The 288358-nt window shown below is 36.3% G+C and overlaps 3 long non-coding RNA genes across 6 annotated transcripts; all 3 read left to right on the forward strand.

Moving 5' to 3' along the window:
- Window positions 1–2526: 2526 nt before the first annotated feature.
- LOC134730978 (uncharacterized) lies at window positions 2527–17660 on the forward strand. Its single transcript, XR_010112941.1, has 3 exons — window positions 2527–2570; window positions 7248–7343; window positions 17205–17660. It is a non-coding gene; the product is annotated as an uncharacterized LOC134730978 (long non-coding RNA).
- A 5335-nt stretch (window positions 17661–22995) lies between these two features.
- On the forward strand, window positions 22996–75158 carry LOC117981411 (uncharacterized). 2 transcript variants are annotated; one of them, XR_004672922.3, is made up of 5 exons: window positions 22996–23287; window positions 25298–25390; window positions 52029–52093; window positions 53836–53871; window positions 65201–75158. It is a non-coding gene; the product is annotated as an uncharacterized LOC117981411 (long non-coding RNA). The 2 variants fall into 2 exon arrangements; XR_008626405.2 differs by lacking the exons at window positions 22996–23287; window positions 53836–53871 and having other exon boundaries at window positions 24489–25390.
- A 1460-nt stretch (window positions 75159–76618) lies between these two features.
- Window positions 76619–209792, forward strand: LOC100968459 (uncharacterized). 3 transcript variants are annotated; one of them, XR_010112944.1, is made up of 10 exons: window positions 76619–76759; window positions 80815–80961; window positions 121361–121545; window positions 125325–125427; window positions 158282–158466; window positions 171247–171345; window positions 173127–173359; window positions 198131–198379; window positions 208725–208809; window positions 209612–209792. It is a non-coding gene; the product is annotated as an uncharacterized LOC100968459 (long non-coding RNA). The 3 variants fall into 3 exon arrangements; XR_010112942.1 differs by lacking the exons at window positions 171247–171345; window positions 173127–173359; window positions 198131–198379; window positions 208725–208809; window positions 209612–209792 and having other exon boundaries at window positions 158282–168840; XR_010112943.1 differs by lacking the exons at window positions 121361–121545; window positions 171247–171345; window positions 173127–173359; ... (1 more) ...; window positions 208725–208809; window positions 209612–209792 and having other exon boundaries at window positions 158282–168840.
- The last annotated feature ends 78566 nt before the right edge of the window (window positions 209793–288358 follow it).

Raw genomic sequence — 288358 nt, forward strand, 5'->3', positions numbered from 1 at the left:
TTGTTGTTGTTTTGTTGTTGCTGTTGTTTTTCCCTGTATTTTTCAAGTGAGTCAGTATGAAGGATCTACTAAATAGAAACATTCTGAACACATCTGAATGTTACTAATAAGCACTTTTTTCAAGTTAACTAAGCAAGTTCACACAGCTTTTATCTCTATCCTAGGTTGCATTTTGGATATATTCATAAATGGTGGTTTCCCTATAGGTTGGTTTTCGCTACATTAGTGTATAAAGAAGCTGAACATTTTAACTTTTCCATAGTGACAGGTGATGCTTGCTTGCTGATGGTGATTTGGAATATTGATGTTTTAGAAAAATAGCTACATCAAACAGGCAATCTGCACAGCTCAAAAACTACACAAAGAGCATTGATATAAATAAAGTGTCGACTGGGTGCTGCAGATTTGTGCAGAATCATTTTCAAATTTTCCTTTTTGAATTATTAAATAGACCATGTCAGAACAACTCTGATTATTATCCAATCCATATGCTTCAACACCAGCCTTTTATGTAATATCAAGCAATGGCAGTGTTCAACTGGACCAATCATGAATGCTCCCTCGTTCTGGAAATGATTCAAGCACTTCACCACACTGCAGCATCTTATGCAGATATGCAGACACCTGCTGCATTGCTTATGGGGGAGGCCACAGCACTATCTGCCTTTAGAAATGTATGCAGGGTGTGAAAATATATCTAATTCCTTATCATGAAATTTAAGCATAAGCCCTCTTTTTGCAATGGTAAACCTATTTAGGTATGTTAGATATAGCATCATTATCCAGCTATACCTCTACACAGCAGAATTATGTACCTGACCTGTATTGTAAATAAAGTGTGGCACTGCATATTTCTAAAAACAGTTTTATAAAAAATAAAGTGCTGTCCTTTGTTCTTTAACAACTACCATGTCTGCTGGTAATGGAGATCCTGATATGCAGGGATGTAGCCACATATAATTTATAAAATGTGATAAAATGATAATCTCTCACCTACACTAATACACAGTTTATCTAGATAAATAACTCTTGGAATGAATACTGTGGATGCCTTTAGGGTTTCAGGCATTTAATTAAAATGGAACAGAAATATTAGCTGTCAGCTTTGGGATTTTTGCATCCTTTCTTGAAAAGAATATTTTTTAGTCTGAGAACACATTTGTGACATTCACTAGAAATAAATATGAGATGGTATTTTTCTAGTCCTCATGAAAAGAAGGCTAAAAATGCATAGTATAGAAATCTCAAGATGAAATTGTTCCCTGTTCTCCAGAGCAGCTCCCTCCAAGAGCCTGGGATTGAGCACAGAATTCAGGGTGCCTCTCTGATAACTGCCAGTGATGGGAGGTAGTACCCTTTCCCCGGCACTTTTGCCATTGTCCTGGTGTGTTACCATCACTCACAAAGATTGCTGAAGCAGAGGGCTTTCTTCTTGCTGCCTGCATGTGATTTTGACATTGGACACAGGGAGGCAGGGCAAAGCAATGGCAGAGACCAAGCGTGGGGAGAAGCACCCAAGGCCTGGAGTACACTGCCTTCCAGATTGCTGAGATTGCAGGAGGCTCACTAGCTGCCCACTTAACCCTAAAAATACATCTGCAGTGTGAGAGATATAGTCAGCCATGATGCCTTTTAATTTTTCCATTGTCTACTTAAAACTGACTTGGGTTTTCTTTGAGTTAATATTTCTAGAAAACACTTGTTATGTTTATGTGATAAACTGCCTCTTTAAAAACACAGATTACACACTATGTGTATATATCTCATGTATTTCTTTTGTTTATTTTTGCTCTATTTTATAGGATTTGGAATAAAAAAAGGAAAAAAAAACCCTCCATAACCTTATATTGTAAGCAGTGATACCCTACTGTTGAACAAATTAATCTGGGTATTTGTCCATAATTTTGATAGTACATGACATGCTGACAAAGCATGAAATTATTACTTTAAATAATTTTGTTTATTTAAAGTAATAATTTAAAAGTGGTGTGTTTCTTTCTTCTTACGTAGCAAACTCAATGGTCATATAACATGATTTAAAGGCTCAATTGCATGTGTGTAGATTTTTGAGAGCGATAAGAAATGATGTAAAAACTTGAGAAAAAATGAGTAAGGAGTTATATTTTAAAAATCACTTTTAGTTCTTGTTTGGAAAATAATCTTTCCCTGTGATTTCACTTTTGTATCTGGAAAATGGGATATTTCCTAGTAGGAGAATGATTGTGATGGGAACTAATTGGTATTGTTTGTGAAATAATTTCCTAGGTTTGGAGCAAAGATACTATTCAAATGGGGAAACATGAAATTATGTGTTGATAGATAACAAATAAAGGCAGTAGGTCAGAAGTGTGTGTGTGTGTGTGTGTGTGTGTGTGTGTGTTCCTTTTCTCATCATACCTGGAGACTCATACACCAGTTATAATCAAAATAAAAATAACCATTATAATTTCAAGTGGAAAAGAATTAGGTGGTCTATTGTTAATAATCCAAGTTAATAAGCATATTGTTTGTTTGCTTTTTCCTCCAGGTACATTTTAGCCATCGATATTGACAAACACTAGCCTGGAAAGGTATATTTCAACATTTCAAAATCATTGTCATGGAGAACAGAAAGCGGGGGGCGGGGGGAATCTATTCTATATATTTTCCTCTTGGGCAATGGAAATAAGCTCTCATGATTCCATAGTCTTTCAGCCTTCCTCCCCTCCCCCTTTCATTTGATCACATTATTCACACAAAGAACCAATGAGCCGTTGTGCCATTACCTTAAAATCCTATATTAATGAGACAGCTACAGTTTTTAATCATTTGAGTTAAGCCTTGAATGTTCTGTTTGCTAATATCATGCATCCATTTAAAATGAGAACAAGTATTTTTTGGTTTTGGCAAATAGTGAATAAAATAGGGATTTTTCTCTGTAAATCTGTCAAACATTCTGAAGAAAGCATCTTACTCTTAAGGAGTTGATCTTATCTGTAAAAACATGAGCTAAAAAACGTGTCCCACAGAGGCACCTAGGGGGATAAGGACTCTGGCACTTTGTTTTTCTTGCAAAATTTTGGGGTAGAAATAAAGTCATGTACAAATACTGTGGTAAGCTCATCCCGATCATTTAACAAAAATTAAAAGCATTTGAGATGGCACTTAAGTAGTACCTAAACGATGTATACTCAGTGTCTTCTGGAGATATAATTATGTAAATAAAAGAAAGGATTTTTTTTGTTTGTGCTTAATCTTTCATTATGGTAAATTTGCTTTCGTTTATTAAAATGGCTTAAAAAGCACTTTAAATGAAGTTTACATAGCACCATAATTTAACTTTTTTTTCTTTTTAGCTAATAACTATTTTCTAACTTAAAGCATGACATCCAGGCCACCTGGATTCCACAGATATCAATATCACATGAATTAGAAAAATATCTCACCTTTTAGAATTCCTATGTAAAAGGGCAGTAGCGCATTCAACCTTTAGAAAACTGCCATGCAAATTATCTGTGAACTGTCATTTTTTTCTTTTATTGTTTCTTCTTGTTTCATGAAAAATCTAATATTTGTTGGGATGCCATTCAAGAAAGTTGAAATTATTGAATGCTGAATGCTTCATACTTAATCTCATAGCATAAATAAGCTGTAAAATATTAATATTAGAGCAGGCGGGAAGTTGTTTTAAAATGCAGTTTGGTCCTGTTTCCTCAATACTAAAGTATACTCACAAGTGAAATTCATGAACAAACTTTAGTAAAATTAGTAAAATTAGAAGGCATTTACATAAAGGGAGATTTATTGTATTGATATCACTGAACCAATACAATGAACTTAAAGACACAGGGAATTTCCCTTGACTTGTGTTTCTCACATCTCAGGAGCTATTCCATCTTTCATCTAAGATTGTTTTCACTATTCATGGAGGAGCCACTACACTGGCATTGTTAAGAATTTTGGGTCCATCTAAAGCTAAATCTCCATATCTGGGTGAAATGGCAAGGCAATTTTATTTTGCAGATAAAGAAAGTAAAGTTTTAATCCACCCTAGATTACAGAGAACATAGAACCAATAGGCTATTTGGGAACATTAGGCTCTCAATCCAGCTCTTCACTTTAAATATTTGGCTAATCTCCCCAGTTTATTCTAAGCTGGAACATACATGACTCCCCACTCTCCCCACTCTTGTCTCAACTTGCCATTTTGTTCACATACAAATGCCCTCTTACTTGAAACCCTTCAACTGACTTTTTTATCTTATCATAATGATGATTTCTCCATAACCAGTCAACCAAGCATTTGCTCCTCTTAACTAGCCAGGGCTGCCCAAACCACAAAACTTTGCCAAATCCGTCTGATGTATTCTTCTACAGAAGCAATGGAAGCAAATGTATCTTTCCCAAAGTAGTTATTAGACACCTTATTTTAGTTACTGATTTTTTTTTTTTTTTTTTTTTTTTTTTTTTTAGCAACAGAATCTAAGCAGCCTGATTGGAATTTCAAATGATCGTCACACTGAATTTGAAAGTCTGTTTTACACAGAATGTAACATTTTTCTTATATTTTAACCAAGGAGAAGCAAGGAGAAGGTCCTTTTTATCTTTTTTCTAGCCAAATGCATGTTCAATATTATTAATTCAAACAGAAAGAAGAACATCCAAAAATTTTGACTATTTAATCAGATTTTTTAGGCTTTTGTTAGGTTATCAAATGCTTTCTGTTTCAATATTAAAGACACAAAAATTCCTCACTTTCTGATTTATTTTTTTCTTAAACAATGTGACATCTATGTTAGCATTGGCCAAAGCACATAAAAGTCAGTTTGTTTAAAAAAATAAGGTATTGCACCAATTTCATTCACTTACCTAGGTCTCTATTTATTTATTTTTAAGAAGGAAAATGAGTTTGAGTTATTGCTTGATTCCTGTTGCCTGTTTGCTCTCCCTAAATTTTCCTTTCTTCACACACGAAGAAGCAAACACTGTCCCTGTCAAATGATAAATGAGGCAGAATTCGTGACGTGCATGTTTGTCAACATAAGAAAGATCAAATGATTGCTCAGCAGGAAGAAGCCACGGGAAATCCAATGATTTTTTACTAATTAGCAAAATAATAATAATGTCTCCCTAATGATTACCTAGTACTGGGTTGTGTCCTTTTATCAGGCAGATATTCTGCTAGTGCAAACTTGTGTTCTGAAGATAGGCTAGCAATTTCACTTGAAATTATGAAGGTGGACCATTTCTGAGAAATCTTTTGAAGAATCCTGTTCTGTCACTTGAGTAATTGAGAAAGAGAACTCAGCCATATTTTTTGCTTTCCATTTTAACACAGCCAATGTGTGTGTTTAAGCCAAACTTTATAAGAAAAAGCAATGCATTATTCTCAAGATCATTTAAAGTTCAAGTTCATCCTGTCCTTTCAGGGAATTTTACAAGAGGTATTCATGAGGGGTAACTTGACTGAAAATAAGAATGGAAACCAGATTTTTTTTTCCACCTGCTACCCAAGTTACATTGTCAATTACCATACGTTGCCAGATTTTTATTAATCTTTTATAAGACTTTAAGAGGTAGGCCTAAATTCTTAGTCCTGGAAAATGTTGCTGTTGCTAGCATTTTCTGTGAAGTTCAGTAGTCAACAAGTATTTATAGGAAACACAGTGAAGACAGGAGCATCTCTCAGGTCACAGGGTCTGTGCTGAGCTCTGTGGATTCTCTGGCCTGGGATATATTCACAGGATTCCTGGCTCAGGACAAAGCTACATATTTCTCACTTTTCTGTGTGCCAGATTTACACCTTAAAAATAGAGATCAAGGACGAGCGAGCTTGGAACCAAGGGAACACTATATGGGGAACTTAGCTTGTCATGTGGCATCTGGCTTGGGCATTGTTGATTTGGGCATTAAAACTGCTTGAATTGTCTTAAATCTCACCAAGAGAGCTGGTAAAACTTGCAAATGATTGGAGGCAAAAACGTATCACATTAAAACAAAGAGCAGACATGATCCCATTATTTGAAGTTATTATTTCTTCAGACTAGCGAGCTACTTATTTTTTTTTGTTTTTCCCTTTAATATAATATAAATTGACATTGTGAGCCTTTATTTATCTGATGTATATATTGCAATACCAACAACAAAAACAAATCTGTTTTCCTTCTTTATATCCACATCACCAAGAAGCTCTATTGTTGGGTGGGTATTGCCTGTGCTTACATCACTAGATACAAGGACTCATGATTACATATTTTTACTTTTGTTTTTTGGCACCTTAAGCCAGTCCAGGAATTTCCTGCAGCACCCCTCTCTCAACCAAGGTCAGTCTGCAGCCCCTTCCCAAGCAATAGTGATTTCTATGATAGCAACTGGAGAAAAGCCATAGTAACATCTTTCCTTTGTCTAACCCAGGAAAGACGACAACAGGGAGACACAGGGACTGAGGAGATGACAGGGAAATGGGGACATGGTAATGAGGGGAGGGGAAGGGGGAGGGGCCTAGGAAAAGACAAGAGCAGTGCTGATGATATGCTGGGGAGAGGTCAGAAGGTGAGAGGACAGAGATTACTTTAATGAGGCACATGGCTGCCACCACCAAACAGATGCTCAGATTTCTCTTAAGTCTCCGTCAACCCCAATGAATTTTTCCATGGCTCTCTAGTTCTACACTGTCCCAAAACAGTAGCACTAGCCACACACATCTAGTCCAAATTGACATGTGCTTTAAGGGTAAAATACACACTGGATTTCAAAGGTGTAGTGTTAAAAAGTATTTTTTAAACAGAAAATATCTCAATAATTTTAATATCAATTACATGTTAAAAGGATAATATCTTGCATATATGGTCTTAAAACAGTTCGTTAAAATTATTTTTCACTTTAATACAATGGCTCCTAGGAAATTAAAAATTACATCAATGACTGGCTTTAATAACCATATTTTCTAGTTTCTGTGTTTGATGCTTTTTCATCCTGGGGCCACACTGACCTTGAGGGGCCTGCCCCTCCTGGGACTAGCAAATTCCTAGAGATAGTAAAGGACTCACTTCCAAGACACCTTTCATGTGCATAGCAATCAATCTACTATAGCCACAGCCATCTCTTTATTGGGCTCTTACACTCTGGGCCTCTATCCTTCTGTCCTAATCATCCCAGGGGCAGGTACTAGGAAGCTGGTGACAGTCCCTGTGCCCCAGAACCTGCTATAATTATTCAGAGTAGCCAGTCCAAAGCCTCTTACTCTGCCTCACTGTTCCTTCCTGCAGAAACCACAGTAAAGGTTCTTGCTCACACTTTCCCGTCGCTCCCTCTGCCTCCTGAGTGCCTCACTCTTCCCTGTGTGGCCTCTCCTCGTGGGATCTGTGAGTATAACAAGTTGTCTTTTCAATGGCAGTTGTCTTCTGATCTGTTGGCTTTACCATACTTGAATAATAAAAAACCCTACATTTAAAAACATTTGTATCCTGTATCTGGGGAACAATGCTGTTTTAGAGACCTGTTTCTCTAAATGTGATCCACTGACCACCTGTAGTGGAATCACCTAAATAATTAAATATCCAAATTCCTGGGCCCCTTTAGAATTAGCACAGCTGCTGAAACATAGTGTTGGCTCAATAAATGTTAGCCATTATTACTTCAACACCATAATAACAATAATAGTAAGAATAATTTTTAAAAAATGGTTTACTATGGCTTGAGAAGACCCTTTCTTATTTCTTTATTATTATTATTATTATCAAAAGAAAAAAAATTTAACACTAGCATTTATTGAGTGTTCACTATGGACCAAGCATTACTAAGTGTTTTTACACATTATTTTATTTAATCTTCATGACAATCAGTGAGAAATAAGCAAGAAAAGTAACTTGCTCAGAGTCACACAGCTTGCTAGTATTGGAGCATGCATTTATATTTGAATGATACATGATTTATGTATTTACTTTATACCATTAGGCACAATACGAATTCAGGATAATAAAAAATATATATACAAGGAAGAATGATAATGAACAGATACACATATGTGCAGCACCAGGTCAAGAGGATGGCCTGAATCTTAGAGCTCCTTCTGTTTTGTGTGTCCACTTTTCTTCACCAGAGGTAGCCCAGCCTGACTTCTGTGGTCATTACCCTGGGCTTTTCCTCATATTTCTACCACTCATGGACATGTCTGTACATGGTATTTTATGTAGTTTTGCCTGGTCTTGGACTTAAGATAAAGGAGCTCACACCATATGCATTTCCCTGGTTTGCTTCTTTGGCTCTAAGCTCATCGATGAGATCCATCTGCGTTGATGGGTGAAGGTGCAGGCCACTCATTTTTTCACTGCTGCACTGAATTCTATTGTATGAATACTTTTTGGTTGACATTTTTCTGTTTGACCTTTGGGTTCTTTTAGGTTTTCTGCTATAAGAATAATGCCCCTAGAAACAATATGTTTTCTTCTGTCCCTGAACATTTTAAAATGATAGGTGTTCTTTCTTATTTTAAAATCCAATGTTAACTAATATTTAATATTTTCAATAAATATTAGATATATGGAAAAGTTGCAAAAATTATGCAGACTGTTCTTGCATACTTCTGACCTTGCTTCTCCTTATGTTAACATGTTATGAAATCATAGGACAATCAGTGAAGGCTAGGAAGTGAGCATTGGTTCAATATCATTCACTAATCTTCAGACCACTTTGATTTTCACATTTTCTTTCTCTCTTTCTTTTCTTTCTTTCTTTCCTTCTTTCTTTCTTTCTTCTTTCTTTCTTTCTCTTTCTTTCTTTCTTTTTTCTTTCTTTTCTTTCCTTTCTCTCTCTCTTTCCTTTCTTTCTTTCTTCCTTTCTTTTCTTTTCTTTCCCTTTCTTTTTACTGATATACTCTTTTTCTGTTCCAGGATCTTATCCAGGGTCCCACATTGCCTTTACTTTTTATTTTTGGAGGCATACTTTGACTTAGAAAATTACAACAGCAGTGTTTCAGGGAGATTGATTTTAAGACAGAATGTAAAATAGATTTCAGGGCAGAGAGCTAAAAGCAGGACTATCAAGTGACTCTTGCTATATTACGATTGCTTAAGGCAAAGAGAGAAAGAGCTATGGTGGTAAGAAGCCAACAGTGAATATATGCCTCTATATAGCACAGACTGCATTGCAATCGTGCTAATCTGTCTCTCATAGAAACCAACAAGTTCCTTGAAGGCAGGGCCCACTAAAGCTAATTCATCTTAGCATCTTCTTCAGGTACTCAGAAGAGTGACTGTCTATAGAAGTGATTTAGTGAAGATTTGTCAAATAAATTAACATGAGTGAAAAAGCCAAGTTATCAGGGAAGCTGAGACCCACAGAAAAAATAAGCAAAGGCAAAGAGAGAAGAGAGAACAAAAATAGAAAAGAGAGACCCGGCCAGCTGGTGGGTTGGAGGAGGCAAACCCAGAAGGAAGGGCATTCATAGGAGACACAGACAGAAAGAGAAAAGTGAAAGGAGAGGCACAAGGAGATTTAGAGCCTCGAGCAGCTGAGGCAGTGGCAGTTTTCCCACTGCATCGCTCGCTTAGGTCCTGTACATTATCACCCATCACGTGCCTTTAAAACCTTGCCGAATTTATTTACGGCTGTTCATAGCTCTTAGATCTTTCTTTATCATTTACTCTCTCATCTCATGCCTCTCTCACAGGTTGCTGCTAAGAATAGCCTCTCCCCGCAGCACAGTGATGGAATATCATATGATGCCTGTGATTCATTGGCCACTTATGGCGCTCTTCTCTCCACTCACTTCCTGCCTCAGGGCCTTTGCACTTACCGGCCTCTTTTCTTGAGATTTTCAGCTCCCAGATTTTCAAAGTGTTGGCTTCTTCTCATCCTCAAAGCTTTAGCCCCACTTACTCTACTCATTAGCTTATTAGGTTGTTTTATTGTCTTCAAAGTGCTTAGGGCTCTGTAGGTTTTTCTGATTTGTTTCTTTACTCATTTCCTTTTTGTTTTCACCCATTAGAATGTTAGCTCCATGAGAGAAGGAATCCTGTCTGTCTTATTTACCACTGAAACTGCAGCATCTAGAAGGGCATGGAAGGACACAGGGAGTGATGAACAAATTGCTCTGTACATTGGGTTCGATGTAGTCATGGGCCACATGGAGGTGGAGGCCATGCCTATCACTTAAAATGTCATTGTTCCAAGTGGCCAGATCAACTCTCAATACTAAATTTTTTATTTTGCTTTGCTTTCCAAAATGGGAATCTATTCTTTAAGGATGAAGGAGAGTAACTGTGGTTGTTCCAGGAGGATAGAGGTAGGGGAAGAGCAACCCCTGAACTAGGGTAAAATTTCAAAAGAATTTGTTATCTTTTAGGACATGTAATATTTTAATTTAACCACATTTTTTGAATGCCTGCTAAATACCAAATACTGTAGGAGAAATGGCAAATAAGGCTGGGCGTGGTGGCTCACTCCTGTAATCCCAGCACTTTGGGAGGCCAAGGAGGATGGATTGTTTGAGCTCAGGGTTTGAGACAAGCCTGGGAAAGATGGCAAAACCCTGCCTCAACAAAAAAATACAAAAAATGTAGCCAGGCATAGTGGTGCACACCTGTAGTTCCAGCTACTTAGAGGCTGAGGAGGGAGGATCACCTGAGCCTGGGAGGTTGAGGCTGCGGTGAGCCAAGATTGCAGCACTGCACTCCTGCCTGGGTGATGGAGTGAGACTCTTCTTAAAAAAAAAAAAAAAAAGGCAAATAACAAATTTCTGTTTTTTAGGATGTTTCTGCCAAATACAACTATTTAATAAGCAAATAACTGGTTACAAAACAATTTACTAAAAGCTATAATAGAGAGATGCTCTGAGGGTTGTGTAAGATTAAATGATGGAAAAGAATTACCTTAAAGGCAACTTACTACTACCTTCAAATATCCAAATTAGCATTTCCAAATAATGCTCTGAAGGATGATGACAGATGTTATTAGGGAGATTCAAGTAAGAGTGGAAATTTTGGATTAAAGTTAACCACTTGTGTCTCTAATGCAGGATTTATCAGTGCCTTTAAAACTCGCTAATGTGTACTGTGAATTTATGTAGGGGATTTTGGTAAGCATCATTGCCAAAACTTATTTGGCCATAATGCTTTTTTTTATTTTTATAAAGTGGATCTTATAGAACTAGTTTTCACTGAGTAAACATTAAGAAATGATAATAAAAATTATAGAATGAAAGCAAACTGGGATGAAATTTCTTCATAAAACATTTAGCTTAGGACTTATAAAGTGACTTCTTGATGTTTAGAGGTGAGATTTTTCCTGAAAAAGTCAGGAATGGGATTCAGAGAGCTCTTTATTATTTTCTCATCTCCATTACTTCCTCTTCCTTTACCCTCCTATAGCTTCTTCAAGGTCTCACTAAAATCCCACACACATGGGAAAGAGTTCATGGTCTAATTGGTGGAAGACTCCTGACAGCTCTATTTTTTTTTTTAATTCTACCTTAAGGAATGATAAACGACTGAAAATAAAGTTTATCATACTCGCAACTAGGTCCTGTTCTCTAATACTATTCCCTACAGAAAGGAATTAGGACTCCTCAACAAAATGCTGATTCCGTGGCTGAAGCAGTGTAGACACAAGGTGAGCTGGGAATGCCTTGTTGTTCCAGAAAGTGAGAAAATGCTAAAAAAAAAAAAAAAAAAAAAAAAGAATGAGACATGAGACATATTACACAGACACAGACACAGAAACAGCTTGAAGGGGTTCCCACTGGCCACATCTAAGACAATCTGAGCACCAAGACAATTAGATAGAGTAATAAATTATTGAAAAAAATAAAAATTTGTGAATCCTTGCCAAAAATAGAGATAAATAAATAAGTGGGAAAAAAGGGAGATCTCTTGCCTACAGTAGGATCCCAAGTGCCTGCTGGTAAATATGGAGAAAGTACTGCAATTAGAAAATCAACATTTTGCAACCTCATACTAAGGATTAGATTCAAAAAGAAACATCAATCCAGAGAGAAATTTTGATTAAGAGCAAGATATTTGCATGGCATTAAAGTGTGTCTCCACAGATTTCTTATAGTTGTAAGATAAAAAGTAGTACTGATATAATAGTAACTATGTGGTTGGTATATATAGAATATGATAGTTATATATAATTATAGACTTTGCACATAGTTTTTATAATATAGCCATATAAATTACATAGTTCTTTGTAATTCTATTCAACATAGTTTTTACCTAATAGTAATTATATAGTGGTGAAATCGTACAAATCTTGACTGTGTGATACAAACTTATATCACCAATGAAGGGAATGTGACTTCATGGGCCTCCAGGTATGAACACTTGAGAAGGACACAACATCAATTATGTATCATTCCAGCCTGGAATGTGTAAACTGAAGTTATTCGTGAGGAAACATCAGGCAAACCCAAAATGAAGACTGTCTCAATGGGGAAAAAAAGAGATGATTTTCTTCAAGTTTGTCAATGTCATAACAGACAAAGAAAGGTGGTGGAAATCCAGCTACCTACCTACCTACCTACCTACCTACCTATCTACCTACTTACCTACTGTCATCTATCTATCTATATCATCTATCTATCTATCTATCTATCTATCTATCTATCTATCTATCTATATCTATCTATCTATCTGTCACACAGAAAATGAAGCATTTGGGTAAAATTTTAAGGATATGTGAATCATGTAAAAAGTATACATGTGGTTTTGTACTCCTCTTATTTTCATTTCAAGTAATGCTGTACCTGGCACATAGTATTATTCACAAATATTATTGTTACAATGAATACGCAATGGACTAGTTGACCGAAGGAGTTTTCAGTGGAACTAGTTCAAAGAAGTTTAGAGGAAATAGGGTTTAAAGACACTGGGTTGAGTTAATTGTATCTCTGAAGTCCCTTTCATTGTTATGATTTTTTGATTCTTTAAAGAAGAACTTTATGTCTAATTTGAAAACAAAATGATTGAATTTTTAATGACCTTTGCTCTAGTGCAAGCTGTATTTATTTAATTTTTTAACAGAAGGCAACACTATGGCCCAACTGAAGATTATAGTTGATTTCCAGAAGGGCCTTTAAATTAAACAAAACTGAACATCACCTGCTCTTTCCTGCCAAACAAGACATGCTATATATGATTTTCAAATATAGCTAATAGTTCCTATACCAGAATTAAACCACACTGCCTTCTCTAACAGTGACATCTTTCTAGCTTCATATATCTAGCTTACATTGGTATAGAAATTGAGTTGTAAAACATTTGTTTTGCCCTTATACTTGATTTTCTCTTAAGGACCAATTGCATTAATGAGTTCAATGTCATCTGCTCCTAAATAATGGAATGAAGACCCTCTTCTGGGCCTGGTAAACTTCCTTCATGTCAACCCTGTTTGCCTGTTTGGCTCCCTGGCACCTTTAATAAAACTGACCCCTGAGCTTATGGACTTCAGTTTTTTTTCTACAGAGATTTCCCAATCCTGCAACTTTCTTTTGCTCCAACATTCTTTTTGAGGAATTTTTTGAAGTGCTCTTCTGGAGATGGGATGGAAAGAAATCATGCTTTGGAGTCAAGCAAGTTTGTATATAACACAGCATCCTGTTTCTACCACATTCTTGCTGTGTGTGCAACAGGGCAAGCAGCATAGTATTAATGTTAGGGGTAAGGTCTCTAAGGGCAGACAGCTGGGAATAAATCTTGTTTAGTGAGCCTCTTTGTTGGGCAAGTAGTTTTACTTCTTTCTGTGTCAGTTTTCTTGTCATTTAATGAGAATATTAGAGTTTACCCCATGGAATTGCAGTGAAAGTTAAATGATACAATTATGTGAAATAATTAGAACAGTGCCTGGCACATTATCCAGCACCTTTTCAAGTTTCAGGTTTTTTTAAATAAAAAATTGAGCATCAAGCTTATTTTATATTTTAAAGTAAGGATTAAATAAGATACTGCAAGTAAAGAATCCAGTCTTATGCCTGTTTCGTTAGTAGAAAATCATTCATTTATTGAAAATGTATTTATAGACTTCCTATGCTAGATTTTCTACATTTTAAGGGCTGGGCATTTAGAGAAGTTTCAGGCATACTACAGTCTATGGTCTTTTGATTTATTAAAAAAATAGTTAGTTACTGTTGTTATAACAGATAAGGACTGAGTATAGACCTAATCTACAAATCTTAGTCAAATCATGTTTGTTTTTCTTATCTTTCATCCTCACTTCTGAGGATATCTAATTTCCCTTTGATTCAGAGTTTAGAATCCAATTTTCCATCCCACAAACAGTATTTGAATGTATCTAACTCAACGCTGAGCTAATAAGGATAATGAACTTTCTGGGGCCATTTTGAAGTTTGCAAAGGGCTTTCATGTGCAGTTTTTCCCTTGGTGCACCCCTGATGCGGTGAGGGACAGCTGCAGGCCCATTATCTTCATGAAAGCTCCCACAGAAACATATCTGCTACATGTTCTTAGTGATTAGTAAAATAAAAGATTTGAAAGTAAAAATATTCCTGTCTCTTTTCTTCAAAAAGCAAACAGATTCTAGAATAGGCAAGGACTAGAGCTGGAGGAGGAAAATTGGCAATTTTTTTTCTTTGCATAATTTTTCTGACAAAACAAAAAGATTTTGACATCATTTTTATGACAAACTGTACCCATATCTTTGGAATTTTTGCAAATTTAGCATCAATCATGCATTTTTCCAGTCATTTTCATTGAAATTTCATTCTATTTATCTTGTTGGCAAAGTGAAAAGCAATTTTTGTTTGCTAACGCTGCCTTTTCCCTCGCTGCATTAAAAAGTGATGATGGTAAAAAAAGGGGGGTTTTTCTTTTCTTCTTCAGGGAAGCCCCCAGTGTGCTCATTTGTATGTACAGTCTATCATTGCTATTTTAGCCTATTTTCATTTTATTTATAGCTTTGAATCATTTATTATTTGCTTGGAAAGATTTTGCCTAGAACTCTTAATTGGTACACATAGCAATTAAAACTTTATTACTTAAATATTTTTCAGAACAGGAAAGAAAAGGTACCCAAATCAGCATAATCAATTTAGCCATAAAACCCTAAGTCTGACTTTTTATTTTATTTATGATACGCATTTTGTTCTAATGCTTTGTAAGCAGCATAGCTCTTCTTTCTAGTTCTACATAAATGAGATTCATGCCTAATGTGCCTCCAATTTTCAAAAACAATCCCTCAAATACAGTTTTAACTTGCCATTAAGACTGTGTCTACCCATCATAAAATGAATGTTTGGGAAGGAATTACTGGTGCATGCAGGGTGTTAGTTTTTTAATATGAGAATCAGTTCTGCCCTGCAAGTCTTTTCATCACAACTTTCCTGTAGAGAAGTGGATTTTGCTGTTTTTAGGAGATATTTCCAGACAAAAGTCACATCAAGTCTATTCCCCATTGATTTAACTTTAGCAGTCTTTGTTGTAGACAAAATTTTACAGATAGATAAAAAAAGATTTTAAAAATAAATGTAATGGTTTAGAAATGTTTATTCAGTGTAGGCAGAGCATCTGTTGGTACCTTATATCCCTCGGGAAGATTTCTGAAAGACTATAATGAATAAAATGGAAAAAGTTGGAAATTTATAGCAACCCAAAAACTATTCAAAGAATGATGAAAATTACTCTGAAAAGTTCTGATGAGTAAGTAGTCAGCAAACACACACACACACACACACATGCACACACACGTACTTATGAAGGACTGAAAATGAGTCCAGCACTGTGCTAGGCACTTTTACCAGCATTATCTCATTTATTCCCCTCTCTGCTCCACAGAATTCCACTGAAAAAGTGTTATTAGTACCCATTTTTGAAGCGGAGAAAGCAAATAACATATATAAAAGCATTTAAAAACTGATAAGTTAGATTGGATATAAAATAAGCTCAGAGAAAGAAAGAGATGAGAGAAGGGAGAGATTGGCGGCTTTAATGAGGGCTGAAAATGTCAGAACAGAAGGATCTTACACAGCCTGGAAAGATGACTGCAATTTAAGAACCTGCTTACCTTCTCCTTTACAGTAACTCACTTCACCTCCTTCATCTCTGGTGACTGAGATATATGTTTTTATAAACTTCCAAACTCTAAATTATAAGAATTGTCAAGGCTGTTTTCTACTTTCGAGGACTATGGATTTAAACTTGGAAGGGTCTCAATCAATTCTTTATCTCAGTAAAAGAAAAGTGTTTTTGTAACATTGGAAATGAAGGGATTTATCCGTATGCTTACAGAAAAGATTGAAAACCAGCACTGAAATCCCATGAGAGACAGGAGTTCTCCTTAGTTCTTGGTTGGCTCACATGGTAAGTTCCATTTTGAGGGAGAGAAACAGAAGGGTACACCAGGATGCATCCTGAATGCTCATCTACCTTATCCATTCCATCCTCAAGGCTTTGGTACAAGTTAGGGATGATTATGCTCATGCACAGGCAAGAAAAATGAGGAAGAAAGAGGATGAGTAACCTACCAACAATCAGGTAGAAAGGAAGAGAAGAAATTAGATGCAAGCCCAGATTTGTCTTATGCAGTGTCTATGAATTTCCCATTAAGTACTGTCAACTCGATTAACAGCCATTGACAATGACCTGGGCACTGTACGGCAAAGCAAATAATCTGCACTTTGTTGTTTTACACCTTATTGCTCTTTACAAATGATGGCAGAACAATAAGAAAACTTTACATCAGTTAAGTTTTGCTGTCATGTAGTCTCAGTTCTTATGATAAATATTAAGGACCCCATGGAAATCGGTAGGAAGCACTCTTCTTTCTATGCCAAGATGATGTGCTTGACTTGTCAGTGTGATAAGTACTTTGAATTTGAAGATTGGAGCCTGCATGCCAGGTTGCAGATTTTGGCAATGAGTGAGTGAATCATTGATTTCTATTTATGAATGTAGGACAGGCAATTTTATTGCTTGCTCAACATCCTTTCTCCCTTCTTCTTTTCTAACAGAGCCTCACATTTGTTCAAAACGATAATGTACTTTGCCACCCTGGATCTGATTTGGATCACAATTGTCAAAGCCAGTGGTGATAATTGTTTTCTTTGCCTTCTCAGTCTTTATGGCATAAGGGGTGGCTGCACATCTCAGTCCTGCCAATGGAATTTAAGGAGTCTACTAACATTGTTTCCAGAAAAGCTTTTCTCTTTCTGATTAAAACACCCAGGTATGTCTGGCTATCACTTTCCACCTCTTTTCCTGTTTTAAATGCAGATGTAGTACCTGGAGCTGTGCAGCTGTTTTGTGACTGTAAGTTGATGAACAGAGATGTTGGGCCTGGCACCACGGAGCTGCTGAAGACACACACAAAAAAGGCCTATCTTTTGACTTCTATATTTTTGTGTGGAACAAAACTATTTCATTAAAATATTATAGTTGAATGTAGTTGAATGCTTTGTTACTTGCAGCTAAATACATTCCTAATAAGTAGAGATTATAACTATAATCTTACTATAACTGTCTATATTAGCTACTAATTGAATATATTATATTTGGGAAATAATAATTGTGGTAATCTAAATTATTAACCCAGTTTTCTCCAACAATAATCTAAATTGGTTTAATATGGGTAACTGAAAACATACAATATGGTAAATAATGAAATAAATAAATGTCAAATAGGTGAGTATGACAGAGAAATATTGAAAATGTACTTTATTTTATTTTAGAAATAAAATCTGCTCTGTGTAGTCACTTCTGTGGTTCTTTCTCCCCTTCTTATCATGGCATCCCATACCTATAAAAAAATTAGTTCACACTAATTATCTGCAAATGGGACTCATCGTCACAGTGAAATCGAGTCTCTCCTTGATCCTAATCCAAATTTAACTGTAACCTAAATGATACCTGACAGAAATATGCAGAGGTCACAGAGTCCCTGCCTGTGAGAGACATTAATCAAACAAATGTCATTTTTACAGTTCAGTAGCTTTATATAAGAAAATTTAACTTAAACCTTACGAAAAAGGAAGATTCAATGAAAATACATACAATGCATTTAGAATAAGAAGGCAAAACTCTAGAGATCAAGGTTGCTAAATTATTATTTAAAAAATCTGGCTGTAAGACATACAGGCCATTTTGGTCTCCTGGTTCTTTGACGCTGACATTTTTAATCAGAACAGTTTTCTCCTCAGTTGTCTCTTTCACTCTTTAAGATAATCATTACCAGCAGGTTAGTAGTTCTAATTTTTCTATGAATTGGTTGATACTTCTGAGAACACAAAATCATTTTGAGAATTTTGAGAATACAAGTCATTTTGTAGCATTCAAGTGAAAATATCTTCAACTTGTTTTTGTTTTTCACACAAGAAAAGAAAGTAAGTAACTGTGAAAGGTTGCTTTCCATAGTCATTCCTGTTCAGGGACTCATTTGTTACATTCTTCCTTTAGTAATTTTTATTTTTGTTTATTTGTTTCCTTTTCTCTTTAAAGGTATAGATGAGAAAAATAAATGATGTTTAGAAGTGAAGGAAAATAAATTTTATGGACTCCAAAAGCCTTTCCAGGTGTCTAGATAAAGTGCCTGGAAATGCTTATGTAATTGGAGTTCAAAGCATCAATTAAAATATCCACTTTTCTAAACAATAAATTTCATCTGGGGTGCATTTTGTTACCCAGATTGTGAATAACTTATTATAAAGCCACATTTTCATTTGCAAGTCCCTTGTTCATGCCAAGTCTTTTGTTGTTCTCTATTCAATAAAAGAGAGGTAAGCAGACATTTTCCAAATTTTTTCTTAGAATATTTATTTTTTCAGGAATCATGATGGGATTTGATGAATTAAGGAACAGAATAAAAAATCCCATGTTACTAATTTGTATATGACAGCAGGTGGTTGGGTTCAAGTGAACAACAAGCACACACAGAAGTCAAATCAGAAAAGCTTCCTTATTTGGCTAAGTGAATTATCTCCAGGATCATACATTAAAACACAGGAAAGCACTCCTTTTCTATCTTTGATAGCCTCAAAGGAGTGAAAAATAATTTTCCTTTTTAAACACGCTTGACACTTCCCACAAAGTCTTAGCGTCCCCATGGTGAGGTCCTCACAGGTGGTTCACAGAGAATGAGATTACATAATTAAGACTTTGGGAAGCAGGGGTCACTGCAAACCCACACTGGATGAACAAACAGAGGCTGGAGTTTGGGCAAAAAGAAAACTGATTCTTTTCATTTAATTCATTATTAAACCACAAAGAATGTTATTCTCAGTTTACATACACTGTAGCCTGTGACATAAAATAACAGTTTGCAGCAATTTTCAGAAAGTTAGAAGTATTTTTGTGTGCATGCACATGTGTGCACATCAGTGTATATGCATACATGTTCACATGTTTGTTCACGTAGGGAGAACTGTCATCATTGTTCACCTGCCCCACACAAAAACGTTTATCTAAAATGCTCTGGGGATTAAATGCATAGTTTAATGATTGAAGGCATTTCTATATTAGATATCTTCCTTGATTGGCTCTGACAGTTAAATTTGAAAATTATTCAATAGATAAGTAGATTAAAGATACTTAAGAATGTCCTAATTACCCAAACAGCATTTGAAAAAAAGAAAAGGAGTCTTGACTACGATACTGAACCAAAAGTGTTTGACAACTCATTTTAACTATCTTTCAGATAAAGAATAAATTCAAGGATTCAGTCGCTTGTGCTTACAGAGGAGCATATGGCATGTTCTGTTGGAGGACGGAGTAACCCTCAATGTACCAGCCAGATTTTTAGTTAGTTATTACAGCCTCTTCATCTAAGGCTCCCTGTGGTCTTCACTTCCCAAGTGACAGGGCTGAATGAAGAGATGATTGTGCATAAAGTGGTTTGTGATCTTCCTAAGGGAAAGACTTGATAAAACATGGGCTCTTCTTAGGATACAGCAGATGTGCAGACCACAGCAAAAGCCCTATTCGTTAGAACGACTCAGCCATGAATCAAGCATTGTCACATTTTCAGCTGGGCAGGCGGTCACTGGGGAAGCAGGAGGAAGGGAATAGTAGGAGGGGCACACAGTCTCCCCAAGCCATTTATATCAGGCCTGGAGTGAGGGGAGCTGTAATAATCCAGGTATCGTCTGTACTTTTGATTACACACCAAATATTAAAATAACAGGGTCAAGAGGAAAAAGCTCAACTGTGATTTCAGCTTGGTAAGCAGCATTGCACTCACTGGTTAGGATGAGAGATGTACAAGCTGCTCACACGACTGCTAAGATTTATCCTTAGCAGCAAAGGAATTCTGGTCAGGAAACAAAGACCAGCACAGGGCAGCATGCAACTGAGATCTGTGTTGAGAAACACAGGCTGAGTGCTCCACATGGTTCGCAGGAAGCCATGACGGAGCCCGGCATCAGGGGAACATGAGCACACTGACTTTTCTTCCATTCTAGGCAGATGGGAAAGTGGCTGTTCTCAATTTTATGTCCTCCTTTAGGGACACAGGGCTACCTGGCACATTCAGGAAGTGATTTTCCTTTAAGAGGCTTCTTCAAGGTTATTTATTCCATTTATTCACCCAGCAAATAGTTGTAGAGTTCCGTCTTTGTGCCCAGCTCTGTGATCACTGTGAGAGGCACACACAGACCTGCCCTCATGGAGTTCATAATCAAGGCAGAGAAAGCAAGATCAGGAAAGCGAGAGCATGTAAGCAACGTGGAGGTGCAGGGAGGAAGATATACGCTGGAAGGGCGCTCCAAGGAGAACATCTGATCGACCCTGAGGGCTCTGTGTAAACATTCCTTCGTTCCTTGCAGAGTTGCAGCCCTCATGTCAGCATTTTCCAGAGTGAGCTGGAGCTTGGCAGCAGCCCACACATTTGCTGCATTGCAGGAATAGCTAGAGGTTTATAAAGCTGTTTCTTTAGGAAGATCACAGCCCTTGACTTCTAATATCCACCTAGGCTTTCAGGGGTTGGGAGAAAAATCCTCCCCCTGTGTTTTCACAAGCCATTGGAAAATGAAATGCTCCACTACTCCCCTGGCATAGGAACAACAAAGCATTGAGACGTTCACTTATAAAGAATAAAAGGACAGAGTCAAGATGATGCTGTAGATAACACAGTGTTTCATCATTTGCATGAGGTCTGAAATATCCCCAGGCCTGACTACGGAATAGTGTGACACCTTGAAAACACAGATTCACGCAACCCACAATAGAAACAGAGAATAAGGAAATTCCAATGTTTTCTCTTTTTTTAATGGAATGAAATTTTATTTAACATTTGCCTGTGTAGTTTTATTTATGTGTAGCATTGAATTTTTGGAGGAAGTTCTCATATTGAAGGTTGCTGTTATGGCTTTATCAGATAATCCTGTGTGTGTGTGTGTGTGTGTGTGTGTGTGTGTGTGTGTTTTAATTTATGTGATAGCAATAATGAAAAAGAGGAATGGAATGTTAATACACACCAGCTCCCAAGGGAGAAAGGAAGCGCTGCAAATATACACAGTGGCATCAAAGCAACATTTCTTTTGAACTAAATAATGCAAATTAGGTTTACCTCTATCCATCTCCCTTTTCATTGAAATATATTTTCAAAAGAAATGAAATATGGGTTGTCCTTGTTTTCTTACTAAAAACTAGGCCTTGCTAAACAAAATCAAGTTTTTGAGGCTGTCAACACATGTTACAAATGATGAAATTTTTCTGCAAGCCTGTTAAATTAGAATGTAGAAGATCCTAGCTAATTTGTATAGCTCAAGCTTCTAAATGTGCGCATTGTCCCCTTTCCTTGTCACGGAAGCAAATTCGTATTGACTGTCCTATCCCACACTCTCATGCAGTCAGTTTTCATCAGCCAGTCAGCTGTGGGCCTTGCACACTCCCCCACACTCCCTTTGTTGTGTTGTTTCCTGCAGGCTTGTCTCACTTTCCCTCCCCTTCTCTTGTCTTCCTGTTCGTATTCTCCATGAGTTTATTTTCCATTTGGAATCTATCTTATCTCCTCAACAGGAGTATTGATCCTCTGTCATATAGAACACCTGCTTCCTGGTGTCCCCTCTTCACTGTCACACAGACTATTATTGCATGTGGTCACTTTTGATTATTCCAGTGTTGACTGCAGTTTTCCCAGCTGATGCCATGTAGGCTTCTCATATATCAAGAACATCCAGAAGGCTCCCTGGTCTTTTGCTTTGGCCAGATGATTGACTCGGAGGCTTGGACTGAAAGATAAAAAGCAGTGAAATTGGTGTACTAATAGAAACATCACTTTTAGGGTGGGGACAAGGGCGGGGAACAGATAAACAAATAATGAAACAGGACTTTTGCATATTGCCAAAAAGAGAACGGGGAGACATAGTTTCAGGTTTGGGTATACAGCAAGTCTTGAAGGCATGCCCATAGTGAGGACTTTGATGAATGGCTCACCACTTCTCCCACGACCCATCCAAACCTGTAGTAACACTACAGGTGCTATTGCTCTCTTAGTAGGCTGGGACACCAGGCCACCACAATTATTAAAAATGTAGGGTTATTTCAGGAAGGTAGAACATATGCTGACCATATGAAATATATTTTTAGGCAGATCTTATCTGGAGAATGTCGCTTTTGATGAAGGAAACTAGGTAAAAATTATCTTGCTACTCAGAAGAATTGTTTTAGGTAAGGTAGATCAATGGCAAAGACACTTATTTGGTTTAATCACTTTGAAGTCTTGAGGATGGCCACACAAATCTGTCTTTCTGAGTATGGAGAGGGAAAGACCTTGTCTCCTTCATGTCCATGTTCTTTTCTCAGTGCTGTTGTCAGGAGCTAGTTGCCACACTTCAATACCCCCAGGCTCCAAACAGCATAGGCGAGGGTGGGCTTAGGATGTGGCTTGTTGCATACGTACTTGGTGATTCCTCCTTGGGCTCCTTGGGCTGGTTTCCTCTTCTACTGATGGCAAAGTGAATGTATCTGTGCATTGCCAAGTGGCCCTCCCACCCCTGCTCAACGTCTCGTCATACATTATAATGAGCAGCAACCTCAGCTCTATGGGGGTAGCCTCAGAATCTTCCTCCAAGCTATGACTTTGCGATGCAGGCAGAAGGACAGGGAATTGTGTGTGCTTCCTTTTTACCTCTCTCTTTTACTCTCAGCAGACCACTCAAATGATGATGAGCTGCCAAGCTATAAATCCTTGAAGATTCTCTGGCCAGGGAAGCTATGAAAAAGGAGAGAACTGGTAGGGAGAAAAGATAGGAGAGCAACACACATCTTTGCTTCAGGGATCCAAGGAGGACCACCACATGATGATTTGAAGCTGAACACACCTATGTCTTGGCTTATGTCTACACATCAAGGAATCAGCTGAGGTAGCTGTAGCATGACTATCATCATTTCAGCCTTTCCAGAAGTGGGAATGTAATAATTATATATTTTAATTCTTGTTTTTATGGCCCTGATGTTCATTTTGGGAACAATGAAAATATAATAAAATATTTCTAAAAAATTAATGGTAGCAACAAAATGTGAGAATAGGAATAGATCAGACAATGTGCCTTTAAGAGTCTCCCAGATTGCTTGCATTTAAGATAAGAGCCTTTAAAACCACAGGTTTTGTTCCAGTTTATGGAAAGTGTTGATCCAAACTGGTATCTTCTTGATAATTCTCAGACATGAAAAATCGTTTTAAAGCTCAAGTTAAATGGTTTGTATATAATACACTGTCCCTTGAATAACTCTGCTTGAATTAATTTCAACGAAGAACATTGCTTGTTATAAACAGAACTGATGTTTTCAATACCAAAATTCTCTCAGAAATATAGGTCTTTTGATAAAGAAAGAAATGACATGTCATTTCCCCTTTTAAAGGCTTACATAAATCCCACTTTGTTATTCTGTGGATTTTTCTTTTGTCTAACATACTTGTGGAAGCTTAGGCGGTAGCTGCACCTCACAGAGCATCATGATTGCAGTCAAGTGTCTGATAGGTGCTTTCCTTTGTTCCAGTTACAAACTAAGTCTCTGCTGTGGTCCATGTCCTTGTATTAAAATCATTCAGTTAGTGGCAGCAGAACAAATATGTATGTCATCGGGAAGGAGGAAAAGAGAAAACACTGTAAAATGTAAAGCTGAAGAGGTAAAGTCATAGTGTGAAGTAGTTGAAATGTTGTAAGCAGAAAAGGAAAGTGAATAGATTTTATTTTTAGAAAGACAAGGTTAGTTTCAGGGTGGAGATTTCAGTGGTGGAGGCAGGGCCAAGGCTGGGATCTGGTTATGAAGGCCTTGAAGGCAAGAAGACATGGAGTTCCTGACTAGTGTTAGGGCAGGAGAAATGATGGAGATTAGTGGATGGATAAACGGAGAGACTAAGGAGTAGATTAACAAGACTTGATAAGTGATGGGTATGGAGAGTAAAGAAAAGAGATGATTCAAAGGTAAGGTCCATGTTCCTGCATATGTAACAGATGGCAATTTACTGAAGTGGAAAACACAACAGGAGATGATGCATTCAGTTTGAGGTATGTGGAGCTCAAAACACTGATGGGACAGCCAAACTTATTAGTGGATCTGAGCTGGAGATAAAGATTTGGGAGTCAATATATGGCAATTAAAAATAATTGCAGGTATGGGCCGGGCGCGGTGGCTCACACCTGTAATCCCAGCACTTTGGGAGGCCGAGGTGGGCGGATCACGAGGTCAGGAGATCGAGACCATCCTGGCTAACACGGTGAAACCCCATCTCTACTAAAAATACACAAAAAAATTAGCCAGGCGTGGTAGCGGGCTCCTGTAATCCCAGCTACCAGGGAGGCTGAGGCAGGAGAATGGCGTGAACCCAGGAGGCAGAGTTTGCAGTGAGCCGAGATCATGCCACTGCACTCCAGCCTGGGTAACAGAGCGAGACTCCATCTCAAAAAAAAAATAATAATAATAATAATAATTGCAGGTAAGAAAAAGAATGAGGTTTTACATGGAGGAGGGCAAATTAAAGTGAGACAAAAAGAAGGCCTAGGATAAAATGCAAGGAACACCAACACTGAGGAGACAGGATCACAGGAACCAGAACCCAAGAAATGTGAATGTTTTGTGAAGAAGAAAGTGTTCAGTATCAAATGCTATTGAGAAGATAAAGACTGAATAGAATCAATTGGATTTTGTTTCAGGGGAAAATATGTTCCGTGGAGTAGAGGGGGTGGAAATCATCTTGCAAAGTGTGGGAGATAAGGAAGTGTAAATGCATTTTTCCATAATTTTGACAGTCTAATCAAAGGCAATGAGTTCTTTGTGCAGATTTTTCAACTCTGCCACATAGAAAGCTTCAGTTATGTATAGGTCATAGCACATTTAATTTTTAACATTGGTATGACTTATTCCTATAGCAGGAAGACTGCCTTGAAGAAACAGAATCTGCTATAAGAATACTATCAGGAAAGAATGGTCAAGTCAGGTGAAACCGCTGCTGTTGTATGACTGTGAGTATTTGCCTTTGTCTCCATATGTGTTTTGGTTTGCAGCCATTAATAGCTTGGATACCATGAAGCAGTGGCAAAGGGGAGTGTGTCAGAGCAGCAGGCCAAAATTAAATTACAGCAACCTCGCACTTTGCATTAAAACCTTCACTCAGAGATGGAGGCTGGTAATCACGTCCAGATTTTCCTTAAAGACAATGGCCCTCCATGCAACTGGCCACACTCAGTTAATTCATGCTGTCAGCTGCCTTTATTGGCTGTGGGGAATCCAGTATTGATTCTTGAACTCAGCAGCAGCACAAAGAGCCACTAGTGCATGGTCAAAATGCTGCAATAAAGGGCTGGCAGCTTGAGAAAAGCAGCCATTCCATTGCACAAACAAGGTCAATTAGAGGACAGTGCAGTGTAATATAAATAGCATTAGCATCCCTCTTCAACTCCGATGATATCACGCTGGCAGAATGACAGTAAGGAAAATAAGGTTTAATGCCGAATAAATATAAAGGCATTTAGTGTAATTTAATTTCAAGCTCTCTATCATTTTAAAGTGCTACGAGTAGCAAAATATTTGGTTTCATCATGGGTAGGAATTTATGTCTACAAAAATGATTTTCTGATAAAACTTTGTGCAAACTAGCCAATTAGTCATGTATAGTTAAACTGGTATTATTAATTTTATTGAGAAGTAAACAGTTTCTTATTCACAGATTCAATGTAGTATGCCTACCTGTCATTTATTATCCTTTTTAGTATTAGAATTTCAAAATCTCCAATGTGTCATGAAGAAGGAACAAAAGATATCTTGGTATTTTTAGTTTAAAAGATAGAGCAGATTGAGTTTTTTTCTTTCTTTTTAAGTCGCTGGAAATTACTAGGACCTTTTGTTTAAATACTTGCATTCATTACTTTTATTTATGGGAGAATTTTTCCTACCTTCTTTGTCAGTTCAAAATTAATTACAAATGTAAAACGCATCATGCTGCTAACACATACTCTATGCGGGAAACAAATTATACTCTCAAAATAGATAATGGACAGCTTGGAGAGGTAATTGATAAACCTACACTGCCTACAATAACTGAATAGATTTTAGAAAAATATATAATTGTTAGGAATGGAAAGAATGTGTTTGAATTCTCCTTGGTAATGAGTGTGCTCAATGTTGACTAGGAACAACTCATTAAAGTGCATAAAAGAGTTTAAAGAAAGTTTGAATCATGATGCCTTGGAAATGTCCATTAACCACTGAGAGTATATGGAGTCTCTCAGGCTGATGTTGTCCAGTCATTTGGTTAAATTATTTTTTAAAAGATAAATGTTTCAAGTAACCTAAGGTGTTTCCAGCAAACCTGCTATGTACATTATGAATTGAATATAAGAGCCTCAAGTTGCTTTCATGAACTTCCTTGAGTAGATGAGTTAATAGATCCTGTTTATATTCCATACCTCCTGCTCTGTCTGCTAAAAGATAACATTTATAACCCCCTCACAAAGATACTGTGAGAGCAAATACATAAATTTCTGCAGTTAGAGTGGAAGAATCACCTAATCTTCAAAACCATAGACTAATAGAATTTTACATATGGGAAACATCTTAAGAAGTAATCAAATCCCACTTCCTCCTGTTATTGGGGCCAGAAAAATTAAGCCACATGCACAAACATATATAGCTAGCCAATGCCCAAACTGGGATTCTCAAACATGCTTCAATTTTTAATTGTTCATTATTTTTTTCATTACAAAACCAATTTTAAAAAGAAACATGTACGGTTGTACAATCTGATAACTAAAGGATACTGTTCAATGGAAAAAATTCAAATAATAGATACTGAAAACCTTGGAAAATGAAAGTCATCCATTTTCCTACCTCTTAAAAATACAATTTTATGTATGTTTCCAGATTTTTCATATAATACATATATGTAATACATATATGCACATATGTTTTAGTGATAAATAAGTTTCTATCTATCTATCTATCTATCTATCTATCTATCTATCTATCTATCTATCTATCTGTATTAGTCAGCTCTTGCACTGTTATAAAGAAATACCTGAGACAAGTAATTTATTTAAAAAAAAGGTTTAATTTGCCCACAGTTCCACAGGCTGTACAGGAAGCATAGCAGCATCTGCTTCTGGGGAGGCCTCAGGGAGCTTTTGCTCATGGCAGAAGGCAGAGCGGGAGCAGGCATCTTACATGACAGGAGCAGGAGCAAGAGCAAGAGCAAGAGACAGAGCGAGGAGGGGCTACAGACATTTAAATGACCAGATCTCATGATAACTCACTCACTATTAGCACACAGGGGATGGAGCCAACCCATTCGCGAGAACTCCACTCCCATGATCCAGTCACCTCCTACTAGGCCCCACCTTCAACACTGGGGATTGCAATTCCACTACAGAATTGGGCGGGACACAGACCCAAACTATGTCATTATCTAATCTATTAATAAGTATCTATCTATCTATCAATCTTCCAATCTCTCTGTATACTAACTTGCTTTTTTCTTTTAACAAAACACCATAGATAACTTTCTTGCTAGTATTTATAATTCTAGTATACATCTTTTCTAGTGGATGCATAATGTTCCATTTTATAGCTGCAGCCTCACTTAATTATTTAATACCCTTTTCTACAACATTTGGATTTCTTCAAATTACAATTACTGTATAGTATGTATTTTTGTATATATATTTTCATACTTGTTAAAATATTTCTATTGGATACATTTTTCAGAAAGGGAATTAGTGGTTAATTTATTTTTTAAACAAAGGTTTAATTTGGAGACTATTTTAGACATACAGAAAAGTTGCAAAGATAATACACCCTTCACCCAGTTTCTTCTAATATTAACATCTTATATTCGCAAGATAATATAATAAACTATGCATAGTTGCCAAACTAAGAAACCAGTATTGGTACATTACTATTAATGAAGCTCTGGATTTCAGTAGAATGTTTCTTCTATTAATGCATTTTGTTGCTGTTGTTCCAGAATCCAATCCAGGTTACTAAATTGTATTTAGTTGTCACAATTCCTTTGATTTTCTGGTCTGCAGCTAGTTTTCACTCCTTACTAATTTCCCATTACCTTGGCATTTCTAAAGCATAGTGGTCAGGTATTTTGTGAGATGGGTTAACTGATATTTGCAATTAAATTTAATTGTCATTGATAAATGATCCCTAAAATGTTTAAATAATATATACGTCTAATACTAGTGAATGTTAGTGACTATTTTTTCTAATAGCCTTGACTTTAGAAGATAGTTTTCTCTTGCTAACCTTTGCCTATCTAGATGGTAATGGATAGAATTGCTTTATTAATTCAATTTACATTGGAAATATTTTCAGATTTATTATTTATTTGTCTTTCATTTTTGTGAATTGCTCACTCATGTTCTTTGTCCATTTTTTCTACTGACATTTGGATTTTTCTTATGAATTTGTTAATTTTTTCCCATATTAGAGATCTTAGGCATATGATCGCAAGTCTTAGCACGAATTTATTTCCAGTTCTAGCGTATTTTTTAAGTTTCTTTATGAAGATTTTTTGTATAGAGAAGTTGAAATCATTGTCTTTACAGTCTCTGAACATTTTGTCATGTTTAGAGAAAGTGCCTTTTTACTCCTAGATTGCAAAAATGTTCCTGCACTTATTGTTATATATTTTTGCCTCATATTTATATATCAATCTTTTATACATCTGAGATTTAATTTGATATGAAGAGTGATTAGGATTCAGTTTAGTTGTTTTATTTTCCATAAAGAGTTAGCCAATTGTCCCAACTCACATTTGCTCTCTTGCCTTTTACTGGTTTGGAGAAATGGAACTGATAATAATTTAGAGAGTAGTAGTCATAATTTTTAATTTTAAAATACAACAGTGCCTCATCTGAAAAAAGAGTGTGAGAAGTTATATTTTACTGTATACCTACCTGCTACCTTTAAAATCCTTTACTATTTGTATTTTGCTTAATCTTGCAACTGCACGTGACACTTGCTCACTCCTCCTCCCTGGAACGCTCTCCTCCTTTCTCCTTTGGACTTTCTGATACCTCTCAGCTTGTCTTCCTTCTCTCCTTGATCTGCCTCGTGCCCCACTTCCTCTCTGTGTCCTTGAATGTCGGTGTTTCCTGGGGATTGGGTTTTGTACCACTTATATCTTCTCACTTTGAGTGCTTCTCATTTACATTGTTGAAAATATGTATGTTGTTATTTATTGCTTGCTGTTTCCCAGAAACTATTCTAAGTATATCAAACATATTTACTTACTTAATCATCATAGCAAATACACGAAATGGGCACTACCATTATCGCCTCCTTTTTATAGATGAGCAAATTGGCATACAAGGATTGAGGAACATGCCCAAGTTAACTTATGTTCTAAATAGGCTATGGAGGTGGAACTTGAGCTCAGCCAGTTTGACTCAAAATCTCATGCTTTTCATCAATATTCTGTAATTTCCCTGATGTTCTGTGGCAGCAAATCAGTTAAGACAATGACTCTGTATTCTTGTCATGTTTGTTGGCATTGCTCTTCACTCCAGCAGAGCACCCTGGATTCATTCTCTCCCTTACCTTCTATATACAATGAATAGCCCAGTACCGTGTTTTCTACTTCCTATATATTTTCAGCATAGCTTCTCACCTCCAAACCTACAGCTTCTATCCTAAATTGGGCCTTTATTACCCTCATTTGGTGCTGCTCTAATGACTTCCTAACTATAGGAGCACACCTGTTTAAATGGATTACTAGAATCATCTACCCAGGTGACAACTTTAACTGTGATTCCTTTGCTTAAGCTTCCCAGCAGGTCTCTACCCACCATAGCATGCACTCTAAGCTCTTTCATAGGATATAGAAAGCAAGGTTCTCCATGCCCTGGGACCAGCTCTTTCTGCCTCCTGCTGATTGCTCCTCTCTTCCTCCCATCCCACCTCAGGCACTTGACTCTGCTCCACATTCTTGCTTGGTTAGTGTCACTCACTGTCTAGGACCCTTCTCATACACTGCTTCTTACAAGCAGTCACATCTCCAGATCCTCACTCCAGTGACGGCTGGATCTAGTGTTCCGTCTCTGTCCTAACACTCGATTTAACATTGTATTGAAGTTATTGGCTTGTTTGTCTTTCACAGCTCCTTGGATGCAAGCTCTGTCCTGTCTTATTGGTCTTTATTGTCCTAGCACAGGGTGCTAGGAAATTTGTTAAATAAAAGAAATTTGTTAAATGTTGCTAACTTGAATTCTAGAGGCAATTTTACAATATTCTAACTGCAATCTCTGCCTTATGGTCACTTCAGTGGGACATTTCTGAGCTCTTAAATGACTTTAAGCAGACCTGCAGTCACTGAAGAAGTAATTGTACACAAGTCAACTATAGAAATCATTACTTTCAAACAGCAAGTAAAGGAATGTTTCCTAGATGGATAGATGCTATACTATTATAGTTTTTGGTATATGTAATTTAATGGCTGCTGAGGTAGACATTCCTTGACTTGCTATTACATCTGTTACATCTGTGTTTTGCATCTCCATTTCTATTAAAATATAACTGTAGCTGATTCATATCTCCCATATCCACAGTGTTAAGGGTGGTATAGAAGTCATTATCTTTAATAAACCAGTGATGGGTCTTTCTGACATGGTATGTGATGGAATCAGGAATTTGGGGGATTGAGGTCATGTAAATTTGAGTTTGGGGACCTTTACGGAAGCATGTGTGAAAAGAAAATGTCAGGATGATGGGAAATAGGTATTAACAGAAAAAAACAATTTATTTAGCATTTCGTATGTGCCAGGCACTGTATTATCTCATCTAAATTTTAGAAGAAGTTTTTGGGTCACTCTCATGCTCGTTTATGAGGATTCTAACTCTTAAGTGCTGTATTTTGCAGAGAGAGCTGTACATTTGGGAGGCTGGTTGTCCAAGAGCTCAAAGAGGTACCAGATTAATGGCCACTAATTAATATTCTGTATTGTATTGAGGTGACTTTGTTTGTACTATAAACTTATTTATTCCCACACTTTATGACATTTTGGGGGGACTTGATGAATTGTAAGTTTGTCACTCTATCTCTCCCCTGGGCCATAGAAGGACTCAGGTTATGCATTTTCATAATTTGTGGTGGAGATAATTTCCTCCTGCAAACGTTTTGCATGGAGACTATTAAAGGGCCTCACTGCTCTGAGCACTGTCCATGTCACAAGGTGAGGCCCCAAGAGATGAAGCACAGTAAATGTTCCTGAAAAATTCATCTTCTTAATTTATAGATACGACTTTTGCCTTGAAATCCTGCCTCCTGATAAGCAGGGGCAGCACAAAAAGGAATTCAAACATTAACTATACTTTTACTGGAGTCAATTCTAACCATTTGTCCCAGCTGCTGCTTTTCTGGGATGTAGTATATTTCTTGAGCTCAGTGCCATAGAAAAGCCTCCCCCTCCCTTTAACCCAATGGTCTCAGGAAATGCAGAATCATCAGGAATTGAAGCTTCTTCAAACTTTTGGAGTTAACACCTCTTAAAAACCAAAACATCTCAAGGGCCCTTCTGGCTACCTTGACATTTTTTCACACCTAGGAATATTTTATTTTGCAGAAAGTTCAGGCGGAGAAAGAGAATGTTCTAGGAGTTACATGGATACTCTGCCAGTATTTATTCCTCTTTTGGATCTTTTCCTTGCAGTTATGTTTGACATTTGTTTTACCTTCCTCAGCCTACATCTAGAACTCCAATGTGCTGATTCTTAGTACCTTTGCGTTCTTTCCTGAGGAAGCTGAGGCAAATCAGGTAGGTGAAGGGCCCTTCCTACTTGCTAGAGAAATGCAAAGACTTGCTCTTGTAACATGAAACAGGCTGCAGATAGGGTCTTCCTGCCCTTCAAGACTTTCCCACACTGGGTTCCAGGAATTTGAACTGAGTTGTGTAGAATGGGTAAAGCTGGCCCATTATGGAGCACAGAGAGAAAATTCAGTGGTATTCTAGATGTGAGTGGGGACAGGGGTAGAAGAACGATGTGAAGCTGTGGGTCCTTGAGAGCAAGGAGAAGCCAGGCAAAAGGATAGCGATGCTGAACTGACAAGCTGGAGCTGGGGGCTTCTGGAGCACTCCCTGGAGAGGTTCCTGAGGTCATGGGAGGCAAGAGGAGGCATCCCATGAGAGGAATTGGGGCAGGTAGGAGCAGTGAAAGGAATTGTTGATTGCTTTGGACCGTGAGTATTGGGGTGTGTTACTCTCTTTTTCCTTTCAAAATGGTCTCACCACTCTCCCCATGAGACTGGTCCAAGACAATACTACACAGGGGTTGTGTGAAGAGTAGTTTTAGCAAAGTAAAGTTTGTGGAGAGCCCATATTTTGAAATTTTCTTGCTTATTCTTATCCTGAAAACTTAATTTCGTTAAATGTGCACAATATTAAAAAGTTTTCCTTTAAAATAAATTTCTTCTGAAAGGATGATGATGATGATTGTGTGTGTGTGTGTGTAAAATATTTCTATGATTTCTTTTTGTTTTCTTTTTCTTGGTCTTGGTCATTTCAAAAGTTGTCATTAGCTTTATATTCTATCGTACTTCTATCTTAAGGCACTTAAATAAAAGTATCTTTTATTAAGCTATAAAAGTCATTTTAATTATGCATACTTCTCTTAATTATACCTGTATAAGTAGACACATGTTTACATCTTAACAAACTAAAACAAAACAAAAACCTTTAGCCATTTTCTCAAAAGCAATCAAATCTAACAAATGAATGGGAATTCATGTTGGTTTTTTCTGAAGAAGTGTTTGGAATTTGGAAGTTGCTTGAAAATGGAAATGAAATACCATGTTTCTATAAGCATTTCCTTTCAGTGTATTTTGCTTAAATATCAATGGTAAACGTGTTTGTGTAAATATAACTATCACAAACCTCATCACATAGTAACTCTCAGAATCTTGGTGTTCATTAAAGAGATTCCTGTATCTTTCCTTTACCTATTTAAATATGATCTCATTTCTCCTTCAGCTGCAGATACTGGCAAGGAAGGAAGGAAGGAAAGAAGGAAGGAAGGAAGGAAGGGAAATAAGAAAAGGCTGTTGATTTTTTCTATCGAATGACCAAGAGGAAAATTTACTAAAAACTATATTATTTGACAAAGCCAAATAAAATATGTAGACAAATCTCTAAATTTAATGTCTTATTTAGGATACAATAATTGTAATTTGGGGCATACATGCAGACTGATTGGTACATCCAAAGAACAAAGAGAAGGTTGGGGGTTTTATAAAAAGGAGAAATGTTACGTACTGTTTTTCAAGAAAGTTCATTGTCACTAGCAAAGTTTTGGGGAGCTAGAAAGCTCTGATTGGTAAATGAGAATGGTAGGTAAAACTAGTCTTAGAATTGTAGCACGTTGTTTCAGAAGCCATGAAATAAAACTAGTTTCAAGTTATAGCAGGCAGTTTCAGCAGCCAGGCTGGCAGAGAATTACATTCTTGGAGCAATGTTATTTGCCTGACTGCTTTCAATCCCTGGCTTTTCCACTCTGTTTTACTTGGGTATGATTAGAATGACCCAATTTGTATGATCAATTTTCACATCCTGTATAGGAAAAATAAAATTTGTTTATATCAAAACTCTAGTAAGCATCCTTAAGATAAGACATTCTCTGGTTCTCTGTAATATTCTATTTACTTAGACAATACTAATAAATTAAAATAGAAACGCCTTAATTGTAGTTCAATTGTTTTTCATTGTAGAAATGCTGGCCAGAGGGGATCTCAAACACAGAAAACTAAACACATTCAGTTCAACATGTATTGAGGTTTTACCATCATGTATCAGTCACTGTCAAACACGAGAGATACAAAGAAGACAGGGTCCCTGTCCTTGAAAAACTCATATTAACTAGGGAATGCAGAGGGGAAAAAAAACCCTCAAAAACAATGTAATTTCTATAACTGAAGCTTCCAACAAGTTTCATGAGAAACAAATGATTGATATATTTTGGAGGAGGGATGTACTTTGAATAATAAGTTGAATTTTCCAGGTAAAGAGGAAAAGTGCATTTCATCTCAAGACAGGAAAATGTGCTTGAGGAGCAAGTGTAACTGTCATAGAATGTCATATAAATGATAGTGTAATATATGTAGTCTTTTTTATCTGTTTTTTTCACTTAGAATAATGCTTTTGATGTTCATTCATATAATTGCATGTATCCATAATTCATTTTGTTATAGCTAGAGAGTATTCCCTTGTATGGATATACAGTACGACAATTATATATTCCTTCATTAGTTGATGGACATTTGGCAAGTGTTTGTGGACATATGTTTTTATTTTTATTCTTTAAATGCTTAGCAGTGGAATTTCTAGATTGAATGATAAGTGTAGGTTTAATTTTATAATAATTACCAAATAGGTTTCTAAAATGGCTGCAGCATTTCTCATTCCTACTGGCAATGTATGAGAGTTCCCGTTGTTCTGCATCCCTTCCAACACTTGATATCATCAGTATATTAAATTTTTAGCTATTGCAGTAGGAATGCAGTGGTATCTCATTGTGGTATTAACTTACAATTCTCTAATTCATAAGGTTCAACATTTTTGACATGTGCCTATTTGTTATTCATATATCTTCTTTGTTGAAATATTTGTTAACTATTAAGCCCATTTTAAACAATTGGTTATTTGTCTTCATAAATATTCACTATATATTTTCAAATATTTTATATGTTCTGGTTATAAGTTCTTCGTGAGATATATGGTTTTCAAACATTTTCTCCCATTCTGTGGCTGCCTTTTAATTTATTTTACATTTATTTTGAGGAACATTTTTAATTTTGATAAAATTTAATTCATCAGTATTTAATAGCATTTTGATTTTTTACAGTTTGTGTCGCAAAGTCACAAAGAGTGCCTCTATGTTTGCTTTCAGACATTTTACAGTTTGCCTCTTATAATTTGTTTTATAATCTATTTTGAGGAAATTTATGGATTTGATGTTGAGTAAGAGTTGAGGTTTTTTTCCACATGTATAATCTAACTGCTCTAGCACAATTTATGTAGATGATTATTTTATACCCATTGGATTACCTGAATTATCTTGGCACACTGTAGAAAATCGATTGATTTTGTGCGTGTCTAATTCTGGTTTCTATTTCATTGATTCAATGTTTATTCTTTTGCCAACTCCACACTGCTTTAATACAGTAGCTTTATTCTAAATCCTGAAATCAGGTAGTATAAATCATCCAACTTTGTTTTGCTTTAGAATCCTTCTTGATATTCTACTTCTCTTGCAATTCTATAAATTTTAAAATTAATTTATAAATTTTATTCCAAACGTCTGCTGGGATTTTGGTTAAGGTTTTGTTGTATCTCAATATGAATTTGGGGGTTTTGACAATATTGAGTCTTCTAATCTATGCATATACCATTTCTCCCCATTGAGCTAGCTCTTTAATTTTTTGAAGCAATAATATGTAGTTTTCAGTACAACTCTTGAGTATCTGTTGTTAAATTTGCCCCAAGTATTTCATGTCTTTAAATGCTGTTTTGAATGGTATTTTAATTTTGATTTCCAGTTGTCTGATACCAGCCCATACAAATAGAAATGATTTTTGTAATAGTGATCCTTTATCCATCCGCCTTTTCAATTAATTCATGCTACTAGCTTTTTCGAGGGTTACTTAGGATTTTTCTAGATAGAGGACTATGTCATATGAAAATAAAAACAGTCCAATCTCTATGTCTTTTATTTATTTTATTTATTTATCTTGCCTTGTCATACTTTTTAGGGCCTCCAGTATAATGGTTAAGGAAGAAACCACAAGACCGGGCACGGTGGCTCATGCCTGTAATCCCAGAACTTTGGGAGGCCAAGACAGGTGGATCACCTGAGGTCAGGAGTTCAAGAGCAGCCTGACCAACATGGTGATACCCCGTCTCTACTAAAAATACAAAAATTAGCTGGGTGTGGTGGCAGAAGCCTGTAATCTCAGCTAATTGGGAGGCTGAGGCACAAGTATCGTTTGAACCCAGGAGGCGGAGGATGCAGTGAGCCAAGATTATGCCATTGTGCTCCAGCCTGGGTGACAGAGAGAGACTCTGTCTCAAAAAAAAAAAAAAGAAAAAAAAAAAAGAAGAAACCGCAAGAGAAATTAGAAAATATTTTCACCTGGTTTAAAATCAGTGGTGGTGAGAGATATTCTTGCCTTGATCTTAGTCTTAGTGGGAAAGCCTTAAATTTTTCACCATTAAATTTGTTGTTGGCAGTAGGATTTTTGTAAATATTCTTTGTCAGCTTGAGGAAATTCCTTTCTATTCCTGGTTTGCTGAGAATTTCTACCATGAACGGGTATCAAATTTTGTCAAATGCTTTTTATGCACTAATTGAGAGGATTGTATGATTTGTTTTGTTTTAATATATTCATATAGTGAATTACATTAATTTTTAGATGTGAAACCAACTTTGCATTAATTGGATAAACCAAAAAATATCATGATATTTTATACTTTATATATTTATTTAACTAGGTGGAATTTTTAAATTTTTTGTTGACAATATTTGCATATATGTTATGAGTACAGGAGCCTATAGTTGTTTCTTATTTAAAAGTCTTTTGTCTGGTTTTGCCCTCAGTAAAATCAGCATAGAAGGGACTTACCTTAATGTAGTAAAAGCCACCTATGACAAACCCAACATAATACTGAATGGGGAAAAATTGAAAGCACTCCCCCTGAGAACTAGAACAAGACAAGGATGTCCACTTTCACCAGTTCTATTCAACATAGTACTGGAAGTTCTAGCCAGAGCAATCAGACAAGATAAAGAAATAAAGGACATCCAAACCAGTAAAGAGAAGTCTAACTGTAGCTGTTTGCTGATATGATTGTATACCTAGAAACCCTAAAGACTCCTCCAAAAAGTTCCTAGAACTGATAAATGCAGCAAAGTTTCAAGATAGAAAATCAATGTGCATAAATTAGCAGCTCTGCTATACATCAACAGCAACCAAGCTGATAATCAAATAAAGAACTCAAACTCTTTTATAATAGGTGAAAAAAATAAAATATTTAGGAATATACCTAACCAAGGAGGTGGAAGACCTCTACAAGGAAAACTGCAATCTATTACTGCTGAATGAAATCATAGATGACACAAACAAACTGAAACACATCCTATGCTCATTGATGGGTAGAATAAATATTGTGAAAATGACCATACTGCCAAAAGCAATCTACAAATTTAATGCAATTCCCATCAAAATACCACCACCATTCATCACAGAACTAAAAAAAAAAAATCCTAAGATTCATATGGAACCAAAAAGGAGCCCACATAGTGAAAGCAAGACCATGCAAAAAGAAAAAATCTGGAGGCATCACATTACCTGATTTCAAACTATACTATAAGACCATAATCACCAAGACAGCATGGTACTGGTATAAATATAGGCACATAGACCAATGGAACAGAATAGAGAACCCACAAATAAAGGCAAATACTTACAGCCAACTAATCTTCCACAAAGCAAACAAAAACATAAAGTAGGAAAATTACACTCTATTCAACAAATGGTGCTGGGATAATTGGCAAGTCACATGTAGAGGAAGGAAACTGGATACTCATCTCTCACGTTATACAAAAATCAACTCAAGATGAATCCAGGACTTAAATCTGAGACCTGAACCATAAACATACTAGAAGATAACATCAGAAAAACACTTCTAGACACTGACTTACGCAAAGACTTCATGACCAATAACCCAAAAGCAAATGCAACAAAGACAAATATAAAAATAAATGAGACTTAGTTAAACTAAAAAGCTTCTGCACAACAAAAGAAACAATCAGCAGAGAAAACAGATAACCCACAGAGTGGGAGAAAATCTTCACATTTTATACATCTGACAAAGGACTAACATCCGGAATCTACAAGGAACTCAAACAAATTAGCAAGAAGAAAAGATACAGTTCCATCAAAAAGTGGGCTAAGGACATGAATACACAATTCTCAAAAGAAGATATACAAATGGCCAACAAACATATGAAAAAATGCTCAACATTACTAATCATCAGGGAAATGCAAATCAAAACCACAGTATGATACAACCTTGCTCTTGCAAGAATGGCCATAATCAAAAAATTAAAAAAAAAATAGATGTTGGTGGGGATGTGGTGAAAAAGGAAAACTTTTACACTGCTGGTGGGAATGTAAACTAGTAAAACTGCCATGAAAAACAGTATGGAGATTCCTTAAGGAAATAAAAATAGAACTACCATTTGATCCAGGAATCCTACTACTGGGTATATACCCAGAAGAAAAGAGTTGTTATACGAAAAAGATACTTGCACATGCATGTTTATAGCAGCAATTGCAAAAATATGGAACCAGCCGAAATGCCCTTCAATCAATGAGTGGATAATGAAATTGTGAGATATATATATATATATCTTGTATGTATATATATATATATATATATATATACACACCATGGAATACTACTTAGCCATAAAAAGGATCAAAATAATGGCATTAGCAGTGACATGGATGGAATTGGAGACCCTTATTCTAAGTGAAGTAACTCAGGAATGGAAAACCAAACATTGTATGTTCTCACTCATAAGTGGGATCTAATATATGAGGATGCAAAGGCATAGGAATGATACAATGGACTTTGAGGACTCGGGGGGAAAGGGTGGGAGGGGATGAAGGATAAAAGATTACAAATTAGGTACAGTGTATACTGCTAGGGTGATGGGTGCACCAAAATCTCAGAAATCACCTCTAAAGAACTTATGTATGCAAATATCACCTGTTCCCCCAAAATGTATAGAAATAAAAAAAAATTAAATCACCACTAGACTAATTGTTGCCTACAAAAAAATATTTTGTCTGGTTTTGTATCATTTTATAATATGTCTCCTTTATATATTTATTTAGCTGAATGGAAGTTTAAAAATTTTTGTTAAAGGTATTTGCATATATGTTATGAATGTAAGAATCTATAGTTGTTTCTTTTTTAAAAGTCTTTTGTCTGGTTTTGTATCATGTTAGAATATGGCTCCTTTTCTATTTTTTAGAGGTATTGGTTTAGAATTGATATTATTCCATCCCTGAATATTTAGTAGACTTCAGTACTGAAGTCTTCTGAGTGTGACATTTTCACTGTAGAAAAGGATTTTAGCTGCAAATTCGATGTCTTTAAAAGATAGACGGCTATACTAATTATGTATTACTGCTCAAGTCAGCTTCTTTAACTTATTTCTGTAAAAAATTGTCCACTTCATTCAAGTGGCCAAATTTATTGCTATATAGTTATTTTTAATATTTCCTTATTATCTGTTTAATATATGATTAATCTGTGATATTATTGCCTCCTTCATATGGTTTGGCTCTGTGTCCCCACCCAAATCTCATCTTGAATTGTACTCCTATAAATCCCATGTGTTGTGGGAGGGACCTGGTGGGAGATAATTTGAATCATGGGGTGGTTTCCTACACACTATTCTCGTGGTAGTGAACAAGTCTCACGAGATTTGATTATTTTATCAGGGGTTTCCACTTTTGCATCTCCCTCATTTCTCTTGCCACTGCCATGTAAATAGTGCCTTTCACATCCCGTCATGATTTTAAGGCCTCCCCAGCCAGGTAGAACTGTAAGTCCAATTAAACCTCTTTTTCTTCCCAGTCTTAGGATGTCTTTATCAGCGTGTGAAAATGAACTAATACAGTAAATTGATACCAGAAGTGGGGTACTGCTGAACAGATACCCGAAAATGTGGAAGCAACTCTGGAACTGGGTAACAAGCAGGTGTTGGAACAGTTTGGAGGGCTCAGAAGAAGACAGGAAAATGTGGGAAGGTTGGAACTTCCCAGAGAGATTTGTTGAATAGCTTTGCCCAAAATTCTGCTAGTAATATGGACAATAAAGTACAGGCCTGGGTGGTTTCAGATGTAAATGAAAAACTTGCTGTGTACTGGAATAAAGGTGGCTCTTGTTATGTTTTAGCAAAGAGACAGGTGGCATTTTGCCCCTGCCCTAGAGATTTGTGGAATTTTGAACTTGAGAGAGATGATTTAGGGTAACTGGCAGAAGAAATAAGCAGCAAAGCATTCAAGAGATGATTTGGGTGCTATTAAAGGCATTCAGTTTTATAAGGATAGCAGAGCATAAAAGTTTGGAAAATTTGCAACCAGACAATGCAATAGAAAAGAAAATCACATTTACTGAAGAGAAATTCAAGCTGGCTGTAGAAATTTGCATAAGTAATGAGGAGCCGAATGTTAATCCTCACAACACTGGCAAAAATGTCTCCAGAGCATGACAGAGACCTTTACAGCAGCTCCTCCCACCACAGGCCCAGAGGCCTAGGAGAATAAAGTGGTTTTGTGAGCTGGGCCCAGAGTCCCTTGCTGCATGCAGCCTAGGGACTTGGTGCCCTGTGTCGCAGCCACTCCAGCTGTGTTTGAAAAGGGGCAATGTAGAGCTTGGACCATGGCTTCAGAGGGTGCAAGTCTCAAGCCTTGGCAGCTTCCATGTGGTGTTGCACCTGCCAATTCACAGAAGTCAGGAATTGGGGTTTGGGAACCTCCACCTAGATTTTAGAAGATGTATGGAAATGCCCGGATGCCCAGGCAGAAGTTTTCTGCAGCGGCAGGGCTCTCATGGAGAACCTCTGCTAGGGCAGTGCAGAAGGGAAATGTGAGGTTGGAGTCCCCACACAGAGTCCCAAATGGGGCACTGCCTAGTGGAGCTGTGAGAAGAGGGCCACTGTCCTCCAACATTCAGAATGAAAGATCCACCTGCAGCTTGCACTGTGTGCCTGGAAAAGCCTCTGACGCTCAACGCCAGGCCATGAAAGCAACCAGGAGGGGGGCTGTGCCCTGAAAAGCCATAGGGACAGAGCTGCCCAAGACCACAGGAACCCACCTCTTGCATTGGTGTGACCTGGATGTGAGATCTGGAGTCAAAGGAGATCATTTTGGAGCTTTAAAATTTGACTACATCACTGGATTTTGGACTTGCATGGGGCCTGTAACCCCTTTGTTTTGGCCCATTTCTCCCATTTGGAATGGCTTTATTTACTCAATACCTGTACCCCCACCGTATCTAGCAAGTAACTAGGTTTCTTTTGATTTTACGGGCTCATAGGCAAAAGGGACTTGCCTTGTCTCAGATGAGACTTTGGACTATGGACTTTTGGGTTAATGCTGAAAGGAGTTAAAACTTTGGGGGACTGTTGGGAAGGCATGATTGGTTTTGAAATATGAGTACATGAGATTTGGAGGGGCCAGTGGTGGAATGATATGGTTTGGCTCTGTGTCCCCACCCAAATCTCAACTTGAATTGTACTCCCATAATTCCCACATGCTGTGGGAGGGAACTAGTAGGAGACAATTTGAATCATGGGGGGGTTCCCCCCTCCTATTCTCATAGTGGTGAATAAGTCTCACGAGATCTGATGGTTTTATCAGGGGTTTCCACTTTTGTATCTCCCTTATTTTCTCTTGCCACCATGTAAGAAGTGTCTTTCACCTCCTGCCATGATTCTGAGGCCTCCCCGGACATGTGGAACTGTAAGTCCAATTAAACCTTTTTCTTCCCTATCTTCAGTATGTCTTTATCAGCAGTGTGAAAAAGAACTTATGCACTCCTTAATTCCTGAAATTGCCAATTTTTTTCTTGATCAGTTTCACTAGAGTTGTATCAATGTTGTTCATCTTTTCAATAAGCCATCTTCTGATTTTTCTCTTTTTCTTTGTTGCATTTATTCTATTGCATGGATTTATGCTCTTGTCTTTATTATTTCACTCCCTCTGCTTACTTAGGGTTTAATTTATTCTTGTTTCACTAGCTCTTTTAAGGTACAACCTCAAATCATTAATACAAAGCCTTTTTTTCTTTTCTAATACAACTATTCAGTTACATCTACCAGGTTTTGATATGTGATATTATGATTTTAACCTAGTTCAATTTTTTTTATTTCTCTTGTGATTTCTTCTGTAATGCATAGGTTATTTGGAGCCTGTTGTATAATTTCAAATATTTAAGAAATTTTCATATATTTTGCTGTTACTCATTTCTAGGTTAATTCTGTTACATTTAGACAACATCCTTTGTATGAGTGTAACCCCCTTACATTTATTGAATCTCGTTTTATGGCCCAGAATATTTTGGTGTTTTATGTGCATTTGAAAGGTGTGGGTTTTCTATTGTTGGGTAGAGTGCTCTATAAATATCATTAGACAATATTGGTTGATGAGGTTTTCAAGTGTCTAGATTTTTTTCTGATCTTCACAATTCTAGCAATTGCTGGGCATTTTCTGTGGAAATCTCCAAGGATAGTTTGGATTTGTCTATTTTATTTTTCAATTCTACCAGTTTTTGCTTCTTACATTTTGATGCTTTATTATTAGATACAAATGTCACAGGATCCTTAGGGTGTCATTTTTCCAACTGGAAACCTCTGTGGCCGGTGGCACCTTTGCCCAAGTTTTGCTTGGGCACACTGGGCTTGTTCTGCCCACTCAGCCTGGCAGACTGCGCTTGGCTCATGCTACCGGTCTGTATCCCACAACTGCCAAGGGCAAGTCAGGTGTGGAGTGGTGAGGGGTGTATGAGTGAGTGAGCACGAGCTCTGACCACTGAGAAACCCAGTCATGCCAGCTGTGGAGAAGGCAGCTCCAGGTGCTAGCACAGGCACCGGCTCCCTGCGAGGCTGTGGCTGGACAAGGCATACTGCAAGCAGCTTCCAGGATTGGCACTGGGAATGCAGTGGCACCCAGAAACCTGGAGAAGCCAGAAACCACAGAGCCTCAAAGAGGGTGTCACAGCTCTGGCTCAGTGAGCTCCTAAATCTGTGCTCCCTGAAGGGCTACAGCTCTTCTGTCCTTCTTGTCACCTGCAACATGGCAAGCAAGAGGCATGTTTCAGACCTGTTTGTGTTACAGCTCTTTCAGCCCCACCATTAGGTGGGTTCTTGTGTTCTTGTCTCATGTCCAGGAAGAATGAGGTACACAGACAAGTGAAGGGTGAGCAAGGTGAAGAGGTGATTTATTGAGCAACAGAACAGCTCAGAGGAGACCCACAGTGGGAAGCTCCTCTCTGCAGGAAGGTTATCCCATTGTCTGCCTGAGTCTGGCTGAGTTGGGGGGTGTTACTGGTTTCAGAGGGGAGGAAGTGCATGCTGATTGTTCCATGGACAGCCATGGACGGGCTGGAAAAAGCACCATAAGTTCTCACTCTGGTCTGGGCAACTGGCAGCCCATCCCACTGGCCTCAGGCTGTTCCTGGCCTGAAGGTGGGGTTTCACTGGGGATCTGCCCCTTTCCACCCAGAGCGTATTTGCCTCCTGCTGCCATTAAGCTGCTATCCGTGGTGCCCATGGCACCCAGGCTGCTGATGCCGAAGGGTGTCTGCAGGTCCGTGGTGAGCCACCCTTAGACCCCCTTCAGCCTCTGTCTCATGCTTGTGGGTATGCAGGGGACTAAGACAGCAGGGAGCTGGCATGTCAGCACTGCCCCAATCACTCACACAGCAGGCCAGGTAGTGACAGTGCCCAGGCTCAGCCACAGCTTCGCTCTGAAATTGGAGCAGGTGCCAGGAGTGGGAGAGGCCAGGCAGTGGGAGCATGCATTTCCAAGCCTGTGGGGGAAGAGGGACTTCCCAGGCCTGGGAGAGTGCAGAGATTCCAGGTCCGGAGCTGTGGGTGGGCATGTGCAGCTGTGCCCAGAACAGTGGGGCTCCCGCCCCTCCAACTTGGAAGTGGGTGGGACTTCTGCCTGTTCCCAGCTCCCACCGTCTCCCTGGAGCACACAGCCCCAACAGCTCCTCCCCCACTACAGCCAGCATCATGCAAACGGCCACTCCAGATGGACTGCTGCTGCCATCATGAACACATTTAGTATTATTGTAAATGTCTTCTTGATGAAACAACTCTTTTATCATTATAAAATGTCCTCTTTAAATGTGATACTAATCCTTGTTCTAAAATCTATTTTTTTCTGATACAGACATAGCTATTCTAGCTTTTTTAAAATTTATGCTTAACGTATAGCTTTTAAAAATAGTTTTATTATTAACTTATTTAGGTCATTGTATTTAAAAGTATCTCATATAGGCAGGGTAGAGTTGAGTTTTGCTTTTTTATCCAGTCTGACAATCTCTTCCTTTTAATTTGAGTGTTTAGACCAGTGGTTCTCAAACTTTCTGGTCATACGATCCCTTTACACTCAACATGATTTTATTTATGTGAGTTAGATATTTATTGATAGATATTTATTTGTTGATACTCTATTAGAAATTTAAAAAACATGAAAAAGTTTATTGTTACATTTAAAAATAAGAAAAACAGCATTATATTTTAACACATATACATTTATGAAAAATAATAACTTATTTTTGAAAAGACTGAAAAAAATGTAGCTTTTTTTTTACATTTTTGCAAATCTAGCTTTCTATTTCTTCTAATGGCAATTTTGTAATATTTAATTGCTGACTTTTTTTAACCTTTCAAATTTTCTACATATTTATAGTATTTCTTATAATTGAACATTTCTTTTGTGTCCTCTAGGTCCCATTTTTTTTAATGCTGCCTGTTATATTCTCTCTTCATTTATTTTTGGATCAAGCCAGCAAAAATTTATATTTTCTTTTCTGAGTTAATTTATTGATTAAAAAGTAGATTATTGAGTTTCATAGTTGGGTACTTTATTTTTTCTCTTTCTTGATGTCAAGAATCTAAAACCTTAATTTCATACAGATTTAATCAGTTATGGCAGGTAGAATGCTTTTGTTACTCTTATGCAGTACTTTAGATGAACTATAAATTGTATTAAAGACATGATCCCTTCCCCACATATATTGTATTACATTTCCAAAATATTTAGCCAATCATGAATTAACTAATTAGAAGGAAAGTGGCTACATAGAGAAAAAGCAGATACATCAAGTCCCAACCAATTTTCTTGGACACTAGACTTCCTAATACAGCCATATGACTATTACTGCCACCTTTCACAAGATGATTGCTAGATCTGAGAAGCTTCACTCTTTTCAATATGTTATTATGAACATGTTCAGTCATACACAAAAAAGATTAGTAAAATGAACTATGTATACTCATCACCTAGAGTCAAGAGTCTGGATAAAGATTTTAACAAGCTTGTTTTGTTTCTTTCTTTTTAATTTCCTTAATTCTTTCTATTTTATTTTATTTTATTTTTGCTGAATTTTTAAAAGCAAATAATATATATCATTTCATTTAACTCCCACATACTTCAGGGATATCTCTAAAGATTTTTTTTATACAACCACAATGACATGATCTCACTTAACAAAATCGACAATAATCTTTTGTTTTACCCAATACCTGGTACAAGTCAAATTCTTCAATTGTCTCAAGAAATTCCTTTTTATAATTAACATATTTTAATTAGGATCTCCAAGTCCACATATTGCATTGAGTTGTTGTATATTCTAAGTTTATTTACTCTTACCTAGTCTATCTTCTCCTACCCCCTCCTTTAATATGCCATTGAACTTGTTCAAGAAACAAGTTCAGCTGTTATATAAAATGTCCAATATTCTGGATTTGCTTATTTCTTCCACATAATGCCATATAACATCTTCTTTTATATTCTATATTTTCTATAAATTGGAAATTCGCTCTTAAAAGCTTGATTTGATTCATGTTTAACTTTTTTGGGGCAAGAATATTTCATAGTTAGATCCATATATTTTATACTGGATAACTTCAGAAGGTATGTAATGTGTGGTTGTTCCACTTTATAGATGTTAAAATTGATCAATGGTTTTAGGTGGTGAAAGACTGATCCTTCCATTGCCAAGTTTGCCATCAAGTTTTATTTCATGTTTTATCTATTGAGGACCACTATCTAAGTCAATTATGTGTTTAGGGGTTGAAATATGATAGTTTTAAAATTTTTATCTTTTCTTCCACATTTATTTGCTAGATTTCTTCTGTTGTGATAGTTATTTCCAATGATGTTCGATATTTGTGTTTGTATGATTTTAACTTTATCTTATTAAGTATAATTATAAATTAGTGCTTTCTTTCAAATGCATGAGTTTTCCAGTCAATAGATTTCAGTAATTAGACTCATCTTCTTTGGTAATATGTATCCTATCTTCCTCCATGTTGGTTCTTGTGTCATTTGGACACAACTCCATTAGTGTGGGATAGTGTTCTTGTTTTCTGGAACAAGATGTCTCAGGAAAATCTAGATTTTATGCTTCACGCATGTATCCAGCTACTTCTCTAAAGAACTTTGGTATTTATGGAGTACCGTCTTCATATAGGAGCTGTCATTGCTACTGAGTTACTGTTGCTTTTAGACCTCATCAGCAGACAGTACTAGAAAATGCATATGTTTAAAGAAAATAGTCACAATTTCATACTATTTTCAATTCAAAGTTACCATTATAGTTTTTTACTATTTTCTATGAGTTTATCTTTATACCTTGTTTTCATACACTAAAATTTTTAACTTAGAATATCAACATAATTGCATACTTGTTGTATTCTCCTATATCAAAATGGATAACATTATTAATTATATAATTCAAGTTATTGACATCCTTATTTGATTTGTTGAGTTTTGGAAGAGGTGTAATAAAATATTTAACTATTATTGTATGTTTTTCTATTACTCTTTTACGTGATTTTGCTTTACTTTTATGTATTTCTAAGCTCTGCTGTAAGGTACATAAAGGTTTACAACTGTTATGTCTTTATAATCAGTGATACAATTTGGCGATATGAAATATTCATCTTAATCCTGTTTGATGCTTGTCGCTTCAAATTTTATCTGTCAGAAAATACTGTGTTAGACTTGCCTTCCTTATTTAATACATCTTTATTTTCCAATTTTTGGTGTTATGTTCTTGGTGTGCCTTTTGCAAATAGCTTATAATTAAAATTTGTGTGTGTCTTTGTATGTGCATGTGCACATGTGTTTGTATTTATATAGCATCATTGCATTTTCCCCTTATTCTAACATTCTCAGCCTTTTAAATAGAGACCCAGCTCTGCTGTAAATTTATACTTACAAATATATAATTTTGGTTATACAATATTTGGGATGAAGTTGAGGTGTACAAGTGTTTTTAGAATGCCTCATGATCTAAAGCATTATGGACTTTTTCTTCACAAGCTAAAGCTAAAGTGGTTTAAATAAGAAAATTAAACTACAAGAAAAAATAACATTTAAGAGTTCAGCTAACCTTTAAAATTGATGCTCACACCAATAATTAGATACATGGCAAGTCATATACATAGAAAAAAATATGTTTGTCATAAAATGAATATATTGCTGGAAATACCACTCAGCCTACAGAAGATGGAAAGAAACAAAAGTGCTACTCAATGTCTCTTCAATGAATTATCAAGTGAAAAAATTTCCTTTAATTGTGCAGGGCAAAGAAAGTGGCAGGAAAATGGCAAAGATTTTTAGTGGCCAGAATTTTTCAGGGGCTCCTTTCCCTTTCCAGGAACCGCAGCAGTTAGCCTTTTCTCTAACATCTATTGTGCTCAATTAGCTGCTAACCAAATGATGCCAATAGCCTAGAGTATTTCTTAATCAATTTTAGCAAGTACAAATTAGCAAATGAATTGCAAAAAATATATTCTCAATATAATCCCTTGAGGCCAAGCGGGATTTCTGCTCTTTGGGAAAAACAAACTCGGGAATATACAGTGCAGCGCTATAGCATGTGGAACAGCATTTAATGCTTTTGAAGTTTTAAGAGACACAAAGTTCATCCCATTGTCAAGGAATTTCCCAGTTGTGTGGTTTACCCAGAGGATCAGATGCTTTCTGAGCTCAGCATTGATCATCTTGCATTTTATTGGTCTCTGCAGTGTCATTACTATGGTTCATTATACTGTTTGCAACTGTCTTGGCCAACCTTGAAGATGGGTTCGAAAAGCCTCTTGTCCTGTGAACATTTCTCCAGCTTTGCCTATTCTGACTAAGTCAGCTAGGTTTCCTCCAATCAGGAACTCATTAGGTGGGAAAGGCATGAAACAAAATCAAGAATTGGGAGGGAATATAGATCAACATCTCTTCTATGCTTGTTATCAGTGCCCATTCCTGAAGCCTCTCATGTAGCTACTTCAATCCTATTGCCAGGGAGCCTGGCTAGGTTCTACCAGCTTTTAAGTTTTAGTGGAAAAGTTAAAAACGTGCTTCTTAGATTTTTCCATCTATGTACCGCTGATAAACAGAACTCAATCTGGGAAGGGCTGGGTGTTTATGGGATGCAGTAAGTGGTCTCAGGTGGACAGCTCTGTGTGTGCATGTGTGTGCATGTATGAGTGTTCGTGTGTGTGTACATGTGTGCACATGCATGTGTGAAGCATGCCACCTGGCACTGTTCACCTTTATTCTGGAAAATACGCAATAATTTATCTGTAGGTCGAGGAATATTCTTCCACTCTCAATTTATAAACTTTTGTTGAAGTTCTACTGTGGGCATGAGGTTGGCCAATCAGAATATTATTTGGCTAGCCACAGTGACTAATTCAGTGACACAACTGGATCCAGTGAGACTTAAAGCATTTTTTTTTACCCCGGGACTTGTAGGAAAAATGATTCTTGCTTTTTTCTCTGAATTTTGAAGCAGAGCTCTCTGGCGCCTATCTTTTGTTTATAATAATGAAGTCAATATGGAGGAGAGAAGATTGTAAAATGAGATTAAGAAAAACGTCCAGACAAGCTATACCCTAAAGCCAGTCCCGCCCACGGGCTTTTCATTTATATAAGCAAATTTGTTCCTTTTGTGTTTAAACCACGTTGGACACACATTGCCATTTGTAATGAACATACACAAAATCCTTATTGATTCACTAATGCAAAACCTGTGTCCTTGAAATTCTTTGAAGTTTTTGGTTTTAGTCTAACAATTCATACACATTTAGCATTCAATTCCACAACATAACCATATATTTTAAAATATAAAACATGTTTAAATTATCATTCAAATTACTTAACTGTCTGCCTCAAAATTTTCAAGTAAAATTTATTTTCCAGGAGGAGATGTCATATTTACTATATAGTTTCTCATTCCCTTGACATAATTCTGCATGTGCCAGGTGGTACATCTACTGCAATTTTAGAAACACAGACTTGAGGAGTTGTGGGTGCAAATATAATAGGGAACTTCTGAATACAGAAAGTTTTCAGGACTCAAAGACATGGAAATGTAGTGATAGCATAATAGGCTTTGTCACAAGAAGACCCATTTGGGACTTTGCAAATGGGCAGCATTCATCCCATCCACAGAGAAAGCTCCTGTGTGGAGGAATGCATAAATATAAAAATTCCATAAGGTAGTGTAGTGAGGTTCACAATCTGAATTTCAACATCTTTATTGAAATAGCTCTGTGTAAGCAGAGATATCCCATGTTATAAATTATGACATATGACACATAAGGAAACCAAGAATAGAGCTAATGCCTCTGGGGAGTATGTTTCCTTTTCTTTTTTATTTCTCAGAGTTATTATTTCCCTACCCCACAATAACTTATAGGTTATGGACTACTGAGTTCACTTTTTTCTCACAAGTTTAGTATAAATATCTATTGTTCAATAGGCTCAGACTTTAGATGGTGATGAAAAAATGGTGTAGATGCTTGACTTGTGCTCTGTGAAGACCCTACTTTACTGCGCATTGCCAAATGTCCACAGGCTGGAGGAAATATGATATGATCAAACCATCAAATCTTTCATCAAATTTCTTTTAAGTGAACTTTTTAAGCAGGTGCACACACTTATCGTTTTTGGAAAGTGGAATAAAATTTCAACATCTGAATGATTTCGGAAACCCTGATAAAATGAGAAATATTCAGCCAAGTGTCTGGATTTCTTGTTCGCATATTAGCTACCACCTCAGTAATTGAAGGCATATGAATTTTATCCTTACATCTTGATCCTTTGACTCATAAACCTGTAATGAACTGTAGACATTGTATAGCCTCTTCTCTGGCTGCCGGTCCAAATAATCTTAGATGGGGCGGTTCAATGTCTCCACTTCTTACTCCATATTTTATTTTCATGAATTTTCTTTACATAAGAGGCTCTAGAATGCTATACAGCAGTCACAACATACAGAAAATAATTTAAGATCCCACCTCAACATTCTGCAATAACAAAAGTTTAGCAAAAAAGGAGAGTATCACTTGATCTTCAGTTCTCATTCATCTGACCCAAAGGATATTGACTCCAAAATTCACTGCTTCATTTTGAACTGCAGTATTATACTTGAATATATGATGCTTTTTTTCTTCATTGGCTGAGCCTACTTGGGTGCATTTATTTTTAATTTGTTTCAAGCAACTAAAGGAAATTAACATGACTTTGCACCTTAAAGATTAATGGGCAAGGAAGTTACCTTTCTGATGTTACAAAATATTTTTGGGGATCATTTCTTCCCCAGAACTCATCTGAACTTACCTCATTCCCTGCAAAATAGAAACTGTGTTAGCTGTAAGAGCTGGGAAAAAGCTGTCTATAGCTAGGAAAATAGCAATAATAACAATATTTTCAGAAATAGACATAATTAAAGACATTGAGCGCTGTCTGTAATGTTTTATTAATGTGAGAATCACAAGAGGGATTTCTTTTTGTCATTGCATACAATAATAGCAACAGAGCAAAGGTATTCAATAACTCAGAGCTCCTATATGTTGTTTTCTCTAATTGTACTAATTTGAGTAATTTTGATCCTTGGTAGGTTATAACTATTTGTGTGCTCCTTAACCCTGGCATCCACAAAATGATTTAATATGCTTTATTGTATCTTATACAATGAAATAATTCCAACCTACTAGTTCATTAAGAATATATAAACAGAATGGAGTATTTATTATATATTAAGGAAAACTCTGGAATGCAAATACCAGTCATGGGCTGTAGTAATAAAAAAATATGCATTTTAAGGAAATGACAGTGCTCAATTATAGTCTACAAAATTCAGTTTGATCCTATCTACCTACTCATTTCTTCCACTGAAAAGCAACAAGTGGGTTAGAGAGCACAAACAGAGAGACAAAAAGTTATATTTACTGGGTGTCTACCATGTTGTTAGGCTATTTATAATAGCGAATGAAAGAAAAGTGTACATTTATCCAAATAATTGGAGTGATTCAAGAAACGCAAAACAAAGTGGAGAGACAATTTATTTTATGGCAATGCCTTGGATCTCTATTTTCAAAAATGGATGAAAGATCTAAAAATCTGAACCCTGACTGACGTAATGCTTGTATACGAGTTCTAGCTCCATGTTCAGGCCTGTCCCAGACAACTATGAAACAGGAAGCTTCATAATGGAGGAAGAACACAAGATCTAAACTTTCAGACACTCCTTGACTTGTTTCTCTTCTTGAAAATATGATATTCCCATTGCAATCTTTATTTCTTAACCACACACTCTCTTTTGTTTTTGATAAAATACGCATTTTAGCATTCGGTTGTAGGTCAAACAGTTCAAATGTGCTCAGGAAGTTCTCCCGCGCACCAACTCTCTTCTTACTCACCAGAGGGTACATTTTTGTGTCTGTTGTTAGTTTTATTGGTTATATCCATAATTTTAAATAACATGGTTATTCTTCTCTTTCTTGATTTTAAAGTACTACAGTGTCCAGTGATGACCCACTATGAGATTAAGATTTCACTCATATAAACTATCTACATGGTAAGTAGGGTTGGGGGTAAATTGCATTTCTCATACAGTGTACTTGATAGTTAGGTTACACGAATATCATTTATGGATTGGGAAGCATTCCCCCTTTTTCTATTTTCTGAAAGAGCAACATAACATTATGAAAGACAGTATCTACCTTAAAATGTGGTAGAATTAATTTATACAACTGTCTGTATTTTTATTCTGTGAGGCTTTTAAACATCTATTTCAACTTCTTTAATAGTTACAGGACTTTTGAGGCTTTCTCATTCTTTCTAAGTCTCTTTTACATTATATACGTTTAAGTCTTTGTCCATTTCATCAAAGGTTCAAATTTGCTGGCAAAAGCATATCACAATTTTTTCTTATGGATTATTATCTTTGTAATTCCTGTCTTATTGGCACCAATTCAATTCTAATATAGTTTATTCTTTTTTTTTTTTTTTTTTTTTTGAGATGGAGTCTCACTCTGTCGCCCAGGCTGGAGTGCACTGGTGCAATCTTGGCTCACTGCAACCTCCACCTCCCGAGTTCAAGTGATTCTTCTGCCTCAGCCTCCCAAGTAGCTGGGACTACTGGCACACACCACCACACCCGGCTAATTTTTGTATTTTTAATAGAGACAGGGTTTCACCATATTGAACAGGCTGGTCTCAAACTCCTGACCTCGTGATCTTCCCTCCTTGACCTCCCAAAGTGCTGGGATTACAAGCATGAGCCACCGTGCCCGGCCTAGTTTATTCATTTATAAAAATCTTTTCTCCCCTTGAACAATCTAGCTAACATTTTTTTCTACTTTATTAGCATTTAAAATTTTTGTTTTGATTGATTTTTTTCTAGGATTTTTAAAATATTCATAGATTAGTACCCTTAATTTTATTTGTACCTCTTTTTAATTTGTCTGAATTTTTGTTGTTATAACTTATAACTTTTAAAATTGGATACCTAGCAAGTTTTAGTTTTTCCTCTTTTCCAAAGTAAGAATTTTAAAACTCTAAATTTTCCTGTAAATACTGTTTTTACTATCTGGCACAACTTTTCATATTCTTATTATTACCTTTTAGTAATAAAATTTAATTATAATTTATTATAATTTATGTTTCCACCATTATTTCTTCTTTGACTCCTGAGTTATTTAATGAAGTGCCTGTTTGTCTTTTAATTTCCAAATATATAGTGTTTTAAAATTTATTGACTTAATAAAATTGTGGTCAGAATATTGATTAGTCTGATAATAATTCTGCGAATTTTTTGAGTGTTGCTTTATAATCTTATTAATAATCAAGTATTGTAAATGCTTCAGATTTTCTTGAGAAAATATGTATGTATTCTCTAGTTGTTATATACAGTTATATCAAACTTGTTTATTATGTTGACATCTCCCACTACTCTAGACAAACCAGGGTGATTAGACCCCTTAGATAAAAGGAAAAACAGCAGTTACATGAAGAAATGAGGTGGCTTATAGGCAATAACCACTCAAGTGGTATTTTTTTAAAAACATGGAATAAAAGGGCTTATAGTATTTTATTTAAAAAATAAAATAGCCTTCAGGTTGAGTCCTCGGTTTTCAAATTAGAATACAAATATTTATAATATAAATGTAAGTTATAATGTAAGACAGGCTATGACAAAATAATAATAGCTTTCTACTATTTACCATACTATGTTAAACTTAGAAATTTCCAGGAATTATTTTATTCAATTCCCTCAACAAATAAATGACGTTAGAAAGTACTCTGTCTCTTTTACAGATGAGATTTAACAACTTATACCACGTAAACTATCTGGTAAGTGATAAATGATTAGAATAGTATCTAATCAAATCTCTGTGCTTTACTCTAAATCATTACACTCTTCTGCCAAGTACTTACTGGGGTTTTTGCATGACACAAAGGAAAAGTGTGATTTGTTCTTGCCCTCGATGACACTGTACTCCTATTAGGGTGACAAGTCTCATGTACTCAAAATAACTAGAAGATGGTACTAGTTAGTGAAATAATAAAATTCTAACATGAAATTTGTATGTCAAGTATATGCTACAATATGCATGGTATTATGAGACTATCAGGGAGGAGAGGTCATTGTTGCTTAAGTTTTTAGAAAAAGTTTCAAGAAAGAGGTGGGATTTTAAATGGAAATATAAATACTGATAGGATTCAGATAGAGGAAATATGTTCAACTGCACTGTCTAACTGGAGGAAGAAGCATTGGTTTATATGATATATTCTATATAATGTTAGTAGGTAGAGTTACTAAAACATGATGAGATTTGCATAAATAGAGAAAAGAAGAAAGGGCCATCTAAGCTAAAGCTGCAGTGGATAGGAATAGATGCAGTGTCTGTGGCAGAGAAAGAGTGGAGGGGGTATAGGGAGGGACGTACGAATGGGTTAGGTGGCATCAATGCTATAGGATTGGACTTGTTTCAGAGGAAAATTTAGAACCATTATAATGTTTCTTTTTTCGTAGGGGAATGATACAAAAACTAATCCCCCTCATTTCTAAATTCTGATGGATAGGAAATAATATCAGGAGAAAAAAAAACATTTTCTACTATCTCACTCTGTCTAATGCATTTCATTATTACCTAACTCTCAAGGATTGGAAGATTTGGTTTTGGTGTGATTTAAATTTATTTTATTAGAATGTAAGTCCATTTCTTCTCTTGTCTTTTCTCCATGAAAATAGGCAATAAATTGTGATATTTTTCAATGTAGTCATAGTTTGACTTTTAATCTGTTCTTAGTTTCTGAATGGTCTTATTGGAAACTAGTTTTATTTATCATTTCAATAGAAATTTTAGCTCCCTTGTCACCTGAACTCATCTTTCCTTTTGGGATGAGGGGTGACACACATACTACCTGTCAATTTAATTAAGAAATCTGTCAAATTGATCCAACTTCTGGTAAATTGATTTATTGTACTGAATTGTATACATTTTTAAAAGCCAGTTACTCTGGTGGCATGCAAAATCAGTCCAAATTTTGGTCTCAGAACTGTTGAGTTCAGCAAAGCCTTCTGAAAGCTGAGAGGCCTAATCATGAATTTGCCTTCAACTGTTGAACTTGTGAAGATTCATTCCAAATAAAACTATGTGACATTGTGCTGAGAGTTACATGACAATTAAAATGAAAAAATAATATTGATCTTAAGATTCCTAGTGTTGTCCAGAGTTAATTATAGGCTTCTGATTGGTCAGCATTAAACTACTCCAAAATTAACAAAGAAATAGTGCATTTCTCCACCTCCTGACTTCTTAACATCGAGCTGCACCTCAAGAACACGGAGTTTATATATAGATGGGTTTACATTCAGCAAAAATGCTTGCATGTCAGGAATTGATAAGTACATGAAGTGTTCATTATTTCTCAACTGACAAAGATACTGAAGGATTTTTGTCTTCCTAAATTTTGTTGGATTTAGAAGAAAATTAAATCAATGTACACTTAAGATATCATATAGCACTTTTATATATGCTGCTTTCGAATTTGAGAAATTTTATAAACTTTTTTATTGTTTTCTTCAAATTGACAATGAGACAAACTATCCAGGTTTTGCACCTGATGTCATCTGCAGGGGCTAGGCTGAAATAAACTTGGAAAGCTTTCCCACAGTGCTTCAATAGCAAGGGTTGGTCACTAATATATTTTTTTCTTCAAATGTCAATATTGAAATTTACCTGACATCAAAACTCATATGGCTGGGTATTTTAGGTTGTTTATCCAGAATCTGACATACTTTAACCTACATGGTTCTGGTGATAATTGCTGAATTTCTGAATTAATAGGAAAACTGGCACAATACTAGATAATATCAGAGTTTGTTATTTGTGAAGTGCCAATTTTCTGTAATTAGGGAAAATTGCTAATTATCACTGGAACTATTCATTAATATTTGGAGGAAGATAAAAATTAATAGAAATGCATTTTTTAGTGGTTAAAATTTTGAAAGACCACCTGCTATCATCACTTTGATGAATCCAGCTCTTTGTATCTTATCAAACAGTTGGGCAGTTGTGAGTAAAATGAAACTACGATTATTTTCCCAAATGTTGTGATGGAATGTTTAAAGTGAAAGACTTACATGTCACCTTACTAGTACTTCCAGTCTTCAAATGAAGTTGGGAAAGCCCCATATTTGATCATTTAATATCAATACCTTTTTAAGAGGTCAAAGTGGCCTTGGTTTGATTAAATGAAGGGGGCAGAGCGCTACATTTATTTTATATTATAAAAAGAAGCTTTGTCTGCAGCAATACTAATTATCACCATTATATCATATAATTTTAGGAATATGATAAATTTATAGGCAATGGCATTGAAAAATGAGCTATCATTTTGAAAGTTTATAGAATGTTTACCCCAGACAGCCTTTTAAGCCTGACTTCTAAGCACATTCTTTGACTCAGAATTAAACAGTACAAATGTAATGTTTGAAAGCTCTTAAACTAATAAATTTTCCCTTATCAAGAAGAGTTTAAAATTACATTCATTAAAATATAGAAAATATCCAAAAGATGATAATTGCTTTAAGCTAATGGGTGTTAAAATCATTATAAGATAGTAAATTATTAATTTATTCAACAAGTAGTCCCTAAGCCTTTACCCTAAGAAAGGTACTTGGGCAGCTGTAGGAGACTGCTGGGTCACTGGACTAGATGAATTGAAAGGGAAGAAAACAAAGTTGGCAAAGAAAGCTGGTGATCCAGGGTCAGGAGGAAGCTGAAACGAGCTTGTCTGCAGGGGATAGACCAAGAAGACTGAGTGATTAAAGCGGTGCCAGTGAACTTAGGGTCAGGAAGAGAGTGAACAGAGAGTCAGGGAACCAGTGAGGGTGATAAACTGAGAAATTGGAAAAGATGGCCTTGCCTGAATGGAGCTGTGGACACGATTCAGTTCAATTCAGCACAGTATTGATTGAGTTCCTACTGGATGTTCAATGTATTATAGTCCACCCATAACTTTGAAAAACTAAGAAAAATAGGTAAATGGACATGAAAATTTACCTGTATTGTCAAATATTCTTCCTTCTTTATAGCAGATAGTAATACTGATGATTAAATGTAATTTCTACTGGGGAGTAGATGGTGTTTTGCAACTTAGGTCTTCCAAAGCACACATAGCCTTTCAGAATGAGAAGGGTTCTTAGATGTGATCTAACTTAACTTGCTACTCCATGCTGAAATCCCTGAGGACATTTACTCCAGGGAGATGATCTTTTGAAGATTATGTTGTATGATCAGAAGAAAGTGAGGTTTGCAGTTACTCTTTTATTTCAGCCTGGAAACAATGCTCTAGAGAAATATTCTCAGTACCTCCCTTATCAGTACTGTTTCCAGTACTGTTATTCTAGCTTTGCCCCATTGGAATCAAGTTCTAGCTTGACAATATTTTGTCCAAAACCTGGCACTCAGAGATTAATGCAATTTCCAGATGTGCCCTGATCAGGAAATGACCAGGGAATGTTGCCGAGGCTTTGAGAATGAATGTCTGGCTTGAAATAGATCCCATTTGGCCACTGTATCAATCAGAGTCCTTAGCTGTAAGTAGCAGAAACTCACTGGGACTGATACATGGAGAAAGAAAAGTTGTTAAAAAGATACTGGGTAGGTTACAGCCTCTCCTCCAGGGCCAGAGAACTAGGCTCAGAGCTTACTTGATCAGGAAAGGAGCCTCAAATGGAGTTTCAAGAGGGATTCTGGTGGAGCGACCACCGCCACTGGACACTGGGTTCCATAGCTTTACTTCCTACACCACAGAACTTGGAACTTGGAACTTGTAGCTTTGCCTAGAGTCATAGCTGCTGCTGCCTGGACGCTGCAGAGCAGCTATCCAATTTTTCCTATTCAAGATCTGGGTATGGCTAGGACTCATGCCAATGCTGTGACTGCAAGAATGGCACACTGTGCCAAATAAGGGGAGGATTCTCCAAACACAGGCAGGGATTTCAGAACCTGGGAAGCCGACAAGATTAGCAAAATGACCCTCAGCATGTCTTGACCACCTTAATTCATACTTTCTTACTCTTAGACTCATGCAAAGACCAAAAACTCTCAATAAATGTGTTGCTTTTCTAAGAGGTCCTGGGATAGGTAGGGAAATAAATGTTTAAGTTTCTTAATAATATTTTTATTGCAAGTTTATAGAAAGACTGCACGTAGGAGTAAGACTATCAAGGATGTTATTTTTTAAAGTTATACAAGATGAATAAGTCCTGGAGATCTACAGCATAGTGCCTGTACTTAACAATACTGGATAGTATACTGAAAAATTTGCTAAGAGGGTAGATCTTATGTTAAGTACTGTTATCATAAAAATAATTATAATAAAGGAAGTTTTGGAGATGATAGGTTTATGGCATAGATAGTAGTGATAGTTTCACGGGTATATACTCACCTCCAAAATCCCAGAGTTGTATAGGTTAAATATGAACAGCTTTTTGTATGTCAATCATACCTCAATAAAATGGTTTTCAAGAAGTACATAAGTGATAATACAATACAATGTGAAAGATTTACACCTTTTAGCCTATGTGGATAACCAACGATCCTCTTTTGTTCAAGTGCTTGGAAATCATTGGTATTAATAGAAGAGTACTTGGAATTGTCATGGTTTGTACAGCGTTTCATGGCAGAACTTCATTTATTTGAAAGTTCAGAGTTCAGAACCTCTTCCTCTCCACCCCCGACTGTGCATTATTGGATTGGATCATGATATGAAGTATGGAATGTGCTTAATCATACAGTTTCTTTACACCCCATCACAGTGTCTAATGATGGACCTGGATAATAATCGTAGCACAAAATTCATCGAGTGCTGTCTGTGCTGCTAAACAGCATTCTGAATGCATTATGTGAGTTATTCATGCAATCTTTACCACAGTCCTAGGAGGAAGGCACTGTTATTATCCCATTTTGCAGATGAGGACATGAAAGCAGAGAGATTCAGTTTATCTGTCCAGGATTCTACTTATTCTTCATGGCCAGAGGCAGGGTGGGAACCCAGGCAGTCTGACCCCAAATCCTACAGTCAGACCCAGTTAGTCTGGCTGCTGGCTGGAAAATTAGAGACAGTGATTATATCGTGTTTTTCCTTGGTGGGTCAGAAGTAGAATTCCTGCTGTAAAGGTGCTTTTGCTCTGGTGGTTGGTACTTCTCAGTTGAAATGAGAAGCCATTTTACTGCCACCGGTACAGAAAAATATGTCGACCTTTTTTTCTTTCAGTCCAATCTCAACTGCAGGGAGTGATGTGACTACCCAGTGTGAAAAATATTCCAAGCATCTCAGCTGATAAATTCTAATGGAGCTCTGATGCCTTTTGTGACTTTGTTCAGATTTGTTTAGTGCACCAAGCATAAACTGCTGAAATCTTTTACATACAACCATTCTATTGCCTATTAATTAGAACTGTCTTTTAATTGCACTGGTGCTCCAGAATTAAGTCAATATAGTTACAGGGATAGAATCCCCTGGGGGGGAAAAATTCTTTATAGGAAGCTAGCGATGTTAAAAACAACAGAAGTAGCAAACAATAAAACTCCCAATAACATCTACAAAACACCCCCACAGAATCTTCATAAATCATTTAAGGGTAAAACTCCCTTTCCTGGCTGCAGAGTATGATACACTTGGTGCTTAGCTCCTTCCGCGGCCCCACTGTGAGTGGTGATGCTATTGAAGGTTTCATTCTGTGTCTTCATGTCCCTCTTTTTAAAACCTTATTCCTTCTTCTCCCCTAGATGAGGTAGCTGGTATCCTGTTTTCAGATTCTCTCCTTAGTCAAAACAGGAAATGATCACACCTCAGTCTTTTCCATTTGATGGATTTGTTCTATTTTTTATTTCCACTAAGGGACCATTGTCTTTTCCAAGCTTTTGCGTTTTAGGTCATCTTAATTCTCAGTATCTGACGGAACGTCAGCTATTGATAAATGTTGGGGAAATTTGGAGTAAGGGAGGAAGAACTAAAATCATTCAAATGCAGGACCTGAAGGGAAACTTAACATTTTTGGGTGACATTGAAGTTGAGCTGGGGCAGAAGAAAGCTTCATGGTCCTTCTCCCAGATCCTCCAGTCCTCTCCCCACGACTCAGACCTGGGCTGCTGGGGGATCCTGGCCTCAGCTCCCCTCCCTCACTGGCCCTCCACAGCGCCCACCCTTCTTTCTTTGCTAGAGTCCCTCCCCCTTCCCACACCTCCAACCTCAGTCCTACCTCTATTTCCTTCTCTCTCACCAAATATGCCCAGAAGTACGTATGCTAATTGTTATCTGAAGCTATTTTGGTTAATGTCATGACACATATTCATTAATGGATGTATGACTATGTCGAATGCTGCTTTGAATAATGCTGCCTTGAGAAGTAACTCTACGAACATCGTTATATCACAGTCTATGGCCTATATTTCAAAAAGTATTAGCTCCTTACTCTCTGGAGTTCTGAGTCATGCTTTTTATAGTTCACATAACCTAGATTTGTGAGTCACTATGTGCAATAAATAGCATTCCCACAGCGACCACAAGTCTTGGTATCAGTTCCAGGTGTCGTTGTGGCCGTTGACACCGCTGCCTTCTGACAGTAAATGTATTGTAGAATTCATGTTGTCTCAGGCTTCAGTTTCCTCATCTCTAAAATGAGAGGGTTGGATAAGTTAGTAGTTTCTAATGTTTACTTTTAATCAGTGGCATCTCCCATTTATTTTTTCATTTGAAATAAAACTTTTGAATTTTGTCTTCTACCTAAATAACATATTTTGTTTTATGTTTCAAGATGAAGCTCACACTGAGTTGGAAAAAAGGAAAAAGCAAAGGATCAAATCTGGGGGAAAATACTGGACAATGTGCTTCACCTCATGGTGCCAAATAAAGAGAAAATGGGGAGAAGATAGGGACAGATAAAGATCTATTTGCTCGGATTGTGCTCTCATCCTTGGCAACATGTTGACAATGCCCTGGAAATAACTTGTTTTTCTTGCAACATTTCTCCAGCCTGATTGGTCAGCCTCCGGAAGATGTGGCATTTTGTAACTACTAGTTTTCTCATATGGGTTTAGAAGAAATTAAAAATGAAGCCAATACCCAAGGAACAAATGAAAGCTGGCCATTGGAGGCAGATCATTCCAGCAGAGTGAGGGCAGCCACTGGGATAATGCGTGGTCCAGGATTACACAGGCTGACTTTGCCAGGCCCTTGTTTCTCTGACTCTATGTTAGTCAGCAAAACACAATCCATATTCATTGGCTGCATTTTCTTGGTTCTGTTTTGCTTAGTCTGGCCTCCTGGCCTGTTCTTTACCCATGTCGTAGCTCCAAGGTTTTGAGGATTACTTTGCTGTGCATGCCTTCTTTCCTATCACCTCCACTCCCATTCAGTCTCATTTGTTTACCTGTTTCTTTCTTTCTTCTTCTAGCTCTTAAGAAACCTGTCAAATGTCAACCCCTGGAGTCCCAAGTGGCAGCTTCCTCAATTCATTGACTGACTAATTTTACTCATTACTTTGGAGATAGGGCTAAGATTTCTTTAAAAAAAAAACAAAACAAAAAAAAACCAAACATCAAACTGCCTGTTTATGTCCCTAAGCCTCAAATAATTAAAAAGCATATTGTTTGAGAAAAGATCGCTTCTATCGAGCAATACACAAGCAAGAAAATCTGATTTTCCCAAGTGAAATTTCTGACAAACCACGGATTCTTTCTAAAGAAGCAGAACACCCCTCTCTGGTGACCAGGCTACCAAGTTCCTACATTGACATCAAAGAAGAGCCTTTCTGCATAAATAGACTGTGTGTTAATAAAATAATATTTATGATTCAGTTTTTTTTTTCTTTTCAATATCAAGCTGTATCCTGCAGGAATGAAAATAAAAGAAGTTGATGTCTACGATATAACTATTAAGGGGAAATTTGCTCCACTGTTATTTGGATGTAATTGGTACTGAGCACCACAATGCACTTGTAATTGGGTCTGTACTTGTTCACTTCAAGGGTTCCAAGCTCTTTCTACTTGAACCCATTTTTTTGATACCGTTCAGCTCAGCAGTGCCAGCTAACTCTTGTTATGCAGTTGAAAAACTGTGGCCATTAAAAATAGGATACGGTGTGATTTTGTTTTGCAGCACTGCATGGAAAATCAGTTGCTGTTCATAACAGCTCTGTGGTTGGTTGATTTAAAGCAGGGGGGTGACTTGGAATTGACAAGCAGACAGTTTGTGAAAAGGGATATTGTATCTTTAAGGCTTTCTGACTGATTGTGTTTAACTGCGCCACACAGCAGGCAGTAATTAGGCTGTAGCTTCACCAAGAGACTTAAAGCACTGGCTCTGGTTCTCAGTTCTCCAGATTTTTTTTTGAGCACAAACATTTTTTTTATTTGGATTTGAATACATGATAATTTTTTAAAATTGTGAGTGAGTGAGTGTGTGAGTGAGCACATTAAAACCCAACCCAGGGGCTTCCTGTGCAGGCCACCTCGGGGACCACCCTGTGCTGATGGCTCTTGGGCTCTAGGGAGACCAGGCAGCCGCATTGGGAAGTAGTAAGAACGCTGATAGGAGAACATGATGCCACTGCTGGAGAAGGTCAAGGTGCTCTTGAAATGAAAGGACATCAGCTCTCATAACGTGACACAGTGTCTTCTGGCCCAGTTCACAATGTTAATGAGACTCTGGTTGAAGCATGCTACTAAGATTAATAGACAAAATGCCTAATAATTTTTATTTAGGAGAAAGAGGAACTTTCTTTACCTAAGGCTATTAAGTAGAAAAGGGTGCATTTTAGAAGTAAATTGAACAAACCATTAGCTTAAGGAGTATTTTCCATCTACCACCCTGCCTTCCTTGCTCCATACCCCCTCCCATTAAAATACCTCATTGCTGTTTTGGAAATTGGTGAACATCATCAATTTGTTATTATTTGTTAAAGATGGAGCTTTAAACTTTCTATGCATTTGTTATCACAGGGGTGCAGTAGACAGATTTTACACTGACCTTATTAAAAATGAACGTTCAATTACTGTTGGGTTGACCACAGTGACTGTCTTCATTATCAATCAGGCAACAGTGGCTGAGTCCCAACTGTGTGCATGACACTAGGTTGGATGCTGTGGAGATAAACATTGTTCTGGGGACATAGTTGTGATATTTTCCAGACCTGTGTATAAAGTTTTCTTCCTCTTGTTTTTTATATAGGTGAGTTATTCCAATTAGATTTGACTACTACTTAATTCTTAAATTTCTGGGTTGTTATTTTTTCTTATTACATGAATTTTTTTACCTTTCCTACTTTATTATTGATGTACATAAGTATCTTTGCTTATTCATTCTCATACTTCTGTCCATTATAGATATGTATGGACTATAGATGATTGTGGTTTTAAATGATAATTCCCCATATTTGGGGATCACATCAGAGTTTTTGAAGTTTTACCTCCCAGTATGTCATCTACGTCTTCCTACAACATCCTAAGGGTGACTGGGGAGGTGATATCATTATCTTTTTAAAGGCTCAAAACAGTGAAAGGGACTTGGCTTAGGAATCAAGTTCGCTGACTCTTTGTTCTTGTCATAGTAATAAGATCGTATATTCAGCCCCCAAATGAACAATTTTCTAATTTAAGAGTAATGAAAACATTTTAGTATAGCTTCTAATTTAAGAGTAATGAAAACATTTTAGTATAGCTTCATCATTTTAAAACAGATTAAAAATCAAGCATAGGCTATCATAAGGAGATTCTGATTTTTAAAAGTTGCTGCTACTAATTTGGAACTGATGTTTGTCCTTTCTCTGTAGAGTTAAAAACTTTTGGAAGCTCTCTATTCTCTTGGTTTTGATATTTTGGGGCTGCCTTGAAGATAAATTACTTTAATCTGTAGGCTAAGATGCATTGATATATTTATCTTTCTCAACATGCTTTGTCCTAAGGTCAGTACTTTGAAAGATTTGATCTAAATAAATTATAAATGTGTATCAAAATCTATTTGCTATTAGAGTAAACACATTAGAAATATGTCCCACTATTGCTTTGAATGTAACAAAGATGAATTCCATTCTATAGTTCAAATTTCAAATGTAAGTGTGTACTTTTATATATGTCTATGTCTAAATGTCGAGGTCAATAATTCTATAAATTCCTAAGGTTGGTTTATTCTGTAGTGCTGATAAATGTATCTTGGAATTAAGATGTACAGAAGATCAAAGATGAAATTGCAATTTTTTTCAAAGTGACAATGAGCCTAATTCACTGTCAGTTAAAGCCAGGTATTTCTCCCCCTAGTATTAAGTTCTTCAAAACAGTGGCTGCATAGGACACCATTCACAGAGGCTTAGCACTGGGGAGAAAATGATTACATTAAATCGAATGATATGAATAATTCATGACATCACATTTTGTAATCCTGGTGCTAAGCATAAAACCAGTGGTTTATTTTTTAGCAAAATGTTTTTGTATCATTCTAGATAGTGCATAATGCAAAACAATAACTGCATACATAATGCAAGAAGGATGGTGGTGAATAGGGTCCTTAATAGTGCTTGCAGCATCATCTGGGGTGTGATCACAATAAACATGTTTGGAGCCAATGCCCATGGGTGCCCAACGTTTGCTGGAATCTTCTGAGTCCAATAGAATGGCTGCCTTTTAATTTGTTTTTGAATATTACACCTGACCTTTAGCATGGATCTGAAAGTCAGTCCTTGTATATTGCTAATACTACAAATCCTTTTGTCCCCTCTTCTTTCAGTTTACTTGGAGGGCAATTCTATTGGGGGTAAACTGCTGATTTTTTAAATGGCATTTGATTTTCCAATACAGAGTTGGAAACACTAGAAAAATCCATAGAATTTGAACTTTTATTTTTCTATAAAGAACTTAAATGTTCTGGGGTAAAATGTCAGTTACTTAACAATTCATCCAAGTACTTATTAGGAATGTCATTTATATCTCTAAGACTAAATAAATTATGCCTTGTATTTGAATCTTCTCCTTATTTTCTAGAGAAAGCATCTTTTCTTTATAATTATCAAAGGAGGTCTAGGATGTCTCTGCAACCTTCATAAAACAGTTTCCAGGTCATGTACACTGTAGCAATATTTTAACACTAGTCTGATTATTCTGCTGCATTTCAGGCTGATATAATCGTGTACCTGGACTATCTGCGGCTGCCTTTTCCAGCACCTTCCTGTGGACCGCTCCAGGGCACTCTCTAGAAGCCAGAATGGACTCCTGCTGATTCTCTAGCATATTTGTCTTGAATGAAAGAATGGCGTATGCCAGTGGATTTCAAAGCTTCTCACAAAGCATCTTCATATCTGAAGTCTCAAGAGTTTATGTCAAGCATTTGTATTACTTACAACTAATTAAATATACCATTCCTGTTTTACAACATGAACACATCTGCTGATAATGTTGTAACTTGTATTATTATTATTTGTTTGAAACAATACATTAATAAATGACTGGTCAGTAATATAATACTAATATCTTGACCTATTTAGAATAGACATTAATTATCACATGTATAGAAAATAGTGTGATTTTAAATATTTTTTTCACAAAAAATAATTTGGAAGCATGTTAAAGTGCCTTATTTCCATATTATTTATTTACGTGATTTGGAGAATATTGTTTAAAGTTTTATTTTACAAGACTAAGCAGACTGTCAAAAAAGGTAGATTATGAATATTAAAGAAAAGGCAAGAGAGTTGGCATTTAGAAGTTAATTGTAGTGATTTGTTGAGGTTATCTAAGGGAAAATACCTGATGACCCCATTATTGGATTTGAATATAAAAATGCTGGATGCATGATATGTGGCAGCCTGAGATCTATTCTTCTTATCAGAGAGATATAAAATTACCTAGATTTAACTGAAGGCAGCTGTCAAACTCTGTAAAAGAACTGATATTCTTCAGAGGAGTGCAAATTCTATGTCAAAGACACAAAACAGATTCTTATTGCTTAATAATCTCCCACAGTTCAATAGTGACAGAAATTGGTTTCCTTTTTGCCCCCTACCCCTACTGTCTTATTTCTACAATTTTCTCTACAGTTACCAGTTTTGGGATGACTGATTCTGGTGTTTACTATATGATCACTTGATCAATGGAGACCTGCCCATCCTGCTTCTGACTATCGTGATGTCATAGTAGAGCTGCTTTAGATGAATCCGAAGTACTCACTCCTTCCTCCAATTTCTTCTTATCTGGTTTAAGAAAACAGTAACTTATTTTTGGCAGAGTCTATCAAAAATGAGAGGAATTGTCTATAGTATAATTTTAGTTTGAGTACAGAGAATAATAAAAAATATTGCTAAAATAAAATCTGATTTATCTAAGTATCAACTCTATTTAACTTTTTCTTTAATAACGTAGCTATTTTATGCTGCATAAAGCAGAATACAGGTTCCAGTGCTCGTTTGGCCACTTAGAACCTCATCTTCTTTATCTATAAAATGGAAATACAAAAACTGTGTTGGGTTTAATAGGGAAAATAAAATAATGTACAGGAGAATATCATATAATGTTTTATAGAAAAAATAATTATTTTATCTGTTAGAAGATTTTTTTCTTGTCAGTTAATGCATTACTAATGATTTACTTTTAAAAAATTAAATATGCTAAACAAGTAAATAAGTCAAAGCCATGATGAGGTTCACCTATATTTTGAAACACTCTTTTAAGCTTGCCAAATTAGTGACATGGGCTTTCATGTGTATCTTGCCTTCACACACTTAAATGCATAACCTTGAAAGTAATAAAATTTGCTGAGTTGGCTATTTCCCTGCTTCCTCAGAACATATGTCAACTGAGCAACAGAGAATTCACTGTAGCAAAAAGAAAGATAGTTCAGTGAAAGCTTGTTTAATAATTAATCCGCTGAGTAAGTGTCTGAATGTTTGATAAATATTTAGTCACCATGTGTATCAGGCAGCATTGGTTGCATACCAAAGAATTTGCAAAGGTAAAAACTGCCAGTCATAGGCATCAAAGATTAGGAGGTTTCTTGATCACAAGCCAGAGATGTGCAAATTATTCCATATAACATAAATCCAGAACTATAAATCCATGACTAGCCACCCAATGTTATTCTAGGAGAGTGACAGGAGGCCACTACCTTGTCCTCCAAAGTTCTTCTATAGTGTATTTGGTATCACATTTTAATTAATAGCTGCTTGTCTGCCCATGTGTATAAAGAAAAATATTCTGGTGCATGCATGAAATAGAATGGTGAAATATGCACCTCATGTCCTCTTGAAATTCGTACTATTGTACTAGGAAAGGAATGGGGGGGCAGTGATCCACTGATGTACCCTGAATGGAAACAGAACTTGCTTCAGCATCTAGAGACAAGGCATTAAAACTCATCTTTATAAACATTTATTACATCCCTAGGATGTTCAATGCACTGTGCAGCAGGAGAGGAGAAGCTAACGTGTGGATCTTTTTAGTGCAGAAAATGTAAAAATTAATTATTGTATGGTGAAAATAAGAAGTTTTGCTATCTACAAGGTAATCACTTATAAATCGTGTTCTGACATGAATTCCTAGCAAAATCCTCACAAATTCCTACAAACCTCTCCAGAGAGCTCATGGTCTCCTTCTTGCAACAGCACACATGCCACCTCTCAGTCAGTTTCAGGTCCTGGGCTTTCACCTGGAAATGGGGGGTGTGGTTGTGTGTGTGTGGGGTGAATAGTTACAAATAGAAGGTGGGAGTGACTGCCCTTCTTGGCACCCCCTGCTGGCCAGAGTACCACTAATGATGGCTCCAGAGAGGCCTCATCTTCTCTCTTCCAGCCTATGTGAACCGTTGCCATGGCAGCCACAGCAGTAAAAAGGAATGGAGCCCAGGGGCTGCAGCATGTGGAAAAAAGAGATGACCCCAAATGAGACACTGGAATGGGGCCTTAAGGATTTCCCCCAAAACAAAAAAGATTGATCTTACAGGGAACTGCTCTACTTGAATTTACTTACAGGTACCATGTTCTGTTTTTTTAACTAGGGTTCTGTTCTCCATACCACTATACTTAAATTCTCTATTTCCCTATTATACTCCTCTTTCACACGACTGATAAAGTGAAAATAGATTAAATAAAGCAAAGTAAAAGTGTATTTTACAATATTAGAAGCAGTTTATGGATCAGAAGACTTAATATTTTTAAGATAGCAATGCTCTCCAAATTGACCTACAGATACAAGACAATGGTTATCAGAATCCCAGCTGTCTTCCTCATAGAAATTGTCAGACCAATTCTAAAACTCATATGGAATTGCAAGGAACTCAAAATGGTGACACAATCTTGAAAAAAAATTGTCTGAAAAAGTTGGAGAACTCATACTTTCTGATTTCAAGACTTAATTACAAAGCAATAGTAATCAAGACAACGTGGAACTGGCACAATGATAGACATATAGAGTGATGAAATAGAATTGTGAGTTCAGAAATAAACTGACAAATTTGTACTCAACTGATTTTCAAGAAGGGTAGCAAGGCCATTCAATGGGCAAAAAACAGTGTTGTCAACAAATGGATAGACACATGAAAATAAAAGACCCTTACCTCACACCATATACAAAAGTTAATTCAAAATAAATATAAAACCTAAATGTAAGAGCTAAATCATAAAACTCTCGCAGAATAAAATATAATGGTTTATTTATAGTGGTTTATTTAGATTTGGCAATGCTTTTTTTGGATATGACACCAAAAGTGTGAACAAAATAAAAACAATAGATAAAGTGGACATCAATAAAATTGAAAAATGTTTGTACTTCAAAGGAAGCTAGAAATAAAGTGAAAAGAGAACCCACAGAATGGGTAAAATATTTTAAAATCATATATCTAATAAGAGACTTGTAATTATAATACACAAAGAAAATTTACAACTTACTAATAAAAAGACAAATAACCCAAATAATAACAAAGGATCTGAATAGACATTTATTCAAAGAATATGTAAAAATGACCAATAACCACATGAAAAGACCCTTGACAGCATTAGTAAACAGAGAAATGCAAATGAAAGCCACAATGAGATATCATTTTACACCCAGTAGGTTGGGTAGAATAAAAAAGTCAGATAACAAGTGTTGTCAAGAATGCAGAGAAATCAGAACTCTTATATATGGCTATGAAAGTGTAAAATGGTACAGCCACTATAGAAAACACTCTGACAATTTTTTAAATGGTTAACATAAGATTACCATATGACTTATAAATTCCATTCCTAGATATATTCTCAAGAGAAATAAAAGCATATGTCCACACAGAAACTTGTATGCAAATGTTTATGACAGCATTATTCACAATAGCCAAAAGACAGAAACAACCCAAATGTCCATCAACTAATGAACAGATAAACAAAGTGTAGGGTATTCATATAATGGAATATTATTCAACCGTATAAAGAAATGAAGTAATGATGTGTGTTACCACATGGATGAACCTTGAAAACATTGTACCAAATGAAAGAAGTTAGACCCAAAAGGCCACATATTGTATGACTTCATTTACATGAAATATCCAGAATAGGCAAATTTATAGAGATAGAAAGTAGATTTGTGGTTACTTAGGACTTTATATCCCCCCACCTTAGGAGGGGTTGGTGGGGATATAAAGGTGATATCTCAAGGGTACAGGGTTCCCTTTTGAGATGATGACAATGTTCCTAAATTGGCTGTGGAAATGTTTGCATATGTCCATGAATATGCTAAAAAATCATTGAAATGTACACTTTAAATATGTGAATTGTATGGTATTTAAATTATATCTCAATAAAACCATTACAAGATAAAGTGATTTTTACCATATTAGAAGTGGTTTTCCATGGAGAGAGGGAAAACTTCCATCCAAACTGTGTCTTCATGTTTCCACAATCTAGTGGCAGCCCTTTTCTTTGGAGCTCCTTTATTTTTGAGCAGCTACCTCCCTTACTCCCCATCATAAGAACTGAAATCCTCATACTTTTTTGGTGCTTCCAGTACATAGAGCTACAATTGACCTTTGACATTTTGTCTAAAAACTCCTGGTTTCCTTCATTGGGAAGCTCTGTGCTTTCCAAAAAAACATTCAGCTTGTTTAATAAACTAATCCAAACAGACAGGGTAAGGCTATAAACCCTTAGGATTCACCTCACAAGTACAGTACATTTTGAACATGGGTTCTAAAGATGGTGTGACTTAGAGCCTATAAGTTGTCTAACCAAATAACCATTATGAACTTATTCTCCTATGCCTAATTCTAAAGATGGAACAAAAGCTAAAAACACCATTTCTAAGTCTCTCTTGCAGCTAGGAATGACCATGTAGCACAGTTTACATTGATACAAGCAGAAATAAACTGGAGTTTCAGGGCAGGTTTTTCTTTCTTAACATAGCTGGACACTCATTTTTCTTTTATCTTGCCTTGGATGCAGATGTAAGGGATGATGCTGCAGCAGCCATCTTGTCACTGCTCATGAGAATTACAGAGATACTGGCTCTGACATCTGTGAGCCTCTGAACCAATGTCAATGGCCACCTGTCTTTAGACTTCTTGGTAGGAAAAAGCTAATTTACTTAAGCTCCTCTTAATAGGTATTCTGTAACTGGCGATAGTAATTTCTGCCGAAGCATCATCATTTTATGTTTGATGTCTATTTTAAAACAGCAGTGGGAATTTCAGGCTTTATATTGGAAGAAAATTAGAATAGACAGATAAGTAGGAAAATGTTTTGGATTAAATGGTGTCTTATTGTGCCCTTGAAATCACAGAATACTTACTGTATGTACTTCATGTTTGCCTAGGCCACCCTAGGATGATAGAAACCTTCTTGTAGTAATTTTTTATTTACTACAGGTTTATAAATATACTTTGTATCAGTGTAGGGGAGTAGAAAGAGGACTGAATCTAGGCTTAAAAGGGTGAATTGAAATCCTGACTTTTTAATAGCCTGTGTTACCTTTCCCCCACCATGTCTTTAGCTCCTAGAACAGTGCTTAAAAAATAGTAGGTATATTATCAGTGTTTTCTAAGAATAATGAATATTATGTTTATAATAAACATATATATAACTCAACTTAGATTTAAAATAAAAGACATTTTATAAATACCAATCACAGAATCATAAACTCTCAGCTAAAATGGATAATTATGGATGAGAAATCAGGAATTTAAAAATGTAAGATCCCTAAGATATAGTTTTTGCTCTTCTTGTCCAGAGAAAACATTGGTTAAAAAAAAAAAAAGAAACAGACTGACTTTGAGGAAGTCAGATGAAAACAGAGGGAAGAAAAGAGGACTGAAATATAGGAGCTTGGTGTAAAAAAAGTGAAACTCAGTCATAACTACATATCAGGATCACTTAGGAAGATTATTAAACATGCAGATGCCAGCTCCACATGTACACACATTCTGGCTTAATTGGTCTGTGATGAGACCCAGGCATTGATACGTTTTGAAACTTCTCTACATTATTCTAATATGCAACCAAGATTGGGTGTCACTAGTTTAGGGAGAAAAATTCCAGGCTTTGGAAAAAGATGAAGCTATGTTTGAATCTGTGCTTGAGCACTTACTGGTTTAGTCATCTTAGTCAGTTATACAGCCTTTCTTACATCAGTTTTTCACCTGTAAAATGGAGATGAGGCTGGGCATGGTGGCTCATGACTGTAATCCCAGCACTTTGGGAGGCTGAGGCAGGTGGATCACTTGATGCCAGGAGTTCAAGACCAGCATGGACAACATGGAGAAACCCCATCTCTACTAAAAATACAAAAATAAAAATAAAAATAAAAATAGCCAAGCACAGTGGCACACATCTGTAATCCCAGCTATTTGGGAAGCTGAGGCATGAGAATCTCTTGAACTTGGGAGGTGGAGGTTGCAGTGAGCAAAGATCATGCCACCGTACTCCAGCCTGGGCAACAGAGCCAGACTCTATCAAAAAATGATAAAATAAAATAAATGTAAAAAATGGAGATGATAGTAATATCTGTCTTGAGTATTACTGATATAATAGATTAAATGAGATGATGTGGAACTGTTCATAATGCAGTGGGCATTTTTATATGTTAACTATTGTAGAATAGCATTTCAGTGTGTTCCCTGTCGAAGCTTTGTTGCAGGTCATAAGAAAACCTACAGTCACTGGGGTTAGTGAAAGAGGGAAATAAGCCAGTAATAGGCCTACACAATATCTCTCTGGCTTTTGGTGACACAATAGCATTATTAGTAGTAGAATCTTAATTTATCTGATCCTGCACTTTCAAATTTTCTTTTTCTCCTTTTTTCTTTGCTGGAAATGTAGAATTCTTTCAAAAAGCTATTAAAGAAAAAATAGAGGGATCATCTGAGGTCAGGTGCATGCCACCTTGAGTCATCCTTTTTAGAGGGTGTTCATTTTTATAGTTTTAAAAAATTAGCACAAATGTTTTAAAATTGTATTTTTTGCATGCTTCCAGGTTCTAGAAGTCCATTAAAATTTCCTTGCTAATAGCTCATATAGTGCCTGGCATGCAATCAACACTGAAGAAATATATTTTTAATTGAATTGAGTTTTAAGATGTTCCTTTTTTTTTTTTGGCTGACAGTTCTGTTTGCTTCACTATTCCTGTTTGACAGTCTTCTATGGCTTGTAGATGAAAGCTTTACTAAGGAGCAAAAATTCTGGCGATTATGGTTCACATGAGCAATATTAGGTCCCTGCCACTTCACTTTTCAATCCTAATTTCCCCTTTTGGCCTCATTTAGTTAGTTCTTTAAAGTCTGCTTCATCCACCCATTTTTTCCCCTAGTTTGAAACCATCTGGCATGCATTTCTTCTTCCCTACTTATATATTTGGGTATATACCCTCTTCAAACCTCAAAATATATCTGGATCATCATCTATTTTCTCTTCTTTCCTTTTCAGAAGTAGAGGTTCCCCATTTCCAGGTCTAAAGTCCTTCTGGGACACTCCCGATTTCCTCTCCTTATCCCTCTCTTCTGGGGTTTGCTGCATCAGCTAATGCTTCTCACAGCAGAACATTTAATCTGTCTTTTGACAGCGTTGTCCCTTATTTTTTTAAACTTGCATCATTTTTCTTTTATTTTACACACACACACACACACACACACACACACACACACACACACACACACTCTCTCTCTCTCTCTCTCTCTCAATGCCACCAGAACTTCTTTCAGCTTTAATACCCATCTTAGGCTGTATTCAATTTTTATCTTTCTTTGACATCCTATTGTCTTTGTTCTCCTTTCATCTTTGTGACTCCTCCCATTTCCTTTTTTCCCTTATTTTACTCCTTCCCTTGCCCATAGATGGACAAAAATCGTAAGATTCAATTCTTATTTATACATTTTTCTCTTTTCACATTTTCTTGCAGCATTTATTCATTCTCGTGGTGTCAAATACCTTAGCACATCTACAGTTCAGTTCTTTTCATTCATTCATATCCATTCACCTATTTGCTCACTGAAAAACAGAACAATAACTACATGCATGACCATGAAAATAAAAATTAATGACTTCTCTCAAGATAATTTTTGGATCTTCAGTCTTACTACCTACTGGATTTTACTATCATCTCAAACAACGTGTTGAAAGTCAAGCTAGTTCTCTTACCCCCAAAACACATTTCCACAATGCCTCATTATTCCATTTATGACTTTTCCTTGTTTATTTAGACTCTTCATTTCTCCTCACAAACTGTGTTCAATTTATTTCTTTTTCATTATGCTCATTTCTTTTTTCCTGTCACTGTGAACAATGTGGTATAAACCTCTTGCCTGTAGTAGTGTAATAGTCTCTAAGTAGTTTTTTAGCCAAAGGCTTTCCTCATTTTAGGCTCTGGCACATGACTTCCAAGTTGTTTTTCCTCAAAGTGTAATCTACATCTCCCAATAAAAATAATGTTAATGACTTTCTATTAACAATGGAATAATGGAATAATATTCAAACTCCTTAATCTATTGATCAATACACCTTGTCTATTTAACGGTTGGGTACCCATGCACTGTCCTTGGAAGAGAAGATAAGCCCCTTACCAGCAGGGAACACGTGTGTGCCATATATGCTGTAGGTGGACTATCCAAGGAATTCTTCCTATCAGCAAGATGTAAACAAACATTTGTGGATACTGGCTATTTCTTGTTTTTAAAATCCAAGTAGCATAAAAACTAATATAAATTATAAGTATTGCCAAATAGCTTCTTTAAATGACTATTTTTCAGAGTGAGTAATAATGAGTGTTTTGCTGATACACTGATACGGTAAGAGAGACAGACAGAGAGAGAGAGAGACAACTATATTCTTTCTTTATATGTGTAAATAGGAAAAACTAAGGTGCCTGAATTTTTGTGTTACTCAAGCATAAGCATTACAGTGTTTTAATGAAATGACACATAGGGCCTGTGAAAAATAAACACATTAAAATGCTTTGATCTCTTCTTGTATGGTAATCATATTTTATCTACTATGGGAGAAGCTCTTTCATTGTCTTAATTTTTGCAGCCCAGTTCTGCCCCGAATCATAGTGCTTATATAGACATGGGAATTGACAGTTAAAAGGCACACATTTGCCTATGTTAAATGTACAAGGAAGAAAATCAGCAAAGAAGGGGATTAGAAGGAATCAAGTAGGTTGAGATTTGTTGTTGTTGTTGTTTGTGGCTGCTGCTAAGCTGAGTCTTCTCTTCTTTCTCTTCTTGTACTTTTCTCCTCAGAACGCCCTCCTTCAGTTGGTGCAGAATCCATTTTCTTTTATCTGACTCTACTCTGTAACCATTAGGCTATTTCCTAACAGGGGAGAAAGCCATCTATATCCTTTCCCGATTTCCAGTAATTAAACTGGAAAAAGACCCATTGCCCAAGGGTCCCTGAATAACAAACCTCAGAGACAACGTTATCTTCTCACTTCATCCTTGACACTCAAGGAGGGGAAGCCAGGCCTGGCCCCTGTGTCCAGGGCCTGGCCAGCACTGGTCTGCAGAAATGACCCATGGGGTTAGTACAATGCCCAAGGCCTGCCGTGTGGGTCTGTGAGCCACCTGTGCCACTGACCAGCCTTCTCAAAGGAATCCGTTCGCTGCTGAAGGAAATCACAACTCACTGATGTCTTTTCACCTTTCCTATAAGAATCAAAAAGCAAGAATTTAGACGTTCTCTAGTTGACTAGACATTTTCCTCAGTGGCAAAGTGGTGCAAATAAATATGAATCCTAAAACATTTCAGTTTGATGGATAGTCATGGTACAGCTACTGGATTTTTGTCACTAGGAGCTGCTTTTACTGGTTCTCTCCTCTGGGATTTTAACATCCAACCGTGAATGATAAGTCATCTTTCCCCCACCACCCAAAAAGAAAATCTGAGCACTTAATGCTCACTGGGTGGGGGCAGAATATAATTAATTCATAGTTTTGCCATGCAGGGACCTACCTTGACTCTATCTCTAGGAAATAAATGAAATCCCAGGTGGTAATATGCCTGCTGCTTGAATGCTTTACTTTCTCTGCTTTCTTTGCCTAATCACCCTTGTGACCCTAACATATGACCCCCATATAAGCCCCTGAGGATTCACTAACCTAACAGTGATCTTTAGGTATTCTCTAAAAGCACACGCCAGGTTCCACTTGCTTTCAGAATCTTTTATTGTCACTTTTAAGGCTTATTTATCAAGTGTATGAAATTTTGGCCCTAGTAGCATTATTCTCCTCATACAGTTCTTTTACTCGTCTAGAAATGTTAGTGTATTTTCTGCTTACTTATATATTTTGTTAGAGTTTATCAACCTATGTATATATCTGCCTAGTTGTAAAAGTAGGAATAGGCTCTAGAGATTTTTAAAAAAGGTTGGTGAATTGGGTTGAAAAACTAATTGATAATTATGGGAGTGAAAGCATAAACAAGGTGAAAAATACAATGTTTATTGTTGAAGTTTAGTTTAATTTTTATGGTTAAGTAAAAAAATGTAGATGTAGTTGAATTATTTTGAATAACCAATGTCTGAATATGGGGAGGAGACTAATTTTAATGTGAAATAAATATAATTAATTTCCAGGCTGTACACATATATGCAATAATACATGCAGGTACTGATGAATGGGTTTTTAAAAGTATCTAACTCAATTTACTCTTAATCTACTTTAAATTTCCTATTTAGTAGTAAATCTACTTTTCTCTAATGCTAACAGCTACATAAGAGCTGTGAACAAAAGGCTTTGATCCGTTCTCTGTTTTTTTTTTTTAAAGAGTTTGAACTTAAACATGCAAATGTCTGTATCTTTTGTTGCTTATACAATTTGATTTATTCCTAATTGGTGGGGAGTTGCTATGGATGTTGGTGGTTTGGGCTGTAATATGAAAAAAATGGTTACCTAACATGTGCTGTTGTTTTTTAATGTGGGCATACATTTAAAATTCTGTGGCTTTCCCTCTCCTCCCCCAACCTCAAAAAGCAAAATGCATTTAGCTTTGAGCTAAAGAAAGCTGCGGCTGGAGCAAGCATCTCCCAGCTCACACAGGCATTAACATATACGGTCATTGTCTCTGCTGCTTCCCACTGCAGCTTTATATAATAAAACAAGCCGCGTCAAATAGGCTAGGCTGTAATATTAGGTAAAATCTAATTTCAGTTTGGTTATCACATAGCGTTCATTTCCCTAAGGGAGGAGAAAAAATTAAATTTGTAAGCTTAAGATTCCAGCTGAAGTAGTAAGTATGAAAGGCTTTCCTCTGCCTTTTATTATTCACTTTATGAATTAGCCTTAGTTTACTTGTTTCGATCGGTGTCGACATATTTCTGAATACTATTAGCATAGCAATCAGGGCTGTTCTCAGGTTATTGAATAGTGTGTTGACTTCCGAAATAAATAGATATGCAGTGTGAAGGGCGAGCTGTCACTTTAGGAGAGCTTTCCTGATCTAAATTAAAAGGCACTTCTAATTGAAAACTATAATAGCAGGAGGGTTAGAGAGACAATGAAACTGCTTGGTCCCTTTCAAATTTCACGGGATTCTGTTAGTGAATGTAGAAGAAAAAGTAAAATGAAAATATTAAATTACAAATTGCAATTTAAGCAGCAATATTAAATTATACTTAAATAGCCATATTGCTCTGAAGCAATTTTAGATGCTTGATTTAAAGACTCTCAGTGCATTTGAGTTCTCACTATTATATTCTGATTTATCTGTTTTATCAGTTAACATATAATTCTATGTTTACACCAGCAAATGTGTCTTTATCTATGAAATAAGGAATCGGTCCTGAAAGACTTTTCATTTTGCACTTTGTGCTCACTAATTCAGTGTTGCATTAGTTTTTGTGTATCTTTTATCATACCTGAGGGTATATATCAGGGATAGGGAACCTCAAAGTCAGGGCAATTTTATAAAATCTGAGGCAATCATTCATGAGTTGTCTAAGTGAAAGAGTTTCAGAAATTAATAACAGCAAATCAATTATAAATTTAAGTAATCGGTAAAATTATTAGCTATTTCAGTTTCATGACTAGCTTACCAACTGTCTGAGTCTATATATTTTGGTTCTTTAAGGGTTAACAATTGAGGCCTGTCTATAGCTCATTTCTATAGTAACAGCAAGACTGAGACTTTTTATGGGCACCTAATAATTAGAAAGTGCTAGAAGGTATAACAATATAATGAATCAAAACTGATAGACTTGTGGGTTTCCATAGAAACATGTATAATTATGATAATCGGTCCCTGGCGTACCCTCAGAATCGTATACATTCAGTTAAATGCAATAAACATTAGGCACTATTTAGTGAGCTGTGATGCAGATTAACAGTGTGAGATACAGGGAAGCTATGAATAAAATTGCTGTACAGTTTATCTCAAACTAATTTCCCAGATTGCTTTAATAGATGTAGTGTGTGGATGTGAGAAATTGGAAGTGTATTTTTGTTAGTGGTAAAGCTAACAAAGATAATATTTCATAAAGTGGAGGACTGATTGTTAATTTCACTACAGATCAAAATGGGCCATGGCACATTATTCAGTGTGGAATCCCAGAGCCCTGGGAGTAAATGGCAGATTGGGCCTCCCTTTGCTGATTTATTTTAAAAGTAAATTATAAATCTTTTTATGGTTGTCCATTTTTCTTTAACCTTTTCTTGCCCCTCTTCTACCTCCCCATTTTAGGCATAATTTTCACGGACTTGTTATGGGGAAGGAATCACGTGCTTGTTCTCCCTGACTCTGGTCTGGGAAAAGGCAATGGTTCCTTCTGGCTCCTTTGCACATCTAGTATTTATTTTACCCTCAGCTCGTAGATTTCAGATGTACTGGGCTTGAGCATCTGCAAAGGCCTAGGAAACAGCCAGAATTTCATTGTAAGGTGGGGCAAAAAATTGGGTGTCTGCATGTATATGTGTGTATGGGGGGAAGGAGATATTGTCGGGGAGGCAGTGTCAGTGTTACAGGATGTTAGATATTATTTTATTGGATTTTTCCTGTTTCCTTACTGAGGAGGTAACATATCAAGTTGGAAGATGTCAGTCTGTTCTCCGGGGCGCGGGTGGGGGCGGGAGGAAGATTAGGGGGCCAGGATAAGGTGATGTGGGGTTGGAGTTACATGAGATAAGAGATAGAGCAAGGGGAGGAGAAGCTTCTAAGCTTGTGTATGGAGTGTGTGTGTGTGTGTTTGTGTATGTGTGCGCGCACACGCACACTTATAGGTCTGAATTATCTATCAATACTACCCTCCTCTGCCAATGCCCATGATAACCTCTCAAGCACATTTCACAAGAGAAGCGTGAGTCTCCCCTGAAGCGGGTGGGATGAGAACTGAGACATGCACGTGTGAGATCTGAGAGCCCTTAGCGATCGAGAATGTCAAGCTTCAGGATGAAATTACACAAATGTGCTGCATTATCTCTTGTACTATCTTTAAAAAGTAAAATAAATAAAAGCTTTTGGGGGAGGAATGTTTTTCCTCACCAGCTTCAGAGCTGCTCTTAGGCCTGACAGTTGAGCTGGGCAGGCCTTTCCTTCGACTCCGCGCTGCCTCGATATTCGGATATTCGGCACAGGGGGCCTTTTAGAGTCACAAGGCGATGTACATCAAGCCTTTCTTCTCTCCTTCATGATTGTGTTACTTTCTAATACTATAATGGTGTTCTACAAAAGATTCTAGTTCCTGCCTGGCAGGAGTTGAAGTGCTGGGGGTGTGGGGGAGGGAGGTTGGCCATGTTCTCTCTACAAGCAGAACTTCTCACTCCCTGTTTCTAGTCTCCCGTTTTCCAAAGACCCATAGCTAAGGGGAGCACGCTCATAGGTTTTCATTTTGAATGACAACACAAATCTATTAAGAATTTTTTTCAGGAAATGTTTTTCATTCCTCCCTGTTTCTCTGCCTCTGTCTCTCTTTCTCTTACCTATGGCAAAAAATTACATTAATAGGATGGTAAATAAAAACATGATAGACAGCATTTCTTCTTTTAAGCTTATTTCACATGGTTTATCTAATATTTTGATCAAACTTCAGCGTTCTTTTTCCCTCATAATTCATTCCAGTGACATTTGGCATATAGCATTTACCCTAGCATTTATGATATTATTCCACAATGTCTAAACATTTTTATAGCTTGTTTTATATACACATATGTGACTATGTTAATGAATTATTCAACAAATAGACGGCAAGGATCCACTTAACAAGCACATACACATATTTGCACATAACACACCTATACATTTATAACATTATATTTGCAGGTATGTACATGCATGCATGACAACTCAATTTCAGGTTATTGTATTTCACAAGACTCCTGCAGTACTTGTTATGGTAAATTATGAATATATGTAATTAGGCAATATATGGTTGTAGTATTTTATCTCCACAAAGAGCACTAATTTCTCTGGACAAAAATGAGGAATGATGCTTTTCTGCCATCTCAAGACATGCTCATGCATATATATTGGTTGAATAAGAAGCTTATTACTAAATGTTTCACAAATATTGATTAAATGTTGATTATGTTCAAGGCACTATTAATTTTGTATGGAGCTGTAAACGCATATATCAGGATAACTATTCATGTACATATTATTTACAAATAGTTGGGTGTGTTGTTGTCGACTATTTTAGTAAGAAATGCTTGAAACAGCTTTAAATGAAACAAATTTATAAGCCATTTATTCTTTATTTCAACAAATATCTCTTGAGCGCTCACAACGTGATAGGCATATTTTTCAGTGGTGAAGATTCAGCATTGAACAAAGTTCCTGACCTCTTGTAGCTAGTGTTCTAATGGCAGAAAGTAGAGAACAAACAAGTAAATATGTATCAAGTGATGATTAACAGGGTGAAGTACGGGAAAAACATGGATAAACAAAGGGAATGCTTTGAACTTGATAATGCAGAAAATTAAGAAATGCCCAAGTCTTAAAGTGTGTTTTAAAAAAGGAAAGAAAAAAGCTAACATGTGTTGAATATCTAGCAGATACCTGGTGTTGTGCTATGCTTTTCCCCACGCTTAGTGTATCATTTACTACTTATATCTGCCCTGAAAGGTGGACAGGCATTACCATTTTTATTTCACAAGGAAAGAAGCTGAAATTCAGAGCTGTAAGCCCCAGCAAGACCACACAGTTGCTATGCTTGGATTTAAACCCAGCTCTCCTAGTTCTAAAGCCCATGGCTCTTAGCAGCATTGCGCCTCTATATATTAGGAACAAAGAATAATAAGCATCGTCAGTACTGCACAGAAATATAACCAGCTTTTTTTTTTTTCCTTCTACAGCTCAAGAATCCTGTTTCTCTGACAGAGGAAAGGAACAACTTGACTGGACACATCCTAACCCAACCATACGCTGTGTTACTTCCTCCACTGTGCCACACACAGCTATTATTCTAAGCTTTCTTATTCAAACCCTTAAGGATTTGTAAGGTAGAAACTCTTCCACATGGCTGAATCTCTGCTGCTTATTTTTAGTTGAGTACTGTTGCTGTGAGGATTCTTCTATACTTTCTCTTTCACTGAATCTTTTGCCTTTAAAATGAAATTGTTTCTGTTCTATAAAACCTACAAAGACTTTAGAATGTTGTCCTTTGAAGATTCTAGTTTAATTATTTTGACTGAATTTTTAAATGATTCTGATGGAAGAAAAGGAGTTTGATTTGGTTGAATGGTCGGTATTAGAAATATTGTCCAGTAGGATTTCTACAGGGAAGACCCCAGACTTTGTCTGTTCTTCAGGTATTTGGAAAGAAGAGGCGATAGTCTTATGCAGCATTATAGATAGAGCAGCATTTTTCTTTCAAATGGGAAGATATATGTGAATTTAAAATGGAAAAAGCAATTATACTATATACATTCTGCACATACCTATATTTGCACACAGTAATCCTCATCACTGGGGCTTAAATCAATACTGAAGACCATTTGATCATATTGTTCAATTTAACTAGTATTTTTTTGTTTACTTGATTAAAAATTATTCATTGGCTTAATCACAAAGTGCAATAAAAGGTAGAAATTGTATACTACACATTTACAGGAACACAAGCACATTCCCTTCCTTGGGGTTTTTATCTAATGAACACTAATGACCAGTTTGATGATACAGTTAAAATTAACTAATATTTTGATAGATTTGATTAAATAAATTGTTTAGCTTTGTGTCCTGATCTCCCAGATGCTTTTGAAAAGAGTAAACCTCTCTGTAAGAGTAAGCCTCTCTCTCTGTTTTCCTCTCAGAAAAACATTCTTAACATGCTTTCTCATTTAAGTTTCTCATTTTAGTTTTAATTCCTTTCTAAATGAGGAAGCAAAAGAAATAGTAAGGGCATTTTGCTTTTGATTTCCTCTATTGTTTTATGAAAGCCCACTTGTCTTGTGTCTATTTATTTTTTCCATTTACAGAACTTGGAAAGAGAAAGTGACTTCAGACAGTTGCTGTGAGTAGTAATTAATTCCAGTGATCAGTGTGAGCTTGCGTATGGGCATTTATGAAATGATGTTAGATTATGAAATGCCAAGTGCCCCTCCTATTCTCGATGTGAACTTAGTGAGTGCTGTTGTACAGGAGAAAGGGGCTAATACAGACCTTTCTTTTTGGGCCAAGGGTGGCTGCTCTGCACCAAAGTTGCTATTTTTTTAGTTGTTGTTTAGCAAGTCCTACTGTTAAAAACTCAGTCAATGGCAGCCAGGCAGGTGTAGCATTGTTGGCATTGAGTTAGATCCAAGCACCAATTGAATCTCTTGGTTCTCTGATTGAAGACTAGATACGCCTATCACATACTGCTCCCAATCACATACACACAACCCTCAATGTACAACAACCTATTATTAAAAAAGTGTTAGAAAATGATCATTTACATAACTCAAATATCCTATAGTATATTGGCTAAATGATTGTATAGCTATTCAGTAGAATGTTATTTAGCCATTAACAGACATGTTATAGGAACATAATTGATGACTTGGTCAAATATACATTACGTATTGTTAAATTAAGAGTAGGTTAAGGCTGGGTACAGTGGCTCACGCCTGTAATCCCAGCACTTTGGGAGACTGAGGCAGGTGGATCACGAGGTCAGGAAATTGAGGCCATCCTGGCCAACATGGTGAAATCCCGTCTCTACTAAAAATACAAAAATTAGCCAGGCATGGTGGCACATGCCTGTAATCCCAGCTACTCGGGAGGCTGAGGCAGGAGATTCGCTTGAACCAGGGAGTCAGAGGTTGCAGTGAGCTGAGATTGCACCACTGCACTCCAGCCTGGTGACAGAGCGAGACTCCATCTCAAAAAAAAAAAAAAAAAAGTCTGGACCAAAATACCCAAATATATGGATAGTAGAATTATTAGTAATTTTTCTTTTTAAAAGCTTTTCTCACATTTTCTAGTTTTCCTACAATAACTACCTACCCATTCTGTGATAAAATTGAGTTTTAAAAACAATCAAAATGTTTTCTAAGTTTTTATATTAAGTTTGCACGTACATATACATACATGTGTAAGAAAAAAAGGTGAAATGCCAACAAAGTCATCTCTGGACTGTGAGATTATTATTGATTTCTTTTTGCTTCATCCTTTTCTGTAAGGTCTTAATTTTCTCCAATGTGAAAATATGACTTTTGTAATTAAAAAAAAACAATGCTTACAAAAGTAGAAAGAAAATACTATATATTCTAATAGTCAGTGTAAACAGTTTGTTCCAATAAGATCAGGATATGATGACTGGCCTAAAATATCCTAATAGAAGAGCCTATGATACTCATGCATTAAAACATGCATTACAATAAGACAACTCTGTACAGTGTCCTCATCCTTTTAGCAGTTGTGTTTGTATGAATACATATTATTCCTCATTAAAAAAACAGTGGCATAGTAACTTCATTTTCTTTAACACTGTCAGTACTCTCTTTTTCCCTTCTGTGGGAGGCTCTGGCTCTTTTTTTTTTTTTTTGCATGTGCCTTTATTTCTCTTTCCCCTTTGTTATTACCATTGGTCACTTGGACTTGGCAGGAGTTTGTTTCTAAGCATAGCTGCTGATATGAGATACGGTTACTAATTTGAAGCACTACCTTATCCAAACTGAAAACTCTAGTTTCTCTTTTGTGTTATGGAAAGGTTATATGAAAATCACTCCCCTTCAACACAAAAAAAGTGAAAATTTAAAATTAGCAGACAGTGCCAATGGAAAAATGGAGAAAGAAAAATGGGCCCAATTTTAAAGAGTTTGAGCAAGCCAAAGAATAATGATTCATTGACAAATCCTTGTATTCTGAATGCGGTAAGATCATTAGTCATTTTTTGCTTTCTTCTGAGTTGGGACATACTCTTTGTGTAATTTTTTTAATGTGGTCTCAAAATAATTGTTTTTTTAAAAAATCAGGTAATTAATTAGTTTTTGAACCAGCAATTGTTTTGGTATTTGGACCCCTTTCCTCAATCACTGAAAAAAACAAACAAACAACAACAACAACAAAAAGAAGAATAGAGCACTTGAGAGAAAAGAACTGCCAAATTTGATAGTAGTTACAGAAAACAACTAAATGAGCACCCTTGTAGACTATTAGTGTAAACACACACAAAAAAATTTCTTCTAAAATCTATGTGCATGTCTATCTTTCTAAAAAAAACTTCATTTTTTCCCTGTTTACACCTTGCAAAAAAACTAGTATTTTTGCATTTCCCTTTTTTCACTGTAACTTCTGACTAAAGTCATTATATAGAAGAAAATGAGTCCAAAGAGGAAGTTAATGCCAAAAGCCATAGAAAAACCATCACTTCTCTCAGCTTTTCAACTTATTTTTGTGACTATAGTTCTTACAGTCAGACCAGAGCCCATGCTCACTTAACAGAATCAAGATAGCAAACTATACTATATTTACTTTCCTTGAAGTATGGTAATTATTACTATTGTCTTGTTCAATAATTAACAATTGGTGGCTATAAGCTAACTTTCTGTATCCTCCTACTCTGTGACTGCAGAGGTGTGGAGAGTATGTTATTTGGTGGACAGCTCTTATTTTAACCCAAAGGCATTATTACCCTGAGGAGGGGTATCCAATAGAGACATAATGAAACATAGACTTCTGTTTTACAAAGTTCTTTATGTATTTATTTAAAAATTTGTTTTGCATATTGACTAAATGTATAAACTGCTTGAAAAAATTTATTTCTCTAAATTAGTTGTCCCAAATTAACATATTTGTACTTTCAATTACTTGTCCCAATTTGAACAATTGTTTTCTCCTTTCCATTCTTCAGATTTCTCTCAGTCTATAATCCCTTTTATCTGGGAAGTAAGGTCTAGTGTCACTTCTTTAATAAAGACAAGTAACACAAAGCTACTGCCACTACCGCTGCTACTGTTAATAACCATGACAATAATAATAATAATAATAATAATGATTATAATGTGCCAGGCATCAATCTAAGAGCTTAAACAAATACAGTTAGTGGCCAGGCATGGTTACTCACATCTGTAATCCTAGCACTTTGGTAGGCTGAGGTGGGAGGATTATGAGCCCAGGAGTTTAAGGCTGCAGTGAGCTATGATACAGCCACTGCAACTCAGCTTGGGAGACAGAGTGAGACCCTGTCTCCAAAAATAAATAGATAGATAGATAGATAGATAGATAGATAGATACAGTCATTCAGTCCTCACATCAAGCCTATAATATAGGTCCTATTATTATTTCTCTCATGGATAACCTCTGCTAGGGCAGTATGAAAGGGACATGTGGGGTCAGAACCCTTTTACAGAGTCCCTACTGGGGCACTGCCTCGTGGAGTTGTGAGAAGAGGGCCACCGTCCTCTAGACCCCAGAATTGTAGATCCACAGACAGCTTGCACTATGTACCTAGAAAAGCCGCAGACACTCAAGCCAGCCCATGAAAACAGTAAGAGTGGTGCTGTACCTGCAAAGCCACGGGGGCAGAGCTGCATGGGAGCCCACCTTTTGCAGCATGACCTGGATGTGAGACATGGAGTCAAAGGAGGTCATTTTAGAGCTTTAAGATTTAATGACTGCCCTACTGTGTTTTGGATTTGCACGAGGCCTGTAGACTCTTTGCGTTGGCCGATTTCTCCCATCTAGAACAGAAACATTTACCCAATGCTTGTACCCCCATTGTATACAGGAAGTAACGAACTTGCTTTTGATTTTACAGGCTTATAGGCGGAAGGGACTTGCCTTGTCTCAGATGAGACTTTGGACCGTGAACTTTTGAGTTAATGCTGAAATGAGTTAAAACTTTGGGGGACTGTTGAGAAGGCATGATAGGTTTTGTAATGTGAGGACATGGGATTTGGGAGGGGCCAAGGGCAGAATGATATGGTTTGGCTGTGTCTCCCCCCAGATCTCATCTTGAATTCCCAAGTGTTGTGGGAGAGACCGGCAAGAGGTAATTGAATCCTGCAGATGGGTCCCTCCCATGCTGTTCTTGTGATAGTGAATAAGTCTCAAGAGATCTGATTGTTTTATAAATGAGAGTTCCCATGCACATGCTCTCTTACCTGCTGCCATGTAAGAAGTCCCTTTGCTCTTCCTTCATCTTCCACCATGATTGCGAGGCCTCCCCCACCATGTGGAATTGTGAGTCCATTAAACCTCTTTCCTTTATAAATTACCCAGTCTCAAGTATGTCTTTATTAGAAGCATGAGACCAGACTAATACACACTCCCAAGCTTGGCCATCGTTTTCTAAGCTCCCACAATTGTACAGAGTGGCTGGGTGAGTAGAAGCTTCCAGAACCTGGCATTTACGGTAACAAAAAACATACAAAAACTCTCTTCAAAAAACACTTAATTTAGACTTGTAGAGAAAGCAGGACGTTAATCTAAATTATTTTGCTTCTAAGGTAGTTTTTATTTTAGGAGCATTATTGCTCTTCCTTGACATTGGGCCTTCAGTGGAACATCTATATCCTCCTTAATGGATTTCCTTATGTCTGAAAGCTCCTGAGTATCTTATGTAAATTGTTCATGGCATTCTAAAAAACCAAATTTATGAACCTTCTTATTCCATTGTTCTCTTAATACTAGAGGTAGTTATTTGTCCCTTGCATTTACATAATTAAGAAAAAAATCATTTAAAGGAAACTCCGTCATAAGCCTATTCCTAGTGATCAGAGATCTCCATTTCTAAATCCAATTACCTAGAATCTCAACTATCTATCTTAAGTGGAGTAGAATTGTTTGGTTGAGACATCGTGCCACAAGCCCCTGTGATAAAGTATGCAGTAGTTTGAAGAGCAGTAAACAATAGATACCCTCATAAAGACAAGTGAAGTAACATGTATGTTACACTTGATCATTTGCAGGACTTTGCTTTAGGTAATTGATATAGGTAGCAGGAGCTGAAGTTTCATGTGTGCATGCACATTTGCACATGTATGAGTATTTTGCTATAGCAAAAGAAGTCCCCCAAGTAGGTCACATTTTGATTGATATCATAAGAAGGACAGATATAAATTCCCTGGACATAAGTATAGCCACTCTTCAGTAGATGTGCTGGCAGTTCCTCCATCTAAGGGTGGATGAAAATAAGACTTTTTGCATTAGGGGTTTTAAAAAATGCCAGCAAATCTGAAATGTGTTTGATAAAGGAAAATAGTCAGGGCTCTGGATCCACGAGATGGCATGTGCCTGAGCTAGACTTGACTTTACCTTCTGAGGCTACCTTCTTGCCCCAAAGGGGGCTGAGCAAAACAAAGAGAAAGATGGGTGTCAGCCTCACACCATGTTCTAGGCTCACTTCTAGAGGCCAGTTGTCAAGCTGCCACCAGTTAGTAGTAATGCCCCAAATGTCCTCTTGTTTAGCAACAAGTTAGTGGCAGAGATTTGAACATAGGCCTTTCTGATCTTAAAGCTCATATTCAGTAATTCTGTAATAAAGATATAGCAAGTAGGTTTTAATTTGAGGCTTAATTCTGATCAGTTGATCACAACTGCATTTAATACTGTGGTAAGGATTATAAAGCGTCGCTCTCAGGGACAACCTACAGGATAACCTACAGTGTTTGCTTCAGGTTGGGGAGGAGAGACATGAAGCAGTGGGCTGGGCTTCCCATGCTTCTGACTTACAAACCAATTAACCAGATGTTAATTGTTATATTTTATGTTAGCTATGTATAAAAAAAATTTAAACTTCATTTAGAGCAAAGCTGGCTTTTAACAGTTTCTGTAGAAAATGTACTTCTTCTAGATAATTTTGAAAAATAATAACCTAGCTTGATACATATACCTATATTGCACCTGAGGCTTTACTGCTTTTTCTTCTATCAAGGTTTTTCTTCAGAGGAAATTTACTAAAGAAAGAATGTCCCTGATAGATATTTGTATGTTCTGGATAATACTTAGTAATAGGCTGTAAGAGGTATGGTAAGATGAATTCTGTTTAAGAAAACAAAAGCAATGGGAAGACAGTGAGATAACCCATTTCAATTGTGGGAATATTCTGAAACAACTCATATAAAATACAGCAGCTATATGGGGATGGGCAGCTGGATATGTGAATTCTCTTGCAAAAAGAAAAGAGATCATCTTCAACTGCAGAGCTGGGGGTGTGCACATGAAGCTGAATTGAAGAAGACAATGCAATGCAAGTTCTGAAAACAAGCAGTAGGCAGGAAATCACAGGGAAAAAAGACCCTGTAAACAGAATGAAACATAATTCTTTTTTTCTGCCTTAGGAATTATAGATCTCGAAATTAAAATCACTGGTGTTTTTCTCCCTTACTTTAAGTAGTGTTAAATAATGAGAAATTCTCAGTTGTAATACATCCTTAAGCTATTTAGACAGTTTATACGTAAACCGTTTATTGCTTAAATCTCTGTGCTAGATTTGTATAGATATTTGACAGAGGTTCTTTGTAGGTTACAATCAAAACATTATATGTTTGAGTTTACAGTATTATTCTAAATATAATTCAAAACACAAGTAATGAGATAGTACTGAGAAGTGAAAGAAAGGAAAAACATGGAGATAAGGGATGAGGGAGAATTGCAGCCCTCTACCTACCCAACTCCATTCACAAGGAAGAAAAGAAATGGGAAGAAGCAAGAAAGAAAGGAAAGGGGAAAAGATGGAGGGAGAGAGAGAGATTAAAAAAGGAAGGGAGGAAAGAAAGATAGAAAAAATAATATAATAAATTGTTTTCTGTGACTGCTTCTACCAATAGTGTTAAAGCAGAATGTAGAGAGGTCACTGGCATTTGGCTTCTTATGTCAAAAAAGGTTAAGTGCTGTAACAAACATCCCCAGATTCTCAGTGGCATAATGCAGTAAGGATTAATTGCATGCTCAAGTAACAGCCCATGTGGGTTGGGAAGCACTCTTGTGAGCAGGAGACTTAGAGACTTGGGCACTTTTCATCTCTTAGAGCTACATGTTTACTTACTATAAAAAGGAAGCAGCACAGTGAGGATCACAAGCACATCATCCTGGAAGTGGCAAAATCCAGCTCCACCCATGTTCTTTTGGCCCAGTCCTGTGAACCCCTCCTAATCATCAACAGGCTGGACAGTAGAGTTTATGTTCAGGAAATGGAAACAGATTTGATGAGCATCAGGCTAGTCTGTGGCACAGTATGAACACTCTAGTTGAAGGACAGAGGAAGAGGAACTTTGCTTTCTGTAGAAGCTGAAGTTTCTTTAATTAAAACTTTGCAGAACTGAATTCTCATAATAGATGTCTATACTTAATGAGCTAAGATTAGCCACGGCCAAGAAGCTGTTTGGGTTTCTTCCTAGGCTCATTGCTGTTCAGCAGTGTATGACATTCCCCAGAGCATGTTGATGAGCTCCTTTAGGTCAACTTTTTTTCTTACAAATTCCTGGGAAGCCCTCATTGTTCTCTGAGGGCTGGAGAAGCAGGCAGAGTCCAGGTTCATGGGTCCATGTTAACACTTGGGGAAAAGCTGGTCTTCTTGTGGAGATGATATAAAATAGATTAAATAACTTATTTTCTGTTAAGTGCAGTTATTTCAGGTTATTCTGTATTCTATATATAACTGACTTTTTTTTAACTTTTATTTTAAGTTCAGGAGTACCTGTGTATTTTAAGTTACACAGGTAGACGTGTGTCAAGGGGGCATGTTATGCAGATTATTTAATCACCCAGGAATTAAGCTTAGTACCCCTTAGTGATTTTTCCTGATTCTCTTCCTCCTCCCACCCTCCACCCTCTCATAGGCCCCTGTGTGTGTTGTTCCCCTTTATATGAAACTATTTTTTATGCTTAAATTTCATCATTAATTTTTTTTTTTTTGACATCCTACAAAAAAATTTCTATTCTTACACAGGTAGATATATTTGTTCTGGGAAAAATTTTGTTTTTTTTTTTCAAATAATGATACTTAATTCTAAATATTTTAATAATGGTAAAAAAATAAATGTGAACCTTTCATACATCACATCAAAAGTTACACTTTTATATTTATAATTATGCAGAAGAAAAAGAAAATGCAATTACTGGAGTAAATTTAGCTTTTGTATGAAAGAAATCTATGGTAGAACTACAATTATTATAATAGTGTAGTAAATATATGTATTGTAACATGTAGCTGTTTTTCAGTATGATTATTATGGTGTTGTTATTACTAGAACCAATTTGCTATAGTTTAACTAGGCAAAATATTAGTTACTTTATTTTTCATGTAAGTATGGTTTGTTATGGTTTTATGGCAAAACTAGAATGCTATTATAATGAATTTTATTAAGTTGTACTTATAAGGGATAGACAGGGACTTTTAGCTTATTTCCTAGCTCAGCTTTGCACTTATAATATGGCCTAGAGAGTGTTACTTAAATTTGTTTTCCACTGTAAAAAACAGAGATATTCATTTAAAAAATAATAATCTCATTAAAAATATAATCTGAAGTCCAGTCCTAATTAATTGCATTTAGATTCACTTCATGGGTTTACTAAAGTGAAATATTAACCCTCTGCCATTGAGCATATGTTGGATATGTTCTTTCGGTACAAGTGATTTAAGTACTACTAACGAATAGGTTTGCTTTCAACAATTAAATAATGAAAACTGGACCAAGTCTCAGAGGGTTCTTGTCCTCATTCCTCTTTTGCCACAAACTTTTTGCCTAGTCTGGTCTCTCCAAGCTTCAGTTTCTTCCCCTCTCATGTCAGGGATCTGAATTAATCACCTGTTCATGCTGAGTTCATGCTTGTATGCATTCCAAACTAAGACAAAGCTCTTCTTGGTTTTATTTCTGTTACCTGCCACCCATTTCAAGGTACTGCTTTATTACTGGCTATATTCAAGGTCAAATAGCACAACTAAAAATAAAACCATTAAGTATGGTGTAATATATAAAAATCCTCTATTGTTTTAGTTATCCTGGACTTACCAATAACTACATTTCCTTCTGGGAAAGAGTTAGTCACCTTAGACATACATTCACTTTCATTTTGCACTTTAATAAATTGTTACTCTAGAGAAAAATAAATACAAGAGTAGATGACTATAAGGCTAAAAATACCCTATTCTGTCCCCTCAGGAGTTTGGAATCATTAGGGAGATAAAATCAAGATGAAAAGATTAAGATATAAATTATATTACTGAAAATTTTTATTGGGGGAAGTGGTTTGGATTCATGACCTAAAACTTCCTCTTCATTCCCAACCCTAATCTCAGGCAGAGCTGTGAGGTGTCCCTGACTAGGCAGGCACTTCTCATATAGCAGGGAGACGAACAAGAATATTCTGAAGCCTGGCTGCTCTAAACGGGTTAGAAGGACTGTGTCAAGCATGCTTGAGTGCTTGTTTCAAAGACATCAATCAAATAAGTTACTAAAAAGAGTAATGGAGTGAGAATAGAGCAGCCACTGTCTCCCCATTATTTTGGAAGGTCTAAGAAAGGAATAATCAGCCTGAAACAAACTGTAGAAAGAGAAATGGCTTTAAGGTCAGACAACTGAGGTTTGAATTCTATCGTTGTCTCTATTAGCTGTGTGATTTTGGACATGGTACTTAATATCTCTTATTCTCTTTTACAAAATGAAAATAAAAATATTGACTTCCTCACATGTGATAAATACAGCTTTGTATGCAAAAACCTTTTCTTTTTCCTCCTTGGCATCCAAGAATGCTATACTTCCAAGATCCTGTAATTGCATTCTGGCCAATGAAGTATCAGAAGTGAAGTTCACCATTTCCAAGCCTGGCTCATAAAACTTCCTCCACTTTGCTCCCCACTCTTAATTATTTCTTTGTGCTCCAGCAACATCCAAAAGATCTACTGAAGAAAAAAGAAGCCCCAAGGGATGGCAGAACTATTAGGTAGAAAGAACATGGGTTCCTGAATGCTTCAATGGAATTTTAGTTCTTTTATTCTCACTTTTTTGATATATGTTAAATAACAACGTGAGTGAGAAATAATTACTTATTACATTAAAGCCAGTGAGATTTTGGGATTGCTTCTTACAGATATTAATGTATCCTGACTAGTACACCAGGAGTATTCATGGAGATAAATTGGAAAAAAAATTCAGAAAATACTGGGCAGAGTGATACTTGGCCCTCAGAAGGGCTCTATGAGAGTTTCATCTCTTCTTTCTAACTTTCTGCTATCAGCTACTTTTTCAGATTAGCATCAATCATAATAAAAGGCCGAACATAACATAAATAGGGTCAGAAAAAGAAAGAGATTTTATCATAATATTTTGGTTGTTTGCTTGATTAAATAATGATTATGTAGGCAATGACAAAAAAAGAAAAAGAAATAACAGTAACAGCAAGAACAAAGCATCTCAGTATTGTTTCAACCAGGATTCTGTTAAGCAAAACGAATTGTTAGCTATAACTAGTTTTAATATAAAACTAGACAATCCTTTTTTTTTTCTTTTTTTCTTTTTGAGACAGAGTCTCTCTCTGCTGCCAGGATGGAGTGCAGTGGCGTAATCTTGGCTCACTGCAATCTCTGCCTCCTGGGTTCAAGCGATTCTCCTGCCTCAGCCTCCCGAGTAGCTGGGATTACAGGCACGTGCCACCACATCCAGCTACTTCCTTTTTTTTTTTTTTTTTTTTTGTATTTTTAGTAGAGATGGGGTTTCATCAAGTTGGCCAGGATGGTCTCGATCTCTTGACCTCATGATCCGCCCTCCTCGGCTTCCCAAAGTGTTGGGTTTACAGGCATGAGCCACTGCGCCTGGCCAGCAATCATGTTTTTTGAGGTAAAGATAAATTTAAATGCCATTATATGCAATTTATTCATCTTATTCCAATATATTCAGATTTTCTGAAATGCTTCTCATTTATGTTCTTTGAATAAGCCCATACATAAGGTAATAGTACATTTTACTCTGTAACAAAGTGCCTTAAGAGTTATCCAACTTTGTAGTGTGATTCTCATGGATTTTATTGAGTGGAATATGTACCCCCAAAAAAATATTTTTTCTCATAACCCAAAGGTTATTATTTTGTAGAATTTCTATAGGAGTAAAAACAAGCGAGAAAACAATACAATAAAGGTGGATTAGAACTGGGCAGAAATGAGGAAATTGAAACAAATAAATAAGGTAAAAGATAAATTTAAGAGTATAATAAGTATAAGAGACCACAGTCCAATATTATTGTGGTTGATACATAAAACGTAATCAGAAAATAGTATTTAACACTCTTGTTTAAAATTAGAACCATTTCTTTTCCTTTAATGATTTATGTACAAAATCTTAGCTTCGTACAGTAATAAACTAGAATATTCATTACCTACCTAAGAAAAAAGCTTGATGTGCCTTGAAATCAGTGACTTCGTGTCTAGTGATTTTGATGAAAATATGTGTTGAAAGTCTTAGATCACTAAAGATGATGATTTGGGGCTTGGTTGCTCAACCTAGTAAAAGTGTCTACTTGAACAGGGCAACTGGAAATATAGTCTGGGTGCATATTTAAAAAAATTTTTTTGAGTGGGCATGCCATAGACACTATACTTTGAGCTCCTTGAAAACAGGAAGAAAATTGTACTGTTTGCTGCTGTATCTCTAACAATTAATACATAGAGAAAATGCAACTTTTTAAAATAAAATATATAGCTAAAAGAATCTGTAGGACATATTTAAGAGAGTAGTATAATTCAATTTTAATTTTTTTTTTTTTTTTTTGAGACGGTGTCTTGCTGTCGCCCAGGCTGGAGTATAATGGTGCAAGGCTCACTGCAACCTCCGCCTCCCAGGTTCAAGCAATTCTCCTGCCTCAGCCCCCTGAGTAGCTGAGTTTACACAGGCATGCGCAACCACACCCGGCTAATTTTTGTATTTTTAGTAGAGACGGGGTTTCACCATGTTGGCCAGGGTGGTCTTGAACTCCTGACCTCAGGTGATCTGCCTGCCTTGGCCTCCCGAAGTGCTGGGATTACAAGTGTGAGCCAGTGCACCCGGCCTCAATTTTAATTTTTTAAAGTTAATAGCACATTTGTTCAAGGGACCAGTTTCCCTTCAGTGTAGATCGTGATCTGAAGAATTTGGGATGGATGAATGATAGCGAGAAGAATTGGGAAGTCTTCAAGAATTTAGATATCTATATTTAAGGTTTTAGCAAGGTAAAGACAGTGGGAAAACACAAGAGGGTGCAAATTCAGTATGTCTTTGACCTACATTAAATTGAAGATGCATGAGGGAGAAGGAAAAGTGGAGAACATCCTTCATATTTTTAATTTGTACAACTATGTGAGTGTGGTTAGTAATGCCAGAATGGTTAGTAACCAAAATCAGGGAATCTAAGAGGTGAAGCAATTAATTTGGAGAAGGAGGACAAAAATATTACTATCAGCCATGGTATATTCTGTGTAGTTGGAGATGAATGGTAGCAGTTGGGAATATGAGTGAGGAAATTAGGAGAGAGATTAAGAAAAGGTGTTGATTTGGGAATCAACACTAGTCTTCATAGGACTACACCTCATGTGGCTCCTGAGCACTTGAAATAAAGCTAGTTCAAAGTAAGATGTGCTGTAAGGGTAATTTACACTCTGGATTTTGAAGGCTAATCTGAAAGAACACACAAGATGGCTCAATAATTTTTATATTGACTATACATTGAAATGAATATATTTTGTCTATCTTGAGCTAAATAAAATGTATTATTAAGTTTCACTTTTTTCTTTTTCATATTTGTTTTTTAATGTGGTTACTAGAAAATTTTAAATTACATACGTGGTTCACATTACATTTTTATTGAAAAGTGCTGGGCTAATACATTGGCAGAAACAATAATGTATCCTTTTTCAATTCTATTGGATTTTTCCTTTTTTAGTTATTTCAAATATTCTAGATATTATGTTTAAAAACCTGAAAGTACATTTTAGTTAACTGAATAACCACAAAAACACGATACACAATTCACTTTATAGAGTAACAATTGTGTGTTTTGTAACTTTGTAAGGGAGATATAAGTTCTGTGCTGCCCCGGATGTTCCAACAGTGAAAAGATAAGGCTCCATGCTGTAAATACAGCAAATGGAGGATGTGTGAGTGTGTGTGCATGTATACATGTGCTTGCATGTATGTGTTTGTGTGCACATAGACATGAAATCTGCTACCCTCTTCTCATACTTTCTATGTAAAATATTGATTTTGATACCCCAAGTTTGCATGTATTCTTTTTAAGAAAAATGAACCCAAGTTACTAGAGCAAATTTTTCTTCTAGCTTTTAACCAATAGAATGAGGAAGTGATTGTTCAAAGTATATTACAGGGGAAAATTGATCATTTAAAAATGTAAGAGTTAAATTATATAGCATCTATAGCAAATGACAGAAGTGTAATTATTACTTAGTCTATTGGTTTAACTATCTCCTTTAATGTTAAATACATGATAAAGTATTCCAATATTTTTTCTCTTTCTTATCAGAAAAGATGTAGATTGAATGTTACAGCATGGATAAAATTCATTTCATCTCATATAACTTCTTTACAATTTCACTCCAGGTGTCCTTGGCAAAAGCCATTGTTTCACTCTATTGCCAAAACTGCCTTATGTCAAATTATTTCTTGTTCTAATATGTTCTCACTAGCATATAGAATCTCATGGAAGAAAGATTGGAAAGCTACGTATAAGCTTCCTATAATATGATCTTTGGGACAGGAATCATTCTGATCTAATTTCTTTGTTTAAAAAGAAAAATAATTGTTCTTTTTATTCAACATGTAGATTTTCTGTATTGTTGACAAAATGAAGGGACAATTGTAAAATATACAACTAGCAAGAGATATCAAATGGTGACCCAACATTTTCAATAATAGGTTTGATTGTGATAGATTTAAACAAAACCCAACGCAAACCAAATTCATTAAAATTTTTGCCCTTTAGGATTTTAGTATTGAGCTGGTCATGTTAGCAAAGAATTCCCAAACCCGATCGCTGATGTGGTTATCCCTTTAAATATTAGTTATGCATCTAAAACTAACATTATAGATTGTTGTAAAAAGAACAAATACTTGTTCATTTACTTTCAGTTTCAGTGAATTTGTTTTCCAGGGAGATATCATCTATTGATTTTTGTTTATTTTTTAAATTTAAATGAGAGAAATTGGCTATGAACAGATTTGTCATCGCATATCACCCTTTTTTGGCCTGTTTCCTAAATTACAGAAGTTGGAAAAGTGGAAGGAAAATACAGTGTTTATTTTTTGGGAAAATAAGAAATAGTTATGGTTGTTCTATGACACAGACAAGTACCTACGGAATCCCATATTAAAAATACTAACAAGCAATAATTATAGATACATAATATTTAAATATTTATAGGGTATAAGTCATATTTTGTTATATGCATAGAATGCGTAATGATCAAGTCAGAATATCTGGAATATCCATCACCTTGAGTATTTATCATTTCTATGTGTCAGGAACATTTCAATTTCTCTCTTCTAACTACTTTCTAAGTCTTTTGTTTTACCATATTCTCCTCTAGGTTTCAGTTACCCTCTTATCTATTCTGCACTTTTGAAACAGGGAGCATAATAGTAATGAAGAGATAGAGTATTATTTTTCTGGAGTCTTTTATATCCTTTAGTTTCTTAAATTTGTGTATATAAACTAAAGTGATAAGAGGTACTTCTACTCTCAGATGTTGAATCAGTGGAAGGATCAGCAGTATAGTTTCATGGCAATGCTGGAAACAGCTTTGGAAAATTAAACAAACCTTCAGTCTTTTGATGCCTATGCCATCTGAGCTAATTGTGGGTAAGAAATACATTTCAAGATGTAATACACTTGTACTACTGATGTAACTTAGACAAAATATTCCTCTTGATTCCTAAAGAGAGGGAAAATTCCATTCAGATGACCCTCCACAATAGGATAATATAATCTTTTAGAAGGTTACTGTTAGAGAAAATGTTATACAAGATCCTGTGGATTTGTGTTTGCAAAAATAAAAACAAACAACTTCACAGTGTTGTCAACTCAAATTTGCAGCCATTCATTATCCTTTGATGCTTCTTGAGATGGTACCTATAGGTCAGATACATTTCCAGGGCTTAAGGAGTCCATGGTAGATGCTGCTTAGGATCTTCAGCTTGGCACTTCCTCACTCTCTATTGCATGTTTTGAGTACCTGTCAGCTAAAGTCTGACTCACAATTCTTCTCCTCTTTATTCCCAGTCTTAGAGTGTATTTCTCTCCCTTCTATATCATACATGGAGTAGCAACTAATACAGCAGAAGTTACTTTGAGAAGACATGAGAGATGTCCTCTCAGGCAGGAATATATTTATTAGATAGATCATGTCAATGGTGCCATAATCTCAGTTGTGGTAATTGGTAGAATAAGAACTCTTACAAGTTTCAGATAAAGATGGTTTACCCATGATTGCACTGTAAGTAGATATATTTTCTAGTAGATAGGATGGTAAAGTCATGTTATTGCTACTGTGTATTTGTATGGTAAATAACAGATGTATCATAAACCTCTCAACACTTAACACGTTTACAATAACATTCTTGATACTCATTCACCAAGTGCATTCTTCCGTTATTCCTATTTATCTGAGTACATGGTATTCAATTACTCATGTGAGAAACTTAGGAAAAATTGTTTTTACTTCTTTCAAGATCGAATTCGCCAGCAAATCTTCTTGTTTCAATCTGTGAAATATATTTTCAACATAACCACTACCTACTAGTTCTACTGCTACCAACATCCTTGTCCAAGATCTTTTTTTTTTAACTTGATCTCTTGATATACTGTTCAGCCTTTACATTGAAAACCAAAGGTCAGTATTCAAGAGTAAGGTTAAGGCAGAAATAAACCTTCCTTTACAGGGACCTAAAGTCAGCTTTAAGTTATCTCAGACTCGGTTTATATTAAGATGACCTAAGATTGCGAAGGTCCTTAGCCACCTGCTAGAAATAAAGATAAATCTGCTCTGGTGCATAGGAAAATAATTTCAGGTTTTAAATTGTTTCTACTGTTTTTCATAGATGATGATCAGCACCTAATCAAAAATGTTCAGGCAAATGAAGAAACAAAACAACTTGATAAAAATTATAAGAAAAAGGAACATAATAGAAAATGATTCACAGGAGATCCTGATAATGAGATTATCTGACAAAGATTTTAAACTAATTATGCCTAGTATGATCATGGAAATGAAAAAAGTTTGAGAATTTTACATAGAACTGAAAATGATAAGTAAGAAACAAATTAAAACTCTCAAACTGAAAATTTCCTTAATCAAAATTAATTCAGTAGTTGGGAATAAGAGCAGAAGAGATAGTTGAAAAGGGGACTGGAGAACTAGAAGACAGAGCAGAAGAAAACAGTCACAAGGAAACAGAGACGTACAAAAGGATGGAAAGATAAGAAAAAGACAAGAAAGCATAAAAGACAGGATATACAGTAAAAATACATGCAATTGAAGTCTAAAAATAGAGGAAATGTTTTTGAAATAATAACTGGGGATTTTCTAAAGCTGAGGAAAGAAATAAAACACAAATTCAAGAAGCACTGTGAATCCTACTGATCTAAGCTGGATCAACGCAAGGAAAATCACAAGTAGGCACACATAGAAAAACCATTGAAAAAAATGTGAAGACAAATGTGATAAAAACATGCAGAGATGAAAAGACACATTAGTTTGAAAGGAGCCACAATCAGGAAACAGTCCATTTGCCAACATATAAAAAGGAAACTAAAATACAAAGAAATGCTGTCTTTAATGTGCTAGAAGATAATAATTGCCAGCATTAACTTCTATATGCAATGCATATGTCCTTAAAAAATAAAGGTGATATTAAAACCTTTTCAGATGAAGAAAACCTGGGCAAAATTGCCACAAAGATGCAATCAAAAGAGAACTCTTCAGGCACAAGGCAAATAATCTAAGATACAGGAAGAAATAAAAGCCAAAAATAAGAAGTATTTGAGCAATAAAAATAAATATAATGGCATAAAATAATCATAATGTCAACTTTTCTAATAACAAAAAATTTGATTCACTGGAAATATACAATAATATTAAAATAGCATTCAACTAATAATGTGGACTCATATGTACAAAAAATGAACAGAACTACAGATGAAATAGGCATATTGGCAATTATAGAAAGATGTTTTAATACCTTTCTCTCTCGAATAGATAGAATAATCTGAAAAATGTTAATATGACTATAGATTTAAATAACATAATTAACAAAGTTGACCTAAATGACATAGATAGAATATTGCATTAAAAAACTGAAGAACCCATATTTTTTCCAAATGTACATAAAGCTTTTACAAATATTAACCATATCCTGCACTAAACAGTAAATCTTTACATATATCTAACAGTTTAAATTATACTTAATATGATCTCTGATCATGGTGAAATTTAAAAATAAATAATAAGATAACTAGAAAATCCCTACGTTTTGAAAATTTAAACACTTCTATATTGATAATTGGTTAAAAGAGAAAATAGAATGAAAATTTTAAACAGATTTTGAATTATTTCATATAAAAACCAATGAGAAGTAGCTAAAACCTTAAATTTATTAATTAGAAAGAGGAAAGGTTAAAAATCCATAATCTAAGCAGAACTAATGGGGAAACATTTAAGGTTTTTCCACCCGAGGTCAGGACCAAGGGAAGTATGACAGTTACCATCCATCTTTTCAACATTGTAGGGAAGTTTCAGAGAGTTTGAAAAGCGAGGAACGACACTATAGGGTAAAGATTAGAAGCAAAGAAAGAAAACTCTCATCATTTTTAAATGACCTGAATGTTTATGCAAAAAATATTAAAATTTACAAATAGATTATTAAGATTAATAGGTGACTTTACCAAGGTTTCAATTAACAACTAGAAAGTAACATTTAAAAACTTATACAATTTACAGGAGCATCAAAGTACACCAAAAATTTTTAGAATAAATTTAACAAAAATTTTGAAAGAGCTCTGCATAGATAGCTATAAAATATATTCGGAGAAAGTAAAAGAGACCTAAATAGATGAAGGTGTACGTTTATAGACTAGAAGACTTAATGTTAAAAATAGGTAAATTCTCAAATAGGTCCGTAAATTCTATAAAATTCTGATAAAAATGGTAGCTGGTTTTATTTGTGTGTGTGTGTGTGTGTGCGCTCACGCATGCTCATGTATGTCAGTGTCTAAGTTGATAATTTAGTTCTAAAGTTTATATTGGAATGCAATGGCCAAGAATAGTAAAGACACATTTAGAAAAGAAAAGCAGGGTAAAAAAATGATACTCTACTAGACATCAAGACTTACTATAAGAGCTACAGGATTTATGGCACTAAACGTAAAGAAAAGATTGACAAATTTGACTGTGTTAAATTAAGATCTTTTGTTCATCACAAGGCACCAATAAGAGTGAAAATACATGTTCAGAGTGGGAGAAAATATTTGTAGTATATGTAACAAAAAAGGGAAACTTGTACCTTTTAATACATTTGAAGAATATATAAAGAAATCCTCTTTAATTCAATAATAAACAATTCAAATCACTCAATAGAAAAAAAATGGGCAAAGACTTGAGATGAGTAGGCACTTTAATGAAGAGAAGATAACCAAATGGCCAGCAAACATATGCAAAGTGGCCTGACCTGACAGATCATCAAGAAAATGTGAAAATTCACAATGAAACAACATTATAAAACACCACGTAACTAATATTAAGAAAGATAATACTAAATACTACAAAGTAAGGAGCAATAGGATCTCCTATATGCTGATGATGAGAATGCAGATATAAATATAAATTGTATAATTACTTGAAAAATGGAAAATTATTTATGCATTTGAACATATGCTTAACTTATGACCCAGCAATTCGACTTGTAGGCATATAATCAGGAGAAGGGCATGCATATGTGCATAAAGCCATACTAAGTATATATAGCAGCACTATTCACAATTGGGAAAAGGAGAAATCAATCCCAAATGCCACATTGTAATTTATCCATATTATATAGCAATGGAAATAAATGAACACTAGATATATGCAATAATGTGGATGAATCTTAAGAACATTATTGTGAGTTACATAAACGGACACAAAAGATTACATACTCTATGATTTCATTTGCACAAAGTTTACAAAAGGCAATATTATCTGTGACATTAAAGATCAGGAGAGCAATTTCTGATGGTGATGAAGAACAGAATCATGACAGAGATGTGTGAGGAGGGATTCTGTGATGCTGGTGACATTCTAATGTTCTGTGTCTTAACCTTTGTTAAAGAGTTGTCTGCTTTGGGAGAATTCACTGAGGTATACACTGGGGATTTGCTCAGATTTCTATGTTATATTTCAATAGTTACAAAAGCAGCTTTGTTTGTACTGCTCCACTCTCCCAATGCACTACATTATCTCCCTCCTTAATGTCACTGCAATATGTTTGGAAAGAATAATCTAGACTTGATGTTTCTCTCTCTATTTTAATCCCACTCATCGTCAGCCCATTACACTCTGGCTTCTGCCCTATAACTCTGAAAGTGCTGTCCCCAAAGTCACCAATGACCTCCTAATTGCCAATTGTCTATTTTCAGTCTTCATCCTACTTGACCTCTTCCTGCCACCTGCCACTGCTGACCATCCCTCATTTGTAATCTTCTCTTCTCTTGACCTCTTCCTCATAGTTCTCCTTCCTTTTGGACTCTTTCAATTAAGTGTCCCTCCTTCCTTGCTTGGTCCTCAAATACTTTTGTTTTCTGGTTACACTCGATTATACTGCTCTAAAATCAGAATTACAATCTGGCTGGAGACATGTTTACTTCAAAGAGTTTTTAAAGCAAATTGTGAATAATATGCCATTGAATGGAAATAATCAGATTTCACACAGAAATTCAGGTTTCTGGCATCAGGAAATTAAAAGGTTTAGCAATTCTGAATCCATCTTATTGAGGACCCAACAATCTTCCAGACCCAAATACTAGGAGCTTTTTCATCAACCCAGAAGCCACCCTTACTTCTACATTTTTATAGCCTGCTTGGATCTCCTAAAGCACTTACTTTCTCACCACTGTTATACATGTGTCTTGAGAGCAGAGCTTCCCAAACAGTGCATAAGAACCACCTAGGGAACTTGTCCACATGTTTCCGTCTCAGCCCCATGACAGCAATATGATGGAAATTGGGTAGGGTCCAGGAAAGGGCATTTAAAAAAATCCAAGGTGAATTTGAAGCAGGTTGTCCACAGAAGACATTTGTGATAGTTAATACTGAGTGTCAACTTGATTGGATTGAAGGATGCAAAGCATTGATTCTGGGTGTGTCTTCGAGGGTGTTGCCAAAGGAGATTAACATTTAAGTCAGTGGGCTGGGGACGGCCAACTCACCCTTAATCTGGTGGACACAATGTAATCAGCTGTAAGTGAATATAAAACCGGCAGAAAAACTTGAAAAGGCAAGATTGGCCTAGCCTCCCAGTCTACATCTTTCTCCTGTGCTGGATACTTCTGGCCCTCCAACATCGGACTCCAGGTTCTTCAGTTTTGAGACTAGGGATGGCTCTCCTTGCTCCTCAAACTTGCAGACAGCCTATTGTGGGACCCTGTGATCATGTAAATTAATACTTATTAAACTCCTATATATATATATATCTCCTATTAGATATATATATATCTCTCCTATTAGATATATATATCTCTCTCCTATTAGATATATATACATCTCTCCTATTAGATATATATATATCTCCTATTAGATATATATATATCTCCTATTAGATATATATATATCTCCTATTAGATATATATATATATCTCCTATTAGATATATATATATCTCCTATTAGATATATATATAGGAGTTTAATAAGTATATATATATATATACTTATATATATAGGAGTTTAATAAGTGTATATATATATAAACTCCTATTTTATATATATAATAGGAGTTTAATAAGTATATATATATCTCCTATTAGATATATATAGGAGTTTAATAAGTATATATATATATGTCTCCTATTAGATATATATATATCTCCTATTAGATAGATATATATATGTGTATATATGTGTATATATATATGTGTATATATATATGTGTGTATATATATATGTGTGTATATATATGTGTATATATATATATATCTCCTATTAGTTCTGTTCTTCTAGGGAACCCTGAATAATACAACCTTATTTTATGGAGTTTAACGCCTATGTTTTAAACTTCTACTGCAGTTGTTGATCTCAAGTGTCTCAATGTCTTGTAGGAGATACAGATACATAAACAGGTAATTGTAATAAATATGTCCAATCACCACTCCCAAGCAGGCTGAGGCCTGGTGTTCTGATCTCTGTGAAAGTCTCAACTGGGGAGGGATATCAGTCTTTTGGATGTAGGGTCAAGGAACTGTCTTGTTGACAGAAAAAGATGTTCAATAGACAGAGAGAGTGGTACCAAGCCAAAGGGACAGAGACTGAAGAAACCAAGGACAGTGGGAAGTTTTGGGAGAGAAGTATGAGGACAGGGATGTGTGGTAGCTCTTTGAGGTACACGGAGGTAGCTGCCTTTGAAATGAAGCTTTTGGCATTAGCAAAGAGGGAGTAAGTAAAAGTGCTATCTCTGTGTGGATCATAATATGACACATGTTATAATAGAGTGATACATGATGAACATAAAATGAGGTTCAATTAGCTTCAGAGTCCGAAAACAGTCTTACTTAATTCAGTGTACCACTTAGGTTGAAAACTGTAATTTGTTTGTGTCATCAATCTGTGTGACAATGTTGTCCAGCAGCTGTATGGGTATAGTGATGTATGGGTATAGTGATGTTTGCCTGAGGCCTAGCCCTGCATACCTATTGGGATTCAACTCTAGGAATGGTCTGGATCAGTAGAGTAAAAAGAAAAGGGAGTAAGAAAAGTAAGAGTTAATGATGAGTGATTCTAAAGATAGACCATGGTTTAATTGCTCAATAGTGGAGCAAGAAGACTCTGATCAAGTAGCAACGAAAAAGTCAAGGAACTGCTGGCCTTGAAGAATAGGTTGGTAGAGATGAGAGAAACTGAGGACTAGAAGAAGGGAGTTTATGGTAAAACAGGCAGCTTTGGAAGATTGAGACCTCAAAGACCAGTCCAAAAGTATTTCAAATCTGTCCATGAGCGTATGTTGTTGAACTTGTGTAGAGTTGAAAGTAGATAGAATTAAGACGACTAAGAAACTATAAAAGCAAAGAACATGGCTGGGCGCAGTGGCTCATGCCTGTAATCCCAGCACTTTGGGAGGTCGAGGCGTGCGGATCATGAGCTCAGGAGATCGAGACCTTCCTGGGTAACACGGTGAAAACCCGTCTCTACTAAAAATACAAAATAATTATCCGGGCGTGGTGGTGGGCACCTGTAGTCCCAGCTACTCGGGAGGCTGAGGCAGGAGAATGGCGTGAACCCGGGAGGCGGAGCTTGCAGTGAGCCAAGATCGCGCCACTGCACCACAGCCTGGGTGACAGAGTGATACTCTCTCACACAAAAAAAAAAAAAAGTATGGGAAATGAACATATTTTCATATATAATTGTCAGAAACAAGAAGTTTTTGGTCCTAATTTTTTTAATTGCTTATCTCTGCTTTTGAATTAATGCATTTATACCCATGAGGTCTTTATCAATGTAATGAAAATACTCTGCATTGTCAAATGTTTAACCTTTGAGAAGACCATATTGAGCAAAAAATAGTTCAATCTAAATAAGTAAACAACAGCAATAATAACAACATATTATATGGTGGCATTTCATAGATTGCAAGGCTTTTTTAGATACATCATATTGTTTGTTAAAAAAAAACTCACGGGATACACTTGGAAGAAATTATCATTTCTTTTTAATAGACAAGTAATATCGAGAAGACTAGCCTAAGGTAACAAATTAAGAAGTGACAGAAACAGAACTAGAACTCATGCATGTCCATTTTATTTTAATATTGTAGATATCTTATAAACTGATGAAGTTATTGTGGAAGCACTAGTTGATACCTTTAATATTGTTACAGGGATTTTTGTTGTTGTTGTTTTCCAATTGTTATTTCAACTTAAAATCCATTTTTCTGTTAATGCTTGCTAGAAAATAAAGTCATTCAAAGTCATCAAATAATTGACTAAATTTGTTTAGTCATCAGAGGAAAAAAACCCAGAAAACCTAAGACTTTTATTTCTTAGTATTGCATAGCTTATGTTTACGGGGTATGATTATTTAACAAAATTTATAGAAATCTTCATTCTTCACATCTTTTTGGATTTTTAGAAGAAATAACAAGGTACACATGGGGTGTGTGTATGTGTGTGTGAATTCACATAGGTGTATGGAGCTCTAATTTTTATATAAAATGCAAATACTGAGAGCCACTTTTAAAATCATTTGCCTGTATTCAATGGTTCTACCTTTGTTTTTCTGTAGTTTAATACAAGAGGGCTCTTCATTGACTGTTCGTAGAAGGAAGCTTTTATGTAGGGTTGCACATCTCAAGAATAAATCACAATGGCAGAAAAGTCACAATACCTGAGACCACTGTCTTTCCCTTTCTCTCAGTATACTTTCATGTAATTTCTTATCTTTATTTTCTATAAATATATTCCAGAGGAATAGAATATAGGGGGAAGGAGGCAAAATCTCTATTCTGAAAATGAGATTTCACTGCTTTGCTCAGTTCTTCTTGCCCTTATACCTGTAGTTATATCCAAGTGATGTAATATTTTTATAGCTACTGTATTCAACTTTCTCACCTACAGAATGGACCAAATAAGAAAATGTATATGGAAGCATTTTGTAGAACACAAAGCACTTTACAAATAATATGTTTGATGTGGAAGCAAGTATATGGACTTAGAGTCAGTTTTATCATTTCCTTGCTGTGTCACCCTTGGAAAATTACTCTCTCTGAATCTTAATTGCTCTTCTTCTGCAAAATGTAGATAACATATTATGTCAGACATTGCCCTAATTAACTTGAGTTCAAAAATCAGGCCGTGTATAGAATCTATATTTCCATTTATAAATGACAAATTTTAACCTAGAGAACAAAATACTTTACACAGTGTCTGGACTTCATTACAGTCTGGAACACATTTTCCTTCATATAAAATTTTGCCCGAATTCTATGACCACTAGATTTTCTTTTTTGAGAGAAGGAGTCTCACTTTGTCACTCAGGCTGGAGTGCAGTGGCAGGATCATAGCTCACTTCAGCCTTGAACTACTGGGCTCAAGTGTTCCTTCTGCTTCCGTCTCCTACGTAGCTGGGACTGCAGATGTGAGCCATCATGCTTGGCTTAGATTTTTTAAAAATATGTACAACAATATGCAAATAATGTCCAATGTCTGGCTGAATATATACAAGGTATATAATGACATTCCTATCAGATTTCCCCCTTTATATGAGTTGCTGGGTTTTGCCTCTACTTACAAGTCAGGTGTTTTTTCAAAGGCAACATATACTTCTTGGTAAACATATAAATACCATTAAGAGTTAGATACAAGGAGGTTGAGAAGCCAGAGTGTATTCAAACTTTGAAGCAACATTTGACCTGTAGAAAACATATGACATTAAGTATGATCAGTTATGACTGAAATAGATAACTCATTTATCAACACTGGTTTGCATAGTTATTGAAAGGGCAGAAGAATCACTTTTTCTAGCTTACAAATAATTTTCATGTTCAATGGTAGTGACTTTACGTTTCTAAGTCTATCATAGTTGTGTCAGTTACTCCTTAATATATGAGGTCTCCTTCTTCAAACCCATTCTTCACATTGCTGTCAAAATGATCTGTATCAAATGTATCTCCCTTTTTAAATCCTTCAATGGCTCTCCACTGCCCTCAGGATAAAATTCATATTTCATATCAGGGTTTCTGTCTTCCTCTCTACTTTCATCTTCTCTCGGGATTCTATAAATGTTCACTAGTCATAATAACATCCCAGGAACTTACCCACAGCTTTGTTCTTTTACCAATTCTCCTTCTCACCCTTCAAAATTCCTGAAAGTATTTCTCTGATCTTTTTCTGTTTTAGTTTCATTTCTTCACATTCTCATGATATCTTGTACTTATCTTGATCATGTAGTTTACCTTATTGCACCATATTTATTAGTTATTTCATTTCATAGAAAATCAATGTCATAACTGCAGGAAGCTTTTCTTTTTTTAGATCCTTGATGTGAGAAACAATATAGGAAGCACAGTAGGTGCTGGGTAAACATTTGCCAAATGAATGGAAAAACAAAAGCAAAAACAAAAACAAAAACAAAAAAAAACAGGCAGCACCAAACACAGAAATTGGGATAATTTCTTAGAAAAGAAAAATACTTGACCAGATTAAATTTACCAACTCCTAGCTAGTTGTTTGGAGATTTAGATAGTGAACACCATATTCCCTTTGTAGAGAGGACATGGAAAAATATCAGGAGAAAAATCAGCGAGAGTTCTCACACTGCCTCTATGTCCAAGGTTAGAGAGGGGCTATGTGTTAGTCAAGGTTACATTTTTGTAGGAGAAAAAGATAACTGTAGTGAAGTTGTCTGCCAGTATTTCCTTTCAGCAAAAGACATAGATCAAGTTTTCCTATTTCTTCTTCTTCCCCAGGGCGCTGGCTGGCCCACCCCTGAGACTGAACCACATACCAGGTGGCCCTGATGAAACCCATGAGGAGATAAGCACAGCTTTGCAGGGACAGATGATTCATTTTCTCAAACTTCACCCATTTGTACGTTGAGGATAATAGTACAGCCTGCCTCATAGAGATGTTGGGAGGATTAAGGAGCTCAGAGAGATAATAAACATAAAAGAGCATTGAGCAGCTGTTTCAGGATTCAGTCTGAAAAGCAGAGGGAGATGCTCTGTAAATGCTCCTCTCATTCGCCCAGCCTTCATCTCCAGCCCATACTCTGGACACGCAGATTCTAAAAGGCAAATGGAAAAAGTGGGATGCAAGTACTGGGAGCTTTTTTCAGGCCTATACTATGATATCAAGATCAATTTTTGTAGGTTACCCATGTCGCTGGCCTTTTCTCAGCACCAACAGCACTAACCCCACAGACACGTGAGTCAGATAAAAAGCTCCCGATGCACCTCTGAAGAAATGTTGATTAGACTGGGGAAGCCATGATAACCCCCATAGCAAAGGACGTGAAAGCTGCCCCACATTTGATGATCTGAGTTGGGATTATCCATTTTGTGGACTTTTAGGGGCATGTTTTAGAAATCAAACTGCCTTGTACAAAATAGACACTGGAAAAATAACCACTAAATCAATTTAAATAAAATTGAATAGAAGTCCTGTCTTTTCCTTCAAATATCCAGACTTTGTGGCTTTTTTTTTTTTTTCAAATAATGTGGGTAGGTATATGTTTGGGGGCTGCTTGTTAATGTCCATACTATTGTATTGTGGTAATCAATGACAGCAAACAGAATGGACATTTATCTAAAAATCAGCAATGATGGCATAGAAAATATGTATTGAAATTGTAAAAAGTGTTTTGAGAAAGCTGAAGTTTAACCATCTGCTAAGTAGTTAGAAATGTTCTGTAGCTATGATAAATATGAAATACTTTTATCTGTATGTGAAAACTAATGGATAGAACAAGAATTCAGATGAGATCTCAGGAAATTATAAACATAATTCATGAAATAAGAAAGTTTAATTTTTTGATGAAGATTTGTGTTTTTTCCTTTAAATAAATTTGTTAATTTACTCATACATTTTCTGAAAATAGAAAAGATAGGCCTGACACAACAACGGGACTCTTATGACCTACATTTTAGCTAGGGAAGTTTTCACTTTTTTGTGAACAAAAAAACCATTTTGTTCAATATTTCTGATCATATATTAGGATGTCTAACATTTTCCCTTTGAGACACAAGTCTTACAAAACTCATATTTTAATTATTTAGATGCAAATTAAGTAAATTTTGCAATATTTCAGTCCTATACTTGGGGTAGTACATTTGTACTATGGCTAAGGATTTTCTCAATAAATCCTTATTCATACAACTGGTAGTCTTGGGGTTAGCAAAGCAGCTCACCTTATCTATGGATTAACTGAAAATATATCAGTGTCATTTCAAAAGCTGAAAAACTAATAGTTAATTTGGATCCATTGAATTTCCTACTACAGTCTGATTTGTTCCATTCAGGATTCTGTAATCCTGGCTTGGAAAGTATTTAACCGTATTCTTATTTTACTGATTATCTTGCTTCAAGGGATTTTTAAAACACATTTAAATTTATGTAACTTTGTGAAGTTTTACACTTTTTTCCCCTTTTTCCAATACTGTAACATCGAGTCTCTTTACTTTTCATTTATATCCAATGGAATTACTTTACTATTTCTATAAATTAGTGTATCTTCCAATTTCATATAACTTGTTTTGAAATTTCTAGTCATTTTGGACCCAGCAGGTGGCCCATTTCGAATAATTTTGATATCTTGATTTAAAAACAAAGTGACCCACACTCTGTATTTTCTAAGAACAAATGCATACTTTGTTTGCATAATTCTACCTTTGATTTACAATACTTTGTTTTAGTAATTTAACTCCCCCTTTCTCTGCAATTCTGCATCGTCTAAAGGCTAAATGGATACAATTTTGTAGCAACTTCTCAAATGTGTTTCTAATCAGAATGCTGCAGCACCTTTCCATTAGGCAGATGTTTCCAATGTTATATTCTTTACTGGAAAGCTCATTATTTTGCATTTACCTATAATGAACTATATTTGCCACGTATTAGCACAGACACTTAAATGTTCTCAATCTTGATATTTTGCTTATAATATTTTTCTTTGCTTTTGTAGTCATTTAAAAATTATCTACAAACAAGCAGGGTAAAGGTGAGGTGAATCCTATCTGGTCTAGTTTATATGTTTTGCAAAGAAAGATGAATTCTGAAGAAATGTAATAGAAGGAAAAGAAATAATGATGGGGCTGAATCGATATCTTAGCTCTTTGGCTTTTCCACAGCACCACTGTTTTACTACACATCAGGATAATAACAGCAGTGAAACAGAACGTATGAGAGGAACTAACAGTTGTGTATAGTGACCTTCCCACTAAACATGTGACGATCCCCTCATTGTCTCAAAACTACAGGGGAAATATATTTATACATTTTGGTGAATTGGCTCATAAACTTCGATACGACTTTAAATAGTGTTAATAGGGTATCATGAAGGAGATTACTACATCAAATAACCAAATGAATCAAATTGAATAACATCTTGAAAAGTTAAGAAAAATTGAAGAAAAAGGTTATGGTAAGTTAGTGAGTTTTTAGTTGCAAGTTTTACTTTATTCTGATTAATTGGTAAATACATTTATAGAAATCTATCTAAGGAGTATTACGATCTTGGGGATTTGTAGTTATTGGATGCTATTATAGCCAGGGAATCCAGAATGACCACCGCCTTCCATGTCAATAATCTTTCCTAGATGAATTACTACCACAAGCCACACTAGTGGAATAAGTGTCATGGTGACTTTTTCAGCTCTCTAATATTTTAATACAGAGTTTCCATTGAACTTGGATTAGAGAGTGTTTCTTGTGCCTAAAGATTTAAGTGGGGACTCCAGGTAAAGACATTCTCTTGACTCCATATTCTGAATTTTATAGCCAATCTCTGGAAGCAGAGAAAGAGTGAGGGGAAAAAAAAGAAAGAGAAAAGCAAAATCTTTGTAACTAATAACCCATCCACCTCCATGGAGTAGATGAGAAAGCTTCCCTGGTTGGCCCCCAGCAGCTAGGTCCTTCTAAGTACCACTTACCACATGGAGATAAGAAAATGGGAATTTTCAAGAGAGATAAAGAAAAATGCATCAAGCATATCTTTGGGTATTTTAAAGCCTGGTGATTCCATATGGCCCATTGATGTTCTGGTAATCTAATAAAATATAAAACTCCATATTTTCCTCCCAGGAGAACACTAAGAAGATGGGCAGAAATCAAAGCTTCCTGGTGTGAGGTTGTGGTAGAAGATTCCTGGTTGATCAATGTATAGAAGATGGAAATGGATTCCAGTTGTGGGAAGGAAGAAGTAAGGCTGTCAAAAATCCTGAATTGTCTTGAATGACATGTAGCAGCTAGCCAGATAGTAAAAGTGGGGAGGGGACATTTCAGAGCAAAGGGACAGATTGTCAAAAATTATAGTTTTGTGTTGTTTTATTTTACTGTGGAACCATAAGCTGTTTGATTTGGTTTTGGATCATATAGTAGAACAATTATGTATCAACTGTTCACTGGGTTGTCCAAAACGCATCCTCTCGGACTTGTTTTAGAGCCTTTATGATTAGAGAATATACCTCTCTTAAGATCCTTGAGTTTTCAACAACCTTACTCTGCCACTTTCGTGAAGCATGCATTTTCATCCTTGGTGTAATTTTGGATAAAATATTGCTTTTTTTTCTGTCTTAGACCAAATATATATAAATAGGGAAAATACGATACTTTATTCATAGGCTTGTTGGTGCACATATGAGATTACGTCTGTAAAGTGTGCTCTGTAACCTGGAAAAGGCAATACAAAAGTTACTTATTAAACTGATGAAATTTCTGCCATTTCTTATATTTTGTGCCATATAAAAATTTAAATCTTTAAAACATGATATTCAATAAATGTAAACCATTTATATCACTCACTATATACAACTGTTTTTCATACGATTCAACTCAATAGAAGTGATTATCTTTAAGAAAAGCCTTAAAGCAAATATGCCAACTATATGGCATATGTGACTTAATTCCCCACTTGTGCTCTCAAAGACAACATCACTAATTGATAACAACACTTTTCCTCCTTGTCTGGACGGAGCCTCAAAATTCTTCTCAAAATCCTAAGCAGCCAAAACCAATAGGGAAGAGTTGGCTCTTGAAATCTATTATTATTTCCCTTAGCCAAATGAAATTTTGATGGGATTATAGCCAGAAGAGGGAAGAGGGTATTTGTCTTCCCTGCAAGCCATCATTGTAAACAACTCTTTTGTTCAGTAAAGGAAAAAAAGTATTGTGAGGTGTTTTCTTAGCAATGCAACAAGATATACACTTTTTCAAAAATGGGTTTTTAAAAATCTGATTATTGATTGGTTAATTTCCTTCAAAATCCAACATGGTTTCATAACAATTGTGTTAGTTTTAAAGTGATGACTATGAAATGAATAGGTTTGTGTCAAATAATAAATATAAATTCTAGTAAAAATATCCCTAAGCAGATCAGAACAATTTTGTGAATGAAGTCTAAACTATAGGCAGATACATTAACATGCTATAACCATGTACACACACACACACAAACACACATACACACACACACACACACACTTACCGAGTCATTGTCAGATACTATTTTCATGCATCATTTTGATGCTGCTTAATGCAGGATATATTGAAAAGCTATTATTTGGTCTTTTCAAAAGTACCCAGTAAATAACATTGTGCCCAATTTCACTTTTTTAAGATAAAAAACTGAGGCCTTTAAGACATATAGTGGTTGTGTTTTGAGTGTGTAGCTATATAAACAAAAATCCTTCTTTAAACTGGTAAGTACTTGTTAACTGATATACTCAGAAGGATGAGCGGTGCCAGGGAAATAAGACACAGCACAAGGAAGAAAGGTCTTTGCTTCCTGCAAAAGTTTTGCTATGGAGGAACTAACAATAAGGATAAGACTTAAATGGATATTTTTACTCGTTCTAACTTGGGGCTTACCGTCCAGTGGACCAGCACAAATGTGCCAGCGAGCCACAAGATACTCCATCAGTCCCTCTGTCCACTGAGACCTGGGACTGTGGGATTTTTTTTCTCTCTTTATCAGGAAGGTTCATCTCATTTTGCTCTGCCTCCTGAAGAATCGTTACTTTTGCTGATCCAGGTGACAGAATTATGGCACTAAGGTGTAAGGAAGTGGATTGTTTTAAGATCAACATAAAAAAATTCTACTTACTGCCACCTTGTGTGTGAATGTAAGTTTGCCAAGAAGCTATATTTGTGTGACTGTGTGGGTGAAAAGGGCTGTTCTGTCTGCAATTTCAACCAATATATGATATAACACTGGATTCAGATACATTCTATAATGAAGGGCACATTTGAGATTTCTCTTCATCTGTGGCCCAATAAGTGGATACACTTGCTCCAGTGACCTAATTCTTTCAGTTTTATTCATTTAATATATGCAGTCCAGAGAGCTATAGACCCAGCCCAGCAAGATGCCAGTTTTTCTTGGACTAGATGATAGGAGCAAGACAGAGGACTGATAACCCTGCACACTCAGACGTCCTGGGGGGAGATGTCAGATCAGATCAGATCGAAAAGGCAACCTGATAGAAATAGAAGAGAAAAATATTCTTATTCCAATCTCTGTCAAGCATTCATCAGCTCTTTCAATTCTTTGTAGCCAGTACACTGATAAAAGTCACATGTAGCCATTTATTTCTTTAAAGTATATAAATAAAGAAAGAATGAGTAGGGTTGGGCTTTTGACAAAATTTTACAGAGACATTATTCCACGATTTGGGGATGTAAATTTAATCCTAGTTAGTCATTTCCCCATGGTAACAAAAAAGGAAGTAGTAGGAACATTGTAAGTTAAACGTCTGAGCATCAGAATTGGACAGAGAGACTTAATCAAGTCCTATCTCCTCTACTCACTAGTTACGTAGTTCTAAATTCTTGGTCTAGCAAAAGTCACTAGCACTATTGGAAAAGAAAGTGAGACAATACTTGCAATGTGTTATGTTTCTGTATGAATACATTTTCTGCAACTATCTTACAAATAATACAGTTAGAACATTTATCTTTTAAGCATTCAATCAACCAATCACAGCCTCAACACCCTTCCCTGCCCCCCCACACACATATTGAGTGTCTGCTATGACCCATGCACAGGAAAATAAAAATTGGAAAAAAAATTCTCACATTCTCAGACATCTAAACTTAAATGTCTTCACTTACTTATCAAGACTTTTATAATGCCAGCAGCTTGCCTTCAATGGATAAAGGGTAATGCATATAACAATGGCACAAGGCATTGACACTAGGACAATTAGGCAACCTAGAGCTTCTCAACAAACAACTAGCAGAGAGTCTAGTGTTCAAGGAGAAAGTTTTCTAGGTGTCGGCTTCTTGAAGCTGTTGCTCCAAAGGAGGTCATTGCCCAGAGTAATGAGAACAGTTGGGAACCTCTCCCATTCTCTATTGCCTGAAGGTCAACAGCCATCTGGTCTAACCCATGCTGGCTTTCCAATTGAGAGTGAAAACAGATTTTCTATCATGTCCAAGAACAAAGGGCACTGATGAATCGTGGAAAATGTAGATGACACAGTTGCCTTCACCCATACAGAACGTGTATCTCAATTTTCTGAAAATGCATTCTTGGGCAAAGTGTCCTATGATTAAAAGGCACAAGTATAAGGGACATCAGAAAGAAGGGAAAAATGAGCTATGCACTGGAATCCTCTTGGAATGATAAGGTGATTACAAAAATGAGAAGATCTTCATTGGGTAATAAATCAAAGTGCTATCTTTCAAACATAGAGAATAAATTCACCAGTCAACGAGTGTCCTACTCTTTGCAAATCATAAAACAGAAGTTATACACTTTAGTACTGTGTACTCTGAACCTTTTCTCTGCATTTTCCTAAAAGAAAGCTGACATCCTGATCAGGGCACTGACCAACAGATTAAAATCACTGACTATGAGTGTCCTTTTATTTTCTTGGCAGGCCACATGCTGATCCAGCAGTAAACTGTCTTTTCCCCTTTCCCAGACACTGGTTAATAAATATCACCTAGTGATAAAACTGTCCAATTTTCTTATAACAAAAACTACAAACATGAGAAGAAAATGCTGAGCTTGGGTAGGATATCTTATCTCTGTTAAATATTACAGACACATTACAAGGTCCTGTGCACTTGGTAAAATGTTTAAAATAAATATCCAAGTGCCAAATATCTTGTTCTTTCCAATTTATTTGAGGGATATTAAATATGTTACAATTAATTTCATATTCTGTATTAAGACATTTCATTTATATGCTCAAAACTACAGGGGTCTCTGTAACAGCCCTAAGTAATTCCATTTTGCAGTACAAGGGACATTGTTAATATTCAAAGATTAGAAAATACATCCTCTTTGATCTTTGCTACTTATTGAAAGACAGCATTCAGATACCAGGAATGTATTTTTCTTCAAATAGTTGCTTTCTCCTAGAGGAAGATGTGATTAAATAGAATGCCCCAGACTTAATAAGGCAACAAGAGAACTGGCAATTTCTTTTCAGCTTTCTTCATTCTAGCATCTCAAAGCTGTTTGCCTTGGGATTTAGAAATTGAGAGAACAAGTTGCTGACCCTAGAACTGAACAGCCACATTAGTTATTTTGGTGATGCCAGTGTTGAAATGGAACATGTGCCAGAGGCAGGCACACTTTGCAGAGTGGGCATTTTGTACAGTTTATTTTAATTGATGGTTCAGCATATTGGTTGGGCATCTGTACGGGTGCTTTAAAAATGAAAGAAATTATTGGTTGCTTTCAAGTAATGAGACTGGAGATTTAGAAAGGAATCTGCCTTTCTCTGATATTTCCAGCATATTTTTGAGAGTCTCTCAGTGTTTGTAACCTTTCTTTGTAACCCTTGATTCATTTAATCATTCATTCTGCAAATATTTATTAATAGTCTGCTTTTGCCAGATGTCATGGTAGGCAGTAGAGTTTTGCTTATATCCATGACCTCTTTTAATGGAGATTATAGTTCATTGGTAAGGATTTATTGCTAGGGATTTGGAGCCTTAAGCAAAAGTCTTCACCAGTCTAATCTATTATTCCCTTTAAAATAAGCTTTTGCAAATTTCAAAACACCTTCCTATGTGTGCCTGTGAAAAAAGGAATAGCAGATAGCTGAGGCCAGGCTCTCTCTCACGAGCTCTGTCATGTTTTGCTAGATCATTGCTGCAGTCTCAGTCTACTCTGCAGGAATAGACCATCTGAGGACACAGCAGGAAGGTGGCCATCTGCAATTCAAGGAGAGAAGCCTCGGGAGAAAATAAACCTGCCGGCACCTTGATCTTGGACTTTTAGCCTCCAGAGCTGTGAGAAAATAAATGTTTGTTGTTTAAGCCACCCAGTCCGTGGTATTTTGTTATGGCAAACCTAGCAGACTAATACAGAGAAGGATGAAAAATGAAGAACATTTTTTTTTGGAGCCTATTACAACAGATGAAAATTCATGCCCTCTTACACCCTAAGTTTCAGAGTAGGGAAATAAATACTACATGTAATGAAGACAGCAAATTATACAATATATGAGAAGGTAATAAATGCTGTGGAAGAAACTCGAAGGTTATATTGAACTAGGAGATCAGCAGTGCTGGGGACAGAGGGTTACAGGTTTTGGTACCAGACAGGAAGAGCAGGGAGGCATCATTGAGAAGGTACCAACTGTGTACTCAGAAGAGAGGAGGCAGCTGGTTATGAGGTCATCTGGGGGACAGCACGACAGGTAGAGACAGGAAAAGTATAAAGGCTCTGAGGTGGAACCTGAGGGTTGGAGGCACAGCAGGAAGCCAAGATAGCTGGCATTCACCATAAGAATGGTAGAAAGGAGTCTGAGGCAAGATACAGGCCAGCCTGCATGGGGCCTTGTAGACCGAGTAAATACCTCGGATGTTGCAAGGACTTTTCTGCCTTGCACGTTCTCCTTTCTCAAAATCCGTTCCTTCTGTTTGTTCTACAAATTCCTAGTTTCTGAAAACCAGCTACTGATCTGGTCTAATTGTCTCTTTTTATCATAGGGTAAAAGATACTTGAATAATATTCCACTTATCACTACACTCAGATTCTACTCTTGATTCTGAAGTTTTTGTTTGTTTGCTTTTTACTAACATCATCTTCTCCCTCAACTACCTAATCTTTGGCTTTCCTAAATTGGGAAAATTAATATGACATAAGTTTCTTCATCAGATATATCCTCAAAATGATGGTTAACTGAGCCAAGGTCATATTGGAAAAGGGTTTGAAATGAGAACATATGGACACAGCGAGGGGAACAACACACACTGGGACCTGTTGCAGGATGTGGGGGCGAGGGGAGGGAACTTAGAGGACGGGTCAATAGGTGCAGCAAACCACCATCCACACATATATCTAGGTAACAAACGTGCACATTCTGTATGTAAAGTAAAATAGAAAAAACTTCCATATATTACTTTAAAAATGTTTTTTAAAAAAAGAAAGAAAGAGTTCGAGACACGGGACCATTGCTTAAGGAAGGATGCACAATGGGGTTATAAATCAACACTCTTAGGCTGATGTGTTCTGTGGGAGAGGGGCTCTGCAGAGGGATCTGGCAGGCTGAAGGAGATCCATGGTATTGTTCAGGAGATAAATGAGGGATAGGGTGACCTGAAGGAGAGAAAGAGAAGCCACTGAGGGAACACATGTAAAGACAACAACGTTTAAGTTTAGTGTTTGTTCTATGAACAACAGACACACCCAAAAATGTTATCTCAGCATATACATTGTGGTAGTATCTTACTGTTTATTTGTATAATACCAAAAATCTATGCGGATTATAATTCTTAATAATGAATTTCACCATTGTGGGAAACGAGAAATAAATATAAAAAGTAAAAATGCCTTAAATCAAGTGATTACTTTCATTTCCAATTATGTATCCTCACACTGAAACTCTGGGTTAGGTGTCACGGACCTCGTTCTGCAGAAGCAAGCGTATATGAACAAGGTTATTGATTTAAACTTGCATAGACACAGGAATTGATTCAATCTGAAAACATGTGTGTGTGTGTGTGTAAAATTTCTTCATGAAAATGAAAGACTATGCCATCTTCAAGTTGGACAATACCTAAGGGTCTTCAACTCTAACCTCTTTATTGTGTTAATATGAAACACAGAGGTAGGGTAGGAGAGTGGCTTATCCTTGGGAGTCCCAGGAGTCAGGTCTCATGACCTCATCCAATGCTGTTTTGAAGGTATCTCTAGCTGGTTTTACAGCTAGAGAGCCTGGGTTCAAATATCAGCACCACTACTTACTTGCTGTGACCTTGGGCAAGCTACCATATCTCTCTATGTGTTAGGTTTCTCATCTGTAAAATACAAATAACAATAATATTTATTTGTGGTTGATTGTCTAATGAGCACAAAGTCTGCCATGCCACTATATACTCATCTGTGTAATGTGACTTTGCTAATCCTCTTGACCAAGGGGGTAATCTCTTTGAATCTGGGTTAACCCTGTGACTTGTTTTGACAAATAAAATGCACAGTAAATGATGTTATGTGAATGACCTGGCAGATTCTGCTTTTGCTTTAAAAGCACCATATTGTGAAGAAGCCCAAGATTATTGAAAGAGAAGCCAGATATCAGATATATGAGTTAAGCATCTTAGACCTCCCAGCTCAGTGAATCCTCCAGAGGAATGCAATTACACTAGTGATCCTAGGAGAAACCAGAGAGAAACTACCAAGCAAGCCCCAAATCGCAATTAATAATAAATAATTGTTGCTTTAAGTCTTTTGGTTTGAGGTTTTAGTTAAAGGGATTTTTATTACAGCACTCTTATAAGATTGTTTCGATAATTAAGTGAACTAATACTTTGTAAAGTGCTTTGAATGGAGTGCCTGATGTGTAGTAATTGTTCAGTAAACTCTAGTGATTATATCTTTAATTATACTGGTTTTTATAGGCCTGGCAAGTTAATTAATGGTTGATGAGCAACTGGCTAGCTACCAGGCCTTTTGGCTTTTTACCTACTGCTTATTCTACCTGAATGAGCTTTTGTTGACTGATATTTATATGTACAAATTTGGTATACATTCAAACTGAGTGTTTTTCATCTACATGCTTATAGATTTATGCATAGATTTTTATTTGAACTGTGCACACAACTGTTCAAATATGGATTTTGAGATCATCCCGTTAAATCATGTCTTCCAGATTATAAATCATACTTTATTAATGTTTCCTATTGATTTTTCATATAACTTTTTATATCCCTTCAAGGGACATCTATAACTAAGTACTGAGGTAAGACTATCAAGGGAGAAGTCGATTTCTCTTGCCACTCACTTTACTTTGCATCAAGTTGAACTCTCATATAATGTCTTACAGAAGATTAAAAATTAACGGTTTCTCATGAAAATATTGACTAGAAACATTTTCCTATTATAAATCAATGATTCTCAGCGCACAAATTTCAGTAACTAAATAATTTTTATTTGAATCACTAATTCTCTTTACTGTTATTGTGAGCTAAGATTGCATGTATTTTGTTAATATTCAGAAACTGTATTTTGTTGATATTCAGAAAGCACTGTTAAACTTGTTTAAATAAGGAGAATTTAGAAATTAAAGAAGAGGTGATTTTCACAGTGTTACACGCATTCATCAGGTATTTACTGAGCACCCTGTTTCAAACAAAAGAGACATGGTGGTGAAATAGACATACAAGCTTCTGTTCTCATAGAACTTACATGTGGAAGAGATAGATAATAACTGAGTAAAGAAGCGAGCAGATTAATAAGTAGGACAACTTCAGGCGGCATGTGTGTTGAAATCCTACAGAGCAATAGGAAATATTTATGAGGAAGTGCTAATAACTTGCTGCTGAATTGGGTGTGGGTGTGGCAGGAATGAAGAACTACTGTTTTTGACTTTGCTTGTAGATGGATGGTGATGCTATTCACTCATATAGGGAATCCCTATTTACTGACTTAGGGAGCAGGCTCAGAAAAGAAGGTAAATCAAGTATCCTAGTCTGGGCCCGTTGAATTTTAGACACCTTTGAGGTTATCCATGGGAGTTAGATTGATCACCTTGTCACTCAGGGGAGGGTCTTGGCTGGACATCCACATTTGTGAGTCAAGGGGCAGTAGATGAAAGCGCAGAAATATCTGCCTGGGAGGTATAGTCACCTTACTGTCTTGAGCAGTTTGAGGGAATCCCAACATTAAGACTTTAAGACCAGCCTGACCAACATGGTGAAACCCCGTCTCTACTAAAAATACAAAAATTAGCGGGATGTGGTGGTGCACGCCTGTAATCCTAGCTACTCAGGTGGCTGAGGCAGGAGAATTGCTTGAATCCGGGAGGTGGAGGTTGCAGTGAGTCAAGATTGAGCCACGACATTCCAGCCTGGGTGACAGAGTGAGACTCTATCTAAAACAAACAAACAAACAAACAAACAAAAACCCAAACCAAAAAAAAAACTTTAAAAGATTGGGGCATGAGAAAATTCTAACCTCCCTCAGGAACAGAATCAAATATCCTCCTACTGCCCCATTTCCTATTGCTTAGTCTCACTGTAATCCTCAACAGAAACAGCCTCTTCCCTTGCAGTGGCCCACCCTTGATGCCCGGCAGTGTCCCACACCTTTCCTAGCCACCTGAATGCTACTGCACTCTTATACAAAAATAACCATATAAATCTATGGAATATTGTGATGCCCCAAACTCAAGCCACTGTTACATTTGTATCATCAGTCTCCATTTTTGAGCTCTTATGCTCCCTCAAATCTTTCCAACATGCGTTGGTTGTCCCAGATTCTGTCCTTATGTGGGCTGGCAAAGGAATAGTGAGCAGCATAAAAAAGAGTTTGGTTTTCTTCCCTCTATAATAAGAACAAAGAAACTGGGAGTGGTCAGATAGTGTAAAACTAGCTCAATGGCTTCATGTAATTATTGAATGTCCTGTCCTCAGCAAGCAGGAGTCAGGACTCAGAGCTGGGTTCCTGGGGCTAGGCCTGGGAGCAAGGTGTGTCAAGTGATATAGGGTAGTCCCACTTCAGTGGAGTTGAGGTCAGAAGCTGAACAGAGAGCCAGGAGAAAGGTTTTGAAATAACCATTTTGATATAGCCTCTTTGGTACTGTTGGTATATTGTGGTCCTGAAAAAAAAGGTCATCTAAACAAATATTTACCTAGCAATAATTACTCCATCCCCTAATTCTCACTTCATTCCTCACATGCAGAGCCACAAAATGTCCATAGCATCAAAAGATCCCCTGAAAATATTACATAACAGATCTAAGAGATAACTTCAAGAGTGGAATTAGCATTAAACCTGATAGCACAGGGAAAGCCCCAATGTGAGAGAGTGAATTAGACGGTCCAAGACAAGGCACATGGAATCAGGTGGGAAACTGGAGCACCAGAGCAGAGACAAGTGTTCTGAATTAGGAGGTGCTGGGTGTGATATGGAGTTGGAGGGATTATCTGAGCCTCAGGGAAGAGTCATGCTATCTTTTGCCTAGCACCCATGGCCTTGCATGGCTGTGGAGTAACTGGTAAGCCCTCAGCTCAGTCAGGACCCAGAATCACTCTGGTTTTCTTACCTCATGCTGCTTTATCCCTTCTCTTGTCTTTTCATCCCATTTGAGCTCCTGACCAACTGGAAGAGAGTTCCTACCACAGAAAGAAAGGCAGCCAAGAACACAATGTCCTGACCTAGCTCTTGGAAGTACTAAATTTCATCACAGAAACCACAGCCTCAAGGACAGAGGACTTATCCAGAGTCATCAAATCTATCGGTCTTTTTCCAAATTCTGTAGATTTACACGAAGAGGTAATATAGTTATTTAAAAGTAAAGTATTTTAAAGGACTTGAAGTTATGGGTAATATCAGTTCATTCCTATGAATGTAGTGACTTCCAAGCAGGCCAAAGAGATGGTATTAAAAAATAGAATTTAGCTTTTTGGACTATAGGTGGTGAGCCTGAAACCTGGGTTCTCAGTAAGGAACTGGCAGTGTTTAATGATGATCAGGAAGAATGCATTTGGCAGGAGATTTTCTTACATTAGCAGAAGTCTCAAACGAGGGAGAAAAAAGCCCAGATAAGATTCTTACAATAATTTCTATGGAGGGAGATAATTGTAACATAGAAAAATACTAGTAAGAAGAAATGCCCATTAAATCTAAGGAGTAAACAGAAAGAATATTGGAAACAGCACAAGCTATATCAGTCACACCAAACTAATCACATTTTCTTTCCTTGTACATACACATCAAACAGTAAATGAGAATCAGAGTATTCCTTAGTTGCAAGAAGAATTTGTACAACTCTTTCATAGTTTCCCTTTATGGGTGAAGTGTACAAATAAGATCTGATAGCGTAGCTAGGTGGATTCACACCAGAGAGTGTATATTTCTGTTCCTCCAAAAGAAGTCTCTGGAAGCAGCCCAGAGATCATTTCTTCATCAGGGCCTCCGTAAAATTTTACTGAGGAGTTATATTGAGTCATAAATCATATCCCATCCAACTCTGTGACTGACTCAAAATCCAAAATTAACTGCAAATACTAAAATAATAGAACTAAGATTGAAAATGATATGAACAGGCTAAAAGAAAGGCTTAAAACCTCTGAGATAAATTGTAGCAATGATAAACATAATGGTCTGCAGTTAGCTGCAGAAAGTCAGCTGGCTTAGTGCAGAATGGGAAGGCCAGAAGTCAAGCAGTAAAAAGATCTAGGAGGGTTAGGGTAACTACAAGTTCAATGTGAGCTGACAGCATGACCTGGTTGTGAAAATAAGAACACCTGATCTTAGATTGCACCAATAAAAGCATCATGTGGTAAGAAATGAAAACAGAGTCCAGTGTACTCTCGTCCGTGTAAATTATAACCGTATCTGGAGTACAGTATTGAGTTTGGGTGCCAAATAGGTTTAACTATGTCAACCAAGATAATAAGGTTCTAGAAGTCTTATCATGAGAGGAACAAATGAGGCAAAGGAGAATGTTTTGCTCAAAAGTAAGAGAACAATTGTGTTCAAACATATTTGAGGACTTTCAGGCTTCATGGAAAAGAAAATCAATCTATTCTCTTTGGCTTCAGAGCATAATACAGTAGAATTTTTTTAAAGGCAAATGTAACGTTGGTTAAAAGGAGAGCTTTCTAATAATTTCAGCTGTCCCATGATGCTCTAGGCTGGCTCATATGCTAGTGAGATTCCCATGCCCGGAGTTCTAAGTTAGGTTGAATTACCCCCATCCAGTGCTGCTATAGGAAATTCCATCTTGTGAAAGATTAGACTGGAAATTCTCAAATCTTCCCTCCATCTCTGAGAGTCCATAATTCTATTTCTTATCCCCATTGTAGAGCTGCCATTTTAGTTAAAATGTAGCTGTGTTCCTATTTTAAAAAGTGTGTGTATATGTATGTATGTATGTATGCAAGTATGTGTCCAAGTGTGAATGTGCTTGTATGTGTGCAAATACCCACACAGCCATGCACATACCTGCTGGAGCCAGTGCCACACCATGGAGATGGAACACAGATGGAGAGAACATGGCATTCCATCCCCTTTACTTCTGTGATGCACAGCACCTCCTCTCTATAGTTTTGTGTCTAAAGTCACTCCCTTGGGTGCAGTGGGATCCATTCTTATCACCTGGTCTGACTATGTTCGGCTGAAACTGAGCTTAATGAACAGGGGACACATAAACACAACAGGAGAGCTTTAGAGCTGGCAAAAATGAACTAAAACCTAAGCTAAACCCTCGCATCTAAATTTCTTCTATGAAATTTTTTGGTCAATAACATTTTTATAAGAACCAAAAAAGGCATTTTTTCAAAATACAAAACTGCTGGAAATAGGCATGTTCTGAGATGGGGAATCCTGGACGTTGCTGCATTTTAAGCCAAGCAATTTCACTGTGTCTTCTGGAAAAACAAATACTTTTTATTTTCTTAATAAAGCTGTAAAATATTTTCACAGAATGCAGCTCAGAAAGAAAGAATATTTCTAACATTTCTCATTTCTATAGAATGTCCATGAGGTTTTTATCTTTTCTGATTTTGTCAGAGGTAAGGATTTTTTTTTCATATTGCTGCAATTTCAACCTTTTGAACATTAAGCAGATATAAATTATCTACAAGGCTAAAAAGTCTTTGATTAACAAGCCAGGGAATTGCAGGTATTAAAATTGCCCCCCAGAGGGAGCCCATATCGTTCCATGAATGCATTAGACATCTACTTCGAATTACAAAGAAAAATTAATTAAAAAGTATATGTTTATAAGTAATGTGCATTCCCCTGAGTTCATTCTAAAAGCCACATATATGCGGAATCTAATAAAAATTAAATTATGCTAGCTGCATATTTTACTTCAGCAACATGAGGAAAAAGATACAAGCAGGTGCAACCTAATGTTTCGTTCAAGAGAGCTTCCTCAGTGCCCCAACAGATCTGAATGGATTTTAATACTTGACACCCACCAGAGAATTCTGTGTGAGGTGGAAACAAGGACTGCAGCTACCTTACGAAGGGTGATTCGTTGTCCCTGTGAACAGCTCTGCTTCCAACCCAACTATCTGCCATACACTGAATTATTATGACCATGTCCACACTGGTTCTGCAGAGTTGGTGGATAGAAAGATTTAGCAGGCTTGATTTATAAAGCGTCCTCTACGATGGGAAATAGCAGGCAGCCCTGCTGATTGTTGGCCATTTTAACAAGTCCAACCTCAGGCAAAGAATTTCCTTTACAACTCGTCTGTCAGACAGTGTGGCCTTAGCATCTTTAGGTGTATATGGGTCTAGAAGCAATAAAAGTGTTGTGACATCCAACACTTTCCCATATTTTGTTTATTCCATAGATATCTCATTTCGTTAGCTTTTTGTGTCTTTTTTCCCTCCCTGTGCTTTTTCTCTTTCAGTTACCATGGAAACAATTTCCCTGGTAGGGGAGGAGCCTAATGGCATCCAGGAGTGTGAAGTAAAGTCAATTTATATCGTGGTTTGTGAAATATTGGGAGTTTGTAATGGTTGTTATCACCACATATGGTAAATCAATCTCTCCCTAGAGCAAATTTCTAAATATTGATATAAGTATGGGAGTGATGGAATTATATACAATCATGCATCTCAGCAACTTGCATGGCAACCTTGAAGATGTACATGTCTATTTTGTCTTGCTTATATAAACAAAAAATAGAAAATAGATAAATTGTATTATTTATATTTTTAATATATTTTAAATTCTCCAAAGGCATCCATTGGCCCCTAACAAAATGTATATGGTTGTTTTAATTATACGAATTAAAGAAGTCCTGTCTAATCACTTAAAAAGTTTGTATGTGTGTGTAAATGTGTAATTTTTTACATATAGCTTATATATAGCATAGTAGCTATGCCATCTTCACTCTCACCACTATCATTCTCACTTTAAATCAACTGGTATTTGGATAACCATGTTAATTCAGAAAATGCAGGCTTTAGAACTTTGTCAAAACATGAGCATTTCACATAAGCAAGTAAGGTGATTACATTTTCAGGTTTTAAAATAGCCTGGTTTGTCCCCCTTGTCTAACCAAAATTTGTTTATTTGGTTTCGCTTGTAGCTTTTTCTGCTTTCTATTTTCTCTGAAAGAGCCGTGAATGATGAGACGACAAAATATTGGATTATTTGTGCTCTTGAAACAGATGCCACCTGAGTTGTGACAGGTATTTTAAGTATAATCTTCTGCATTCACTTAACACTCTCATTTGAAAATTTTCAAACCTTGGGCATATTCTTGTTCATTTACCACTGAAATGAGTCACCTCTTGGGTGTGAAGAGAAAGCTAGGAATAAAATGGGAACAAGGAATGCAGGTGTAAGGGAACAGTAACAGAGAAATCGGAAGTATCTTGCAAAGTTTAACTGGCTCCAAATGCAGATGTAGAACAACCAGGGAGAGTGGGATAGTTTGATTTTTTTTTTCCTGAAAGAGCACCCTACATTAACATCAATAAACATAGAAATTATGGCTTTAGCTGACATTTTAGCAGCAAGCATTCTTCTTAAAATATTTCTGTTTGGTACTGTACTCACATGTTTCCCTGCTGTGGAACATGGTCAGAGGCTGGCTGCATCTTTGAAATGTTGTGTAACCTCATTCTCTTTTTGGATTTGGGAAAGTACTTAATATTTTAGTATCTTTTAAGATAAAGATTCTTTAGTTTGAAAAGGGTAGCTGGGGAAAAAAATTTAAAGTAAACCTTCTCAAATATGGTTTGAAATTTTTACAAATATAATTTTAAAAACTAGAAAATGGAATTCTATGCATTTAAAGACAAGAAGGGGAAGACTGGAGGGAGGGGATGGAAGAAAGTCCAGGGTGATTGTTTGACTTATTTTAAAAAGTGCCTCTGATTTCAGGAGAAATTAGGAGTCACAACTCTCAATATCATGGTATTTCTTCTTTCTCCTGCCCCAAGAAATGCTGTTTAAAGAGGAACCACCATTTCTTCCTTGCTTTGTTTATATCATAAAAGTTGGTTTTCCAATTGCCTCTAAAGAGTAAATTCAGTGATATGTTTGTTGCAATGTTATGGAATCTGACACACCCAAAGAGCAGGTTCAGAGCAGTGCCTGCATCCTGTACAGGTTGGAGAAGTGAGCCCCCACCCAGAGAAGGCCTGAGGCTGGTGCACAGAGCATGAGGCACACTAGTCAGGCTGAGTTGGGAGAATAGTCTTTGCTTCTGAGATCAGTTATTATGCAAGAAGGGCTTGATAATCCAATTCTCCTTCCAGAGAAACATGTTTCGGCACAGCCGAGATGTTCAGAGTGATCATTTTCCCAGAGCAGACAGATGATGTCCAGCCTTGTCTTTGATAGATTTTACAACACATAGTATAAAAATAAAGAACTTATTTGCTACATCTGCCAGCTTCACTGTCTGCCCATCTTCACTATTGGATAAATCCAGTGGGTTTTTTTTTCACACACATGCTTTTTATTCTCATTTTTAATTATCTATAAGCCTGGAACTGTGCCTGAAATGAGGCAAAGCTGTGGCTGGGCCATTCATCTACTCTGGAGGTAAATCATGGCAGGAAGAGGTGTGTCTTCCTTGGCTCTTTTCTCTGATAGAACATAGGCCAGCAATGATATTCATTTGGATCTCTCCAGTGAGAGCCAATTTTGGTATCGGCATATATCAGAGAACAGATGCTATTGCTCAGTGTATTTTTACTGTTTTAAACAAGGCCAACGAAATCAGGATATTTACCATTGTCTCAGCACCCTAGCGTAGGCGATACCCATCAGGCAGGAGATAAGGATGTTAATTTAGGGAATATCTGAATTCATGACTCAAGGTTAATGAAAGAGAGAATATTGGTTTTGCTTTTTTCCCCCCTTTTTAAAATGAGAAACTTGCACTTTTTAACAATACAGCATTTAATAAGTAAAATTAGAAAGAGTCCAAAATTCTCTCTCTGTGTTTGTCAATTGTTTGTTTGGCTTTGGTTTTAAATAGATATGGATCATGAATGATTTGAGAAAAAGGAAATATTCAGGAGCTTGAATATGGTGCAGAGCAGAGTTCATTGTCTTCTTCAAAAATGCTTCTGACCACAAACATGGGTAGATTCATGCACAGCAAGCCAGAAGGAGATACCTCACTTTCTAATTTTTGGTTACTGTGCCTTGGTGATCTGCACCTAATTCATGTTAGCTTCATTTCTATGCCTCCTATTTAAAAGATTTGCAATTTCTTCTGAACCTATGGATTATATTGAAGGAAATTTAAAAAAATAAAGATCTGCAATTTCCCTCAGAACATCCAGCTCCACTTATGAGTTGGAGCAATGGAGACCCTTTCTTCTCCTCGTGGCAAGAGAGACATAGTGGACAGATTTAGGTAGTAAGACAAAGGGCATTCTGATGCCCAGGAAATCAGTGAAAGGATGAAGACAGAGAAGGGATTAAAGTGGTAGGTATAAATAAATGAGTTGGAATTACAAAAAGGAAGACATCATAAAGACAGAAACAGGCAAGTCTGGGATGCACAGGATGAGAGGCCTTATGGGTAGATGTGTGAGCGTCATGCCATGAACACTGCCAGGGTGTCCAGAGATGCTCCAGATGGGTGTTTGCTGCATGATGCAGGGGCAAGCCCAGGATGGAAATGGCAAGCTAAGAAGACCAAGCAGCATCTGAGTTCTTATAATTCGGTTAGGTCTGATTTTCTTTCTAATTAAACTCTTTTATATTAAGGTAATTTTAAATTCACATACACTTATATGAAAGAATACAGAGAGTTCATATATTCTTTATCCAGGTTCTCCTAGTGATAACATCACACAGAACTGTAGTACAGTATCCCAATCAAGACATCATTATTGAAATAGTTAATATGCAGAATATTTTCATCACCATCAGATCCTTCAGGTGGCCATTGTCTACTCACATCTGTTTTCATTCCTCCCCATCCTTTCCTTACCCTTGGTAACCACTATTCTTTATTTCTATAATTTTGTCATTTCTATTATGTTACATAATAGTATCATATAGTATGTAGCCTTTGGGTATTGAGTATTTTTCTCAGCATCATTCTCTGGAGATTCATTCAGGTTGTTTTATGTATCAATAATCTGTGCCTTTTTATTGCTAAATAGTATTTCATGGTGTGAATGTACTGACTCTTTAATCGTTCACCCACCTAAAGACATCTGAGTTTTTTTCCAGTTTTGGTCTGCTATAAATTACTAGCCAAAATAATTCATAGTTTATAAATAAGCTTCTATAAACTTTACATACAGGTTTCATGTAAATGTAAGTCATTGTTTGTCTAGGGTAAGTGTCCAGGAGTACAATTGCTAGGTTGTGTAGTAGTTGCATGTTGAAATTTTTAAGAAATAACAAAACTGTTTCCAAAATGGCTGTATTATTTCACATTCCCACCATGAGTGCATGAGTGACTCAGTTTCTATGCATCCTTACCAGGTTTTGGTGTAGTAACTATTTTTTATACTAGCGATTCTGTTTGGTATGGAGTAATAACTTCTTGTGGCTTTAATTTGCATTTCCCCATTGGCTAATGCTATTGATCATCTTTTCTCTTTTTTATTTCCAACTTTTATTTTAAGTTCAGTGGTACGTATGCAGGATGTGCAGGTTTGGTACATAGGTAAACATATGCCATGGTGATTTACCGCACAGATCATCCCCATCACCCAGGCATTAAGCCCAGCACCCATTAGCTATTCTTCCTGATGCTCTCCCTCCTCCCACCCCTCACCCTCTGAGAGTGTGTGTTGCTCTTCCTGCCAAGTGTCCATGTGTTCTCATAATTCAGCTCCCACTTATTAGTAAGAGCATGTGGAATCTGGTTTTCTGTTCCTGTGTTAGTTTGCTAAGGATAATGGCTCCCAGCTCCATCCATGTTCTTGCAAAGGACATGATTGCATTCCTTTTTATGGTTGTATAGTATTCCATGGAGTACATGTACCAAATTTTCTTCATCCAGTCTATCATTGATCAGCATTTAGGTTGGTTCCATGTCTTTACTACTGTGAATAGTGCTGCAATGAACATATGCATACATGTATCTTTATAATATAATGATTTATATTCCTTTGGCGATATACACTGTAATGGGATTGCTGCATCAAATGGTATTTCTGCCTCTAGATCTTTGAGGAATCATCACCCTTTCTTCCACAATAGTTTAACTAATTTACACTCCCACCAACAGTGTAAAAGCGTTCATTTTTCTTCATAACCTTACCAGTATCTGTGGTTTCCTGACTTTTTAATGGTTGCCCTTCTAACTGGTGTGAGATGGTATTTCACTGTGGTTTTGATTTGCATTTCTCTAATGGCCAGTGATGATGAGCTTTTTTCATATGTTTGTTGCCCCCATAAATGTCTTCTTTTGAGAAGTGACCGTTCATATCCTTTGCCTACTTTTTGATGAGGTTGTTTTATTCCTTGTAAATTTGTTTAAGTTCCTTGTAGATTCCAGATATTAGCCCTTTGTCAGATGGATAGATTTCAAAAATGTTCTCCCATTCTGTAGGTTGCCTGTTTACTCTGATGATAGTTTCTTTTGCTGTGCAGAAGCTCTTTAGTTTAATTAGATCCCATTTGTCAATTTTGGCTTTTGTTGCAATTGCTTTTGGTGTCTTTGTCACGAAATCTTTGCCCGTGCCTCTGTCCTGATGGTATTTACTAGGTTTTCTTCTAGAGTTTTAAAGTTTGGGGTTTTACATTTAAGTATTTAATCCATCTTGAGTTGATTTTTGTATAAGGTGTAAGGAAGGTGTCTAGTTTCAATTTTCTGCATGTAGCAAACCAGATCTTCCAGCATGATTTATTAATTAGGGAATCATTTCCCATTGCTTCTTTGTGTCAGGTTTGTCAAAGATCAAATGGTTGTAGTTGTTCTGTCTTATTTCTGGGTTCTTTATTTGGTTCCATCGATCTATGTGTCTGTTCTTGTACAAGTCCATGTTGTTCTGGTTACTGCAGCCCTGTAGAATAGAAAGTTGTGTAGCATGATGCCTCCAGCTTTACTCCTTTTTCTTAGGGTTGTCTTGGCTATTTGGGCTCATTTTGGTTCCACATGAGTTCTAAAATATTTTTTTCTAATTCTGTGAAGAATGTCAATGGTAGTTTTATGGGAATCTATCAATCGTTTTGGGTAGTATGGCCATTTTCACAATTTGATTCTTTCTATCCATGAGCATGGGATGTTTTTCTATTTGTTTGTGTTATTTCTGATTTCTTTGGGCAGTGGTTTGTAGTTCTCCCTGAAGAGATCCTTAACTTTCCTTGTTAGCTGTATTTGAGGTATTTTATTCTTTTTTGTGGGAATTGTGAATGGGAGTTCATTTGTGATTTTGCTCTTGGCTTGCTTGTTGGTGGTGTATAGGAATGCTAGAAATATTTGCATATTGATCCTAAGACTTTTTTGAAGTTGCTTACCAGCTTAAGAAGCTTTTGGGCTGAGACAATGGGGTTTTCTAGATGTAGGATCATGTCATCTGCAAACAAAAATAGTTTGACTACCTCTCTTCCTATTTGAATACCTTTATTTCTTTCTTTTGCCTGATTGCCCAGCCAGAACTTCCAATACTATGTTGAATAGGAGTGGTGAGAGAGAAAAACTTTGTCTTGTGCTGGTTTTCACAGGGAATATGTCTAGTTTTTGTCCATTCAGTATGATGTTGGCTGAGGGTTTGTCATATATGGCTCTTATTATTTTGAGGTAAGTTCCTTCAATACCTAGTTTTTTGAGAGTTTTTAATATGAAAGGATGTTAAATTTTATTGAAGGCCTTTACTGCATCTAGTGAGATAATCCTGTGGTTTTTATCTTTTGTTTTGTTTATGTGATGTGATGAATCGCATTTATTTATTTGCATATGTTGAAGCAGCCTTGCATCCCAGGAATGAAGCCTACTTGATTGTGGTGGATAAACTTTTTGATGTGCTCCTGGATTTGGTTTGCCAATATTTTGTTGAGGATTTTTGCATTGATGTTCATCAAAGATATTGACCTGAAGTTTTCTTTTTTGTTGTACCTCTGCCAGGTTTTGGTATCAGTATGATGCTGGCCTCATAGAGTGATTTAGGGAGGAGTCCCTTCTCCTCAATTTTTTGCAATAGTTTCAGTAGAAATGGTACCAGCTCTTCTTTGTACCTCTGGTAGAATTCAGCTGTAAATCTATCTGGTCCTGGGCTTATTTTTGGTTGGTAGGCTATTTATTACCTCAATTTCAAAACTTGTTATTGGTCTATTCAGGGATTTAACTTCTTCCAGGTTGAGTCTTGGTAGAATGTATGTGTCCAGGAATTTATCCATTTCCTCTAGCTTTTCTGATTTGTGAGGATAAAGGTGTTCCTAGTAGTTTCTGATTGTTATTTTTATTTCTTGTGGGGTCAGTGGTAACATTCTCTTCATTATTTCTAACTGTGCTTATTTGAAACTTCTCTCTTCTTTATTAGTCTAGCTAGCAGTCTATATATTTTATTAATTTTTTCAAAAAAATAGCTCCTGGATTCATTGATTTTTTTGAAAGGTTTTTCGTGTCTCTATCTTCCCCAGTTCAGCTCTGATCTTGGTTATTTCTTGTATTTTGCTACCTTTGGGGTTTGTTTGCTCTGGGTTTTCTAGTTTTTTTAGTTGTGATGTTAGGTTGTTAACTTGAGATCTTTCTAGCTTTTTGATGTGGGCATTTAGTCCTATAAATTTCCCTCTTAACACTGCTTTAGCTTTGTCCCAGAGATTCAGCTACATTATCTCTTTGGTCTCATTAGTTTCAAAGAACTTCTTGATTTCTGCCTTAATTTAATTATTTACCCAAAAGTCATTCAGGAGCATGTTGTTCAATTTCCGTGTAGCTGTATGGTTTTGAGTAATTTCTTAATCTTGAGTTCTAATTTGCTTGTGCTGTGGTCTGAGAGACTGTTTCTGTTTGCTATGTTTTCAGTTCTTTTGTATTTACTGAGGAGTGTTTTACTTCCTATTATGTGATCAATTTTAGAGTAAGTGCCTTGTGGCAATGAGAAGAATGTATATTATGTTGGTTTCGGGTGGAGAAGTCTGTAGATGTCTATCGGGCCCTCTTGTTCCAGAGCTGAGTTCAGGTCCTGAATATCTTGGCTGATTTTCTGTCTCAGTGATCTCTCCAATATTGTCACTGGGGTGTTAAAGTCTTCCACTATTATTGTGTGCGAGTCTAAGTCTCTTTGAAGGTCTCTAAGAACTTGCTTTATGAATCTAGGTGCCCCTGTATTGGATGCATATATATTTAGGATAGTTAGCTCTTCTTGTTTAATTGAACCCTTTACCATTATGTAATGTCCTTCTCTGTCTTTTTTGACCTTTGCTGATTTAACCTCTGTTTTGTCAGAAACTAGGATTGTGATTCCTGTTTGGCAAATTTTCCTCCATCCTTTTAGAAAAATTGGTAAATTTCCCTCCATCCCTATATTTCAAGCTCATGTATGTCTTTGCATGTGAGATGGGTCTCTTGAAGAGAGCCTACTGATGGGTCTTGGTTCTTTATCTAGCTTGCCATTCTGTGTCTTTTAACTGGGGCATTTATCCCATTTACATTTAAGGTTAGTATCGTTATGTGTGGATTTGATCCTGTTATGATTCCAGCTGGTTATTTTGCAGACTTGTTTATGTGGTTGCTTCACAGTGTCACTAGTCTAAGTACTTAAGTGTGTTTTTGTAGTGGCTGGTAATGGATTTTCCTTTCTATATTTAGTGCTTCCTTCAGGAGCTCCTGTCAGGGAGGTCTGGTAGTAACAAATTCCCTCAGCATTTGCCTGTCTGAAAAGAATCTTATTTCTCCTTCACTTATAAAGCTTAGTTTAACTGAAAATGAAATTCTGGGTTGGAAATTCCTTTCTTTAAGTATGTTGAATATTGACCCCCAATCTCTTCTGGCTTGCAGGGTTTCAGCTGAAAGTTCTGCTATTAGTAATGGACTTCCTTTTGTAGGTGACCTGGCCTTTCTTTCTGGCTACTCTTAAAATTTTTTCTTTCATTTCAACCTTGGAGAATCTGACGATTATGTGTCTTGGGGATGACCTTGTCATAGAGTATCTTACTGGGATTCTCCACATTTCCTGAATTTGATTGTTGGCCTGCCTTGCTAGGTTCAGGAAATTCTCCTGGATGATATCCTGAAATATGTTTTCCAAATTGGTTCCATTCTGCCCATCTCTTTTAGGTACCTCAATCAGTTGCAGATTCAGTCTCTTTACATAATCCTCTATTTCTTAGAGGGTTTTTTCATTCCTTTTCATTCTTTTTTTCTCTATTCTTGTCTGCCTGTCTTATTTCAGAAAGATCATCTTTAAGCTCTAAGACTTTTTCCTCCACTTTATCTATTCCGCTATTAATACTTGTTATTGCACTGTGAAGTTCTTGTAGTGTGCTTTTCAGCTCTATCAAGTCAGTTATATTCCTCTCTAAACTGGCTATTTTGGCTGTCAGCTCCTGCATTGTTTTATCATGATTCTTAGCTTTTTTCCATTGGGTTACAACATTCTCTTTTAGCTCAGCAAAGTTTGTTTTTATCCACGTTCCGAAGCCTACTTCTGTCATGTCAGCCATCTCATCCTCAGCCCAGTTCTGAGCCCTTGCTGGGGAGGTGTTGCAGTCATTTGGAGGAAAAGGGGCACTCCGGATTTTTGAGTACTCAGCATTTTTCCCTTGATTCTTTCTCATCTTCCTGGGCTTATCTACCTCAGATCTTTAAGGTTGGTGACCTTTGGATAGGGTTTTTGTAATTTGTTGTTGTTGTTTTCTGTTTGTTTGTTTTTCTTTTAACAGTCTGGCCACTGTCCCATAGGGCTGCTGGGGTTTGCTGGGGGTCTGTTCCAGACCCTAGTTGCCTCAGTTTTTCCCATACCTGGAGGTATCACCAGTAAAGTCTGCAAAACAGCAAAGATGGCAGCCTGCCCCTTCCTCTGGAAGCTCTGTCCCCTTGTCCCAAGGGGGTACTGACCTGTAACTGGTCCAAATGTGCCTGTAGGAGGTGGCTGGAGACCTCAGTTGGAAGGTGTCACCCAGTCAGGAGGAAGAGGATTAGAAATCCACTTAAAGAAACAGTCTGGCTGCTGTTTGGTAGAGCAGTTGTGCTGTGTTGGGAATCCCTTCAGCTCCTGATCAGTTTGGGCTCTCCAAGGCCCACAGTCTGGACTGGCTGAGATGGCTGAACAGCCAAGGTGGCAGCCTACCCTGCCCCCTGGGCACTCCAACCCAGGGAGAAATTTTAACTCTGTCTGCTATAGAACATGGGCAGGGGTGGCTGGAGGCCCTGGCTAGGAGGACTCGCCCACAAGGAGGAGTGGATAGGATCCTGCTTAAAGCAGCAGTCTGGCCATGCCTCAACAAAACAGCCCTGTTGTGCTGGAGAATCACCTCTGCCCCTGTCTGCTTGGACTCTCTATGGCCCACAGGCTGGAACAGCTGAGTCATCCAAACAACAAAGATGGTAGCCCACACCTTCTCCCCGCCAATCCTCGCCCCTCCACCACAGCACTCCATCCCAGGGAGAGATCAGAGCTCTGTCCATAGAGTATGTGCAGGTGAGGGTGGCTGAAGGCCTCAGCAGGGAGATATCACCCAGTGAGATAGGGGTCTGCTTAAAGAAGCAGTCTAAGCATACCTTGACAAAACAGCCCTTTCATGCTGGGGAGCCACTTCTGCCCCTAGCCGCTTGAACTCTCCAAAGCCCACAGGCTAGAATGGCTGAGTGGTCCACACAAACAAGGTGGCGACCTGCCCCTCCCCGCTGGCACTTTCTTCCAAGGAGAGATCAGAGCTCTGTTTGTAGAATGCGGGTGGAGGTGGCCGGAGGCCTTGGCTGGGAGATCCCGCCCAGTGAGGCAGAATAGATCGGGGTCCTGCTTAAAGAAGCAGTCTGGCCACGTTTTGGTAAAGCAGCCATGCTGTGCTGGGGGGAACCTACCTCACTGCGACCATTTGGACTCTTCAAAGCCCTCTGGCTGGAATGTCTTGAGTTGACTGAAAAGGGGATGGTGGCCCACCCCTCCCTGCTGGGGTTCTGTCCTGTGTCAGGCAGACCGCATCTTGTTGCCAGTGGCTGGCTAGAATACCAAGCCAGTGAGTTCTATCTTGTGAGGTGCTGTGGAAGTGGGGCCCGCGGACCAACACTGCTTAGGCCCCTGGGTTCAGCTCCCTTCTTAGGGGTATATATGGACCTCCCACCTTGTCTGAGCTGCAGAAATCTTTTCCAGGGGTCCTGGGGCTGGAATGTAAAACTCCTGAGTCTCTGTGCATGCCTGAGAAGCTGCTCTGCTGAGATTCCACACAGCTGTATATGTCAGACCCAAGGCACTGGTGGTGTGGGCCCACAGGTGGACCTCCTGATCTGCGGGTTGCAAAGATCAATGGGAGAAGCATGGTTTTCCAGGGTTGTACAATCATTCATTGCTTCCCTTTGCTGGGGGTGGTGATTCCCTTGGCTCCATGTCACTCCCAGGCGGGCCATCACCCCACACTGCTTTTCTTCATTGTCTCAGTGGGTCAAGTTGTTTCTCTGATCAGTCTCAATGTGAGTACCTGGATATTTCAGTTGAAGGTGCCATATGCACTCACCCCTTTCGTTCCTCTCCATGAGTGCCGCAGACTACAGTTGCTTCTAATTGGCCATCTTGGACCCCTCTTTATCATCTTTTCATGTGATTGTTTTAGGTAAATGTCTCTTCATGTCTTTTGTACTTTGTCCAGTTGGATTGTTTTTACTGTTGAGTTTTGGAAATTCCTTATATATTCTAGACATTAGTATTTAGATGAATTGTTTGCAAATATTTTCTCCCACTGCATAGCTTGTCTTCATCATCTTTTCAGTCTTTCACTGAAAAAGTTTTCAACTTGTCAATATTTTATTTTATAGATCATGCTTTCATTGTGAAATTCATGCTTAGTCCTGTATCCTAATGAGTGTTCTCATGTTTCTTTTTAAAAAAGTTTTATAGTTTTACATTTTGCATTTTTAATGAGATGTGAAGCATAAATTGAGGTTTTCCTTTTCTTTTTCTTTTTTTTTCTTTTTTTTTTGCCTGTGGATGTCTAATTGTTCCTGCACCACTTGTTGGAAAGGCTGTCTTTCCTGCAATGAATTGCTTTTGCACCTTTGTCAAACTCAGTTGAGCATATTTGTGTGGGTGGGTCTATTTCTGAATTTCTTGTTCTATTTCATTGATTTATGCCTGTATCCCACTGCCAGAACCATACAGTTTTGATTACCATAGCTACATAGTAAGTCTTAAAGTCAAGTAGGCTGATACCTTTCATCTTTTATAAAATTGTTTTTGCTATTCTAGTTTCTTTACCTTTTCATATAAATTTTAGAAAATTTTTGTATCTATACAATATATTGCTGGGTTTTGATAGAAATTGTATTAAACCTATCTGTCAATTTAGGGAGTATTGACATACTATGTTGAGTCTTCCAATCCATAAAGCCCCGTGCCTCTCCATTTACTTAGATTTTTAAAAAATTTCTTTCATCAGTGTTGCATAGTTTTCAGCATACAAATCTTATACATATTTTGGTAGATTTACACTTAAGTATTTCCTTTTTTATTTTTTAAGCAATTGTAAATAATATCATATTTTAATTTTTCTATCTACACCTTCATTGCTAGTATATAGAAATACAAGTTTTTTATTTTCAATTTCAATACAATTATTTTATATTTATAGACCCTTTGAATATGCTAAACTTGTTTCTTAGTTTTTTTAATTTTCAATTTCAATACAATCATTTTATATGTATATACCCTTTGAATATGCTAAACTTATTTCTTAGTTCTAGGCATTTTAAAAAATTCTTTTGAACTTTCTACATAGACAATCATGTCATACAAATAGGGACAATTTTCTTTCATCCTTTTTAATCCATAAGAATTTTACTTCCTTTTCTTGTCTTATTGTTCTGGTCAGAACTTACAGCACTATGTTGAAAAGGGTGATAGGAGAGGACATCTTTGCCTTGTACCTAATCTTATGGGGAAAGCATTGACTATTTTGCCATTAAGTATAGTGTTAGCTGTAGGTTTTCTTATGGATGGTCTTTATCAAATTGAGGAAGTTTCCCTCTATTACTATTTTCCTGGGAGTGATTTTTTGTTTGTTTGGTTTGTTTTTATTATGAATCTGCACTGAATTCTGTCAAATGCTTTTTCTGCATTGACTGATATGGTCATGTTATTTTTCTTCTTTAGTCTATTAATGTGGTAGATTATATTGATTGACTTTCAAATATTGAACCAGCCTTGTATCCTTGAATAACTACCATGTGATCATGGTGTATGGTTGGTTTTATGTATTGATAAATTATATTTGCTATTTTTTTTAAAGCTTTCTGTGTCATGAGGTATCTTGGTCTGTGGCTTTCTATTTTTGTACTGTCTTTGGGTGAATTTGTTATCAGGGTAATATTAGCTTCATAAAATGAATTGGAAGGTGTTCCATTCTCTTCCAGTTTCTGGAAAACTTTATATAGAAATGGTGTTAATTTTTCTTTAAACAATTAATATAATTCTCCATTGAAACTACATAGGCCTATGGTTATCATTTGGGGGAGTTTTTAAATTACAAATTCAATAGTTACGTGGCTATTCAGATTACATATTTCATGTTGGTTAAGTTGTGATAGATTTTTTTTTTATTGAGAACTGGTCCATTTTATCTAAGTTGTCAAATTTATGTGTATAGAATTGTTGTAGAATTTACTTCTTTTTTTGCTGTCTGTAGGTCTGTAGTAATAACTCCTGTTTCATTTTTGATATTAGTAATTTGTATCTTCTCTATTTTTGGTAACACTTGCTAGAAGATTGTTAATTTTATTGATCTTTTCAAGTAACTAGCTTTTTGTTTTATTTATCTTTTCTATTTTTTTGGCTTTCAATCTCATTAATTTATGATTTTATATTCATTATTTCCTTCCATCTGTTGGTTTGGGTTTATTATACTCTTATTTTCCTAGGCACTTGAGTTGGATACTCAGATGTTTTCAGCATTTTCCTCTGTTTTTAATTTATAAATGTAGTGTGATAAATTTTCCCCTCAGACTGCCATGGTTGTATTGCAGCAATTTTGACAAATTATGTTTTTAGTTTTATTCAGTTCAATGTATTATTTTTTCAATTTCTGTGGAGACTATTTTTTTTTTTTTGACCACAGGATATTTTGGGTCGTTTAGTTTCCAGATATTTTGAGTGTTTCCTGTTATCTGTCTATGACTAGTTTCTAGTTTGATTCCACTGGGTCACAGAACACACTCTCTATGATTTCAATTCTTTTAAATCTGTTGAGGCTTGTTTTATAATCCAGTATGTGGTCTATCTTGGTATATGCTTTATGGGCACTTGAAAATAATGTATATTCTTATGTTGTTGAGTGGACTGTTTCATGAACGTTAATTAGGTCTTATTGGTTAATGGTGTTTTTGACTTCGTTTGTTTCCTTGATGATTTTCTGCCTATTTGTTCTATCAGTTGTTGAGAGAGGAATGTTGAAGTCTCCAACTATAACTGTGGATGTATTTCTCTCTCTTTTTTCTAAATTATACTTGAAGTTCTAGGGCACATGTGCACAACATGCAGGTTTGTTACATATGTATACATGTGCCATGTTGCTGTGCTGCACCCATTAACTTGTCATTTATATTAGGTATTTCTCCTAATGTTATCCCTCCCCACTCCCCCCACCCCACGACAGGTCCTGGTGTGTGATGTTCCCCACCCTGTGTCCAAGTGTTCTCATTGTTCAGTTTCTACCTATGAGTAAGAAAATGCGGTGTTTGGTTTTCTGTCCTTGAGACAGTTTGCTCAGAATGATGGTTTCCAGCTTCTTCCATGTCCTTACAAAGGACATGAACTCATCCTTTTTTATGGCTGCATAGTATTCCATAGTGTATATGTGCACCATTTTCTTAATCCAGTCTATTATCGATGGACATTTGGGTTGATTCCAAGTCTTTGCTATTGTGAATAGTGCTGCAATAAACATATGTGTGCATGTGTCTTTATAGCAGCATGATTTATAATCCTTTGGGTATATACCCAGTAACGGGATCACTGAGTCAAATGGTACTTCTAGTTCTAGATCCTTGAGGAATTGCCACACTATCCTCCACAATGGTTGAACTAGTTTACAGTCCCACCAACAGTGTAAAAGTGTTCCTATTTCTCAACGTCCTCTCCAGCACCTGTTGTTTCCTGACTTTTTAATGATTGCCATTCTAACTGGCATGAGATGGTATCTCATTGTGGTTTTGATTTGCATTTCTCTGATGGCCAGTGATGATGTGCGTTTTTTCATGTGTCTGTTGGCTGCATAAATGTCTTCTCTTGAGAAGTGTCTGTTCATATCCTTCGCCCAATTTTTTATGCAGTTGTTTGATTTTTTCTTCTAAATTTGTTTAAGTTCTTTGTAGATTCTTGATATTAGCCCTTTGTCAGATGGGTAGATTGCAAAAATTTTCTCCCATTCTGTAGGTTGCCTGTTCACTCTGATGGTAGTTTCTTTTGCTGTGCAGAAGCTCTTTAGTTTAATCAGATCCCATTTGTCAATTTTGGCTTTTGTTGCCATTGCTTTTGGTGTTTTAGTCATGAAGTCCTTGCCCGTGCCTATGTCCTGAATGGTATTGCCTAGGTTATCTTCTAGGGTTTTTATGGTTTTAGGTCTAACATTTAAGTCTTTAATCCATCTTGAATTAATTTTTGTATAAGGTGTAAGGATGGGGTCCAGTTTCAGCTTTCTACATATGGCTAGCCTGTTTTCCCAGCACCATTTATTAAATAGGGAAACCTTTCCCCATTGCTTGTTTTTGTCAGGTTTGTCAAAGATGAGATGGTTGTAGATGTGTGGTATTATTTCTGAGGGCTCCATTCTGTTGCATTGGTCTATATCTCTGTTTTGGTACCAGTACAATGCTGTTTTGGTTACTATAGCTTTGTAGTATAGTTGGAAGTCAGGTAGCATGATGCCTCCAGTTTTGTTCTTTTGGCTTAGGATTGTCTTGGCAATTCGGGCTCTTTTTTGGTTCCATATGAACTTTAAAGTAGTTTTTTCCAATTCTGTGAAGAAAGTCATTGGTAGCTTGATGGGGATGGCATTGAATCTATAAATTACCTTGGGCAGTATGGCCATTTTCATGATATTGATTCCTCCTATCCATGAGCACAGAATGTTCTTCCATTTGTTTGTGTCCTTTTTGATTTTGTTGAGCAGTGGTTTGTAGTTCTCCTTGAAGAGGTCCTTCACATCCCTTGTAAGTTGGATTCCTAGGTATTTTATTCTCTTTGCAGCAATTGTGAATGGGAGTTCACTCATGATTTGGCTCTCTGTTTGTCTGTTATTGGTGTATAAGAATGCTTGTGATTTTTGCACATTGATTTTGTATCCTGAGACTTTGCTGAAGTTGCTTATCAGCTTAAGGAGATTTGGGGCTGAGATGATGGGGTTTTCTAAATATAAAGTCATGTCATCTGCAAAGAGGGACAATTTGACTCCCTCTTTTCCTAATTGAATACTTTTTATTTCTTTCTCCTGCCTGATTGCCCTGGCCAGAACTTCCAACACTGTGTTGAATAGGAGTGGTGAGAGAGGGTATCCCTATCTTGTGCCAGTTTTCAAAGGGAATGCTTCCAATTTTTGCCCATTCAGTATGATATTGGCTGTGGGTTTGTCATAAATAGATCTTATTATTTTGAGATACATCCCATCAATACCTAGTTTATTGAGAGTTTTTAGCATGCAGGGCTGTTGAATTTTGTCAAAGGCCTTTTTTTGCATCTATTGAGATAATCATATGGTTTTTGTCTTTGGTTCTGTTTATATGATGGATTACGTTTATTGATTTGTGTATGTTGAACCAGCCTTGCATCCCAGGGATGAAGCCAACTTGATCGTGGTAGATAAGCAATTTGTGCTGCTGGATTCAGTTTGCCAGTATTTTATTGAGGATTTTTGCATCGATGTTCATCAGGGATATTGGTCTAAAATTCTCTTTTTTTGTTGTGTCTCTGCCAGGCTTTGTTTTAAGTGTGTTTGTAGTTTCTCATTGAATCGTTATTACCCTGGCTGCTTTAAAATTTTGTCAGATTATTCAAATGCTTTTCATTCATTTTGAGAACCCTTTGGTTCTTAGTATTATGAGTAATTTTTTGGAAAACTGAATGTTTTTGTATTTATCTTATGAGACTCTGGATCTTATTTTATTCATTTTTAGCTTCTTAATACACTCCAGCAGGGGAAGGAGAAGGCTACCTTGTTACTACCAGGTGGAGGTAGAAGCCCAGGTTCTTCACTGGCCTCCATTTACCCCTGAGTGTGTGTGTGTGGTGGGGAGATGATTTCTGGTCCTGCTGGGCTGCTGAACAGGAGCAGAAGGTTTGACTTTCCAACTGTTCTCCACTGACACCATGTTGGGAGCAATTGCAATGCAGGGTGTAGAAGTTCGGGATCCCCTATTGTCTGTACATTTGCCACTAATACCATGAAGGAAGAAAGGAGTCCTTCATCAGCTAGTGAGCATGAAAGTTCCAGCTACTTCCTTTGCCTTCTCTGACACCAACGCAGTGGGGGTTTTGGACCATTTGTCACAGCCACAGGAGGGTGGAAGTCTGAGCTTCCCATTTAGCCTTTACTATCACGGGTGGTGCTGAGGCCTCAGTTTTTGTTTATTTGGTTTTGTTTATTTGTTGTTTGTTTTTCCATGATGTTTGGCTGGAGTAGAATAATGATTATCTAAAAGTTTTCCTTCTAGAGGCCATACCTTTCTTTGTCCTTTGACTAGACAGAGTGGGATCCTGCTGGGGCTTCTTTTGTCTGGGTCTTAGGTTTCTGGATTGCTGACTATTTCAGCTCCGTGTCTGAGAAATCCCAGGGAACTCATTATTGTGTCAGTCCATGTCCTGAGATCCCTAGCTAGCCTGTCCTCTTGTCCCCACCTTCCAGAGTCTTGTTTTACTTAACATATGATGTCCATGGTTTGTCGTTGCATTTAGCAGGATGAATAGGAAATGTACACCTATTTCATGTTTCTGGGAGTGGACTTTTCAATGATATTTTATCACCAGGATTTTAATTAGGGTCTGCATCCTGAAGCAGGAAGCACTGGTGTCAGTTCCTGGAGGCCGTAAAGAAGACCACTCTAATGAGTTTCTAAACCCAGGAGACTGCTACTCCCTTCTGGCAACACCATGCCCTTTGGGACATACTAGGATATTTTTCACATGCAAGTGCATGATCTTATTTTCATGAATATAGTTTGTGAAGTATAAACCAGTTTTCCCCTACTTTCTTTAAAACTGTTTACTCATCCTCATTAAGAACACTAAATATAAGGTCTCTAATAGTCCAAGAAGGATTGCAGCACCTATAAGACTAGAAGATTTGAGAATACATATGGATCTTGATATGTTCACCCGTAACCACAGAAAAGTATTTAAAAAAAAAATACAACTCTTCCTGGTTGGGGGAAGCAAAAGGAACTTGAAAAGAAGCTTGAGCAATGCTGGCAAATGTTTAAAAATCAGCATTTGGGGGAGGGGGGTCGGGGGTGGGTGGAAAGCTGCAATTTGTAGTGTTTTCAATTCTGTAGTATAAATACTCTTATCATGGCTGATTTCAAGCCACCAATGTGCCAGCACTCATTGTGAAGTTGGGAAGAGATGCTAACAATTGGCTTTCACAAGTCAGGCTGTGCCAGCTCCCCTGCACCACCACAAGTGACAGCGACTGATAAAATTCTTTGAGAAAGAGGCTTCCTGCCCACCGCATTCCACTGTTCAGCTTCTAGAGGAATTGTCAGTAGAACTTCTACTAAATTTGGATACCTGGGGGTAAGATAGACCAAGCCTGTTCTACTACTGGACAATGGACAATCAAACTTGTTTCTAGAACTCCTGGGAATTCTATCCTATGACGATCATGGCATGGAAAGTAAAAATGACTGTATGTGTCAGTGTCAGAGAGGCCTAAGGAACTTTCACCAAGTCTCCTACAGAACAGAGGAGAGAGGCTATGATTTCCTTATGTTCCTGAGAAAGGCAAAGCATTTGTCTGAAAGCGAAAGCCAGGAGATCAAAGTAACTTCCCTGTCATAAGAGGAAACATGAGAGCAGAATTCAGCATGAGTTTTGTATATGGCAATCAAGTATATTCATGGCTATCTAAATGAATGTCCACGTAGAAGTCAGGCAGCACAAAGAACAAGATATAACAGCTGAACATCCCACTGAAAACCAGCTAAGTGTGGATCACAACCATCAAAAAAATTCTTGTCTTTACTTACAGTGTGACTGTAACTTTCAGAAAGTAACACATCAGTAAAATGCAGGTAATAATGGTAGCTGCTTTTACTAGTGTGAAGGAATGCTTAAGTACATAGTTCCTAAAAGACAGTAAGATTTGAAAAATACATTATACGTGTATTTAAAAGGACTTAAGTATGTCTTGCAACTCTATCTTATTACAGAATCATTTGCTTTTAGGTATATCATTCTGCCTTCAAAAAGGAAGAGGAGCAAGTATTTTCAAGGGCAGGCACTGCTTTTTTATTCTGGAACCCTAGAGGTTCAGAGCAGGAAACCTGTTAGGATGAGGGCTTTTAAGGAGGCAGGAAGAGAGAAGCTGTGACTTGAAAACAGATGAATCCAGAAGTCACACACACAACTGTTCATCACCTAAGCTGGATATAAGATAATTTTTTATAATATTTCATTCTTCTTTTCATTACATTGTAGTGTCCTTAAGTAAATCCATTAGCTTGTTTGGGATTAGAGACTATTGTGCTTTTGTTGATATTAACAACAACTTATAAAATGATATATTATATGTGAGACTCATATATGTAGACAATGTGATGCTCTTGTACACAGAGAGTTAAAGCATGCAGGTGGACAGGGGTGAATGCTGGAGAAAGCGGGGCCAGGGAAGGTAAGTTGTGAAGGAGATATAAGGTCTAATCCAAGCTCTGTGACTGTGGTGTTTGTATTTAGTGGGAATTAAGACTAAATTATGTTTTGTAAAAGAAGTGAAATCTACTTCTTAATTTTTTAGTGCATTCATTGGTGGATTGGTGTCAGGGAAACGTTGCTGGATGGTATTTTGCATACTTAGGTAGTTCTTTGCAGTTCACTACTGTCCTCAAAACCAATCATTTCTTTAAATTGTGTAAAAACCATGATTCATTTAAAGAAAAGCATACTGTTGCTTTAGGGCCTTCAGTGATGTGTACAAAATACAAATTCAACAATTAAATTATGTTAAATTAAATTAACTCTGGCAGCTGTAATTTCCCTTAAAAAGCACAGCAGAGTATTGGGCATGAGAGAATGCCACTCGAAGCCTATTATTTTTTTCCAAAGGTGTCAGTTATTTAATCTTTTGATTCTCAAAATAATTAGTTTGCTCAAATATACGTTTTTTATTATTTAAATATTTCAAATTAAATGTATCTATTTGGTATAGCTATAAACTTTTTCTACTTGACATTGTCAATCTATAGTAATAACTTGTCTATTTCAACTGAATCATTAGAAAACATCAACAACATATTAGAAGCATGTAACAATTCTAGTAACTACCAACATAAACTAATTACTGCAAAAACAATTTGTCACCATATAATAGTGATTACAGCTTGCTTAAAATATATAATTCCATACTTTCATTTTAATCTAATATTCATAGAATATTATGTGTTTCTTGCAGTCTGGAACTACTTCATTTTCTGCACCTAGCAGTAGTTGACGTATTATATTTGTCATTTGGGTTGAATTGAATGAACACATGGTGCCTGAGATGGTGATTTCTCAGTTTTAGTTCTTACCCTTCAGTTCAAGTATCATATTCATCCTTAGGATTATTCTACTTTTTTGCATGTGTATTTTTTGTCTGAATTTCTGAATTTGATTTTAGACCACAAGTAGAGGATGTAATTGACATAGAAAATTAAGGATTACCTAGAACTATCAAAGTTACATTTGGGGATGATTGGAAACAATTCTGGCTGGTATATTTGGCAAATATCTTCATTTCATTCATCAGTTTCAATATGAATAATCATATTGAAGATTGGAGTCAGGCAACCTGGGTTATGGTCCTGGTTCTGACACTAGCTTGTTTTCTAAACTTGGGAAATTCACTTAATTTCTTTTTGTTTTATTTTACTCATTTGTAAACTGTGGATATTACGACTATCTGAAGTAATTTAGTTGTGAGGTTCTAAAATGAAATATTTATATAAAAATAGTTTAAAGGGGGAAACATTATATAACTGTTACCTGTTTTAATTTTCAAGTATATATATAAGTTGATTAATAAAACACATGGTTAACTTTTTTAATTTGAAGCACTGAAGTTCTTTTCTTATGTAAAGATTGTCACTTATCTTCTAGAAACCTAATAATAATGTGAAATATGATTTCATGCACACAATATTTAATATCTATTATATAAAGTCTTAAAAGGTACCAATGCTCTGTTTTCATAAAAAGTAAGTTTTACCAGATATCCTAACTGAGCCAGATATTCCCTGTTCCCATAGCTTTGCAGAAGTGAGAACTCATTAGTCTCATTAGTCTTCAAAACAAGCAGTCCTTCGATCACAAGGAATCTTGCAGGCTTTCACAGATCTCTGAGGAAGTTTTCTCACCCCTTTCCATTGCCTTAAAACTGTTTGGAATGGAGTTTAGTCTTGTGTGGAGAAAACTATTGGTAATTTTTTATTTTAATGTTGTGTATCTATGTGCCTGTGTGTGCACATTTGTGTGTTTGTGTGTGGGTCAGAGAGAAAGAGAGAGAGAAAGAATCATTGATTTAAAAAGTCGTATAACTTTCTTCTTTATATATTTTCTCTATTATGCATTCGAAATTTTGGTAGGTTGATTAAAATGGGATTTTGATCATCACAGTTATGGGGGCAAAGTATATTTTAAAGGTAGTCTAGGATTATAGTTTTAATACTGACTAGTGATTTGGGCCTGTCCTTAGGCTAAAATTCGGAACAACTTTCTGCAGATTTCTTCATTGTCCCATATGTCATTATGCTCTACTGCAACGGCTAAGGGAGAAGAATAGCTTTCCATTTTTCTGATGTATATTTTTATTTCTTTTTGGTGACTGAGCCACGAGCAGGCCTTTTGCTAATTGAGAGAAGAAAGACAATGTACTCAGGGTAATTTTTATAAAGCAAAGAGAATTTTCTGAAGATAGAGCCCAAATTGTACAGGCTTTCAAAATAAACACCAGATGTGGTCTGGTTCATGGAATATATTGATTTGATAAGGGATCTTTTTAGGAAAAAAGAGGAAGGAATAAAATCTGGAAGCTATTGTTATGAATCTCTTTTAAGTAGTAAGAAAAAGAATTGGTGTCAAAGATTTGGTGTGGAGCCCAGGCCAGTCACTTAGCTGTGTTCCTTTTTCACTCTGAGACTGCTCTGATTAATTTTTACAAATATAAAGGGAAACCTTTGTTATGTATAAGTGTGTAAAACTGTGATGATCAGATCACCTGAAAGTGGTTTTATTTAACAACATTAATGTGGGTGAGGGAATTTGGAAGAAGTTCTGGCCAGCCCTTAGTCCTGGCCTGAGGGCTGAGGAGGAAGCTGTGTTTCTTTCCTAGGCCCATTTGGGATCTCAGATCCTCACCTGGCTGAGGAGAAACACATGAACCTGGGGCACCCATAACCCACAAATCCTGGAATAAGGTCATCTCATTTAGGCTGGGATCATGTGGAACAGTGGTTCTTGGACTTTGTCATCCATAAGAATCTCCTGGAGACCTTGCTATAATATATTTTCCTAAGCCCCATTCCCAGAGATTCAGTGGTAAGTTTAGGGCCCATGAAATCTCATTTCTTCCGCACTCATAGTGATGCTAGTGCTACTGGCCTGAGAATCACACTTGGAGAGACTCCCCATCCCAGAGACAGTGAGCACATGACTTCTTTGTGCCCAGAGTCTTGGGGAATCATCTTTCTCACATGGAGAAAAGCTTTTTCCCTAAAGAAAAAGAATGAACAAAATAAGAAAAGCAGCAAGGATTCTTTTCCTGGTCCTGCAGTAGGCATCTTAGTGTCCCTTAGTTCTGTGATCTTCACAGCGCCCTGTGAGGAAGGAAGTGCTGTCTTCGTTCATTCAGGCTGCTGTGACAAAAATACCATAAATTGATAAACAACACAAATTTGTTTCTCACTGTTCTGAAGCCTGGAAGTTCAAGATCAGTGTGCTGAGAGATTGGGTGGCTGGTGAGGGCCCACTTTCTATTTCACAGAACAGAGCCTTCTCATTGTGTCCTCACATGGCAGAAGGGGTGATGGAGCTCCCTTGGACTCTGTTATAAAGACACCAATCCCATCTTTGAGTGCTTTGCCTCCATGACCTAATCCCCGCCCGAAGGCCCCACCTCCTAACACCATCACAAAGGTGACTGGATTTCAACATGAGAATTTTGGGGGGACATAGACCATAGCAAGTACTATCTTGGTATCGGAAGAACAGGAAACTGAGTCGTGGAGAGAGAAAATAAACACCATCCATGTAACAGGTCAATAAAACAGACCTGGGGTTCAAACTGAAACTCTGACTCCATTTCACACTCCTTTTCTAGGATCCTCATATTACATTAAAAGAAAAAATCAGTAAAAAAAAAAAAGGGTGTTAATAATATTTATCTTTTTATTATTATTATTATACTTTAAGTTTTAGGGTACATGTGCACAATGTGCAGGTTAGTTACATATGTATACATGTGCCATGCTGGTGTGCTGCACCCATTAACTCGTCATTTAGCATTAGGTATATCTCCTAAAGCTATCCCTCCCCTCTCCCCCCACCCAACAACAGTCCCCAGAGTGTGATGTTCCCCTTCCTGTGTCCATGTGTTCTCATTGTTCAACTCCTACCTATGAGTGAGAATATGCGGTGTTTGGTTTTTTGTTCTTGCAATAGTTTACTGAGAATGATGATTTCCAATTTCATCCATGTCCCTACAAAGGACATGAACTCATCATTTTTCATGGCTGCATAGTATTCCATGGTGTATATGTGCCACATTTTCTTAATCCAATCTATCGTTGTTGGACATTTGGGTTGGTTCCAAGTCTTTGCTATTGTGAATAGTGCTGCAATAAACATACATGTGCATGTGTCTTTATAGCAGCATGATTTATAGTCCTTTGGGTATATACCCAGTAATGGGATGGCTGGGTCAAATGGTATTTCTAGTTCTAGATCCCTGAGGAATCACCACACTGACTTCCACAATGGTTGAACTAGTTTACAGTCCCACCAACAGTGTAAAAGTGTTCCTATTTCTCCACATCCTCTCCAGCACCTGTTGTTTCCTGACTTTTTAATGATTGCCATTCTAACTGGTGTGAGATGGTATCTCATTGTGGTTTTGATCTGCATTTCTCTGATGGCCAGTGATGGTGAGCATTTTTTCATGTGTTTTTTCGCTGCATAAATGTCTTCTTTTGAGAAGTGTCTGTTCATGTCCTTCACCCACTTTTTGATGGGGTTGTTTGTTTTTTTCTTCTAAATTTGTTTGAGTTCATTGTAGATTCTGGATATTAGTCCTTTGTCAGATGAGTAGGTTGCGAAAATTTTCTCCCATTTTGTAGGTTGCCTGTTCACTCTGATGGTAGTTTCTTTTGCTGTGCAGAAGCTCTTTAGTTTAATTAGATCCCATTTGTCAATTTTGGCTTTTGTTGCCATTGCTTTTGGTGTTTTAGACATGAAGTCCTTGCCCATGCCTATGTCCTGAATGGTAATGCCTAGGTTTTCTTCTAGGGTTTTTATGGTTTTAGGTCTAACATTTAAGTCTGTAATCCATCTTGAATTAATTTTTGTATAAGGTGTAAGGAAGGAATCCAGTTTCAGCTTTCTACATATGGCTAGGCAGTTTTCCCAGCACCATTTATTAAATAGGGAATCCTTTCCCCATTGCTTGTTTTTCTCAGATTTGTCAAAGATCAGATAGTTGTAGATATGTGGCGTTATTTCTGAGGGTTGTGTCCTGTTCCAATGATCTATATCTCTGTTTTGGTACCAGTACCATGCTGTTTTGGTTACTGTAGCCTTGTAGTATAGTTTGAAGTCAGGTAGTGTGATGCCTCCAGCTTTGTTCTTTTGGCTTAGGATTGACTTGGTGATGCGGGCTCTTTTTTGGTTCCATATGAACTTTAAAGTAGTTTTTTCCAATTCTGTGAAGAAAGTCATTGGTAGCTTGATGGGGATGGCATTGAATCTATAAATTACCTTGGGCAGTATGGCCATTTTCATGATATTGATTCTTCCTACCTATGTAGGAATATAGGTGTATATATACACACCACTCCTTGGTGTATAAGAATGCTTGTGATTTTTGCACATTGATTTTGTATCCTGAGACTTTGCTGAAGTTGCTTATCACCTTAAGGAGATTTTGGGCTGAGACAATGGGGTTTTCTAGATATACAATCATGTCCTCTGCAAACAGGGACAATTTGACTTCCTCTTTTCCTAATTGAATACCCTTTATTTCCTTCTCCTGCCTAATTGCCCTGGCCAGAACTTCCAACACTATGTTGAATAGGAGTGGTGAGAGAGGGCATCCCTGTCTTGTGCCAGTTTTCAAAGGGAATGCTTCCAGTTTTTGCCCATTCAGTATGATATTGGCTGTGGGTTTGTCATAGAGAGCTCTTATTATTTTGAGATATGTCCCATCAATACCTAATTTATTGAGAGTTTTTAGCATGAAGCATTGTTGAATTTTGTCAAAGGCCTTTTCTGCATCTATTGAGATAATCATATGGTTTTTGTCTTTGGTTCTGTTTATATGCTGGATTACATTTATTGATTTGCGTATATTGAACCAGCCTTGCATCCCAGGGATGAAGCCCACTTGATCATGGTGGATAAGCTTTTTGATGTGCTGCTGGATTCGTTTTGCCAGTATTTTATTGAGGATTTTTGCATCAATGTTCATCAAGGATATTGGTCTAAAATTCTTTTTTTTGGTTGTATCTCTGCCTGGCTTTGGTATCAGGATGATGCTGGCCTCATAAAATGAGTTAGGGAGGATTCCCTCTTTTTCTATTGATTGGAATAGTTTCAGAAGGAATGGTACCAGTTCCTCCTTGTACCTCTGGTAGAATTCAGCTGTGAATCCATCTGGTCCTGGACTCTTTTTGGTTGGTAAGCTATCGATTATTGCCATAATTTCAGAGCCTGTTATTGGTCTATTCAGAGATTCAACTTCTTCCTGGTGTAGTCTTGGGAGGGTGTATGTGTCAAAGAATTTATCCATTTCTTCTCAATTTTCTAGTTTATTTGCGTAGAGGTGTTTGTAGTATTCTCTGATGGTAGTTTGTATTTCTGTGGGATCAGTGGTGATATCCCCTTTATCATTTTTTATTGCGTCTATTTGATTCTTCTCTCTTTTCTTCTTTATTAGTCTTGCTAGCAGTCTATCAATTTTGTTGATCCTTTCAAAAAACCAGCTCCTGGATTCATTCATTTTTTGAAGGGTTTTTTGTGTCTCTATTTCCTTCAGTTCTGCTCTGATTTTAGTTATTTCTTGCTTTCTGCTAGCTTTCGAATGTGTTTGCTCTTGCTTTTCTAGTTCTTTTAATTGTGATGTTAGGGTGTCAATTTTAGATCTTTCCTGCTTTCTCTTGTGGGCATTTAGTGCTATAAATTTCCCTCTACACACTGCTTTGAATGTGTCCCAGAGATTCTGGTATGTTGTGTCTTTGTTCTCATTGGTTTCAAAGAACATCTTTATTTCTGCCTTGATTTCATTATGTACCCAGTAGTCATTCAGGAGCAAGTTGTTCAGTTTCCACTTAGTTGAGTGGTTCTGAGTGAGTTTCTTAATCCTGAGTTCTAGTTTGATTGCACTGTGGTCTGAGAGACAGTTTGTTATAATTTCTGATCTTTTACATTTGCTGAGGAGAGCTTTACTTCCAACTATGTGGTCAATTTTGGAATAGGTGTGGTGTAGTGCTGAAAAAAAGGTACATTCTGTTGATTTGGGGTGGAGAGTTCTGTAGATGTCTATTAGGTCTGCTTGGTGCAAAGCTGAGTTCAATTCCTGGGTATCCTTGTTAACTTTGTGTCTCGTTGATCTGTCTAATGTTGACAGTGGGGTGTTAAAGTCTCCCATTATTATTGTGTGGGAGTCTAAGTCTCTTTGTAGGTCACTCAGGACTTGCTTTATGAATCTGGGTGCCCTGTATTGGGTGCATATATATTTAGGATAGTTAGCTCTTCTTGTTGAATTGATCCCTTTAGCATTATGTAATGGCCTTCTTTGTCTCTTTTGATGTTTGTGGGTTTAAAGTCTATTTTATCAGAGAGTAGGATTGCAACCCCTGCCTTCTTTTGTTTTCCATTTGCTTGGTAGATCTTCTTCCATCCTTTTATTTTGAGCCTATGTGTGTCTCTGCACGTGAGATGGGTTTCCTGAATACAGCACAATGATGGGTCTTGACTCTTTATCCAATTTGCCAGTCTGTGTCTTTTAATTGGAGCATTTAGTCCATTTACATTTAAAGTTAATATTGTTATGTGTGAATTTGATCCTGTCATTATGATGTTATATTTATCTTACTCATTAACAGAATTTGGATTTGAGCAGATTCATGGAGTTTACGTGAATAGTATGTGGTGAATAGTGTCGCTGGTACTCACAAGCCTTCTTTCATGGAGAACTGGTTCTCCTTTTCCTGCCATCATTCCCTCCTCCTGTCCCAGTGGTCAGCACCACCCTTGCTTGGTCTGTCTAACACTCTTTTTTCTAATTATGCCTCTTAGCTACTTTGACTCGAAGATAACAGCCATACTGTTCACAGTGAGGTCCACAGACCAGCAGCTTCATCATTGTCATGTGAGGATGTGTCAGAAATGCAGAACCTCAGGCTCCACCTCAGACCTACTATGGAATCAGAATCTTCGCCTTATTAAGATCCCCAGGGGACTGGGTCCAGTGGCTCATGCCTGTAATCCCAGCACTTTGGGAAGCCAAGGCAAGTGGATCACTTCAGGTCAGGAGTTCGAGATGAGCCTGGCCAACATGGTGAAACCCCATCTCTACTAAAAATACAAAAATTAGCTGGGCGTGGTGGTGCACGCCTGTAATCTCAGGTACTCAGGAGGCTGAGGCAGGGGAATTGCTTGAATCTAAGAAGCAGAGGTTGCAGTGACCTGAGATCATGCCATCGCACTGCAGACTACAGCCTGGGTGACAGAGTGAGATCTTGTCTCAAAACAACAGCAACAACAAAAAGATGATCCCCAGGCAATTCGGCAATTCATATGCACATGCAAGTTTGAGAACAACAGGAAATGACGACAAAATAAAGAACTGAGAACAATCTCTTATACCACCCCACAAAGATTGTTTCTATTTTTCTGACCTTGATGTCTTCTGTATTTCAGTTTGTAAGTTCCTTGATGGCAGCAACTCGATTCACATCATTCAATGGCATTTCCAATACTGCGTGACATCTAGTAAATGAGAAATGACTATTTGTTGACTACATGCTGCCCAAATCACTATATCAGGTTCAGATTTCTCTGAGCCCCAGAATTATTACTTTTATTTGAGCATTTCCTGATTTTTTTATAGGCACCACTAACTCATCATGTGCAAATTGATTTCTCACTTATATCTGCTTCATCTCTAGTTTTCCTTCTTTGTGAGGATGGTACCCCATTTTCACAGTCATGCAGTGACTACATTCATACATTCCACATACATGCATACAGAATCCGTCACATTCTTTATACCATCATGGCTGCCCCCTGTATTGTTTGATTATTTCTTGACTGATTTATCTTCATGGTGTTCTTTCTTGCTACCTTGTCTATTGTGTTACATCTCATGTATCTATTCTTTACACTGCCTCCAAGGTGGTTACCCCAAATCTAAACCTGATCAAGCCACCTTTTCTTCTCTTTTTTCTTTTTCTTTTTTTTTTTCCTAAATAGCTTCTGGTGCCTTTCAGGATAAAATTTAATCTCTGTAGAGGATTTTCCAAGGTGCATCATTATCTGCTCCTTGTCTACTTCTCTACTCTCCTATGTTAGCTCTCTCCTGCCCAGGTGCTCTATCACTATAATCCCGCCTCATTCTATGACTTGCTATAATAAGTGCAGTTTGCTGTCTCTTGCATCCAGAACTGGCTAATCTTTTGCAATCCTTTCAATACTTGCTTAACTTGAAAACCTTCACTCTCCTTTCAGGACTTGGGGCAATGTCTTTGTTATTAAAAATCCTTAGATGTTTCTGGTCTAAGGTAGGTGCCTCTTCCATCTTTTGCCACTGATCTTGTGTACATCTCCTTCATAGAACTTACCACGTTGCATCACAACTTTGTTTACGTCTTAGATCCAGAGACTTTACCTTATCTCTACATAACAAGAGACTGGTTCTTTAGAACAAATCCACAGACTTTTATCTCTATATCTCTATAACATATCTTGGTTTAGAAGTCATTATAGATCTCAATTACAAATATTTTGAATTGATGAATGTATAATTTGGAGGCAGGAATTTTCAAACAGGGGTTTAGAGGAAAGTTGAAGATTATAAATACCTCTGGAGAGCAAGGATCACGCCTTGTTTACCAGTGAGCTCTCAGAGCTTATCACTGTCTTTGAAATACAATATGTACTCCATAAATATTTGTTGAAGAAGCAAAGGGATAGATGGAATAATGGATGAATAGATGTGGTCAACAAAATATTGCTATAAAACTTTATTCTCTGCTTGATAAAGGCATTCTCACCACCTGCTTCGTTTCTCCAGCTTTTGTCTTCTACTCCCTCCAACTGGGTCTGGTGACAGACAGACCTGTAGGCCCAGACCTGTGCTAGTTCCGAGCTAGGTATGACAGGGACAGGAGTTATATCAGCACCCTCAGTCCTATCCTTCTGGGATTCAGTTTTGTCGATTACCAAGGCCTGGTGCATCAGCAATAAGTTCTGTGACTATGTGTCAGCAACTTATTAATAACAGCCTTGGGTGAGCAAGGCACGTTTGGCAGAGTTATTTCATCATCCCTCCTATCAGTTTCAATTTTCTTTGCTATATGCCAGTACTTCCCACCCAGACTTGACTTCCTCCATAGACAGCTTGTGGGCATCATTTTGTGCCCCTCAAATGTCACACTCTGCTACCTGCCCTGTTCCTGATTATTAGGATTATCGACTACACAATAATTTCTGATGCTGAATCTGTATATCTCTGTTTTCACCTCCCTCCAACCCTACATTTCTTCAGGTAAGATACAGGAATGATGGTGCTTTTTAAAGTTTTTATTCATTGATGCAAATCTGTTTGTCATTGGGGTAATCCTAGTAAGCCATTTTATCCATCAGATAAACTATGCATGCTGAGTACCTTATAAGCATATTTTCCTAGATACATTTTTACATAGATATTGCTGATATTCTCACACATAATTATTAATCCTTTCATATTGTTAAAATTTTGGAGGCTGTCTTATACATCATCCTTAGAATGAAATAAATATCCATGAGTTCACATTGATGTAAATAATTAAATAAATAACTAAATGAATAGGAGAGAAAGGAAAGCTCTGATTTTATAAAAAGGATAATTGCATTATATTAATGTGAAATCATTTTCCTTTAAAAGAGAACAAAGAGAGAAATGCTTTTTTTAACAGAAGAATTGCAATTAATAAATGTAGAAGAAATGAGGGAAGTTGAAAATCACCAACAGGCAACCATTGCAATAATAACTGTAGGCAAGCTACACCGATGGATGCTAAAATTAATGTGGTGAAGTTTGGGGAGAAACACAGCATTTGCATAACTTCCAAGTATCTCCCTCAAGATCATTATTATTTACAAAAGGAAAAATAGTCACTTTATCATGGAGAAAGCTGGCAGACACTATCTTGCCAAATGATTAAGGTTAACATTATTCCTTGATGCACCCTTCACTGGGATGGACACATTATTTCTGTGGTATTACTGCCAAAAACTGCATAATGTCTTAAGGTAATTGTGAGATAACACCAGAAGGAAAAAGAAAACCACTGGATGTCAGTCTACAAATTACCTAAGTGATACTCTTCAAAAGTCTGTCAGATCATGAGAAACAACAAGACTGTGGCAGGCCAGACAAAGAAAGGCAAGGAGTTGTCAGAGATTGGAGAAGATTAATGAAGCACAACCTAGTGCAGAAAAAGAGCATTAAGGGAAAAACTTGTAAAAAATGTAATAGTCTATAGTTTCATTAATAATATTATACCCATTTAATTTCTAAGTTTTGATAATCATACCATGATTATGCAAGATGCTATCATTAGGAGAAGCAAGGTAAAAGAGAATTGGTAATTCTCTGTATTATTTCTACAACTTTTCTGTAAGCCTATATTTATTTCAAAATAATGTCCTTAGGTTAAAAGACTGTAAATGGATTAGTACAGGGTCTGCTTGGCCAGGCGCAGTGGCTTACGCCTGTAATCCCAGCACTTTGGGAGGCCAAGGCAAGTGGATCACTTGAGGTCAGGAGTTCAAGACCAGCCTGGCCAACATGGTGAAACCCTGTCTCCACTAAAAAAATTCAAAAAATTAGCCAGGCATGGTGGCATGTGCTTGTGATCCCAGCTACTTAGGAGGCTGAGGCAGGAGAACTGCTTGAACCTGGGAGGCAGAGGTTGCAGTGAGCCGAGATTGCGCCATTGCATTCTGCACTCTAGCCTGGGCGACAGAGTGAAACTCCGTCTAAAAAAAAAAAAGAACAGGGTCTGCCATACTGTAAATGCTTAATAAAGTCTCTCATCTGCCCAGACTGCCTGGACGGGCCACACCAAGTTCCTGCATGAATTCCTAGGCTGCACACAACTGTACTTTGCCCACATCTGACCCTTGTGTGACAAACCCCATTCCACCAACATGTAGTCCTCTCCACATAAGTCCCAGAAAATTTGGGCTCTATTCCTCTGTCCCTAATCATGTAGGGGAATAAAACTAGAAATGCTTATTTCTTGCTTTGTCTGTCCAATGTCTACCTTAAGAGACTGCTTGGCTTGCTCTGAATGTCAGTAGAGAATTCTAGCAAGACTGCATGGAGATAGTCAAGAAGGACTCACACATGGGGGACCATATTTAGCTAATCTTCCAGAGCTCTTGGATGGCATCGCTGCCTCAATAGATAAGAAAAAATGTTTTCAAAGAGCATTTGACAAGGTTTCACACTGAAGATTTATATCTAAAGCAGACTAAGGGAATGGGAGGTAAAATAGCATATTGTAGCAGAAAACTAATTTAAGAGTAGTAGACAAAAAGCAGTCATAGATGGCAAGCTCATCTTCCAAGGGGGTGAGAAATCAAATGCTTTCCAGAGCTCTGGGAATAAGACCTACATATTTTGGGACGTGTGCAGAGAAGAAAAGATCATTGAATTTGCTGGTGATGCTGAAATTGAAATCTTAGCAAATAATAAGATGCAATATGATCAGATTGAAAAGGATTTGAATTGCAGGTGATTAAGGCAGAGGATGCCAAATGCAGTTCAGGTATACAGATACAAAATAATAAGCACAGGATCAAGGAGCCAATTATGCAGAACATATACCCAGAAAAGGATTTGAAGGATATTGTGGGAAAATCTGCCAAACCATCAGCATAGAGCACAACTGCATTAGAAAAAGCAACCTGGATTTACTTGGTTATCTCATCAAAGGGGAAGAAGATGAGAAGAGAGAGTGAAGCTATACCTTTGTAAGGCATTAACTTGATTCCTATTTTGAATATAGTGTCCACTGCCGGACTAAAAACAGAAAAAGGAGCCTCGGCTTGGGGATGGGGGATACAGTAAAGGGAAATATTTAATTGGGAAACTATTTCCATTTTAGTCTCAATGGGATATAGAAGATTTCACAGCAGAGGTTTTAAAAATTGGGTGTTCTCAGGAAAATTTTTGAAATGTGAAAAATGGTGAACAAATTATTCTTTAGATGCATGCATTGTTCTAACAATAGGCTCAAATATTCTTTGAAGGACTCAACTAAAAGTTTGCTATCAATGTGTTGGTATGTGCATATAAAGGCAAAATTCAGCCCCAGGGTTAATACAGGGGAACCAGAGCAGAACTATTTAATGCTACATACAAGAAAAAAAAACCGCCAGGAAAAGTTGGAGAAGTAGAAGTGCAAATGAATTGAAGAGACACTTAAACTTATTTTTGGTGAAGAAGGTGATTAAAAATCATTGTTAAAAAAATCACAGGGAAGAGCAAGTGAGAACCAATTTTAAATGACCAGTTTTGACAAGCAAAGTTTTCCTAATTATAAAACCTTCACATATAAGCTAGAATGCAGTTATGTAAACAAGCCTTGAAGTTTTCAATTTATTTATATTTGTGTGCATTGCTGATCTTATTCTGCCACAGGAAATGTGGGTCCATTTTAATATAAGTGCAGTGTATACCAATTTCACGTGGCTCAAGCTAACATTCTACTTAACATGGTCTACTGGATTCAGTGGGTATGAGGCAAACATGGAGTTCTGGCTGCAGCCATTGGCACACAGAGTAAAGTTAAAGCAGAGGTGATTTCATTGGTCATTTAGGATTTAAAAATAATTTTTATCTAAAATGTGCAGAAAAGTACAGCAAAATATTGAGCCTTGTTTACTCTTTGATACTGTTATGTGGTTGTCTCCATTCACCGCTTTGCTTTGCATGATAAAGAATCACAAAAATTTCTTCCTAGAAGAGACCTTAAGGATCACCTAGTACAATCCTCTTAAATTACAGATAATGCAAATGAGAAACAGAGGGCTTAAGAAATTTACCAAAACTTTAAATGGTATTTAGAAGGAAGCCCAAAACTAGATTCTTTATTTCTAATTTAGCATTTTAACATTCAAAGTTGTGGTATCCTAAATTTATAAAACCAGTTCACCAGTATTATGCTCTTATTCCTGCAATTATATTTTATTTATACCTCTTTTTAAATATTTTCATTTTTAAATTTATGTTTTCATTTTTCAGAGATGGAAATCTAGAATTTCTTGCAGCTTGGCAGCATAGGAGCCAATGGGGTAGCAATGTGAAAGTCAAGAAGTACACCTCATCTCCAGGACAGCAAGAGTGATCCCTGCCTGACAATGATGCTGGGAGAAGATGTGCCGGTGCTCAAGAAGGCACCGTCCCTCATGCACAGCCACATGCTACAGGTCACACAACATTGGCAGGAGTCCAGACCACTTTTTGTCTAGTAGTAGCTTTACTGGGACCTACTATAACTTGGGCAAGTTAAGTCTTCTTCCTGGATTTTGTTTCTCTTTAAACGAGAGAATAAGAGTAGATGGGCTACAAAGTTCCCAAAGAACTTAGCTAAGATTCTGGCATATAGTTACAGTATGGATTAAGTAGAAGGTGATGAGGCAGAGAGTGAACATGACATTGGTGTGTGGCCAGATTTACACTTGGACCTTCTTTAGGGGGGGCACCCGTTGAAAATCAGCCTGCAAATCCTCAATAAATCCAGCACTGCCAGTTTTTTTCATTCTGAAATAGACTGCATTTGGTGAGGCAGGAGGGTGAGCATTATATAAAAGAGACATTTTGCATTTTAGGAGCAATGATATATACAAAATAAGTACTATAGCATTAAAATACAATCACACTCATTGTTGAAAGATGTTTACATTATGAGAAAAAAATCCATGCTCCTGACATCAACTGAAGGGGCATCTCTCACAAGACCTGGGGAATGGAAGTATGGAATCTAATGTTACTACAGCAAGTGAATCCACCTTGCATAGAGTGAAATATTTGTAAAACTCCTAATTAGAATAGATTTTTAAAAAATTATTTCTCAAGTGTTTCTTCCTTTGACCTAATGGGTTTACCCTATTGCTTACCTATTAACTGTCAATCTCCTGCCAAAAAGTCTCTATCGTTAAAGTATTAATATCAATATATCATATGTGAATTTACATCATTACTCTCCCAACAGAAGGACTCTGTACCTGTAGAAATCTTCCTACATATTATTCAAGTGTTATATATGCCAGGAGAACTTAGCACTTACTAATGAATATCTGTTCCATTATTCAGATAACACTGGGTTACACAGTTAAAGCAGGATAAGAGGAATGGAATTTTGCAAATGGCATTTCACTGTTTTGTACTGGAGTATGAGCAGCCACAGCCTATGCTTAACTTCGAACTTCACACTGTATTGTAAGGTCGTCTTTGGAGTTGAGACTGCCTGCAGTATCTGTTTTCTGAGTGTGCTTTGAGAGCATGATAATATAATATTGAATTATTTTGTACCAGAAATTTATAGACATTTTAGGATATGTCTACCACCAGGCATGGTGACAGTGGGATCCATAATTTTTTCTATAACATTTTGGAAGGCAGATAAAGGATTTTTATAAAATGTTTGATTTTTTGTGCTTTGCAAACACGGTAAGCAAAAATTAAATAAATAATGTAGTAGGGACCCAAAGAAACAGCTTTAATTGCACACACCCCCACCTCATTTCAGGAGTTCTTGGAAGACAGATCTTTCAGAACTAGCTTCTATTAATGACAGTATAATTGCTGGTATGTAGTGTCCTTTACTTTCTTGCTATTTTTTTCTTGTAATTTATTTGTAAGAGGTGATGTTTTGATATTTCCTGAGGGACTGTTCCTCATTTATGTGTGGCTTGATTTGTATTGCAAAACTTATGCTAGAAAAATACTTTTGGTGGATTTAATCAAATAGTATTTAACAACAAGAAAAATCAAAAGTATTTTGGATGTATGCTTGTAAAGAAATCTTTCTTGTATTTAAATATGGTATTTAATATTTTGGATATTTTTCTGTACCCAAAGAATGGATTCATGGATACTTTATGAAAAATTAGATACTTATAAAATGCTTAAATTTATAAAATTTAATTTTAATTAAATGTAATGAATATACATCCCTAATATTTGGATAATTGTACACAGATGTTTCCCTACTGTATTTTCCTTTGGAACATCAATGGGAAAGAACGAATTTCACAATATTCAATAATATTCAGCTATTTAATACAAACCAGAACCCTTTTGCCACTATTAAACTTTAGAAAAATACAAACATCTATGAAATTATTTTTATTATATTAAAGATAATGCAGTCTATAATTGTTATTGCTTTACACACTGATGTAATGATTTCCATGACTATCAGTTGTGGGATCCCATTCAGAACCAGCTTATCAAATCAATGCTAAAATTAACCAGAATGTGGGCTTTAAATGAAGAGTATAAATTGAACTCAGAATTTGTTTTAAAATATGCATTTGGGAATAAAATAGGCACCTAATGATTAATAATATTCAAATTGATAAGAAAGAAAAGCAACAATAAAACTTCCTACCAGAAACTTTTTACTTATCTAGGCACCCTCACCCATTTCACTCAATATTATTTTTACTAGAAACGACCCTACCAAATATAACCCACAAAAAAATAATAGTTTTGCTTCACTTGCTTCGCCTACAGTGCCAGGGGGATAGATTTAATGATCTTATAGGTCTTTTCAATCTATCTAATATTTGTGAAATGGCAACTGTCAATGTTGAACAAGAAATTGCTGAAATAGCACAACTTTTTGAAATGGATAATATCTCATAGGACAAGAGCCCAGAAATGGAAAGAACAACCATAAACCTCACTGAAATTCATCTCAACAGAATGCCAACTTTACTCTTCGCGTAATATAAACAACCAACTTTAAAAATGCTATCTGTCAATGACTCAAAAATCAGCCATTTTGAAAATCTCAGCACCGGCTATTGCATATGCCAAAGAGTAAGGTGGCTCCTAGTGTATTTCTTTTCCATTTTGACTTTTGCTACTGCCTGACCAGTTGGTTACTAGTTATGTCAGCTTAAGAAGTAGGATCAACTAAGCATGTTAGATTTGATTAAGTTTAGTGTTGGGTATCACTTAGACTCTACCTATTTGTTGTTTAATGAAATTATAAATTTTTGATAACATTAAATAGGTCTCTATAGAGAGAATAAATATCAACTAAAGTTCTTTCACATCTTTCTGGTTCACTATACAATTAAAGCTCTTGCTTTTTTATTTTCCAACATAAAGTCTGGATTTCTAGATATTATCAAAATTTGACAATTGATTTTTTAAAATGCTGAGACTGGAGTATAAAGAAAGAGATCCTTGAGAGAAAGAATGCATAGAGAAAGGAGTACAAGATACTTTTACTCTCCCCCTAGGCATTTGACAGTATTTTGTTCCCAATTCTTCAGGGTTTTTTTTCCTTTTATTGATACATAATAATTTACATGTTTGTGGGGTACATTTGAGTGTTACATGCAAAGGATATGTAATGATCAAGTCAGGGTCATTGGGGTATTCATCACTTTGAATGTTTATTATTTTTATGTGTTGGTATCATTTCAAGTCCTCTCTCCTAGTTACTCTGAAATGTACACACTATTGTTGCTAAGCATAGTCACCCTAGCCTGCTGTCAAACATTAGTACTTATTTCTTCTATCTAACTGCATGTTTGTATCCATAACCAACTGCTCCTCTGCCCTCCTGTCATCTCCATCCACCCCTCCCAATCTCTGGTATCTATCATTTTATTCTCCATATCCATAAGATAAAGGTTTTAGCTCCCACATGTGCAGTTGACAAATTTTATGTTGCATAAGGTGATAGGCAACGAAATCAAGCAAAAGTCAGTGAAGGAGCTGAGTTTGTTCCAATCTTCCAGTGCTGAGGATATGTTAACTAGAGTTCAGGACTTATCAAAGAAGAATCCTAGAAATCAGGTCAGGCCTGAAAACAGGGTAGAATCAGAGGTGGAAGAGATCTATAAAATTGTGATTCAGTTGGTTCATTTCTTGATTAGATTAAGATGATCTTCTCCGACTCAGGCAGTCTACCAGAATATAAGGTAAATGTATCGCCCAGAGCCACCTCAATTTTTTTGTATGATATCTGTCATTCAGAAACAAATTACAGATATGTCAGAGTCAAGAGAAAAAAAAACCTATCAAAATTCCCAGGAGTTATTTTACATACACTTTACCATAACAGATTATCATGTTAAAAACAATAAATGAAAAAATGAAATATTCCAGCGGAGAACTGAAATCCATAAAAGAATCAAATGAAAATTAGAGAATCACAAAATAGCATAATAAAGATTAAAAACTAGTAGATGGGTTTGATCACAGACTGGACACAGCAGAAGAATGGTTTTGTATATTTGAAAATGTGATAGTAGAAAATATTCAGGCTTAAACAAAGATGAAAAAGGATGGAAAACTTATAAAAAGCATAAGAGACATATTGGTACTGTGAAATAATCTAACATATGTGCAACTAAAGTCTCAGGAGGGCAGGAAAGAGAAAATGTGAAGAAATGATATTTAAAAGATAATGACAAAAATTAGTTCTAAAACTGACAAAAGATATTAACTCAAAAATTCAAGAGAAAACATGAACACCAAATAGGATAAACATGAACAAACCACCTCTGGATACATTATCATATAATTTCTGAAAAAGAAAGATAAAGCAAAACGTTAAATGAAGTCACAGGAGAATAAAATGTATTATCTTCAAAGCAGCAACAAGAAATACAGCTAATTTCTCATAAAAGTGGTGGAAGCCAGTTCACAACAGAATGACAATTTTAAAGAGTTCAAAAACAGGTGACAATATAAAATATCATACCTTGAAAATGATCTTTCAACAGTTCCAGTTAAATATAGACATATAGGCCAGGCGGGGTGGCTCATGCCTGTAATCCCAGCACTTTGGGAAGCCGAGGCAGGCAGATCACGAGGTCAGGAGATCAAGATCATCCTGGCTAACACGGTGAAACCCCGTCTCTACTAAAAATACAAAAAATTAGCAGGGCGTGGTGGCGGGCACCTGTAGTCCCAGCTACTAGGGAGGCTGAGGCAGGAGAATGGCCAGAACCCAGGAGGCGGAGCTTGCAGTGAGCCGAGATCGCGCCACTGCACTCCAGCCTGGGCGACAGAGCGAGACTCCTTCTAAAAGAAAAACAAAAACAAAACCAAAACAAACAAACAAACAAACAAAAAGACATCTTCAGACAAACACTGACAAATTCATTGCCAGAAGACCTGAATTTAAATAAATAAATAAATAAATAGGGGTTCAGGAAGATGAAAAGTTACTCTAGACAAAAACACGAAACTACAGGAATTAATAAGGAAAAAGAAAAAATTATGGATAAAAATAAGTAAATATTGACTGAACAAAAACACAATAGTGTTTTTATGAGACTTAAAATACATATAGACTTAAAATCATGATGCCAATAACATGAAATGTGGGGATAGAAGGGAAGTAAATATGCATATGAGTCATTTATGAAAACTGACAGTATGCTAGGCATAAAACCAATCCCCAAATCTTTCAAAGAATAAAAAGCCATTCAGAATATTTCTGATCATAGTAGAATTAATCTTGAAAGTGATAGCAAAAAGTTAATCTAAAAATCCCCAAATGTTGAGGATTAGGAAAATTAGAAATAGCAATTGGCTAAAGTGTCAAAGAAGCATTCTCAGTAGATAATAGAAAATATTTTTAAGTATAATAATAAAAATAGACATCAAAATTCATACGATGTAGCTAAACTGGTAGAAGGAAAACTGTAGCTTTAAATGCATTATACCTGAAGAGCTGAAAGACTGGAAATTTGATAATCTAGATACTGTCTCAAAAAGTCAGAAAAGTACAGCAAAAGAAACCCAAAGAAAATAAAAGAAAGAAAATAAAGACAATCCATAAATTAATACAGTAGAAAACAAAGAAATGGAGAAAATGAACCACACAACAAATCAGTTACTTTAAGAAACAGTGAAATTGATAAATATCTGGCAAGCCTTACCAAGAAAAAGATAAAATACAGGTTCCCAATCACAGAAATGAAAAGAGATGTCACCACAGATTCTTCAGAACATGAGAAAATGTTATGAACAACTTTGTGCCAAATTTGGAAATTTAAATAGAAGATAAGTTTCCTAGGAAAACAAAGTTTACCAAAATTGACACAAGAAGTAATAAAACAAACTAAAAATACTTTATCTAATTAAATTCCTTACTAAAAACTTGTACAAAAATAAAATTCCAGGCCTACATGCTTTAACAGTAAATTCTTTCAAACAGTTAAGGAAGAAATAAACCATTACACAAATTCTTTCAGTGCATAAAAATAAAGGGGCCATTTCCCAAATTAAATTATGAGGTCAATGTAATCATAATACCATAACCTGAAAGGGATATTAAAAGAAATGAAAATTACCTTTCAGTTTCACTGATGAACATAGACATAAAAGTCCTAAGTAGCATATTAGCAAGTGGAAGCTAACAACACATAAACAGAGTACTATATCATACCCTAGTTGAACTGATCTCAGGAATACAAGGTTGATTCAAGTTTGAAAAATCAATTAATGTAATTCACCACACTAACAAATTACTACAAAAAATTATGTAAGAATTTCATTAAAAGTAGCCAAATAACTTGATAAAATTCAACATTCAATAATTTTGACAAATCAACTACAAAAAAAGAAATGTCTTATTCTGATATATGATATCCACAAAATCAAACAAGCAAAAAACCTCTAGCACACACCATGCTTATGGCCAAAATGTTGAATGCTCCATCCCTGATACTGAGAATCAGACAAGGATATTCACTACATCTCTGCTACTTAAAATAAGGTTTGTAGATTGACAAAATGCCATAACCTGGAAGCTTGTTAGAAATGCAGAATTTTTACTGGGCATGGTGGCTCACGCCAGTAATCCCATCACTTTGGGAGGCTGAAGTGGGTAGATCACTTGAGGCCAGGAGTTCAAGGTTAGTCTGGCCAATGGGGCAAAACCCCATCTCTACTAAAAATATAAAAAAATTAGCCGGGAGTGGTGGCACACACCTTAATCCAGCTACCTGGGAGGCTGAGGCAGGAGAATTGCTTGAACCCAGGAGGTAGAGGTTGCAGTGAGCCAAGATCTCACCACTGCACTCCAGCTTGGGTGACAGAGTGAGACTCTACCTCAAATAATAATAATAATAATCAATAAATAATAAAATAAAAAATACATACAAATTTTAAAAAGAAAGAAATGAAGAATTTCAGGTCCCACTATAGACTTATTTAATCAGAATTTGGATTTTAAGAAAACTTCGAAGTGTTTTACATTGCCATATGAGAAAAACTTCCTTACACCACTTCTATTTATTATCATACAGAAAGTCTTAATAATTGTGATAAGACAAGATCGAAAAATAGCATGTACAAAGGCTGGAAAGGAAGCAAATAAGATATCATGACTCAGGGCAAACTGATAATGTATTTAAAAAATCTGAAGACACTACAGATAAGTTATTAAAATTAGTAAGTGAATTTAGCAAAGCTGCTAGATGCAAGTTTAACATATAAAAATCAAAAGTATTTCTATATACTAGCAATAAGCAATAAAAATGTTAAATTTAAAAATGATTTTTAGGAAAAAAACTAAGAAAAATATTCTCTCCACTGAAAGCTACAAAACATTATTGAAGGAAATTATAAAAACTTAAATGCGAAGTTATACCATGCCTGCGAAGTTGTTAAAGAGGCTTCCAAATCCCTTCCACTTTGCCCTCTTCTTCATGGTTGATGCCAGATGTGGTAGGCATCTTCCTCTTTCAACTTCCAGAAAAAATGAGCGAAGTTTAGCAAAAGCTGTTTTCTTCTAAACAAATGAAGCTAATAAATTAATTCCAGGTCCAAACCTAGCTGCAAGAATGGTGGAAAGTATTGTCTTTATCTGGGTTGCCATAAATAAGTTTTAATTCTAACCATGAACAAATAGGAAAAGAGAGAAAAGATCTTGGTAGGCAACTAGCAGACTCTATTACAGGCATGTAAATAATATAGTCAGCAGAACTTAAATTACTACAGACTAAGATGAGAAATGAATAGAGCTCACATTGTGGAGATAACAGCCTTGCACTAGGCCTATTATTAGCAGAGCTTATGTCTCCCTTTCTCATTCTTCTTCAGTGCAAAAAACTTTACACAATTTAGTGTTAAGTTTTTCTAATAGGCTTTCTACCTCTTTCCCCAACAACAGTATCTATCATGAATTAAATGATATATGAATGAATTTTGAGATACAGTAGAATTTACTTAATAAAGTGCTAAAGCAAATACCTTTGGGACATAAAATCTTTTATATGACTAACCATTCTAATATAGCTTTTCAAAATGTCAAATTTTTCCGTATTGGTTTTGCTTGTAAACTGTAAGTTATTTTGAAATGGGGTGCCTTTAACTATATGTACCACTGGGGTCAATAGGGTGCTATTAATAAGTTAGCATGGAGAGAAGTTCATTGATCAGAGATTAATGAATGGGTCTGTCTACCAGTCAGGATTAAATTTTACTGATAGTAACAGTGACCTCAAATAATTGTATCTTTAACAAGATAGAAATTTACTTATTTTCACACAAAGGAAGACTTCACCATATTTCAAGAGTTAATTCTATTCTTAAAATCAAGTCACATTCGGAAGAAAGCCTCTCAAACTCCAGCTATCATATTGTCATTAGAGACAGAGGGAAAGAGAAGGGGTAAATGGCCAAAGTATCCCTTGTATCCCAGTTGCCTCAACACTCCCAGTGAAAGTTTCCTTGAAGTAATGATTTCTCCTTGCACAATGATAGGGTTCAGGACAAGCCACCCCATAATGTGACATTTGAGAAAACAGCAGAAGCAAGAAGGTCACTCTCATCTTTCCTCTAGCCTTTTCCCCTGAAGCATGTAATAAAACCTAGGAAAGATTTTCCGACCTTTCCCTGAAGCAGGTCAAAAGACCCTCATTCCAGAAGTGACTTCCTGATAGGCAGAGTAAAGGAACATCCTCATCCCGGAAGACACACGGTCCCAGGAAAGAACCTGAATAAACGGGCCTTGCTGAGTTCTCCCCAGTTTATTACCATTAGATCATACTTTCTAAAATCTACAACTTTTCCACAACTATTCACTTCTTCATCAAACCTAGCACAAACATACACAAATTTTCCCATTTCTTAGGTCTTCATTGCCTTATTAAGGCTTCCATGTCATGTCAAACTTATATTAAGTACATTTGTGTGCCTTTCTCTTATTACTCTATCTTTTGTTATAGGGGCCTCAGCCATGAATATAGAAAGGATAGAGGAAAAAGTATTTCTCCTCCCCTACAACCACACTGGCTAATACACTTACAAGGCAGACAAGAAAAATGTAATTGTACTTTTGGCTGAGTGTGTCCTTGCCCTAGTGTGTAAGGAGTCTGTCACTAAGAATAAAAGGAGAACGAGTAGGAATCCAGCCATTTATGTGCATTCTGTTCTTGGTCAAATATTTTTTGCTGGGAATATCGTGCTCGAGATATATGCTCAGAGAACAAAATAAGGCAAATTAACACTTAATCACTATTTAGGTTGTTGGCCCCCCTATCACTTCTCAGCATTTTGGCTGAGATCAGATGTAGGTTATTGGCCCCCAAATCGTGACATCTAATTTGAGTGACATAGCATTGGGCGTGGTGGAAAGCTCCTTTACCTAAACAGCCCCCTGAGTGTGTCAGGATGAAAGGGGGATGCATTAGTTGGGTCTTCTTAGAAGCAGATTCCAAGATTATTATGTGCAAGATATTTACTGGGAAAAGCCTGTGTAAGGGGGAAAAGGTGGAGGGAACTGGATAAGTTGCAGAGATCTGCAGGTATGTTACCACTGTGAAGAAGGAATCTCTTCAGGAAGGAGAATTGGAAAGGCAGAGTGTCTGATTCAGGCATAGTCGGAAGAATATTTTGGATAAGCCAATGGGAGGTTCTTGCGACATAGTTACCTGTCAGAGGAGTCCCCTGTGGAAGAGATCCCCCATTTTACAGAAACAGGCCTTCCTTAGCATCATCACCCTGCTCTCCCAGCCTCCCACTGACAGCAGCCTTAAGAAGGGTGGGTTTAGTGATGGATGCAGAACACAGCAACTGGTGCTGTCTGTTCCCACACTCCCTGCAGCAGGAGATCTGAGTGGCACATGTTGATGGCCACAGCTTCTACTTTGACTTAAAAGCCTGTTTAACCTACTCCCTTCTCTAGTTGAGATCAGATATTAGTGGGAAGAGCATGGGGAAGAGTGAGAGATAAAGAACAGTAGTAAAAACAACCTTATTTTCAAATTCATAGAACGAAAAAAGAAAGTAAAATACCATCAGGTCTTTTTCAGATGCAGAAAAGACATCCTTTTACCAAGTAACCCCCTGTGCAAATAAGCCTAGCCAAAGGGGAGCCCACTCAAGAAATGACTTGGCTGGGCCAGGGAGATCAGACTCAGAGCATTCCTCCTGTATTGTTCAAATGCTGGGAGAGAGTAGATGTTATATAGAGAGTAAATGCTGGGGACTGAGAAAGAAGAAATGGTCAGATCGTCTTTCCTTTAGGAGTAGTTCCAAGCTGTGCCACCACTCAAGCACAGGAGAAGCAAGTTACACCAAAAAGAGTGCATATAGACACAAGTACTACAACTTCTCACCTCCACTTAACTTATTAAGTAATTAGCTTATTTATATTTTCAAACTGGTGATTATGTTAGTCATCTATTGCTGTATAACAAATTGCTCCAAAATGTAGCAGCTTAAACAGCAAACATTTATTTTCTCAAGGTTTCTCAAGGTCAGGAAACCAGGAGGGATTATTTGGTTTCCACTCAGGGTTCCTTACTAGGTTGCAGTCCAGTTATTGACCAGGGCTACAATTATTTGAAGGGATTGGAGAAGCTGCTTCCACGCTCTTTCTGGCAGCTTCCATTGACTCCACGTGGGCGTCTCTATTTGTCTTACACGATATAACATCTGGCTTCCTCCACAGTAAATGATTCAGGAAAGAAAGAGTGCCCAAGACAGAAGCTATAGGCTGTTCACAACCAAACACTGGAAATGACATCCCTTCTTCTGTCATATCTTAATTGATAAAAGCGAATCACTAAGGCCAGTCCACAATTAAGGAGAGCTGAATTAAGGATTATCTCTTAAGGAAAGTAGTAGCAAAGAGTTGGTAGAAATATTTTAGAACAATACTGGTCATACATTTACATGTTACACCATTGAAAAGATGACAGCCATCCTGAATACCTTGGAATGGAAGGAGCCCCAGTTCTACCAAGGAATCCTGGTTCCATTTCTTGGTGTTACCAGTATTTTATGTGTTCTAGAGAGAATCTATGAAATTACAAACATTGAGAAAGGCTTAACTCAGTAGAAAGCTCTGCCCCAGTGACTAGAGCCCAGTGTTCTTAGCTTCGGTTAATTCAGATCAGCACTCCTTCCGGTGTAGGATGTGAAGATGCGAACAAGGAATGACCTTTCTTCCCCGTTTCTTCTCTTATAAAGTCTTGCCAACTTTGACACACTTATAATTGTAGTATATGCCATTTAAAACATTGGTTTAACAAAAGCTATTTAATGGTAGCTGTTTCCCCCTCTTTGGAACATTCTTTGTAGCTTTCTCTCACCATTAGCCAGTGCCTCAGGCAGTTACTAGAAAGAACTAAATTGAGTTGCTTTTGTTATTAGCTGTGGTTTGTGAGTCAGCTTACTGCTTCTAAAACAATTATAGAAGGAAGCTATTATTTTAAATAGAAATTTGAGTATATTTAGAAGAAAATGAACCATGTATTTTCTTCTGGCTGCTCCTCCAATCTCATTTCAAAGATGAAAAGACTAAAAAGATTGCAAAGAGGGAGGGAGAAAGGGATGGATTGAAAGGAAGAGAAAGTGAGAGCTGAAGAAGGAAAGATGTGGAGACAAAAGCTCAAAAGGAGCATGGCAATGCTCAAATATTGGGGAAATGGCATTATAAATGTTATAGAACATATAGTTAAATTATTTTATTATCTTGAGATTTCCCAAAATGATAGGATTTGTGCTGACATACTATGCCAATTCATATTAGCTGAAAGAGATCAATTCTGAATAGCTTCATCCTTTTCAAGATATGTAATATGTTCTGTGACTATTCCTGGGGAAATGATGCAGGATAATAAAATCATTGTTTGCGTATGTGTGCTTGTCCCCGATATGTCACACATGGTTTTGATTCCCAGTTTTTTAAAAAAGAAATCTAAACTGAAACTAAAATATAAAGCATGTTTTCTTTGACCTAATTCTTATCTAGCAAATAAAAGATTGATTTTTTCCCCCTGTGGCTCTAGTATTTGAACATCGTGGATATGTCCCTTGAGTCAGTAGTTCAGGGAGATTTCATGTAAGTAATGCTTAGAAAAAAAATCGTAGTTTTGTTGTTATTTTACTAAAACTATACTCCAATTTAAGCTAACTTGCATCCTTTTTGAAAATAGATTTTGAGTATAATTAAACTGGTAAGTAGTTAGTTTAAAATTTTACAGATTTTAGCAGACAAGCTAAAAAAAAGTCATTAGTGGCATGTTGATGATAGAGTTTCGATTACTATGGTAGCCTTTCAACCACATTTTTCCTCCAGTTCTTTATGGAATAACTTTATAAGTTAAAATATAACCCTATACCATTCAGCATAATTAAATAGTAGCTACACGGTCAAAATGCAGAGTTAACCAATTGTTCTGAGAATATTATCAATGTGAAATGCTCATCTATTTCTAACATCCATTCCAGATTAATTTTTTCTAAAGCACAATTTTAGTTATAAATACTCCAAGTTCAAAAACTCCCAGTGGCTCACCATGTACTTAGCCTGGCATTCTTGGTGCTCCAGTTTCTGATCTTGACCTATTTCTCCAGCCTCAGTTCTCACAGTTCTACTCCCGCACTGCCTCCTGGCCTCCCACCATCCAGACAAAGTGCATTTCTGGGGTCCCTGGGTACTGGTTTCCACAAAGAGCAAAAGTGTTCCACTGACCTGTTCGATCTCACTGTGCTTTCAGGTTGCCTAACCCTGGATACACAATAAAAACGACTTGTAGAGGCTTTATTCTTTTGTTTTCTGGTCTTCTATTATGCAAGATTTAAACCTAAACACAGAGGTAAGGACACTAAGGATACTCGTAAGTGGGTATTTATCTTGATTCTGATGCTAGCTGGTAGAGGGATCTATACATGATCTCTGTGGATCTAAGCCTGATAACCGTGGTGTCACCATACTGAATGGTACCAAATACAACTAAAGACCTTTCTTTCCCCAATAGTTGGATGATAAATGCCCATAGCTACCTAGAGTCCACCTACAGATGATAAGATCACTTCAAGAAGGCTCTTGAGAGCCATCTCTAAATTAGAAATTGAAGGTCAATTTTTCAGGTTCATTTTTCCTGTATCACATTGAAATTACTTCTTATTATTTCAGGAGACATTTCAGCTGAAAAGATGCTATAATACATTTAAGATGACAGGTGTAGCCTATATAAACTGTTATTATAACTTATTTCTCAGGGTGGAATTGGAAAATAACATGACCTACTCGCAGACTACTACTCCTACATTCCATAAATTCTCCTAAGACTCTGCAAGCCAGAAAGGACTTTGCCCTTATTCCATTAACCCAGTGATTCCAGGAGGCACAAGTACCAGAAGGTGTTCCTGGGTGCACCCTGGGCTTCAAGGCCCTTTAAAGTTGGGCCTAGACTCCTTATCTTCTGGTCAGAGTTCTCTCCAGTGTCATGAACTTTTACTATTAATGGCAACTATATTCAGTGTTATATTTATATGTGTAAGAAACAAAAGTGACAGCACAGGGGACATAAATTGGTGATGAATGAAGACTTTTAAATCAGTTTTGTTTTGGTACCTCTGGTTGTTAATGCAGAGAGCTCCCCTTTTGTTCCCCACAGTAACTGTCGTACCCTATTGAGTCATGGACACGCAGCTGAACACACTTACGTGGCCTGCCTGACCTTAAGGCATTCAAATCAAAGGACACCTTTCTAGAAACTGGCAGTTTTGTTCAGTGAGTCAAATAAAAATGCAGATTTGAACATAATCCTCCTGTTAATGGGAATATCAGGAAGGTAGATATTCCTACTAGTGAGCATCAGAAAATACCAGTCTGAATAAATGTGATAGAAGGTGAGGCTATGAGTATGCAGACACACACATACACACACACACACACACACACAATTACACGCATCTTATGGCTCTTTATTAGAAATTATTAGTAAATTAGAGATTGGTAAAAGCAGAGAGAAGAGAAAGCATTGAGGGGTAGATGTTGAATTTTTTAAAACAGTATTTATTTATTTTATTTTATTTTATTATTATTATACTTTAAGTTTTAGGGTATATGTGCACAACATGCAGGTTTGTTGCATATGTATACATGTGCCATGTTGGTGTGCTGCACCCATTAACTCGTCATTTAGCATTAGGTGTATCTCCTAGTGCTATCCCTCCCCTCTCCCCCCACCCCACAACAGTCCCTGGTGTGTGATGTTCCCCTTCCTGTGTCCATGTGTTCTACCCATCAGTGTGCTGTATTCAGGGAACCCATTTCAAGTGCAGAGACACACATAGGCTCAAAATAAAGGGATGGAGGAAGATCTACCAAGCAAATGGAAAACATAAAAAGGCAGGGGTTGCAATCCTAGTCTCTGATAAAACAGACTTTAAACCAACAAAGATGAAAAGAGACAAAGAAGACCATTAAAACAGATTTCTAATGTGAATATTGAATAAAATTTGTTTATGTCTTGGCCATGTTGTTCACCGAAACTTCGGTCAAATCTATCTTAAAAAAAATACATTCTGGGAAGGGTGGGGTGAGAATCTCTTCTATAAACTGAAGAACATGGTGACATTTCATTTCCAGGTTGAAAAGGTATGGAACAGAGATGGTGCCAAAGGATGGAATGATCACCTGCAAAGTGGATTAATTCAGCAGAAGCAGTCCTTTAGAGACACGGGTGACCTGAGAAAGTAAGCACCAACCCTCCACCCCACACCTGGAAATTCTCATCAACACTTTGAGTACAAAGGCCCTCTATGAACTGTGAATCCGATGTTTCTATCTTAAGAGGCAGAAAAACCTCAGCTGGCATGTAGGTAAGCCATCCTCTCCAGTAGTGGTTCTCAATGGGGACAGTACAGTACACTAGGGAGTATTTTTTAAATTTATGGGGGACTATTATTCATAGCATTGGAGTGTGCTGTGGATGTTTAGTAGGAAGGAGCCAGGATAGTCCTGTAAAAAGAATTGTTCTCAGCCTCATAATTTTCAGAAGTCTCACTGGACATTCAAATAGGACCAACCAATACAGAAATTTATATAATTATTTATTACATTAATATTATCTATTATGCTTATATAAATATATAGATATATATCTAATTCAAGAACCTAAACCATTTAACATATAAACAGAATGTATTGGAACCATTTGAAAACCATTACATTTCTAGAATGTGACTATTCTATAAATAGAAGGAAAAACATCTTTGTTTTAAATGGAGCTTTACTAAGACTTGTTTGACATTTCAGAACATCGTGTCCCTTGTAAGAGTGCCACTTGTGAAATTTGATCACTAATGCAATAATCCATATCAGTCTTTACAAGGTGCTTCTACCTCTAGCTACAAGCATCTGACTGCTTTACCATGTCTTCTAGTGTCATATTACTGTAGCACAATATTTATTGCACAATAGCTATTGATTATTGCTATTTATAAATATCAACCACCATATTTGCATCATTAAAATTATCCCCCAATATGAAGATACAATATTAATAATATCTGGCTGCTCTCAATTGATAAGATCAACTGAGAAATAGATTTTATCACCAAAGTTTAACTGAAATACAGTTACTTAGCACTTAGAATTTATTTTCCTACAGCTTCCTGTGCTGATTTTAGAAGTCTTGGAAGGATCCAGTGACAGGTTGTATAGAAAATCCTACAGGAAAAAATTTCCTTAAGCTTTGAAAGAATGGAATAGTTATAGATTTTAGAGTTGGAACTGAAACTATTATTAGGGCCTATGGTCTCTGTAAGATCCAGTGAAGAGTTCATCCTACTCACTGTTGAGATTTTTCCTATTCCCTTTTCTAGAAAAGAAATTTTTTCCCTTGACTTTGCTCTTATTCTCTTTACCTTAATTCCTACTGCCCTTTTATTTTGCATTTCTTCTCTATCCATCACTTTAAATATTGCTGTACAAAAAATTCTGCCCCAGGATCTAGCAATCTCACTTCTGGGTATATATTCAAAGGACATGAAATCACTAAGTTGAAGACATATCTCTGCTTCCATATTTATTGCAGCATTATTTACAATAGCCAAGTTATATGATCAACTTAAGTGTCAACTAATGGGTGAATGGATAAAGAAAATGTGGTATGTCTACACAACACAATAATATTCAGCCTTCAAAATGAAGGGAATTCTGTCATTTGGGTCAACATGGATAAGCCTGGAGAAAATTACTCTAAGTGAAACAAACCAGTCACAGAAAGACAAATACTGTATGACCTCACTTATATGTATAAAATTTTTAAAAAGCAAACTCACAGAAGCAGAGTAGAATGATGGTTAGCAGAGGCTGGGAGGAGGGAAAATGAGGGAATGATGGCTAAAAAGTACAAAGTTGCAGTTAGACATATGGAATAAATAAGTATTTAAGGTGCTGGATATGGTACTTGATTCAGTCTTTGCACACTATACATATATCTCTCTATATAATAACATCACTTTGTACCCCATAAATATGTACAATTACAATTTGTCAATAAAAATTTAATTAAAGCAATTCTGTCCTAAATGCCCTTTTCTTCTTGTACTCTTAATGCTGTAACCATGATTAGAATTGAGATATATGCTGCTACCACCCACTTTCTACCCATTATGGAAGCTGCCAAACATGTATTGTTTTTCACTGAACCTGGAAGTAAATTCAAACCCAGCATGGCTTTCAGGTAGACACTACCAATTTGCTTGAATTAATACACAAGATGAGCATTTAGTTTCTTATTGATGATAGCTACTGAGGACATAAAAGTCTATGTTTTCATCTTGGCTTCAGATTCAGCTACTAATTGAAAATGATCACCAGGCTTTACAATATGTTTAAAGCAATCTTTAACCCTATGCTCTAAATCAAATAACTATGTAAACCAGAAAACCTGAAGTCATTTTTATCCTTCTCTTTCTCTCTTCACCAATACCTAAGTTTATCCCCCTTTTAATTTTACTTCAGAAGGATGTCTAAAATTTGCTTGGATTCTTCATTCTACTTCATAACCACTGAGTCTATTTAGAGAGCAGCATCCTCTCTCATAGACTATTACAAGAGTCCTTTGACAGTATTTTTAACACTTTAATTTCTCCACCCACCACATCCAATCCTACAAACTGCCAACAGGATACTATAATTTTCATTAATAAAACAATGAAAACCAAACAACAACAAATATGGTCCAATTAATATCTTTATTTAAATCTCTGTTGGTAACTTGTTGCCTTATCATACATACAATGTATTGAATTCCTTCCAATACAGCAACACTGTTTTTCTTTCCTTTTTTTTTTGTCACATTTCTCCCATGCTCCTACCCTTATACATTTTCATCTTGATGTTCTATATATACTCGTTTGTCTAACTGTCATATCCTCCCCACCTGGGGAACTTCCCTTGTTCAGGCCCATGGCCATACTACAGTGCTGGTATGTTCCCAAATGCTCTATTTTTACTTGCAATCATTCCTCGTCCTGGGAATTCAGGCTTTTTTTTTTTCTTCTCTAAAACTTGCATCACACAATTCATTCCATATGATAAATCCAGTCTTCTTCCTTGGCTCCTTCCCTTGGCTGAGTATGGAGCCAGCCACAAAGCATTCATTTCCATAACCCCTTCTGAGCCCTATAACACATTCAGAGGCTTTCCTTGCAATTATAAGGCTTCTCCCATCCCTAACTGCATTTGATACGGTAATAAAGAAGGAGATTGAGGCAAGAATGACCTCTTAGTCTGTAGCATGGGTGACTGAATAAATGGTCATGGAAACCAACTGAGATAGAGAATATTTGGAGGAAAAGCTAATGAGTCAAATTTGGACATGATAAGTTCAAAGTGCTGTTGGGATACTCGTCGGAGTTGTTCAGTAAGTTCTTAGATATACAGATATGCAGCTAAGAAGAAAATCTATCCTGAGGACTGCACTGATAATAGGCCTTCAAATCTGCCTATTCATAATGCTACTAACATGATACAGTTCTAAAACACAAATTTAAATAACATCTAAAATTTGTCGATTTCTATGCATAGTTTTCAGGATGAAATCACACACTGTCACTCTGAAGAACCTACCCTGCAGGGATTTGTTATTGTAATAATTCTGCTAAAGTTCAGCTTTCAATAATAACAAATTATCAACTATTTGCCAGGAGATAACAATTATTAAACTCTAGACAAAAGATTTTTAAAACAACTATTTGAAGGCACTGGAAATGTGAAAAATAAATTATGTTACGTATGGTTCCCTACATACAACTCTTCAACATGCAAACTAATCTGTAGTGACAGGAAGACCAGTGGTTACCTGAAGAGGGTGGGCAGGTAAGTGGGGTAGGGATGAAATACAAAGTGGTACTCAGACATTTTGGGTGTGATGGTTAGTTTCACTGTCTTGATTATAGTGATGATTTCGTGGATATATGCATATGTCAAAACTTGTCACATGGTACACTTTAAGTATGTGCTCTTTATGGTGTTTCAATAATACCTTACTGAAGTTGTTTACAAAAAAAAAGTTATTGGCCTCATATACCCAGATATTTTGCAAGTCAATAAGAAAAATATCTCAATAACAAAAGATTTCACAAGATTGTTGCAAATTAGCACAAGCATAGTGGCTTAAGACAATGCATATGTATTTCTTACAGTAATGGAGGTCAATGTCCAAAATCAGTCTCAGTGAGCTAAAGTAGAAGTGCTGACAGGGCTGGTTTCTTTCTGAGGCTCTGAGGGGATTTCTTATCTTTTTCAGCTTCTTGTGGCCACCTGTCTCCTTGGTTTGTACCTCCCTTCTCCATCTTCGAAGTTCATCCCTCTCCTCTCAGCTTCCATCATCACATCACCTCTTCCTCTAACTCTCACACCATCTATGCCCCTCTTTTCAGACCACTGTGATTATGTTAGTCCCAACAAGATCTCAGACCATTTAATTTGGTCACATCCATAGAATCCCTTTTGCTGTAACACTTGCAAGTTCCAGAGATTAGGTCATGAACATATTTATGGGGCCATTATTCAGGCTGTTATACAAGGGAAGGAAAAAAACTTACGAATAGCGGACATGGAAAGTGTTCTTCCTCACTGGTACTCCAATAAATATACACTAAAATTAGATGACATTTGTCCTTTAGCAGATAAATGAAGCTTTAAAAATTATAAAACCTGGTGCTGGCAACATTACAGGAAAACAAGTAATCCTATACACAGAATGAAAGACATCCAAGACAAGTAATCTTTAATATTATTGCTTATATCTTGCTAGCAAAATTATGGGTAATCTTAGTTTTCTTCTATGTTCTTGAAGTATTTTCAAAATTTATTATTTGAAAAACTGAAAGAGAGACAAAAGATTTTTCTTAAATGCCATCCCTTCCAACCCACAAATTGGCTATATTTGTCAGGGCTCTCCAGAAAAACAAAATCAACATATTGGAGAGATATAGATATTATATTAGTCCATTTTCATACTACTATAAAGAGCTGCCCAAGACTCTGTAATTTATAAAGGAAAGAGGTTTAATTGGCTTACAGTTCAGCATGGCTGGGGAGGCCTCAAGAAACTTACAATTAAGACAGAAGGTGAATTGGAAGCAAGGCACCTTCTTCACAAGGCAGCAAGAAAAAGAAGTGTCATGTGAGGGGGAAAGGGCCCCTTTTAAAGCCATCAGCTCTCATGAGAACTCATTCACTATCATGAGAACAGCATGGGGGAAACTACACCCATGATTCAATTATCTCCACCTGGTCTCTCCCCTGACACATGAGGATTATGGAGATTATGGTGATTACAATTCAAGATGAGATTTTGGTGGGGACACAAAGCCTAACCATATTAGATATAGATATGAAAGAGGAGATTTATAGTGGGAATTGGCTCATGCAATTATGAAGGCAGAGAAGTTCTACAATATACAACATGCTGTCAACAAGGTGAAGAACAGGGAAGCTGGTGGTATATTTCAGTCTGAGTCTAAAGGCCTGAGAAGCAGTGGAGTGGATAGTATAATTTTCAGTCTGAAGCTAACGGCCTGAGGAACTGTGGGCTGTTGGTATGAGTGCTACAGTTCAAAGGCCGGAGAACCTAGAGTTCTGACACCTGAAGACAGAAGGAGATGAATGTCCCAGTGCCAAAAACGATGGAGACAGAGTGACTTCACCCTTCCTCTGCTTTTTTGTTCTATTCTAGCTCTCAATGGATTAGATGATGCCTGCCCACACCGGTGAGGTCAAATCTTCCTTACTCAGTCCAGCGATTCAAATGCTAATCTCTTCTGAAAACACCTTCATAGGCACATTCAGAAATAATGTTTTATCAGCTATCTCGGTGTCTGTTAACCCAGTCAAGTTGACACTTACAATTAACCATCATACTAGGCTGCTTGAGCATCAGTATTCTATTCTTTGAGACTTAACCAGAATGTATACACAGCTGTCCACCGAAATCTTGAAGTTGATGTTCCAGTTCAGATAATCAGTAAACTTTGTAATTATTATGGATGTCACATATTTTATGAGAGTTCAAATTATATAACTGTGTATATAGATAAGAATATAGCTCTTCAGAAACATAAACATCCTCCTTTCAAATTTTAAATTATTTATAAATTATTCCACTAGTCTTTAAGTGTAAATGAAGAAAATCTCTACGATTTCAATTTTTTAAAAGAAGTAACCTCTCAGAAAGCAAAAATGAGATCAGACTCTATATTAAAAGTTATCAAAATGAGAGTAAAATGAAAAAGAAGCCAAATATTTTATGAAGTATTTAGAATTATTAAATGCCTCCCTTGAACACCATCCAGATTTATTTGACTTTGAAAAATGTTCATAGATGTACCAGAGTCACAAGGTCTTGGGATGCTGGATAATCTTGTCACAAGGCCTCTACACTGGCCTGAAAGGATTTTAGCCCATGTTGGAAGTTTTCTACTACAGATAACTTTCAAAAATTCATTACATTTTGCTTTTATTCATTTAAATTTCATACAGAGTGAAGGCTACTTTCAGGAAACTTTTCTAAGCAACCCTTTGAAGCATTACATTTCCCAACTTATTAAAGGATAATAAAGGAGATATTTGTTTATTCATTCAATAAATATTGAGTACCTCTGTGGCAAAGACTGTACTTATACTGAAAAAAAGTCATTACCAGAATAGTTTGAAGCATTATATCTTTGAAACTTTGGTTACTGGATTAGCAGCTATCATTCTCTAAAGTTTATTGTGATGAGGGCAAAGTTTCACAGTAGTAAATCTTAGAGGTTGTAGCCATAACTTTTCTTTCTGTGTGTAGCATTGTCATGTCTGTAATATTTATTACATTTGGCTTAAAGCCATTCAGTGGCTGTTTTTCTGCCCAATTACAAATTCATCATTGTCATTGCTAGTCATCTGGACGTGTGCATCTCCCATAATTGTTCCCATTTTATAACATGGCACAGCCCATCTTCAGGGATTCAGTCTTACGTGATAGAATGGTTTTCTTTCACAAGTTAAAAGTCATGAGCCAGTTAAGTACTGTTTCTTGATTTTCAAAAAAGCTGACAGTGTTATCCATTACTGTTTCAACTAATATGACCTCAATTTCTTAGCCCCTCAAACCTTTCTCAAAATCAGAAAACTAAACTCCAGAAAGGAAATATGCAATGAGGGTGTTTTATGTTGTGGGTTTTTAGGTTGGTTGGAAATCATTTCAACTCGAATGGAAAACAATGGTCATTTCAAGGGGAATTCATATTAAGACATCCATAAACCAAAATCTCAAAGACTAGTTTTGCTTTGTAATCATGATTTGATATGGTTTTTCATTACTGGTTAGAGCAGTCAGAGATAACACTGATTGTGGGTCCACAATGTCTGTAGGTGGAAGCCATATTCTGGGTAGAAAGTGGATTCATAGTGGAGGCATTGAGCACCAACCCTCCTCACTCATTCTACCAAATCTGTCTATGGGGATTTAGGTCTCAGGACTCATTGATTGGAAACTGTGTTGCCTAAAGAGACCTGGAAGATAATAATAAGAAAGTCTAGATAAGTTTTGCCCTCTAGGGCTTTCTATGAAGGGAAAAATCTAATAGTCATTTCTGGAGTAAACTAATGCTGTGAGCTTTCTTCTTGGAGCCAGCAGTTTAAATCCTTTTCCATCTGCAATAATCTCAGAATGTTGGCCTGATTTCCTTCCCTTGATTTCTAAGCATGGCATTATCACCATCATTTCTTTCCATTAAAATAAATAATAAAGCCTTTCAGAAGGTGACTATGCCAGGTAAACAACAAGCTCTGAAGCCAAAATATCCTGAAAGGATGTAATTTAATACATTTGCAGTAAAGCCTGACAAATGCTTGCTCTTAAACTTGTTAGTTATTATACTGAAGGTGTGTAAGATTTGTATAAATTACACGAGTTGCTGTAATTCCAACAAGTTAAACCATTTATTTTAGTTTTCTAGGAGGAGAAGGGAATGCTGGAAAGATGTTTTGTTTCGCAGAAGCCTGCCTGTACTGAGTCTTCTGAATTCCATATGGAGTTCTCTGAATTCCCAGACACCCTGTCCTTGGCAGAACCCAACTGCTGAGACTGACAGTAGCCACCTGAGCATATTGTATGTTGTAAGTGATTCAGCCTCAAGCTCATGACTGGCTGGGCTTAAGGTAAAATGTGATCCCTTTCCTATGCTTTGAAAGATTCTTTGGCCATATGGCAGGACAAAAAGAAACTCAAAGAGGATCTGCTAAGCCCTCAAGTGATAAGGTGCAAGAAAAAGAGGAACCCAAACTTTCTGAGGCAATGGAGGAGGTTGAACAATATCAACTCTCCTTTTGCCACCTCTTTCAAATACATATTCCAAAACAGGCCAGAGCTTGTGTTAGTCTAGGATAGTCACAACCATCCAGTTATCTTTCAGGGTTTCATCTTCCCTCTAACTATGATAAGATATAAAGAACAAGGCCCATACACATGTCTTTGTTTCTTTCTATGTATTTTGGCTGACCTTAGCAATTGACCATACCAGCAATACCTGTTGCAGCTTAAGGAGAAAGTTCTTGCATCTCCCATTTTCTCCCAAACCTGAAATTCCTGTATTAAGGATTTATTTGAATTAACAAACAGAAATTATAACAATAATTAAAAAGACATACCTTTTATGTGAATTCATTGAATCACATTGATTTCCTTATTATTTGTAGGAGGAAAGAAATATGAACAACTTTTGCCAACTATAAAATAAGATTACATGTAACTACCTAGCATGATGAAAGACAGTATTACATGAGATTATGTATGGAAAATTTCAGACCCTGCTGGTACATTGTATATACTCAAAATGTAATAGCTGTTTTGGGGAACTCTTATTAGTCAGTAAAAGAGAGCTAGAACCAGGAGGTGTAGTTGACTCTTCCTTAGGGTTGTTATTTAGTGTTCAGATATTTTTAAGTTTTAAATTTATATTAAAATTATGAATAGCTATTTATTTATAGACAGCTTCTTTCTGGGTGACTTGTTTGGGCAGAAATAAAAAGAGGGCATTCAACAAGGATGAGATGGGATCCTAGGGTTGAGAAATCAGGTAAATCTTCATAGACAAAACAGGCAAAGGAAAACCCTTGTTCATTCATCAACGGGGAAAAATAAGAAAATGACGATTTGATAGTTATTCCACCCTTAAGAGTCAAACAAGCCTTGAGCCCCATGCTGAGCTCAGAGGCGAACAAGACTCAAGTACAGGGGACTATGGGGTTTGAGGCTTCAGGAAAACCAAAAGGTAATATGGAAGGGATCTCTGATCTTATGGCAGGGGTTGTTTATCTCTTGCCAGATTTGATAATCTCTTTTGCATACCTGATCCTACCACAGGTCAGTGGTGGAGTTTGAAGAGAGGGTGGCCAGAGGGCCACTCTGATTTTGGAAGAGCTGAAATAGAGGGAATAGAATTATGAGGAGGCCCTTGCATTGATACAGATGTGTTAGCATTCACCACTTCTCAAACATAGCAGATTATTTGGGAAATTGAACTACATTTCTCACCACTTAATAATTCAAGAAGTGGTTACTCGAGGCACCAGGAGGACTGAATCCTTCACATGTTATGTTAACATCATCACAGAAGCTCAAGTTATCATGGGAACTAGACAAAATAAGAAAACTTGTTTAGCATCTTTAATTTTCCTTGTGAATTCTTCATTTGTGATACGAGAAGAAAATCAGGTCACTTGAAGGAAACGATTTAATCCTAAAAAAGAGCCACTTAACAGGCATATATTATCACCATTCAATAGAAATTAATAAAGTGTTAGTGTTTACAACATTTCTCAGTATATGCAAATGGAAGTGGGATTCATTTTAATTGGAATTTGCATTGCATTATAATTTTCATCCATATCTGAAAAGTATCATCAGTAGAAAAGTGTGTGTGTATATGTGTGTATATCTATCTATCTATCTATCTGTCTGTCTATCTATCTATCTATCTATAGTGAGAGAGAGAGAGAGAGAGAGAGAATATCCCTGGACTTCCCATTCCCAGTTTGAGTATCAGCAAGTGCATATTAACTTAATTACCAAATCTGGCTTGCTTGTGGCCCATGTCTATGTGACTATAGAACATCAACACTCCTATTAAATTCACACTAGTTATTTCTGGGAGTAGCCAGGATACATTACATGAATTGACTCCTTTCATTTTGATGTTCTTAGTGAAGTCCACTGACTGGAAGTCATTTGGGAAGTACAACCATGCTGGCTCTGTGGTCCCTGGTCTCCCCAGCCTGCTGCTGTCCTGGGAGGGCTCCTTGTAGATTCTCCACTTGATGCTATTGAATTCTAGGGAGAGATGGAGAGAATCCTCATTCCCACTTCTAGGACTTCACTAATCACTGGGGCTCTAAAACTGCTTTGTTGTGTCCTAAATCACAAGATTCCTTATTCAAACAGCTCTTTTATCTTCTGTCTTCAGATAGCACTTTTTGCTTTATATAGGGACTTAGAAATAATTTTACTGGCTGGATGGAAACCATTTTCCCAAATAAAAGTGTGTCTACTTTTTCAAATGTTCCTAAACCTGCCCCAGGTATTAGGTACTAACAGTTTCCTTTCAGATTATCCCTCACCTATTATAACTCAGGCAATCTTGGTTTAGGCTCAGCTTAGCTGCCTCACTACATTCACACCTATTCCTTGAGAATTCATGTTAAATTAGCTTTCAGGTGTTGTGAATACGAACTGCAGAGTCCCACAGGAAATTCACTGAACAAGTTATCAGGTGAATACGGGTTTTCACTTCACCTAATTAGAAAGTTGCTGTATGATCAAAGACTGACTATTTTATCTCTCTGGGCTTCAGTTTCCTTATGTATAAAATGAAAGATTTGGTCTCAATCTATGGTTTTTAAACTATTTGGTGGTCAGAGATCATTTTCAGAATCCAATGATGATACTGAATCTCATTCTGAAAAATCCAAATATACATGCTATGAACTGTATTAGTCTCTTTTCATGCTTCTATGAGGAACTGTCTGAGACTGAGTAATTCATAAAGGGTTTTAATTGACTTACAGTTCAGCATGGTTGGGGAGGCCTCAAGAAACTTACAATCATGGCAGAAGGTGAAGCAGAATCAAGGCACATTCTTCACAGGGTGGCAGGAAGGAGAAGGGCCAACTGAAGGGGAAAGATCCCTTTATAAAACCATCAGATCTTGTAAGAACTCATTCACTATCTTGAGAACAACACTGGGGAAACCTCCCTTATGAGCCAATTACCTCCACCTGATCTTTTCCTTGACACATGGGCATTATGGGAATTATGGGAATTATAATTCAAGATGAGATTTGGGTGGGAACACAAAGTCTAACCTCATCATTCCACCCCTAGCCCCTCCCAAATCTCATGTCCCTTTCACATTTCAAAACCAATCATGCCTTCCCAACAGTCTTCCAAAATCTTAATTTATTCCAGCATTCACCCAAAAGTCCAAGTCCAATGTCTTATCTGAGACAAGGCAAGTTTCTTCTGCCTATAAGCCAGTAAAATCAAAAGCAAATTAATTACTTCCTAGATAAAATGGGGATATAGGCATTGCATAAATACACCCATTCAAATGGGAGAAATTATCCAAAACAAAGGGGCTATAGGCCCCATGCAAGTCTGAAATCCAGTGGGGAAATCAAATCTTAAAGCTCTGAAATTATCTTCTTTGACTTCATGTCTCATATTCAGGTCATACTGATGCAAGAGGTGGGTTCCCATGGTCTTGAGCAGCTCCACCCCTGTGGTTTTGTAGGGAAGAATCCCCCCTCCTGGCTGCTTTCATGGGCTGGCATTGAGTGTCTGTGGCTTTTCCCAGCACATGGTGCAAGCTGTTGGTGGATCAACCATTATGGTGTCTGGAGGATGGTGGTTCTCTTCTCACAGCTCCAGTAGGCTGTGACCCAGTGTGGACTCTGTATGGGGGATCTAACCCCATATTTCCCCTTCTGCACTGTCCCAGCTGAGGTTCTCCATGAGGGCTCCACCCCTGCAGCAAACTTCTGCCTGGACATCCAGTCATTTCTGTACCTCCACTGAGATTTAAGTGGAGGTTCCCAAACCTCAATTGACTTCTGTGCACCCACAGGCCCAACACTACATGTAAGCCACTAAGGCTTGGGGCTTGCACCCTCTGAAGCAATGGCCTGAGCTGTATGTTGGCCCCTTTAGCCACAGCTGGGATGCAGGATATCAAGTCCCAAGACTGGACAAAGCAGCAAGGCCCTAGGCCTGGCCCAGGAAACCATTTTTTCTTCCTAGGCCTCTGGACCTGTGATAGGAGAGGCTGCTGTGAAATCCTCTGACATACCCTGGAGACATTTTCTTCATTGTCTTGGAGATGAACATTTGGCTTCTCGTTACTTATGTAAATTTCTGCAGCAGGCTTGAATTTCTTCTCAGAAAATGGGTTTTTCTTTTCTAGCACATCATCATACTGTGAATTTCCTGAACTTTAATGCTCTGCTTCCCTTTTAAACATAGGTTCCAATTCCAAACCATCTCTTTGTGAATGCATAAAGCTGAAAGCTTTTAAGAGCACCCAAGTCATGTTTTGAATGTTTTGTTGCTTAGAAATTTCTTCCACCAGATACTCTAAATCATCTCTCTCAAGTTCAAATTCCACAGACGTCTAGGGCAGGGACAAAATGCCACAAGTCTCTTTGCTGAAGTATAGCAAGAGTAACCTCTATTCCAGTTCCCAACAAGTTCCTCATCTCCATCTGAAACCACTTCAGTCTGGACTTTATTGACCATATCACTATCAGCATTTTGGTCTAAGCCATTCAACAAGTCTCTAGGAAGTTCCAAACTTTCCCACATCTTTCTGTCTTCATCTGAGCCCTCCAAACCTCTGCCTGTTACCCAGTTCCAAAGTCACTTCCACATTTTTGGGTATCTTTACAGCAGCACCCCACTGTCTGTGCTACCAATTTACTGTATTACACTGTTTTCACACTGCTATAGAGAACTGCCTGAGACTGGGTAATTTAAAAAGGAAGAAGGTTTAATTGACTGATAGTTCAGCATGGCTGGGGAGGTCTCAGAAAACTTACAACCATAGAGGAAAGCAAAGGTGAAGCAAGACACCTTCTTCACAGGATGGCAGGAAGGAGAAGTGCTGAGTGAAGAGGGAAGAGCTGTAACCTCCCAATGGGTTCGCCTTGCCCTCCAAAGGAATTGCAATGGGGAAAGAGTAATTCACGCAGATCCACCTGTGCAGGAGACCAAAATTTTATTATTACTAAAGTCAGTCTCCCCGAGCATTTGGGGATCAGAGTTTTTAAAGCTAATTTGTAGGGTGGGGGCTTGGAAGGTGTGGAGTGCTGATTGGTCAGGTTGGAGATGAAATCATACAGGGTCGAAGTGAATTTTTCTTGCTGTCTTCTGTTCCTGGGTGGGATGGCAAAACTGGTTGAGCCAGATTACCAGTCTGTGTGGTGTCAGCTGATCCATCAAGTGCAAGGTCTGCAAAATATCTCAAGCACTGATCTTCAGTTTTACAGTAGTGATGCTATCCCCAGGAGCAATTTGTGAAGGTTCAGACTCTTGGAGCCAGAGGCTGCATGACACCTAAACTGTAATTTCTAATCTTGTAGCTAGTTTGTTAGTCCTGCAAAGCCAGACTGGTCCCCAGGCAAGAAGGGTGTCATTTTGGGAAAGAGCTGTTATCAATTTTGTTTCAGAATCAAACCATAAACTGGATTCTTTCCTAAAGTTAGTTTGGCCTATGCCCAGGAATGAATAAGGATAGCTTAAAAGTTAGAAGCAAGATGGAGTCAATTAGGTCTGGTTACATTCACTGTCATAATTTCCTCAGCTATAATTTTGCAAAGCCAGTTTCAGAGCCCCTTATAAAACCATCAGATCTCGTGAGAACTCACCCACTATCATGAGAACCTCATGGGCAAAACCACCCTCATGAGTCATTTTCCTCCACCTGGTCTCTCCCTTGACACATGGGGATTATAATTCAAGATGAGATTTGGGTGGGGACGCAAAGCCTAATCATATCATGGACTAAACAGTGTTCCACCAAAAATGTGTATGTTAAAGCCCTCAGCCCAATGTTACTGTATTTGGAAATAGGGCTTTTAAAGAGGTAATTAAGTATGAATGGGCTCCTAAAGGTGGGTTCCCAATCCAATAGGGCAGGGGTCCTTAGAAGAAGAAGAAGAGACACTAGGGGTATACACAGAGAAAAGTCCATGTGTGAACACAGTGAGAAGGTGGCCATCTGCAAGCCAAGATGAGCAGCCTCAGAAGACACCAACTCTACAGGAATTTGATCTTAGACTTCCAGCCCCCAGAACTGTGAGAAAATAAATTTCTGTTGTTTACATCCCCCAGTATGTGGAATTTTGTTATGGAAGCTCTAGCTGAGTAATACAAAACACATAGAAAAGAATATTTGCAAGCAATTTTTGGTTGCTCATGGACTTCATGAAATCCACCCTTAAAGATCAGGACCTTCAAGATCATACATCTTCTAAAAAAAGGATACATTTTTTTTTTCTAAAAAGTACTGACTATATGAATAGTAGCTGGAAATATTTGACTTCTTATTTCACATATGTTCTTTGAAAATATAGTGAGTCGGTTAAGATCATTAAAAAGGTGTATTTGTTTTAAGCAAGAAGGCTCAAAAGAAAATGGACCATCAAAAGTTGAGTATACAAGAAATATACAAAACATTGTTTAGAAATGTGCCTAGAGACGTTTAAGCTAGTTTTGTCTCTTTATATATATGTGTGTGTATATATATATGAAACATATATATATGAAATACATGTGTGATATATAGAAATATATATGAAACCTATATATGAGAAACATATATATGAAACCTATGTATGAGAAACATATATATGAAACCTATGTATGAGAAACATATATATGAAACCTATATATGTGAAACATATATATGAAACCTATATATGAGAAACATATATATGAAACCTATATATGAGAAACATATATATGAAACCTATATATGAGAAACATATATATGAAACCTATATATGAGAAACATATATATGAAATATATATATAAACATAAAGACCTATGGAAAATATCTTTCTCAGAATAAATTAGAAATTTTCTTCCTCTTTAGGTTATTTAAATTTGAAATTATGTATGCTATGAAAAGGTGTTTAAAGAATAAAGTTAATGCTTTGGAATAATTAAATCACAATGGTTACATTTTGTGTTTTGGAGGAATTACAAATCCTGGAGTATTTCATACAGAAAAATGTGGGGTTAGTAAATGAAGTGGTTCCAGGTATGTGAGAAAGACTACAACCAACCAGCACATTTTCATATAAGCCAATTATCAACTTACCATGATAGCAACAATGACACCTGTGCAAGGTTCTTTGGTGTCCTGAACAGTCATCACAAACAACCCTTCAGTATAGTCTGCTTTAAGAGACATATTGCAGTTATAAGATTAATGATAGCCATTAGGCCTACTCCTGTCTCACCCAGGTGACACTGTGTCACTTAGCTACATGATGCAAACTGGTCCGGGGATTTCCAACTCTGGTCCAGGGAGTTCCAGGAGACAAAGCCACCTCAGCACAGTTGCAACAACTTTCATAAACCTTAAATAAAGCATACCTTTACAAAAGCATTTAACTCCCTTTACAAAAGAAATACCTTATAACTGACTCAGACTGAATACAGTTGTAAGAAAGGGGGAAGGATCCTTCAAATTCTGAAAATGATCTCTGGATGGAGAGCTCCCAATCGGCTGGTTATCTGTCTCTCCAACTGTGTCTGGTCCATGGCACTGGCCTGCTCCACTACCATCTTGGAAGAGCACTACTAGAACACTGCTTGAGCATCACACGGAGCCCAAGACTCATGTTTGAAGCAAATCAGACAAGGTGAAATGTCACCCCTAGGGAATTTGGTTAATAAAGACCACCCAAATTCCTGAACATGACACTTGGCCTTCAGCTGGTCAGGAAGATTTTTTAATTGACATTGTCTGGCTGCATTCTCAGTACCAGTTTGCATCCCCATTTACCAGTCCCAACAACCACCCCTTCTCTTTTTTATTTTCTTATTTTTTGGTAATCAATGTGGTTCTAGAAAAGTTGTCTCTATTCCTGCTTTAGGTGGAGCATGTGATCTATGCTAAACCAAACAGAATATTCTGGAGGAAGTGATTGCTTTAGTGGTGGGCATGAGGTTTCAGGCACATGCATTTGAGAGAACCTCAGCACTTCGTTGGGTGTCTTAAAACAAAGTCATGTCCTTGCTGAAAATGAATAAAGAGGCATGCATCCTAATGAGATGAAGAGAACCAGATAGAAAGAAGCCCATACAATAAGCACCTAATGGAGAGATGGGAAGAAACTTAGGCCTTGAAAAGTTTTTTGATTAATCCATTCTTGAAGTCAGCCTGATTTCTGGACTTTTGTGTACATGAGCCAAAAAACAAAACAAAATAAAAACAAATTTCTACATTGTTTTCTTCAATTTGAGTCAGAATTCCTCTTATTTACCATCAGAACATCGTAACTGATGGCTATTCTCAAATATTCCTACATTTATGTGTTTATATAAAGTCTTTCTTTCCTCCCAGGGTTTTATTCTATAAGTAATCAAAGGCCCATTTAATAGTTTAGTGTGTGTCTACAATATTCTCCCATCCTCAATTAAACTTAGATATTATTTGTTCAACCTAATTCTCACTCAGCCAACAATGATCTATCATAGTGTCAACAAAGTGCAAGGCCTGATCCTTAGATACCTTGGAGAAATTAGAATTATACATATAATGTGGTTCTTGCTTTCTAAAAGTACCTGCTTTAGAATAAGAGGACAGGAAAAACACATATACAGATAGTTCTGGCCTTCTTTTCTTCCTTTTTCTTAAATGCTTTCTTTTTTTCTGCTAGAATATATACTGGAAGGTAGATTATCATAGAATCCCTTCTGATAGAAAGTAATTAAGAGGGAGTCTAATATATTGCCTAAGAATGCAGGTGATGCCTAGGTTTGGATCTAGGCTCTGTTATTTGCTAAGCTCCAGTTTCCTTATCTGTAAAATGACATATACCTTGCAGAATTGTCTTGAATAAAAAATGAGAAAAACATGGCTCACAGTAAGCATTGAACAATAGTAGCCATTATAAGCTTGGAAAACCCTCATTTTATAAGAATTTGAGGATCTTGGTAGCAGTCAATGTCAAACCTAGGTCTTAGACCAGTGCTTCTTTTACCGTCATCACTAGCTATCAATTTAAAAATCTTCTGCCATGTATCTGCTCTTATATCACAGCTATGAGCAATAATTTCTCAATATCTCACAAGAACATAGATACAGCAACCGTAACCTCTCTGATTGTTTTGAAAGGAGTAAAATAATTCTTCAAGTTTGCCCATGTCATGTTGTGAGAACCGTAGACTAGCTTGGTCTATGGTAGAATGTGGGTGTAGCACTCAATCACAAACACAAAGTTATGTGATTTTTATAACATTCAATAGAGGAGTCGAGGTCACAGCTGAAGGTTAGAGCCAAACAGATCAACACATGAAATATTCAAGGTCAAGGATGAGGTTAGGAGTAGGGCCTGGAGGTCCATGCAGGGCAGGAAAGTGGAACAAGGAAGAGTCTAAGCATCCAGGCAATGATAAAAGTTTGTGCTTCAGTCCAAGAATTTGGAAATAATTAAGAGATAGAGACTAAACCAGGAGACTGAAATTTTGGCTTAAGAGTGTAAGCTAATGATTACATAAAAAACACCCTATGACACCATACATTTTTATTGCAAATTACTAATCACTAATTAGAGCAAACTTGTATTTGCTCTGTATAAGTCAATCTGTAAAAATGTTTGTTTTTTGGAAGCGATAATAAGGAATCTCAAGAGTTCTCTTAAATCAGACAATGTTGTAATATAACAGATTCTTTACTAAAACCAAAACCTATTTGGTTGAAACTTGTTTCTAAACCTATCTTAAAAGGAAAAAACATTGCTCAAAATGGCTAATTTTTCATTCATTCCAGGCTTTCCTTCTCACTCCAAATCTCTGAAAACATCAGCAATCCATTGCAAAGTAAATAACTTTCTAAACCAAAAATATTCTTACATAGTATATATCACAAAGCCAGTGGCACTCCCCCAACCCTCATTAATTTTGGGTTCTAAGAAAAATGAGAGTATGCTGATCAAAAAATAAAAGCACATTTGTTTCTGCTGGAATTCTTTTAAGATGTCTCCAAATTATGGCTTGCTCACACACACCACAAGAGAATGTGTGGCTGAAAGCCCATATACAGCACCATCCAAAACCAAGAACATTTCTCAAAGGGAGACTTTGAGAATGTTTTTAATTACCGTGTGCCTCATCCCAGCCTTCACACTTATACTCTGGGTAAGCTGCCAGTTTATACTTGTGGTTTAGCCACTGCTGCCTGTCCCTGATGCAGGTAGACTTCTAATGGTCTTCAGGTAAAGATAATTGGCTATTTGCATGCTTCTAAATGTATCAGTTAAAAAGGTACTTGAAGAAATAAACCCACTGTATCTTCCAGTGAATATATTATGGATGCAGATTAACTGTCATGTAGACCTGCACATTAATGAAACCTGGAATGCCTTGACCTGTGAATATGCCTAGTGAATATACTATTACCTGAAAGCCTCTGATTTAAAAAAAAAGTTAGGTAGACCTAATTCAACTGACTAGCAGTCTGAAAAGTTAGAAAAGAGGTAAAAGTGAGTCTGACACCTATATTTCCTTCTAATCAGGAGTGAGAACTTCCAATAAGCTTTGGCAGTGATTTAGAAGGGTGGGAACATAAGAGAATTGAATTAGCTCTCCCTACATATTGATTAACAGCTTTTAAACCCATCAGTCATACTTTAATTTCTGTGTGTGGTGTGTTTAACGTGAGCTCCCAATCCACCTGATTGGATTACCTCACCACCCATGAAAGAATCAGCAGCCAGTGGTTAAAACTGTAATTAGAATCAGGCAGTAATTTGTGCTGGGAGGGTTTCGGGTGGTGATGGGGGCAAACCCTCTTGCCCCTTTTGTTTAAATTTTTCAGCATAGATGATGAATAATAATTATATTTCAGCCAATTACCTCTGAGATAGTAGAAAGTGTACATGTGAAGGGATAATCAAATATTTTAGATATTGTAACTCTCTTCCTTTTCCACAAAGTAGTCAGTAAAATATAGAAGGTAAGTTTATTATTCACAGCCTCTAATTTCAGTGGAATAGGAGAGTGGTCTTATTTTAAACACCCAATATATTCCCCATCGTGTTTATTTTCTGTGGGCCAATAGTTTTCAAGAAAGAAAAAAAAAGAGCAGTATCTATACAAGAATATAAACATAATTCAAAATGTCTATTTTAAAAAAGATTTAAAATTTATTTTCTTTTTTTCTATGACATTTGAAATAGGTATTTTTAATGGAGATTTTATAACTACAATATTTTTGGTTGGTTTTATTGTAATATTTACCCCTAGGCAAGGGGACTGTCACAATCTTTGTTGAAAACATTTTATGTATAGCTTCGGTTCCAAGAGAAGGACATTTTAAAAAAACTTTAATGATTTTGAATTAACTATTCTTTTATGAAATATTAATTTAGTGCTTAAAAACAAAGAAGTGAATTAAATCCAAATGTGTGATAGAAAATTTCAGTGTTAGCATGAAATAAAATTGGAAAACAATACAACTGAATGGAGTAAGGGGACTTAGTAATTTAATATGAGGTGGCATCATTTGAATTAGTTGTACAAAATTCACACACGGACATGTTGAAATAGGGGGAAGTTACACTTCTTTCCCTTCACAACATTGAACAATATCACTACATCCATGTCTTTCCCTTCACAACATTGAACAATATCACTACATCCATGTCAGTGCATGTACACATGTGTGAGCACAGACAGACTAAAACCAGAGCCAAACAAAAAAACATGCATGATGATAGTGGACAGCTTTTGGCCATAAATCTCCAAGCAGATATTTGATTCATAAATTATTTTATACCCTGCCTCTCCCCCAACCTGAATCTCATGTCCATTTGAGCAGGCTTCTGTGCTGAGTCTTCCCTCTCTTCTTTCTTCTGCAACGTATCTCGTCATTGCATCCCGTCCTCACTCTTATTTCCAGCCATTGCTAAAAATGATTGCCCTTGGACTTCCTTTTCCCACCTCTTTGCTCATCTGTATGGGGCGTCTATTTCTAAAGGTAGATTTCCTTTATTTCTTCATTTTCTGCCCATATTAATACCCTGATTCTTTAACTCCTTGTGTAATGATTAATACCTATCTTGGTATAGTAGAAAGAGCCCTTGTTTAGACTTTTTTATTTGTCAGTTACTAACGTTACTAACATAAACCTCTTAATATCTCTGGGCCTCAGGTCCCTGATATGTAAAATGAGGAGGAACTTGAGGGGACCTTCAAGCTCTGAACCTTGTACAATCCCTTCTGTACAAATAGCTTAACATTTTCATAATGTTGTCTGTCTCAGCAGCAATTTCACGTATGGATGCTCTTTCTCTCTAATTAGATGATAAGATTTCCAGGAGCATTCACTGGGACTATTTTTTCTGTTGTACCCTATAGCTCCTAGCCCAGTTCTAAGTACATTATAGATATTCAATAAATGTTCATTGATTCGTTTACTGAAGTCCTTTTGGGCGGATTTTCATTTCATATCATTACTACCAAAAATATTGTTAGTGTAGATGTGGATACATCAAGCAGCTATTCAGAAAATTAATAGATAAACAGAAAATAGAAACAAAACAACACAAATAACTCTACAATTTCTGTGTGTTCCTTGATAATTATCTGTTTTGTTAATTTGTTCTGTGACCCTTGATAATTGATACCAATAACTTAACGTGCAACTGGGGGGAAAGACTGTGGGGAAAAACCTGAAGATTTATTTGAAGAAATGAATCTTAATTTGTCAGTGGAGGGGGCGGGGAGGCAGAGAAATAGGACACTTAGAGAATCTGATGAGTGCTATGAGCTTTCTCTAAGAGGGTTCACAGATTTCTTAGGACTTGTTAAATAAACACTGTGTTTTCCTGAAGCCCATATATGGGTCCCACGTTTCATTTTTAATGGCTTTATTTATAGGATTTGGGTCGAAGAGTACAGACATAGCCATTCCCGCCAGAGCCCTATGAAATGATTTCTTTAGCATGTCTAATTGGACCAGAGGTAGGCATGTCATTCAAATCTAAGACTTAGCTTAAACAAAGAAATAAAGGCACTTGAAGGTCTTCCTTGGGATTTTGAAATTGAAACAAAATTTTACTTCAAGTCAGTTGGTGGTGTATTCTAGAAACAGAAGTCCAGCTGGTCTTGGAAAACGGAGTGCATGATTTGGGACCATGTGTAAACTAATGAAGAAGTAGAGGAAGGTGTTTGGTGGCAGGATTGGAAAATAGAGAAATACAGAGAAAAATCATGAATAACATAGCACAGAAGCAAAACCAAGGGATCACATAGCCATTAAGTAAAAGAGAGTATGGCCTGGGTTTCTGACACCTTTCCCATGTGCATTTACTTGTGCTGCATTTACCATTCATGGTGGCTGTGCAGACTCTGAGTCTTTGACAGCCTCTTCCCATCTCTCACCCCTGTCACTCCAACACCCATACACACAAACATATATTGTCACCATTTTCTGGAACTAATTTGAAATTGGTCTGTTTCTCTTTGACTAGGATAAATTATAATCATATGTTTTCCACCATACTATTTATGTGAAGTAGAAAAAAATGACTCTCAAGGTGAAAATGCTTATGATGTAGTTTTTACAAGACACTTAGATGATGAAGGTTCTATGTGACTGTTAAAGCTTTTTGTAATCCTAAATTTTTAATATTTAGATTATTATTCTCTCTGAATTAAAACTTTTAATTTTTATGGAAATAAAGAAGAAAATAAAGTAATAGCTAAAAGTGTATGTTTGGCAAAGAATAACATAAAAATAAACTATACATGTTTTAAAAATAAAATTGCTGAGAGAATTTTTAAAAGACCTTCCAAACAAGCCATTGCAGATATAAAGAAGCAACATAATTTGTTTAGCAAACCCATTTTATCAAATAAAACATTATATAGTAGCAATGATTATGTTTTCTATTTAAAAAGATACAATCTTCAATGGGAAATATTTTATGATATTTGCAGGCTTTAGCTTTTTTATTATTGTCCATATTTCCTGCTTATAATATCTTTCCCTTGTTAACATATTTTCAGCTATTTTCTAGTGTTTGAAGTTTTATTCCTGCAAGTCTCATGTAGTCTTGTGCTTAACTAATTCAATGGTACATATTACTGTGGTATGTAGTGTATACAAACCTGTTAACTTCTAAAGTTTTTTTTTTTTTAATAGACTATTCCAGTGTTTTACCAAGGATTACACCAGGAAGCATTCTTGAAGAATGATATATTATACAGTAATTTTAAAAATGGATTCTTTTTTTTTAGGATCTCCATTAAATGGATCGCATGTAAATTCAACTTGGTTTTATGAATACTTCTGGATACTTGTTATCAGATTGTTGATCTTCTGTTTCATTCTAGTTGGTGACATCATCTTTCCTTGCTTTGTTTGTTTGTTTGTTTTTGAGAGGAGTAGAATTAAGTTTTCTTTTTCAGGTAATCCACAGATGTTTTGGGTTGCTGTGGGAAACGTCATCAAACATACAATGAAGGAGAGGGTATGCCATTCAAGCTTGTCCAACCTGCCTTATTTTGTTGTTGTTGTTCTATTTTAGGCTTTTAAAAGCAGCCTGATGCCATGGTTTTTAGTTTCTGTCTTTAGTGATAAGCAGAAAAGAGAGATGAAGAAGTGGCTTAACTGGCCCAACCAGAAACAGAAACTAAGAACCCATGACTGTATTCTCTTCCCTGGACACCCCTGCTTGGAGCAAGAGCTGCACGTGGGTGGTAACTACAGCTCATGTACTCACTAGACCTAGCAAGAAAAGAAAAGAAAACGTTTGGGTTTGCCACGAAGAGGGCACAATCTACCAACCTATGGGTTTTGTCACTATTTTAAGAGGATTACCTTATTCCCCTCTTGCAAGTATGCTTTTTGCAAATTTCTGATCCTGGGAAAATAAATGTATCTAAAACTGAAAATGTGCCTAATTCCTATTACTGGTAAATATTTTGAGGTGTCTGAATAAAGTAAATCTTGTTTTATTAGATTATTTTAACAATCTGACTTTTATTGTAAGAATGTTAATGTGCGTAAGCCAACATTGACTCATCTAATTTTCAAATAATCAATTGTTGATTAAAATAGGCAATTTTTTAATGTTTAGAAAGAGAAAAGAATGAGAAGGCATACAGGTTCGGTTTTTGACATAATTCCACCATGAACTTTGCTGTGTGTCTGCAGCAAGTCATTGGTGTTCATTATACCTTTGCCTTCCTAGGAAAAACAGGAATTTTCATATGCTATCTACTTTGTAGGAGGGTTGAAATAATCACAAGAGATAACAAAAAAAAAATGTTACAAATGGAAGGAATCTTAATGATCATCCTAAGATCATTTATTTTGCCAGTAAGATAACTGAAGCCCAGAGGCGTTAAGTAATAACTGTTTCCTTTTCTCTCCATATATACAGCTTGCTCTTAATGCTTCTCCTAGAATTGTCACCGAGAAGTGCGGGAATCCTCGGTTCTTAGTCTTACTTGGAGTAAGAATTCTGACAAGTAACTGATTTAGGCAAAAAAGAGAATTTGTGGAAGGAAAATACAGAGCATAGGGTTTATGTAGAGAGGCAGTACCACTCTGAAAAGATAAAGCCTGGCAGACTGCTGAAGGGAGTGAGCTAGCTGTACCCTGAGAGTTCTGCATTGGGTTTTTATGGTGTTGGACTTTCTTGAAGTTCATGCCTCTGTCTCAAGCCTCTGCCTTTTTTCTTTGTCTAGTTTTCCCAATTCTGCCTTAAGTCCCCTCTTCTCCTTACCAGCATGCATCTAGCTACATTCTGACAGGTTAGCTGCAGAGTGAATGATTACTGGGCATCCTAGTGGGAATTCCTTCCGGCATAGGTATTTTCCCTCCTCTTTGCTCATATCCAGCATGCATGTTTTGGGTGGTCCCTGGGGTATGATATTTTCCAGACCTCCCTTTTCTCAGGGGCTCGCCTCTCTTGCTCATGTCTGGCTGTCTGCGTACTCTAACAGAATACTTAAGTCATATACATTAATTATGTACTTTTTAATCTCCCTGACTAACCTGTATGATCCTTGAATGCAGAGACAGTATCATATTTGCCTTTGCCTTTTCATACCCATTGTTTTCCTAATTAACTCTTAATTGGCATTCCTTGAAGAATTTTTTTAATCTTCAGATCCTTGCTATACCTTTTCACTATATTCTATACTGTCCTTGATAGTACTTATCACAATTTTAATATAAATGTATATTATTTCTGTATATACATTTATATAGTTTCTGTGTGTATGTGTGTATATATATATTTGATTTTTAAAATGTTTTTCTCTACAATATAACTTATGTTACAGTTTCCTCATCTGTTAAATGTGGCTAATAATAGTATCTAACTTATAGAATTATTGTGCAGAATACTTTATTTATTAACAGTGAATGGAACATATAAGAAGAATTCAACAAATGTGTTAATATTGTTATTTAATTTCCATGTAATATGCCTGTCCCAAGCAGTAATGATAAAGACTAAAATATCTCTTTTTATCAGGCTGTGCAAAAAGTAATTTTAGATTCAATAGGTTGTAAAGTTTTCTCTGTGCTACCCCATAGGAGGGTTATCCACGGGATGTCTCTTCATTTGTTCAATTCTAGGGGCAAATATATACTATTCAGGTTTTAGTAACCTTCAAGGGATACCAAAAAAAAAATTCACAGAGGATGAAAGCTATTTAGTGAGAAGGTAAATCATGTGCTCCTTTATAACTTTTTAAAAAAATGTCATCACAGTCTGGTGGCATCCTGCTGAATGCATGCTTCTAGAAGGCATTCCATCATTCCTCTCTCAAATATATTTTGGTGTCTGCCAGGCCCAGCAAACACATCGAAAATAAGACAGATGAAGAAACTTTCCTTTGAGAAGACAGAAAGACTTCAATGTAACTTTGATTTAAGTTAATCCAGAAAGTCGAACAGGACTCAAGCTACTGCAGGACATCTAAATATATCTGAGAAACCAACATACCCTATCTGCTAGTAATACCAAGGTAGTAAAGATTTTAAAAGCTTTGATAATCTCAAAACAGAAAGCATGCAGTTCTCAGCACAACCTGCAAAAGGTAAGCATTTTCAAGGTAAAAGAATCAGTATTATATTGGTTCATGAGTAACATTTATGAAATGAGTAGCCTGATTCAAAATAAGCACCTAATAGATTGGGAACATCACCAGAGCTCATAAAGGTGGCAGGTTAAATACATTGCAAATTCCAAAGCCAATTAAAATTATTGAGTATTTTGTTTTATGAATATGTCTAAATTTGAGAATTGAAACTGCATTTCCCATTGTTCTTTTTTAAATGAGAAAATAAAAGAATTTTTTTCAGTGTTCATTACAAAGTTAAAGTGTTTATAAATACATACAGTTGGCAGATACGTGTGAATTTATGGAAGGTAGCTTTGAACTATTAAGGTGAGATTTAACATTAAAGGCTAAATATAGGAAGAAAAAAAGATGTTGTAATGCTGCAAAAGAATTTTGTGACTTTTTCTGGAAAGTAATTTCTGAGTTTCAATTTACTCCCTGGATCATTTTACAATGGCTGTAACCCTGCTGTATAAAGGTGATACTTGACAACTGCAATCAATTCAGCGAGTATTGGTGAATCAAATATTTCCACTTCTAAGACATGGCATCTGCTGAAGCTGAAGGCACTCACAGAATAATATCTTTTAACTAGGGACTTCATTTTTTCTGGAGTGTTCAAACATATATATTTATTTCTTACTTATAGAGGATCAATGGATTTATTCCTGAATAAATTGTTTTCTTCTGATGTTTGATTATTTTTGTACTTTAATAGTGTAGTATGTATGTAGTGATTTTAATGAAGATATTGTGGCATAAATAAATATTAAAAATGGCAAGGATTTTTATCTATCTCTACAGATATTGACAATGATAGCAGGCAGCCAAACGCCTAGGCAGATAGGGACAGGTACCTGTGAAACCCCACCTTCAAGCCAAAAACAGCCTGAAGGCTGAAAAACCCGACTGCTGGTCCCAGTGAAACCTGTGACCCAGAGTAAGAACTTCTGTTCCTGTTTCCCCTCCTTTACCTGACTGATTCTTTCTGAATAATGCCTTTTAACCAATCAATTGTTGCCTTTTCCAATACTACCTATGGCCTGCCCCTCCCTGATTCTGAGCCCATAAAAGCCCCAGACTCAACCATATTAGAGGGACTTTTCTGCCTTTGGGTAGGGGGACCACCCCCATGTCCCCTCTCTGCTGAAAGCTATTTTATCACTCAATAAAACTCCCTGCCTTGTTCATTCTTCAATTGTCAGCACCTCCTCATTCTTCTTGGGTGTGGGACAAGAACTCAGGAATTGGTGTGCAAGCCAGACTTGGTCCTGGTAGGATGAGTAGGTGGGCCATTTCCTGCAGCAGGCAGCATTGCCAAGGGAGGGCCAGGTGGGGTGTCACTGGCTGGAGGTCCCCGGTTTGCAAAGTGACCAAGAAGAAAATCTCATGTCAATATCTACACAGAGAACAAATAATATCTGGGGGGATATTTTCAGTGGAAAACATTAGAATTTTCTGAGCTCAGCCACTCAACTGAGTAATTATAAACATTTTTTTATGTAACCAGCATGTATTGTATTAGGTATTGTAGGAAACCAAAACCTATATATATATATATATTGTCCTCAAGGCCCTTCAAATCTAGTTGTGGAGATTTATGTACACGAATAATTTTAGTATGGAAGAATATGTAATATGTTATAATGGAAGCACAATAAAAATGTGAATTTAGACAAAGATGAGTTTCCTTCAGGAAGAGACAAGATTAGGCTAAACAATGAAAATAGTTACTTTCAAGATCTACCTTGAAAACTGGGTACAATGTAGGCATACAGCTGCCTGGAGGAAGGCTCCCTGGTAGAACGAGTTTAGGGAGCAATGGTGCAGAACTGAAAAAGCATAGGCACCTTAAAGAACTGCAGACAATTGAAGTTAATGAAGAGCCTGTTTTTTTGGCACTGAACACTGCTCTGTTCTTAGAGTAGCTGCTTATCAGACTAAATCGAAGTGAGTTGAAATTCATCATCCATGAGCCAAGAAATAGTTATCAATACAAGATTTATACTGAGACAAGTACAGTGGTATAAATAAAAGGTGTTTAGCTCTTCCAGAAATCAACCATTCCAGCTTCCTGCCCTTGGGCCAGAAAGTACCTAAGGTTTGCTCTGTTTAAATGACATATGGAGGAAGAACTTTCCACAACTTTCTTGTGGAGAAAAACATTAACATATTTTGCTGGAACAAAAGTGGTGGAAAGTCTTTCCACATATGCCATTCAAATATTCTTGTAATTCAGCATGGAACAATTAAAGACACAATCTATAGAGTTAATTTTGTCATAATTTTAAATATTTTACTAGCATTTGCTGAGAAAAGCATAAAGTGTTGCATTCTTTTGTGGGAAATCCACATGCCAATAATAAAATGCTTTGATCAAATAAGAGTTTATAAATGTAAAGTAGCAGATTCTGTGAGCCTTGTAATTTGTTTCTTAAAATGTTAGCTCATACTAGGATAAGGTCTTCAGTATGGAGTCATGGATAGGAATATTTTAGGCCCAAGGATTGGGGATCTTTGTTCTAGGCTTGGCTTTGCCACCCTCTGGCTATGTACTTTTGGACAAGGCCCTGACAACTCAGTCCCTCAGTTACTATAAAATGGCAGTGTCTCAAGGCCTCTCCAACTCTTGAAATTATATGTTTTGTAACAACAAAATGAACAGTAAATTTATTTTCAGTTTAAAACTCCTCCAGATTGTCAAGATTAAAACAAAGGAGCAGAGTCATAAATCAGAATGAAGGCTCGAAAGTGAAAGAAATGTGTCAAAACAATATTGTTCTCCTAAACCCTTTTCTAAAGGTGTAAATTGCAATCTGACACAACTGCCATTCTGAGGTGCCATACTGAGTTGTTTTGTTTAACAATGAGTTTAATCAGACAAATAGTTCCAGAGGACAGGGAAACAGGGGCCATCAATTTTTAAATGTGGAAGCCCAGTAGAATCATCTGTTTGCCTTAGGCCAGGAAACCGTGACCCAATGGCAACAGAAAATAACAGGGAGAAATATTTAGGAAGTTGTTTATTAGTATAATGTCATGAAGGTTTTCCATAAACTGAAATAGATGTTACTGTTACTTATTCTACCCTCTTATGTTCAGTACTTGGAGGCCTGTAAATTAAACGGACAAAAGGCAGACTAGCAAGAGAAGAGATGGATTTTTATTCACACAGGCGCATACAAGAGATCACAGAAAAAAAAATGTGGCTTAAAGAGGTGATTAGAAATTGGGGTTTATATACCATTTTAATAGGGAAAGCGTTGGGAGTGAAGGACATTTATCAAAAACAAATGACTTTTAGAAAATATGAATGAGCCCTTAGGGGAGTAGATGGGAGATATGATCATTTCTTGACAATGTCTGTTTAGGTGTGGTGTGGAGACTTCTCCTCTTCAGTGAAGATAGTTGAATAGCTTTCAGGGAGAGTGCTTAGGATGATGGAGTTCTTTTGGGACACTGCTTATAAGCAGAAAAGAGATTTCAGGAACTCAAATGTCTTCTATTAAAAAATATTTTTTATGCCACAGTAGCATATTCTGGGCCTCTTCATTATCCTCGAATATTTAGTATTACCAAATTTATAGTAAAAATCAACCATTTGGACACTTAGATAAATGTTTGGTGGAATTCAGTCAAATTAAAATTTCCATTTACTGAGCTTAACATGAACTTAGATGAAGAAAACTGTGTTTTAATATTCATGGATATGTGGTGATATAGGGACTCATCAGTTTGTCCCTATTGTTCCATTTCTGAAGCACAGGACTTGTAGCTCATTGTTTTTCTGTTTGAGTCATTTGATGGCATGGAATAAAATAGTGTAACAGCTGAAAACTTGACACCCAAAATGTTTGCCCACCATAGAAGTCGACTTATTTAAAATATATGATTTCTAATTTCAAAAGTAATCTTTAGTTCCTATTTTAAACTTATTTTTTGTACCTAAAATTAATGCTTCATTTTATTGTAGCCTCAAATTATGTAAAGTGAAAAAAACTTACAATTATTATATATGTGGACATATTAATTTGAACCACGTAAAATTGCCATTTGTTAGATAAAAAGCAGAGAAATATTGCCAATTACATACATAATTTTTTGTAATTGGAACACACAAGCACACAAATTACTGACAATAACTTGGACAGAAGCTTTGTGTTTTACTTTTATTTTGGTTCTATTTATTTTCCCCACAGCTGAGCCTAGTGCTATTGACAGTTTAGTATGTGTTTGATGAATACTTGGTGACGAATTGTTGTCAGATTGATTAAATAGACTGTGGGACAGACTTTTAAGTGGCTCAGCCAAATATGGAGAAATAAGAAGCATTTAGCTGTCATAGACAAAGAACAAATAGACAAAGAAGGGCCTGGGTATATACATGCATTTGGTGGACATGTGAACGGAGAAGTAGAATTGGGATTCTGGGCTGTTTAAAATCAAGAAAGAAAACCAAGTGCGAATTTTCTACCCAAAGACGCCCTGCAAGAAAATGGTGAAATATTTATTGTCTTCAAGATCAACATTGTTCTAGTGCACACCTCTAATTAGTTCTTTCTGAGCTAGAAAAGCTAATTAAAAAATACCTACACACTGCATGGAAATGATACTGCTGTGTGCTCTGTGATGAATGGGCTCACACCTAGGATTGTCATCACATCCAAACCCCTAAGGAGGAAAGATTCAAGACTCTGTGTGCTAGATGCAATCCCAAAATGCTAAAAATGGGTAAATTAATATGCACACATATGTGTGACTTGAGATGAAGATATCACTTTCAGGTAGCAAGAAGAATTTACCAGCAGTGTCTTCTGTTAGGCAGAAGCAATCAGGGATGAGTAAGTAGACTTTTAAATTTAGACATTTATTTAGGTGTTCTTTTTTTTTTTTTTTCTTTTTGTCAAGTGGGGCTGCCAGGCTCAGTCTAATATAAAATCGAGTCTTTTCAATTGAATAAAGCATGGAAAGAGAGAGTGTTCCAGACTCATGGTGGCCAGGGAAGATGGAGTTTCTGATAGCCTAGGGAAGAAAAAAAAAAAATCTCCCTTTTCTCCTCTGGCCCTTGTTAAAAGCTAAATCTGAAATTTTTAAGGGAATAAATTGCTCTGTCATTTGCCAGTATTTTATTTTTGCTTCTTGCTGAACATTGATCCCATCATACATCTGGAGAAAACTCTTTAGAGTAGAATCAGTGTGTATCTGTGTGCCCTGCTGAAACAACTAGAAGGCAAAACTGAGTTTACCATAGAAGACAGGAGATGAGACATGTGGATGAACTATAGTCTTACCAGACTATAGAGTTAGGTGGACTTGGGGTTGAACCTTGTTTTTTTGTATTTTCTAGTTGTGTGACTTTCAGCAATTTACCTAACTTCGCTGAGACTCAGTTTTTTCACCTGTTAAATGGGAATAATCCCTAACGATAATCTCACTGTAATGAATAAGGGAGGTAAAGTTTAAAAAAGCACTCAACATACTGTGTGATACATATTAAGTGCCCCAAAAATGGCAATTTGAAAATAAAAAAAGCCTTTTTGATGGTTGCTTGCTCCCAATCTTCAGAGAAACCAACAGCCCACAACTATCAGATGATAATCTCATTGTAATGAATAAGGGAGGTAAAGTTTAAAAAAGCACTCAACATAGTGTGTGATATATATTAAGTGCCCAAAAAAAGGCAATTTGAAAATAAAAAAAGCCTTTTTGATGGTTGCTTGTTCCCAATCTTCAGAGAAACCAACAGCCCACAACTATCAGAGACTGAGATAAACACATTTCATGCAAAGAAGACCTTAGGGAAGGTTAAGTGAAAAGAATACTCTTGGGTGAGAGAAGTATCAAGAGGAAGCTAAGCCCAGATGAATGCCCAATATTTACTCTTCCCTTTTGGTCCACTGCAGAGCGTATCCACAAGATCTGGAACTGATTCACACATTCAATTTGACAAGCAGTGTTGCCTTTCTTTTTAATTCAGGCTTCTCCCTGAACTTATTCCTTCTAGGATCTCTCCAGTCTTACAAGGCTCACCAAAATGGAACCATTGCTACTCTAAGATGGAAGTACATGTCTTCCCCTCTACAAAGTTACAGAAGCTGCCACATATTTGCCCAAATTTATGGCCTTTTCTCCTTTCAGTATTAGTCTTGGGTCAGCACTGGATTGACTAAATATAACTCCACATTTGTTAGTTCTAAGACATTATTGTCATGAACACCATCCAATCAGTGGAACTCTTTGTATTTCTAATTTGATTGAAGGCCACTTTCGGATAATGTGAGTTCAGCACTTTAACCTGAAAAGAAGTCAAAGAAGTCTGAGTGGTTTGAAGGGTCTATGTAGGGGATAACTTCCAGGGTGCAGGATTCCAGAGGTCCAAGACAGAGACTGCTGTGAGCGGGAAAGACCATGATGCTTCAAGCTCCAGCTTTTTTATTAATCACTTGTTTGACACTCTGCCAAAGAATGTTCATCCCTGGGGAGAGATTTCAGGTCTTAGGGTCATGACCTGAGAAAATGTTGAAGTTTGGGGATACAGCATTGCTAATTACATCCCCTCTCCTTTTCTCCTGTTCTTGGTATTTCTAAGCTGTTGAAGTTGATACATCAAAGAACGGATGACAGCAGCAGGTGTGGCTTCAGGTTCTGGACGACCGATGGACATTCTTTTCTAGGAGTTGGGGGTCACTGGGATCTTTCACTAGTGCTTCCTGAAAGATTCAAAGAGCCTTCTTCATCATTATTTATGTAGCGCTTGCTTCATCATCTATATTTCCTTTAATTTCTATGCCGATGGCCTAGTCTTAAAACCAACAAATGTGACAACCTGAGTCCTTACATGCAGAGCTGAAGTCAGGTATTTAAAGAGGGTTATGGAGGTGCAGACAAGAATATAGAATCTCTCTGTGAAAACTGCATGAAGATATTCTGAGTACTTTTCACTTCTTCCCACAAAACTTGATCAAAAACATAGAGAAAATAAAACTTTTGTGGTTCAATTCCAAGTATTTCTTTAAAAGAGCCTCTGAAGATGGTCTACAAGCCAGATCTATTAACTCACTTTCAAGCTAATGCTCCCAAAGTGTGATGTGATCTCACTGTGGTTAAAAAAAAATCTGTTTAAAGGTATAGAAAAGAAGAATAACTATTGAATAGGATATTTAGAATGAAAAACTGGACACAAACTGTGCTGTCCACTTTGAAATCATATAAAAAGCAGTAATGTGGATAGCACTATATAGCAAAAAGCTGACTGATATGCCTTCTCATTGAAGATAATGAAAATCCAACTGTGAGTGCTTGTCAGGACCTCTTTGAAAATTCTGCATCGCCTCTGCACACCCTCAAGCACAGTCATGTCTCATGGCCTTATCTGACACTGTCTTAGTCTTATAGGAAATGCTGGAGACTCACTATTTATATGACATGACCACCTATCCGTAGCACCAGCGTATAGCTCAGCAAGGTATAACTGTGACTTTTTCTTATTGTTGCTGTTGAAACTATAGAGGATTAAAGATTTCCCAAAGTTCAATCTAGGTAATCCCTTCTATAGGATTATCTCACTGTATGGCTTTCTGGGTATATTTGTTTCAGAAAAGATAAAACAGATTTCAAATTCCTAAATCTGGAGGTGACATTTGTTTATTGTGCAGATAACATTGATAACTTGTGTGTGCGTGTGTGTGTGTGCTCTTTCTACATGTTCACAGATTATCCCATGAGAAATCTCTAAATGAAAATTTTAAAGAAACGGGTTTTTTACAAACTATAATTACTTTAATTACAGGATAATTATATAAATAATGTATTTAAATGTAGGTTTCAGTTTTCTTTGTTTTCTAAATATTATCATCTTTCAGTGTTTTCAGATGTGTAAACAGGAAACATTTAAGTTTAGATGAAGAGCAGGTGAACTGCCTATGATACAAGTAGAGACAATCAAAAGATGATTAGGCTATTGAAAACTGCCTAACTAGGTGCTAATTTTTAAGTGAGCAGGTGTACTTAGTCATTATAACTTTAAAATGAAAATATATTTGAATTAAGCCAACACTCCCCCCAACATTAAAATATCATTAGAGGTCTGACTGGTACTGACTAATTCCAGCAAAGGCAAAAAAGGTGGAAATTCAATGATGAGACAGGAAGCCCCTCCAAAATGAAGCAGCATTAAAGAGGAAACTGTAGGCTTCTAAAGAAATGCTGAACCAGTTTCATAACACTTTATTAACTTTCTTAGAATATGGCCCAAACATCATTAATGTGTTAAGATTAATATTTTAGCTATTGTTGAAAGATGATAAACTTTGCACAGAAATTGCACAAAGTAAGAAAGATCTTATAACTACCGTGGGTAAAAATCAACTGGTGTATTTTTTTTTCTTGATTCTGTTGTTTTTCTTGTTGCTGCTGAAATGCATCAATGCACTGTTAGCTGCTCACGTGGAACACACAAAGACCTGATTCTGAGTCAAAGGGAGATAGTAAACTTGTGACTAAAGCATGAACATTAAATTTCAAAGTGGTGTGACATACATAATACTCATTTAATTCACGTATGGCTGCACCTGAAATTGAAAGCCTAGTTTTTTATCAAAAATTAATGCAACCAAATAAAATAAACATATATGGCATTCGGTATAGAGCTATTTTAGATCCATTAAACACTGAGAAAGAATGTAAACTGTTTTTAAGTATGCAGGTGATGTTGAAAACATTTAGCAGTTTAATAAATTTGTCTTCAGTGCACAAAATTATACTTCAATGATCTGAAAGAGTTTAAGAACTTATGAAAAGGGAAAATACACTGTCACAAATTCAAATATATACTAAGAATCTGGATGAAATTGTATAAACTACATATATTTGAATAGGTATATGGTATGATGCAATCAACTTCCAGCTATGTCGCGTTAGCCTTCAAATGTTGCTAATGCTCTCATCCTTTGACTTCCTCATCCCATCTGCTATGAATAACCCATTATGGATTTTCAATTTATTTATTTTCTTTCAGCCTCAAAATACTGGTAGGCTTTGCTCTGGCATGCACTAAAATGGGCTTGCTCTACTGAATGCTTCAATAATTGCTCCAGATTTTTATTCTAAAATGATATAGCCAGTTTTGTGGAACTTCTTGGTGTCCTATCCTACTTTTTTGTCTGTCACAAAAGAAGTAAAGCGGAATTGCATTTGATTCCATCTGCTTTGTGTAGGCACACTGCATATGCAGAAAGGTGTCATTGGCAAATATTTCAAGCTTAGGGAATCGTGTCCATCAGAAGTCACAGATAGTTTTTCTATAGTTGAAAAAGTAAGTTTGCTGAAAAACTAATGCTGGCACTATAAACTACCATTTTGGATAAACTCAGAATAAAGAGAGAACTCGGGCATAAAAAAAGATTAAGGTAATGCACTAGTTTATATAAGGCTAAAAATTCTTGTTATGGTCTAATTTCAATGTCACGAATATGACAAAAGGAAATAATCACAGAAGAATTTGGGGTGAGGAGAGGTCAATACTTGTGTCAGTGATTCTCCAAGGGGAATGAACTGATCCCTTTATGTTTATTTGAATACGACACCATGCTATATGCTGTGTGTACATTTAGAGACATCTAAGTGATGTATATGAATTGCCATAACAACATTTTCTGACCTCAATCATTACCTGTATGGATATGACACATCCAAGACTAATCCGTAACACAGAAGCCCAATGAATATGTGTTGTTTGAAAGAATGAACAAATGGGCGGCAAACTCAAATATTCCTCTATGTACAGGAATTCTTATTTTCCCACCACAACTACCATTTAACTTCTCTTCATCTCTCCCACTTTTTTTCTCCTAAAGTATTAATGTCTAAAGTTTATTCTCTTTCTCTTTATCTCCTTCTTCTCCTCAGACTGGTTTAATGTAGAGTCTATGGGATTCTTAATTCCACAATGGAATTTCCAGGATATTCATCAAATTCAGTTTTTCTTCAAGACATTTATGAATCTCACTTTAGCCCCTTATGTACTCAAACTCATCCTGATAGTGTCTTTAACCATACAAAGTGAAGTCGATAGAAAGGGGAACCTTTTAACTTATGTTTATTTCTTAACAGTTACGTATTGAACATTTATGGAATAAGGAAGTAAACCAGGCACTTGTATTGTTCCTAACTGAAAATCAGTATAACTTAAGCTTGGAGGGGCTAAATGCTCTGGCAAGACCATGCCTTCATTAAGTGCTAAATTTGGACCTAAAATGACACCTAGAATCTGGTTCTTTCTACTGTATTATGCAATCTTCTCATTGTGTTTTCTTTGGAATAGAAGACTCCAAGACAATTACTGAGTATATTAAATGCAATAAAATAAGGAAAAACCAAACCAAAACATTGAGAAGACCTGGAAGTAGGTAAGAGACAAAGATATGCATCCTCTAGTACTGTTCTTCGAACTAGGAATACATTTGTCTTTCTTGAAGCATGAATGAAATTTTAAAAACTTCTCATTGTGAGCATAATAAAATCACTGAATTTTCTCCTTTTATAGCTGAACTTCCTTGTTTATTTTACACTTTATTTTACTTGTGACCCTTAATATAAGGTATCTCCAATTTTTTCATAAAAAGTGGTGTGCAGTGTAAGTGAATGAATGTATTTGGGTGAACCTGGTGTCAGCTGTTACCCTGTCCACTGTAGGTTGACTCCACATAGGCCCCCTGTGAACCAGTATTCCAAGCTAGATAGGTCCTTTTCAAGTTCATACATAGCATTTAATAACAATTAACAATTTCATATTTTTCACTAGTGATTTGGGGTTCCTCCAGGAGGGTATTACATTGTACCCAGAAAAGTCATTCTCTCTCCCCCTTTCCTCCTTCTCACAGGTTCAAAATCATTTCCATTTTGTTAGGCGACAAACACCTGTTCACACAGGCACAGGAGCCTTGTCTTCTGCCTCAGAGTAGATTTCTTAAAACTTCTCCCAAAAAAGACTGGGGACAGGGGTGAGACCTCTCACAGAAGGATTCTCCTAACCACCATAAAAGAAGAGTGTTGTTATTGCTAAACAAATAAACACACCAATGTAGATATTTTAGGAGAACGCTTGGGGTACTATTATCTATTAAGGAAATTATACTATTTCTCATGGCTTATTTTGCAGTGACCACTTCTGAGACATAATGAAAACTTCTGTTTATATTCTTTCTTCAGATAATGAATGTGTAGAAGTCTTATTTATCAAGCAGAAAGTAGGTCCTTTCCTGGAATGCCTTTCTATCCACACTCAAAATGGAGAAAGTAGCTATTTGAGTTGATCGTATGATAACTGCAACACTTTGTTTTCCCATTTGGAAACAAATTGGGGAAAGAACTTTACAGAGTAGTTTATAAGGTAAGGAAATTGTGTACCTGGGCCCTCCTAGGCTCCAGGGATCCTCCAGCAGCCAGTAGCTTTGGCAGGCCTCATGCTATCAAAGCTAAGCATCAGTTACCAAGAGACACCAACATTGACCAACACGGAGTTTATAAGATGTTCCATGTGCACTCTTATATTTTTCCTGCTTGGGTCCACAATGCCATAAAGTGAGCATAATAAGCATTAACATGAAACATGACACAAACTGAAAAATCAGCAATACCAAAAGGCAGCATTTTCAAGAAACTGCTTGCTCCCCATCACTCTGCACAGAATTCTAAGTTGGCAAGTTGCGAATCAGTTCAATTCTATTACATGGAGGAGTTACTTTGTAATCCCAGTGAGGAGAAAAGAGAGTTCTTTTCTTACCAATGAAGCCCTGCCACAGCACAGCTGACTTTATTTGAATTTCATTTTCCATGTTGCAAGTTGCACAACTATCAAGTTTGGGTTGCTTTGCATTATGACTGCATTCATCCCCAGGGGAAGAAAATGGGCATTTGGTACTTTTTTGTTGTAAGAAAAAAAAAAAAAGCTCTAGCAGGTTCACCTTAGTTGGTTTCTCAAATACAACAGTAACTGCCTACACTTTGAGGTGTAGGCATTATCCTTTCAAGTATACAACCAGCACCTAAACATTTTTTTAACAGCCAAGCTTCTCAAAAAGGTTTTCTACTCACTTTCTCCCTATCTCACTCCCAATCATGACTCCACACGGTCCCAGGCACCAGTTTTGAACCACACATCATTTGCTAAGATAAACAATGAAGTCCATGCAGCCAGTAATAAAGCACACACCTTACTTGATGTCTTTGTACCTTTTCACATGAATGAAATTTTCTCTTTGTGCAACTTCTCATTTCATGCCTTCTTCTACACCATCTGACTTTTCTGGCTTTATTTTTCTTACTCTCTGGTTATGCCATTTGAATCTTCTTTGCCATTTTTTTTTCTCCTCTACCTGAGTTCTGAAACTCACTAGTCTTGTGACAATTGAGCACTTGAAACATGGCTAGTTTGAATTAATATGTGTTGTAAGTGTAAACTATACACCAGATTTTTAACACTTAGTATGAAAAATAATGTAAGCTATCTTAATAATATGCAGTTGATTCTCATTACTCAGAGTATAAAAGTTCTATAAAGTATCGGAAACACTGAATTAGCAAATACTGAACTATTGTTCTCAAGGGAAATAAAGGGCTATGTTCCTGCAAGCCTCTGGTCATCAATGGATCAATAAATAACTTTGTCATGTAGGTTTCTGTTTAAATGCAAATTATTGATTCCTTAATATTGAACTCACAGCCCACTCTACTGTAACTCAGGCTTAAATGAAGCTTATCTTACACACATTTTCTTTGGAAGATACATCATAACATCTTACTTTTAGGAACCATAGTCAGAACTTCAAGCACTACGCTTGGGGAACATTTAAAACCATAAAATTATCAAGAAAAAGCACCAAAAATGCAAAAAATATGACACTAAACAGACCATGAAAAGGATATTTGTTTACCATAGGAGAACTGAAACAGGAAGGCAGAACACCTTTTTGTCTGATGTCAGCTGGGAATACGCACATCAAGTGGCTTAAATTTTTGCTGCTCTGTGCATGTCTGAGAATGACCACAAAACACTATAAGTATTGATTTGGGGGTTACAAACAAATGTTAGCTAGTAGCTGAATTCACAAATATGAAATCTATAAGCAAGAAAGATTGGCTGTAATTTACTTTGATTACATGTTGAAATGATAATATATTGGAGATATAGAGTTAAATACCTCATTACAAAGTTGTATATTGATTGCAAATGGAAATGATAGTATTTTGGGTGTGCTAGGATAAGCAAAATATATTTCAAAATAAATTTCTTCTTTTTCTGTTGACTTTATTTAATGTAGCCACTAGAAAATTCATGAATATATTTGTGGTTCACATTGGCTCTTATTGTATTTCTATTGGAAAATGCTGTAAGACATCAAGAAGTTTCACAGGACTGGGTGTTGACAACAGACAGCCTCACTCATTCTCATGGCTTTAGATTACATGTATAGATTAAACACTCCCAAACTTTAGGGTGATTCTTCAATATCCCAAGTCCACAGGATATTCTCTTGGCTCTAGCTTTGGTGTATATCCAGAATCTCATTAACTACTCCCACTTCCTCTACCTCCCACTGCTGTAAGCTGCCATCACCATTGGTCCCAACTATCTGAATGCCTCCTACATCCTCTCACACCCTAAAACACAGCAGTCTAAATGATCTTTTAAAACTTAAATCAGATCATAATCACACCTCTGCTCAAAAATCTCGATTCTATTGGTTCTGTCTCTCTGGAGAACCCTGCCTAATACAGGAGGTGATTAGGTCATGAGGCCTCTGCCCTCATGCATAGAATTAGTGTCCTAATAAAGAGATCATAGAGAGCTATCTAGCTTCTTCCACCATGTGAGGCTGCACTAGAAGGCACCATCTATGAACCAGGAAGCAGGCCCTTACCAGACACCAAATGTGCCAATGATGTCATCTTGGACTTCCCAGCCTCCAGAACTGTGAGAAATAAATTTCTGTTGTTTATAAATTTAAATAATAATAATAAATCTTCATCAGCTTCCTATCTCCCTTAGAATAAAAGCCACTGTTTTTACTGTAGCTGACAAGACTCACTCACTCCCTTTGAGATGGATCTCCATCCACCCTTTGCACTGACCATTCCACTCTATTCACTCTCGCTTCATTGATTTCCTTGAATTTGTCCAGAACCCCCCCAATGCAGGACCTTTGCACATGCTGTTCCTGGCCCAGAATAGTCTTTCCTCAGCTTGCCCCATGGATGTTCTTTTCCACTGTTTTATTCCGATCTTGGCTCAAATGGCAACTGATCAGAGAGGCTTTTGCTGATGATCTCTAACAAAGGACCACTGCATCACTTTATGTTTCCTTAATGTGGTTCATTTTCTTCTCTTCAGTACTTATCACTACCTAAGATTTATATATTTGCTCTCATCTTCCCACTAAAATGTAAACTCTTCAAGATCAGGGACTCAGACTTATTTGTTCACAGTTATATCCCTGGTGTTAGAATAATACCTAGCACATTGTAAGTAACCCACAAAATATTTTTGAATAAAAAAAATTTCTGTCTGCAATTCAGGTTTCTACAGTATCAATAGCTGACCAACTTCAATAACTCACACACATTTCTAATAGTAATTTTTAGGTAATCAATGTTTTTAACTGAAAATAGCATCAGTTAAAGTTGGATAGATCTCAGCTGAAAGAATAAGTTTGGCAATTATTTTCTCTGTGGCCTTGGACAAGCTATTTACTCCTCTAAATCTTAGTTTTTCCTTTTTAAAGTAGGGCCGGGAATACTTGTCTTTCAGTCTTATTTTGAGGATTACAACAAATATCTCACATAAATTCCCTGTATGATGACTACCATATATTAGGTACTTGGTCACCAATGTTATTCATCAATCTTTTATTAAAAGCCACTTTATGACAAGTGTCATACTAGACTCTGGAGATATGAACTCCATGAGATGTAAAATTAAAAAAGAAAAAAAGGTAGGTTAGTAAGGGGAGGAGATAGAAAGTGAGAGGATGCAAACATAATTACATATGAGCTCAAAATGTTAATGTACTATGAGGACATATTATTACAATAATGTCACAATGCAGGGAAAGTCCAGAGATAACGGGGCTTACGATGGGCTCAGCACACATTTCATTAAGGAAATAATCCTTGAATGAACCCTAAAGGATGCATTGCATTTAGCAGGCAGAAAATAGTGAAGACAGTGTGGGGCAGATAAATCAGTAAGCAAAGTCTCCTAGGAGTAAATAGGAAGTGACATCTAGGAAACGACAAGCAGTTTGGCATGGCTGAGCATAATATCCAAGGGATTTTGTGGAACAGTAAAGTCCAGATTTAGATGAAGGGCTTTCAACGCTATATAAAGTAGGTTTAAATTTCTTCTCTTAAGCAGGTATAGAGGGTGAATCGCAGCCCCCAAAGTCGTTTGACCACGTCCTAACTCCAAGGACACGTGATTATTTGAGAAAAGGATCATTGCAGATGTAATTAAATCAAGGATATTTATATGAAGAGATCATCCTGGATTATCCAGGTGGGCCCTAAATCCAATAACAAGGGTCCTTATAAAAGACAGACATAAGAGATTTGACAGGCAGAAGAGGAGAAGGCTATGTGGGCACGGAAACAGAGACTGGAGTGATGCAACGAACATCTGCAGCCACCAACCACTGGAGGAGGCCAAACAGGTCTTCCTCTAAAGACTGCAGGGACCTTGGTCCTGATGTCACCTTGGCTTTAGCCTGCTGACCTCCAGAATACTGAGGGAATACATTGCTGTTCTTTTAAGCCACCAAGTTTGTGCTAATTTGTCGCACTGTCTCAGGAAACACATATAGCAGAAATTGCGGACCCTTTTCTGTCAACTGGATCTGTAAGCAGGGAAATTCTAAGGAGATCTCTGAAGATATGTGAGAAATGGATCCAAGAGTAACAGGTCTGGAAGAGCATTTATTTAATGACTCCAGACTATAAATTATGGGATATTAAACAGAGTAACCTTTGCTATGGACCTGAGGGTGCCGGGGTAGGGGCTGGCAGACACTTGAGATGCCTGAGGTATAGAAGCTGTTGGATGTATTAAATCACTTGGGAAAATAAAGAAAAAAATGTTAAAAAATGATTACCTACATCTAGCTAACCTGCCTCACTGGAAGTTTATGCCATTCACTGGGAGAGGGGCTCAGGAGGAATCAGCATCCTGCCTCTGAATTGCCCCTGGACATCCAGGTGGAGAGAGTGACAGACAATTGGAGATAAAGGTTTTGCACTCAGTAAAGATCTAGCATGTTTTGTAGATGTTGTTGGTGTTGTTTGGGACTTACCAGATGTGATGCTTGTCTTTGACTTACCAGAGTATAGGTGGTAGATGAAGCTTAGGGATAAAATAAAATTGTTCTGAGAAAATGTATAATACAAGATACAGAGTAAAGACAAAACTCTAGAGAGCATTAAGACTTGAGCAGACATAGGAGTGTGTAATGAAGATGGAAAAGAAGTAAGCAAGAGAGACTGAGAGTCATGGAGAAATAATTGAGATGGATGTCAAGAGAAGAGGGGTTGGTTGGTGGTGTTGAGTACTGCACAGAAATTAAGAACAAATGAAGAGTGGCTTGGATTTAGCCATTAGGTGTACATTACAGTGATACTAGAGATATTTTCTAGAGCAGTTTTTATGGTGTGGTAGGCAATGGGGCCAGGTTGCATGGAGGTAATTTGTGGAAGGAAATATGAAGATCTACAGAATATTCTTTAAGGGGCATAATCATGAAGATAAATAGGACATTAATTAAAGAAAATGCATGGCAGTGGAGGGATGTTATATATATATATATGTATGTAAGAGGGGAGATATTTGAGAATGTTTGTACACAGCAGAGAAGGACCCAGGAGGATCCAGTAAAGAGAGAGAAGATAAATATAGATGGGAGAAGTGAAATAAATGATATGATAGATCTGGAGAGATATGAGAAGAAAATGGATTTAAAAGCCCAGAGAGGAGTTATCAATTAGAGGGACACACTTTTCTATGGAAATGAAGAGGAAATAAGACTGGGTACAGATTATATCTATGTAAGCAAGGAGAGGAAAAGAAAGGCACTTGCCTCCTTAGAGCCCACTTTTCTCTTTCTAAAGTACAAACAAATGCTTATGTTGGGATGGGAGCAGTGATTGGGAGCAGTAACAATACCCTTGAGAAAAGGGATAAAGATTTAGAATTGTCACGAAGGAAGCCAAGCAAAGACTAAGTCAATTTCTCTTCGCCTTTGTTGAAGTTTTCTCATCTATAAACCATCTCTCTGTCAATTCATCTCAATTCAAGATCTGACTCAAGAACTGCTTCTCTCTTATTGCCTTCTCTTATAGAGCTAGATTCTCTGCTTCCAAACTATGCATGTCTACACATTAGACTGTATATCATATTTCAGTTTACAAGTTTTATTTCTTTCATATTTGTTAATTTGTTCCCAAGATTAGAATCTTGTCTTATACCCATTTTTATTCCTCTAGTGGCTCACAAATAGTGCTGAAGCAGTGATTTAGTTAATGTATCAGTGCCCAATGTAGACTGTCCACATGTCTGTTTGCTAGGGATAGTTCTGGTTTATGTGTCTAGTATTAATGTAATTATTAATAGCACTTTTTCACTTTCAAAATTGTCCCAGCTTGGATAAGAATTTGTAACATTAATCTTCCCCAGCCTCCACTGTCCTAGCTTCTACCTCCTGTCTTGTAGGTAAATACCCAAGGGAACTGGTTATTTACAACACCTAAGGAAATTTACCTACAAGAGAGGAGGTAGATGCTAGGACAGTAGAGGCTGGGGGAGAGTAGTGTTAACAAGAGAAAGGCCTGGTAGTCGAAGGGGACATGGTCAAGGTGGCATTAAGCTTCTTCTGAAGCCTACAGGATTATAAGATCCAAGTTCTGCTCTTAGCCATCAGTTCCAGAGTAGTTAGAGAGTCTGTGGATAACTTTACAATAAGCTACAATAACAGGACTACAGGTTCTTTCACGCAGTGGAAGAACCCAACCAGTGGAAGAAAAATCAAAGCAGAAAAGTAAACCCAATAACAAAATACATACTCTTGTTTCGCATCCTGTCTCCTCACTCTCTGCACTCCTTACTCCAGCTTAGTCAAGTCCACTTCCTCAAGCTCTGTTAATGGAATTTTATTTCTTTTCCTGAGAAGAGAGAGGAAAATTTCCGATTTTGTGACTTAGGTTAATATAAAGACAATAACTAACATTATCCCTTAGAACACATGGCTGAGGAGATGAACTATAATCTATTGACCCAAATACTAATGTGTGTATATGTGTATATACATTCTACTACTTAATACAATAAAAACCTTGAGTTTAGTAGCATGATCTGCAGTAGGATGCAAAAGAGGAATCAAGATTCAGAGATATTGAGTCAACATTCAAAGATATCCAGCTTCTTAGTAATGAAATAAGATTTGAGCCAAGATTCATAGACTCTCAAGCCCGTCCCTTTCAAATACAAAGGCCTTACTTAGGAAACTCAGCTGTATTCCATTAAGGATCTGTAATATCAAAATGAATTGTCACCATACTTCCCTTGAACTTGTCCATATTGATAAATTTTGCCACTGCCATTTGCAGACACTCTATGCTATAATACAGTAGAATGAAGAAGTAATTTCAAAGCAGTTGAGATAACTGTGGTATCAACAAAGACTGCACCGATCCTTATAGAGCAGTGGTTTCTGTTTGTTTGTTTTGTTTTGTTTTGCTTGATTATGGACACTATGAATTATGGACACTATGAAGAGTGTGACAGGTTTCTGGCAAAGCATCTCTCTCCCTTTTCACACATAGATCTCCTTAGATTCCAAGGCACGGTATAATTAACAACACCAAGTCACTCACTATAAACATGAAAAAACTCACTTGGAATAAATGAAGTTGTTCAACATCTTTTAAATATAAAAGTAAAAGGGATAAATCATGGACATACATTAGGCATGTTTATGCATTATTGACAAACAAAATTTATTTGGGAGTGACATGAATTCACCAATGAACATTATTTTTTCATGGAGCATTCTTTAGCTTAAGGTATACAGAAAGAGTCCATTTTCCCCCTCGTGCTAATGTTGAAAGCTGTGGCAGTGACACCACAATAATGCCCATCATTGTGATGTATAATACAGACGTTATTGCACATAATAGAAAGCATTCTTTGAGTGTGATGCACTTTTGTTGCCTACATGCTGACACCAAGCAGATATAAATGTACTTTAATGTGTTTCCTTTGAAAGGGCTAGTGTAGACGCATCCTCCAGTATAGGCTTTGTATAAGGTTTGGTGAGCAGCTCGCTTTTAGTAGCTGCTTTCTATATTCACTTTAGCACTCCTAATAGCTCTAATTATAAACTACAGTTTTCTATTCCTTGCTGTTCTTTGTCATTGCACTGCTCATAGACATTTAAACAGTAGAAGCTGTTTATAGTACATTAAACATTTTAAGCTGTTGTTCTAAAGTTTTATACTTTCGGTAATTTCCAAGTTGTCTCTCTCTGCTGTTGTGTTAAACCATGTAACACAATTCAATAGAAAACATCAGATATGTACTGTTTTTGGATAATCAGCAGAGCTAACAGTCATATATGAATCAGAGAATTTCGGCTATTTTACACTGTTTGTAATGGCATTGGTACAGAATGTTTAGATTTTTAAAAAAAAAACAATTCTCTATAATGCTTTGTAAAGTAGTAATGTTGCTTTTTAAATAAAATCAGTAACCAAAAGGAGTATTAACTTATATTATGATATGATAAAGCATAGAAAATGTAACTGTTGGAAAGCTAAGTATTTCCCTATAGTATCACAGTAGAAGGAGATGGGGTAATTACTCCAATAAATGACCCATTAGGACAATATCGCAATGTGAAGAAAGAGAGTTACTGGCATTAAAACTGCCATGGAATGCACAGGAGACCATAGAGGTGTCAGAAGGAGCCCCGTCTTTGTTTTCTCTTGGACTGGTCTCACTGTGACTGTCAGTTCTTGATGCCCTACTGGAAGGGCCCTGTGTCACCCACTGTGTGATAAGACTACAATAATTTAGCATTTTCTCCCAAAAGCATTATAGAATCTTTCTGTGAAAAATGGAAGTGAGAGGTTATGGATTTAGTCTTTGCTGTTCAAACCAGAGAAAAATCACCCCCCATCATATTAATTTATAAGTAAAAGCCCACTTACACCATCACATTGAGCATGCTTAGGACACACGGTTTTGTATTAGAGAAAAAAATGACTTACCAAGAACCAGATTTAAAATAGGAAGAATGTTGCAAAGGGAAGGTAGCCTTTAGATTAACATTGAATTTCCTAACAGTGATTGATTCAAGAGCTTGGAGTGATGACTTCTACCCTAGGATGAAGCCATCTGACTTTCTAGGGGTGTCTAAGTTGCAGCTGTGCAGGTGACCTGCAGTAAGGAGGGCACTCTCAAGATCTACTCCAGCAATTGTTTGAAAAATCATGAGAATGGAGTCTATTTTCTTCCCATCCTCCACCTGTGCGATATTACTCCCTCTTGCCTTTTTTTTCACATTTTTTCCTCATTATTATGAGATTAAAATGATCCCAGCCAGGTACGGTAGCACAAACATGTGTGATCCCAGCTACTCGGGAGGCTGAAGTGGGAGGATGGCTTGAGCCCAGGAGTTTGAGGCCAGCCTGAGCAACATCTTGAGACCTGTGTCTTAAAAAAACACCCATAGAATCAATAAATAAATAGGAAGTCTTATTATGAAAAATTATATGCACATGTACTACAAAATAGCAATTCTCAGTTCACAGATTGGACCTCGTGAACTCTGAGATTTCTGATCCTATATTTATAGTTGGTGACAAATCGTACACTCCTTGTGAGCATTGCTTTCCTTGATTTTAATTCATGTTAATATGTACTTAACGACACAATTTGCTGACATCATGTGTATGCTGATTGCATCTGTGGGATGATGACCCAAAGCTAAAAAAATTATATTAAAAATCACCATAAGATATAATTTTCAAGAATATTTTTTTCCTCAGGAAGTCAAACTATAGTTCTGCATCTGTCATTTACATTTCTGTATAAAATCTTATAAATTTCTCTCAGTATCTCTATTTTTAGAATGGGAAAATTATATCTAACCCACAGCAATAATATGAAGTCAAACGAGTATCTTTTTAAAGAATGAATGCAATTTGTAAACTATAAAATACTATATAAATATCTGAAATACTACAAAAAATACGATTATAATTCCCCAAATTAGTAAAATTCCCCATTGTGCTAAAAAGTTAGCATCAGACATAACCTTAGCAAAATCAGTTGAAAAGAAACAGTGAGAAGAAACACACAAGACTGGTTATAAGGATTAAACAAAAATTGGGGGTGAAAATTTACTTCTTGACTTCTAGCATACCATACCATTTACTTATTTTTTATGTTTTATTGTTTACCTTCTCCTTTTGCCTACTAGAATGTAATCTCTATTAGAGGAGACATCTTTGTCTATTTTACTTGCTGATACATTACAAGAGCCTGAAAGAATGCCCAGTACATATGAAGTGCTCAGTAAATATCTGCTGAATAACAAGTAGATGGTACCCAGAACTGTATTCTCCATGTTTTAAAAGGGTAGAATGTTGTCCATAGAAAAGGCATACTAGAAGAAATGTATAAGAAAAGCCCGGGAGAATAGAAAATAAGACAACTCTGTGGGGCATTTTCTCCCAGGGGAAGGGTCCAAATTTAGAGAGATACTAGCAGAGAGTTGAGACCTGTGGCCTGAAAGTCGAGCAGGACGGAATCTTGGCCATATTATTCTCCAAATTCCAATAATGGACTTCATCCAAGGAGCACTTACTGAACATAGTGCCAAGTCCATACTTGAGGATTCCAAGAAAATAATGACTAATAAGCTGTGATGCTAGTCCTTTAGAGGTTCACAGCTAATCCTCATTATCCCCATCCAAGAGTTAGTACCCTCCATGTTTGACACATATTATAAAGCTCTCATCTGATTATTGCAAAGACCTCCTAATTACCATCCCAGTTTCCACTGTGCCGTGCCCCCCACAGTCTATTTTCAAAATAATAGCAGAAAAGTCAGTGATTTTCATTCTCTTGCTCAAAACCCTTTCATAGATGCACCAGACCTGTTCAAACCTCATGGTTTTTGTATTTGTCTTTTCTTCCGATTGAAATGATCTTCCCTGAAATAGTCACATAGCTCCTTCCCTCCTTTTATTCAGTTTTTGGCTCAACTCTCACTTTATCAGAGAAATCTCTGACCACTCTAAATAAAATAGCATATCCCACCACACTCTCTGCCTTTATATCCTTATCAGTTTTAATCACTATCATGACTGACACATAGTAGCTGCTCAATAAATATTTGTTGAATAAATGAAGGTGCTGCTAAAAAAAATGCCAAAATTGAAAATTATTCAGATTGATTAAAGGACGAATGTGGTCTAGAAAGAGTCCAGTTGTTTGACAGAATGCTAGGAGTGAGAAAGTACAAAGGTAAGGACTATTCGATAAATGGTGTTGAGAGAACTACAAAGTAATTTGGAAAAACAATATTGAAACTGACACTTCACAGTGGGTCATTTGCCATTCTTGGCATCAAGTAACGGAAACCACTCTGTGGTTTAATGGAAGGATATTGGTCATCATAATCAATAGGAAGCAATGATAGCAATAAGTGAATGGGAAGGGGTCAGGGCCTTCTGAGAAACTCTGCCATGCAGTAGGGGGCAGAGAAACACAAGCTCACTGAGCACAACACCCAATCACTCCAACCGTTTATTCCTGACCTTGAATATTTCATAGTAATAAGTAAGGCATGATCTTTTCACAAGGAGAGAAAATTACAAATGAATTTACTTTAAAATGAGACCTGTGACTATCTCTGGTTAAAAAGAATTATGGAGAAATTTTATTTCCTTTAGATTTCTTATATTTAATGTTTAAGCTTTCTATTATAAACATCATTTATATAATGAAATATAACTTATAAAAGAAAATTTTCCTATGAAGCAAATTCCTAAGTTTATTATTAGAATTGATATTACTTCTTCTTAAAATATTTTGTAGAATTCAGCAGTGAAACCATCAGGCCCTGAGCCTTTCTTTGATGGCAGACTTCTTATTAGGACTTCACTCTTCTTACTCATTTGTTTTCTTAGTTTATTTACTTTATTAGTTTACTTTATTTTCTTACTTTATTATTAGCATGTTGTGAAAGATGTGGCTCATTATTTCACTATTTTCTCTTTGAGCACTCCTAGAAGAAAATATATTCTTACTTTAGTAGCCCACAAAAAGTTGTAATTTGAGCATTTTGTTCGATTTTTTTTTTCTCAAAGACACTGGCCTTAAGTATGACCTACCAAGAGCCTTGGGCTTTACTATCATAGTAAAACACTGGCAACAGCATAAATATAAAAAATAGAGGGCTGGTTAAGCCAATAATATGCCCGTAGCATACATACATGTAAACATGTTTGTACGTACAAAGAAAGAGATCCAGTGCCCATACAACAAGCCATTAGGAACATCTTCCCATGTATAGTGTGGGCTGTCACAACAGCAGGGCATTTCTTTATTAGTTGAATATTTTACAATGAACATGCACTTTTTAATTACAAATTTTATAAATGAAAATAAAATCAGATAACATACACAAAAATGTAAAGAAATGCAAAGATATTCACAGTACTTTAAATTCAAAAGTTTCAAAACAGTTTATACTGTAAAACATCATTCACAGATATCAAGCAAAGCTTATATGAAAGTAGCTCAAATTAGGGACAATGGTTATCTCTGGCATGATTCTAAAGGAATTTTATTTTTTTATTTCTTTCTATGTGTTTAATAAACATACTTCAATGACTGCATATTTAAAACAACCTTTCTCTAAATGAATAAAATTATAAAAAATATAAATTTTTGTCATTCTAAAAATATAAAAATTAAAATGCATAAAACTAGGAAAGTTTTATTACATAAAGAGCTCATTAAATATAAAAAGCATTCAAAGATCTCAACAGATAAACAGTCAAATACCACAAACACAATCCCTTTTGAGGACAAATAAATAGGGATAACATACGGAAATAAATATTCATCTTTAATGAACAAAATGCAAATTAAAATAGGCAACTTTTATAGATTTAAGCAGCTAAAAATATAAATGATCATACCCAGTACTTTTGAAAGAACAGTAAAACTGAAACTCTCAGGTATTTGTCTGCATTCATTCATTGAATGGGCATTTGTGCAGAGCCCAGACTCTGAAGACAGAAGAATGCTCTGGTGCAAATCACATCCCACCACTTTATTTTGTGCACCCCAGGGATATGGCTTAATCTCTTCTAAGCTGTGAAATAGGGATAATAATAGTATCTCTTGATATTTCCTATTGAGATGATTTAATGTGTCAGTACCCATGCATCTTTTAGAATAGTAAACATTCAATAAATATTAACTATTAATTATTGACTAGCTATATCAATGAGGATTTCAACAAGAAACAGATGACACTCACACGTTAGCATAATTCAAGGAGAGTTTATTTTCATCTGAATTAATCACAAAGGTGTGTGCAGGGTATAGGGAATTCCTCAACGTATGGTTGAGGAACCGAGGGCTAACAGTAGGTGGGCTGTTATTGCCCCTAGTCTTGAGGGATGACAGATGGGAGAAATTAGTGAAATACAGAATAGTTACATAGAAAAGGAATCCAGAGAGAAGTGACTTTCCATGAAGGGACACGGTCAGCCTGAGATGACCCCTTATGTAGGAAACCAGGGCACTATTAGCCCTGACCTCATTTGTTTTTCCTTTTTCTCTTGCCAAGCCTCCCCATTGGCTGAACCTAACTATTAGCCTGTGCAGAGCCAGTTGATGCAGTCCACGAAATTCAGCCTTCACAGGCAGAAAGCAAGGTGCAAAAGGAAGAAAAATGGATCTGGAGAATACAGAATACATCTGGCATGGACTACGTGCTAGGCCCTCTTAGAGACAGAGGCAGACAGCATTATGCAGAATGTTGCAAATCCCCACCAGACCTATCTGCCTTCCCCAGGGACCCTTCAGGGAAGCAAATATGTTCCTTTTGTTTTCTTTTAAAAGTATCTCTACCAGTTTTCCTTAATCCAAGGGACCAGTGGAGCACAGGCACTGGAAATCCAGTATCTGTAAAGTATCCAACTAGAGTGCCTTTTTAGAGGCTGGTCTAACACCTAATTATTGACTAGGTATATCAACCAGGATTTCTTCAGGAAACGGATGACACGACTCAGCATAATTCAAGGACAGTTTATTTTTAAATGAATTAATCACAAAACTATGTGCAGTGACCCAATAATGCTCCTGGTTAGGCATCACTGGGCTGGGACTGACACATTCTGAGCAAATGGATAATGGTAGCCAAGAAGCATCAAAGAAAAATTTGATGAGAGTCTAAGCCCCACATAAGATAGAGTGACAATGACAGGGGCTAAAACCTCATCCTCTAGGACAAATCATCCCATGGCTAATCCATGGTTAATGATCAATGATCAATCATGGTTATTGAGCAATGATCACTTCTCCCAGATTGAAATACACTTTTGTCAGATCATCTTCTAAAACCTCAGGCCCAAAGTACAAACAAGGAGTAAAGAAAGCTAAATAAAACAATCACAAATCAGGCAGATTAGTGAATATGTATTTAATAAAAAAGATAAATACAAATACACAGCAATGGCATAACTATAACAACTGAACAAATTTGAAAAATAATTAGAATTCACCATTTTACATATAGAGAGTTTGGGATTTGCTTGCACGTTTGATTTTTGCCTGTGACTTTTGTTAAGTGCTAAGGAATGAATGGACTAAAACATCCAATGAAAAATTTTCTCTAAGCTATTATAAAACAGCACATATACTCCCACCATAAAAGCTCTCAGATTTAAAATACAACAGAAAACGACAACACTGACAATGACAAATCTCCAGCCTTCCTCATTTTCATCCCAGGATGCTCTTGGTGCTCACTTCTTTTCTCCCATTGTCTGTTTTTGGCAGCTTCTCTTTCCCTTCTCCTCTCTCTGGGTCTTCATTCATATTGGCTCCAGGAAACGAAAGGTAAGAAGCGGTCTTATAGTATGCCTCCCTCGCCTGTGCGTCATTTTCACATTCTTCCTCAATGGGAAATGATTGTGCAGGAAGAGCAGGGGGAGACTCCCACCATTGAACTGGCTGGAAGGCTTTGCCTTGTGAAAAAAGTAAAAGGAGAGGGAAAGTAGATCACTTGATAACACAGAAAAATTTCAAGGATAAAGAACTTGCCATAATCATCCTTATTCCAAGCTTCTTTCTCTGGACTTCCCCAGAAATGATTTATTTTTCTTCTTCATTCGAAATTACCAACAGTTTAGAATTAAAACGACTAAAAAAATCACTTTTATCCTACCAATACAGGGGAAAATATGACTGGCCCTAACTTTATAAATAATGCCTTTATTTAGATTTACTTTTGCTACTTATATTTCTAAATAATCATCATTATGTAGTTATATTTACTGAAGTAGATTATCAAAATGCATAACATAGTCTTTCCATTAACTCTTTCACATTAATGAGTTGCTATTTAGTAAATTACTATTTCCCCACACTAAGAGGAAGGAAGCCAGTGGCCTAAATGATTTTCCAAAGTGCCTATTAATAAACACCCAAGGCATATATTAAAAAGCTAGAATGCAAAGGTTCCTGGGAAGTACATAAGCATGTGGACTGGGATTTTTAGAAATGTGCATTAACACTTTCATGACTATAGCAGATTGCTCAATGAATTCCTCTTCAGGTTTTCCATCACTCCAATTTTTGGTACATTCCTATTTGTGGCAATTTTGTAATGATTTCAACTGAAACAAAGCTTCCCAGTTTCAATGTTTTGTTGGGAAATACTAAATATAAATCCTTTACAATTTTCTATTAAAGTTTTTCTAATTATGTTACTCCATTTTTCACTTTAGTCTGCTAGATGCTATTCAAGACAGAAAGGACTTCTAAAAAATATAGGTGGTAAGCTTTTACCTTTGCTAAGTTCTTGAGCTATTCATGAACCTAATTATTTAAAAAGTGTAATCTATTTTATGCAGTTGCTATGAGTCTTTCTTAAATGTTCACAAATTTATGATTTTTAAAAGCTTATTTAATTAAAGAATTTATGTAGAGAATTGTAGATTCACATGCAGTTGTAAGAAATTATACAGACACATCCCATATACGCATTATCCCATTTCCCCCAATGACTACATTCTGCAAAGCTATAGCATATTATACCCAGAAGATTGACACTGACACAATACAGATACAGAACATTTCCTCACTACAGGGATCCCTCTTGTTGCCCTTTTACAGCCACAGTCCCTTCCCTCTTACCCCTCCTTAGCCCCTGGAAACGTCTCCTCCGTTTGTGTCACTTTGCCTTTCATGAATGTTAGATAACTCGAATCATAGGCTATTTTACCACTGGGGACTGCATTTCTTTTTCATTAAGCACACTCTGTAAAGATTCCTCTAAGCAGATGCCTACTTCAATAGTTCAGTCCTTTTTACAGGTAAATAGTATTTCTTTGTGTAGATGTAGCACAGTTTGTTTACTACTTGCCCACAGAAGGACAACTGGGTTGTTTCCAGTTTAGGGCTATTATGAATAAACATTACAAAATAAACATTTGTGAACAGCTGTTTGTGTGCACACAAGTCTTCATTTATTGGGTATAAAAGTTCAAGAGTGTAATTGTTTGGTCATATGTTATGTGCATGTTTACTTTTTTAAGAAACTGCCAAACTATTTTCCGATGTGACTCTACTGTTTTATATTCCCATCAGTACCCACCAGTAAAATATGAGTAATCCAGTTCCTCTGCATCCTGACCATCATTTGGTGCTGTGACTATTTTTTTATTTTAGTCATTCTGATAGTGTAATGGTATCTATTTGTAGTTTTAATTTGCATCTCCATAATTTCTAATAATACCTACTAATTATGTATTTTGTATCTGTATACTTTCTTCAGTGAAATGTCTTTCTATATCTTTTGTCCATGTTTTCATTGGATTGTTTGCTTTCTTATTGAAGAAATTGAGCATTCTTTATATATTCTATATATTATCCTTTGTCAGATATATGGTTCACAGATATTTTTCTCCCATCATGTAGCTTATTTCTTCATCCTTTTAACAGGGTATTTTGCAGATCAAAAGTTTTGAATTTTGATTAAGTCTACTTTATCATTTTTTTCCTTTTATGTATTGTGTGCCATGTGTGTCAAATCTGACAATTTTTTTGTCTAGGCCTAGATCCCAACACTTTTCCTTTTTTTTTTTCTAAAAGTTTTACAGTTATATATTTTACATGTAAATTTGTGATGCACATTGAGTTTTTTATTTTTAATTTTTAGTTATTTTGGGTACATAGTAGGTATATATATTTATGGGGTACATGAGATGTTTTGATATAGGTATGAAGTACATAACAATCATATAATGGCATATGGGGTGTCCTTCTCCTGAAGCATTTATCCTTTGTATTACAAACAGTTATACTCTTTTAGTTACTTTTAATGTATAAATTATTATTGACTGTAGTTACCCTGTTGTGCTATCAAATACTAGGCCCTATTCATTTGTGCTATTTTTTTGTACCCATTAACAATCCCCGCATCCCCTTCACCACTCCCTGCAACCCCTGACTACACTTCCCAGCCTTTGGTAGTCATCCTTCTACTCTCTATTTCCATGAGTTTAATTGTTTTGATTTTTAGATCCCACAAATAAGCGAGAACATACGATGTTTGTCTTTCTGCACCTGGCTTATTTCACTTAACTTAATGATCTCCAGTTCCATTCATGTTTTTGCAAATGACTGAATCTCATTCTTCTTATGGCTGAGTAGTACTCCATTGTATATATGTACCACATCTTTCTTTATCCATTCACCTGTTGGTGGACACTTATATTAAGTTATTTTTGAGTGACATTTTCATATAAGCTGAGAGAATTTGGTTGAGATTCTTTTTCTTTTAATTTCTCTTTTTGTTTTTCTCTTTCTTTTTTTCTCTTATTTTGATGAATGGGCAATTGCTTTAGCACCATTTGCTAAAAAGGATATCCTTCCTGCATTAAATTGCTTTTGAACCTTTGTCAAACTCAAAACTTGCACCTTGTCAAAATAGTGAACTTTTAGTTCCTTTGTCAAAACTCATTTGGGGCCGGGCGCGGTGGCTCATGCCTGTAATCCCAGCACTTTGGGAGGCTGAAGCAGGCGGATCATGAGGTCAGGAGATCGAGACCATCCTGGCTAACACGGTGAAACCCCATCTCTACTAAAAATACAAGAAAAAAAAAATTAGCCAGGCGTGGTGGTGGGCCCCCATAGTCCCGGCTAATGAGGAGGCTGAGGCAGGAGAATGGCAAGAACTCAGGAGGCAGAGCTTGCAGTGAACCGTGATTGCACCACTGCACTCCAGCCTGAGTGACAGAGCAAGACTCTGTCTCAAACAAAAACAAAAACAAAAACACTCAGTTGGGCAAATCTGGATGGTGTATTTTTGCTTTATCTCTTCTTTTTCATTAATCTATGTGTCTTTCCCTTTACCAAACCACACAATCTTGATTATTGTAAAGAAATCAAAGAGACTTATTCTCTCCTCCTCCTTCTTCATGAAACTGTTTAGCTATTTAGTTTCTTTGCCCATCTATATCTACAAAAAAATCGTTCTGGGATTTTGGTAATGTTAGTGTTAAAACTGTATGTTAATTTAAGGGAAAATTGACATCTTTATATGCTAAGTCTTCCAAGCCATAAACACAGTATATCACACAGTATATCACACAGTATATAAACACATTTAAGTTTCGATTTCTTTAATCACCTTGTCCAGGTGTTCTAGATATAAGTCCATATGAGCTTTGCCAGATTTATACCTAAGTATTGCATTTACTTTTAGCAGTTTTAACTTGTACTATATTTTAAAATTTTGTGTTTATTGCTAGCATTTAAAAATAAAATTAATTTTTGCTTATCTTGGGTCCTGCCACCTTGCTGAGCTTGCTTCTGAGTTCTAGGAATTTTTTTTGAAAATTCCTGAGGATTTTTCATATAGACAATTATGTCATCTAAAAATAAGAACAGCTTTATTTCTTCCCTTCTTGTCTGCATGCATTTTCTTTGCTTTTCTTACCTTATTGCACAGGCTAAAATTTCCAACACTCTGTGGAATAAGAATGGTAAGAGCAGATATCCTTGCTTTCCCCCCATTTTTGAGAAAACATTATTTTTCTCCATTATATGTAAAGTTATCTGTAAGTTTGTAGATATGCTTTATTAATTTGAGGAAATTCCTATTCCAATTTTTCTCAGAATCTTTAATCATAAGTGAATGTTGAACTTTTCAAATGTTTTTCTCCATTAATTAATATGGTCATTTAATTTTTCAACTTTAGCCTGTAGATATGGTGGGATTACATTGATAGGTTTTGAACTTCCAACTAACTTTACACCCCTAGGGTAGGAAAAATTAAAAACTGCACTTAGTCGTGTTGTATAATTTCTTAATATATTGCTGTATACTATTTTATAATATTTGTTAAGAATTTTTACACTTATATTAGTCTATAGTTTTCTTTTTTAAAAAGTTCCAGTGCTATTCAAATTATTGATTTCATATGGAGTCAGTTGTGATAGATTGTGTTTATTGTGAAATTGGTCTATTTCAACTAAGTTGTTAAATCTATGTGTGTGGAGACGTTCTTTGTATCTCATATTTTTCTTTTAAGCTCTACAGCGCTTATAGCAATACCTTCTATTTTATTTATGTTATTGGTAATTTGTGTCTTATTTCTTTTCCTTGTCAGTTTTCCAAGAGTCGTTTTATTGATTTTTAAAAGAACTAGATTTCAGTTTCATTTATTTAATCTATATTTTCAGTTTTAAATTGTATTGATTTCTATAATTTATTATTGCATTTCTTCTACTTGCTTTGGGTTTATTTCACTCTTCATTTCCCAGGTTCTTGATCTGAATGTTAAGGTTATTGCTTTGAGAGCTTTCCTATTTTCTAATGTATTCATTATGTGTGATAAATTTCTCTGTCAGCACTGTTTTGGTTGTGTTTTACAAATTTTGATATATTGTATTTTTATTTTTATTCAGTTCTATGTATTTTGTTTTCCTTGAGAGTTTCTCTTTGACCAATACATTATTTAAAATGTATAGTTTAGTTTGCATGTGCTTGTAGATTTTCCTGTTATTTTTCTTATTGATTTCTAATTTGATGCCCTTGGGGTGGAAATTTCTAAAGATTCACTTGATGGCCCGGGATATAGTTTATTTTCATATAAGTTCTGAGAGAACTTGAAAAGAATGTGCATTCTGTTTCTGTTGGGTGGAGTGTACTATAAATATTGAATAGATCCTACAGGATGGTAGTGCTGATGAGTTCTTCTATATCCTTGCTGATTTCCTGTCTAGCTGTTCTCTTAATTGTTGACAGAGAGGTGTTAAAATCTTTCTACATAGTTGTGGATTTGTCTATTTCCCCTTTCAATTCTATCAACTTTTGCTTTGCATATTTTGCTACTCTATTGTTGGTATATACATGTTTAGAATTGCTATGTTGTCTTGGTAAATTCACCATTTTATTACTATATTGCACCTCTCTCTGTCTCTGGTAATTTTCTTTTTCTGAACTCTACTTCATCTGATAGTAATAAAGCCACCCCTGCTTTTCTTGGATTAATATTTGCATGATATTTTTTTCATCTGACCTGCCTATATAATCATATTTGAGGTGAGATTATGATAAATAGCATGTATTTGGTAATGTTTTCTTAGCCATTCTTCCAATCTCTGTCTTTTAATTGGTTTATTTAGGTCATTCACATTTAATATTTAAGTTAAAGTTTAAAGCCAACAATTTTCTTTTTCTTTTGCTTTTCTTGTTCTATTTATTTTATTATTTTTCTTTTATTCATTCCTGTGAGTTGCTTGTACATTTATTAAAATTCCATTTTGATTTACTGATAATGTTTTTGAATGTCTTTTTTTTATAGCAACCACTAAATACACAGGTTATTGTTATCATTATAGAGATTTGAATAGAGGATAGAAACCTTAACTCCCTTTACATCCCTTTACCTTGACCCGTATACAATACTATTGTCTTAAATATTTTCTGTATGTGTCCTTAGAAACACACTAGACAACGTTATAATTTTTGCTTCAACTTTAAAACATTATTTTGAAACCTCCAGAGAAGAAAACACATTCAGTTTACCCATATTTTTGTTTATCATGTTCTTTCTTTCCTCAGATATTCTAAGGTTACTTTGTTAAAAAATCATTTTCCTTATGTTCATAGAACTTCTTTTAGTCATTCTTTTAAGGTAGATCTACAGATAATAGATTCTCTTAGTTTTCCGTCATCCAAGAATGTGTTAATTTTTCATTTATTGCTGAAGAATATTTTTACTGGGTATGTAATTCTAGCTTGATAGTTCTGCTTTGTCAACACTTAAAATATATTACGCATTTTATTCTGGCCTCAATGCTTTCTGATGAGTTATCCTCTGTGTCATTCAAATTGTTTTCCACCTATATTTATATGGTATTTTTTTCTCCAGCTGTTTTCAAATTTTTCCTTGTTTTTAGTTTTCAGAAATGTAAATACTCAGTGTCTTGGAATAAATATTTAGGGTTTTACCCTATTTTGTTCTTCACTTCTTATATGACTCTGATGATAGGAATGTTATATATTTTGTTATACTCCACAAGTTACTGAGGCTCTGTTTATTTATTTATTCTTTTGTTTATTTTCTCAACTATTGTCCAGATTAGGTAATTTGTATCACTCCATCTTCTGTTTCGTTGATTTCATTGATTCTTTTCTGTCTCCCACGTTCTGCTATTGGCGCATCTATTGAGCATTTTATGCCAGTTATTGTATTTTTCAGTTCTTAAATTTCCATTTGGTTCTGCTTTATATTTTCTATGTCTTTGCTGAGGCTTTCTATAACTTTGCTGAGGCTTCTTATTTTTTTCATGTGTTTGAAGCATGTTTGTAATTGCTGATTAAAACATTTGTATCATGGCTGCCTTAAAATTCTTTGTCAAATCATTCTAATGTCTACCATCTCAGTGTTGACATCTATTGATTGCCTTTTTTTAAACAGTTTGAGATCTTCTTATATCTAAGTATGGAAGTGATTTTCTATTGATTTTTTATTATACATTTTTGTATTATATGAGACTTTGGATCCTATTTAAAACTTTGTTTAACTGGTCTTCCACGATCTTGCTTTGTTAGGGGAAGGGAAGGGCTATCTCATTAGTGGCACTCAGCTTCTGTTGACTTATGAAATCAACAGAAGAAAGAAGAAATTAATGAAACAGAAGATGGAATGATACAAATTTCCTAATCTGGACAACGTTTGAGAAAATAAACAAAAAATATAGAGGGGGTTATTGCTGCTGGGCAAGGGTGAGATTTCCAGCTCCCCACATGGCTTCCACAGACACCACAATGGGGTAGCCTCATTACTGCTTGCTGATATTGAAGGTCCTGACCCCTCACCGAGCTTCCTCTGACAGCACCCCAGCAATGAAGAGGATGGGTATCTCATTATTTCTGACTGGAGATGGAAGTTCAAGATCCTCATTTTGTTTTGTATGGCATTGGGTAAGGGATTGGTCGGGGGGACTGGTTATTAGCAGATGGATGAAAGTCCTAGCTACCTACTTGGCTTTTTCTGATACCAGCCTGGTAGCAACTGGGGCACCTTGTTACAGCCTCATGAGTGTGGAATTTTAGGCTTCCCACTCAGACCTAGGTGGTATAGTTGGGGGTGGGACCACAGTTTTTTCTGTTGTGTTTGGCTACAGCAGAATGATTACTGTTTAATAGGGTCCTGTTTTGGTAGGTTGCCCCTTTCCTGGTGTTTGGCTATATATAACATGCTTTTCTTGGGGCTTTCTTATTTTGTTTTCTTTTATTTTTGGTGTATAAGTGTTAGCATTTCTGAGTTGACAACTTTTTCAGCATCAAGTCTGGAACATATGAGGCCAAAGGAAAATGCAGAGAACTTGCTGTAGTGTCATTTCTAGGTCTCATGGTCACTGGGTGGTCCCTTCTTGTCTCCACCTTTCAAGGTCCTCATTATTTTTTAAATATATGTGTGTGTATATATATATTATATATTTTATATATATATTATATATATAATATATATTATATATATAATTTATATATAAAATATATATTATATATTATATATATATTATATATTTTATACATATATATTTATACATATATATACATATATTATATATATATTATATGTATAAAATATATAATATATATATATATAATGTTCAGGGATTTTTAGATTTACTAAGAAGAAATGAATTAAATCATATCCACTTCATCTTCCCATAATTAGAAGTCTCCAGGCTTCCTCTTCTGGTAGTAATTTTTAAACATTTTTTTCAAAGGAAATCTCATACAAAAATCAGTCTTAAAATGGGGATAAAGCTAAATTATTTGAAAAAAAAGATGTTTTGAGCTCCATACCTTGGGCTCCTTAATGCTCTTGCAATGAAGCAAGAGTCAAAGGTGCTGAATTTGGACATTACATAATCCTGAATTTTGACTTTTTTTCTATGACTTATGCAAAGAGAAGAACAATAACTCTGTTGAGGTTCTCTAATGAGCCAAAAATATGACAGTAGCCACTATCACTCTCCTCTCCTTTGTTACTAACAGGATGCATCCTCCTTCATCATGAAATATAAGGTAATTTTTTATTACTTGATAAGTGAAAATTGTCAAGATTAACAATGGCAATCTCTTTAGTGAAGAGTATATTTCTCATCCTTTAAGGAAATATGTACTAAGTACCTACTGCATGCACGGCATAGTGGGCAGTAGGAAGGGCTGGTTATATGATGTGTAAATCACAGTGAAAAATGAAAATGTCAAACTGCTTATTCAAAAAGCAGGGGGAAATGTCATTCAAGGTACTGACACATACAATCCTTTTCTTTTACTTACTTGGCCAGTCCTCGTTTATTTCATTTGCTATTTAGTGTCATGCTCCCTCAGGCAATGGGTTACTCCACTTCGTAGGCATCTCCCCTTCCCACAGGACAACTGCTACAGCTCACAGTGGACAGTTCACCCCAATAAACTATAGCTTCTGTTTCAGGGTATGCTTGGTACCTGCTTCAAGTGTGGATGAGGGATTTGGTAGTCATCTGCGAGTGTGCTACAGTGCTCCCAGCCTTAAACTGAGATAGCTGCCACCATGCTTAACTCTAAGACACAGGAGCCCATACATCTAATTCCAACTCTTCCTGCACACAGGCACCTACCATGGGCAGGGGCATCAAGGAGGAGGTTAGATAGTTCCCAGAGTGCCAGGGATGGCGGAGTGGGCAGTCTAGAATGCACATCAGGGAGGCAGTAAGGAGGCAAAATTATGTGTGAGCTAGGCTCCAACCCTGTGACACATGCTTCATTGTCCCATAAGACTTAATTACAAACACAAATGATTTCAAAGATAAAATTGGTAAGAAATTTTAAGATGACAGTCACAAAGCATTAAACCTCAACCATGGGACCCTTCTTAGGACAGGGCCCTATGTGACCGCACTGTTTTCATGCCATATTGCTGGCCCTGGCACTAGGGACACAGTAAGGTAATACCTTGGAATTCTTTGTAAGACTTCAAAGAAACTGGTTAAAAATAAACACTTTGGTCTTTTAAGCATATATTTTATGTGTTTTGTTAACACACAGTCAAGGAATTTGACTATTTTTTAACTAAATTGTGTTGTTTTGACATTTGGGAGACATTAACACTTTCAAGTGGCTTTGAGATGGGTCCATTGGCTTTCTTTACTTCATCATATCTTGGTATCACAGTAAAGACACGTATTTTGTTCTCATAAATTTCTCAGTGGTCCCATTATTATTCTGTAATTATTCCTTCAAGACAGAAACTAAGTTCCATTACTCAATAGGGACTATTTTATTTCATCTACAACAAAGAAGCTACAGCATATTTACTGTCAACGGTGAACTGAAAATTCTCAAATGGTTCTCATCAACATCTTTATTCATTTTTTCTCATTTTGTTTTTTAAGTAGGTCTCTTTTTTTAACCAACAGTGGAACTCAACATTAATTTTGTGAATTGAATCAGTATGTCCCTCTAAACAAATGGACAACAGAATTAGATAACTTGGATTGGCATCAAATATCTCTCTAATTTTCATGTAAAAAATATATTTTTCAAATGATGAGATAAATCACTAAAAGTCAAAATATACATTTTATAGGAGATTGAGATTTGGTCATAAATTCTAATAATCCTTTTAATAATATCAATGGTAATATAATAACTTTAATTGAACCATGTTTACATGCCAGAAAGTATGTTATAGGATTTATATGTCCTTACCACATTACTGTTTACATTTAGTCTTTCAGTGTTGCAAAGTTAGTACTTTTTTTTTTTCTTTTTTGGTTTTTACTTAGCATAGTGTCCTAAAGGTTCATTCATGTGGTAGCATGTGTCAGAATTTGCTTCCTTTATAAAGCTGCATATATTTATTAGACTTTTAATGTATGTTTTATGTTCTGTTCCCTTCCTTCCAACCCCATAGTTTTGTTTAGATTTTTCCAACTTTTATTTTAAGTTCAGAGCTACGTATGCGGGATGTGCAGGTTTGTTACATAGGTGAATGTGTGCCATGGTGGTTTGCTGCACAGATCAACCTGTCACCCAGGTATTAAGCCCAGCATCTACTAGCTATTCTTTCTGATTCTCTCCTTCCTCCCAACCCCTACCCACAAAGTAAGTACTATTGTTTCCATTTTACAGATGAGAAAATGGAGGCACAGCAGAGCTAAATAATTTGTCCTATGCAAGTGAGAGAGATGCAGTTTCTTTAAGACCCAGGTTTTTTCCACTCTATATGGTCTCCCCAGAAATGCCCTTTCTTTGCAAAGAAAGAAATATTTCTATTTTTAAAATTTTAAAATACTATTTCTTACAGATAGATGCTTCTCATAGATGACTGGGTAATCCAAGGCTCATTATTCATTGTGTTGTTTTGTGATGCTTTTGATTATATATTTAGCCATTAAAATATATAAAAACACCTCATATCAAGAATAAAGTTAATTTAAAGGAATGTTTGAAGAATTGGCTTAAGAATAATGAAATTTGACTATAACACTCTTGATAAACAGACGCATATATCTTGAAACTCAGGCATGAAGACTTGGTTACTAAAGAACAAAAAAGATCTATGATAACTGGATTCTCAAAGACATCTTTTGTTACAAACCTCAAAGACAGCATAGCAATAAGGCTGCAGGGTAGGTTAATTTAACATTTGCATCACAAAGTTAATTTGGAATTAGCTTATCTTTCTGTCTTTGTTCCACTGTTTCTATCAACTGTGACTAATTCTGCAACCTCATTTTTTTTTTTTTAGACGGCGTTTTGCTCTTGTCGCCCAGGCTGGAGTGCAATGGCGCGATCTCCGCTCACTGCAACCTCATCCTCCTGGATTCAAGCGATTCTCTTGCCTCAGCCTCCGGAGTAGCTGGGATTACAGGCATGTACCACCACGCCCAGCTAATTTTTGTATTATTAGTAGAGACGGGGTTTTACCATGTTGGCCAGGCTGGTCTCAAACTCCCGACCTCAGCTGATCCACCAGCCTTTGCCTCCCAAAGTGCTGGGATAACAGGCTTGAGCCACCGCGCATGGCCCAATTCTACAACTTCTATGTGGAACTTAGCTGGAATGTTAACTTGAATCTCTAGAAATAATAGACGTGGATTACCACACAGTATCATTTTCTTAAGTGATTAGAGTATATTTCAGTGTAAATAGAATATATTTACCTATTTATTTAGTACTGTGTAGCCTCATAATTCTTCACTATTAAAAAAAGTTTTGAACTAAATATGCTATATTTTAAGGAGTTGACTTATGTTGTTTCTCTTTCTTGTTATTGTTTCCCTCTCTTATGATTTAAAGAAAATAATAGAAATCTGATAATTTTTATTATCTTTATTTTCTATATTGGGAGACAGTTTATGCTGTGGTTAAGAGTGCAAACACTGAAGCCAGGCTGCCTGTTTTTGAGTCCCACTTCTGTCTTTACTATTGTGAGGCTTTGAGAAAGTCATTTAAATTCAGTGGGTCTCAGTTTCCTTTGTTAGTTTATGTAACTAACAAAGTTAGTTACACAAACTAATATTGCTTTATTTTATATTATTGTTATAGCTGAAGTCAGCTTCCAAGGTCATCTAGTCTTATAATTAACCATCAGTAGAGAGACAAGGAAACTAGTTTCAAGTATTTTCATGAACTTAGATTCAGTCAGTCAATAGGTCCATTAGAACTGAAATATATCACCTCATTCTTAGATAAGATCTTTTTCATTTACTCAGCATAGGTTGATAATTAATGATTTTCAACCTATCTGAGTACCAGGTTCTCAGTAGGTTTGGGCTCTTCTTCAATTGCCCATACTTTCATGAGTATTTAAATCCTTCTGTATAAAGTATCCTTCTTCCCAAAATGGTTTTGGTTGTTTCACACTCACCCCTCAGGATTCAGCTTTCTCTATGACTACTTATTTGGAAAGCTTCCTTGAGCAAACTTTCAGTCCCCACCTGTTCCAAAACAAGTTTATATCTTCTCTCAATCCCTTTCTCAGAACCTTGTGTTTAGCCAAATTATCCCACTGGATGTATTTGCTGAATTTCTTATAGGTCTCCCAAAGTTTATTATTAGCTCCTTGGGGCAGAAATTCCATCTTCCATAGGAGATTATCAGTCATTTAAAAAAATATACTATTTGCTGGGCTAGGATTTGAAGCTAGAATGACCCCTGACCACAGTTTCTCTAACCACACCTTTATTTCTGGGTCCTTACTTCTCTACTTGCTCACTAAAAGTGATAAGGTTACTGCACACACAGGCAGAAAGAAATTTTGTCTTCATTTTTTTTATATTTGAGCCAGATCCTTGACTAGTGTATAGCAGAGTAAACTCCAGGTCTGCATGGTTAGTCCAAGATGTATTTAATGATTTTTTTGCTCATGATCATAGTGTTTTCACATTATTAACTTCCCAAAGTATTTCCCATGAAAGATTATGAGATATCTTGTGAAACAAAAATAGTATCTGACAAGACTAGTGATAGGTTCATTTTTTAAAAAGGGTCCTATCTTTAAATATGATCAGAAAATGCTCTATGACATTGTCCCTTCTTAGACATCACAACGTACTGTTGCATAGGAGAAGATCAGATCCATGAAGATCTGTAGTACAACAAACAAGCAAAATTGTTGACATTGCATGTTTAATCTAGATTTGACTTAAATTCTTTGACCATGGATTCTCAGATGCTGGGTCTCATGGCACTTGTGGTCTTTAGTTCACATCATTTCTTCACCAAAGCCACAACTGAAACAGGCTGGCAACTGCCAGAATATACATAGAAGACAATCACCTAATCATCTGATGAATAGGTGCTTGTTTTATTGAGGGTTTTTTTTTTAGGTTCTTTTTTCTCAATTTGTCCTCTAACTTCCAATGACATGGGACATCATTTTAATTGATCCTCAAAATTCTTAAAGAATACTTTTTACACAAGTGGCACCAAGGAAATATATGATGCTAGAAAGATACTGGAAAGTGCAGTAATTAACCAAGAATATTACAACTCATTTTCTTGAGACTTGGCTTACCTTCCTGCAAGCTTTTTATTTATTTATTTACTTTTTAATGAAGTAATTAATTGCAATTCATTTGGGTGTTATGGAGGTTGTAGTCAATTTTTATTACTAATTTTTCTTTGTGTAGTAGTTATTAATGTGTTTTTCATTTATAGCTAGAACAACTGGGAAGACACTCTAGTCCATGTAACCCTTAGACATTTGAATTTGATAGTGAAGTATCAGTGCCCTCTTTGCTCAGTGTGTTTGCAGTGCAGTGCAGTTTAAATTTAATTTATTTATAATTTTCCCTTTATATTTTTATTAAACCCTCTACTTATTTTCCCATTCTTCTCTGACCAACAGATGGGCTTACTTCCCCTTTATGTGTTTTCATTGTTAATATCTGCAATTCAATAATCAGAAAAATCAGAAATTAGCTTGTATCACATTTGCAAGGGAAAATGTTTTCTTCAAGCTGCATTTTGTTTCTGAGCTAAAAGAAAACACAATGCTATTACATAATGAGTGCCTGCTTTACAGGGGAAAGAATAAACAGGGTTCCAAGTTTAAAATGATGATGGTGCTTTTCTGCTATCATCGGAGCCTAGGTCAGCACAAGGCCACATGTCATCCCTCTCTTGGGCTGCAGTCTTTATGCACATCATTCACACACAGATTAATTCACTCAACCAGAGAGATGGTCCAATTGCAATTTCTTACTTAATTTCTTGTTGACTTGTCAGATACTTATGTTTTATGAAGACATGACAGAATTCCAAGATTAAAATTTGATTATGATAATTTATAAAATAATAAGTATTGTGATGTGATATTGATGGCTTCATGTAAAAAAAAATCCTTTTTATTCAGTTCCCAATCCAAGAATCCTCCCAATCTAGAGGGGTACCTCTCTTGTCCGGAGCACCATTGATTAAATCTCACCAAGCCAAATCTTTATCTTTTTGTAATAAGTGTGTCCTCTGTAGGTATTCTCCAGTGCTCCATAAGCTATTCTTGGCTTGGTACTTTTCTGATGAGAATGAACTCTTTCTTCATGGTCTAGCTGTGAAGCTGATTAAATGTCTTAGGCCAGAAGATTTGACCAGGGGCTGCCGTGTTTTCTCATCTTTGCTCTTTTATCAACATAGGATTTCCTGCAGATCCAAGATGAGGAGTCAGATGAGTCAAAGTTATCTACATCTACAGGTCATGACAGGAAAGTTGAAAGCCCTGTTAAATTTTTACAGGAGTTACTGATGATAATTACCAAGAAATCCTGGGCCTGAGATATAAATTCTTAGCTTTAAATTTTCTTCATTTCTTGGTTCTGCTGCTCCTAATCACCATTTATGCAAAAAAAATCTGCTTGGGTATTCAAAACACAGCTTTCTTGTTTCTATTTGTGCATTCAAACACTCATTATTTTCTCCACTACCAGGGATAACCTCTTTTCTTATGATTCACATTTTTCTTGTTCTTCAATTGTCATCCAGAATGTTCTTGCTCCTTAAAAGCTTCCTAGTTTAACTGATTCAATATCTATAATTTTCTTTCTCAGGTAGATTTTTATACATGAACTTACTCATGCTACAATTTCACTGGGAGCTTTATATTTTTATGTCACCAACAAATCTCTTCCAGCTTCATCAGATTGTAAAACCTCAAGGGTCTTGATCATATCCTCCATTTTCCTCTAGGGTGTTTAGTGGAGTAGGGTCCCTCCTTTTTTTCTCTTTCTTTGCTGCACTAAAAGGATGAAATGTAAATATTTTCTCCCCAGGGAGGCTTTGGGAAGAGAGTGAGTTTTCAGTGGCTAATGATTTGTGCTTTGAGTTTAATGGTCCATCAAAGTCTATTAAGCAATAGCAAGAGAAAAAGAAGATTCCAAAGGAAAGTAGAAGGGGATAAACCACAATGAGACTTCAGGGGGGATCTAGAAAAATGGACCAGGGAATGATCTGGTTTACAGAAGGGAAGTTTGGGAGATAAGGCGCAGGTGGGAGGGCAGAGATCTAACTGCGGAAAAGCTCAGACACAGCTGAGAAACTGGACCTAGTAATGTTAGAAGACACCAGAGTTGAATCACAGCTCGCAGCCACCCCTCACTCAAGCCTTCACTGGAGCTGGCATCTCTCCTCTCCTCTGTTTAGTGACAAAAAATGTGGCCCTTCTGCTGCCTGGCAAAGAGTTTGCCTTGACTACATTCAGCACCTCATCAGCTGTCCTTCCATCTGTGCCTGCCACCTAGGTGAGCCACTGGCCTCCTCCTGTATGAGTCAGGATTCTGGCATAGTGCATCTGGGTGATGTCTCTGAAATGTTTATCTTCAGCACAGATTTCTCCTCTGGTTTCAACTTCCCATTTAGAAGTTGAAACGGAAGAGAAGTTGAAACCGGGAGTTGCGTATCTACTCAGGTGTCATGGACATCTTAAACTTAACATTGTCTATTCCAAAGCCAACCTTTCATCTTCTTCATCATAGTAAATGGAATCTTTGTCTTTCTAGTTTTTTAAGCCATAAACTCAGAAGTCATTTCAGACATACTCAGGTTATGTAATATACAGAGAATTTAACAAAGAACTATTTACAAAGGTGAGGGTGGCATTCAAAGAAACCACCAAGTAATATTGCAGTACTTCTAAAATAATGACAGTGAGAATCCAGAGCCCAATCCTAGGCCTGAAGGGGCAGCAGGAGGGAGTGGTTGCTGGACCCTGAGACAGGCAGGGAAGGCTGTGTGAAGATTTGGGAGGATCTGTGTTTCTTTGTCAATGAAGGTGGCCAGCCCTCAGCACAGCGTGGGGGTGCAGGAGAAAACAATACCCCACAGTCACTCTCCTCCCCACCTCAGAGCTCCTGCACTGTTGCTGAAGCCATAGAGGAAGACAAAGCAAAGCAAAACCCACCACTGATGTAAACCTAGACAGTGAGCCTCCCAGGACCCAGGGCAGGGTGGAAAATGGTGAAGAGTGAACCTGATGGACGAACAGAAGAAAGAAGGCTCAATAATGGACATTTTCTTGACTCTTGACTAATTATTTAATATCAATAACCTCCACATAATGTTCCAGCATGTTTTTTAAACTAGAGAAATAAAAAAATTGGTTGTGGGAGGAGAGGAAGGTGAAGAGAAGAGGGCATGGTAGAGTGTTAGACGAAGCAAAACTTAGAGAAGGGACCAAGTCAGGGATTAGGCTAGGACAGTGGTTGATGATTTCCCTATCACCTTTGTCCAAAGGCTGCACACGGGGGGCCCCATAAGTGTTTGTTGGCTGCCTCCAACTCTCAACCACTGGAAGCTAACATTCTTTCTGGTTTGTTCGGTTTAGCAAGTGCGTGAAGTACCTCTTGAAGATTGACTCTGCGGTGCTCACTCACTCACACACTGACATGTAATCAAATGTTTTACTGCAGTTCCATTATCTTTTCATCAACACATTTTGAAAAAAAATGACTGACACCACCAAGTTGATTCAGTTGTGGACAAACAATCTTCAAAGCAGAGTTATCTCTTCCTGATCTAGCTCAATAGTTTACAATATTAAGTTCATAAATTAAATTACTTCTGCTTCAGACTGACTTTTCTTGAAAGCACATATTATTCCCTTTCTTTTTACATACTCAATCATGAATTAAAGTAGGTAACACAGATTGTTTGCTACAGGTCAATTTCTCTATAAAACTACAAAAGGGAAGATCAGAAAGAAGAGGGTGAAGACTGTAGATTGCTAAAATAAAAGCTTTGTAAAGAAAATCTTAAACTACTTATTCCTTTGGCTCCCAGAAAATTATATTCTCTTCTCTGTCTAAGTTATTGTGGTGGAGGGGTTGTTTATTTTCATTTTAACTTTTTTATTTTTAAATTTGATGCATACATAATAGTTGTACATAATATATGGGGTACATGTGATATTTTGATACAAGCATAAAGTATGTAATGATCAAATCAGGATCATTACAAACATTTATCATTGTCATCTCAAACATTTATCATTTTTTCATGTTGGTAACATTCTAAATTCATTCCTCTAGCTATTTTGAAATATATAATAAATTATTAACTATAGTCACCCCATTGTGCTATAAAATGCCACATCCTATCTTACTATCTAACTGTATTTTTGTACTCATTAACCAACCCATTTTTATCTCCCCTTCCCCAGTACCCTTCCAAGCCTCTGGTAACCATGATTCTACTCTCTATCTCCATGAGATCAATTTTTTTAGCCCGCATATATGAGTGAGAACATGTGATATTTGTCTTTCTGTGTCCAGCTTATTTCACATATCATAATTTCCTCCAGTTTCATCCATGTTGTTGCAAGTGACAAGATTTTATTATTTCTTATGACTGAATAATATTTTATTGTGTCTATGTGCCATATTTGCTTTGTCTATTCATCTGTTGATGGACACAGTTTGGTTCCATACCTTGACTACTGACTGCTGTGAATAGCTCTACAATAAACATAGGAGTGCAGATATCTCTTTGATACACTGATTGCCTAGTTTTTTGGATATGTACCCAGTAGTGGGATTGGTGGATCATATGGTAGTTCTATTTTTAGTTTTTTTTAGGAACCTTCATACTATTTTCCTTAGTAGCTGTACTAACTTACATTCCCATCAACAGTATACAAGAGTTCCATTTTTTCCACATTCTCCCCAGAATTTGTTACTTTTTGCCTTTTTGATAAAAGAAATTTTAACTAGAATGAGATAATATCTCATTGTGGTTTTGATTTGCATTTCTGTGATGATTAGTGATATAAGCATTTTTTCATATACCTGTTGGCCATTGTATGATTTCTTTTGAGACATGTTTATTCAAATCCTTTGACTATTTTTAAATCAGATTACTTGGCTTTTCGCTATTAAGTTGTTTGAGCTCCTTATATATTCTGGTTACTAATCTCTTGTCAGATGGGTCATTTGCAAATATTTTCTCCCATTCTGTAGGCTGTCCCTTCACCTTGTTGATTATTTTCTTTTCTGTGCAGAAGCTTTTTAGCTTGATGTGGTCTCATTTGTCCATTTTTTCCTTGGGTTGCTTGTGCTTTTGAGGTTATTGTAGGATTTTATACATTGTTTATAACTTCTTTGACAGTCCTCTCTTCAACACATGAAACTTAAACCCCCACCCTTTAAATATGGACTGGCCTTAGTAACTCATTTCTAACAAATAGGATCATAAGTGAAACCACCTATAGAGCTTCCAAGTTCTGTCATTCAAGGTTGGCTCTCTCTTTTTTTGAGAAATATATTTTTGGAGCCCTGAGCTGCCGAGTGAGAAGTCTGCCTATGTTGAAATTGCTGAACAAGAATAAGCACCTCGAGATGAAGACAAGCCAGAGGAGCCTCACCAAGTCAAGCCCCCAGCTATTTGAGCACCATCTGCAAAAATGAGATTCTGAGATTATTCCAGCCTCATCAGTGACTGATGGCATTCACAAAAGAGACCCTGAGCAACAAACATCCACTGAGTCCAGTCAACTCCCAGAACAATGTGCCATAATACTAGTGAACGATTGTTATTATTTTATGCCACTAATTTGGGGGTAGTTTGTTACACAGCAATAGTACCCAGAGAACTGGTGTCTCCTTTCGTTAACCTCCAAACGTTGGATGCCCCTTGTCCAAGTCCTGGACCTTCTTTTCTTATCTATTATGCTTTTTTTTCTTAGTAATCTCATCTTCCCCATGGTTTTAAGTAGCATTTGTATGCTACCTCTGAAATTTTTATCTTCAGCACGGATTTCTTTTCTATGTTGCAAATAGCCATTTGGATATCTGCTCAAGTGTCGTGGACATCTCAAACTTACTACCTCCCCAAGTTGAGCCTTGATCATCCTTATCTTAGTAAATGGCAGCTCTATCCATTCTTTGCATAAGCCACAAATACAGAATTATTCTAGGCAAATCTCTGCTCCTTATGTTCTCAAACCAATGAATCATCAAGTTCTTTCAATTATTTTTCTACAATTATGGCAAATGCAAATTATTTTTGTCCCCACTAATACCACTCTAATCCAAGTGACAGCTATTTTTCACATAGGGTAGTACAATAATTTTTCAGTATTCTCTTTGCTTCCAATCTTGCCATATCTATTGCTAACACTCTACCATCTATTCTTCATATAATAGCCACGCTATTTTTTTTAAACATAAATGATGCAACTTTAACCCCCACCTTATTTAAGAACACTCAATTAGGGCTAAAATCCAACATAATAACTTGGTGCATAAGACCTGATGATTTTGACACTGCTCTTCTCTCCAACTTCATTTTGACTTACCCTCTCCCTTGTACATTAAATTGAGTCACACTGGCTTTCTCTTAGTTCCTCAGAAATTCCACACACTTTCTGCCATGCCTTTTACAGGTGCTGTTTCTTTTGTGTAAAATACATTTATCCCTCCTCTGGCTCTACCCTCACCCCCTAAACCACCTCCTATCTTAATGATCTTCTATTCATCTTTCTGATTTCAGCTTAAATACCACTTCCTCAAGCAATATCTCTGACTTCATCTCCATCTGATTTGGATTTCTTATGTTAGTCTTCAAAAAATACTGTCCTTTTCACTTATTGGTATTATCACAATTAGACATTACATATGTACTTTTTGTTGAATTGGCTTATATCTTATCTCTATCCCTACTCTACAAGCTCCATGAGAGCAGAAATCAAGTCTCACTTGTTCACTGCTCAACACCCAGAATTTAATAGTAGGTGCTCATTATGTACTTATTAAATGAATATACACCTGTTAAATTTGATCTTTGGGTCAACTTCTCTGAGACACTTGGCACTTGTGCAAAAGCTGTTCTAACCTGGGACCTTGTGACCATGAGATCATGTAAATAGATATCTCAGAGGGAGGAATCCCCACTGGAGGATAACATTTCAAGAATTTCATTCAGAAAAAAGTCAAAATCCAAGACCAGTCTTCACAAAAGCTATAGAATCTTGGATTACCTCAACTTATGAAATCTCCAGATTGATCTCTCTATTTTTATATTATTTCCATGCAAGCCTACATTTCTCCTTCTACAGTGTCCATTAGAGCAAAGATTAATCAGACCACACACCAAAAAAAATTATTAGTATGGGTGATTTTTCTCAATTTTACTAAAAAGCAAACTATTGTTTTATAAGAATACAAATTGAATCCTCTTACTGCTATTCCAAATATTTTCACCCCTAGCTTTATGACCATCAAAAGCAACAAAATAAAAAACAAAAGCAGTTTTTACAGTTTAAATAGTGTCTTGTTAACTCTCTGGATAGCTTCATGGCCAATGAGCAAGAATTCTGAGAACTAAATTTAAAAAAATTAAAATTAAAATTGAAAATAGAATAAACACATTAAAAAAAACCTTTAAAGTCCAGGGAACATGAAATGGCCTTCTCTCCATATACAAAATATCATCACAGTTCTCGCTTCTGATTTGCTTTAATCACAACCCTAACAAAGGATTCTAAAATAATCTCAACCTTCACAAAAATTCAACCCAGAAACAATGTGGATGAGAAATTGTGTTCATGATTACACACAATGCGGAAAAAGCCTTTGGTGAATACCTGTCACATGCATGAAGCTCTTCACCACTATTGTGGCATCCATGACAATTCAGAATAAAATAGGTCAGATAACCATCAGTCAATCACATTTTCCTTTCCTCCTGGGATCAGAAACATCCCAGCTTTCTCCCGCTGTCCTGAGCCTGATATCAACATCTCTTTTTTTTAATCTGCAAGATTGTGATTGAATATTTTACCCAGCTGTCAATACTTTTAGTAAAGAATGAGCTAAATAAATTAAATCAACAGATAAAAGAGCATATGAATGAATTAAGCAGTGCCCCCACTCATCACTATCCCTTCTGTAAATGACAGATTAGCTGCTCATCTAAAATCTGTCAAGCAAATGCTTTTAAAATCCAGATAAATTAAAAGAGTTATAAGACCTTCTTGTTAAATGGAGGTATATTACAGCATTGTTTTGTAGATGTATTTATTAAACTCAAGTCTGAGGGCAACAATCTTGAAATTTTGAGATGAGAGTTTTCAAAATTATTATTTAAAAATATATATTTGTTCATTGTAATGGGATCCTTAAGTTCTACTCTCTAATGTTCTACCTTTCTTTTTCAGAAATTTAACTAGAACAGTTCATGGCTCATATTTGTGTTTCTGTATTGCCTATCCAAAAGTGGTATTGCAGGATGTTAAGAAGTGTTATGTTTTTAAAAGTCTTCTTGTTTAAGAAGGTCTTGAAATACTGAATTGTTATAAATAGGTTTCTTGTGAATTTGGAGACTTTAATAAATGCTATTGTACATTTGGAGATCTCCAAATGAAGGCCTAAAAAAGCAGGATATTCATAATGGTTTGATCTCAGAATCCTTTTATTTGTGGGAACATCCCAAGAAACTAGTGTTTAACCAAACACTTCTTGAGAAACTGCTCCTCCAAAATTCCATAAGCATGAGGCAGCCCAGAGTCCACTCAATAAGGGCACTAATCCCATCATGAGGCCTCTACCCTCAAGGCCTCCACCCTCACCTTCCAAAAGCACTATTTCCAAATATCATCTCACTGGGGATTAGGGTTGCAATGTATGAATTTTAGGTGGACACAAATATGCATTCCCTAAGAGCTGTAGAGCATGATTTTTCTTCATTTACAAGTCTTCATGTCTGCCACGTATAAGATGTTATACTAGGAGTTGGGGGATGTGAGCATGGATATATAAGAGGAATAAAAGTGATAGACTACCTCCAGAGAGCTTGCAGTTAAGGAGGAGAAAGAAAACCTTTATAAAATTAACTATATAGTGTATTGAAGAACCTGCAATCTTATTTCCTACCTTCACGGAGATTTTAGCCTAGTAAGAGTGAATGACAATTAAACATGAACTCATAAAACCATGCACCAAGTGCTTTGATTGGGGAAATGTACACTGAAAGGATATCAAAAACAGGAGTAAAAGGACATGAGAGCCAGAGAAAAATAATCTTGAGACCTAGTCACAGCAGCTCTCCACCCACAGCTATTCACCTAACACTTTAAGCTTCAATTTACTCATAGGTAAAAAGAGAGGGTGGGAGTCCGTGACCTCAAGGCTCTTTAGCAATTCTCAGTGTCTAATCTATTTTGCTGTTCTGTATGTTTACAAAGGCAAGGTTTAAAGAATTGGAGCAGCCAAGAGAAGAATTAGCAAGCAATCTGCTTCAACATTGGTGTTGGTTCCTATTTATTTTATTATCAAACTTATACTAAAACAACTTTAGTAATTGTTTGAAACAAAGGATCATTACTCAGGAAGCAGCATCTCAGCTGTGTTATGATTAAAAGACTTTGAAAAGCTCAGGAAGTATAGTTTTCTCCAGCATTGTTTTTCTTTTCTACAAAAACCTTTTTGTGCAGGTTCTAGTGCAAGATTAGATACTAATTTGATTCTTTATAGTATAGACAGTCTTTAACACAGCACTGAGATATGGGCTTATCTAGAGAGACTGTTTTTGAAAGAAATGCTGATATTCAAAGCAATAGGCCAGCTTTGTTTTTCTAAATTATTCAGAACAGAAATAACTGGCTGATTTGCTGATATGCAGATAAATATCAGGTATTATTTAGCCAGCGCCAACTTGCCTGAATGACTATCTTTCCACTACCCTGGGAGTAGTGAACCTAAAAAAAAAGGAAACTTTGTTTCCTACAGAGTAAATATTAGATGTTAGATCGTACCCCTAGGACAGAAGAAAATTAGATAAGCTCTATTGTCTTGCACAAGAAGAAATTCACCCTCTTCAAATACTGATGGAAAGTCCTGTCTGGGTGGACCTGTCATTTTGAAAGTGGAGGTACTAAAAATGAAATAAATTACTACTTGGTTACAACTATAAGCAAGAACAATTCTCTAGTCATTTCCCAACTAGAAATAATGAAATCACAAATAACTTAGGAGAAGATGTAAAATTCCACTGTCCTTTCAAGTCCTGCTGCCTCTCTGCTTTTATCTCCACCTGGCCTTCTAAATTCTCTGGCTTTTCATTTGTACTTTGAAAACCTTTTCACTGAATTCACTATTTAAATTTAAATAAAAATTCCAAGCAGCTATATCTGGTTTGGTTTTGGAATATCCTTTCCTCTGAGCTCCTTTTGGTTTTCTAATTTTAAGGTAAGTGTCCTCCCTGTCTTCAGCTTCCCAAATAGTTGACCCCTCGAACTATGTTTTCTCCTTTGATGCTAATGCTACCAGTTTCTCTACTGCCCTCCACTGAACCACTCCTGTTGCCTTTCATTCTTTCTAGACTTTTATCTACTTTGTTCCTATTACTGCCAATGTAAAAATGAGACATGCCTCCCCCCTCACTTAATAATTCTATTCTCAAGTACATAATTATTTCTGTCTTTCCTTTATGGTGATCCACCTAGAGCAACCCTAGCTAATGCTGGCTAAGAAAACGTTCTCTTTTGAGTGTTATGCTAGAGATCATAGAAACGTGTCCATGTTAGCCCCTGTAGGAAGGACAAACTATCTCTGGAGGTTGTTGCTCAAAGAGCAGATTTTAGCTTTCACACATAACCTCACCACCCTGTTTGCCCTATTTTCCTCTACATGAAGAGCAAGCCCTTCCTACCTGTGACAAGGGCAGATGCTACTTTTGCCCATCAGCTTATCCCTGCTGTGTGTTGCTGTCGGCACTGCCAAGTTCTGGGCACCAAGTGGACGGAGCCCGCGGCATCTGCTACAGAGCTATAAGAACCCAGGCAGCAATATGTCCTTGTGGAATGGAAAGACAAATCCAGGAGAGCAGGATAGATTCCATATCAACCCCAACCACCACCAGTGCCCTTCTCAACCTCCTATTACATTGAGAAACAGAACAGAAGCACAGGATGGAATATTTTCAATCACAGAGCTTTGTTGGAAGGAAGATTCCAGGTGGTAAGGGGAGATTTGAGCACCAAATAGACACAGGGTTAACCTTGCAGGTGGTCAGAGCAGGTGTACACCCACATGGTAAAATCTTAGAGGTCCTATAAATATTCCTAAGTCTAAAAGAAATATATAGAAAATGTTTAAAATACCCCTGACAGAGATCCAACCCTTTGCATGTCTTCTGCTACCTGATAAAATGCAAATTCCTCCATGTAGAAATATATTTGAAATGTATTCATCGGTATCACCTTGGTGCTAAAGAATTTACAGTTAGCTCCCCTAGTGAAATTCAGGATGTTTTTATTGTTGGTAAGTTGAAAAAGAATTTTTCACCTGATCAATGAGGAAAGATGATAGGGAAAGGTAGAAAGGAAGGGCAAGGACACAAAAAAACTTTGCCAGGCAGACAACCTGGTACCAGTAATTTTTGGTGTAAAAAACAACGCAATTGGCAGTGCATTCTCCAAGTTCCGGTGTCTTGGTCCCGTTCTTATTCCACTCAAGTTGCATTAAGAAGAAACATTGCCAGGGTATTTGACTTTTCTCTATTTCCATGGGATTCTAAATTTTTCTAAATCTGACCACCCCCCCACCCCCGACAAATCCTACTATAGACAGTTTTACCTCTATATAGAAAAACATCATTTCCACTATTATAATTATATTACTCTACATAATTTCTTCAAGACTTTGCTTAATTATTTCTCAGAACTCTCTATGTTGCTAATTATGTAGAGTAATATGAATTTCACTAGGGGAGCTAACTGTAAGTTCTTTAGCACCAAGGTGATACCGATGAATACACTTCAAAATATATTTCTTCCTGGAGTGCAGTGGCACGATCTCGGCTTACTGCAACCTCCATCTCTCAGGTTCAAGGAATTCTCCTGCCTCAAGCCTCCTGAGTAGCTGGGATTACAGGTGCGTGCCACCATGCCCAGATAATTTTTTTTTTTTTTTGAGACAGAGTCTCATTCTGTTGCTCAGGGTGGAGTGCAGTGGCACAATCTTGGCTCACTGCAGCCTCCACCCCCCGGGTTCAAGCAATTCTCCTCCCTCAGCCTCCCAAGGAGCTGGGATTACAGGCACGCACCACCGTGTCCAGCCCAATCTCTATATTTTTAGTAGAGGCAGGGTTTTGCCACGTTCGCCAGGCTGGTCTCAAACTCCTGACCTCAAGTGATCTGCCCACCTCGGCTTCCCAAAGTGCTGGAATTACAGGTGTGAGCCACTGCAACAGGCTGATAGTATTTCAATTTGAGATAAAATTAACATAATATTTATCAGTTTAACCATTTTCAAGTGTACATATTGATAGTTTTACTTGTACTCAAAATGCAACCATCACCAGTAATTTCATAACACTTTTACCCCACAGAAACTCTGTATTGATTAAACAGTTTGTCCTCCATTCTATCTTTGTGATAGTTAACTGTATGTGTCAACTTAACTGGGCCATGGACATCCATGTATTTGGCTAACCATTATTTTCGATTGTGTCTGTTAAGGTGTTTCTGGATGAGATGAGCATTTGAATCAGGGCACTCACTAAATCACATTAGCTTCCCTAATGTGAGCAGGTATCTGCTGATCTGTTGAGGGTCTTAATGGAACAAAACACTGAGGAAGAAATAATTCTTCCCTTTCTGCTTGACTGCTTGAGCTGGAACATTGGCCTTCTCCAGGCCTCAGTCGAAAATTCACACCATTGTCTCTTCTAATTCCGAGGTCTTCAGATTTGAATTGAACTGCTCCACCAACTTTTCTGGGTCCTCAGCTCACAGATGGCAGATCGTGGGAGTTCTCAGCCTCCATAGTTGCATGGCCAATTCCTCATAATCTCTCTCCATGTATATATGTAGAGAGACAGAGGGAGAAAAACATGTATAGATCCCATATATATACATTATATAAGATACAGTTAGACATATATTATATGTATGTGTACACACACAATACGGGTTGAGTATCCCTCAAAATGCTTGGAATCAGAGCATCTCAAATCTGAAAATCTGAAATCCAAAATGCTCTGATGAATATTTCCTTTAAGCATCTTGGTGGCACCGAAGAATTTTTCTATTTCAGAGCATATTTTACATTTTCAGATTTGGAATGCTCAACCTGTATGTATGTTATATATTTTACAAGATATCTATCTATCTTATGTCTATCTATCTATCTATCTATCTAATATACTACAGAATATATACATATGCATAAATATATAAAATATATACTTATATAAGTATATAGGTATACAAATAAGTATATAAATAAATATACTTATATAAAGTAATATATATTACTTTATATAATATATATTTATATATTTATAACATATATATATTTTTATATGCGTATATATATTTATATATGTATATATATGTATTTATATATACTTATATAAGTATTTATATGTACTTATATATCTCCTATTGGTCGTGTTTCTCTGAGAAACCCTAAGATATCCTTCCTTATATTCTTTGGCAACTACTAATCAATTTTTTTGTTTCTATTAATTTGCCTATTCTGGACATTTTATATAAATGGAACCACACAATATGTAATCTTCTGTGCTGGGCTTCTTTGAGGCTCAGTTATATTGTAGCATACATCAGTACTTCATTGCTTTTTATAGCTGAATAATAGACCACTGTATGGATAGATCATTTTGTTTATTCATTCCTCAGTTAAAGGACATTTGGGCTGTTTCCACTGTTTGGCTATTATAAATAGTGCTGCATGAACATTCAAGTACAAGTTTTTGTTTGGACAACTGCTTTCATTTCTCTTGGGTATATATGTAGAAATAGAATTGCTGGGTCATAAGGTAATTCTGTGTCCCAACATTATGAGGAATCACTAACCTGTTTTTCATAGTGGCTGTACCATTTTACATTGCCACCAGCAATGCATGAGGTTTCCAATTTCTTTACATCTCCATCAACACTTGCTATTTCTCAGATTTTTGAGAAATATAGCCATATTAGTGGATATGAAGTTCTATCTCATTGTGGTTTGTTTCCCTAATAACTAATGGTTTTAAACATCTTACCATGTATATAATTAGCCATTTTTATATTTTTTGAAATTATTTATTCAAGTTATTTGCCCATTTTAAAATAGCATTGTTTGTATTTTTGTAATTAAGGATTCTTTATGTATTCTGTACACTAGACCCTTATCAGATATATGACAAGCAAATATTTTCTCCCATTTCACTTTCTTCATAGTATTCTTTGATGCACAGACTTCTTAATTTTAATGAATTCCAATTTATCTCTCTGACTCTTTTTTTCTTTTTTTTTTTTTTTTTTGGCTGCTTTTAGCGTCATACATAAAACACTGTTTCCTAATCTAGGGTCATGAGAATTTTCATTTATACTTTCTTCTGAGAGTTTTACATTTTTAGCTTTTAATTCAAAACCTTTGATACATTTTGAGTTAACTTTGGTATATAGTGTAAGGTAAGTGTCCAAATTCATTCTTTTAAATATGGACATACAGTTGTTCTAGTACTATTGGTTGGAAAGACTATTCTTTCCAACATTTTCATTTGATAATCTTGGCACCCTTGTCAAAAATCAATTGACCATAGATATATGGATTTATTCATGGATTGTCAATTCCATTCCACTGATCTCTTTATTTATCCTCAGACCAGTACCACACTGTTTTAATTATTGTAGCTTTATTTTAAGTTTTAAAATCAGGCACTGAGTCTTTCCACGTTGTTTTTCTTTTTCAAAAATGTTGACTATTTGGGAAAACTTGCAATTCAGTATAAATTACAGAATTAACTTGTCCATTTTTGCAAAATGGCATTTGGAATTTTGATAGGCATTGGACTGAATTCATAGATCAATTTGCAGTGTATTGCTATCTGAATAATATTAAGTATATCAATGATGAACACAGGATGTCTTTCCATTTATTTAGGTTTCCTTAATATCTTTCAAAAATATTTTTTAGTTTTCAGTTTATGTGTCTTGCATTTCCTTATTTTAATTCATTTGTAAGTGATTTTTATGCTGTTATAAAGAGAACTGTTTTCTTAACTTTGTTTTCAAATAAATCATTGACACTACATAGAAATAGAACTTACTTTTGTGTGTGGATGTTGTATCAGGCAACTTTGCCGAATGTACTTAACAGTCTAATAGTTTTTTTGCAGGGTTTTTTTTTTTTTTTTTAGTTTTATACATATTGTCATGGCACCTGTGAATAAAGATAGTTCTATTTCTTCCTATCCAATCTGGCTGACACTTATATTTTTTCTTGTCTAATTGCCCTTGCTGGAACTTCTGTATAATATTGAATACATATGTTGAGAGTAGATATCTGTCTTATTCTTGATCTTAGGGGGATAGCTTTCAGTATTTCACAATTAAGAAGGATATTAGCTTTATATTTTTTAACAAATGCCCTGTCTCAAGCCTGAGGAAGTTTCCTTCTACTCTGAGTTTTCTGTCTTTTTATAATGAAAGGACATTAGATCTTGTCATTTTCTCTATCAACTGAGATCATCATGTTAGTTTTTCCTTTTTCTGCCAATATGGAATATTATATTGATTGGTTTTCTTATGTTTAACTTAGGATAAATTCCTTGGGTAAATCCCATTTGGTCATGGGGTATAACCTTTGTCGCATGCTGCAAGACTCAGTTTACTAGTATTTTTAGAAGAATTTTTAATACATTTACAAGTGATCTTTGTGACCTTTTTGTCTGGCTTTGACATTAGGGTAATGCTGTCCTAATAGAATGAGTTCAGAAATTTTTACCTCTTCTTTATTTTTTGTTAGAGTTTGAGAAGTATTTCTTTGAATTCTTTAAATGTTTGGTATAATTCACCAGTGAAGCCACTGAGTCTTGAGTCTTTTGATGTTGTTGATGGTGGTTTTTTTATTATTGACTCAATAAATTTACTTTTTATAGGTCCATTCAGATTTCCTACTTACTCTTGAGTCAGTGTTGGTATTTTGTGTGTTTCTGGAAATTTTTTCATTTCATTTAGGTTACCTAATTTGGTGGAATACACTGGTTCATGTATTGTTTTATAATCATTTCATTTCTGTAAGGTGGGTAGTAACATCCTTAATTTATTTCTAATTTTAGTAAATCAAGTTTCCCTGTTTTTCTTGATAAGTCTTATCAAATATTTGTCATTTTTTAACCTTTCAGAGAAACAACTTTTGGTTTTATTGAGTATCTTTATTGTTTTTCTATTCTCAATTTCATTTATCTCTGCTCTAATATTTATTATTTTTTCCATCAGCTTGCTTTGTGTTTTTTGCTCTTTTTCTTTTATTTTCTTAAGGTGGAACCTTAGGTTATTAACTTGAGAATCTTTATTTTCTTTTAATTTAGGCATTTACAGGTTTAGATTTTCCTCTGAGAACTACTTTACTATATCCTATAGCTTTTGGTATGTTATCTATGCTTTTTGTTCCTTTCAAAGCATTTACTAATATTCATCACAATTTCTTCTTTGGCCCACTGAGTATTTAAGAGTATACTATTTAATTTCTACGTATTTGTGAATTTTCTAGATTTTTTTTTCTTATTGATTTCTAATTTCATGTGGTCAAAAAAGTTACAATGCATGATTTCAATCTTTATAAACTGAGATTTGTTTTTTGTCCCAACAGATCCTGGATACTATTTCATGTACTTTTCAGAAGAATATATATTATCCTGTTGTTGGGTAGAGTTTTCTATATGTGTGCTAAGTCTAGTTGATTTATTATGTTCTTCAATTATTACATTTCCTTGATCTGTGCAAGTTTTCTATCCATTACTGAGAGTAGAATATTGAGGTTTCCAAAAATTTTTGTTGACTGTCGATTCAGTTCCTTCAATTCTGTCAGCTTTGTTTCATATATTTTGGGGCTCTATTGTTAGGTACATATTACAGTTTGAATGGTTATATTTCCCAAAATTAATATGTTTAAATACTATCCCCCAAGGTGGTAGTATTTGGAGATGGTCACTTTGGGAAGTGATTAGGTCATAAGGGAGAGGCTTTCATAAATGAGATTAGCGTCCTTATAAAAACTCATTTACTATATCTCACATCGCTTTTGTTCCTCTAGTCTTCCCTTACTGCCATCTTTTCAAGTCAATTCCCTTGGGACCGCTTCACTATATATTTTTGAGTTATTCCATTAGTGATTGCCTGGGGGTTATAATTAATATCTTATTTTTTAAATAACCTAGGTAAGATTAATATCTACTTAACTTCAATGTTGTATACAATATGTATTCTTCTATATCCATAGATTTAGGACCTTGTCAGGTCTTTCCTGAGCATGTGCCTAGGCTGAGACATACACATAACTATCTAGAGTACCATGAATACATCAGAGTTTTTCACATCCCTTTTCTCCTAAGCTTCTCATCCTCCAGCCTTTCTTCTTAGGTATTTGGTTAGTCTGCTGTTCACGCCAACCATTATCAATTGCCTCAGGCAGCAGAAACAAATGCTTTAAATGTTTTCAACAAATGCCCCATCTCAGCAATGGGAGTCTTCAGAGATAGGTAAGGTAAAGCAAGCCCTTAGAGCCAGTCCCCCAGAGAACCACCAGATAGGTTCAAACAAACTACCCCAGTTCTTTGGGAATAAGGTCCCCTCTGGTACTGACTTCTGTACTAGCTATGGGCCCCACTGAACTGTGAGATGAGGAACATAACCAGGGCAAGTTAAAATGCCACCAAGCTCTCTTACTAGGATTCAGCTTTTTTTCTTTTCTTTGAATAAGTATTCACCTGGTTGCTGCAAGCTTTTGGCTAACTTTCAAAGCTCCAAAATAGTTATGACAATTTTTGCTAGTTTATTCATTGCTGTTAAGGAGGGACAGACTTTTTCTATTCCTTATTCTGCCATTTTTGCTGATGTCACTGTATTTGGTGATCTGGCAAGTATATAAAATTGTGTACTTACCACTATAATCATGCTATAGAATGTTTATATACCCCAAAACATCTCTAGTGCTTCTGTGCAGTGCTTCCCTTGTTTCACCCTCAGAACTCTAGGGAAAACTGAACAAATTCTATCATTACATTTTTTTCCTTTTACAGATTTTATGTAAATGGAATCATTGACTATGTAGTCTTTTGTGTTAGACATTTGTTTTAAAATCAAGTCTGCCAAAGGTAACAAGAGAATTCACCTTGATTTTCAAATGATTAATAATAAGCATAAGTTCTCTCCAGAAGTTTTGAAAGTGGTGAAAAGGAGTCAGAGTCAATGTCTCATTCTAGTTCATTCTGAAATAATCCTAACACTCTTATAAAATATGGCGTAGCTAGAAGTGCATAAATGATAAGTATTAAAGACTTTTAAAAAAGAGCAAACATCATAGTTTGGAAAATAGCACTCAGGAGAATTATGTAAAGGTCATAGAATATGAATAAATATTAATGCACTTATCATGCAAAATTTGAAAATATGTGCTGTTACAACTGAAATATTATTCAAAGACAAGCATTGTAATTAAGGTTTTCCTTTTCCCATGGCAGTGGTTGAGAAATGCAGGTTTATTCTCAGCCTTTAGCCAGTTCATAGTCATTTAAAAATTCAAATGTAAGTCTTGCTGCAACAATGCTTAAAAACTAAAGGAATAGCTAGTTAACTCCTCAAAAGCATGGTATTCAATCTGCTAAACATTCATATTTCTGCTTAGCATGTTCAGGAATGCTGTAGCATCAATTAGCTGTTTTAATCCTCAGAAACATATAGCTAACTGAAGAAAACTATTAAGTCATCTCCTCTTGAGGGAGCTAGGCATTTTTGGATAAACTACAGACAACTGGCACCCATATTTAGGTCAAACTGTTCTTTCCTCCCTTCAAACCTCCTTTGCATTAGCTTAATTCATTCAAATAGTTTTTGAGGACTATCTGCATTTGAGACCTGGAATCAATGTAGACCCAACCACTCCATTCATCAACTACCATGCTGATATTTGCTCCAAACTATTGCAATATCTAGCATTAGCTTAATTCATTCAAATAGTTTTTGAGGACTATCTACATTTGAGACCTGGAATCAATGTAGACCCAACAACTACTCCATTCATCAACTACCATGCTGATATTTGCTCCAAACTATTGCAATATCTAAATGTTGGCAAACATGCAGACAGGAAACTTGGTTCTGATCCATATGTCAGGCAGTGGGGTTGTTGTCTTAGCACTTGCATCCCAAAAAGTCACCTAAAGTAAGATTGAATTCAGAAGTCAGATACCTAATGCTAGCATATTTTCTCTAGTTCACTTTGCATTATAATTCTTTCATGTAGAAAAAGTATATATTAAAAGATGTATTTGGGTTGTAAGAAAAGAATAGTAGAGAAATGAAGCATAATTTTATATTCTTTTTCTATATCAAATAACACAAATTTCTAAGGCTGATATAATTAACCTTGATTTTCCATAATGATTGAAAAAATTAAGAATAAATGGGAGATTTAGGAAGATCATTAGCTGATTACATTGAAGTTAAAGAATTGCTTACTTTTCCATATATGAATAAGCAGAATAAACATTAAAATAATGTACATAAAGTATTTTTAAAATTTTGCAAGTTCAGAAAGTAAAATGCCAAAGCCAAATTGGGTCATGGATAAAAAAGCACTAAGAGATGCACATTAATATTCATATCAAAAATACTTTTCCAGGTGAGAAACCATAAGAGATATAAATATATAAGGAGTACTTACACAAATTATTTCTTCAACAATAAAAATGATACAATAAACAGCAAGTGTAGATGAATTAAAGAGTTTGGCAGTGACAGCAAAAGAGACTCATTTTTGTTTTTCTTACTTAAAGTATGGAAATTTTAACCTCTTGAGGGTAGAAACAAAGTCTTTTTACTTTTATATCTTCCCCAAATCATGCACATTATCAGGCAAATAATGGCTTCTCGGTAAATGCTTCTGGAAATAAGCTAAATTCAGATTCGAATCACATAATAACTTTTATTATTGTTGTTGTTGTTATTATTTTGGTCTGTAGGGAAGGGGACAAATTTTCATAGTAAGAATTTCTTCAATGAAAAACAGGAGAAAAATGTTTGAGAAATGTTCACATAATATATTAATTCTAAGGCAAACATCCAAGATTTTTAAATGGTTATGGAAACTACCTATTTGCCACACCATGCTGTTTCTTGCATTTGTGTCTTTGATCACAGACTTCTTTTGATGGGAAACTGATTCTGTCAATTCTTTGCCTCGTTAACTGTTATTCATTCTTCAAGACTCAGTTCTGCTTTCATCAATTTTAGGAAGTCTTACCTTTTTCTTCAAGTTGGCTCAAGTGACCCTCTTCTCTACTCCTGTATTAGTTTTTGTCTGTCTTCCCAATAACCTGTAAGTGCTTTAAGAAAATCAATGATGTACTAATAATTTTTGCTTCTTCTGTGTGTCTCCTAGTTCTTAGAATATAGTAGACACTCTATTACTATTTATTGAATGAATTGAAAAAGTTGTGTTTAAAAAAGAAATCACTATACTACACAAATAGTGATACATATTTAAATCGAATAGTGTATTTAATAACAAAAGTAACGTTGCCTCACATAAAGTATGACTATTCATCAATATTGCCTATTACATAAGGTATTACTTTTTATTCATCAGAAAGTATAATTATTTATTCATCAATTTAGTCATCAAAACAATAACATCAATGTGGTATTGTTTCAGGGTTTCTGTTACTTCAAGAAATCCCCTAAATGTCCAGTTCATTAGAAGGTGTTATATAGGGTGATGTAAATTTAACATTACTCTCTTCTCATGGAAAATACTTAAAAATGACAAAAAATGTAAAACAGAAATGCACTTTAGATCTTTAAACAAATTAGGAGACTGCTAAAATTTGAAACATAGTATCAGAGAAAAGACTCCAAAAACAGTGAAAATTAAATAGTGGTTTGAGAGCATAAACAGAGTAGATAACCATTGCAGCAGATCACAGAAAAAGCTATCACATTATACTTATTCAGAAGGATGTCAAAACCAAAAGTAACACTGTGGCAAGAAACATGACCTATACAAGCTGAAAGCATATCTAGACTTGATTTGGTCCTAAGGAGAAGTTAAGAATCACACAGGTAAGCCATATCTGCAGGAAACTGTCAGTGAGGCCAGGCAGAGAAATCTCTACACTGTGAGCAGGCTAATAATGCCAAATTTGGGCCCAGGATAAAATTAAGGCTAAAATAGAAATTATACCACCATTGTCTGCAATATGGCACTGGTCTTGTCTAACACAAATGTCTTAAAAACAGCTGGCAAGGAAAAAATTATGTCCCTCAATAATTAGCAGTATTTAAAAAATTATAGAAAGTATATAATTTACAGAAAGATCACACACACACACACACACACACGCAACCAGAAACAAAGAAAGAAAAATAAATGACAAAAAAAGGAACTTTCTTTTTTTGAGACTGAGTCTTGCTCTGTCGCCCAGGCTGCAGTGCAATGGCACCATCTCGGCTCACTGCAAGCTCCGCCTCCTGGGTTCACGCCATTCTCCTGCCTCAGCCTCCCTAGTAGCTGGGACTACAAGTGCCCGACACCATGCCCGGCTAATTTTTTTATTTTTAGTAGAGACGGGATTTCAGTGTGTTAGCCAGGATGGTCTCGATCTCCTGACCTTGTGATCCGCCGGCCTCAGCCTCCCAAAGTGCTGGGATTACAGAAAAAAGAACATTTTTAAAAAAGTCTTGCCATAGTACATATGAAAGTTGTGATCAAACGTTTTCCCAGAAGTTTAAAAACCTAATAAAGTAAATAGTTTATAACCGAAAAGCACAAAAGAGAGGTATAAATTCTCAGGGAAGAAATGGCAATCAGCAGAATATAAATTAGAGGACATCAGTAGAGGACAAGAAATAAGTAAAACAAAAATAAATTAATATAGACACAAATAGCCTTCATATACAAAAACAACAGCCACTTTGGATATGTGGTGGATGAAAAGTCTACAGTACCGGTGGTGGCAATGTGTATGAAATAGGACAGATTGTAAAAAGAAATATTTATGATATTCTTAAAAAATCTAAAATTTTACTACGGGATCCAGAAGGAAACTTAAGCCAATGGAAAGTATCTTTGTTTCTTGGAATATTCCCTATCATACATTGTATTCACATTGACATACAGACGTGGGTCCTGCCTAAGTTAATATATAAAGTTAATATGACCACTAAAAAAACCTGGCATTTTTTTAATTAGACAAGATGATTCTTAAATTCATATAGAAACCTTGAACAAGCAATAACAACCAAAACACTCTGAAGAGCCGTGAGACATGGTTTGCCCTACTAGATATCAAAATGTAGTATAAAACGGTAACAATTAAAAGAGTTTTGCACTGGCACACGAATATACAAATCAAAGGAAGAGAATAGAAAACATATCAATGGACTCATACGTAAAACAATTTATGATACAATTAATATTTCAAAACAGGAAAGCAATAGTATTTTTAAAATAGTAGAAAAGCAATAGGACAGAATAGCTGTTTGGGAAAATAAACAAAAAAGAAACTGGATTTTAGCTCCACTTTTTATTCATAAGATATACAAAACATACAAATGTAAAAACAAAAATGCAACCATAAATTACAAGAAAAAAATTGGAAAAATGTTTTAACTCCAGGAATGCAAAGGCTTTTCTAAGTAAGAAATAAATCTCTGAAGTCAATAACACAAATGATTGATTAAATTGACTATATATAAATAATTATTTTATGACTCAAAATAAATAAAGTCAAAAGACACATGCCAATCAGAGAAATAAAAATTACAATTTACATAATACCAAAGGGCTAGCCCCTTAACATGGAAAATGCTCCTACAAATCTATAAGAAGTCTGATGAAACAATGGAAAGAGGTAGAAAATATAACAAGCATTCAGGGAAAAGAAATATTTCTTAGCTTAATTACATAAAAATTGATAGTAAAAGTACAATGAGATATTATCTTCAACTCAGATTGGCAAAGACCCAAATGTGCATTGGCAGAGTCCAAAAATGTTCTTTGTGGATAAGGGTGGGGGAAACACTCACACGTTGTTGGTGGGGACATAAATTAACACAGCCCCCTGTAAAGGACAATTTGGCAGTAAAAATTAAAAATCAAGATATTTTAAAACTCAGGATTCCATTTTCAGAAATTCATGTAACTGAAACATTCACTGATATGTAACATGACATGTAAGACATTATGCATGGCAAATGACTTGCAACAACTTAATTATATAATTTAATTGAAGAATGGTCAGATAAATTTGTTACACTCATATATGGGAAAAGCTATCAGCCATTTAAAAAGAATGAAGCCATATTTTATAAACTGATACAAAAGAGGTACAAAATGAAGTGACGAGAAAACAAAATAAGATGTTAAATAATCCATTTAGTAAGATGAAACTTCCATGAACAAAATGAAAAAAAAAATAGATATTGTTATTTACCCTTATTTACATAGAATAAGTCTGAAAGCCTACTCAAGGATGCAGTAGTAATGGTGAATTCCAGAGAGAGAGGAACCTGAATGCTGGGTAACTAGGGGATGAAAGGACTTTCTTTCACAGAATATTTTGTACATTTTGAGTTTTATTTTTTATTTTAAAAAGAAAAGGATTGTGTAGAGAGCAGCATTGCATAGTGGGAGACAACACAGACAGGAAGCTAGAAGAAAGAAAACCTGGATCCAAGCTGGACTCTGCCAGTTCCTGGCCAGGTGAGCTTGGGCAAAGTACTTGACTCTGTGGCTGATTTTCCTTATTTTTAAAATGAGAATAATAATACTGTCTACCCCATAAAGCTGTTATGAGAACAAAAGTAATTAATACTCATAAGGCACCTAGAAGAGTGCCTGACATAGAAAAGTGTTTTATTATTATTATTTATTAAAATAATAGAATAAAACACACACACAGACACAGGCACAGCCTGTGTCTGCAGTAAAGCAAGGTCGACTGGATTTAGAGTCCTAGGAGAGTTCTTTAGAAAAAAAGAGAAGTCAAGTGGAATCTAAGGCCAGGATTGAGTGTCTAGGACAGCAGCCAGAGAACTTCTGAAGGAACAAAGTTAGTTGTCAGCTTAGTTTTTGCTAATTTTGTCATATAGTTGCTGTTCCAAAGGAGGCCAAACAGGCACACATAACATCAACACCACAAGGTGCAGAAATACTTAGGATTTAGGGAGAAAACTGTACGAACTGAGAAGCGGAAAAACATCCAAGATCACCTAGCTCTGATGGTCATAGCGTAGTCAAGCCAGGTATGCTGGGCAGACTGTACCACAAACAGGGTTCCGGGAGAGAGACCCAGCTTTCAGAGCAGCAGAATATGCAGAGTGAAAGTCCTGGTCCACAGAGCTTCTGTGACTCAGCCTTTGGTATCAGCAATTCTCCCATTGAGCTAAGTCACATCCACTGAGCCATCTTTTGGCTGAGTTACCAAGTGGGATGTAAATAGGCCTCTCAGGCCATCAAGATTTGTCTGTCTGTGATATTGTGTTACAATTTCAGATCCCTTTTGCATCTGCTGGAAAGGAAGTACAGAACCAGATGCTAGTGAGGGTGGAAAGTTCTTTACATACAATCTCCTGTCACTTACTTTGATACATTTGTCGAATTGGTGAGTGGCCATAGTGAAGTCGCATTGAGATATTTAGCTAGAGTTTAGATTTCATCTTGATTTTTCTAGAGATACCTGCACAACTCTTCTGATCCTTTGTGATGTTAAATTCAACAGAAGCTGCCACTTTTTATAGTTACACTATTAAATCAGAAGCACGTCTCCATCCACAGGCAAGCATTTAAAAAATAAAATAAAATTAACCCATCTGAATGTCCTGTGCATATATAGATTCATGAAAGATTTGCTGGGTAAGATTTGTTGTGAGCTAGATACTCTGCAAAAGTATTTTCTCACCACATGCTCCCTTACAGAAAAGGGAACGTAGAGGATGGAGCACGAATTCGACTCAGTGATCTTGCTCTGAGTTGAAGCTTGGATTGCCCACAAAATTGCTCTTAATTGCTTTCCCTGCTATTGATCAAAAGGATAGACTCTCAATACTTTCTTTTCACTCAAGCATTTCCAGTCCTTGACACCTTTTTCACACAAATACAGTGAATGTCTTTTTTTCCTTTCTTATTTTTTTGGCTATTTTCTTCACCACTTTGTTATTAGTTAATAGTTATTACACTGTTTTTTTAATAGAACAATAAAATGTTCATTTAGGTCTCATTTCTACACTAGCCTCTCTTTTTTTTCTCTTCCTAAATCAAAGTTACCACACCTATTGCCTGAAATTGTCTCTTTTTATTAACATAGGCAGAGACAGATAGACATCTGTGACTCAGGAGAAAGAGAATTGTTCATAAGATTGAAAAGGGCAGATATTCTTAGCATAGAATAACAAGAAAATAAGTTTTCATCTTTTACCTTCTTTCCAGCTGTATGCTTCAACACATTCACCTCCCTTAATATACAATCTGGTTTGGCTATTCAGCAACTATTTGAACCAGCAAATTAAAATTCTTAGTTTCTAATCAGTGGTGGAGCTTACGTGGTTTGGTTTTTTATTTTTATTTTTTTGGTGATTTTGGGGATCTGTAGAGAGTTCTATTGGATTATTATAGAAATTGCTGTTTGAAGCTTTCTTAATCTGGAAAGAAGTGGCTATGAATAAGGATGCACCAGTCACTATCAATTTTTCTCAAGCTGGTCCATGCCTGTTTATCCTTTTGCTGTATGTGATGACACGCATTGCAGTCTATGTGAAAATGTCCTATCTGCCAGTAGGAAAAGCTTAATAATTTATTTGCAGTTCATCTTCCTCTAGACACGTGCATGCCGTGTATTTGCTGAGCTGTGTAACTGGCTCTCAGAGCAGGCACATGGTCGGCTGCAAATGGTTCTTCTTGACATCTTTCCATTTTTCACGGTATTGATATTTAGCCCCTGAATGCCTGTTCTGCATTTTCAAAACAAAGCAGAAGTGAGGAATCAATTGTGTGTTGTTGGGAGGAAATGTCATGACCCTGATTATAACTGTTGCTTTTGAAGGAGAAATTATAGATGTGAAATTTGTCAAGATCAAATCCAACACATAGTACATCTAATTCAAAAGGGCGTTCTCTTCTGTGGGTAAGTTCTCAGAGTCTTCAAGGCTCAACCAAAAAGGAACCCTTCAGTCATTCTCTGTACTGTGGTCTCTTTGTACCTATGCTAGGAGAATCCTGGGGGCTCCTTGTATTGAATGAAGGGAAGATGTATTCATAAAAGGACCTAGATTAATCTGACTTTGAAGAAAAGTTAAGAAAAGTATTGGATTTGTAAAGGTTTTTATTTGTCCCGATTTTTTTTTTTAACTAACTCTTCTCCCATTTGTAAACATCTTAGAAGTTACCAATGTAATGATGTTTTGCTCCAACATGGAATGCAACAACGACAAACAAACACTCACCTACAGGAAGTCAATTTAGAAGCTACCCAAATAACCTCATATTAAGGCCTCTTTAGTCTCAGAGCTTAGACTTCAAGGGCAACATTATGAGCTTCTATGTTCTCCACCTTCTGTTTTGTCTTCCTGAGACAATAAACTCCATAAGGCTCTGATGTACAATGCCTGCCTGTGGGAAATCTAGCCAGAAAAAAAACTAAAAGAATTACCTAAGCATATAAAATTACTTATGGGGCTGGGCAAAGTGGCTTATGCCTGTAATCCCAGTATTCTGTGAGGCTGAGGCGGGTGGATGGATCCATTTGAGGTCAGGAGTTTGAGACCAGCCTGACCTACATGGTGAAACCCCATTTCTACTAAAAATACAAATACAGGCGCCTTTAGTCCCGGCTACTGGGGAGACTGAGGCAAGAGAATCGCTTGAACACAGGAGGCGGAGGTTGCAGTGAGCCAAAATCACACCATTGCACTCCAGTCTGGGCAATAGAGTGAGACTTCATTTAAAAAAAAAATACTTATGGAATGTTGTGATTAGTACGACCTTGGTTTTATTCAGACTCATGGCTAGTGCTTATTTTCATGGCTCAGAGGAATTACTTGGCAGAAAAAAATTTCATCCTTCCTCCCACCTATTTTCTGCAGAGATTTCACACATTGACTAAATTTAATATCATGCCACACAGAAATGCATGATGTTTGAAACTCCTCCATGATTTCTGTACAGAGTACTAAAGAACAAGAGGCCAGTATTTTTTTCTGAGCTGAAATTTAGTTTAGGTTTTGTGCTTTTATAGTCAGTTTTAGGACATCACATAATTACATTTTTATATGAATCACTTTATGTGAATCACCTTTGGGTGACATTTTGATGTCCTTTAGACAAAGTCCTAAAGTGTGGCTTCTACAGTCTGCTGTGCAACTGACGCAGGTATTTTTTTTATCATAAGTACCTTTCCTTCAAATATTTGGTTCTACATATTCATGTTCTATGCACATTTAGTTCTTTTTAGTCATTGCATATAAAGAAAACAAAATAGCTCTAACACTGTGAAAGGCAAATGGCCCTACTTATATGCCCTGTTTGAATACTTGAAATCCAACCCAAAGACAGTTCTTCCTCCTGTCTGGACCACTTGGGCCCTTGATGGAAGCCCAGCAGAGCCTATTTAGAGAGCATGGAGCCATCTTCTGCTGAATCATGAGAGGAAACTATGGTAACCCAATGGAGTTCTTTACAACTGGTGTCGTGAGAGCACAGGCAGAAAACACATGGTGGGAACATAGATGCATCAGGTAAAAGCTCTCAGCAAAGACCTCAATGAGTTTAGAGAGTGATGGGACAGAACGTGCTATCCATTAGATGTGAAAACAGTAAAGTACACAAGAGAAAGAATGAAAAGGTGGGGTGAGGAGACAAATACATAATACTAGGAAAATATAAGTAAACTGTTTCAGTTTGGATAATGGACAGTTATACTTACATCCAAACTGTTTCAGTTTGGATAATGGACAGTTATACCAACCCCTGCCCCAAAAAATTCCACATGAAGTGTCAAGACAGTGAAGGGTCTGAGATTTTTATCCTAGCTACACCTAACCAGTTAGTCTGCTGCTTTTATGCATCCTAGTGAGGCAGGATTTTTCTTCTCAGTCATTTTGCAAGCCAGGGACCCCCAGCTGGCGACCCCCGGCTTAGGCCTCACTCAGGCACATTGGCATCCCCTAGCTCGCCTGTGTTATAGCTTGTACCCACGTTCAGTGGTTCCTGAGCTCTTGTACTGTGCCCAAGAAGAATGAGGATATGCTGGACATTGAAGGGTGAGGAGGGCGAAGAAGATTTTACTGAGCGATGGAACAGCTCTCAGCAGAGAGGGAAAGCAGTGGGGTGGTCCCCCACCTGAAGACGGGAAAGGCTCTCAGGTGGCTGGGTCCGGGGCCCTTTATGGACTCAAAATGGGGAGAGTGTGCTGACTGGTTTGTGAGTGTACAAAAAGGGTTAAAGCGAAGACACCAGTCAGAGGTGGGCACGACAGTGTAGAAAACCAATTAGGAAAGGGTAGGTATAGGTAAAATATGTGAAGGGTGGGGATCAATCAGAGGAAAGTGCATCAAACAGGAAGATAAGTTCTCAATCCAGTCTGAGGATTTAACTCGTAGCTTGGCTTTTAGGCTTTAAACTATCTTTGGCTTGGAGGTAGAGTTTCACCAGGACCCTCTCCTATCTGCCTAGGCATTTGGCTGCCTCCTGTCACTATCACTAGGACGTTGTTACTCAACACACAGCAGCAGCATGAGCTTCATGTTTGACCCCTCTTGTCCCCCTTCAGGGTGACAGACAGATATTGCACATACAGTGGGTTTACATCACAGCTAAGGAATCCTGAACTAGGAAACCCAAATCTTTCATCAAACAGACTTTCCCAACACTGGCCCCAGAGGAACACATTATTCTTACCATACTATGCAGGAAATATAACTGCGCTCTGTCCCAGAGGGAGGCACCATATCTATGGAAAAACAAATAAGGTGAACTCTCCTTCTAAATAAGCAAAGTTTTCCTCATTTCACTTTTGTCACTGCTGTCTTCTCCACAGTTACCTTAACAGCTTGCATAGTTCCTGCAACGTCTTCTTTGTGGGCAGATACTCAGCAAAAATATGCGATATAAAGCCATAAATCTTTGACAGTTTTCATTCTTTCTGCTGTAATTGACATTTTAGCTGAACACTTGGTTTCTTCTAGACTCATTGTGTCACCTCCTGTTCCCCAAACGGTAAGGAAATATATTCTAGGTTTCTCATTTCAAATAAATTAAGTTTTACACACATTATATAACATGTTTGCTAATAAATCACTTGGGTTATTATATGAAATACATTTTCCCCTAAGCAATGTGTTAATTTCATGATCATGGTAGACAAGTGTATTTGTTTTTAAAGTACTGACTGACACATCTATGTTATCTCGTAAAAAAGACAAATGTTATTCTTTTCTTGAATTGTACATTTGAACAATGGTAAAATTGAAATCAATGCTACTTTTAATGAAATCAAATTACCGAATGGTGGTGACATCCTGAGGTACCCCACCCTAAGCATAGGGAGTGAGATAGATGAGTCAACAAGTTTCTCACATCCTTATTTTGTAGCACACTCTATTAGCAACAGGAGGATAATGAACTGGTTCAGCAATTAGAACTGGTAGGTGCATCAATAAAAGTGTTTAGTAACTACTCCATGGTGAGCAATGCTCTCTGAAACCAGAAACTGACAGTGGGGGTTAGAGGCTAGTCATCTACCTCACATAAATAAATGTGTAATGTCAATTGGACAGAAAAAAAGTTACAAGAAATTGTTCCTCAGCATGAGCTTTGAGAAAAACACTACCATGATCATCACTCACGAAAAGCTACTTAGAGTGGTTTCCTTAAAAATACACACACACACACACACACACACACACACACGAAAAAATACATATAATTGATACATTTCTTGACTAAAAGAAAAAAGTCTTGATACCTTAGGGCCATTAGGTCTAGAATCTCCATCATTAACACTGATTCATTTTGCTTTCATGTTTAGTGCTGAAAATTCTGAGGTTGATTATTAGCTTAATCTTATTTACATCAAAGATGTTTCATGGCTCCTAAAGCTTTAGAATTTAAGATATTCATTTGAAAGAAATAGGTAATATGAATTGAAATTAATAAAATGATGTTTTCAAACATCTATTTTATGTAGCACATTAGTTTAAAAATGTGTTCTTTGGATTGAATAAATACACTGAAATTCAGAAAGATGAATTCTAAATGTAACTACCAAATATTGCAGGAAATGCTATGGATCAAAGAGAAATATTTTCTTCAAAGATTTCCCAGTACTTTAAAATATCAAAAAATACAGCTAAGGCAATTAAACATATAATATGAGAGGCCAGAATGTTATCACGTATAGGGTTCTTGCTAGTCATTATTATCTTATCCTCACATGAAACTCTAAATATCAGTAGTTCTCCACTTTTTATTACCAACGCAGGCAAGTTGTTACACATATACCTGTGTCCAAAAAGTGTAGCTTATGAGCTTTCTTAGTAATATATGAAATAATGAATTTTACTAAAATTAATTGTATTTTTGTCATTTTTGCAAAAAATTTGAAAAAAAAGTTTGAAACATGTTCTAATCAAAGGGCAAAAGCTATGTTTATTTTGTTCACTTCTGTTTACTCAGATGCCATGTAAAGGAACAAACTTTGTTACATGAATTAATGTAGTGACTATTTTGTGTCAATAGCTTTCCATTTAGAAGTAGGCACATTTTAAAGGCATCTTTTTTTTTCAAGTAAATATTTTCATCTGAAACCTTGAATCTAGTAATACCAACAGATCAAACAGTTCCATATTTCTTTCTACTAATTGTTTCTCCAAATGCATACCACTGTAATTTGAATAGGCTTACTCTTTATAACATATTTTCATGAAAACACTGTGAAAGAATTACTGTTTCACCAATAACTTTTCTCTTTTGGGGAATTCAGAAGATCATCTCATCTTCACTGTTTAAAAATGTTGGCGTTGCCATTCTTTTCCCCTGATATATTACTTTATTTATGCTAGATAAAGAAGACTGATATATTGTATTAAAACATAATTCAAAATAATAATTTAACTAATATAGAGAGTGAAAGGTAATATTTAGTTAATTTTGGCAACATTTATTACACAGTGATTGTAATAAATTCAACTTGTTTTGGAACTAGACATAATTAATTTGATAAGTGCATCTACCATAAAGTAACAAATTTGTATGCAACAAGGCTGTCAGAATACATGAATCTGATAGCTAGTGAGATATACCAAAGGGCTATGGTGACCCCAGATGTTTAACTAGAAAGAAGAGTGAAGTGTTTTTAACTCTATCCACTTGTGTGATCTTACATTTCTGTATTAATAAAGTGAAATCCTTGCCTTCTCCAACAGCACATCTTTTTTTCCTCGTAGGTGGCTTGATGTCAAGCATAAATCATGTACGTGGATGACATGGACCATGGATTCCAACCTACATCTAAACTGGCTTCATAAAATTCAAGGAAAGTAAAAAAATAGATTTTTTTAAAATTACTGGACAAAGCAGAAAATACCTATGCACACAATTTGTGTTTATGTCATTTATCAATTAAACTTTCTAATATATTCATGTTTAAATATCTCAACTTTAAGAGGAAAGTTGTTTCTTTGGTTATAAAAATCTTTAAATACAACAAAGAGACAATCTTATACATTTGGAAAATATACACTAACTATTTATTTTCAAAGATAAGTAACAGTAAGCTATTTTCCAATGACATTAAACTATGCTTGAAAAGAATTATTTATAAGTACTGATTATGTAGCATGGCAAATATTTATTCTAAAATACTAGAAGAAAAAATGGAACAGAATTTTCCACATTATGATCACAATTACGTAAAAATGTCTAAAGAAAAATGACTGGAAGGAAGTACATCGAAATACAAATCGTGGTTGTTTAGGGAAATAGCAGTATTTTTCTCTTTTTTTCTACTATTTTTTATTCTCTATTTTCTACAATTGGCAGTATTATTTTATAAATATATACAAAATACATTTTATTAAAAGTGATTTGTATGTAATCCTTTAGTTATTTTATTTTCATTTTAAATTTCTTCTCAGTTTAACTGTTTCCTTCCATCTATTTAGATCCTTTTGCTCTGTGAGTTATGCTGTTTCTTTAATTTTTTTCTCTAGCTTCTCAGAGTGTTTTTTTTTTTTTTAGTTCTAACTTCTATCAGTTTTGTGTTTTCACTGCTCCCTTAATAACGCTAGCTTTTGTGGATATCCTCGTTTTTGGTTTCTATTTCTGCACTTGATGATGGCAGAGCCAGTTTACACTCATAATCAACTTGCTGTCTCATTTTCCTGACCCTTCAGCCTTCCCTGTTTCAAAAGATAGAATGTTAAGTTAATAGCAGGTGAATAGTTCATTAATGATGGGATTTATCATCTTTGAATCTACTCTCATAAACACCTTTTGCAGCAATAGAAATTTTGTTGACTGCAGCCCCTGTGGAATTCCTTTCTTTACAAATGCCTGAGAAGGTACTGGCTTTGTAGTGTTTTGAAATTAATATACATTATTTTCCCCTTCTTCCTCTTCTACTTTCTATTTCACTTACTCTTCCTCCTTCATCTTCTCCCTTTTGTATACTTCTATCAGACCCATCATCCCACCTTTCTGCCTTCTAAAAGTTTGAAACTTGTCATGAGTGACTGAGCCCAGTACCATAGAAACTCCTTGACTGAGAAGCCAGTAAATGCTATATTCCTACTGTGGTCTTTAAAGCAGACAGACCCAGGCCTAATTCCCAGCTTTGTGACATTGGGTAAATGACTCAACCTCTCTCAGCCTTGATCCTTGTTTATTTTTGAATAGGGACAATCATGTTTTTATAAGCTTCTGTGAACATCAAGCCAAATATAGTGAGGGAAAATGCCCTGTAAACTCAGAAGTATGTCCCAGTCCTTGTCCTTTGTATCTAATCCCTAACTATTCCTTTTACCCTCCTCAACACTTTCTACTTTCTTCTCTGCTAATCCTTATGTTCTACCTGTGCTGAAGGGTATGTGATTATTTGAAAACTCCACGTTCTTTTTAGCTTTAGGCCTTCCTGGAATATCAACAATCCTCTCTCAATCTGGCAAAGTTTGCCTCATCTTTTAATTCTCAACAGTGATATTGGCATCTATAAAATCTGTGCCTTCCTGCTCTCCCAATCACACCTCAACCCCAGTTGGGTTAGGGACTTTCTCTGTGCCTTCCCCTGACCTTTGTACCTTCTCTCTACTTCTCACACGATTCTTTACCTGCCTTCTCAGCTCACTAAGCTGTGAGGTCTTTAAAGGCAGAAGTTTTGTCCCTTCTCTCCATGTATCAAAATCTAATCAAGTATCTGGTAGGCTGCAGACACTCTGTTAACACGGGATAAATAAATGAATGAATGCCGATAAAATTATTTGCAGCAGAAGATTATTTAATTTATCTTTGAATACTTGCATTGAATTAAAACACAGAAAATAATTAATTAATTGATCCTCCTCCACATGGGTATGATACATTTGCAATCAAGTGGCTGATTCTACAGTCAATGTGAAGAACATCACATGGTGCCTTTCTTGTCCTGAAATATTACCTCACTGGTGCCTTGTGAAGAAAGATGATGGGTTCTGTGGATGTTGTTGAGGTAGATGACACAAGGAGAGAAAAAAAAATAAGCTAAATGTTAAAAAATTAATGTGAAATGTATGTAATTCCAAAAGAGGGTAATTTAACTAGAAAACAGTAAACCTGCAGAAAGGAAGCCTAAATAATTACCATTCACTTCCAGACAGTTCCTTGAATTGGATTCACATTGAGCTAAGGCTATCTGAATTAGAGGCAGCTGTATAATCCAAATGTTGTGCAGCATACAGAATCAGATTGAGTGCTTGAGTGTCTGCACCCTAGGAAATTGATTTGACGACTATGTCAATTACTTCTGGCACCAAGCTTTCTGTGGGTTGCATTACAACTGCTCTTTTGGTCAGCTGTGACTGCTTCCCCATCCACGCCTATTGTTTTAGATTTATTTACTGCACCGGCAATCATAAATTATAGACTTTTTTCTATACCATCTGGAAACTCTGGTGTCATTGTTTGGGTCACTTTTGATTACTCGCTCTTATTCTCAGCTACTGCCAAGGCTGATGTATCTTGAATTATGAAAGACTTCCGCCACAAGCTGACCTATTTGTGAGCAACCTTTCAGCATCTACATATATTTATTTTATCCAACACATAGCTGGATAAAATAAAAAGTGTTTTCTCTGACCCTTCAGGGAATTATTTCTTTGCCTGTGATACTGAATTTTTAAAGCTCACAATTTGCCTAACCATTTGCTTGTTAACCTACTGTTCGCTTCTATCATTCCCACAAGGTCTGATTTAACAAATTTATCATCCTTTTTTTATGGTGCTGAGAATGTAATTTTTCCAATATTTTCACCCAGTCTCAATTCCTATACCGAATATTTCATTATGAATCTAAAATTAGAGTGAAAGGTTTTTTTTCCTCTTTCTTGTTTTCCTTTCTTCAAATCATCCTTAAACAATGAAGCAAAGCTTTTTATTACTCTTTATTCTGGTGTTCAATATTCTAGCAACTGGGGCTAATTGCTATACTGTAAAACTTTCCTGACTCCAGAAAACATCTTAGCAGTGTTCTTTTTTCAACCAAATGATGCTGACGCCTACCTGTATGGACAGTGTCAGCAGATTACTTTCATTTTACACAGATGGTTCACTGGCAGTCCAGATCAAATCTGAAATTGTGCTATCAAGCAGTTTTTATCCAGAGAAGCAATTTGAATATTGGAATTTTGTTGAATTTCCTAGGCCACAGCTGCTTGCATCTGACATCTGCTTCAATTTTTTGAGCAGCCAATGACTTTTTTTCTGGCAACCTCAAGGATGAATTTTGTCAGGTTGTGTTCAAATCTATGTAATCCTCATCAAGTATCCCTCTTTAAGTAGTGTTATACTCCACATCACACTGTGTCCTAGAATCCTGGCTCTTCTCTACTGCTCTATTTTTTAACATCAAATTTCACCTTAATTATTATTAGGAGAATCTCCATTTTCTACACCTTTTCCCCCTACAAGAAACTTCACTATCATCGGTTGAAGTCATGATCAAATTGAAGGGAGGAAAATAAAGTAGTGTTGTTAGAATTTTCTTTAAAAAAATAAATCTCCCATGAGTCTTCAGTAGATATAAGTATTGCACTTTTACCATTCTTCAAGTATCCTGTCAGAGAGGCTGTATAGGTATAAGGGATAGATTGTTTTCTTCCAAGGCAAAGTCCCAATGAATGTGGCCTAATTAACTTTGCATCTTGATATATTATCCAAACTATCATTTCACATCTTTGACAGTCGTGTCTACCAGCATAATGTCATGTCAATTCATATCAGATCACTTTGTTATGTTAGATATGCAATGCCCCAACAAGACATGATATTATCAAGGCAACTTGGTAGATATTTGAAAAAATTGTATCCTGTTTGCTGCTTCACCATCAGCCTTTCACAATGCAGAATGACACAACCAATGTGTCAAGCAGTAAATCTGAGGTTTGAAGTAGTGGGATGCTTTAGCAATTGCTTGTTTTTCAATGATTTTTTAATCTACCTATAAAGTCCAAAGATACATAAAATGTTAGTTGTTAACATATTGTCATATTTCCAGACCATCTAAGTAACAGGCCTTTCAAGAAAGCAAAGAATAATATTACAAGAGCCCCTGTGATTTGCTATCTAAAAGAAGTATAAAATGCACACCATTTTCTCTTTGTTGTTAAAAGGGTGAATATTAGTCTAGTTGTGCTTTTGCTTTTAAAGAAAAATATAATAAACGATGCTGTTGGCAAGGTGTGATATTACTTAAGACATGTGCTTGCTATGTTCTCATCTGCCTTTTTCTTCCTGCCTATTACACAGCCTATTTACACAGAAGGGTGATGAAAACTTTAACTGACTGATGTTTTTTCTCGTCAAAAACTTCCAGAAAAAGAAGATTCCTTGATCTTTTTCTATATGCACTTGCAGCTCTTTTCACTGGGCTTTTTGGAGCAAGATAATCAAGGCATCTGCATCTAAGAATTTCATGTATAATAGGTCTTTAAAATATATAAAGCTAAAAAGGGAAAATGTAATACAAGGTTAGTATTAAGTGGCTTTCAATAGTAAGATTATATTTTAGATTTTCACAATCAGAAAAATGTGGCAAGCCAAGGAGATGAGCTGGTAGTTGGAGACTTCTAAATATTAAAATGGACTGTTCAAAACAGATGATATGCAGTAATTTCTACTGTTTATAAGCAATGTTGATTGCTGTCAAAGAGAAACCAATACCAAGTAAAAGAGAAAATCATTTACTGAAATTGAGAAAACGCTGAAAGCAAAACTTTTTTCTTTGGCTTGTCTTATTTTGTTTTAAGCTCATCAAAATAAAAGACTGACAATATGGCAGAAACAAAACAAATAAAAACTTTCATTATTGGTGATTCACAAAGGAGCAACAGTGAATGAAAAAGTGAAGTCAGGGAGTCAGAGAGACATCAAAGAAACACACATTATAATGCTGTTTAACCTTTTATTAAGATTGCTATTCTATGGCAATACATAAAACAGTGGATATTGGGCTCATTACATCAATACTATCTTGGCACTTTCTGAGGTCACACCAGGCATCTTTTATTCATGTTGTCACTGGGAATGGAAGTTATGCTAATAGGGCTGGGTCAGGCACACCAAGGCATAAGGAGAGGTTAAACATAAATCCCAGGCAGCAGGCTCATCAACAATCACCTCAGTGGCAATGAGGCTGTACCAAAAAAGGGCAGAAGGGCCCACTTTTAAATCTTTGTCCTCTGTCCCTCAGATGACCAAATGGCAGTCGAATCCCATGGGACCTATTCATTCACCCTCCCATTCATTCATTCATTCATTCATGTCCATTAACAAAACACAAATGGCATAGGGGAAATAAAATTTCTCATGTCAACCTTCTCAATAAGATATGTCTGTACCATCTATGGAGTTTTACAAACCGTATTTGGACCAGATTTTGTGTTCAGAGGATTGTGAAAAGCATAAAACATTTTCATATAGTTTTTAAAAAGATATTTACTCATCTTAAAGTTTACCATTATTTTGTTATCGCTCCAGTTCTTCTTTTCAGTTCAGCAATGTCTAGCATCTCAGCTAAATAAAGCTCGAATTTTTCTGTCTATGCCCCATTCTTCATTATGTTGTTTTGTGATAAATGACCAAGATATCCTTCAAAAAGAGATATTTCAATGGGTTTTACAAGGATATTATTATTTTCTTTCAGAGTGCTAAGCTATTCTTAAAGGCACATAGTGTCTATGATAAATCAATATTTTTAAATGATTTATTTTTTATAAATCATTTACATATTTTTAAATATATTTTTAAAAGAAAACAAATAATTCTCCTATAAAGTAAAAGGCTACCAGAAATGACCAATTTTAAAATATAGACAAACCATAATTATATATGTCTCACTAATCACAGACAACATTAAATCACCATGTGAATTTGTTACATGTGACTATATTTGCTGATGGTGTAAAACGTGTCCTTTCCATTAAAAGATTCTTACACATTAAAAAGAAGTCAAACTTCTATTTTTAATTTTCAAAGTACAAATTTGATAATTGAACACTAAAAGATATTTTAAGCAGAATAACTGGCCCTTTAAAATATTCTGCAGACCGTTATATATAAATAATATGACATGAATTTATGTTAGAGTTGATGATAATCTTCAGTGTACATTGCTCTTATCATTTATAATGAATCTAAATAAAATGTCAACAGGTATGGAATGTTCAGGGAAGCAAATATTGATAATGACAAAACCAAGCTTGTCAACAACAGTGTTAAAACCAATGTGCTTAATTAAAAAAGTGAAGTCAATTAAAATCAAAATAACAGTGCAGCATGTACAAATGCTGGAATGATCATTAGGCCTTGCTGAATAATGGAACAGTATAGAATTTTTTTAATGGAACAGCAGGGGTGATACATTACACAAAGCAACAATCTACAACAATATGACAATTGAATTACTTCAGCCCCATTAGGCAGGTGCAGAGGAATAATTAACATGAATTTTTCCTATGGAAAGGAAAAAAAAAACTTTTTTCTCTAATAACACTAAGGTTTATATCCACAATCCAATCTGTCCTAAAAATGCCAATCTATGATAGCACAAACCTATGATTTTTTTTAAGTAATGGTTTAATAGACAAGGGAGATTCTTGTTTATTTCCTATATAAATTTATAAATATAGAGAAAGATATAGATTAAACCTTTGTGGTATAATGCTAACCTTTTAAATGTACTTTGCCTATATGCATTGCTTTTGATTTTGGGGGCTTAAAAACAAAATAATAAAGAATTTGCAATAGTTTCTGACTGTCTATTCTAATTCAGATATAAAAGGCATCCCATAAAGCCTTAGGCAATATTTGTTATCTCATTTCCAGCTCAAATTCAAAACAGATCGTCATCTCCAGTTTAAAGTGAAGAGAGAGTTTGCTCACTAAAATGCCAGTAGAAATAAAAGCAACTTTATATTTCTTCACGAAGGCTAGGGATTTAAGACTTCTTTGCTACTTTTCCTGACAAAAATATCATCTTGTTTTAAAACAGTTGAGATTTTAAAAATCTTACTCTTTCGTTTATTTCCTATGGGAACCGTTTAAATTATATTGAGATAAATGGCTACGTATTTAAAGGACTGAAACTTTTTGTTTCTTTCCTTAGCATCAAGGAAGTAAAAAATGAAAACTCTTCATCCTGAGATGGCCCCATCAAATTAGATACATCTGAATCAGTTGATATGTGGAGGCTTTCATAGGATGGGTGGTTTAGTTTGGAAAAGGTAATTGTTTACCCTCATAGGAGGTCTTTCATCTTTAGGCTTGAAGCGCTTTACTAGTGAGGTCTCAGTAATTCCTACTTGGCTTCTAAGGAAGTTCTACTTTCCTTATTTTGAAAAAAGAGGCACTAAACTGTTCAAGACTCAATAGGTAGACAGGTTCTCCTGAAGGTCATCTGTAGAATCAGTGGAAGGAAAGAACAAATTCACCGGTCCTTCCACTGTAAAATGTTGTCAGTTAAAAGGTCGACATGACTGTATGTCAATGGGAGGGTGGCCAGGGCTGACAATGTGAAATGAAAATCATTGCTCTGTGGTAGTCATCACTTTGCATTTCAAAATAGTCTTCCTGTATGTTCTCCCACAGACCACTATAGGCAGTAAAATTGTTGAAGTACAAAGGATAAAACTTTTTAAAATTTTAGTTTGTCCATTCTTTAGTAGGAGAAACAAAGAATCTAACAGGAAATTTTCAATTCCCTGTTACTATCAATTCCCAATTATCTGAAATCTAAGGCTTGAATTGATACAATATCATGATATATTATGCATAAGAAAGTTGTAACTTTAATGTGAGAAATGTAATCAAGTATTTTCCCATGAGGTTTGCAATGCAGAGTATAAAATTTCTAGCTGGGCTTTTTGTCAAAATATTTCTTTCTTTATCCCCTAGGATGCAACTCATCAAAATGTTAGAATAAAGATTTTTTAGGCAACTAGAAAGCGTAGTTAACTTTCTCAATTTATGGGAGAGCCATTACATAAGAGAAATAGAATATTTTTAAGAAAGATTATCTTTACAGATAATAGACTAATAAAAATGCAGTAGATTTAACATGTAGACAAATAGCATATTTTAAGATTCAAAATATTAACATTCAGAATTAATTCTATCTTTTAAAATATAAATGTAAGAGCAGATAAAAGGATAGATGAGTGTTTATAAGAACTCAAGCTGAGGTTTCAGAGTATATCAGGTCTTAGTAGACCTATGCCTTCTGGTGGCTTGTGGTTTGACCTGGTGGAGTCAGAAAAGACACAGAGTTCAAATGCATTGGGTCATAAAATTGAATGTGTGAGGTCTGTAATGGAGGACATATTAATAGGAAATCACCACACTGTGGCCTTGGCTGCGGATACATTGATGGACTGAAGGAGTAGAATTCTAATGTATGTGAGTATCCTAAACAAACTTGGAAGTTTCTCTCTTAGCAGTTCCTAATGGCCTTCAAGAAGGTAATGCTGATTATAGTACATTATGTTTGAAAGTATCAAATGGATGGAAATAGGGATGCTACCGTGACCAACAAACCTTACCGCTTTATAGAGTAAACTTGATTCAGAAACAAATAGACACCTTTGTAGAGATTTAACTATTGCCCACATTTTGTTCAACCACAGTTTTCTATTAAAAATCTCAATGATCAGTGAAAACTGAAATTACCCTACTTATTGCCAAAAATGAATTTATATTTTTATTTGCTCAATTTATCTTATAAATATAAAAATCTCTGATTAATATTGATTTGTTTTCATATCCTGTAATATCTTGAAACATTTCACTATCTATATGTAAAAGAAGTGTTTACTTGACAAGAAAAAAGTTTGAAAGAAAAGGGAGTCAGAAAATATTAGGAATATTTATAAAAACTAAACCAAACTCCAAAGGGCATTTATTTGTTGAAACTGGCATACTTTTTATTTCTTCCCCTGGAGGGGAATATAAATATGATAGTAGTAGGTCCCCATCTCTAATTTCAGCAGCAGCTCTCCTGGATACTTCCAGAAAAACTTGGCATCAAAATGTCTGTGTCCCATACCGAGCAGGTGGTGTGTGTTTTTGTTTATTTGTTTTTTGGTTTGTCTTTGTTGTTGTTTTCTTTTTTCTTTTCCTTTTTTTCTTTTGCCCTGGCATCTTCTCCAAACTAAGGCATTTAAGTCTCATAACAGATGTATAGAGGAGGAAGTAACACCATCCCCATTTTGCAGGTAAGAAATAAAAGGCTACATAACTTGCTAAAGGTTTATAGAACAAGTAAATGATAGAGCCGGAATTTTATCTCAGCAAATGATAGAGCTGGGATTTCAATCCTGCACTAGGTTGTCTGACAATAGAATCTCTCCTCTTAAATCAGTATATAAAATGTTTCCTTCAGATAGATAACCCATCTTATTCTTCCAATAGCCCCCTGCTTAAACAAAACACTTTTAGATTTTGGTATTTGTTATGAAGAGGACTCATGATAACTTATCTCCCATAAGCACCTCATTACACCTTGGTGGATTTATGATCCACACAGTAATCACTGATGTTGTATTAGTATTGAGAATTATTCACATACACACAGTGTTTTCAATGGAAAATGATAAGATTCACAATAATACATTTCTGCTGTGAAGCAGTTTTGTGATTGATTGGCAATGATACATAGAGAAGATTCACAAACTGTCCTTCATTAGAACTGCCTCAAAATACATAATGAATCAGAGCTTTTAGCATTCATCAACACATATATGCATGTCTGGAGAAATGATGAAGTGATTGTGCCAATGAATTAATTGAAGGGAAACTTGGAGAAAAAACTTGTTTTAATAGAACACATAATGGAGAGCACACAACCATTGCTCAATATAATTACAGTGCTCCAGTTGTCAGAGTGGACATTGTCTTTGCTATTAAGATTTGTCTTCTGGACTAGAGTGTAAGAATTCATACCCAAGTCCTAGAGAATGAAATTCTGCAAATGAAAATACTAAAAGGAATCACACACTTTATTAGTCCCTTTTCATGCTGCCGATAAAGACATTCTCAAGACTGGGTAACTTACAAAAGAAAGAGGTTTATTTGACTTACAATTCTACATGGCTGGGGAGGCTTCACAATCATGGTAGAAGGTGAAAAGCATGTCTCACATTGTGGCAGACAAGGGAAGAGACCTTGCACAGGGAAACACCCTTTCTTAAAACCATCAGATCTTGTGAGACTTACTCACAATCATGAGAACAGCATGGGAAAGACATACCCCATGATTCAATTATCTACCACCAGGTCCCTCATACAACATGTGGGAATTCAACATGAGATTTGGGTGGGGACACAACCAAACCATATTATTCTGCCCCTGGCTCCTCCCAAATCCCATATCCTCACATTTCAAAATCAATCATGCCTTTCCAACAGTCCCCCAAAGTCTTAACTAATTTAAGCATTAACTCTAAAGTTCACAGTCCAAAGTCTCATCCAAGGCAAGACAAGTCCCTTCTGCCTATGAGCCTGTAAAATCAAAACCAAGTTAGTTACTTCCTAAATACAGTGGGGGTACAGGGATTGGGTAAATACACCCCTTCCAAATGGGAGAAATTGGCCAAAACAAATGGGCTATGGGCCCCGTGCAAGTCCAAAATCCAGTGGGGCAGTCAAATCTTAGAGCTCCAAAATGATCTCCTTTGACTCCATGTCTCATATCCAGGTCACACTAATGCATAAGGTGAGCTTCCATGGCCTTGGGTAGCTCCATCCCTGTGGCTTTGCCAGGTACAGCCCACCTCCCAGCTGCTTTCACAGGTGGGCATGAGTGTCTATGGCTTTTCCAGTCACAAAATTTAAACTGTCAGTGGATCTACTATTCTGGGGTCTGGAGGACTGTGGCCCTCTTCTCACAGCTCCACTAGGCAGTGCCCCAGTAGGGATTCTGTGTGGGGGCTGTGATCCAAAATTTCCCTTTTGCACTGCCCTAGTAGAGGTTCTCCATGAGGGCCCCACCCCTGCAGCAAACTTCTGCCAGGGCATCCAGGCATTTACATATATCTTCTGACATCTAGCTGGAGGTGCCCAAACCCCAATTCTGGACTTCTGTGCACTCATAGGCTCAATACCACATGGAAGCTGCCAAGGATTGGGGCTTGCACCCTCCAAAGCCATGGCCCAAGCTCTACGCTGGCCCCTTTCAGCCACAGCTAGAGCAGCTGGGATGCAGGGCAAGTCCCTGGGCTGCACACAGCGTGGGGACCCTGGACCAGACCCACGAAACAATTATTATTATTATTTTTTCTAAACCTCCAGGCCTATGGTGGAAGGGGTTGCTGCAAAGGTCTCTAACATGCCCTGGAGACATTTTTCCCATTGTCCTGGTGATTAACATTTAGCTTCTCATTACTTATGCAAGTTTCTGCAGCAGGCTTGAACTTTTCCTCATAAAATGGGATTTTCTTTTCTATTGCATTGTCAGGCTGCACATTTTCCAAACTTTTATGTTCCACTTCCCTTATAAAACCGACTGCCTTTAACATCACCCAAATTACTTCTTGAATGCTTTCCTACTTAGAAATTTCTTCTGTCAGATACCCTAAATAACCTCTCTCAAGTTCAAAGTTCCACAAATCTCTAGGGCAGGGGCAAAATGCTGCCAGTCTCTTTGCTAAAACATAACAAGAGTCACCTTTGCTCCAGCTCCCATCAAGTTCCTCATTTCCATCTGAAAGTACCTCAGCCTGGATTTCATTGTCCATATCATTATCAGCATTTTGGTCAAAGTCATTCAAGTCTCTAGGAAGTTTCAAACGTTCCCACATTATCCTGTCTTCTTCTGAGCCCTCCAGACTGTTCCAACCTTTGCCTGTTACCCAGTTGCACAGCTGCTTCCAGGTATATTTTCAGATTTTCAGAAAATCTTTTCAGAAAAGATTCTCATGTATCTTTTCAGCAGCGCCCTATTCTACTGGTACCAGTTTACTGTAGTAATCCATTTGCACGCTACTGATAAAGACATACTCGAGACTGGGCAATTTACAAAAGAAGGGTTTATTGGACTTACGGTTCTACATGGCTGGGGAGGCCTCACAATCATGGCAGAAGTTGAAAGGCACATCTCACATGGCAGCAGACAAGAGAAGAGAGATTGTGCAGGGAAACTCCCCTTTTTAAAACCATCAAATCTCGTGAGACTGACTAACAATCATGAGAACAACATCGGAAAAACCTGCCCCCATGATTCAATTACCTCCCCCCATGTCCCTCCCACAACACGCAGGAATTCAAGATGAAATTTGGGTGAGGACACAGCCAAACCATATCACACACACACACATACACACACATTAAGCATTAGTATTCAGAGAACTATTCTGGGACCAATGTCCTAGGTTACTATCCAAGGCTAGGGAAGGAGATCCTCTACTCTCTGAAAGGGCAGAGTAAGGCACAGAACCAATGACTGCTGCAGAGCCTGCCATATGGCTGAACTTCAGGGCTCTCTGCAGTGACATCCAAGCTTCATGGACACTTGCAGCAACCCTCTCTGTACACTCTGGAAGCTTAATAGCTCTGTGCCTTTAGTGGTTTCCCAGGGTATTCTCTGCTATAGAAAACAATTATTACAGTCTTGATACAACTGGAGAGCAAGCTCTTGATGGAAAACACCAGTAGTAAAGGCAGTGGTGGAGAGATTTCCCAGAGATTCTCAAGCACATATTGCTCAATACGGTCCATTAGTGGAGAGTTGGATAAGAAGACAACGGAAACCACAGATGCTGCCTAAAATTTGAACCCAAATGTCACACCACGGCCATGAATTAGTTCTTTATAAAGTTCTTACTTGCCTCCTGAAAATGTGAAAAATGCCAAGAGAGCAAGTTTTTCATAAAGCAAAGTCTATACATTTCAAGATATTTTTAGTTTGACATTGAGATAGTCTTTCCTTTTTGGGAGGGAGCAGATATTAATTGAAATATTTTCAACTCATAAAATTTTAACAATTATAGCTGGTACGTTGTTTTACTTTTTAAATACTCTTAACGAGAAAATTTTCAAAGTTTTTAACCACATTATAACAACACTTTTCAAAAAAGGTATGAAATATGATTCAGGTTGCTTAATAAACACTATATATAATTATTTTAATAAATACTAAATGTTAATAATTGATGCTTTTATAACATTACATTTTTACTTTAAATATTTTCACACTTTTTCATATACATATTCAGCTGTTTATATTAAAAATGCATTCAGTTAATTAAAATCCTAACTGAAATATTATAGAATCCAATATTCAGCAATGTCACTTATAGAGATGTAACTTAGTAACTGTTTTAAAAAATATAAAAACAAATATTTGCAATGTTCTTAATAAAAATTATATAAATTAATATAGTCATGTGCTCCATAATGATGATTCAGTCAATGATGGACTGCATATACAATGGTGGTCCCATAAGATTATAATACTATATTTTTACCGTACCTTTTCTATATTTAGATATACTAATACTTACTATTTTGGCACAAATGCCTACAGTATTCAATACAGTGACATGCTGTACAGATTTCTAGCCTAGGAGATATAGGATATGCCATATAGACTAAATATCATCTAGTTTTGCATAAGTACACTCTATGATGTTTGCACAATGATGAAATTGTCTAATGGCACATTTCTCCACTGTCAACCAACGCATGACTGTAGTGTTACTTTGGAAAAATATCAACTTATATTTTCCTGAGTAAATACATATTTTCAAGAATAAATTGTAAGAATAGACACCAAGAATAGAAACAAAATACATTCTTCTAGCATTATTATTATTATTATTAGTTTTGAGATGGAATCTCGAGCTGGTGCCCAGGCTGGAGTGCAGTGGCGCGATCTCAGCTCACTGCAAGCTCCGCCTCCTGGGTTCATGCCATTCTCCTGCCCCAGCCTCCTGAGTAGCGGGGACTACAGGCGCCCGCCACCATGCCCGGCTAATGTTTTTTTTTTTTTTTTTTTTTGCATTTTTAGTAGAGACGGGGTTTCACCGTGTTAGCCAGGATGGCGTGGATCTCCTGACCTCGTGATCCACCCGCCTCTGCCTTCCCAAAGTGCTGGGATTACAGGCGTGAGCCACCGCGCCCGGCTTTAGCATTATTTTTTTCTGAAGATTAGCACATTAAGTAGAAATAAATTTTTACCTTCAAAAACTTGTATATATTGAGATGTATTCAAAATAAATTTTCTATATAATTTTAAAGATATGTTTCCCAAGAGAGATTCTTTGAAAGTGTATTAAGTGATGTGACTATTTTGTCCCTGCATTAACAGTAAGTTATTTTTTCTCACAATCTGTTTACATTTCACTTTACTGACATTTAAAATCTTCTCCTTTGTTGGTATTATCTTTTAAAATTACTTATTTTAAAAACTGACAAATAAAAAGTATCTATATATATATTTATAATGCATAACATGATTTAATTGAAATTTTGTAACCATCTCCCCAGTCTGCCCACCCACCCCAACTCCAGCCCTTGGTAACCACTGTTCTAATCTCTACTTCTATGAGTTCGACTTACTTAGATTCTATATATAAGTGAGATCGTGCAATATTTGTCCTTCCATGTCTGGTATTAGCATTTAAACTTTTTGTTTTCTTGAATGTGTTTCATACTTTGTCCAGGAATTGTCTTTCTCTACAGCTTTTATGTTACATCAGGAAATTAACCATGCTTATTGTTCTCATTATTGCCTGTCAGTTTACTATAAGTGGCAGAACTGCATAAATTGGAAATAAGAGATTTAGATATCTTTATCGATTTTTGTTTCTTACATATTTTCTCTATGAACCCACACATTCTTCAATAGAGATTATGACATTTTCTGTATCATAACAAAGCACTCTTAAAATAATAAGAGACACAGAAATTCAGACACTTCAAGTTCATTTTTAATCCTTTATTTTTGTTTTTTCTTCCACTGTTACAGGATGTGGAAAGAAAAGCAGTCTTTGTAGTGACAAAGCTGACCAATGTACCCGTAGGGAAAAGACTCGTTTTCTTCAAGACGGAAAAAGGCAGATTTTGACATTTTAACTGTAGGTGTAAAATTTATAATTAACCTCTAGAAATAAGCTTTAATCTCTGATCAGTGACAGTGAAATACACTGTGCAATACTGACTATGGCATAGCTTTATATACCAATACATTTATTCTTTTTAAATTTGATATTTAAATCAAGAGGGATTTAAGCAATATGCAAGGGCTAATTACTTGGGGCTGCAAATGTGTAAGAGTCAATAATGACAGAAAATAGTTTTCACTTTTAGCTTAAATCTGCAAATCCATTCTTTTCACCCATTCAGGCACTAAAATGAAAATCCCTTTGTACAATTCTTCAAAAAAGCATTTGGAAGTTACAAAATTCAGAAGAAGAAATCATAAATGAACCAGAGATTCCAAATATCATGGAAAAATTATGTTCATTCAGATCAGATTAATTTCAGTTCAAATTAATATTTGTAATTCTTATCTGCACTGAAAAATTCCAATAAATATAGAGTTCCATGTTTGATAAAAATCTTCCTATAATATAGTCAACACTGAACTACCAGGCTCAGTGGATTTCAGATGGAAATCCAAAAAGTGAAGTCATATATATGTTTGAATATATATAATATATATATTCCTTCCAAACAACCAATCCAATGATGCATCAAAAAATTAACGTATCGTGATCAAATGGAAGTTTAAGTGTGGTTCATTGCATTTTTGTATTTAGCCTATTTATATCTGTAGTGTATTTTCCTACAGTGTTTTCTGTCTCTAACAACATGATATGTATTAGTTGAGTAGGAGTGTTTAGACAAATTAGATAAATATTTATTATATATAAACAGGTTATTCACAAAAGAAACAAATTAGAGAAAGATAACCCTCTCTAGTAATAAAAACACAAAAATAATGCAACAATGAGAAATCACTTTTTACTCATTAGGTTAGGAAAAATTAAAAAGCAAAATGATATCAATTACTCATGTGGATGCATAGAAGCAATCTCATCATGCACTGCTGACGAGAATGTAAATTGCTACACCTTTCCCAAGAATTTAGACAATGCACATTAAAATGTAAAATCACAAATCCAACCAAATACAAAATTTAAAAAATTTTAAACAACAGTTCACAACAGAAGAAACCTGAATAGCAAAAAACTTGTGAAAAAGTACTGGGAGTATAAATTGTGAAAATCAGTTTAGAGAGCAATCTGAAGTTATCTAGTGACATTGGGTATGCACCTACAATTCTATCTTTATGTATACACTAGAAAAAGGAACAAAATCAACAAAGGGTGAATACAAGAAACTTTGTAGTGATACTGTTTGTAACAGCGAAAAACATGAAAGCAGCCTAAATACGTATTAACAGGAGAGTAGATAAATAAATTGTAGATAAAAACCTACAATGAAATACTTTATACCTCTGAAATGAAACCACTAAATTGTAAAATTGTAACAGTGAAACAAAGTTGTCAAAGGCATCGTACTATGGCATGTATATAAATTTTGTATAAACTTTTAGAAGAATTAATTAGGGTAATATATTGTTTATGGACAATACATATAGTGTAAAAGTAGACAAACATACAGAAATTAAGCACACAGCATTCAGGATAGGAGTGAACTCTGAAAAAGAAATGGAGAAAGATGGAATCAGAGAATATCTATGTTTGCAATATAGTCTTATCTTAAGCTGTGTGGTCAGTGTATGAGTGTTTGCTGTTTGAATATACCATTTGTTAATGTCCAGAATATTTACTGTAACCAAGAAGATGGGATTTTAATTTCTGGCAACAGGCCAAACTAGACGTTCAGAGCAATGTCTTTAGGAGTAGCACATGTAAAATCAATGAAGAAATAATATTGTGCGTTAAATATTAAGTTTATAGCTGAGCTGGTATAGAAGAAAGAAATTTCCTGGAGGTCAGAAACATAGAACATGAGAACCCAGAAGGGCAAGGGAGCACTGGAGCCATTGTTTGTCCAGGTTTTGCCTGCAGATCCCTGCATTTAGAAAGCCTCCGACAGAGGCAGGAGACAGAACCTGCGGCCTGAGCAGGATGACAGGGTGAATTGCCCATCACAGCATAAAATGAAAACTCCTGAAGGGTTAGACTCAAGGGGTAATCTAGAGAAAACTAACATAAAAAGAGTGGAAGTGTGCATCACTGCCTCTTCCAGGCTTGGCCAAGTAGAGCAGAAGAAAAGCAAAATATTCTCTGAGGTTTTCTAACCACAAATCTGTACTCATAAAGGTTTATGGTTGGAAATATAACTAACTGTGTATTCCAGTTACCATAATACAATTTTTAATGCTGCTTTCAGATTGTTAGTGCAACCAGGTAACTGGTAGAAGTAAAAGAAATTCCTCTCTAGAGAAAAGCATTTTAAGTAAAGACCTCAAACAAATTCCTACAAAGAAAACTCCAAGTATCATGAGTTCATATTAAAAAATCACTAAGACAGATGTGGAAATAAAAACACCATGAGCAATGTTATTCTGCCCTTAGCCAAGGGCTAAGTAAGGGTTTCTGGGGCCCTCAGCTTCTATTCAGTGGGAGTAAACTGCACCTCCAGCAGCCGCACTCTCAAATAACAAATACCTGGCTTTCCCAGACCACATTAACACATGACAATAAGGAGGGTCCCAAACGCGCCAGTCATCCCTGTGGTAATCAGAGGCATACCACCACAGCATGACTTGATGGCGTCAGAACTAATCTTATTCTTCCATTAGCCTTCCCCTGTCATTCATCTCAAGGATCCCTAGACTCTCAAGTTCCCTGTCTCCACTGTAAACTCTATAATTCTCTGTATATCTCTTGCCAGGCCTCCCTCTCCCATCCTGTCTCAATTCTGTGCTTTTTTGGAAGGCATAATCTGCCTTTAACAAAATCTACTCCATCATTAACTTTCCTTGATCTTTCTCTTCAAAATTTCGCTCCAACAGGAGCCTTGAGGATACTCCTTCCCCACTGTCATCTCTTGAGGTGGTTGTTGCTGTTGTTTTCCTTGAAAACCTTTGTACCTTCAGATTGTAAGGATGTTCTCCTTGCTCCTCACTGCTGCTTCCAAATCATGTTTCCCTTCCTCTTGAAATCCTCTCAGCTCTAAATTCCCTGCTATCAGACTTCATAAATTTTTTTTAATGTCACCACCAAAAGAGAACTTCTCCAGATGCCCACAATCACAGTTTCACCTATAGGCCCATCTTTTGCTTTAAGTGAACTAATCCTGCTCCAACCTAAAGCTGATCATTCCTGTTGCAGTAAAATGCTAAGTCTCTTCCCTTACTGCCTTTACAGGGTGCTCCAGTAAACTTCCTT

Source organism: Pan paniscus, chromosome 7, assembly GCF_029289425.2.
Source record: "Pan paniscus chromosome 7, NHGRI_mPanPan1-v2.0_pri, whole genome shotgun sequence".
Lineage (NCBI taxonomy): Eukaryota > Metazoa > Chordata > Mammalia > Primates > Hominidae > Pan > Pan paniscus.